The sequence below is a fragment of the Stegostoma tigrinum genome, chromosome 1, assembly GCF_030684315.1.
Source record: "Stegostoma tigrinum isolate sSteTig4 chromosome 1, sSteTig4.hap1, whole genome shotgun sequence".
In the NCBI taxonomy this organism is placed as follows: Eukaryota; Metazoa; Chordata; class Chondrichthyes; order Orectolobiformes; family Stegostomatidae; genus Stegostoma; species Stegostoma tigrinum.
This window is the reverse complement of record NC_081354.1, coordinates 108951519-109169172: the sequence shown is the minus strand read 5'-3', so window position 1 is coordinate 109169172 and position 217654 is coordinate 108951519. Positions and strand designations below refer to the sequence as shown.

The window sequence follows — 217654 nt, the reverse complement described above, 5'->3', positions numbered from 1 at the left end:
AGGGGGAGACGGACCGAAGATGGAGAGAAAAGAAGATAGGTGGAGAGGAGAGTATAGTTGGAGAGGTAGGGAGGGGATAGGTCAGTCCAGGGAAGATGGACAGGTCAAGGAGGTGGGATGAGGTTAGTAGGTAGGAAATGGAGGTGCGGCTTGGGGTGGGAGGAAGGGATGGGTGAGAGGAAGAACAGGTTAGGGAGGCAGAGACAGGCTGGGCTGGTTTTGGGATGCAGTGGGGGGAGGGGAAGAGCTGGGCTGGTTGTGTGGTGCAGTGGGGGGAGGGGACGAACTGGGCTGGTTTAGGGATGCAGTGGGGGAAGGGGAGATTTTGAAACTGGTGAAGTCCACATTGATACCATTAGGCTGCAGGGTTCCCAAGCGGAATATGAGTTGTTGTTCCTGCAACCTTCGGGTGGCATCATTGTGGCACTGCAGGAGGCCCATGATGGACATGTTATCTAAAGAATGGGAGGGGGAGTGGAAATGGTTCGCGACTGGGAGTTGTAGTTGTTTTATTGCGAACTGAGCGGAGGTGTTCTGCAAAGCGGTCTCCAAGCCTCCGCTTGGTTTCCCCAATGTAGAGGAATCCACACCGGGTACAGTGGATGCAGTATACCACATTGGCAGATGTGCAGGTGAACCTCTGCTTAATGTGGAATGTCATCTTGGGGCCTGGAATGGGGGTGAGGGAGGAGGTGTGGGGGCAAGTGTAGCATTTCCTGCGGTTGCAGGGGAAGGTGCTGGGTGTGGCGCGGTTGGAGGGCAGTGTGGAGCGAACAAGGGAGTCACGGAGAGAGTGGTCTCTCCGGAAAGCAGACAAAGGTGGGGATGGAAAAATGTCTTGGGTGGTGGGGTCGGATTGTAGATGGCGGAAGTGTCGGAGGATGATGCGTTGTATCCGGAGGTTGGTGGGGTGGTGTGTGAGAACGAGGGGGATCCTCTTTGGGCGGTTGAGGCAGGGGTGGGGTGTGAGGGATGTGTTGCGGGAAATGCGGGAGACACGGTCAAGGGCGTTCTCGAACACTGTGGGGGGAAAGTTGCGGTCCTTGAAGAACTTGGACCTCTGGGATGTGCGGGAGTGGAATGCCTCATCGTGGGAGCAGATACAGTGGAGGCGGAGGAATTGGGAATAGGGGATGGAATTTTTGCAGGAGGGTGGGTGGGAGGAGGTGTATTCTAGGTCGCTGTGGGAGTCGGTGGGCTTTAAATGGACAGCAGGAGGGTGGGTGGGAGGAGGTGTATTCTAGGTAGCTGTGGGAGTCGGTGGGCTTGACCTACGTCCGTGACACCACCCACACCCTCCACCTCCTCCAGATCGTCCAATTCCCTGGACCCCAACACCTCATTTTCACCGTGGACGTCTAGTCCTTATACACCTGTATTCCGCATGCAGATGGCCTCAAGGCCCTCCACTTCTTCCTGTCCCGCAGGCCCAACCAGTCCCCCTCCACCGACACCCTCATCCGCCTTGCCAAACTCATCCTCACCCTCAACAACTTCTCTTTCGATTCCTCCAACTTCCTACAGACAAAGGGGGTGGCCATGGGCACCCGCATGGGCCCCAGCTATGCCTGCCTCTTTATAGGTTATATGGAACAGTCCCTCTTCCGCACCTACACAGGCCCCAAACCCCACCTCTTCCTCTGTTACATTGATGACTGTATCGGCTCCGCCTCTTGCTCCCCAGAGGAGCTCGAACAGCTCATCCACTTCACCAACACCTTCCACCCCAACCTCAAGTTCACCTGGGCCATCTCCAACACATCCCTCACCTTCCTGGACCTCTCAGTCTCCATCTCAGGCAACCAGCTTGTAACTGATGTCCATTTCAAGCCCACCAACTCCCACAGCTACCCTCCTGCAAAAATTCTATCCCCTATTCCCAATTCCTCTGCCTCCACCGCATCTGCTCCCAGGATGAGGCATTCCACTCCCGCACATCCCAGGTGTCCAGCTTCTCACTTTATTATCTTGGAGTTCCATTTTTGTTGTTTTGAATCACTCAGAATTACAGGTATCTCTGAGACATTCAACATTCTTTGGGTGGCTGTTTTCACTACATCCTGAGATTCACACTCAGTGCTATGTGTTGCCAACTACACACTCTCGACCTCTGTCTCTATCAGCATTGCCTCACACTGTCTCAAAGTTGACCTGCTGTCCTGATGCTTTTTACTCCTTTCCTCATTTTGCACCTTAACAAGAAGCATTTTATCATCCTTTCAAGTGTTAATGCAAGTTGCAATAACCCACAGGTGTCAATGCCCTTCTGCACCCTTTCACTTTCCCTCTGACCTGATAACAAAGTGTAGAGCTGAATGAACACAGCAGGCCAAGCAGCATCATGGGAGCACAAAACCTGATGCTTCGGTCCTAGAAGGGTCTAGGCCTGAAATGTCAGCTTTTGTGCTCCTAAGATGTTGCTTGGCCTGCTGTGTTCATCCAGCTCCACACTTTGTTATTTCGGATTCTCCAGCATCTGCAGTTCCCATTATCCCTCTGACCTGATTCCTGCTTTTCACTCCATCTCTTTGACCTTTGCTGTCTGATGCTAAATGATCTGTGCTCAGAAAAGGCCTCAGTTTTAATACCTTATACCTGTAACTTAATGAATTTTAGGCAATTTTGAAGAAGTCATATTGGCAGAGGGTGATTCCACTATGGAATAAATTGCCAGAGGATGTGGTAGATGCAGGTACAGTTCCAACATTTAAAAGGGATTTGGACCGGTAATATTTAGAGGGATATGGGCTAAACAGAGGCAACTGAGACTAGTTTAGTTTGGGAAAATCGGTTGGCATGGACAAGTTGGACCATGGAGTCTGTTTCTCTGCTATATCATTCCATAAGTCTATGAATCAAAATGTAAACTCTGTCTCTCTGTTGATGCCACCAGATCTGCTGTGTTTCTCCAATATTTTCTGTTTTTATTTCAGATCTCCAGCAGCCATAGTACTTAGCTTTCACTTGAAAATTTTGAAATATACATACACTTTCTCAGATCATAGGGAATATTTAATGTTAAAGATATTTGATGTTCATGTTGATCTTGAAACAAGCACTGTATGCCATGTTATCATGGTGATGGATTGAGGTTCCTTTGCTTCAATATATTTCTGCTGTTTTGGCAGTGTGTGAGACAACGTGAAACAGATAGAATGAGCATCTGCCTGCATAAATGTTTCAGATTTGGAGTTACTTTGCAAAGATGCTGACCAGGCCAGTGATACCCATGTTTCATGAATTAATTCATAAAAAGATGTGAGAGGTACAGTCTGAGGAAATCTAAATTTGTGAAGGTTGAAGCCATAGCTAGCTTTAGTCATTTGCTTAGCTGAATGCCAGAGGGAGAATCTGCAGAAAACCATTTACCTTGTATCATAGTACGGAAGCCAAGGAAAATGAAAGAGACTTCTGGGACACACCCTGGTTTGGTTTCAGGGGAACTGTAAAAAGAGATGTTTGATTGAAATTTTTAAAAAAGGGAGTAACCTGCATGGAATGTTGACTTAAAGTATAAGCACTTATTGAATAGAGTTAGTAGTGCTTGATCAAATTTCTTTATTTTGGAATGCTGCATTCTAGACAGTTGTTGATGCATGTCATTAAGCAAATTGAACAAAGAGCAGTACAGCACAGGAAAAGGCCCTTTGGCCCACCAAACTTGTGCCAGTTCATAATGCCGTTCTAAACTAAAGACCTTCTAACTCTTCGTGATCTGTATCCCACTATTCCCTGCCTATTCATTTTTCTGTCAAGACGCCTCTTAAATGTTGCTAATGTATCTGCATCCTACCATTCCTCTGGCAGCACATTCCAGATACTAATCATGCTCTGTGTAAAAAAACATGCCTGTCTCATCTCCTGTAAATTTTCCCCCTTTTACCTTAAACCTATGTCCCCTTGTAATTGACATTTCTGCCCTGGGAATAAGACTATAACTTCCTATTTCATAGAATAGAATCCCTGTAGTGTGGAAGCAGGCCATTCGGCCCATCGAGTCCAGACTGAAACACCAAGGAGCAGCCCACCCAGATCCACCACCCTCCCCCACACCCTATCCCTGTAACTCTGCATTTCCTGTGGCCTATCCACCTAGCCTGTGCATCACTGGACACTACAGGTAATTAAGCATGGCCAATCCACCTAACCTGCATTGGTTTGGACTGTGGGAGGAAAACAGAGGACCCAGAAGAAACCCCACACAGAGAGTCACCTGAAGATGGAATCAAACCTGGTCTCTGAAACAGCACTAACCACTGACCCATCATGGTGCCCATTGTATCCATGCCTGTCATAACTTTGTATCCCTCTACCAGATGGCCCCCCAGTTTTGATGACTGACCCAAACTTTTTAATTATTACAAATAATAACACATTTATTGGAGGTGAAATTGCTTGTGGGTCTTTTTTAAAGAAGGGATGAGCAATTTTCTGTTGAAAAGCATCAGCAGGTTATAAAACAGTTTTGTTAGATTCTATTTTGTGTAACAATCCCAAACCTGTCTCATCTCCATGGACATAGTTGTCGATTGTTTGATCTGTTTCTGTGAGAGAGATAATGGGAACTGCAGACGCCGGAGAATCCGAGATAACAAAGTGTAGAGCTGGATGAACACAGCAGACCAATGCTGCTTGGCCTGCTGTGTTCTTCCAGCTCTACACTTTGTGATCTGTTTCTGTGATGGTTTAACAGTAATAGGAGAAAACAAAATTGCATTTATATATGTCATTACCTTACATGTCATTATCCAAAAGTGCTGTCCATCTAATAGAGTGTATTCACTGTTGTAATTCAGAAATATTGCAGACAATTTGGGCATAGCAAGCTCCTGCAAATAGCAATGTGATAATGATTGGAAACTTCTATTTTTGTGATGTTGATTGAGAGCAAGTTATTGGTTCAGACACTAAGGTCAACATCTTGCTGCTTTACAAAATAGGACACTTTACATTGACCTCAGAGGATTGACGATCTTTGGTTTAATATTTCATCAAAAAGTTGGCATCCCTGCTATTGCAGTACTTTCCCTGGAATGCCAAGTTTGTTTTTGTGCTAATGTCCTTGAGAAGGACTTGAAGCCACAGCTTACTAACTCCGGAGGTCTGAATGTTTCCAATGAGTGTTTCTGAGCTACAGTTGAAGTGTATTCAAGATATCCAATACAGCATGATTGATGTTTAGTTTCATTTTGCACATTTGTTTGATGTTTAGGAAGGGGATTTCTTTTATCAATCCATATTCAGTTGCAGGTTTAATCTGGATTCAGTAACTGAGAAACAGCATTTAATTTGAAATAACTGAGTCTGAATACAAGTATTCAATAGCATCTGTCATACTTAGCATGTCATTAAAGCCATAATGAAAATACAGCTTGATTCTCAGAAGCAAAATGTGTGTATATCCTTAAAGGATTAATGTTTGTTATCTATTTTTCTACAAATAGACAGCTACTGACATGAGCTGAACTCTTGATGTATGATCCTTATCTACACAAAGACAAACATACACAATTACAAATATACAACACACACATATTTAAAGCAAGCATACAGTCTCCTCTATTCAAATTTGAACTGGCACCAATTAAATAATCAATGTCAAAATTCACAAACAATATCTTCTTTCCCAGGTAGTGGTGATTAAGCTCCTGCAAACATCGGACAAAGGTATATTTGGAGGCTGTGCTGGAAGTTTCCCAGCCGTAAACTTTATCAAAATGCATATCAAAGTGTGGGTTATCCTAAAAATTAAATTCAAAAGACAAATTAGCTGCTTTATTATTCATTATTTAGCTTTACTTTTGAAGGAAACCATGCAAAAGACATTGTTAACTAAAATAAATTAACTAAGATATTTCAAGAAAATTTCCTTCATGTTACTGCTTAATTCCTCTGTTTGTTCCTTCCTTTATATTCACCATAAGGAATAAGATATTTAAGAGTATCTTATGGTGCCGTAGAACCTGAATTATACCAGATGTGTGCCTGAACAGGATTGATTAGAAGCATTTTGCTTTAGGAAAGGCTAACTGCAAAATCATATTCTAATATCAACTTGCTTTGTTGAGTTTATTGAAATTGTTGGAGTGAAATTGTTCAAGATTCTAGTGTCCTGCTGCTGTTACAGATTTTTAAAAAATTCATTCATGGCAAGTAGGCATTGCTGGCTGGCCAGCATTTATTGCTCATCCCTAGTTGCCCATGAGAAGGCGGTGTTGAACTGCCTTCTTCAGCATCAACAGTAAAACACAAGGAAGGTTGGAGATCAAATGTTCTCTGCAATTTCTGGAGAGAAATTTGTGGTTCTTTACAGTCATTTATGTGGCAAATGAAGAGGCCAAGCTGGGGCTGAGGGACTGAGGACTTTTTGCATCAAATCCCACACCGTAGGTTCATAAGGTTTTGATGTATGAGTGAATTCTGGAACACAGTGTGAATAAAGAGTATCACCCTCCTCATGGGTTAGAGTGGATTCCACTGGTGAGGTCCAAGCTGGACAGATTTTTTTAAAAACAAAATACTTTTGCAGATCTGGTCCTTCCTCAGAAAGTCCAATGGAAGAAAGACTGGAACTGGGAAATGGTAGGAAATGAAAACTTGGGAAACCTTATTGCAAATTATGCGCAGGCATTAAGGTGTCCAGCTTTGTTAGTGCTGTAGATGTACCTGTTGCAGTGTTTGTGCTGCTGGTCCAGTGGTGATGAGATGCCTTCCCACTGTTTTGCAAATTCTGGCAGGTCAGCACTGGAGGGTACTGGTAGTTACAATCCAGTCATTTAAGCTAAGATTGCAACCCATGGACAAACAAACATTAAAATACATTCAAAGTATACATCAATAATTGCTTGGTAGTACGGAATTTAAACTTTGCTAAAAGGGGACAAAAGTTGATGCTTTTTGTCTTGCATGCATCAGAACTTGGATGCCAGAAACAGACTTGATAAAAGTGACACCAATTTATACAGCACAAGACGAGGGTGGTGACTGATTGAATCATCACTGACATGGCTATGCAACAGGTACAGTTAATTATCAATGTCAGTTCAGCATGGCATTACTATGATAGCACCTACCTTCATGGTCCCAATCTGCCAAAAGGTACCTGGGTACTGTAAAATTTCAGCTGTGTCATCAAGCCATGCTTAATGGAAGCGTGGGTTGGAGATTCGCTACAAATTATGACTGTCATGGATTGATTCTGGCATCTTGCAAGATTTACCCTTAACCATGTGTCAATATGGAGGGAAGTGGATAATTGAAGGAAGAATTCCATCAGGTCTAATGCATATGTTATACAGCAGCATTGGCAATATATGAAAGCAGGACAGTTCGAGTAGATAACTCTCAATGATAATAATTATGCTTCGATACAGTTATACTTTTAAATTTAGGAATGTGTTTTCATTTTGTTTACACATTTAAGGGTGTAAATATTACCTGTTGCACAGAGAAATAGATAATACAATACAGATCAAGCTCATTTGGTTAGCTACTTACTTGGTCTGCTTCTTTTCCATCCACAAGCTTAAGATCTTCGAGGAACCATGTGTTGATTTTCTCAAATTGTTCATCTTGACTCGAAGCTAAGTTTTTCACAAAAGTGATTTGCACCTCCTTGCAATTTGTTACTAAAGTTAAAAGATAGTGCACATAGAACTTTTAAAAAGTGACGTGGATATGCTCAAAATAATAACATTTGAACTTCTCGAAACATCACATGAAATTAAATATAAAATCAAAAATTGATTTTTCTTGCATAGTTTTGGCCTCAGCTTAATAAAAAACAAAGAAAAGTTTCAACTCAATGTAAATTTTGTTTTTTAATTGATTATGGGCAAGAGAAAAAGATAGCGTTCTTTTGTGTGAACATTTTCCATAAAATGGTGTAAACATCGAATTAGAGAGTTGGCAGAAATAATACTTTGCATTGTATGTAGAACTACATGTGAGCAATTGAGATATTATTCTGTCTATATACTAAAATGTGACTGAACATAAAATTCTGTGCAGATTAACTATCTTGCAATCACAACAAAGAAAATCTTTAAAAGAAGAATTGGAAAAAATAACATCTCAATATTTCAGTGAGGCATTTCTTTTTATTAATTATCATCAAAAGAGTGATTATGGAATCTAAAATCTTATTGCTAGCTGATGACCCTTCATGAAAAGTGGAATATGTATCAACTTTGGAATGGCTTTGCTGACTATTTTAAGAACCAGATACAGTCATTATTTCAGATCAGACACGAAGAAGGTAATTGTGCAAAAAAATGGACATTTTGAAACAATTGTGAAATTAATAGCTAACTCATAAAATCATTAATATACTTGCACCACATACTGTCCAATGTGGTTACATCATATTCAGACTATAAGGCTGGATTTTCCCCGAGAACAGATTCTCTGCACCCAGTACAATTGTCAAAGCTGGCCCACTTCCACCTGGTTAGCTCACGTTGTTTTAAATTTACAGACAGACCTTTAATTATTAACTGCCTGGGAGGAAATTTTGCCTCATAGGGGTGCTAGCCAATCTCAATACTGCTGGGCACATCAAGTCAGTTAGCTGCTCAGGGCAGTCACAGCCAGGACAGTTTCCACATAAGGGGTCGAGAGCTATATGTCAGGCAGCCCATTGCACACCTTGACTCTTTCTGCCCCAGTTTTGGCTGTTTTCCTCCTGGAATGACAGTAAAGCACCAGAGAGGAAAGTGGTTGGCCTGACTTACATTTGCCGCAGTGGAAGGGATATGCAAGTGGTAGGCAGTGCAGAGGACACACAGGATTGGTGGCTACAGGGATTTCGGGGATTGTGAGCAAGTGAGGGGAGATATTACAGACAAGTGAGACAGTGGTAAAATTAGGTCTATTTTCTCTGGATTTTAGAAGGCTAAGGAGTATCCGAAGTCTTCAAGATATTAACAGGAAAAGATAGCAAAGATAAAGAAAGATTATTTCCATTGATTGGGGATTGTGGACCTGGGGGTTATAGTCTAAAACCTAGGGGTAGATTGTTCTGGAGAAATAAAAACCATTGAGTACATTTAAGACTGAGATAGATAGGTTCTTGATTATCAAGGGGATCAAGAGTTACAGGGAGAAAGCAGGAGAATGGGGTTGAAGAACTTATCAGCCATGATTGAATGGTGGAGCAGATGTGATTGTGGGCTGAATGGCCTAATTTTTGCTCCTATGTCTTTTGGTCTTATGAGCCACGTTGGAAGCGGGTACAGTAGCAGAGATAGAATGAGTGTGAAGGACTGGAGAGAGGATGGTGGCAGTTAACTTGGCAGAGCGGAAAAGGTAATTGACTTTCTAATTGACCACCCTTACTGTTCATTCCTGCAGATGGCTGAGACTGTTATTGCCTGGTTGGCAACTTTGGATCAGGCTGGCATTGACTGGTGTTGTGGCCTCCCCTCTGAATCCTCAAAGAACAGAATGTCTTGTGTCTGCACCATCCTATCCGACAGGGCCCTCAGGTTCCTGTCCATAAATCAAGTCGGTCTGCCATGTTTGGGGAAGATGTCAAGAGCTGTGCAGAGCAGCTACGGACTCAGAGCACTTGCCCAGATGCCCAATAATGTTCAGCCCCTGATTTTTAAACATTCTCCCCACCTGATCTAGATTCCTCACAGAAAAAGCATCTGCTTTGTCAACCATCTCAGCATCCTATACAGTGAAAGAAGACTGCCTCTCATCCTTCTAAACTCCAATAAATATAGACCCAATCAACTTGACATTTCCTCATAAGACAAACTTACCTTGGGAATCCGCCTAGTAACACATTTCTGAACTACTTCCAATCTACATTTATGTCTCCTTATGGAAGGAGACCAAAATTCTTTTTTGATTATTCACAAATGTGGATATCACTGGCTGGACCAGCAATTATTGTCGTCTGCAAGGTGGTAGAAAGGATTCTGAGGGATAGGATTTATGACCATCTGGAAGAGCGTGGCTTGATCAAATGCAGTCAACACCGCTTTGTGAGGGGCAGGTCATGCCTCACAAACCTTATCGAGTTCTTTGAGGATGTGACTAGAAACGTTGATGAGGGTCGAGCTGTGGATGTGGTGTATATGGACTTCAGTAAGGCATTTGATAAGATTCCCCATGGTAGGCTCATTCAGAAGGTCAGGAGGAATGGGAGGTCAGCAGTTGTGGAAGCAAGGTCATTGGGGTCATTTAAGAGACTGCTGGACATGTATATGGTCACAGAAATTTGAGGGTGCATACATGAGGATCAATGGTCGGCACAACATCGTGGGCTGAAGGGCCTGTTCTGTGCTGTACTGTTCTATGTTCTATGTTCTATGTTTTTATTGCCTATCCCTAGTTGCACTCAAGAAGGTGGGCTGCCTTTTTAAACCACTGCAGTTCATGTGCTTCAGGTAGATTCACAATGTTGTTAGGAAGACAATTCCAGGATTTTGACCCAGCAATCATGAAGGAACAGCAAATACATTTCCAAGTCAGAATGCTGAGTGACTTGGAGGGAAACTTGGTGTTCCTATGTTTTTGTTGCCCTTGTCCTTCCAGATTGAAGAGCTCACAGGTTTGGAAGGTCTAAAGATCTGTGACAAATTTCTGCAAATTGTAGATAGTACATACTACTGCGACTAAGCATTGGTGGTGAAGGAAGTTGATGTTTGTGGATGCGGTGCCAATCAGTGAGCTGCTTTGTCCTGGGTGGTGTCAAGCGTCTTGAGCGTTATTGCAACTGCACTCGTCCTGGTAAGCGGGGAGTATCCAATAACACTTCTAACTTGTGCCTTGTGGATGATGGCAAGCTTTGAGGAGTCAGGAGGTAGGTTACTCAGTGCAGTATTTTTAGCCTCTGACCTGCCCTTGTAGCCACTGTGTTTATGTGGCAAGTCCAGTTGAGTTTCTGATCAGTGGTAATGCCTATGGTGTTGAAAGTGGTGGTAAGATTATCGAATATCAAAGGATATTAGTGGATTATATCAGAGATAATGGGAACTGCAGATGCTGGAGAATCCGAGATAATAAAGTGTGGAGATGGATGAACACAGCAGGCCAAGCAGCATCTTAGGAGCACAAAAGCTGATGTTTCGGCCCTAGGCCCTTCATCAGAAAAGGGGGAGGGGGAGAGGCTTCTGCAATAAATAGGGAGAGCGGGGGATGTGGATCAAAGGTGGATAGAGGAGAAGATAGGTGGAGAGGAGACAGACAAGTTAAAGAGGCAGGGATGGAGCCTGTAGAGGTGAGTGTAGGTTGGGAGTTAGAGAGGGGATAGGTCAGTCCAGGAGGACAGACAGGCCAAGGGGGCGGGATGAGGTTAGTAGGTAGGAAATGTGGGTACAGCTTGAGGTGGAAGGGTGGGTTAGGTGAGAGGATGAACAGGTTGGGAAGGCAGAGATGAGCTGGGCTAGTTTTGGGATGTAGTAGGAGGAGGGGAGATTTTGAAGCTTGTGAAATCCACATTGATAGCATTGGGCTACAGGGTTCCCAAGCAGAATATGAGTTGCTGTTCCTGCAACCTACAGGTGGCATCATTATGGCACTGCAGGAGGCCCATGATGGACATGTCGTCTGAGGAGTTGGAGGGGGAGTTGAAATGGTTTGCGACTGGGAGGTGCAGTTGTTTATTGTGAACTGAGCGTAGGTGTTCTGCAAAGTGGTTCCCAAGCCTCTGCTTGGTTTCCCTGATGTAGAGGAGGCCACAACGGGTACAGTGGATGCAGTATACCACATTGGTAGATGTGCAGGTGAACATCTGCTTGATGTGGAAAGTCATCTTGGGGCCTGGGATGGGGGTGAGAGAGGAGGTATGGGGGCAAGTGTAGCACTTCCTACAGTTGCAGGGGAAGGTGCTGGGTGTGGTGGGGCTGGAGGGGAGTGTGGAGCAGACAAGGGAGTCACGGAGAGAGTGGTCTCTCCGGAAAGCAGATAAGGGTGGGGACGGAAAAATGTCTTTGGCGGTGGGGTCGGATTGCAGATGGCAGAAGTGTCAGAGGATGATGCATTGGATCTGGAAGTTGGTGGTGTGGTATGTTGTGAGGGCAAGGGCTATTCTTTTTGGAGGGTCTGGGCCCGAAACGTCAGCTTTTGTGCTCCTAAGATGCTGCTTGGTCTGCTGTGTTCATCCAGCTTCACACCTTGTTACCTCTTATTAGTGAATTGTATCTCTTTTTGGAGATGGTCATTGGCTGGCATTTATGCAGCATGAATGCTACTTGCAAATTCCCAGTTTAAGGCTGGATATTGTACAGATCTTACTGCATTTGGAGACAGACTGCTTAATATACCTGAGGAGTCATGAATGGTGCAGAACAGAGTGCAAACATCAGCAAATATTACCAATTCTAACCTCATAATGGAGCGAAGGTCATTAATGACGCAGCTGAAGATGGCTGGCCCTCTGACATTACGCTGAGAAATGCCTGCAGAGACGTCGCAGGACAGAGCTGGTTGACTTCCAAACCATCTGCCTTGTGCCAGGTATGACTCCTAACTATCAGAGACCTTTTACCTGATTTCACTTGAATCCTGTTTTTCTGTGCCTCCTTGATGCCACACTTGGTCAAATGCAGCATTGATGTCAATGGCTGTTGCTCTCACTTCGCCAGTACTTCACGTGCTGTTTCCCCAATGTCCTATATAGCAAGAGTTTCCTCTACTCCATTCTCCTTCCAATGAAAGCAAAAACATTACATTTGCCTTCCTGATCACTTGTTGTACCTGCATGTTAATCATTTGTGATACCAGGTATTGTGACCAGGTGAAGAGATAGCATTGTCATGATAATGCCACTGGACTAGTAATCTTAATGATCAGATTAATGGTCTGGGGATCTGGCTTCAAGACTCACTATGGGTACTAGGGGAGTATAACTGAAATGAATAATATCTGGTATTGAAAGCAAGTTTGAGTAGTGATGACCAGACTTGATTGTCAGAAAAAACAAGTCAATTCACTAATGTCCAGGACAGAGCAAACCGCATGATTGGCGCCACATCCGTAAACATCCACGTCCTTCACCACCGACGCTTAGTAGCTGTAATACATACTGTCTACAATTTGCAGAAATTTGCCGAAGATCCTGAGATTATTTTAGTACGTCTTTACTTACCCTGGCCTACATGTAACTCCAGATCCACAGCAGTGTATTTGATTCTTAATTGCCCCCTAAATTGCTCTGAAAAATCACTCAGTTCATGGGGAATTTGAGGATTTGGCAATGAAACAAGTTTTAACAAGGAAGTGTGAGCCAACCCCCTTACTTGGCCAAATCAAAGAGTTTTAAATTCTTTTTACAAAAATAGCTATAACATACATCAATTAAAATGAAGTACTAGACAAAGTTATTGATGTGATTTTAAGGTTTTCTTGACTGGCAGCAAAAGGAATTTTATTACTGACTAATCTTGAGAAAATTGATAAAACACTCCTTCCAATACACATAAATTGAGGTACAAAATTTAAAAAGGGGAAGGTTTAGAACAATAGAATGGTCAAGAACATGTTTAAAAACTCTGTCTGTCTGCTGCTCCACCACATAGCTACTGAATATTTCTGAGTCTGCCTTCATTTTGCTTCTAATGTGGATACTTGCAACTGATCATTCATGTTTAGTGTGTGCAATTTATCAGATATGTTGAAACAGTAAGTTGAAACAAGAAAATGTAAATTTCTCAATATCTGATTTAATTAAACAAAACAAAGTGTGGGGCTGGATGAACACAGCAGGCCAAGCAGCATCTTAGGAGCACAAAAGCTGACTTTTCGGGCCTGGACACTTCATCAGAAAAGGGGGATGGGGTGAGGATTCTGAAATAAATAGGGAGAGATGGGGAGGCGGACTGAAGATGGATATAGAAGAAGATAGGTGGAGAGGACAGTATAGGTGGGGAGGTAGGGAGGGGATAGGTCAGTCCAGGGAGGATGGATAGGTCAAGGGGGCGCGATGAGGTTGATATGTAGGAAATGGAGTTGCGGCTTGAGGTGGGAGGACTGGATAGGTGAGAGGAAGAACATGTTAGGGAGGCTGAAACGAGCTGGGCTGGCTTTGGGATGCAGTGGGGGGAGTGGAGATTTTGAAGCTGGTGAAATCCACATTGATACCATTAGGCTGCAGGGTTCCCAAGTGGAATATGAGTTGCTGTTCCTGCAACCTACGGGTGGCATCATTATCGCACTGCAGGAGGCCCAGGATGGACATGTTGTCTAAGGAATGGGAGGGGGAGTTGAAATGGTTCGTGACTGGGAGGCGCAGTTGTTTGTTGCGAACCGAGCGGAGGTGTTCTGCAAAGTGGTCCCCAAGCCTCCGCTTGGTTTCCCCAATGTAGAGGAGGCCACAATGGGTACAGCGGATGCAGTGTACCACATTGGCAGATGTGCAGGTGAACATCTGCTTGATAGAACATAGAACATAGAACATAGAACAGTACAGCACAGAACAGGCCCTTCAGCCCACAATGTTGTGCCGACCATTGATCCTCATGTATGCACCCTCAAATTTCTGTGACCATATACATGTCCAGCAGTCTCTTAAATGACCCCAATGACCTTGCTTCCACAACTGCTGCTGGCAACGCATTCCATGCTCTCACAACTCTCTGCGTAAAGAACCTGCCTCTGACATCCCCTCTATACTTTCCACCAACCAGCTTGAAACTATGACCCCTCGTGCTAGCCATTTCTGCCCTGGGAAATAGTCTCTGGCTATCAACTCTATCTATGCCTCTCATTATCTTGTATACCTCAATTAGGTCCCCTCTCCTCCTCCTTTTCTCCAATGAAAAGAGACCGAGCTCAGTCAACCTTTCTTCATAAGATAAGCCCTCCAGTCCAGGCAGCATCCTGGTAAACCTCCTCTGAACCCTCTCCAAAGCATCCACATCTTTCCTATAATAGGGCGCCCAGAACTGGACGCAGTATTCCAAGTGCGGTCTAACCAAAGTTTTATAGAGCTGCAACAAGATCTCACGACTCTTAAACTCAATCCCCCTGTTAATGAAAGCCAAAACACCATATGCTTTCTTAACAACCCTGTCCACTTGGGTGGCCATTTTAAGGGATCTATGTATCTGCACACCAAGATCCCTCTGTTCCTCCACGCTGCCAAGAATCCTATCCTTAATCCTGTACTCAGCTTTCAAATTCGACCTTCCAAAATGCATCACCTCGCATTTATCCAGGTTGAACTCCATCTGCCACCTCTCAGCCCATCTCTGCATCCTGTCAATGTCCCGCTGCAGCCTACAACAGCCCTCTACACTGTCAACGACACCTCCGACCTTTGTGTCGTCTGCAAACTTGCTGACCCATCCTTCAATCCCCTCGTCCAAGTCATTAATAAAAATTACAAACAGTAGAGGCCCAAGGACAGAGCCCTGTGGAACTCCACTCACCACTGACTTCCAGGCAGAATATTTTCCTTCTACTACCACTCGCTGTCTTCTGTTGGCCAGCCAATTCTGTATCCAAGCAGCTAAGTTCCCCTGTATCCCATTCCTTCTGACCTTCTGAATGAGCCTACCATGGGGAATCTTATCAAATGCCTTACTGAAGTCCATATACACCACATCCACAGCTCGACCCTCATCAACTTTTCTAGTCACATCCTCAAAAAACTCGATAAGGTTTGTAAGGCATGACCTACCCCTCGCAAAGCCGTGTTGACTGTATTTGATCAAGCCATGCTCTTCCAGATGGTCATAAACCTTATCCCTCAGAATCCTTTCTAACACCTTGCAGACAACAGACGTGAGACTTACCGGTCTATAATTGCCGGGGATTTCCCTATTTCCTTTCTTGAAGAGAGGAATTACATTTGCCTCTCTCCAGTCCTCAGGTACGACTCCAGTGGAGAGCGAGGATGCAAAGATCTTCGCAAGTGGCGAAGCAATTGCATTTCTCGCTTCCCAAAGCAGCCGAGGACAAATCTGATCCGGGCCTGGCGACTTGTCAATCTTAATGTTGGACAAAATTTTCAGCACATCAGTTTCGTCTATCTCTATCCATTCCAGCATGCACACCTGCTCTTCAAAGGTTTCATTCACTACAAAGTTCGTTTCTTTCGTAAAGACAGAAGCAAAAAACTCATTTAGGGCTTCCCCTACCTCCTCAGGCTCCACACACAAGTTCCCTATGCTATCCCTGATCGGCCCTACTCTTTCTTTGATCATTCTCTTATTCCTCACGTAAGTGTAAAATGCCTTTGTGTTTTCCCGGATTCCTTCTGCCAAGCCTTTCTCGTGCCCCCTCCTGGCTCTCCTCAGACCATTTTTGAGCTCCTTCCTTGCCTGCATGTAATCCTCTCTAGCTGAACTTGACCCTAGCTTCCTCCACCTTATGTAAGCTACCTTCTTCCTTTTCACTAGAAGCTCCACCGCTCTCGTCATCCAAGGTTCCTTAATCTTACCCCTTCTTGCCTGTCTCAGAGGGACATATTTACTCATCACTCCCAACAACTGTTCCTTAAACCGTCTCCACATGTCTATAGTTCCCTTACCATGGAACAACTGCTCCCAGTCCATGCTTCCTAACTCATGTCTAATCGCATCATAGTTTCCTCTTCCCCAATTAAATATCCTCCCATTTTGCCTAATCCTCTCCTTCTCCATAGCTATGTAGAATGTGAGGCAGTTATGGTCACTATCACCAAAATGCTCTCCCACCACAAGATCTGATACCTGCCCCGGCTCGTTTCCGAGCACCAATTCTAGAATGGCCTCTCCCCTCGTCGGCCTGTCAACGATGTGGAAAGTCATCTTGGAGCCTGGGATAGGGGTGAGGGAGGAGGTGTGGGGGCAGGTGTAGCACTTCCTGCGGTTGTAGGGGAAAGTGCCGGGTGTGCTGGTGTTGGAGGGCAGTGTGGAGCAGACAAGGGAGTCGCGGAGAGAGTGGTCTCTCCGGAAGGCAGACAAGGGTGGGGTGGGAAAAATGTCTTGGGTGGTGGGGTCGGATTGTAGATGGTGGAAGTGTCGGAGGATGATGCGTTCTATCCGGAGATTGATCTGATTCAATTGTCTGGTTTCAACATATTTTGAGAAATTGAAGGTTTCAATTCAGATGATTTTATTTTTAATACATTGACTTTCTGAACTTGCTGCAATCTGTGGTAAGGTTATCAATGCCACTATCTCAGGTCCATGTTTGTTCCTTTTCAAAAATCATTTTAGATGTTTTTAAATTTTCTGGACATACTTCCAGTCACAGCTCATAATATCAGATTTTGGATGCAGAAAGATGCGGTCCTGGCAAAATTGAAACAGCTGGTGCCGATAGGGAAAACCAAAGGACCGTCACAATCAGAATTGAAACCTTTCTGGATGTGGAGAGACCAGATCACAGTAGAGGATGGCATATTATTATGCGGAGCAAGAGTGATTGTCCTGAGCAAAGATCACCAACACATACTGGCTGAACTCCACCAGGGTCATCCAGGGGTTTCCAAAAAGGACATACTTGAGGAGGTTATGTTTGGTGCCAAGACTGGGTACAGTCATAGTTGCATTGATAGGACAGTGTCCAGAATGCCAACAAGGACAAAAATTACCACCAGGAGCTCCCCCACATTCATGGGAATCGTTGAGTAAACTCTGGACTCTGTTATACATTGACTATGCAGGTCCTTTCATGGGCTCAATGTTCTTAGTCATTGTGCATGCCCACTCAAAGTGGATGGACATGCATGTTAATTTGTCAAACACAGGGACGGAGATAGAAAAGCTTCACACATCTTTTGCATACATAAACTCCCAGAAGTGTTGTTTACCTGCAGGGAATTTGAGTATTTCCTAATGTTGAATGATGTTCAATATATAAGGACAACTCCATTTCATCCATCATCCAATGCTCTGGCAGAAAGAGCAGTCCAAACTTTGAACGCAGGTTTAAAGGAACAGCCTGTAATTTCACTAGATACCAAACTGCCCCAGTTCCTACATGATTATATCACCAGCCGACATGCAACTACAGGGATAGGCCCAGCAGAGTTGCTAATGGGGAGAAGACTCCACATCAGACTAAATCGGATATTCCCGACCTGGGGGGGGGGGGGGGGGGGGGGGGCGTTGGAGGGGGCGGGAGTGAATTGGCAGTAGGAATGCCAATGTTGCACAGAAGACAATGCTAAGTGAGAGAGGCAGTTTACTTCAGGCACAAAGTTTGGTGTAGGATCCACAGGAATGGCCCTGCATGAGTAAGGGCTATGGTCAGTGCGAGGTCAAGTCCAGTGATGTGTAAAGTTTGGGTAGGTGTGATGGTCCTGAGTGAGCACATGGGCCATATGAAAGCTGCAAACCCACAAACGGAGTAGAAGCAAAACACACCCAGCTCTTCAACTGCCTTTCTGACTGTTCCTGACCCTCTCCATCCAGCATTGAAGATAAATTGGAATCTGCAGTTGCCACAGTTGATGTCACCATATTGACAACTTTACCACCTGAAGAGGAGAATTAATTTCTTCCTAGATGTCCTGCGTGCAAGAGGTGAGCTACTGTGTGTCACATGCTGCCCGTCTCAGAGGCAGAGTTGGAGGAGTTTGACCCAGTGGTAAAATGCCCCAGGAGGAGCAAAAAAATAAAAAGAACAGCCTATGTCTTCGGACTCAGAGGGGAGAGATGTAAGGATTGCAATGAGGTCAGCCAGGTGGACTTCAGAATATGAGTTCATGTTTGGGCCTGTTAATCTGGTCCATTCAGGGATTCCTGGTTGACAGATAAAATCAGGGGTGTCAGGGGGCCTGTTCACTCTGAGAGCTAGCTGGATCAGTGACAAGGACTCTCAACATGTAAATAAAGGGTGACTTGGTGATGGGATATTGGCCGTAACGGAGTTATTTCAGAGGAGCAGCTGGACAGTTGGAAGTACAGATTAACTTGCCAAATTTTCTGTGTTTTTGATTTACTAGTATTTGATTTTGGCGAGGCAGACATGCTAAACTGTACATCTGAATGCCTTATGCTGGCTTCCACACCAGGAGAACTATTTTACATAGATTATTACAGGTAGATTAGTCCTTTTCTCTTTCTTCCAGAAAAGTTTTACATTTGTCATTTAGATGAGACATTAATGCCAGGACGCAAACCTGCCCAGATCGATGTCAAAGTTTCCATGGCACCATTCAAAAAAGAGCAGAGTTGCTACTGCTGGTATTTTAGCCAATATTTACGCCTGATTCAACATCTTAGAAGAATAGCTTATCTGTTATCATGGGTTGAAGGTTGAGTTTGAAGCATATGATTGTGACATTGAATCATTTTTCTGCTTTAGTGAATGTGTAGAATTGCCACAACTAATGAATGGCATATTATTGTCAACCAGGAGTGACAGCTTGAGCTAATTCTTCCTCATCTCTGTAACCAGAAACGTGGGGCCAGTGGCAATGTTTTGTTGGAATTTTCAAGTCCACCTCAACTTTTCTCTTGCACACTTCAGTGCTGGTTATTTCCATGAACTGTGTATTCACGATGTGTACTAATGACTCTACAAAGACATAACCCAAGGTTGTAACTAAAGCTCCACAGAGAACTGCTTTGTCTTTTCAAATGTTTGTTTTTTATTAGAGTAATTGATAAACATTTTAATGCGATGTGATCAAATGTGAATTGTTAATTGTCTTTACTTTACATTCAGCAAATGAACACACAGATAATAAAGCAAATCCCACTTATTTATTCTATTCCATGTCTATCCTCAAAAAATGGGGAAATACCGGGTTGAATTTTGCAATATCAGTATGGGTGACATTACCACCATAGAACTTTGGAGAAGCTCTATAACACCGAGAGTGCGATGTGCACTGTCAGTGCGTTAATCCCAAAGTTGAAGTGTGTCAATCAAAGCTACTGCTGACAGTTTGCTACTTCAAATGACAAATATGGAATCAACACAAATTAGGGCTATTGTCCACTAATGCCAAATTAATGACACTTTCAAATTTTACACTTGTAATTTTTAGACATAATGAGCCACCACTCAAGTCACAAATTCTTAAGTATGAAACTGGTACCATCTTAAAAGCCAAAATGGATTCACTTTTTAAACATTTCTTAACATTAAACTTTTAAAAAATATGACGGACCTTGTTACAAAATAAAATCTATTACTTTGTACCATGCATTATCAGACTTTTAAAGATCATGTATCAAAGTGATTGAGCCACAGAGTCAGAGAGTCATGGCAGAGAAGGAGGCAATGCAGCTTTCAATAACAATCCTTTCAGTTTCATGCCTGGTTCTATATGACCCATATTCAGGTTTCTTCGCTTCACCCACATTCCTTTTCAATCACTGATCATCTGTGCTTCCATCACCTTCATCTTTTTAAGCCATCGCCGTTCAGTGTATTAAAAAACTATTTCGCAAATCCCACGCCTGCATCTCTGACACTAAACCTTAAATCTATGTCCGTTAGTCCTGGTTGCATCAACTGAAGAGAAGACTATTTCCTTGTCCACCTTATCAATATATTTGCACAAAATTATTTCACTTTTGAAGTTTCTTTTACTCTTTTAATTTTGTAAAATGATTTCTACCGAATATGTAATATTTTAATGTCTTTTTACAGTAGCAGCCTTTTTCCTAGGTTTTGTGGTGCAGAGTGTAAATTTCACAGACAACTGTCACCCAAACTTAGCCCGCCCTGCAGGATCCCACTGCAACACACAACAGGACCCATGAAATGCACTCCCGCCATTCCCCCACTTCCAGAGGAGCTAAAATTCTCCCCATTGGGATTGCAGCAGATTCGTGGGTAAATTTAATGTCACTGGTGAGCGTTGCCCTTGCAATGCTTATCACAAAATCTGGGCTATTAATAAACCAAATGGCCTATTCGTTATATGAGCTACCTGAGTGGTTTGGGTATCACTTTTAACTGCATGTCACTGGCCTAGACCTTGTAAACAGCAATTTTAAATGTTTAGGGCTGATCTTTCTCTTTATCATATGTTTTGCATAAAAAGAAAAGCCTTGCAGCTGCATAACATCTCTTATGAACTTCAGATGACCCGAGGCTAATTCAGTAATTTTTGAAGTCTCGTCACTGTGATAATATTGGAGTCATTGATGCCGATTGGGTACACGATAAAATCCCACAAACTTCAATGAACTAATAGCTAGATGATCTTTTTATTAATGCTGATTAAAGTAAAGCCTTCTATTTTATTTCTCAAAACAGTTTAACAGTCTTTTATATCCACTTCAGAGGCAGACTTGGTTTCAGTTTAATGTCTCATCCAAAAGATCACATTTCAAACCGTAATGCCTTCCTCAGTGCTGCACTAAAAGTATGCCAAGTCCAGAGGTTTGGTATTGTACCCACATCCTACTGATTCAGAGGTCGGCTTTCTACCGTGATAGCCACAGTAAGTAGAAGAAGAAGAAAGGTGCATTTAACTTTATAATTGCATTTTTAGTTCAGTTACGCTGAAGTTCTTCTGTGCAATGTAGCAGTAACTGCAGAATGTAACCTGCTTCTACCTCTACCATTGCTGCAGTTAGCTAACTGAACATTTGGACCAGTTCGAGCACTTTTAATTATGAAAGGCACTTCTTGAGGTGTATTTTTGTGTCTATTCTATGATAAATGAAGTAAAACAAAACAGCTAAAAATTTGCCAGATACCATCTTGAGTAGTGGTAGCTGAGAGATTTTTCCGGGGCTATTAACAGTTCCTAACCAATAATGAAGTGCTGCAACTGCAGGCTACAGAAAAGTGACTGAACTAACAGAATAAATAAACCACTGCCCAGTGAAATAATAACATTGACCCATCAATTCAAGAAATGTCTGAATAAACATAATAGGAAACGGACAGTAATCATGTTAAATCCAAATAGTTTATGGGTAGCTGTGGCCAGAATAATTGCATAGCAAATGACCATTTAGGAATTGAATAACCTATTTAAATAAAAAAAAGATTTTTAGTTGAAATTCCAATCAAACATTTAATTGTTGTCTTGTGTTTTTATGAATTGTTAAGTCTACAATGGTTTACTTCTTAAGATAAATGATTTTGTGATGGAATTAAATTAGCATTTATTCACTTGTACTTTGCTTAAAGTGTACTTAAAATTTACAGAGTTAATGAGGACAATATGGTACCGTATAAAAGTACAGAAGTTACCTGAACTGCAAAGGAAATACCTTTCGTCTTCCTGGGTAGATGTCATTACTTCAATCACAGCAAATAAACGATCTCCATTTGGATGAAATATTTCCTTCTTTAGTGCTTTTCTGAGTAAGGCTGCCATTTCCTTAAGCAGAGTTTCAGATAGGCAACATTTGGCAAACTTATTTCACTCACTGTACCTGAACACAAATCAAAAGCTATAATGTATACAATCTGCATTATGGGAACTAAGTGATGTTTCTATGGATTTAAACACTATGACACACAAAACATGATTGGATTGCAGTTTCAATCAATATTCCAGCAGGATTGCTCCCTAGAGAAATGCCTACTAAGTCATTTGCAATCCATATAGATTCCATTATAGTCATTAGTTGAGATATTGATTTAATGGTATTTTCCATTAGGAAACTTACTGTACAAGATGGAAATATAATATATTTTGAAGTTAAAATTGTGTCACAGTTCATAAAAATTGTCTTTTCCGTAAATTTGCTGTGACTATCATCTGAAATATTAAATCTTCTTGCCTGATAATTTCTCTAAAAAAGCAGCTCCAATGCTTTAACTCCATTAACTCCAAGTTGAACTCCATTGTACTAGCCATATGGAATTTTGCTTTCAATATTAGCCTCTTACTGCCATTTACATAAATTTATGCTTTTATTTATATAACAAACTAGTACCAGCCTGTGTGTGTGGTCAAATACCATCTATCCTGTCACTTATTTTTGAAAACACGTGTTTTTTTTGTTCCGTGTTGCTGATTTGCATTATGTGCAACTCCTAATATACAAACCTGGGAGATTTATGATGAATAGATTAAGAATTTTGTAGATGTATAAGAGAACTAGTCTTTCTCCAGACTTCTTCTTTTGGATACTAAATTACTGATGTGCAGGGGTTATATTTCCAAACCAGATGGGCGTGATAAAATATATTGGCCACCTCCCCAACAATAAATGTCAGCAGGCTAGTTAATTGTGAGCTTAGGTGGACATATCTTAGTGATGTCTATCTTATCTTCAGTTACAATAATCGGTTCATTCATGTGCACCCACACACAGACAAGCACACACAATAGACGTTTCTTGGTCTCTGCCATGTTTCCATCAAATGTGGTAAGAATGCAGATGAATGGAACTGTATAAAGTCAATTTCCAAAGTAATACTCGATTTTAGTACAGATAAAATGACAAAGATGTAATTGCTGAGCCATGCACAAAGTTTATTCTTATATTGTGACATTTACATCAGTGCACACACAACAAGGAACCATATTACTGAATGTGTATAACCGGTTCCTCATTTGAGGTTGGTTGGCTCTCCAAGCTGTTTTGTGGCTCTGCAGACATTTAGTTACCGTGCTGGGTAACATCCTCAGTGCAGCCTCTGATGAAGTGTCGGTGTGTTTTCCCACCTGGTTTTTAAACTCTGGGGTCTGTTGCGCTGGATTGCCTCACTTCCGGGTTTCCTCCATAGTGGAATGTATATGGGGTCGATTTCAATGTGTTCTGGTGTGTTCCTGATGGAGTGTAGTGTGATGAGTATGTTGGGGTGTGTAGTATCTTTCTGATGCCATTCCTGTAAGCATCTCCTGACCCAGTTCTTTGGATATCCATTATTCTTGAACACTTGGAAGAGGTATTCCTCCACCTGTTGGCATAGTTCCATGTTGCTGCAGTGTGTTGTTGCTCTTTTAAATAGCGTTCGCACGCAGCTTTGTTTGTGTGTGCTGGGATGGTTACTATTGAAGATCAATACTTGGTCTGTGTGTGTGGCTTTTTGGTGTACTTTGATTTGCAATTTCCCATTTGTCTTGTGCTCTACCATGATGTCTAGGAATGGGAGTTGTTTGTTCTTCTCCTCCTCTCTGATTAATTTTGTTCCGGTGAGGGTGTTTTTTGTGAGTTTGCGTGTTCTTCTAATTTGGTCCGTTTAATGATGACAAAGGTGTCATCTATGTAGCATATCCATAGCTTAGACTGGATTTGCAGAAGGGCAGTCCTTTCCAGTCTTTGCATCACTGCTTCTGTTATGAGTCCAGAGATAGGCGATCCCATGGGTGTCCCGTTGATTTGCTTGTATATTTGGCCGTTGAAGGTGAAGTGGGTGGTCAGGCATAGGTGGAATGGATACGTGGTCAAGTTCAATGTGCACATTGAACTTGACCACGTATCCATTCCACCATGGAGGAAACCCGGAAGTGAGGCAATCCATCGCAACGGACCCCAGGGTTTAAAATCCAGGTGGGAAAACACATCGACACTTCATTAGAGGCTGCACTGAGGATGCTACCCAGCACGGTAATGAAATGTGTGCGGAACAACAAACCAGCTCACCGAGCCAACCAACCTCAATACCTTCAATCCGAGCTACAGATCTACTCCAAAACGTTTTTCACTTGAAAGTATTTTCTGAGCTGAGCATGGGTTAGTTGGGAGAACAGAGAAGGTTAATGAAATCAGTAACACTGAAACTCACTTTGGCAGACTGAAACCTAACGTTTTAATTACTAAGGTATTCCAACCAACGTTATCTCAATTGTCTCAGTCAGTGTAGCTCATGATGTGTGGTATCATAAGTCTACCTGCAGTAAACATTGGATCTTTCAGCAAATATGGAAAATTTCCAATGTTTGCAACACGTAAAAATGTAAAGATTCTTCATGCACATGTACATTTTAACTATCGATCTGCAAAAATCTTTGAGTTCTGTCTGAAATATTGCAAAACAGTAAAATCTACATCTGTAATGCTTATACATACATCAGATTTACCTTCCCAGTGCCAGGGTAGCATCAGTGAACTATATCCATGTGCCTATGCGATGGTGCCACTGACCAACTGATGTTTGCTTTCGGTCCATGAGAAGGGAGTGAATAATGTGTTTCCATGGCCAACAAAAGATTGCAGCTAAACAGTGTGTGACATTTTGAGCAGCAGGAATGATAAGTGGAACAATATGCAGCTGCCGCGGGGAATGAGGAGGAGTACTGCTATTGTAAATGACAATGGTGTCCATCTGAGCCACCATGTTGTAAAGTTGCATGCAGCACTGCCATTTGGTTGTAAATCTTGGTTTCTGATGGTACTATTTGGGATATCTTTGGATAGATTTGTTGCTGCCAATCCTGCTAGATTCAGCCAAGCTATTGATGACATGTGAGCAAGCATGGCAACATGATGCCTCCAGCAGGAGTTAAGCTTTGTTTTCTTTAAACTGTAAAGGTTCATTACATATGATTCAGTAGCTAGTTAAGTTACATCTAATATACATGATTGACTCTTACGCGACATCAGGCTTGATGAAGAGTGAATATACATTACTACTTTAGTTGTATGATGTTAACATGAAGAATAATCATTGAAGAACAATATGCATACTTCTGAACACATGCAGAACTGGTAGGATGGATACATAAGTCTGTTTAGCACCTCCCAAGAGTAGTCTTTTACACCCCATTGGGAAAAACTTATCTTACGATGTCAGTTAATCCTTGCACCTCCTCAATTAAACTCATACAACATTTGGGACACCAAGACACAATACCAGACTAAACTAGTGTCCTAGACTAACCACATGAACATGCATCGACTGTGGCAAGGCTTACACGATATTACGGGCTACAATGCAAAGGTCGAGGAAAATTGCTGACAGCAATGCATTCCTCCCCACTCATCTCAATGCATTCTATGCACATTTTGAAATGTCAGTGAAATTATGTTACCTGTCCCAACGGTCTCAGCTGCACCTGTACATACAATCACTGTGCAGACCCCAGATTGGCCTTCAAGAGTGAACCCATGGAAAGCGACTGGCCTGAATGGAGGCCTGCTGCACACTCAGACCCTGCATGGACCAATAGCATGAGTATTTGCAGACATTTTTTACCTTTCCTTGCTCTGATGTAAGATTCTCACCTGCTTCAAGAAGCCCACGCTCATCCCAGTGCCAAACGAAAATTCAGGCAATGTGACTTAATGACTGTTGCCCAGTGGCTGTGACATCCATCATTATGAAATGCTTCGAGAAGTTAGTAATGGCACAAATCAGATCCAGCCTCCCAGATTGCCTCAATGTGCTACAAACTGTCCACCATTGCAACAGGCCTACGGCAGACATCGTCTCCCCGGAACATTTGGAAAACAAGGATACCTGCATCAGACTCCTATTTATTGACTTTAGCTCTGCCTTCAACATCATAATTCCAACCAAATTCATCCCCGAGCTCCGAGATCAAGGACTCTGCTCACCCCCCTCTGCAACTGGATCCTTGTCTCCTGACCCCAGGCCGCAATTGGTAAGGATAGGCAACAACAAGTCTTTTCAACACCAGTGCTCCACAAGGCTGCGTACTGAGCCCTTCCCTCTACTCTGTATACACTCATAATTGTGGCTAAATTCTGCTCTAACTCCTTTTACAAATTTGCTGATAACGTCATCGTGGTGGGTTGAATTTCAAACAGCGACGAGACAGAGTACAGGAAGGAAATAGACAGCTTAGTGTCACGGTGTAATGATGCAAATCTCTCCATCAATGTCAGCAAAATGAAGGAGCTAGTCATCGACTTCAGGAAGCAGAGTGGAGGACACTCCCATGTCTGTATCAATGGTGCTGAGGTGGAGGTGGTTGAGAGCTTCAAGTTCCTAGAAGGAAATATCACTAACAATCTGTCCTGATCCTTCCACATTGACACTACAATCAATCAAGTACACACTACCTCTACTTCCTCAGAAGGCTAAGAAAATTAGGCATGTCCACAATGGCTCTTACCAATTTTTATAGATGCACTATAGAAAGCATCCAATCCAGATATATCACAGTTTGGTGAGGCAATTGCTTTGCCCAAGACCATAAGAAATTATAGAGAGCTGTGAACACAGCCCAGTCCATAATGAAAACCAGCCTTCCTTCCATTGATTCCACCTAAGTGTCCAGCCAACATAATCAAATGATGAAGGGTCTAGGACCGAAACATCAGCTTTTGTACTCCTAAGATGCTGCTTGGCCTGATGTGTTTATCCAGCTCCACACTTTGTTATCTCAGATTCTCCAGCATCTGCAGTTCCCATTATCTATAATCAAAAACCACTCCCACCCTTGTTAAGCTTGGTTCCACCCTCTTTCAGCAGGCAGAACATACAAAAGTTTGAAAACACAGATCAACAGATTCAAGAAGAGCTTCTTCCCCTGCTGTTATCAGACTTATGAATGGGCTTCTCATATACGAGAGTTGATCTTCTCTGCACCTTCCCTGGTATGTAGCTGTAACGCTATATTCTGCATTCTGTTCTATTACCCTGATGCACTTGTGTAAGGTCTGATTTGTTTGTATGCATGCAAAACAGTACTTTTCACTGTATCTCATTACATGGAACAATAACAAATCAAAACAAATCAGCAGAGATGACTTCCAGAATCACTAAAGCGTCATGTGGAAATTTTACCAATGGAATTAAAGGCTGAAGGCAAAAACTCCTAAATTGATGCTAGGAATCCCTTTAAGATGGTTCAGGTTATGTGGAAGAAGGTTACAATGGTAGTCATACAACCTCTACCATTCAAACTACTGTCACAAGCACAGAAACTGTCAAAGAGGTGGCCAAAGTGAGGAATGATGGAGATTTGACCATAACTGTTCATTGTACTTTAAGAACAATGAAAATAAGTTTCAATAAAATAAATACGACAATTTTAAATGGGTTTGTGGAACAGAAAGACCTGGGTATTCACATTTCTTTAATTCTTTAAACATGACAGAACAAGTTCATAAGGCCATTAAACAGGACAGAGGATGCTTCTAAAGGCAAATAGAACAAAAGTAAATAAGTTACAGTAAATGTTTATATATAATTAACTAGAGTACTGTGTCTAATTTTGGGAATAACATAGTAAGAAGGATTTAGAGTGTTAGAAGGTTTAGCAAAGATTTACCAAATTGGCTTGGGGGATGAGAAGCATTATTTATGTGGCTAAGCCAGACATACCAGGAAATCTTTCCTTAGAGCTGAGAAATTTAGGATAGATTTAATGGATCTTTCAAAATAATGAGAGATTTTAATGGAATGAATAGAGAAAACATGTTTCCAAGAGCATGAAACTTTTGTAACTAGAGCAGACAGATTTAAGATAATTGGTAAAAGTACAAACCATCAAGGAAAGGAAGCAAATTTTTTCATGCAACAACTTGATGCAATGTTTAATACATAATAGTAGATGGTTTCTCTTTGAAAAGTCCATGCCCTTATCAAAAACTACTTTAGGTTGAATAAAAATGTCTGTGAAAATGCTGATAGAATTTTCTTGGGAACAAATATCTACTGATTTGTGTGGTTAAGATTTAGGATGGAAACTGTAGTCAAAGACATAGAACAATGGCTAATAATATTTAAACTAGAGATCAATAAAATTCAAGGTAAATATAACTCAATAAATAATAAAAACATATTAACCAGAAGTGAAATGACATGCATGAATAAAGAGGCAAGAATAAAACTGAACTTTTAAAAAGGCAAACAGAAATTACATAAACAATAATTTGAAAGATGAGAAAATGGCACAGGATGAACTTAGAAAATGAATCATAAAACAAGTATGAAGGCAAAAAGAAACCATGAAGAGGAAGTATCAAAGCACATAAAATAAACAGTAATGTATTCTAAAAGCACATAAGTACCAAAAGAAAAATTATGATAAGGTTGGGCTCATTAAAGGATGAGCAAGCTAATCTCAGGAATCAGTGCTCAAATTGCACAGATATTGAATAGCTATAAAAACCAGAAAGTGCTAGAAATACTCAAGCTAGTCTGGCTGCATCTGTCAACAGAGAAACAGCATTAATGTTTTGAGCTGAACATGACTCTCCTTTGGAACACAGTGCTGAATATATCTAGCTCTTTCAACTTCTATTTCAGATCTTCAGCATCTGCAGTGTTTTATTTTAATTTTATAGAACTGATACTTTGCATCAGATTTGACTGAAGGGTCTAATAAAAAGCTAATGCAAATAATAGAAAGAAAGTGAAATATTTGACGAGCCTGGAAAACTTCAGAAGGATAAAATACTGCAATTCCATTCTCTTATGGATACAATGCAAAGCTAGGTAGGAAATCACAGAGACACTGGTATTTATATAGTACTACAAAAATTATCAGAAAAATAATAGGGCCAGGGGCGTTCACATTTCCATTTCTCAAAAAGGGAATTCAGCAAATCTATGAATGATAAAGTAGTCTGTGTAACATCAGTGGGAGAAACGATACAATGATACTTAAAAGATCAAATGACACAGATTCAGAGAGCCCAATATCATGGATTTATCAAAAAGCAGTGTCTTACCCACCTTATTCAGTTATTTGAAGAAATAAAAGGTAAATTTGTCATAGTCCTATGACTCTATGTCATCACTCCACCTTGTTCAGCATTTTGTGGGTTTTCTGACTCATGACCTTTCTTTGTCTAGCTCTCAGGCTGGCTTGATGATGGTCTTCAGCACACGGAAAGGCTATGCTTATTGTGCACACATAGAGACAACCAGTGGTGTTTTAACCTGAGAGTCACCGCAACTCAGGCAAGGGGAAAGGTCGAGAAGGAGTCCTTCACGTTTACTTCAGTCAGTGCAGGGATTGAACTCATGCTATGGGTATTACTCTGCTGTGCAACCAAACAACTGAGCTAATTGGCTCCTTTGAAGTAGTAACACAAGAGTATGTTATTATCGTGGTAAAAATGTACTATCAACTTTCAACTTCCGCCATCTGATTTTTAATACCTGCGGCTTTTCATGCACCAAAATAGTTTTAAGAAAGGAAAGTCACTGACTTAAGTGGCCACAGTGATCACCTGACTACAGGTTGAACTAGTTCATGAAATCACCAATAAACAAAACTCATTCTAAATTAAAATTAATATTTTTGAAAATTTGTTCAATAGATGTGGGTACATCTGGTTTGGCCATTTATTGTCCATTCCTAATTGCTCTAGAGAAGGTGGCGGAGAACTCTTCTTCAACCACTGTGGATTTTGGGGTGTAGAGACACCCATATTGCTGTTAGGGAAGGAGTTCCAGGATATCAGAAATACCTCTCCTGAAGAGGAGAGAAGTGGGAATTTACAGTCTTTATGCTCTCCAACTTCAACCGAAAATGTTGGAATGTGTTTGAGGGAAGATAAAAAAAAACAGGTTAAAGATTGGGTAGTTTACATGCATTCCTTATAAGAACTTGCAGCTCCATTTAACCCTTAAACAGCACGGACTGTTTTCCTTCTGTCTGATATTGGATTCACAGTCTGAGTGAGAGAGCAGTTAAGGATTTGGTTTGGATTGAGCAAAATGGGGAATGTTTCAGTCCCTTCTGAATCTTGTGTATTTCGGGTTATAAATCGCCTGGTCAGGTTGATATTGTTTTAATGTGGGAGCCTTTGAGAAACTCGACTTGTTAGATTGAATTACCCCTGAGGAGGTTTAATATTTTTAAATAGATGCTGTGCCAAAGGTCCATTGTATTTTCACGTGCATGAAAAATGCGGAAGAGATGGACACCGTATATTTATTCAACACCTTACTGACAGTTGGAGTAGGCTGTTCACACGGATTTCTGAAAGATGTCCCTGGACATGAGTCAGGTTAGAGCTGAATATCGATAGAGTTCCGGCTTTTTCACACAGTTAAACCCGTAAAAGTCACACACATTATGATTCATTCCGTGCTGTTTTGTTGCTCATAGCGAGGAAGCCAAAAGTTTCAGAGAATTGCCAAGATTGTGAAGACTATCTGCGGGATCAACCTGGCTTTGAAAAGGTGAGTGCGAAACATTACATAAATATACAACACCGACTAACACAAACTCCATCTCCTGGGCTGGCTCAGATCTGAATACCAGCCGGAAAAAAAATCCTCTCCTCTCGGTATTGGAAATACGGTTGCCGATTGCACTGATCATTAGTGATAACGAGTAGATAGTGATCGTTCCGGGAAGCATCCCTGACAGCGTAGACGGCTGGGAGGGAACGGGAAATGGAAAGCAGATAAACTGCATCAAAGACTGTGTAGCGTGTGGCAAGCGCAGACTTTGACCAACGATTACAGTGAACGAACGAAAAATAATATTTCGGAGCTGTTAAACAGTATTGGCTCTCAGTTAGGCTTTGTTGGTAAATGTGAAATGTCTGCTGGAATGTGGTCTCTGAAGTCTGATATCTGAGTCTTGGTGGGTAAGAATATTACAACAGGCATAGGCCATATAGCCCGTAAACCAATTTCGCCACTTATTACGATCGTGGCTCACTGTACACTTCAATTCCTTTTGCCCACAATATCCCCGTAAGCCTTCACTTCACTGATAATCAAAAAAAAATGATCGACCTCTACATTAAGCCTACTCTAAGACTGAATTTCCACAGCTCTGTGGAGTGGACCGTTCCGAAGACTCAGTCTCTGACTAAAAGAATTTCTCGACATCATGCTCGTAAATGACACTCCTTTTAGTTTTAAATGGTGTCCACTGGTTCTGAACTGCCCAACCATGGGAAGTATCTTCCCTGCACCTACTCTGTCCGTCCCGTTAAGTGTTTTGTAAATTCCAATGAGATCATCTCTCATTCAGGGAAACTCCAGAGAACAGAAGTCCAGTTTACCTTTCTAGGACAATACAGCATTCTATTGGTGCTTTGTATCTAAAAATCGTTTTGCAATGCAGAGACTAGGTCCACATCCATCACGCTAATTGTGGTCTGCCTAAAGTTTGAGGTGAATTTAATGCCAGGATCTTACTTCTGCATTATATTTTCTTTAAAAATCAACCTGTTTAGAGATGTTATGACACTCCTCTAGAGCAGGTGGGACTTGAATCTAGATCTCTCAGTCCAGGGGGAGGGAAACTACCTCTGTGCCATAAGAGGACCCAATATTTCTACATTCCATTTCCCTTAAAATTAACTCCAATCATTAATTACAACAGAAACTTTTGGAAATATCTGAACATGTCTGGAAGAAGTTGTGGAGAAGAAAACAAAATGAATGTTTTGAGTTGAATATGACTCCTTTTCAGAAACAGAGGGTTTAAGAATGGAATTGAACATTGTGTAGTCATCAGTGAAAATCTACACTTCTTATTAGATGTTGAAGGGAAGGTCATTGGTGAAATAGCTTAAAATGCTTGGATCTAGAACCCTGAGAAATTCCTGAAATAAAATCCCTCAAAATTGCCACCCACATTAATAGAGTTGTTCAGAGGGCGTATCGTTTGTTGGCTTTCATTGGCAAGGGAATTGAGTTTAAGAGCCGTGAGGTTATGCTGCAGCTCTATAAAACCTTGATTAGACCACACTTGGAATAGTTGTTAATGGTGACTGTTAGTGACTAACAATAGGCAGTGTGTAATGGCAGGCGATGTGATAACAAGGCGTGTGTGGGGTGGGGGACTGGGACATGGAAGAGTTTAGGCCCTAAAATTATTGAGCTGAATAGTGCTTCCGGATGGTTGTAGGGTCCCCAAGTGGAAAATGAGGTGTTGCTCCTCCAGCTTGCGTTGGGCTTCACTGGAACACTGTACCAAGTCAGAGACAGAGATGTTGGCCAGGAAGCAGGGTGGTTCATTTGAGTGGCAGGCAACAGGTAGTTCTGGGTCTTTTTTGCGAGCAGAACTACCTGTTGCCTGCCACTTCAATGCACCAACCTGCTCCCTGGCCAACATCTCTGTCTCTGACTTGCTGCAGCGTTCCAGTGAAGCTCAACGCAAGCTGGAGGAACAACAGAGATAACAAAATGTGGAGCTAGATGAACACAGAAGGCCAAGCAGCATCTTAGGAGCAGAAAAACTGATGTTCCAGGCCTAGACCCTTCATCAGAAATGCCAAATGTCAGCTTTTCTGCTCCTAAGATGCTGCTTGGCCTGCTGTGTTCATCCAGCTCCACACCTTGTTATCTCGGATTTTCCAGCATCTGCAGTTCCTATTATCTCTGGAGGAACAACACCTCATTTTCCGCTTGGGAGCCCTACAGCCCTCTGGAATCAATATTGAGTTCAATAATTTTAGGGCCTAAACTCTCTCATGTCCCATCCCACCACCCCACACACCAGGCCTTGTTACACCAGGCCCTATTCACCCTCCCATCCTGAACGTTAACAACTCCTTTGTTTGTCCAACTGTCTTTCTCTCTCTTAGGGCTCTATCCTATGGTTTACTCCCTACCCCACCCACCTCCCTATTTTCTGCATATAAACTGACATTTTCCCAGCCACCATCAGTTCCGAGGAAGGGTCACTGGACCCGAAACATTAACTCTGTTTCCTCCTTCACAGAAGCTGCCAGGCCTGCTGAGCTTTTCCAGCAACTTTGTTTTTGTTCAGTTTAGAGAATCAAGTTTTCAGTTCAGGAGAATAATTTTCATCCCAGTGAAGAATTTTAGTTTGTGGAATCTGACCTGCGAGTGTTTGTATGAAAGCTTTCAATGTTTTAGAGTTCGAAAGATGATCAGGCCATCAGAATTGCAAAGGGGTTTGGACTAACAGAACTGGAAAGAGTCACTTAAGTAAAAATTAACGAGTTTAGAGAGAATTTCTCTGCGATTGAGTACCTGATAATGACATTACTAGGAAGTATGTTGAAAGTTTGTTCTGCCGTTTATGTTAAGACGTTTCCTGCAATGTTTTTTCATATTTGCTTTTTTGTGTGATACCAGTGATTTTGTGTTATTGAACATGGGCAGCCTTGTATAAATGTGTTTCGTGACTAGTCAACTGCAAAAATTAAACTTGAGATCAAATAAGCCAGATTTCATATCAGCTGGGATTCCAACTCCACAATAATGCTTATTTCAACACCACTAATAATCGCTGGCACCTTCTCATGGTTGTCATCTTTTAATGGAAAAGTTTGATATCTGTGTCCTCATTCCTGTATTTACTTCAACTAATCCCACACTTATACTAATTTATTCATTCTTTCCTTTATCTGATTTACCGGGTGTTCTTCTCTGTTCAGCTTTGCTTCTGCACACCTTGGAAAAATGGTATTTGTTCTCAAAACTTGTGCGAAACTTTTCCTTGGCAGATCAACAAGATCTTTTCCATTATATAGGAGCAAATTGCTGCCGATGTTGGAATGTGTACTGAAAATAACAAATGCTGGAGATCACAGTGGACCAGTCAGCATCCACAGAGAGAGAGCAAGCTAACATTTCAAATCTAGATGAATCTTCAAGTTGCTACATCTGAAACACTTTGTCTTTGTCTCTGAGCTCTGCTGTTTAAATTTACATGTACCTGGATTCCATTGGGCATCGCGGTTAAAACTCAACTTTGTTGTGTCAGTGGCAGGGATGGGACCAAACTCCTTGCTATGAAATTGCCCATCTGCCATTTTCAATGCAGTTGCTACATTCAAAGTATCATATAACATTAATTCTACTTTTCCTTCCAGTGGCTTATGCCTCAATGAATCTGACCAGCAATGTTGAACCACCTGATTCATTATTCGAATATTCAGATCAATCACAATATAATTGTAACCATCCGATGTCTGCCTCAAACTAGTTACAAATTGAGTCATTGTTTCTTCTCTCCCTGTCTTATCTGATGGAAAGCAAGACTTTGGAATGTGGAATTCGGCATTACCACATAAAGATCTTTCAAATTTTCTACGACATGTTCATAATTTGCTTTTCTCTCATATGCTGAAAACTTTCCGCATCAAGACATCCACAATGAACAGCAACAAGGGCTTCTGTGCCACTGTCAGCCTATCCAAAACACAAACCACAATTGTCAGTAATGTACTTCAAAATCCTCCAAATCCTATTTGTGTTTCATGCTGATGGTATTGGCATCACCAATCAGATCAGACAGCTTCATTCCCTGGAGTGCTGACATATTAACTTCAGAAAATGTCATGACACGATCTGAAATAGCTTTGTATTTACCTTTGTAATTTTTTTTGCCCATTCCCATTGCCAATGTCACAATAAGATACTTGAAGTCTCAGACTTAAAATTTTAAGCGGAGATTAACAGACCTTTAATGGAGACTGTGTTTCTTAACTGCAGTTATATGCGCTGTTCAACTTTGTGTGGAGTATTCAGCACACTTTCAGACTCTTATTCAACTACTGCGCATAGTTTTTAATAGTCAAAGAATCACCATGACAACAATTTACTGTAGTTCCTTGGCATTTCTTAAATTTGACTCCCTCTAATGCTATGCCAAACGTATTGTTTCTGCATGCACACTTCTAAAATTAAAAGTAAGCAATAAAAGGGGTGGAGGACTTGAAAATGCCCAAGCATGCCTTTACATGCCCTTTTGTTGCTGATCTCAATGTAATCTGGAGCAAGTGCAGTCAGCAGTATCACTTAGGTGTGCCAGCTGCATTGCTTTCAGCTCCTGACATGAAAACTGACATTTTTAACACAACTACAGCCTAAGGAACACGTTTAGTAGGTTTGTGATCTAATCTTTGAAAGTTAGATGATACAAGATACTGGGTGAATTGAAAAGACATATGAAACCTATGATATATGAGCCTGTAACTGAAACATAAAATGCAAATCAAGAACGCCCTTGACCGCGTTTCCCGTATTTCCCGCAACACATCCCTCACACCCCGCCCCCGCCACAACTGCCCTAAGAGGATCCCCCTCGTTCTCACACACCACCCTACCAACCTCCGGATACAACGCATCATCCTCCGACACTTCCGCCATCTACAATCCGACCCCACCACCCAAGACATTTTTCCATCCCCACCCCTGTCTGCTTTCCGGAGAGACCACTCTCTCCGTGACTCCCTTGTTCGCTCCACACTGCCCTCCAACCCCACCACACCCGGCACCTTCCCCTGCAACCACAGGAAATGCTACACTTGCCCCCACACCTCCTCCCTCACCCCTATCCCAGGCCCCAAGATGACATTCCACATTAAGCAGAGGTTCACCTGCACATCTGCCAATGTGGTATACTGCATCCACTGTACCCAGTGTGGCTTCCTCTACATTGGGGAAACCAAGCGGAGGCTTGGGGACCGCTTTGCAGAACACCTCCACTCAGTTCGCAACAAACAACTGCACCTCCCAGTCGCAAACCATTTCCACTCCCCCTCCCATTCTCTAGATGACATGTCCATCATGGGCCTCTTGCACTGCCACAATGATGCCACCCGAAGTTTGCAGGAACAGCAACTCATATTCCGCCTGGGAACCCTGCAGCCATATGGTATCAATGTGGACTTCACCAGTTTCAAAATCTCCCCTTCCCCTACTGCATCCCTAAACCAGCCCAGTTCGTCCCCTCCCCCCACTGCACCACACAACCAGCCCAGCTCTTCCCCCCCCACCCACTGCATCCCAAAACCAGTCCAACCTGTCTCTGCCTCCCTAACCGGTTCTTCCTCTCACCCATCCCTTCCTCCCACCCCAAGCCGCACCCCCATCTACCTACTAACCTCATCCCACCTCCTTGACCTGTCCGTCTTCCCTGGACTGACCTATCCCCTCCCTACCTCCCCACCTATACTCTCTCCACCTATCTTCTTTACTCTCCATCTTCGGTCCGCCTCCCCCTCTCTCCCTATTTATTCCAGTTCCCTCTCCCCATCCCCCTCTCTGATGAAGGGTCTAGGCCCGAAACGTCAGCTTTTGTGCTCCTGAGATGCTGCTTGGCCTGCTGTGTTCATCCAGCCTCACATTTTATTATCTTGGAATTCTCCAGCATCTGCAGTTCCCATTATCTCTGATAAAATGCAAATGGAAGGCTTTTGAATGCTAACATGCGATAAAGCACTGGCTAGGCTCAAGTTAGAATATTGTGACTAATTCTGAATACCATACTTTATGCAGGATTTTGAAAGCATAAATAGGAATCTTACTAAAATGGTACTAGGAGTTGTAGGCTTTTCTTCCCACTTTCTCTGTTAGTCAGGACATTAATAACGCAAAGCAGTCCTAACAATGGGATATACCCAATATTCTTTACTAAAGCAAAGTACACTACAAAAAGTACTGCAAAAACCTTACCCATGCAATGCTTACATTTGCAAGCAAACCCTTTTCAGTGCATTTACTTGAAGATCAAACCAGAACCAAGCGATCTGCCTACTTCTTCTCAGCTTCTCGTTGTTGAACAGTCAGCCTCCCCAAGCTAGTTAAGTTTTTGTTGTGATGCAAGCTGTTTTATACTCTTTCCACACAAAGAAGCTTTCATTCGAAGTCTTGACACTATCCCATTTCCAGCAAATGAACGGTTTGACCACTGGCAAGCATTATAAATGAGTCATGTTTTCCATGTTTGATCAATTAACTCAGGAAGACTTGATTGTCTGCTTGGAAAGACATTATCTCTTGCTCTTCATGAACTGTCACATAAAACATCAGCTTGCCCTTGCTGTTCACCACTTTTATATCATTCAATCAACTGTTTGTTACTTACACAGCAAAATTATACAATAATCACAAATTCAGCTGATGAATAATCTGTATCATCATATTTGATTCACTGCGTCTGTTTTAAACAGAACTTCAACTTTTCAAGATTTACCATGACAATTCAATCCATTACTGCTGAGTTACAAGGCTTGATGTAAACAAATACACACATCCCTTCAGTATAACATAAACATTTTTAAAAATCTGTGACATTTCTACTCACTAGGTCACTGCCAAGTTTCACATGTTTTCTCATTCATTTAACTTCATTTTGGCTAACGCAACTAATTGTAGGTTAATATCAAATGATGAAGCACATCAGTTATGTGGAGAAGCTTTAGAAATTAGTGTTGTTCACCTTAGGGTAGAGAAATTTAAGTTTAAAATGGATAAAAATAAGTGATTCTTCTGTTTTTTAATCTTTCATTCAAGGGATATGAGATTAGTTAGCTGAGTCAGAATTTATTGCCCATGTTTAATTGCCTTGAGAAGTCAGTGGTGAGCTGTAGTATTTTTAATCTCTGACCTGCTTTTGCAGCTACTGTATTTATATAGTACTGTCTAATTCAGTTTCTGGTCAATGGTAACCCTTAAGATATTTATAGGTGGGCAATTCATCAAATAGTATTAACATTGAATGTCAAGCGATTCTCTCTTGTTGGATTTGGTAATTGCCTGGACTTTGTGTGGGCATGGATGTTACTTGCCATTTGTCAGCCAAGCCTGGGTATTGTTCAGGTCTTGCTGCATTTGGAGATGGACTGCTTCAGTATCCTGGCAATATTCTGGTGATCCATAACTTCTGATTTTATGATGGAGAGAGGGTCATTAATGAAGCAGCTGAAGGTGGTTGGGCTGAGGACACTGTCCTGAGCAAGTCTTCCAAAGATGTTCTGGAGCTGGTGTAACTGATCTTCAATAACCACAGCCATCTTTTTTTGCACAAGTTAATGAAAAATATAGAGAATTTCTACCAAAATTCCCATTGACTCTAGTTTAGCTGGGCTCCTTGATGCCACAATTGGCCAAATACAGCCTTGATGTCAACGACATTTACTGCCACATCACCTCTGGGGTTCAGCTTTTTTGTCCATGATTAAGGCAAGGCTGTAATGATGTCAGCAGCTGAGATTTCTTTTATTATCCATTCATGGGATATGAGCTTTGTAGACTGGGCCAGAATTTATTGTTCGTGCCAAGTTGCATTTGAGAAGTTGGTGAGCTGCCTCTTTGAACTGGTGCAGTCTATTTGGTGCAGGTGGACCCATAATGGTATTGGCGAGGGAGTTCCAGGATTTTGGTTCCAGTGACATTGAAGGAATAGCAACAGGATGCTGAATAGCTTGGTGGCGTACTCTCAAATGGTAGCGTTCCCATGCACATGTTGCTGTTGTCTTTCTAGATGGCAGAAGTCATGAATTTGGAAGATGCTGGATAAGCAAGCTTGGTGAATTTCTGCAGTGCATCTTCCGTATGGTGCACACATTTGCCACAGTGCATCGGTGGTGGAGGGAATAGACATTTGTGCATATATTGCCAGCCAAGCAGACTGCATTGTCCTGATGATGTCAGGCTTTGGTTCAATCCCCAGCTTCTCCACAGATTTTTTAAAAACTGGAGACAGTGGCTCAGTGGCTAGTGCTACTATCTAATGGCACCATGGGCCCAGGTTCAATTCCACCTTTGGGTGACTGTCTGTGTGGAGTTTGCACATTTTCCCCAAGTCTGCGCAGACTTCTTCTGGTTTCCTCCCACAGTCCAAAATAAAATGTGCAGGCTAGGTGGATTGGCCATGCTAAAGTGTCCAAAGTGTTCAGGGATGTGTAGATTTCCTCTACTTCATCAGATAATCATAGCACCTCATGGATTTCTCGTTCTGAGCTGCTGGATCAGTTCTTAATCCATTCCATTTTCAGTTGGCACAGTGGCTCAATGGTTAACACTGCTGCCTCACAGCACCAGAGACCCGGGTTCAATTCCATCCTCAGACAACTGTCTGTGTGGAGTTTGCACGATTTTGCCATGTCTGTGTGGGCTTCTTCCAGGTGCTCCAGTTTCCTCCCACAGTCCAAAGATATGCATGCAAGGTGGATTTGCCATGCTAAATTGCCTACAGTGGTCAGGGATGTGTAGATTAGGTGGCTTATAACAGGGTGCATCTGGGTGGAATGCTTTGAGGTTTAGTGTGGACTTGTTGGGCCACAGGGCCTGTTTCCACACTGTAGTGATTCTATGATTCCATGAACTCCACTAGTTACCAGCTGCCATCCTGAGAAGGACCATTTTATCTCCACTGTCTGCTTTCTGCCAGTCAGCCAATCTTCCATCCAAGCTAGCACCTTGTCTCTAACACCATGGGCCATTATTTTACTCAACAGCCTCCTGTGCGGCACCTTGTCAGAGGCCAAAGGAAGACCAGGTAGATAACATCCATTGGCTCTTCATTGTCTAAACCGTTTGTTTAAAGAATTCTCAAAGATGATTATCCATTTGTGAGCAGTTTACCTCTAGCGTTGATAGGTGTCCTTGATGCCACAGTTAATAAAATATAGCCTTGATATCAAGGTCATTCACCCGTAGAATTCAGCACTTTTGTCCATATGTAAGCCAAGGCTGGAATGAGATCAGGAACAAAGTGGTTCTTTCAGAATCAAAACCAGGCTTTGGTCAGCAGGTTATTGCTAAACAAATGCTGCATGACTGTGCTGTTGGTGATAACTTGCATAAGTTTATTAAAGATCTGATGGGGCAGTAATTGGCTGGGTTGGATGTGCATAGCTTTTTGTTTTCAGGACATACCTGGGCAATTTTCTACATTGCCGGGTATGTGCCAGTGTTATAGCTGTACTGGAACAGCTTAGTTACAGTGTGGCAAGTTCTGGAATACAAATTTCCAGTACTATTGCCAGACCAAAAACAAGGTTTTGAGTCTTTCCAATGTCCAGTGCTTTCAGATGTTTCTTTGTGTCATATGGAGTGAATCAAATTGACAGAAGACGGAATTTACAATGCTGGCAAACTTTGCGAAAGGCCGAGGTGAATCAATCACTCAACACTTCTGGCTGAAAATTATAACAAATGCTTTTGCTTTATCTTTTGCATTGATATGCTGGGCTCTTGTATCATTAAGGATGGGTATTTCTGTGGATCGTGCTTGCCCAGTGAGTTGTTTAATTGTCCATCTATAAATGGATATGTGATGCATGGTAATCTGCAGGGGTTTTGTTGCCAGCGTTTGACCTGATACCATGAAACATCATGAAGTCAATGTTGAGGACTCCTGGGGTAACTTTTCAAGGCAGCAAAGTTGAAAGTTTTGTTGAAAAGTTGAAAAGCAGGGCAGCATGTGATCTCTTGCCTGGGGCTCATCTGGTCCTGCGTGCTTTCTTTCTGTTTTACTTGTGCTCTTCTTTCTTTTCTCTTTGGAGGTTTTTGTGGTGGGTTAGTCAGCGTCATCAGAATGGCAGCTAGAATAGGCTTCGTGCAGAATGGCAGCTTTTCCTGGCAGTCAGAGGCAGCGGCAGTCGTGACCCCTCACGGTAATTGAAAGCCGCAGTGGCAGCAGCAGGGACATCCTCCTGGCAATCAGGTTGGTGGCAACAGTGGTGACAGCAGCAGCAAAGCATCTCTAACAATTGGAGGGGATGGCAGCTGCGGACTTTTCAAGATGGCATTGCCAGCAAGGCGACATCTTGGAAAAGGGTGGCTGGAGCAGGACTCTTGGCAAGTTGACGGTGGCCTGGCAGCAGAGCCAAGGACTCCTGGTTGCAGTAGGTCCAGAGCAGGGAGTCCTAGAGTTGGAGAGGCAGTGGCTGCGTGGTATGCTTGGAGCCAGACCTCCGAGCATCATTGAGGTGCTAGCAGAGCGGAGCATTCCTGGCTGCGGGGCAAGCATGGGTCCAGCATGGGACCTGGCACTGGCATTAGTGTCAGCGAGATTGTGCCCAGCAGTGAAGAGATGGCACCCAAAGAGTGGAGACTGCTATGTTTGTGGGTTTGGTGCAGGCGGAAATGAGGTGATGGAGGAGGGATGGCAGTGCAGATGTCGCTGCTGAGCCAGGGCTCAGAACTCTCTTTCAGTCACACGTTTTATCATTTTAATGCTTAAACTATTCAAGATGGTGCCAGATAGTGGCAACTGTTGAAGTTTTTCACTGTATTATACTGTATTATTCACTGTAAGATGCAAGTGACAATAAATCATTCATTCATTCATTCTCTCCTGACTGTATAACAGTTTATACATCTGTTCGGTCTGCCCTGCCAGTGCGACAGGTCATACCAAGAGACAGTGATGGTCATATCTGTGACACTGTCTCTCACGTACAATTCCGTGAGTATGAGTATTTCAGGCTGTTGTTGACTAGTCTGTGAGAGAGCTGTCCTAGATTTGGTACTAACTTGGATATTCGAAACCTTTTGATAGTGAGGAAAACCTGCTTCCTGTGGGAGAAGGATTTGTAATGGGAGGGTACAGATTGAATGTCATTGGCAGGGAAACCACCGGTGGCATGCGGAAGGGAAAACCAGCAAGTTGTTCTGATCAGAGTGCACTGGTTGAGTGATGGAAGCCTCCAATGAAATTTTCCAGTCAAAATGGTTTCGCTTGTGTTGCAGGTTTATAGTTTCTAAAGTCTACATGAGGCTTAACCATAGACATTGTGTAAACAGCGGTGACCTATCTGTTTTCTGAATTGGAGATTACACTGAACAAACCAAATATGTTAATCCTGAATTATTTAGGGAGATTACCAAGTAAGTGTTGTTACAAAAATCTTATAATACACCAATTACCTCCAACTTGTACACAAAGCAAATCTTCAGACTATGGTTTATTTAAGATTTTATTTTTCTCTGTGACTTCTTGATGGTTCCCATAAATATGCCTTAAAGTCCAAAGGCTGATCTTCCCTTGTAGATTTCCTTGATGTGTGTGTGACACTAAGGAGTAAACCCAACTTTATATACAACAAACTGTATACTGGTTTAAATGTATGAATGTTCCCTGAATGTTACCAACCTCTGATTAATCTGCTTATCTAACATCCAAGATTCTGGCTGCAGCTGTGGTGCTGTCCAAACCATATTTACTTTGTCATGGACTTTATGCTGATTAAATTTGTGGATTACTTGAAGAACAGCATCAAGCCACTGGTAAGACTATTGCTTGGTGTTGTGACTATGCACAGGCTAAATAAATAACCTCTAGAACTAGTTTCCGCAGCTATCTGCAATTTCTGCCCTACTCCAAAACTGGTCGTGCATGTATTCATAGTTTTTACCACTCCAGCATTAAAACTTTGCTTTTGTCTGCATAGAACAGTGCTTCCCAACCTTTTTCACACTGTGACAACATATAGTTGGTCTACCTGCTCTGCCAGTAATTTTCAAATCCACAGTTGAGCTATTTAAGGAGTGGAGCTTCTAAAGTTGTCCCATTATTAAAAAAAGATAAGAAGGGTTAGAAATTACAGACCATTCACTCTATCCTCACTGGTGGAAAGCTTATGAGGAATAATTCTGCGGAGCAAAATGTGTCTACACTTGAAGAGACACAGATTAATGAGGGATAGTCTGCAGGGATTTGTTAAGGGAAGGTTGCCTTTGGCAAATTTGGTCAAATGTCTCGAGGAGGTAGCTAGTAGTGTTGATGAGGGTAATGTATTTGATGTGGTCTGCAGGGACTTTAGCAAGGCTTCTGATAAGGTCCCTCATAACAGACTGATCAAGAAAGTGTTCTATGGGATCCAAGGCAAAGTGGCATATTGGATCCAAAACTGACTAGGAAGAGGGAAACAGAAGATGATGTTCGGGGGATGCTTTTGTCACTGGAAAACTGTGTGTCTCACGGAGTTCGCACAGACCTGTCTCACAGGCCTTAGTGCTGAGACCTTGCTGTTTGTAGTGTACATTAATGATTCGTACTTAAATGTAGGAGATATGATCAGAAGATTTTTGATGACATGAAAATTGGTAGGGCAGTGTCAGATCTCACTGGGGGGCATCTGCTGGAAGTCAAGCTCCTTATTCCAAAATCATCACAAAAGATGAAGCTTTTATGAAAGTATGCAAAATTCCCTGAATTTATTTATCTTTTTACATCCAGATTGACAAAACATGTGGGCCAGGTTTCTGTATTTTATGAGAATTACAAATTATTACAAACAGATCCCAGCTACAGGCAAACAATTATGAAATATTAGGATATAACTCCATTAGTTTAAACTGTAACCCACTTATAAAACTCTGCCTACACGCACATACAGACAAACATAGATTTGATTTTATTTATTTATTGCCATGTGTATTTTGCGACAAAATACAGTGAAAAGGTTATATATAGTCGCCGTTCTCTGGTGCCATCTTAAAACACAGAAAAGCAAAACCAAAACATAGAATACATAGGCAGAAGTATAAAAAAAAAACTTTTTTTTGTACTGTGCTGTGTCATGCGCCATGGGCCCGAGGGGCAGACACAGGGCCCCTTCACTGTGCACAGGCACAAAAATCATTGGTGTTATATGTGGAGTGAAAAGTTGTGAAGGTAGCCAAATAGTCCCTGTCACCTGGGTTAGCTGAGATGATCCTTTTGGCTCATCACGACTTTCCGCTCCTTGATCTCTCTTTGTCAGGTACTTTCACTTGCTTGCAGGAGTCACAACTTACAGTAACTGGTGAGGGAAAATAAACTGGCTTTCTTCAGGCTTTAGGCTTTTCTACATTCACCTTTCAGTTGTCTGAAGGTTTCTGCTATGCCATTCATACCCACAGCTGTCCAGCTACATGGGATCAATCACAGAGCTATTGGCAGGTGGAAGGTCTCTGTCATCAACAACTGGTCAAGACTCCAGAGACCGATTAGCTGAGTGGTGTTGACTGAATCTCCCACACCCACTAGTACCAGTTCATGTGCAATTAATCTTCCCCAACTGGTTGAACAAACAAAAGTGTCAACAGCACTTACAATCTCTTCCCCAATCCACAATCTGCAATTTAGAAAAAATAAGAAGGTACTGTTTTTACAGCAGTATACAGTGAGCAGGAAAGCTATAACTGTAGGAGGATAACAATGGACTGGTCAGCTGGCTAAAGCAGTGGCAAATGGAATTCAACCCAGAGAAATGTGAGGTAATGCATTTGGGGAGAGCTAACAAGGCAAGGTATGAATAGCAGGACCTTGGAAAGTGTTGATGATCAGAGGGGCCTTGGCATAAAACCCACAGATCCCTGAAGGTAACAAGGCAATTAGATAAGGTGGTTAAGACGGACATTGGATACTTGCCTTTGAGCTGAGGAGCAGAGGGCTGTGCTGGAAGTCTATGAAAATTGTGGATTTAGGACACAACTGAAGATGTATTATTTAGTTCTGATCATTACATTTTAGGAAGGATGTGATTACGCTAGAAACCGTGCAGAAGAATTCAAACAGGTTGCTGCCTGGGCTGGAAGGTTTGATACAAGAGGAAAGATTAGGTAGGCAGGGCTGCGTTAGTTTTTCTTGGAGCAATAAACATTGAGAGGGAGCCAGATAAAGTATATAAGATTATAGGGACTGAGACAGGGTGGATGGGAAGACACATTCTCCACTCTTAAAGGGATCAACAAACAAGTTGTATGGATTTATGCTAAGAGGTAGAAGGCTATGAGAGGAGTTGAGATAATGTTCACCCAAAGGATGGTGTGAGTCTGGAACCAACTGCCTCAAAGGGTGGTTGAGCCAAAAACATTTGTAACATTTAAACAGCATTCATATATTGACTTAAGATATCATAGCCTCTGGCCTATGTGCCAAGAGGTGGAAACTGGGATTACTGGAACCAGCTCTTTGTTGTCTGGAATAGATAAGAGAGAGGCCAAGTAGCTTCTTCCTGTGTTGTGAACCTGTATCTCTGAGACTTTGGCAGCGCTTGGTGGCTGAAACTTCCTTGTGGTGGATTTGAATACTGACAGAAAGCCCATTGACAACTAAACAACTATCTGATTTTAAGAAGATGTGGTGGGCTTTCTCATCGTGACAGGTCACAGGATTCCACTGCTCTCCCGCTTACTGTAATATACCATTCTAGATGTTATTGTTCATCACTATTCTAAAATTAGGGATTAATTTGAGATTCGCTTCTAATTAATAATAAACAGAACATTGAATTACAGGTAATTACAGGTAATAATTACAGGTAAGGTTCTTATGAAACAGCAGCTATGGCAGACTGGCATTTCTTCAGTTAAGGAAGAAAACTATTGATAATTATTAAGTTCTAGAACGTTAGTTGGTGAAAGGTATGGGGGAAACTAATCTCACACCCTTGCTAATGCATTTATTTACACAGTCATAGATTACAAGCAAGCAGCAACTACACTAACAAACACAATTTCAGTCAGTATCTATTTGTGGGGACACAAGTGAATCCACAATTCATGCCCACTGCCTGCATGCAATTAAACACTTGATATAAAATTAATAAGCTGGAGACACAAATGTGATACAAACAAAACAAGACGCATAGATCAACATTAAATTTGACAGTTCTTCACTATTTAAACTAAAACCACAGTACTTTGTGTACCTTCAAGCTGTGCAATTGCTTTTGCACACTTCTACGGTACAAAAGTGTTGTAGTACCTTTCCAGGGACTTGAGCACGTCAGTCAGATTGAAATGGAGGTTCAGTACTGAGGAAGTTGCTGCACTAACAAAGGTGCTATCATTGATATATATTCCTACAGTGTAGAAGTTAATTTGTTCCCTGCCTGTGCCAGCTCTTTGAAAGATTTGTCCCAATTTAGTTGGAGACTGGAACTAATTGCATAGCTCTCTTTAAAGTCAACTCAAATACGAGGCTCCATGTTAAATCTGTTTCTCTCTCAATAGATGTTGCCAGACCTGCTGAATGTTTCCAGAGTTCTGTGAAAGTGGCCCTTCCAAATTTCCAGCACCCATTGTATTTTGTCATTATTTGGGATTCTCCCGCATTTTCTGTGTTTGCTACAGATATAGAGTGGGCCTCTTCTATGAGATATCATTCTAGGATACACATATATTGTTGCCAACACATAACCATCTGTGAAAGCTTCCCTCATGATGAATTTTTAAAAATTGAAAAATACTCTTTCTAGCTTAGATTTGTTACATGATTGGTGGAAACCCTCCAGCAACAGTGTAAACAACCAAAGTAAAACAAAGCACTGCAGATGCTGGAAATCTGAAACGAAAGCAGAAATGGCTGGAGAAGTTCAGCTGGCAGCATCTGTAGAAAGAAAACAGAGTTAAACTTCAAGTCCAGTGACCCTTCTTCAGAGTTGTTTCAGAACTTCTGAAGTACGGTCACTGGACTTGAAATGATAACTCTGTTTCTCTCTCATAAGATGCAACCAGACCTATTGAGTTCTCCCAACAACATCTATTTTTGTTAAACAACCAATGTAATCATTTCAGTGGGTTTGCAATTATCTTCCACAAAGTTATAGTCAGATAATCTGCAGAAATTTCAGTCATAATTATAAAATAATTCACTAAAATGTGGGTTTTTTTGTTTGTGAAATTGGATACTATGCCTCACCATAAACAATTTGACATAATCGCACTGAAGATAATTTCTGATCATACTGATGAAATTAAACTTTATGTTTACCACATGTTACGTTTCTGATGTGATCAATAATCAGTTACACTGTAGTCATTAATTTCTCGGAAGTACTACCTGATAGTGGGGCCATTAATATTACAAGCGTCACAGATAAATCTTGGCCAGACTGATAAAAAACTCCACGTGTACTGCTGACCAGATAACTTTTAAATGCCCAACAAGACAAAATTGACTGATACTTATATATACTTCAAATACTATTTTAACTCTTCAGTATTGGGAAGTACATGAAATTCCTACTTTAATTTGTGGGCCTCTTGGAGAGGATTTTGAGATAAGAGCTGAAATTTTGGGGCTTTTAATGGGTTGAGAACCCTTGGAATCCACAGTAAGCTTTGTTGGCTCGAACACATTTGATGGCATCCTGTTTCTGAATTGTTTTGCCTATTCAGAGAGAGTGAGCAGGAAGACAGGTTAAATCTGTCAAAAAAAAAGATAACTAATCATTTTGACTTTGAGACTGTGTGCATCAAGAGGATGTGGGAGCGCAGAAAGTTAGGAAAGGTGAGAGGTATTACACTTTCAGGTACCACGTTCCATACTCTGACTTTCTTGCATTTTCCTGCACAACTCTCCTGCAGAATTATTCATCTCTCCCACATCTAGACAGTCAAAACTTTCTCCCACTGTATTGTTCTCTCTCACACATCCTTCACAGATACGCTGCACAAATGTTTCAGTGAGCAGGGGTGAATCCAGTAACAAACACTTGACAACTTTAGAAAATGTGTGCCTGCCTTCCACAGGGAGGAGGGCTCAGTTCCAGGAGTTTCCAGATATCAGCAACAAATTGCTGTGAGAGCCTGAACTTTGTGAGGCACTGTTGCTGATACAAGTCAGGAAAGCTGATCCTCTGCCTGCAGACCCTGAGCTGGGTGCCTCACCCTTTTGCAACTGGATATCAATGACCATCTTCTGTCACCTGTTGGGCAGTCTGTGACTGAAGGGAAAGCAGCTGGTGTTCTGCTTCGCTTGGTGCCCCTGATGTTACTGTCCCTCATGTTCCTACTAACGAACTGACTCACAAGAATTTGGAAACTCTGTGTTAAGCAAATGGACGTACATGGAATAGTGTAGGTTAGATGGGCTTCAGATCGGTATGACAGGTCGGCACAACATCGAGAGCCAAAGGGCCTGTACTGTGCTGTAATGTTCTATGTTCTATGTTAAGTAATGAAGCCGTGCTCTCAGAAGAGACATGAACAACAGCCTATTTACTCAACATGGCTGGAACTTTTCAATTTCACTGATTAAGCTTCCCAAGCCTTCAAGATTCACAAGAAGCTCATCAAGACATCTAATTGCTTGGTTGATCCTGGTGAGCCACGGATAGCTCAGGAATAGCTTTGCTGCATGTTGAAGCCAGAATCGTTCATTAAAGCAACAATCAATTACTCAGCTGCATGTTACAATCACTTATTTAGCATTTCTACAGGGCTTGGGCCCCAACTCACCTGCAAACCCACTCCAATGGAAACTGGATGTGCATGTGATAATCTTGATGCCATGTCACTTCTGGGGGATTGAACTCAATGATTAGATCGAAGCCCACTTTGCCTTGATGGTTAAGGTTCTGTCCATTATGATTGGTTTGTGCTCAGCTCCACTTACGTTATAAAAGCCCCACTATAACAGTAGCATTTTGATAGCTATAAAGACTGGAAAAAATTCAGAATCCCACAAAGGAGGACTGAAAGAAAGTAAAGGGAGAGAGAACAGAGGCTACAAGAGCAAAATAATGAGGAATATCATAACTGACAAATGTGTAAAAATGAAGAGAAATGTTGAAGTGAACATAGTCTCCTTAGAAATGAATCTAGGTGGACGATTATGGGAACAAGAAAATAGCAGAGGAGTCAAACAGATGTTGTGTATCAGTTTTTAAGATAGAAGATATTTTGGACATCCCATTAATAGTAAAGAATAAGTGGTGGAATTAAGCACCACCGCCATAATTAGAAAAGCTGTATTAGACAAATTAATGGTGGTAAAGGCAGATAAGTCCATTGGCCCTGATGTCTTGCATCCTAGGATCATAAAGGTGGTAGCTATAGAGATAGAGGATATATTGGTTTCCAAAAAAGTCTTGGATTCTGGAGAAGTACCAGAGTATTGAAAAACGACTAACGTCACACTGCTATTCAAAAAGCGAGAACCTTCAGCAGCACATACACTAAAACTGGAACGATACAGAGAAGGTTAGTAAGGCCCCTGCACTAGGATTATTCACAAATTCGTGAAATGTTCAAAATGTGGGTAACTGAAAACAGATTAGCCTAAAACATTAGAAATGGAGTATAATATGGGAAAATGTGAATTTGTTAATTTTGGGAGGGAGAACAGAAGAAGAGTCATACTTAAATGGATAAAACTGCAAAAAGCTGCAACACAAAAGAACTTGGGGGTAACTTGTGCATTGAACACAGAAAGTTAGTACCTGGTGTAGCAGATAATCAGGAAGGCTAAGGGAATGTTGGTCCTTATTTCAAGGGGTTCAAAATACCAGAGTGGGGAAGTCTTACTGCAACCGTACAAGGTGCCTTGAGTACCGTGAGCAGTTCTGGTACCCTTATTTAAGAAAATGCATAATTGTTTTGGACACAGTTCAGAAAATGTTCACTAGAATGATCCTTTATGTCAAGGGATTGTCTTATGAGCAAAGATTAAGCAGATTAGGTCTTTACTCATTGGAGTTTGGAAGAATGAGAAGTGACCTCATTGAAATATATAGGGTTCAAAAGGGGCTTGACAGGGTAAATGCTGAAAGGATGATTCCCTTCATAGAAAAGTCCAGGACCAGACAGCATTGACTCAGAATTAAGGAGTGCCAATTTAAGACTGCAATGAGAAGGAATTTCCTTCTCAGTGAGTATGTGTCTTTGGAACTCCTTGCCACAGAGAGCTGTAGAGGCAGAGTCCTGGTGTATATGGTGTGAGAGATAGGTTCTTGATTCGTCGGGCAATCAAGGTTAGAAAAGCAGGAAAGTGGAAGTGTGGAGTGTTGGATCAGCCAGATCCTATTGAATAGTGGAGTTGAACTGAGGGGCCAAATGACCTACTGCAATACTATTTCTTTTGGTCTAATATGTAATGATTTATCATTATTCAAAATATAAAGTTATTCAAATATCAACAATAAACATGCTACTGTAGTTGTACCTGTAAATTGCTGAAATGAACAATGAATGAAGTTTTTGTTTTGTTTTCAGGTACATTCAAAAATCCAAAGTTATACAATGGGTGATGAATCACCTGACAAGACAGTCAAACTTTGACAAGGAACTGCTCTTCAACATTCACAATTTTACGAAGAACAAAATTGTTAGTGGTACCATTTATGTAACTTTCTGCTCAATACTTTGTTTAAGTATAGATTACATAAAGTACAGGTTGAAACTTTCTAGAATTTTTGCTGAGTGTAAAACAGGCTGAACAAAGGTTACAATCAAAGTAAAATATCTCACTTCTTTGACAGCTATAAGGCAATTTTAAGGTTGCAGTTTCTCAGAAGTTTGACTCAGTCAAGTCTCTCAGTTTTTTGTCCGCTATTATCATTTAGGATGTCAATATAATTTTATAGACAACCTCACTTGCCCACATGTTACAGTAAACCTTGTGGATACCAAGATGATGCCCTGTAAGTTGAAACTTATTTTTATGGTGCCCTCCAAGTCTCTCAAGGACTAATTGGCCCACTGTCAGCCTGGGCTCTCTCCTCAGCCCAGACTGCTTGAGGACTGACATTTGCATTACTGAGAACCTCTAGAGGAGGCTGGGATTGATCATCCAGTTGGCACTTCTGGATGAAGATGGTTGTCATTTTTTTAGCAATGTCCTTTTGCACTAATGCACTTGACTTGCCAATCATTAAGAATTGAGGTATTTGTGGAGCTTTGCCTTCCAGTTAATTGAGTTTAATTTTTTCATTCCCATTGATGGCTGGATGTGACAGGACAGCAGAATTTAGAACCGGTCTGTGGGTTGTAGGATCACTTAGCCCTATCTATTATATGTTACTTCAGCTGTTTGGACACGAGTAGTCCTATGTTCTAGCTTCACCAGATTGATATCTCATTTTGTATTATGCTACTGTTTGCCTTCTTGCATTCTTCATTGAACTGCACTCAATTCCCCTTGTTTGATGACAGTGGTGTAATAGGGGAAATACCGGGTTATCAATTGTGCTTGAGCGCAATTCTCTTGCTACTGATTGCCTTGTCGATGTCCAGACGTTAGTTGCTAGACCTGTTCAAAATCTAACCCATATCAACACAACATGTTGGAAGATATCCTCAATGTGAAGGCAATGTTTGTAGGGTCAACAGTGCCGACTTTGTCTTTGCTGTTTGCAATGCCTGGGTCAATGTTAGGTGCTGCAACCAGTTTCATTCCTTTTCTTAGACTGCACAGTGACTTTATGCAATTAACGGGCTCGTTTGACCATTTCAGAGGGCACTTAAGAATGAATCACATTGCTGTGGACCCGGAGGCACGTGTAGGCCAGACTGGGTGAGGAAAGCATATTTCCTTCCCTAAATAATATTTGTAAACAGATAGGTTTTGTACAACAAAGGACAATGGCTTCATAATCCCCAATAGGCTGAGTTTTAATTCCAGATTTATTAATTGGATTCAAATTTCATCATCAGCTGTGCTGGGATTTGAACTTACGTGCCCAGGCCATTAGCTTGGGCCTCTGGGCATTAATCCATTACTAGTAACATCACCACTTGATGCTAAAATAAACTAATGCACCATAAAATCTGCAGCTGTTCAGTTCATGCTGAGTGAGAGGGTTTCGAGCAACAGCAACTTGATGGAGACAGCAAACTGTGAACCCAGCAATCCTATGTCTTCAGTGCATCTTCTGTGGTGAAAACTGAACAACATAGGCTAGTGAGGAGATTGTGTCGAACAGCTTTCACTTTTGCTGAGTTGGACTTATCCTCAACATCTCATTGGAGATAAATTCCACACAGCATGAACTCAAATCACATTATAGCTTTCTGCAAATTTAAATTCAGATAACTTTTATTCACTCATGGGATGTGGACATCGCTGACTGGGCAAGTTGTAAAACATCTGGAAAGCTGTTTGCTTTTTTAAATTCATTGATGGTACATGAGTGTCGCTGGCTTGCCAGCATTTATTATCCATCCCCAGTTGCCCTTGAGAAGGTGATGGTGAGCTGCCTTCTTGAACCTTTGCATAGCCCATGTGCTGTGGGTTGACTGTTATTAGGGAGGGAATTCTAGGATTTTAACCCAGCGACAGTGAAGGAATGACAATATATTTCCAAATCAGGATGGTGAGTGTCTCGGAACGGAACTTGAACTGGTGGTGTTCCCATGTAACTGCTGTCCTTGTCCTTCTAGGTTGAAATGGTCATGGGTTTGGAGGGTACTCTCTAAAGATCTTTGGCAAATTTCTGCAGTGTGTCTTGTTCATAGTATACACTGCTGCTACTGAGTGTTGGTGGTGGAGAGAGCGAATGTTTGTGGATGTGGTGCCAATCAAGAGACCTACTTTGTCCTGGATGGTATCAAGCTTTTTGATGTTGTTGGAGCTGTACCCTTCCAGGGAAGTTGTCGTAAATCCTAACCGGGACACTATTATGCTTAAGGAAAACTTGCATTATTACTCAGTTTGAACAATGCTCCAATCTCACGCCAAAGTGATTGACTTTTCCTTGACCCAGAAACTCATTCTGTTGTATTAAAACTGCTGCAGTGATATAAGGAGCACTAGCATCACCTTCTGAGGGCAACAAAGAAAGGGCAATAATTGCTACCCTTGCCAGCAAAATCCATATGCCAGAAAAGAATATTACAAAATTGAATCCTGGCAAATTAAAATTAAATTTTGAAACTTCAGTGGCATGTCCACGGTTCATTTTCTAAAACAATTTGAAACTTTATCTCTCAAGTATCAAGTCTAATCACTTGAGTACAAAATGTATAAACTTAATCAGGCTACCCCATTACTTGAAGACTAGGGGAGCAATTTTACTCTCCCTGGAGGTGGCAAGGGATTTGGCAATCGGAGAAATAATTGGATTTGTTGGACCTGGCGAGACTCTCGACCCCTTCTTGCCATATCATTGATTGAATTCTGGGCAATCACCTTGACTTGCCACCAACTAAGGTTCTTAATGGTCAATTGGTAGCCACAAAGGACCTCAGCTCATCACCTACCTAATTACGTATTTCTCTGATGAACAAGAAAGGATTGCTAACTGGCCACCAGGAAACCAGGGCAACCTTGCTGATGAGCTGAGAGGAATTGAAGGCGCAGATAGGGTCAGGGGCATAACATTTAAAAGCCAAAAGTTGCTCTTGCCTCCAAAGCCCCTCTTCCTGCAATACTCAGCTGGTGAGAGGAGTGTGAAACTTCTTGCTGCTAGATCCTTTGAGGTTTTGACCATGACCCCCAGGTATTCTTTGGATCCAGAGGTTACTGGCCACAACTCTTGATTGGCCAGCAGCTTGTGGTGACCTTGGGTGCCAGTTTCGAGGTCTGACATAGGTCAAGCAGATAGGTACTTTTGATCAATCTGTTAAAACAGACACATCTGGGACAAGTGGGACTTGAACCTGATTCTCTGGCCCAGATGTATGGACATTACTACTGTGCCACACGAGCCTTTAGGTTGAGAGGCTTGCTTATAGTCTACCTGTCATCTCTCAATGAGCTGATTGGTGTGGGCAGTGGGGATGATATGTTAATCTCACCAAATACATTTTAAGCATAAAAGGTAACATCGTGACTTATAAATTTTAACCAGGTCCCATTTGTTCCATGAAGATACTGCTTTAATATGCTAACACTGATGCTTGCACATTTTAAGATGAATCTTGTTTCTAGATGCTTTAAGAACACACTGGGTCATCTCTTATCCCTGTAGATATTAGATGTTTACAGATGAACTCTTTTGAGGCTGCTTAGCTTTTTTTTACTTTTTTTACTCTGCATCATCCTGAGTTCATCCTTATCCTCCCTCTCATCAGGACTGCATTGGTGAGATGACTTCTGGATTACTGTAGAGACATGGGACAATGCAGCAAATTGGGATTACTGTACTTATTGTGGTATTTATGTCAGCGCAGACTCAATGGGCCAAAAGATCTTTTCTGTGGTCTGTGAATCTGTGAATCTACACAATTTTGTCACCCTGACTTGAGGAGAGATGTAATTGTGTTGAAGACAGTTCAGGGAAGGTTCATTAGACTAACTCAAGTGTTGAAAGGTCTGTCTTAATGAGGAGAGATTGAGCAATTTAGGTCTATACGCATGAACAGAAAGATGAAAAGATATCTGATTGAGGTCTATACGATGGGAAAAGGAACTGGAAAGGTAAATGTTGAGCAGACGTTTTTCTTTGCAGTTTTAGGCTTAGCATGGTAGATTTAAAAATTAGGTTAGCTGGAATTACTTCTTTCAAAGGATTATGTGTTTGTGGAATTCCCTATCCTGGATTGGGGTGGACACTGGGACTGTGAATAAATTTAATCTTCTGTGTATTCATTTTCCAGCTACATCTGTCCCCAGGTTTCTGTCTTTGTCTTACATATTTCTAGCAAAATGTTTTTAATTATTTATATTGTCATTGTTAACATTGCTATTGTAATCTCACCTTCTCAAACTTCAAAATTCGAATCTGTCAAGTTGAGATGATTTGGAACTTTGAATGTTTGTCCAGATTTAGTTTAATCGATTTCCACACGAGGACAATGATTTTCTACCATTCATGGAACTGCTGTACCCCGTCAATAGTATTCAATAGTACAGGTATATATCCCTGATCCTGTCAAAGTCCTAAGATTTTATGTTCGGCTTGAGATTGCTGTCTCTGTTTTTAGTCTTTTTCCCTTGAATAAATCTGCCAGTAACTATCTATTGGACCAATTGTGTTGGACTGCAGGTTAGAAATGCAAAATCCTCATTTGCAGGTTAGAAATGCAAAATCCTCATTTGTATTCTTGAAAATTAGTAATTTTACAGTTTGACGGCCGTCTCTACTTCTCCATTCGTCAGAGGGTGATGGTGTCAGTTTCTGTTATTTTGGTGTTATGCTTAGTGTGCAGAAGAGTGATGACACCATCTTGAGGCTCGATGTTTCAATTTGATTTTGACAAGCTCTGGGGCCTGAGTAGCATTGGAACTGCTTGCACCAATGTGAGCTCCCCTTTGAGTGAAGAAAATTGGGCGGCACGGTGGCTCAGTGGTTAGCACTGCAGACTCACAGTGCCAGGGACCTGGGTTCGATTCCCGCCTCGGGCGACTGTCTGTGTGGAGTTTGCACATTCTCCCCGTGTCTGTGTGGGTTTCCTCTGGGTGCTCCAGCTTCCTCCCACAGTCCAAAGATGTGCAGTTTAGGTGGATTGGCCATGCTAAATTGCCCATAGTGTTCAGGGGTGTGTGGGTTATAGGGGAATGGGTCTGGGTGGGATGCCTCAAGGGGCGGTGTGGACTTGTAGGGTCGAAGGGCCTGTTTCCACACTGTAGGGAATCTAATCAAAATTGGACGATTTTTCACCTCTAATGCCTGCTGTAATGATTGTAATGAGATCACCCAGCGGGACAACATAGAATATGAGTTCCCTAATTTGGGCTGTTAATCTGGTCCAATCCGTGAGCTCTAGCTGACAGGTATAAACAGGAGTGTCAGACATCCTGTCACTCTGGGAATTCATTCGGATGAGGCTGTACCAGAGTCGAGCACTTTCCATGTGTATATAAAGGGTGGCTTGATGACAAGATACTGGCCTCTGTGGGTTTATTTCACCTAAAGTGGCGCAATCGCTTAATAAATAATCTTTTAATCATCTGCATTTGCAGCACCTATTAACCTGTAGAAATCTGTTGAAAACACTGTAATTGATACTCATAGAAGCTGGGACCATTAATTAAATATCACTGTAACACCAGATTTTCCTTTGTACAAAAATATGAATTGAATCCCTAAATTAGAGCTTCAAAGCAAATAGTTTTTCTACACTTTCCCTCTTGAGGACATTATTGGCTATAGGCTCAAATGCGAGTAGAATGTACTGTTTATTCTCCAGAGTTTTCCTGCTGTGTTACTTTGTTGTTCGAGTCTTCTGAGGTTCAGTTTTGATGTTCGGAGTCTTCCCTCTTGTGCCTCATGGACTGTAACCTGACTTCAAATCAAGGATTTGAAATCTTGCCCACTGCCACCATGCTTTACTATCTTAATACTGCTGCTGTTGGCATGCTTTAAGATTCTTGTTTTGTGCTTTCCTGTTTCTCTGTGCACTGAGATTTACACAATAAACTCTGTTATGCTGCTGTCTTTCCACTAGTTACTACATTTTGTGGACTCCAGCATCCCTAGTTTGTGCTTATCTGAGTGTTCAGCTCTCTGACTGTCTTCACTACTGTAATTGTTTGGACAAATTCATTTTGCTCAATGTATTAATGTGCAACCTGTCCTCAGCTCTCATGCCTTTTGTGCAATCTGTGTCGATGGATGAGGGGTACACACTGTTGGTCCTAAGCAACATGGAGTGAGAGTAAGTGGTGAGCTTTTAGGTACCTGCTCTGATCTCACTGTTGAGTTTTCTTGATGTCTAGCACACCTGGTAGGATAGAAAGTTGAATATTAATGAAACAAGTTGGGCCATTAATAAAATGCTTAATAAGCAATGATGCTTCTTAATTGTCAACTTGCTGCTGCCCAGTGAACAACTCACCACAAAACTTGTTGAAAATATGAAACATGGTGCAAGATACTCCTGAAGTCAAGATAGACCTCACTAGACTTGATCTGAAAGAATTTGGCCAGTGGCACGCTAGTTCTGGAGCACAAAACTTTAGTGCTTTAGGCAGTACATTTTCAGAGTCCTTAGACTTTGCCATATCCTGTGTTTTCAGCAATTCCATGATGTCATGTAGAGTTAAATGACTTGGTGAAAGACTGGCATCTGTGATGTTGGGAATCTCATGAGGAGGTCAAGATGAATACACCAATTGGCATGTCTGACAGAAGATGGTTGGAAATACATCACTCTTTTCTTTTGTATTGGTGTGCTGGGGTCCCTTGTCATTGAGGATGGGGATATATGTGAAACCTTCACCTCTCGTTGTTTCATTGTCCACCATCATTCATGACTAAATCATGCAAGATTTAAGAACTCAGATCAAATTCATTCATAGTGGGAGTACTTAGTTCATAGAATCATAGGATTCAGACAGTGTAGTTAGAGGCCATTTTGTCGATCGAGTCTGCACCGATCCTGCGAAGAACATCTATCCTACCCCATAACCCCATTCACCACAGCTAATCCACCTAGCCCACAACTCCATGGAAACCATGGGGTAATTTTTTTTATCAAGCATGGCCAATGTGCCTAAGCTGCATATCTTTGGACTGAGAGAGGAAACCAGAGCATCTGGAGGAAACCCATGCAGATTTGGGAGACCATGCCAACTCCACACAGACAGTTGCCCAAGGCAGGAATTGAAGCTGGGTTACTGACATTGAGAGGCAACAGCTCTAACCACTGTAACACCATGCCACCAGTTCCATGTAATGCATGCTGCTTCACCAAAAAAAAATTCAAGTTGTGATTTCACCAGGCTGAGATCTCATTTTTAGGCAAGATTGGTGCTGCTTCTAATGTGTCCCCTGCCCTTTTCATTGAAACTAAGTTTGATCTCCTGTTAATTTCAGAGTGGAGGATATGCCAGGCTATATTATTAATTGTTGTCAAATACAGTTTGCTGCTGAAGTTCCACAGTGCCTCATGGATACATCTGTTTAACATCTATCTTCTTTAGCATTGTGATAGTTCCTACGACTGAAAGCTCTAAGATGCAGGCATTTGCCACTGTTGCCAGTCCATGGTCTTGGACAAAGATGGGCTGAAGAGAAGACTTTCTTCCTGTAACAAATGTTTCATAAACAAAAAAAAAACAAAATAATTGTTAATTGGAAGAAAATCAAATTACGTGGGAAAATAGTTGCCATAATATGTTCAATTGCAGAGTAATTTGCATGTGTACAGTAACAAAAATAAAGATTTGTCTCATCAATTAATGTAGACTCTGTTGGTTAGAAACATAGATTTTGATTCACTTCTAATGCTGATTCTAATTAGCTATCATTTATTATGTGGAGATAGCAAGAACTGCAGATGCTGGAGCTGAAATGTCAACTTTCCTGTTCCTCGAATGCTGCCTGGCCTGCTGTGTCCCTCCAGCTCCACACTTTGTTATCTCATTTATTATGTGCTCTTGTTTACCATGTTTAGTGTAGCTTTGTTTTCTGGTTCAGTGTTACAAATGTACCTTTTCAAGCCTTTTAATTCGAGCTGATGTACATGTCCACCTTTCACTTTATTGTAGGAACGAGATTCTGCAAAGTTAAAGTCCCTGCTTTCTGTTCTTCCTCATCAACGAAGCACAGAGGATACTGCAATGGTAATACGACGACATAACAGTGACAGAGTTCTTATTAAAACTATGTGAATATTTATGCTCTGTGAGCTTTTTCAACTTCATATTTCAAAAATGAAATTGAGATGAGTGTGAATGATTTGCAATATTTAACAAACTACAGAGTCATAGAGTCACAAAATATGGAAATAGACCTTCAATCCAACTTGCCCATGTCACAGCAGTTTCTAAAACTAAGCCAGTCCCATTTAATTCCATATGGCCCACATCCCTCTAAACTGTTCCTGTTCATTTACCTATCCAAATATCTTTTAAATATTGTAACTGTACATGCATTTACCACTTCTTCTGCCAGTTAATTCCACATATGAATCGCCCTCTGTGTGAAAAGTTGCCCCTCAGGTCCCTTTAAAATCTTTCTCCTCTCACCTTAAAAATATGCATCCTAGTTTTGAACTTCCCGAACTCTAGAGCGAAGACCTTTTCTGTTCTCCTTGTCAGTGCCCCTCATGACTTTATAAACCTCCTTAAGGTCACTGCACAACCTCCCACCCTCCAATGAACAAAGTCCTAGCCTATCAACTCTCTCTTAATATTTCAAATCCTTCAGTCCAGGCAACATGCTGGTAAATCTTTTCTGAACCCTATCTAATTGAATAATAACTCTCCTAAAGCAGAGCGACCAGAACTGTACACAATAAACTTCTGTGCAAACTGTAGTAATTGCAATGAGGTTAGCCAGGTGGACCTCAGAGAAGATGAGTTCCCTGAATGGGGCTGTTAATCTGGTCCAATCAGGGAGTCCTGACTGACGGATAAACACAGGAATGTCAAATATCCTGTCACTCTGAGAACTGGCTCAAAGGAGCCAGATCAGTGTAAAGGATTTTCCATGTCTTAAATAAAGGGTGACTAGGTGACAGGATACTGACCCTGTGTGGAGTTATTTCAGTGACAATGAGAGTAAAGCATGCTCCTGAAGAAACTCACTTGGTTGTAACATGTTGTCTTTCAGTTGCAGGTGAGCATTTCTGACATCATGCCTTTATTTAGGAAGCTTGATTTGTTTGATTCTGCCCTTGTAGACTGGGCCCAGCATGTAGAAAGGATGTGTTGTGTTTTTCTGGGCAAATGACATTGAGGTAGATGCAAAACAATGAGTAATTCTTCTGATGGCTTGTAGACCCACAGTTTTTTCTGTTATTAGGAGCCTAACTTTCTCTGAGGCATCAGATACTGAAACCTTTCAAGAGTTGATGGATTTATTTAAGGAAAATTACAACGTTCCAATTCTGAAACACTATTGCTTTAACTCAGCAATTCAAGAACCAGGGGAATCTGCATCAGGAGTTTTGACTAGGTTAAGATGACTGGTGGAGTCATGTAACTTTAGTTTAACCATTAATGAGAAGCTGAGAGACTGTTTGGTGTAAGTGATTATTGAAGTAACTATGCAAAAGTGCCCAATAGCTAAAGCCCAACTGGATATCAAACAGGCACCACAACTGGCTTTATCGTTGGAAAATGCAGCAAGTGGAGCATATGAGTTGCAGGGTATCCAATGGAAATGGACACCCTCACCAGTCTGACTAAGTTTGGGGAACACCACTTGAGTGAAGGCAATTGCATAGCCTCACTCAGGTCATATCCGTAACAAAGGGGCTCCAGTTCAGCCCACAGCAAAACCTCAAAACAAAACCAAGCCTTGGCCAAATGGTTAAAATTTTCTTAGGATCTGGGCCGGCAAACCATTGTATTTGCTGCCAGTACACGGCCCCACAACAGCAAATGAGTCCCACTAGAAATAAATTGAGTAAGAGATCTCATAGGCCAACATCCAGGAGAGTGCACACTCTGGAAAGTCTACCTACATCTGGCCCAGAACAGTTAAATTGCTTAGCAACAAAAAGATCAGAACCAATCAAAATAAACGTCAGGTTAAATGGTCACCAAGTTTCAATGGAAGTTGATACCAGTGCTGACATTTCAGTGACTGCAGAACCAGTTTTTAACAAAATCTGGAGTCCAATCCTTAAGTATACACAAGACTAGACTGCGAGCCGTAACTAGAGAACCTTTACAGATTAAAGGTACAATTTCGGTTCCGGTCTCTTAGGAGAAGCAGCTGGTTTAGTTACCACTGATTGTAGTAAAAGGCTCAGGTTTGAGCTTGATGGGGCAAAATTGGTTGAGAAAGATTCATCCACATTGGCTTAACATTTTTCGATGTGAAAATGGCCGCCTGGGTGAAGTCCTAAATAAATACTTGGAAGTTTTTCAGGAAGGTCTAGCAATTAACAAAGGAGCCAAGGTCACCTTTTATGTTGACCAGGAAGCAATTCTATGATTCTGCAGGGCCCACCTGGTTCCATTTGAGTTATGGGCAAAAGTAGAGGCAGAAGTCAGAAAGACCAAAAGTGAAGGAATCATCAAACCTGTCCTGTTTATGGAATGGGCTACACTGATTGTACAGATTATGAAGCCCAATGGATCAGTTCGCCTTTGTGGATATTTTAAATAAATAGTAAACCACTTTTTGCAGCAGGATAAATATCCAATCCCTTGCGTAGAGGATTTATACGCATAGGAGGAGGGGTGTCCTTCACGAAGCTAGACATGAGACATCTGTACTTGCAATTACAATTAGGTGAGAATTCCCAGAAGTATGCTACGTTGAATACCCACAAGGATTGTATCAATATACGATACTGCCATCTGGGATGTTGTCAGCTTGTGCAATTTTTCAGCGCACAATGGAAAACATTTTACATGGTCTATTACAGGCCATTTATTCAGATGATGTGCTAATAACAAGGAAGATCTATAAGAAGCACACAGAGAACTTAGACACAGTCCTTAGACACAGTAAAACTATGTGTTCAAGGTACCCAAGTGACCTACTTGGGAAACAGAGTCGACAGAACCGGGTTACACCCGTGGGAAGATAAAGTGAGGATGGTCGAAGGTGCTCTGGCTCCCATGCCTGCACTGGAGCTTAGGTCCTTCTTTGGGTTGGTGAATTATTTCAGAAAGTTCATATGTAACCTAGCCTCCATCCTGGCACCTTTGCATCAAATCTTTTAAAAAAAAATCAGCCTTGGAAATAGTTGCGTAGTGAAGCCATAGATTTCAGGGAAGCGAAGAAACAGCTATCTTCCTCTAAGTCTTGGCACTTTGATCCCAAGCAAGATCTGGTATTGACATGCAATGTCTCCTTGTATGGCATCGGGGTAATTTTAGCTCATAGGTGGCCCATTAGAAAGGAATGCCCAGTAGGGTATGCATTCAGGGCTTTGGCTAATGCAGAGCGTAAATGCGCCCAGATAGAGAAGGAATGTCTGTTGGTCATATTTGGAGTCAGGATGTTCCACTAATATCTTTAAAGATCTAAATTTGTAATAATATTGAACAACAAATCCGTGCTAAGTCTATTTAAGAAGACAAGGCGGCGCCGCCCACAACTTTAGGCTGAATTCAGTGGTGGACTCTAACACTAAATAGTATAATCACAAGTTGGAATACCACCTGAGAGGTCAAGTGATGAATACAGATGCACTGGACTGTCTGCTGCTGGCAGATACACCACCAGTGGTACTGCCACTGGAAGAGTCTGTAATGGTTTCAAATTTTCTGGACATACTTCCAGTCACAGCTCATAATATCAGATTTTGGTTGCAGAAAGATGCGGTCCTGGCAAAATTGAAACAGCTGGTGCTGATAGGGAAAAACCAAAGGACTGTCACAATCAGAAGTGAAACCTTTCTGGATGTGGAGAGACCAGATCACAGTTGAGGATGGCATATTATTATGGGGAGCAAGAGTAATTGTCCTGAGAAAAGATCACTGCCACATACTGATTGAACTCCACCAGGGTCATCCAGGGGTTTCCAAAATGAAGATGTTGGAAAGAAGTTATGTCTGGTGTCCAGGACTGGATACAGACATAACCACGATGGTGGGGCAGTGCCCAGAGTGCCAACAAGGAAAGAATTACCACCAGCAGCTGCCCCACATTCAAGGAAATGGCCAAGTAAACCCTGGATTCAGCCAGGTAGACGTCATAGAATATGAGGGGCTGTTAATCTTCTCCAATCAGGGAGTCCTGGCTGACAGATAAGAAGAGGACTGTCAAACATTCTGTTCATTTAAGACCTGACTCTGAGGGAGCTGAATCAGGGTCAAGGACTTTACATGTGTAAATAAAGAGTGACTTGGTGGTGGGTTATTGGCCTCTGCGGTGTTATTTTTTCAGAAGGCACAAAAGTTAAATAACATGGGGATGTTAGGACCCTGTCAGGAGGGTTTTCGCTCCTGGAGTGAGAGGAAGTGTCAAGTTCTTGGTGTGTAAGGGTTCTGGGGTAGATTTTTTTTTGTTTTGTGTGGGGTATCTTGAGGGGTCAGTTGAACAGCTACTGAAGAGTTAAACTGGCTATTTATCCATCTCTTAATGTTGATCTATCTCCACACCTTCTCAGCAACTTAACATTGTATCCTGCACTCTGTTCTATTTCCCTGATGCACTTGTACAGTATGATCTTCCTGTAAAGCACATAAGACAACACATTTCACTGACAATAATAAATCAAATCAAAGAGTAACTACTTACTTCAGTGAAACCCTCTGCATTATCTGATTTGATGGATATTTTGGATGATTCTAAATATGGGGAATTATCAATTGGAAGCTTCAACTTCCTGGAAAATCCCTTCTGAGTCTGCTATTCTCCGCAGGGTTCCTATGTGTAATTCCCATCTATGCTAGAATAATGACAATCTGGCCATTCATTCGTGAAGGTTCTTCAACTGCATTTAAAGTGGAACACTGTAAAAATGAAAATTTAATAAAATAATTTGGCCCAGCGTTTCTTCAAACTGACACACAAGTTGCTGGTATTTTAGTGATCAATCATTTTAGTCCATTAATTCAGATGGTTCAGATCATGACTGCTGTAGAGGAGATGGGAATTCCCATGAGGTCATAGTGTATACAGTCATAAATCAGTGCTCTGTACTGGCGACCAATAATGTTCAGGAGAAGATAAAGCCTAACACAAAGCTTCCAAGTGCTGAATGACAGAAACCAGATTTGAAAACGGGATGCAGAAGTTTTAATGTTAGGAGTAATGACAACTGGAGGTAAGTATTATTAGAAGTGAAGTACCTGAAACGTGGAGAACATGAATTCCACCTGTTTCTTTTAGAAATTATTACTTAGTTCATTAGTTGTAGACACAGGAAATGGAAGACTTTCATTGATAAAGCACACTGCAGATGTTAATAATTCCAGGACATGCCTGCTAAATTGAGATCACTTTTAGTCTCATCTTACAGGTAAACTATTTATTTTTATTTCTTAAGATATTCAAACTAAATTGCGTGTGCCGGATTAGCATTTTGGATGCTAGATTAAAATTGTTAATGTTCCTAGTTGCATTATTCTGTCGAACATGTGTTTAAGTATTAATTGTCATGTCAATACCATCATCTTTAGGGGAAATCATTGCATGTGACCTGAGTGTTTAAAGGTCTCAGACTCCGCCTTAAGTGGGGCCACTTATAGCATAACATGCTGGTGAAATTATGCTGTGCTTTGTAACTGAATCACTTCATACTAGTCCAGAAACAAAAGTGCCAATAACTATAATATTTGAATCTTTCAATACCATGTTACTCTTTTCTAGTTCTTATGCTAGCGGGGGTTAAAATCAAGTACAAATAATGTGCTGGAGGCAAAGGCAACAACTTGGTGACAGTAGGGTTTATGGGCTGATGGGATACACTCCTTAACAGAGACCAAACCCAATGAACATAGTTGCTCAACTGGCTCAGTGACATAGTGTGTGAGAGCCAATAAGAGGGAAAACATACCAGACAAGATGGATTACATCCCTGAGTTCTGAAGAAAGATAGCTGAGGAGATTGTGGAGGCATTTGTGGTGATCTTTCAAGAATCACTGGAGCCAGGGAGGGTCCCAGAGAACTGGAAAATGGCTAAAGTAACATTCCTTTTTAAGAAGAAAGGGTGGCAGGATACAGGAAAGTATAGATTGGTTAGTCTGACCTACAGTGTTGCAAAGATTTTAGAGTACATCATTAAAGATGAGATTGTGGAATAAATGGAAGTGGACTGCATGGCTTAATTTGGCTCCCATTTCTTATGGTCTTCTTGACTTAACTTCATCCTCACCAAACTGCCTGCTGCAGATGCATCTGTCCTTGACCATTTCATTGAGTGACCACTTCATAGTTCTCGTGGGGACAGAGGCCTCCCTTCACATCGTTGATGCCTTAGTTGTGTTATGTGGCACAATTCCAATGCTAAGTAGGATAGGATTTACATAGATCTAACATTTCAAGTGTGAGATCCATGAGGTGCTGTTGGCTTCAACAGCAGAATTATAGTCCAACATAATCCATCAACTGATGGCCCGATTGTATCTTCCATGTGGTCAAGGAAACCTCCTGCAGATGTTCTGGCACTGCACATCTAGGCATGAGTGGTGATGGACAATGAAACAACTCATCGGTGGAGGATATCATACAAATATCCTGAAATAAAATGATGGGGAAGCCCCGCTTAACAGTCTGAAATATAAAGCTAAAGGATTTGTAGCAATCTTTAACCAGAAGGACTGAATTGATGATCCAACTCGGCCTCCTCCAGAGGTCCCTAGCATCCAAGATACCAGCCTTCGGCCAATTCAATCAACTCCATGTGATAAAATGTTTACTCCCAAACATGCCACACCCCCTGCCAAACTATACTGCAGCACAACTACAACACCTGCATCGAACTGATAGTATGGAAAATTGCCCTGATGTGTCCTGTACACTAAAATCAGGAAAGTCTAACTGGCTAACTACTGCCGCATTAGTCTACTCTTGGTCGTCATTTTTAATATGATGACAGGAACCTTCAAGCAGCATTTGTTTGACAATGACCTGCTCAGTGGCGGCCATTTTGGGCTCCACTGTGGCCACTCAGCTCCTGACCTCATTTTTGTCTTGGCTCAAATATGGACAAAAGAGCTGAATTCCAGGAGTGAAGTGAGAGCAACTGCTCTTGACGTCAAGGCTGCACTCGACCAAGTGTGGAATCAAAGAGGCCTAGTGATAGAAATTGGGCAAAAGCTGCTGGTTTCAGCTCATTGGTGTCATACAAAGGAGGAGAGTTGTGGCTGCTAGAAGTCAGTCATCCTAGTTCATCTCTGCAGGAGTTCCTCAGGGTAGTGTCCTTGGCCCAACCATCTTCAACTGCATCAGCAATGACCTTCCTTCCATTAAAAGGTCAGTCTAAGTGGGAATGTTCATGCAGCTTTGAAGGCTAGGCATGATGATTGCAAAATGTTCAGTGCTATTCATGACTGCCCTGATGCAGTGTGTTTTCAAATACAGTGAGATCTAGACAATATCTGAGCCTAGGATAACAATTAGCAACTAACATTAACACCACAGAAGTGCAGGCAATGGCCATCACCAACAAGAGAGAATCTAAATATCATCCCTTGACTGCCAATATCATTATCATCACTGAATTCCCTAGTATTGACAACCAGAAACTGAACTAGGCTAGCCATGTAAATATTTTGGATGCAACAGCAGGCCAAAGACGAGGAATCCTGCAGTGAATAACTCAACTCCTGACTCTCTAAAGACTGTTCAAGCCAAAAGTCAGGAGTGTGATAGATTACTTCCCAGTTGCCTGGATGGGTGCATTTCCAACAACACTCAAGAATCTTGACACCATTCAGGACAAAGAAGCCCACTTAACAGGCACCTCATCAACGAAAGAATAACATTCAGTACATGCCACTGCTACTGTGGTTGACAAACTACAAACTTCAGAGCAGATATTCACCAATGTTTTTCAGACAGCATCTTCCAAACCCCTGATCATACTGTAGGATTGAAGACCAGGTCTTTCTGATCAGCCATTAATTGCATCAGTTAGTCTTTCATGGTTATTGAAAGACATTTTCACCGGAAGGAGCAGCACCTTTCCAATTAGATTATCCGTTAATGCATGATATGTGCCTTCAGATGTGTGACTGTGTATTAGTGATATGCAGCAGATAGGATAGCCTACCTGCAGGAGTTAGGGAAAATAGTCATTGCTTTTTCTTAAGGAGCACATTTTCAATGACTGGCTATAAGGCAAAACTCTATGGAACAGAGCTGTCTAAAGGGACCTGGAGAGAAGTTGCTTGGTGGCTGGGTGTGTGGGAGCATGTCTGTGTCTGGGATGAAGGGAGTCTGCACGTGGCATAAAGAGAGGGAAGGAGGAAGACTGTCAGAGACAGGGTAAGGAACCAAGTGTACAGGGAAGGTGATGAAGCGAGTCTCAAATATGACTTGGACATTGGCTTTCACCTTGTCCTGAAAATGCTGTAGCTCCATTAATATAATTCCTTGAGGAAGGAGGAGGACCTTGGATGGAATTATCAGTGAGTACAATTAACCAACTAAAGGTGCACTCTGCAATAAGCTAAGCTAATAAGAAACCATAGTCAGTTGCTTTCTTATCTCTATAATCACCTTCCCAGCACGGTAACTGCCTGACCTCTGGGTCTCACTCAGTCAATATCTCAGCAAGCTTCAGGAGAAGGAGGCAATGATATGCTGAAGAGCACTTCTTCCTGACTGAGAGAGGGAAGAAGAGAAGGAGTCGGTGGGTCTATGATATCTCATGGGAATGGAGTGGCGATTCTAGACCATGCAGGGAATTTCAGAGTTAGAAGACCATTGGTGCAGAATGACTGTGAGGATAGTCAGGTTCAAATTAGTAATGTTATTTCCAGAAGTTCTGATATGACAGTGTAGCCATTGGAAGCTCTAGTGTGATAAAGATAATGCAAAGGATAACTGAGGACAGCTTGTGATTTATTAGGAGAGAGTGTGGGCGCAGGGTCATGTATTACTATGCTAGGGAGAAGCTTGGGTTTCCTGATACATGGTCATGACTCATGAAGGAGTGGATGGATACCAGCACCTGACAGCAAGCCAAGGAGGTTGGAATGAGGCTTGAGGGTGACGGTGGGAAGCTCAGTAGTGAGTGAGTGGGCTTGCACAGTTATGGCTTCAGTTTCCATGGTCACTACTCCAATGTCCATACGTATGGCTACATCAGTAATAAGTATTGATCCTCCAGGATGTTATTAATCACCTGGGGATGGGTGGACGGCAGATTATGCCTGATTCTAAGTGTAGAGCTTTCCATAGGGCAGACATGCACAGGACAGGAGGGAGATTCTCAATGAAAATGCTGTGGAGGAACTGCAAGACAAAACTCCCTGGTCAGATGAATCACTGACCAGAAACGTTAATGGGGAAAGTTTCAAGCAGCTCAGACTGCATTGGGTTTAATTCTTCAAAACTCCATAGATTCAACGAAGGCTGTATTAAATTTGATTTAATGCCTTAATTAAAAAGGGAGACAAAAAGCAGAAAATTACTGATCAGTTAGCTGAGCTTCTAACATAATAAAAATGTTAGAGTTTATTATTGAAAATTTTGTAGCATGGCACTTAGAGAAAAGTTGAGGAAATCAGGCACATCAGGTAATCATGGTTTTGTAAAAGGGAAATCACTTTTAACTGGTTTACTGGAGTTCTTTGCAGAATTAACAGGTGCTGTAGATAAAGGAAAACTTTTAGATTTCCAAAAGGCATTTGGTAAAGTGATGTCTCAAAGTTTACTGTGGGAACAAAAAGCTCATTGTCTGCTGGAGAACATACTGACAAAGTCAGAAGACTGAATAGCTAACAGGAAACATAAATAGCTATTTTCTGGTGCATTGTGTGCTACTAGAATCAGTGCAGAACCCTCAGTTTTCTACAGTTTATTTAAATAAGTTGGGTGAAGGGATTCAAGATTTGTTTGCTCAATTTGCTGGTGATATAACAATAGATAGGAAACTAAGTTATGAAAAGGCTACATGGGGATAGGTTAAACGGGTGGGCAAAAATCTATGAAATTGTCCATTTTGGCAAGAAAAGTTAAACAAAAAGTATTATCTAAATGCTGAGAGATAACAGAGCTCTGAGGAAGGGAGACCAGGCCCAAAACATTAACTCTGATTTTTACTTCACAGATGCCGAGCTTTTCCAGCAACCTCTGTTTTTGTTCCTGATTTACAGCATTCACAGTTCTTTTGGTTTTTTATCTAGAAGGAGGATCTTTATTTATAAATAAGCAGTCACCTATTTCGGACAAAGATGAGAAATTTTCTTCTCACACATTATTGCGCATCTTTGGAACTCTCTTCCTAAAAAAGGCAGTGAAAACAGAGCCTGTGAATAATTGAAGGCAGAAGTAGATAGTTTCTTGATAAGTAAAGAGGTGAAAAATTATTGGGGGAAATATGATTTGAGGTTATGGTGAGATTAGCCATGATCCTATTGAATGGTGGAGCAGACTCAAGGGGCAAAATTATATACTTCTAATTTGTATGCTGTATTTACTTACTTTTCAAATTTTTTTAAATTTAAGATGCAATCACTTTTACGTAAGATTCAAGCATTTCAAGTTATGCCCAACATTATGCAGCTGGAGATTTGCCAAGCAGCAGTTTATCAACAGTAAGTGACAGGTTTGCTGAACCACAAAGATATTACATAATAATGTATTTGTCAATGTTATTGCCTATCTAATCCATGATCATCACTTTTCGAGAGACTAAAGTTCAACAATGGGTAAAAGAGCCAAGAATGACGTGCAACTAGTTTGGGTTCCACAAAGAGTCTTCCAACAACCTTAAACAGCAATGAATTTCCTGTTAAATACCTGTTAATTACTTGTAAAAAAACCTGAACCTTTGATGGCTGAGGGATCTTATCTGCTGAGTTCAGGAGAGTAGGGGGTAGAAGTAAGTATAGTGGCCATCATTAATGAGAAGGTGCGGGGAAACTGAAAGGTCTGAATATGGATATATCACCTGGACCAAATGGACTACATGCTAGGGTTCTGAGGGAGATAACTGAATAGATTGTAGAGGATTTTGTGGTGATCTTTCAGGAGTCAAGGAGGATCCCAGAAAAGTGGAAAATAGCTGATGTAACACACCTGTTTAAAAAGGGAGGGCCACATAATAGAGGAAACTGTAGGCCGGTTGGCCCAACTGCAGTTGTTGGTAAGATTTTAGAGTCCGTCGTTAAGGATTGGATTGCAAAGTACTTGGAAGTGTATGGTAAAATAAGGTGGAATTAGAACAGATTCAATAAGAGGAGGTCATGCCTGACAAATTTGTTGGAATTCTTTGAAAAAGTAATGAACAAGTTAGACAAAAGAGAGCTAATGGATGTGATATATTTGGATTTCCAGAAGGCCTTTGATAAGGTGCTATACAAGCGGTTGCTAAATAAGATAAGAGCCCATGGTTTTATGGAGAAGGTACTGCTATGGATAAGGGGTTGGCTGACTGGTAGAAGATGGACAGTAGGGGCAAAGGGGCGTTTTTCATGATGGCAGCTGGTGACTTGTGGAATTCCATAGCGGTCAGTGTTGTGAACACAACTATTTGCGTTAAGCATTAATGATTTGGATAAAGGAACAGAGGGTTGCTAAGTTTGCAGACAATACAAGTATAGTTGGAAGGGCAGGTTATGTTGAGGAAGCAGGGAGGCTGCAGAGAGACTTGGACAGGCTAGGTGAGTGTGCAAAGAAGTGGCAGATGTGGGAAATTGTGAGGGTGGTAGGAAGAATAGGGGCATAGATTATTTTTTAATGGGGAAAGCCTTTAGAAATCTGAAGCACAAAAGGACTTGGGAATCCTAGTTCAGGATTCTCTTAAGCTTAACAAGCAGGTTCAGTTAGTAGTTAGGAAGACAAATGCAATATCAACATTTATTTCAAGAAGGCTAGGATACAAGAGCAGAGATGTACCGTTGAGGCTGTGTAAGGCTCTGGTCAGACTGCATTTTGAATGCTGTGAGCAGTTTTGGGTCAAATATCTGAGGAAGGATGTGCTGGCATTGGAGGGGATCCAGAGAAGGTTTACAAAATGATCCTGGGGATGAAGGGCTTGTCATATGAGCAGCTATTGAGGACCCTGTGTCTATACTTGATAGAGTGTAAAAGGGTAATCAGGGATATCATTGAAATTTACAGAATACTGAAAGGCCTGAATAGAGTGGTCATGGATGGAATGTTTCCACTAGCAGAAGAGACTAGGATCCAAGTGCACAGCTTCAGAGTGAGGGAAGACCCTTTAGGACAAAGATGAGGAGGAATATCTTCAGCCAGAGAGCTGGTGAATCTGTGGGACTTATTGTCACAGAGGGCTGTGGAAGCCAAACTTCAGACGTATTTAGAAGAAAGACAGTTTCTTGATTAGTAAGAGGATCGAGGGTTGCAGGCAGAAGACAGGAGAATGGAGTTACGAAATGTAACAGCCATGATCGAATGGCAAAGCAGATTAAATGGGCCAAATGCCAAATTCTGCTCCTATATCATATGGTCACTGGGGGTAGCTGAACTGTAAGGATAAGTTTCCCAGTTTGGAATCTATTCTTCAGGCTAAAATTGTTGACATTATTCAGGGATCTGATAAACCTGGCTTAGGAAAGCAAAACGTGGCCCGGGTTCCCCTATCTGATTATGAATTAATAAGATCAGTTCGAAATTTAGTGAGGACAGGATCGGTCTTAGTTGTTTCTCTCCATTCCCTCCAAAGTTGAATGGAATGCCAGTGATCACTCCCATGGTTCTGATGAATATTGACCATTTGAACAAACCTAGAGGATGACTGACATTGTGAAATGATTTAATATCTGTAATCCAACCATATATTCCAGATCATAGTTGTAAGCTGCACTTAACATTCCATTATATGTAACTACAATATCGGTACCATATATTATGTATGAGAATACATTATTGTCATGAAACATTGAGTAAGCTTGCTATCACAAACATGATGGTTTTTGCTGGGATGTTATAAGACCATACAACTTGATGACTTAACGTGGAGCCTCTAGTCCACCTATTTTATGTAAGGGTGGCTTTCTTTCAAATGAATATTTTTATTTATTATAAGGGATAGTAAAATGATTATAACCGGAAAAGTCAAAGCTTTTGCTCAAACATCAATGTCAGAACTGTAGTGATATTAATGAAGCCAGCCAACTGGACCCCATAGGATCTGAGTTCCCTGATTTGGGCTGTTGATCTGGTCCAATCAGGGATCCCTGGCTGACGGGTAGAATGAGGAATGTTAGAGATTCTGGCATTCTGAGAGCTGGCTCTGAAGAGGCAGTACTAGAGTCAAGGACTGATCATGTGTAAATAAAGGGTGCCTTGATGATAGGATACCAGCCTCTGTGGAATTATTTCAAGAACCATGGTTCAGTAATATATGAAGGCCTGCACATACTTTGAGCTACCACCAGCCTCCTGCGACTTTCATGGTTTCTTGCATATGATGCGGTTTTAGAATAAATTATGTTCTGCTGAGGTTTTGGCGGATAGGACTGTTAGATGTTGACTAGTTCATGAGATTGTTCAAATACTAGGTTTCCTTTAATGTCTATAGTGAAATATGCCGACTATTTTTTCCTTACTATTTCGGACATATCACAGAAGAGGCTGAGAATAAAACCTGCAATTGAAGTATTCAATATCTGCCTTTTATTTAGATACGATGCAAAAACAATCGTACTACGAAAAGGCCACAAATCTGAAGCATGTTATTTTGTACTCACTGGTGAACTAGTAGCTACGTTGAGTGATAGCTTTTCAGAAAATCAAAATCACCTCACTGGAGTTCTGAAAGAAATTCAGGAAGGCGATTTGTTTGGGGTAAGATTCTTTGCATTGAAAATTATTCAATTTCTTCTGAAAATTCTTAAATCAATTCATGTCTTCTTTCTGCACTGCTTCCTATCAGTTGCCATTTATTTTTCATCATACTTGTATTCATCAATTCTTTCCCACTACAAATTCTTGAGTTCAAATTAAAATGGGTTTTGCCTGTTTGGAAACTTATTACTTCAATTGCAAAATGTGGCTATTCGTTTGAATGCATTCTGAAAATATTTTCATACAACTGTTCAACAATAATTTGAATTGAGATATGCAAAATAAGGGTAAAACAAATTTAAAAAGCTGTTTCCCTATCAATTGACAACACATTATTTTGTTACAGAGATGGTAGGAACTGCCGATGCTGGAGAATCTGAGATAAGTGGTGTGAAGCTGGATGAATACAGCAGGCCAAGTAGCATCAGAAGGGTCTCGACCCGAAACGTCAAACTTCCCTGCTCCTTTGATGCTGCTTGGCCTGCTGTGTTCATCCAGCTTCACACCGTGTTATCTCACATTATTTTGTACTCACTGGTGAACTAGTAGCTACATCAAGTGATAGCTCTTTGGAAAATTGAAATCACCTCACTGGAATTCTGAATCAAATTCAGGAAGGTAATTTGTTTAGGGTAAGGTTCTTCACATTGAAAATTGTGTTTTAATGTTTAATTAAAGTTTTTTGTTTTGAGCCTTCCTTTCACCTCAAAAACCCAGTCTTAGTCTTGGGAATTTTTGCTGTGAACTCAGATAGTGCTAAGTAAGCAAGTGCATTATAATGGATTTGCCAGTATGCAGTAAAACATATTTAGTTGTTGTACAGCTAGAATGTAACACTTGGCTTTGCTTCAAATAAAATTGTAAAACAATAAGCTTTATTGAGGTAACATACACAATAAGGCTGGGGCAGTTTGACATCGGCAGTTTCCATTGTAAGTAGGGGGTAAGAAATAATAAAGAAAACATACAACTTAAATAATAAGACATTCACATTTATAATGGCTTTTTGAATTATTTTCTGGTCCAAATATCCTTTGACATCTAATCCCATTTCTGACAAAGTGTGCACTTTAAGTGGAAATTGCTGCTTGGGCTGGTAGGCTGAAATACTAGCTGCAAAATCGATGGTAACTCAGCCACTATAATCCACATCTCCCTGACACAATTTAGTGCTGCTAAAACATTTATCTTTTTGGACCTGGTTAGGGTTTTCATTGTCCTCAGGAGGATTTATCACCATGAGAGCTATCGAGAGCAGATTGCTCTCCAATATTGTCAGTGCCACTGAGCGAGGTGGTCATTATTCAGTTTATGGTGAACCCAGGCAAAGGATTGGCACGAGAGAACGAGGGATAAAGTAGGTGGAGCAGGTTCACTAGAGATGGAGAAGGACACTGTGGTGACATGGAGGAGAGTGGTAAATATTAAGATAATCACTCATTGGTGACGTCTGCTTTTGACAGGTTCCTGCATTTTGCAAGGAATACCAAATTGAAGCAGCATCCCACATCAGACAACAGGATATTGGCCAACATTCAACAGGTTACATTTGGTCCTCAGTGCCTGAATTGCTTTTCAAATGGAAAAACTTTCATTCAGCCTTCTGGCCTGGACTTAGTCAAGGTTTGCACCCACATTCTCCTGTCACAACTGGTAAATCCATCTCTGGGAGAGTGGGAGGAAATAAACATCTACCATTTATCTACAATGCCTAGGAAAAATAAACTACTGTTGATAAGAACAGTCAATTAATGCTGATGGTTTAAACCTGTTCTAATTTTTATAAATATTTATTTTACAGGATGCTGCACTTTTAACTAACACAAAACGACCTGCTACAATTTTATGTAAGACTAACACAGAACTCTTGCTGTTAAACAAGGAGGTGTGTTCCAGAGCTGGTGAGCTATAGTAACCAAGGATTGGCAATGAATCAAAACCATGATATCATTGTCAATAACCTTTTGTTAAAAATCTTATTGTAAGATCAAAGTTTTCTGAACTGAAAATATGCATCATATCTGAAGCGACCATAAAGATATCTGATGTCTTTGTAACTAATTAGACAGAAGATAAGATCTAGTTTCCAGGAGACTCTAACAATAAACATAAACAACTACTGAGTCAAACTAACACTTATATTGGCCATAGAGTCAGAGTCATAGAGCATGGAAAAAGACCCTTTGGTCCAACCAATCCAGGTTGACCATGCTCCCAAACTAAACTAGTTACACCTGCCTGCACTTGACCCATATCCCTCCAAACCTTTCCTATTCATGAACTTATCTAAATGACTTCTAAATGTTGCCACTGTGCCTACATCCATCACTTCCTCTGGCAGTTCATTCCCACACAAACTACTCTTGGTGTAAGAAAGTTGCCCCTCACGTCCTTCTTAAATCTTTCTCTTCCCAGCTTAAAAATATGCCCCCCCCAGCTTTGAACTCCTTTCCCTAGGGAAAAGATCCTTGTCATTCACCTTGTCTACACCCCACATGATTTTTATAAGCCTCAACCTCCTTCGCTCCAGTGAAGAAAGTCCCAGCCTATGCTGCCTATTTTTATATCTCAAACCCTCCTGGCAACGTTCTGGTAAATCTTTTCTGAACCCTCTCCAGTTTAATAATATCCTTCCTGTAACAGGATGACCAGAACTGCACATGGTATTCCAGAAAAAGCCTCTCCAACATCCTGTACAATCTCAACATGACTCCCAACTCTTCAAAGAAATGTGTGTGTCTCCACAGCATCAATTATTATGAGGCATGAAGCAGGTAAATTTTATGCCAACTACAAATTATTTCTCAATTAAAAAATGGAAGAACAGTCTCACATATTAATCCTTCAGTTTGAATGACATGAAGATCAATAAACACCCAACATCATAGATGCAAGAATACAAGAAAATATTTTCTTATTTTAAGAGAATAAGTAGGTCCATAATGTACCCATTTTCTCTGAGCTCTTCTCGTTCATTGGCTGTAACATTACTGCAAATTCAATGGAAATTCTACACATTTAAATTGGATTTAAGACAAAATTTTGAAAAAGTTCAATGACAGCACAAATCACATGGAAATTCTTTCCTCATATCTAATTTCAACTCCAAATTGGCAAAATCAGTAGAGAATGGATAAACATGGTGTACATAGGTAGCTATCATGTAACCAATGAGATCAGTGTCATATAATCATGCCACAAATTCCTACGTTTACACAGAGCATTTTCTTATACTTGCATACACTGAATTCAAAATTGTAGAGAAGATCTGGCAGATATTGATGAAAAATATTGTTTGGATTTCCTTAAATGATCATTGGCATCACCAGCTTGCTTTATTTGTACAATTCCTATGTTAAATTTGTAAAATTTTTTTAGATGCAGTGTATTTGAATATTCTACAAAACCAGGTTAACACGCCATGATGCAGACTTGGAGATAAGAGTCATAGAAAAGAAAAGGGGCACAATAAGAACTCTAAAGCAGCACAACTGGTTCATCAGGCTATTTGTGAGGTTAATGGTATAAGTTTAACCATAGCATATAATTGCTCAAAGCCCTGTTTTCTTCATTCTTTATTTTCAATTCTCAGGATTTTGAATCTATACTGGCCGGATTTCTCCAGCAGCGCTACAGTGCAGTCACTGAATTACTAAGGTACACTTTAATTTTAATTCAATAAAGTGTAATGCAATTGAACCATAGATTGGGCTGCAGGTGGTCAGTTAACTCAGTTGACTGAATGGTTGGTTAGCAATTCTGAGTAATGCCAACAACATGGGTTCAATTCCTGCACTAACTGAGGTTACCAAGGAAGGACTCATCTTCTCAAGCTCTCAAATCACCTTGGTCAGCAGGTTTGGCGGCAACTAGGAAGATAAATCAGTCAGTAATTGAAGTTGATGAGATGTGAAATAGGAAAAAAAAAGGTTGTGATTGCCTGAGATCAACCAGCCATGGTACAAACATTTTCAGCTGCTTTATCAATGAGCTTCCTTCTATTATAATTTCAGAAGGGTGAATGTTTACTGCTGTTTGCACCCGGGAGGCAATGGCCTCATAGTTGTATCACTGGACTATTAACCCAGAGACCCCATAATGTTCTAGAGACTTGGGTTCAAATCCTGTCATGGCAGATGATGGAATTTGAATTCACTAAAAGAGTCTTGACTTACGAGTCTAATGATAACCATCAATCCATTGCCAATTGTTGAAAAGCCCCATCTAGTTCTCTTATGTCTTTTAGGGAAGGAAACTATCATCCTTACTCATCTCGCCTACATATGACTCCAGAACCAACGCAATGTAGTTGACTCTTAACTGCCCTCTGAGTGATTAGGAATAGGCAATAAATGCTGGCCTAGCCAGTGACGCTTTCAAACCATTTCTCACACCTTAGGCACTAATCAGTTCATTGCTAAATGCAGTATGAGCTGTAGCATTTGTGCTACACAATGAACATCTCCAACAAGAGAAAACTCACCCATGTTTCTTGACATTTAATAGAATTACCATTGCTGTCAGCATATTGAGATTATCATTGACCAGAAACTGAACTGGACTAGCCACATAGATATTGGGGCTACAAGAGCAAGTCAGAGGTTAGGAACTCAGTAGCAGGCAACTCACCACCACCCCCCCCCCCCCAACCCCACCAGATTCTGCCTACCATCTACAAGACATGAGGGAGTGTGATAGAATACCCCCCACTTCCCTGGACAAGTGCACCTCCAACAATGCTCAAAAACCTTAACAACATCTCAGACAAAACAGCCAGCTTGATTGAAACCCCACCCAAACCTTTGCATTCACTCCCTTCATCACTGATGCTCAATGTCTGCAGTGTGTACCATCTACAAGAAGCACTGCAATAATTTACCAAATCTCCTTTGACAGCACCTTCCAAACTTGTGATGCCTACACCTAAAAGGACAAAGGAAGCAGATGTCTAGGAACACCACTCCATGCAAGTTCTCTTCTAAGCTGCACACCATCCTGACATGGAACTATGTCACAGTCACTTTATTGTCAGTGAATGAAAATTCTGAAACTCCTGAAGAGAGCTGTATGGGACCTTACCACCTCACTCCATGTCTCCCTCAATAGTTTAAAAATATACTCACCACCATTTTCTCCAGGGCAATTAAGAATTGGCAAAAAATGTCAGCCTGGCCAGTGATGTCCACATGCTGTGAACAAATTAAATAAAATATTCTTACTAAATAGTGGAGCAGATTTGAGGGTCTGATTAGCCTACCTCTTATCCTAATTAATATGCTTCAATGTGTATATGCTCATATGCATCATAATTGTGTTATAAATCATTGCAATATCAATAAGATAATTTACAGCGGTGGTAACATTGGGACTTTATAGACAATGTTTCCAATAGCTTATCTGCTCAACCAAAATAAGGAGTGGCTTAAGGAACGAACAGTGAATGATGCAGAAATAGAATGAACGTAAAATATAGAACAGTACAGGCCTTTTGACCCACTCTCTTTACGCAGAGAGTTGTGAGAGCATGGAATGCGTTGCCAGCAGCAGTTGTGGAAGCAAGGTCATTGGGGTCATTTAAGAGACTGCTGGACATGCATATGGTCACAGAAATTTGAGGGTGCATACATGAGGATCAATGGTCGGCACAACATTGTGGGCTGAAGGGCCTGTTCTGTGCTGTACTGTTCTATGTTCTATGTTCTATGTTCTAATATTGTGCCAACCTATTATTCTACTCTAAGATCAAACTACCCTGCATACCCTACATTTTACTATCATCCATGTCCCTATCCAAGAGTTGCTTATATGTCCCTAATGTATCTGACTCCACTACCACCGCTGGTAGAGCATTCCGTGCACCCACCACTCTCTGTGTAAAGAACCTACCTCTGACATCTCCCCTATACCTTCCTCCAATCACCTTAAAATTATGCCCCCTCATAATAGTCATTTCCGTCCTGGGAAAAAATTTCTGGTAATCCATTCTATCTATGTCTCTCATCATCTTGTACACTTCTATCAAGTCACCTCTCATCCTTCTTCACTCCAATGAGAAAAGCCCTAGCTCCCTCAACCTTTCCTCATAAGATCTGCCCTCCAGTCCAGGCAACATCCTGGTAAATCTCTTCTGCACCCTTTCTAAAGCTTCCACATTCTTCCTATAATGAAGCGATCAGAACTGAACACAATATTCCAAGTGTGGTCTAACCAGGGTTTTGTAGAGCTGCAGCATAACTTTGTGGCTCTTAAATTCAATTCCCTTGCCAATGAAAGCCAATACATCATATGTTTTCTTAACAACCCTATCAACCTGATTGGCAACTTTGAGGGATCTATGGACGTGGACTCCAAGATCCGTCTGTTCCTCCACACTGCCAAGAATCCTGGCATTTGCCCTGTATTCTGCATTCAAATTCAACGTTCCAAAATGAATTACTTCACACTTTACTGAGTTGAATTCTATCTGCCACTTCTTTGCCCAGTTCTGCATCTGTCAATGTCCCGTTGCAACCTACAACAGCCGGCCACGCTATCCACATCTCCACCAACCTTTGTGTCATCAGCAAACTTATTGACCCACCCTTCCAAATCCTCATCCAAGTAATTTATAAAGATCACAAAAAGCAGAGGCCCTCAAACAGATCCTTGAGGAACACCACTGGTCACCGAGCTCTAGGCTGAATGCTTTCCATCTACTATCACACTCTGTTTTCTATTGGACAGCCAATTCTATATCCAGACAACCAAATTTCCCTGAATCCCATGCCTCCTTACTTTCTGAATGAGCCTACCATGGGGAACTTTATCAAATGCTTTGCTAAAACTCAAATACACCACATCCATTGACCTATCTTCATCAATGTGGCTTGTTACATCATCAAAGTGGTGTCAAATTCTAGTCTAAAATAGAAATAAAGGGAAGAAGAAAAGTTCATGAGATAAAAAAGAAGCGTCAGAAAGGAAAAACATAAGAAAAGAAACACAATTCTGTTGTGTTTGAGAATTGTTGTATTGGTCCTTGAGATGTTAATGAGCGAATGGATCCACAATGTAGGTACATTCCTAACTCATTAAGTATCAACTAATGCTCTGGTCCATTACTATCAGGATCAATGGAACACTCAGCCATTCTACTGTAAGTTTGCAATAAAAGGGACATTGTAATTGTTAAATCTGAAAAGGTGAGAGAAAGTTAATCTAATTCACCTGACACCATCCTAGCAGTTCTGTAATACAATGAATAATTGACTAATTAAACTTACCTCTATCAGTTGATCTGCAAAAGACTCAGTAGTGAAATCTGGTAAATCCCAGTTGTGGAAAGCCTGGGTAGCCAAAGGAAACTCATCTTTGCCCTCCCAAACACTGGCCATATCATGTCTGAAATTACCCATAGTAGTGAAATCTGGTAAATCCCAGTTGTGGAAAGCCTGGGTAGCCAAAGGAAACTCATCTTTGCCCTCCCAAACACTGGCCATATCATGTCTGAAATTACCCATACAATGTATTTCAAAACAATTAACTTCAGGATTAAAAGACGCCAAATAATCTCATAAAGACAGAAGCTGCAAGTGTCTATTGAGTTTGTTAGAAGATGACACAGAAAAGGATGTTGAGTGAGAAATTTCTGAAGAAGAAATTTCAGAGGTTTGTTGAATTAATCATTGCACTGCACCAATTAAAACCTTCAGTAAGGAACTTTTGGGCAAGAAAAAGGGATATAATACTTGAGGATGTATGTTTGAAACTAGGGTGGCTAGCCTATTCTTTCTACAGTCAGCAAAGAGGACCAAACCATCAAAATCAGTAATAGATGAAATTTTCACAGCTAACCAAAAGTTTTCCAGTTTTTCCTGATATCTGTAAAGTATGTGGTGCCAAGAGTGAGCATGCATGCATTGGTAGCCAACAAGATAGCACAACACTGCCACACTAATGCAAAGGGAAGTGTTAAGAATGCACTCAAGTGCAATCCCATCAAATAAGGTTCAGAGTGAAGCAATCAAAAGGCAGATTTTTGCACATGATGAGGATTCCTGAAATTGTCTACCCTATAGATACCAAAGTTCAGCAATGGCAGGATTAGCAGTATGCACAGAACTTGATGTTGTCACATTTCATGAGATTCAAGCCACATCCTGTGAAGTAGAATAGATTAAGTAGAATCGGACAATGATCTCAAATATGATTTGACACAATCATCAATATTTCACCTTAAAGATGTTACAATCTTACAATGTCATTTATTGACAATTTAAGTAAGTGCAGTGTGCACTTCAAGAGAGGAATAGAATGAGATGAGGAACATGGTACTATTTAGAGGGTCAACCACTGCGCAGAATGGCATAATCCTAACTCATGTCTTAAAGAAAGATGGCACCATGAGTGTATGCCTGATGCAATGCACCTTAAACTTTCACTGGAAAGGTGTCCATTACGAAATATAGCTGCCAGGAGAGTTAACACCTAAGTTTACCACAACAAGATTCTTTCTAAAGCTGATAAGCATGTCCATTTAGCAGTAGAATTCCCAGAGCTCAGAAAATCTATGATGGCACTTGGGCAGTGCAGTTTCTAATGGTTGCTATTTCTCTAAGTTCTCCAAGCCATATTCTAGGAGACTTGGATAGATATTGAAGATACACCTGGGTTTAGCTATATTGCTAATGCATTACAGTCATGGGTAAGACAAAGGAGACCATGACCTCAAAAATTAACTTTCTGATGATAGCAAGCGTAAGGTCTCATTAGATCCAAGGAAATTTGGGAAATTGGATCCACACTTGGCTGACTGGCAGGAAGCAGAGGGTGATGGTTGAGTAATGGTTTTCCGACTGGAAGTCAATGTCCAGTGGGATCTCACCGGGGTTAGTGTTGAGGCCCTTGCTAATTGTGGCTCATATAAATGATTCAGACTGTAATATAGGAATTTTGATTATTAAGCATATGATATGAAATTTTGTGGGATGTTAAATAATGAGAAGGATAGCTCTATACTACAAGATAGGCTGGTCAGATGAGCTGATCAGTGGCAAACGGAAGGCAAGGGAATACATAATGAATCTTAAGACTCGGGGAAACACGGAGGCTCAGAGAGACTTTGATGTGCATGCACATTAGTCTATTAAGGTATTAGGACAGGTGGATAAAGTAATTAAGAAGGCATATGATATACGTACTTTTATTAATTGAGACATGTAGTTTAAGAGCAGGAATGTTCTGTTTGAACTGTATGAAATGTTAATTAGGCCACTATGTGCAGTGCTGGAATCCACATTTAGGGAAAAATGTGATAGCACTGGGGCGGGAGCAGGGAAGATTTACCAGGATGTTCCCTGGGCTGAAGAGTTTCAGTTATGAAGAGAAATTTGATAGACTGGTGTTGTTTTCCTTATAGTAGATGAGACTAGGAGGGGACATGATTGACATGTATAGAATAATAAGGGGCATACACAGGGCTGAAAGGAAGGAACTTTTCCTCTTAGTGGAAGGATCTATTACAGGGTGTTGGGGACATCGATTTAAGATAAGGTGCAGAAAGTTTAGGGCAGATGTGAGGAAAAACATTTTCACTCAGAGGTTGGCAGACATCTGAAACCTACTGCCTATTATAAACCCTCACTGGTGCTAGAAAATAGGGTTAAAATAATTAGGTGGTTGCCTTTGACCAGCATGGAAGCTATGCTGTGGACTCTGATGACTTTAAGGTGCAAGGATATAATTTTGAAGTGAGACATAAGCTGGATACAAGGATGATTCCCATGCTATGCAAAATCTGCAACCCACATAAAGACCTCTAGGTCTACTCATTGAGGTCTGGACTATGAAGTTGACGATGTCCTCAATGTTAATCTGTTACACGTTGGTGAGAGTGACTGCAAATTGTTGCAGTTGACAACTGCTGAAGATAAGCAACTACAAGAGTTGCAAAAGAACATCATTCAGAGATGGTGCAGTTAAAGAATAAATGAAAAGATTTGTTCATTTTAGCCATATAGAGATGAATTTGGTATATTGTAATAAATTATCTTCAATGGCAAACAAGTCTTAATTTCAAAAGCATTATGCCAAACTATCATGTCTATGTTACAATAGGATTACATGGATGTTGAATCTCTCAGCTGCCTTGCACAGTGAATCTGTGCACTGGCCTGGGATAAATTGTGAATGCACATGAGGCATGCCAAACAAGTCAACTCTAGCATTGGAGGGAACCTCTATATCGACCTGATGTTCTCTCCACTTCTGGACATAAATAACAATGGTAGTGCACAAGGAAGATTACATTTTGTGATATTTTATTTCTCCAAGTTTGCCATTGTTCAATGTCTTAGGAATACAATGATCATGACCTGTTTCCCCAAAGTTAACACTACTTTCAGTTTATTTTGTATCCATGAATAGATAGTGCCCAACAATGGACTGCAATTGACTGATAAAAAAAAATTCTAGAGGTGTATTAAGTGAGAAATGATCCCTATCTAATTATCACTGCACTAACCACACTTAGACTAACAGAATATACGGTAAAAATGATGAAATCAAAGGCTATTAAGTGTGAAGCAAAAAAAACCCAACATTTTTTCATTACTTTGTTGAATTTTCATGCAACATCAGTGGAGAATTGGCTATCATTGGAAGGACAACTTATGCTCAGAAGACAAGTGTGAAAGATCATGCCCAGGAACTAAATATCTAATTACCCTGAAGCACATGACATTCTTCTTCAAAGACAGAGGAGAATGAAAGACATACAAGATAGGCAAGGAGGTAGAGAACTATAAAATCAGTGCACTGGGCAGAGAGTGCGAGTTTGATATACAATTAAAAATTCTTGTATACCAGCAAAGTTTTGTGAAATTTGCAATTGGTCCAGATCATACAAAGTCATTGCAGATCACAGTGCTGCATTCTGAAGGAACAGAGGCCAGCTTCATCCAAAAAGCAACACACTAATTATATATGAACAAAATGAAGGACACTCCTATGATGATTGAGTGACAACAAACAGCATAAATCAACCAAGTTGCCAATAAAGAATATCAAAGAATGATTTTCAACTGATTTGATTTATTTGATTTGATTTATTTATTGTCATAGGTACTTAGGTACAAAATACAGTGAAAAGTGTTGTATAGTATCTCGTCTCTACAGAACAATCTTAAACCATAGAATAGTAAAGCAGACGAATAAAGAAATAATATTCAACTTTACAGCCCTTCTTGTTAAGTGCTCAGCCATGGGCTTGATGACCAGACATGAGTCCCTTTGCCATGCCACTGGAACAAAAGTTGCCACTCCTCTGCACTATCTCACCTCTACTGACACCCTCACCACAATGGGACCTTGCAAATGCAGATGCCGCCAATGCTACCTGGTACACACTGGCCCAAACTTGACTCCACCGCTGCCTTGAGACTGCTTTGAGCCCACCTCTGTGATACAGTCACTGCCAATACTGTTGGGTCTTGCGCAGGGCCCAAACTCGCCTCCGTTGCTGCTTCCATGAATCTGTGTTGGATGCAGATGTGCCGGAACCCAAAATCACCTCTGCTGCAGCAATGAGTTGGCATTAAGACTGTCTCATCGGTGCAGAAGTTGTCGGGAACCCAAACTCTCTCTGGCTGCACCTCCACAAATCTGCACTGGGGCCACTTGCCACCTGCCAATGCCATCGCTGAGACTGAGCTCTTCAACAAGAGTTAAGAAAGGAAAAAAAGACAAGAGCTGAAAAGTGGACCGAGTGGATTAACCCTGGGCTTAGAAACCCTACTCTACCATCATCTTACCAGAAGATCTGCAACTCTCCAGATAGCAATTGGTTCACCAGGTTGGGATGATTCGTAAATCCCCCAAAACATTATGCAGAAGTTTGAAATACTAACCTAATTTCTTTTTTACCCCTTTGTATACTTGTTGAATTGACACTATGTGCCCATGTATAACTGTACGACAAAAACAGAAGTCACAGGAAAAGCTCAGTGGTTCTGGCAGCTTCCATGAGGAAAAACCAGGATTAATGTTTTGGGTCCATTTCAGAACTCCAGTTCTGAGGAAGGGTCACTGAACCCGAAAAGTTAAGTCTGATTCTTCTTCACAGACCTGACTTCTGTCTTTATTCCTGATTTACAGCATACACAGTTCTTTCGGTTTTTGTAACTGTCTATACCAGTTTCAGATTTTCTTTTGTTTTCAATAGAAAGGGGGATGTTGTACTGTATTCCAAAGTCAATATGACAGAATATGCTAAAAAGACACCTCACTATTATTGTAGCAGTCCTATAACAGTCACATAAACCACATTACTAAGGATCACTTGAGGCATTACACGCTACAAGAAGAAATGCTGTTCTGTTTAACTTAATAGTTTGATGTTAGCTCAGGTACTGATATACCTGAAGAAAGTAATCTTTGTATATAACATCTAACTGTAATAAGCATCTATTGTATTCTTCAAACCATGTCGCCAATTTCTTGCATTCTTGCATCTAGTTTCTTGCATTTCAAAGGATATCAGAAACTTTGCTACATCAGGTAAAGTGCCCTGCTGAGTGGAAAATCATACAATCTTCAGGCCAACTTAATCTTCAGGCCACATTTACATGTCAGAGTTTTTTGAGGATGTTGCCTACAAAGTTGATTAAAAAGGAATAAATGGATGTGGTATATGTGGCTTTTTAGAAGGCCTTTGAAAAGGTCTCCACAGGAATTTTGTTAGCAGAATTAAAGCATATGGCTTGGGAATACTGTAGCGGCATAGATTAAGGATTGGCTAACATTCAGAAAACAGAACACAGGCATACATGGATGACTCTCATGTTCTCTGTCTGTGAGCTACTGCAAAGGTCAGCACTTGGGATCCAGCTGTTCACAATATCAATGTGTTTGATATAGGGATCAATGTGATATTTCCAAATTTGCAAATGATACAAAGCCAAGTAGGAATACATATGGGTAGATGAAAAAAGTGTACAGGAAGATTTGCTCCGGCTTAGTGTTTGCACAAGATGTGGCACATGGAATATAGTATGGAAAATTATGAACTTATTCACTTTGATAAGAAGATCAAATGTGCAAAACATTTCTTAAGTAATGACAGGTTGACAAATATAGATGTGTAAAGAGATTTTGGTATCCTTGTCAGTATGCCATGAAGACTAATATGCAGGTACAGCGAGCTATGAGAAAAGTTAATGGAATGTTAGCCTTTTATCTCAAAAGGAGTACAGGAGGAGTGAATTCTTGCTATTATTCTTGAGGGGCTTGGTTAGACCACAACTCGTCTCCTTATTTCTGGAAGGATATTATTACCACAGAAGGAGTGCACGGAATGTTCACCAGACTTGTTTCCAGGATGGCAGAACAATCCTATGAAGAAGGGGTCAGAAGTCACACGGCAGCAGGCTATAGTCCAACAGGTTTGTTCAACATCGTAAGCTTCATCAGGTAGAGCGAAGAGAAACACACAGGTACAGAATATATAGGCAGAGAGATCAAAAGATCATTCAAATGGTGTGAATGGAGTGCCGACAGGCTGAATAATATGTCTCTGCTGGTGATTAAAAATGAATGAAGTGTCAACAGCTGAATAACTAGCAAAGGGATGACGTATAATCCAATTAATTGAGACAGAGACATAATTACCAAAAATTAAAAATAAGGTGATGCTGGAGACAAACCAAACAGCTGGAATAACATGATAGGTATAAGAGTTGCATGCCAAGGTTCTAACCAAAGTAACAAGCAATCTAAAACTGTACAAACTAATTTGGGTAGAGAGATCAAAACAAGTTATCAAGGTGATGGACAGTAAAGAAGATTTTACAAATATAGAGCAGTATGGTATGGTTATATGTAGTGTGGCATGAACCTATGATCACGGGTGAGGCTGTCTTCATGAGTATGGAACTTGGCTATCAGTTTCTGCTCAGCGATTCTATGTTGTTGTGTATCTCAAAGACCATCTTGGAGGACGCTTACCCAAAGATTGGAGACTGAATGCCCTTGACCACTGAAGTGTTCCCCAACTGGGAGATAATATTCCTGTTTGGTGATTATTGCACGGTGTCCAATCATCTGCTGTCATAGTGTCACACTATGAAGAGAGATCGGGCTAGCTAAACCTGTCTTCTGTGACGTTTTGAAGAAATTGAGGTGATTTCATTTGAACCTACAGACTATTTGAAGGGATAGATAGAGTCAATGTATATAAGATGTTTTCCCTGAGTTTAGAACCAAAGAGCACGATTTAAAAATAAGGGGGAATAGTAATTAGGACCAAGATGAGTACTTGTTTTTGACACAGCGGTTGGTAAATGTTTGGGATTCTCTTCTCCAGAGGGCTGTGGAGGCTTAGTCTCTCAGTATATTTGAAGTAAGAGTTAATAAATTTTTGATTATCAATTGCATAAAGCGTCATGGGGATCGTCTGGTTAAAAGGCATTTGATCAACCGCAATCATGTTAAATGTCAGAGCAGATTTGATGAGGTGAATGCTCCATTGCTGTAGCTATTTCTCAATGTTCCTATCTGCAGTTGTCTATTTACCGACCAGAACTGATGGAAAGCTCTTTAGTATTGCTCAGCTGATGACCGTGGAAAAGATAAAAGACTTGCTGTTGATTGATGATGCTGTTCTAACATTCCATGCCGAGGAACACCTGCAGCGGCAACCAGACAGCTTCTCTTCTGTAAAGCTTAAATTCAGCCAACAGCATTAGGAAGACAAGATGTAGAGGTGGATGAACACAGCAGTCCAAGCAGCATCATAGGAGCAGGAAAGCTAGATCCTTTGTGTCTCGGCCCCAAACGTCAGCCTTCCTGCTCCTATGATGCTGCTTGGCCTGCTGTGTTCATCCACCTCTACACCTTGTTAACTCAGATTCTGCAGCATCTGCAGTTCCTATTATCTCTGATGCAGCATTAGGAAGACAACTGTCATGGTCTAGACTGTCAAGCTGATATGGATCAGCACTGACAATATGATACTGGAGCTCTTTGATAGCTTCACATATCTAGGTTCCACAGTCACAGCTCCCTGTCTCTTGATGCTAAAATTAACACACACATTGTGAAGCTGTAGCTATGTTCAACCTTATTAACTGAGTAAGTATGTTAGTAAGTAATTTAGTAATGTGACCGCTGACCCCAAACTGCGAGTGCCAGCATGCATCCTCAGCACACTCCTCTACAGTGGGAAAATTATCTTAACTTCTCCCTTTATCCTTCTGCTGTCTGCTTATTTATTTTCTGAATTATTGAGTATGAATACAGTTTTTTCTCTGAATTACTTAAACATGACCACAATTGTCAATTGGGTGAAATGGTATTGCACATGTAGGGCACAACGAAGTAGAATTTGAACTATATCATTAGAAAAGACGGCACTGTTTCTATCTTCACTATCTCAGATGGATCCTCACCATGTATTGGCAGGACATGTTCACTGTCTCAAGGTCCTAGAGCATGCTAATTCCATTAATATATAGTTACTGCTAAGTAAATGATGTCTGCCTTGGTTTGGCCACATTCATCACACGGAAGATGGCTATATATAATTGATCTTCTGTATAATGATTTGGGACAACACCTCTTGGGTATCCATAACTCTTCTATGAAGATATCAACATGTGATAGATGAAAGTAGTGGACATTGAAATTGACACCTTGAAGGCTGACATTCATAGATTCCAGAAGCTGGTTGTTAGAGGCGGTTTGAAAGAGGTAAGCAGAAATAAGAAACTCATTTGGCTGAATAGAAGATATAGACAAAACAGGCCAGTGAATTGTGAATTTTTCAGACAATGTGGAGGAGAGTGACATATCACAGCAGGAACTCTGACCCAAACCTGGAGATGGGTAACACAAAGCTGACTACCACAAAGCAAACAATTGTCTTACAAGATAAAGGCTGCCTCCGCTCTCATTGTATATCCTGGGATTTCATGATTCCTTTTAACGTCAAAGCAAAGGATTACAGTGAAAAGGTAATTTTATGGATTGTATCAAGGTCAACCACAGAGCACCACAAATTGTCAGAAGTTGTGGTAAATTGGAAAACATGAAGTATCAGTCTAACGTCACAATTTTCTGGGTAATTTAATGAATTAGTAGTACAACCACGGTCTAGGAATACAGCAACAACTGACTCCCCAAGGCATCTACAAGGCATAAGTCAGGAGCAAGATGGAATACTCCCCACAGCTCCAACAACTCTCAAGAAGCTTGAAACCATCCAGGACAAAGCAGCCTGCTTGATTGGTACTACATCCACAAGCATTCACTCCCTCCTCCACAGACACAGGATGTATTATCGACAAGATTAGATTAGATTCCCTACAGTGTGGAAACAGGCCCTTTGGCTCAACAAGTCCACACCGCCCCTTGAAGCATCCCACCCAGACCCATCCCCTATAACCCACACACCCCTGAACACTACGGGCAATTTAGCATGGCCAATCCACCTAGCCTGCACATCTTTGGATTGTGGAGGAAACCGGACCACCTGGAGGAAACCCACGCAGACATGGGGAGAATGTGCAAACTCCACACAGACAGTTGCCCGGGGTGGAAATTGAACCTGGGTCCCTGGTACTGTGAGGCTGCAGTGCTAACCACTGAGCCACCGTTCCGCCCCTAGACTACAGAACTTCACCAAAGATCTTTATAGGCACGTTCCAAACCCACGACCATTTCTATCTGGAAAGACAAGGACAGAAACTATATGGGAACACCACCATTTGCAAGTTGTCGTCCAAGCCACTCACTGTTGTGACTTGGAAATATATCGTCATTCCTTTGCTGTCGCTGGGTACTCCCTCCCTATAACAGCATTACGGCCTTACCTACAAATTGTGGCTAATGGATGCTTCTTATTCTAGGAATAGCACAAGACAACAAGTCAAGAATCATGGAATGTATACAGCAAAGAAGGAGACCATTCAGCCCACCATCTATGCTGACTCTCTTCATGAACACCTCACCCTTTTCCCAATACCCTGAAACTTCGTTCTCTTCATAAGATGCTTATCCCACTAATTTTTGAAAGCCCTGTGTGTGCCTGCCTCTATCACACTCTCCAGTAGTACATTCTGGATTACAGCAGCTTGCAGCAATGATTTTCCTTTTCCTGCCTGTTTCCAATTGCCTATATTGGTGTCTCCTTCCAGCAATGAGAACAATTTCTTTTTAAATGCTGTAGCTACATTCCTGACAATTCTCTAGTCTATGTAGAGAAATCTGACTCTAACTCTGGCTGAACTTGAAGAGTGAGTGGGAAGCCTTTTAATTTAATGTTATGGCAGGTGCTTGCAAGATTAGAATTGTGTCTCATAAATACTGAAAGCTAAGCACTTGTAAAGGTATAGTGTGCATGGATAGGAGAGCTTGTGATTGGATGCTGGAGACTAAAGATATTGGCCTTCATTGCAGTTTAAAGCAGCTTGAAAAGATATTCCTGTACCAATATTTGGGTTTACCAAATCTTAACCCAGTGCATATCCTTGTTTTACCCTGCTGGCTTCTGATGTTTCCTGACATTCTGTGAGGCTAAGGTTGCTGGGACTGCCAGGAGTCAGAATTCCTGTTCCCTCCAATACTGTGACTACCTCAGTGACCCTAGATAACAAGGTTTTGAGCTGGATGAACACAGCAGGCCAAGCAGCATCATAGGATCAGGAAGGCTGACGTTTCGGGCCTAGACCCTTAATGCTTGTCATTGATGATCTGACAGCAGGACAATTTTACTGCGTCCCAAGTCACCCTGCCCCTTAGGCTGTAGATCCCCATCTCCCCACTAACTCATCACACTCCAGCCCCACAATTGAGGAGGATAACATCCCACTGAGCCCAGCGATAGTCTGTACTGGTTGACCAAGTGTGGATGAGGATGAAAAATCCAGCATCTACAGCACCTATTATCTCTCTACCCCGTGACCCAGTTCAGCATGGATCAATGCTAGGCCTCTGCTCTATGCAAGGGCAGTTGGCGATTCAGAATGTAGGCGGCACCCTGCATAACCAACTGGGGCATAAGTTAAAACTTTACCCCCTCAGTATTGCTGGGGTTTCTATGAAAATGTGCTGGAACATGAAATTTTAGCCTCAGTGCTCACAAACTCCAAGAAACAGCAATTTATTTATCACCACTAGATGGCATTTAAATACATTGCAATGCCAAGATTCAATGCTTTTGTTAATTTGTTTTATACTTGCGTAATGGTCTTGTGTCAAACAATATTTTGATAATTTGAAGGAGATTTAAAAATCAATTCAATGATCTTGGCTGTAAAAGCTCCAAGAATATATCATTCTCATTGGACTTTGTACTGTCACTGATCTTAACCAACGTGTTTTTCTCATGAGTAGAGGGAGTGCTGTGACTGGGGCAGGTAGGATATTTGAGGAGCAATAGCCCTTAAAGTGACATTCTCACTTTTTGGTTGCAAGGAATCTCTAAGATCAGATATAAGATGTAAACATGGTAAAACAGTTGTCTCCAGTTTGATTGAGCTGTGAATTCTGAAGTAGAGTTGATTTTGATTGTCAATCTTTGAATGTGAAGTTCTACGTTCAGATCAATTAAGACTGAGAGCCAAGTATTGTTTGCTGACAATTAGCCAACTTTGCAATGTTGTTGTGCGTTACTTTATCTTTTTACTTCTTCAAAAGTACTCCACTCTTCACAGCAATAGTATTAAATGTTTGTATTTGTATTGCAAAATGTCCCATCCTTTATCTAAATAAATGCTTAATTTCTCTTTGTTCAGTTTTTTGTTAACATGACAGAGATAATTACAGTTAGAATTAGGTTTATTGTCACATGTACTCAAGCACAAGGATGTGGGACTATGACGAAAAGAGTATAAAGTCACCATTTTCTTCTTAGTTACAAAGATAGCTCGGTTCAAAACTCCAAATACAAATTAAAAAAAACAGAGAAATAAAGTTAAAAGATCAGCATTACAGAACTTATAAAGCTAGGTACAAAATTTTAAGTACACATTAGGAAATGAAGGGAATAATGGGAAAAGTTCAGCATTACTGTGTTTCTAAAGCTGGGGTCTCACACACATACTGCCCACAAAAGTTCTAACTCCAATACATCTCTGTCAGAGGGTTTAAGATCAGAAACACACATCACAACTGAGATAGTATGAATGGAGATGGCTGCAGATGAAAGTTGCTTGCAAAAGGATATCACGTACTAAATTGTTGATCAAGGATTGTGGTTTACCAAAACTTTGCCTCCAAGTTGCAATAGTTGTTGTCTGATGGATGATTATAATAGAAAGGTTCTCCAGGTAGAAAGTAACAAAGACAAAATAGTGTTGGTAGAAAAAGTGTCACTGTTGGTCAGTAGCAAGCGAACATTTTTTTTACAGCTAAGCAGTGACACTTCCAGGTATAAGTTAAGCCACGGTAGAGATCCTCCCTTAGGAATTGGATATTATTTACAGCTGGTGGCCACCCTATAGTTCTTGCTTGTGGGTGTACTTTGTACTGTGCCCTCCATTAATAATATCATTATAACAAAAGATATAGAAAACCCTTTATCAATCCATGCAACCGCACAGAGCTTTGTATTGGCCACAACTGGAGTGCTGCGTGTAGTTCTGGTCACTGCACAATAGGAAAGATGTGATTGCACTGGAGGGTGTGCAGGAGAGATTCATCAGGATATTGTCTGGAATGAAGCATTTCAGCTGTAAGGAGAGGCTGAATAAGCTTGGTTTTCTCAGAGAGGTTTGAAGGGGAACCTGATAGACGTATGTTATATTATAAGAGACAATGGACAGGGTGAATAGAATGCATTTGTTCCCCTCAGTCAGAGGGTCTAAAACAAGGGGGCACATTTGTAAAGGGTCTAGGTCCGAAACGTCAGCTTTTGTGCTCCTGAGATGCTGCTGGGCCTGCTGTGTTCATCCAGCCTCACATTTCATTACATTTGTAAAGGCAGCAGGTTTAGAGGGTATTTGTGGAAAAATATTTTCACCGAGTGATGATGGGGTTTGGAATGCACTGGGAGGGGAGTTGAGGTGGAACACTTCACAATCTTTAAAAGTACTTGGATGAACATCTGAAGTATCAAAACATTCAAGGCTATGGGCCTAGTGCAAGAAAGTGGGGCTAATGTAGGTAGTAATGCATTTTTTTAGCAATACAGACTTCATGGGCCAAAAGGCCTTTTTTGTACTATATGATTCTATGAACTGATTTTGACCAGATATGTAAAATTAACAATCTATAAAAATATATATAATCCTGGAAATTGTCGTTGAGTCATCTAAGGATCGAGAAAGAAAAGTCAGCAGGTCGTGGGTGGTCCTTATTTGAACTGAATCAGGACAAAGACATCATTTTATAAAGGCTAGACTTTTTAAGGCAGTTATGCTTTAAACTATTCTATTTAACTTAAGACAAAACACAAGATCCTATAATGGGGAATAATGAAAGTGTGCTAAACCCTTCTGGAGATGGGTCTAAGTGATTTTGTTTCATGTGAAGAAATCCTCAGGCCAAATGTATAGAAACTCAATTTCCAGATTCCACAGCTTGACAAGAAAGAGGACTTTTTGGACACAGACTCTCAGACCGAGAGAGGCTCAGAGAGGGAAAGCAACATTTGCTGATTTTCCAAGCATGAGAACAGGATATTTTATTTTCACCACCAACCAGAATGTTGATAGGAATGATCCCTGTTTGAAGAGATAAGATTTGTAGAGATTTATCGTCCAAGCAGTTGCCAGAGTATTCAAGACTGCTGGATGTCAATTTTGACGATACTTAGATGATTGTTGGGGCTTTCAAAAGATATTGAAACACATATTTTGGTGTGGCAAGGAAAAGAGATCCTATATAGTCTCTAGGAGGAAATTGTGGCTTTAATCTACAAGGCTACATACCTACTGAAACATGGCATAATGTATAAACATGGACAATTTGGTTTTGTTAATTGGCTAATGGACAAGTACCTTTACTGTAGTTTAGTTTTGTATTATTATTATTTATTAAGTAATGCTTAGTACATATGAATTTTAGTTTGTTTCCTTTGGTTACTGGGAAATTCATTTTTCTTTTGGAAGTTTTCAGTCATCAGGGTAATGAAATTTCAGAATCATAACAAATTGGACACTCTTGTGGGATCCAAAATCACAGATGCACTGAAATTTCCAGAGTTTAAACAAATGATATATTACATTTACTTTTGCTGTATTCAGTGAAAAATCAACAGGGCTCAAATCAATTCTCAGGCAATTCTCGCTGCTAGTGTCTCAAAATTAACAAAGATTTACAAGTTGTAGCAGAAGAATTTGAAATGTTAATACTAATGATTAAAATGAAAGAGAGATGTGAAGATTGATCTAGAATCCTGATGAGAAAAAAAAATCAGTAAGAGAAAAAATAGAAAGAAAATTTGATCCTAACACAGGGAGATATTGATTTTATGAACAGTGCTTGGCAGAAAAATTTGAGAGTTACTGAGATTTAATTCCCAGCTTCAATTTGAAGATAGTTTAAAAAAAAGAAATTGTTCACGATCTACTAGTCAGAACTCAGGAATGTAAGGGAATACTTCCCACTTGCTTGGGTGAGCAATAGTATCCACTCCCTTCATCATCGACACTCACTAGCAGCAGTGTGTGCTATCTACAATGCGTGCTGCAGAAATTCACCAAAGGTCCTTAGACAGCACCTTTCAAATCCACAATCACTTCCAACTAGGAAGACGAGGGCAACAGATATACGGGAATAACACTAACTGCTATGTTCCTGCCAAGCCACTTACAACATGATTTGGAAATGTATTGCTGTTCCTTTAGTGTCACTAGATTAAAATATTTGAATTCCCTTCTGAACAGCACTGTGGGTTACCCACACTTAATGAACTGCAGCAGTTCAAAAAGGCAGCTCACTACCAACTTCTCAACACAACTAGAAACAGGCAATAAATACTGGCCAACCAGCAATAGTGAATTAGTGATTTAGTTGTCATGGATGAAGAGTTCCAATTTTTACACTGTGGCACAAAAGGGGTGTCTTTTTGTTAAAAAAGCCCTTCAGACTCAGAGAACTGGAATGAAACAGAGGGAGAGGTAGAGACTGTCACCTCCTGGTTCAAGTCCCACCTGATCCAGAAATGTGTCCTAATATCTCTGAACAAGTTGATCAGGAAACATCTATATTTCACGTGGAAGCAGGTAAGTGATAGTGTTCAGACACCCCAACACCTGCCCTAATTCAATCATGTTTGAGCCTCCAAGATCACTGGTGAAAGCAGAATATTCTGAAAAATAGAAAATAGGAAAAGGCCATTTGGTCTTTTGATCCTGCTCTGCCATTCAATGTGATCAAGGCTGATCACCCAACTCAGTGCCATGTTCCTGTTTTACCCCATATCCTTTGGTCCGTTTAGTCCTAGGAACTGTGTCTAACTCCTTCTTGAAAACATTCAATGTTTCCACCTTCACTGTTTTCTGTGGCAGATAATTCCACAGGCTCACCACTCTCTGGGTGAAGAAATTTCTCCTTAATTTAGTCCGAAATGGTTAACCCCATATCCTTAAATTATGGTTCTGTACTGTCTGGCGATTAAGGTTCTTGAGTAGATTTGTAGCTCGGGTTGTAGATGCTGTGGCTGGTTCATTCGCCGAGCTGGTTTGTTAGTTCGCAGATGTTTCATTACCCTGCTCGGTAACATCATCAGTGCAGCCTCCGATGAAGTGCTGTTGTGCTTTCCCACCTGGTATTTAAACTCTGGGGTCCATTGGATTTGATTATCTCATTTCTGGTTTTCCTTCACAGCGGTGTATATATTGAGTATAGTTCTATGTGTCTTCTTGGTGGAAGACTGGGCCTATAGGAATTCCTGTGCTTTCTACATAAGTTCTACGGCCTCCCAAAAGTACACTAACTGGAAGTATCCCTCAGACCCATAGTCTCCATCCCAGGAACACCAACACATATGTTAGCCAAGGAGTTACAATGAAGACTAAAGCACCATGTCAGAAAGTCACCCCACTCAATCCACTCAGCCCAGGAATTCCTAAATTCCCTGAAGGACATAAGAATAGATGATGACGAGACCATGGTATCATTTGACATTTCCTCCCTATTCACATCAATTGACATACCACTGGTAAGAGAAACACTAGCAACACTACTAAAAGAATGAGACCTGAGTGACACCATCTCCACAGACAACATGCTGAACATACTGGACCTATGCCTCACCCACTTCACCTTTAATGTTCAAATCTATGAACAGATCAACGGGATACTCTGGGGTCACCTATCTTCGGCCTTATGGCAGAAGCTGTGATGCAGAGACTCAAAAGCATAGCCCTCCTGCAAACCCAACCCAAAGTATGGATCCAATACGTGGAGGACACATTCGCCATCATCAAATGGACCAAACTAGAGGAGACACACCAACTTATAAACACCACTCTCATTAGTATCAAATTCACCAGGGAAGAGGAAAAGAATGAAGAGCTCCCACTCTTGGATGTCATGGTAGAATGCAAGACCAACAGTGAATTCCTGCTAAAGGTACACAGAAAAGCCACACACACTGACCAAGTGGTGAATTTCAACAATAACCACCCCAACACTCACAGAGTTGTGTGAAACCACTATTTAAATGAGTGACAACACACTGCAGCAACCTGGAACTACACCAAAAAAAGGAAGAGTACCTCCATCAAGTATTTAAGGACATTGGATACCCAAACAACTAGATCTGACGATGCCTATCATACAAACAGCAACAGGAAGATACTACATGCCCTAACACACTCATCACACTACCATACATCAAGAACATATCTGAACTGATCACAAGACCATTGGGCACCAGAGTAGCGCACAAACCCAAGTCAACCTTCACACAACTGCAAACTTAAACCATAGACCTTTACCCAATATGGACAGAACCAATGTAATACAAAATTCCATGCAAGGACTGTGACGAACATTACATCGGACAGACAGGAAGAAATTTAGCCACAAGAGTACATGAACACCAACTAGCAACAAAAAGACACGGCCAACACTCACTCATATCCATTCACATGGATAAGAAGAACCACCAGTTTGATTGGGACAACACCAGGATCCTAGGACAGGCCAAATACAGACAAGCATGGGCATTCTTACAGGCTTGGTTCTTCACCAAGAAATCCATCAACAAACACAAAGAGCTAGACCCTATCTATACATCACTGCCAAGGAAAACTGGAAATGAGGTAATCAAATCCAATGGACCCCAAAGAGTTTAAATACCAGGTGGGAAAACACAACAATACTTCATCGGAGGCTGCACTGATGATGTTACCCAGCAGGGTAATGAAACGTCTGTGAACTAACAAACCAGCTCGGTGAGCGAACCAACCACAGTGTCTGGTCATTGAATGCATCTTTCCTGTCTAGTCCTCTTAGAATTTCATAGGTTCCAATGAGACTCATTTTTCCAAACTCCAGTGAATATAGTCCTCACTGATCCAATCAGTCTGGTCACCCAGGAATTAGCCTGGTAAACCCTCATTGCACTCCCTCTGTAGCCAGAATGTCCTTCCTCAGGTAGCAGAAACTATACACAGTACTGCAGGTATGGTATTACTGCAGCCTTGTACAACTGCAGCAAGACATCCCTTTTCATATATTTGAATACATTCACTATAAAGGCCTACATACTGTTTACCTTCTTCACTACCTGCATGCTTACTTTCAGCAACTGGTGTACAAGGACACTCAGGTTTCATTGCACCTAGCCCATTTCAAATCAATTGCCAATCAGATAATAATCTACCTTTCTGTTTTTGCAACCAAAATAGAGAACCTCACATTTGTTCAGGTTATACTTCATTGGTAATGCATTTTTATTCTCTGTATGCTTCTCACAGTTTACCTCCCAACCAGCTTTGCATTTTCTGCTAACATGGAGTTATTCAATTTTGATCCCTCATTTAAATCATTAATATATTTTGTGAATAGCTGGGATCCATGCACTCATTCCTGCGGTACACCATAGTTACTGGCTGCCTTGTAGAATGTGGCCCATTTGCTCTTCTTTGTTTCCTGCCCGCTAAGCAGTTATAAATAATCCACTTGATGGTGCTGAGGAGATTCATGGCTGGAGAGCCAATGACACTTTACTCCAAAAGGTACATATGCAAATCTTTAACTGTGTCTACCCCCAATCTCATGCGCTTTAATTTCACACAGTAATTTCTTACGTGGGACCTGATTGAAATATCCAGAAAAAAGTGTGAGGTTAGTGCTAAAATGGTGTGAAATTCTCCTGAGCCATCTAACATATTGATTCACTGACATTAATCCTTCTTATTAATATTAGCCTCAATGACTTATTCCAACTGGGGAAGGATGTCCGTATGAGTTTGGCAGAAGATTAACTCAATCTTGTTGAACTGTGAAGATTCATTTTATTGCGCTTAATAGCTAGCCACATTACGTCAAGGTACATGATTATGTCTGCTGAGACATCAGGCTCAACACAAGAGTAAATATGCATGAAGTATACATTATGCCTGGAGAACTCATACTTGAATCATTAATGATAATGGGAACTGCAGATGCTGGAGAATCCAAGATAATAAAATGTGAGGCTGGATGAACACAGCAGGCCAAGCAGCATCTCAGGAGCACAAAAGCTGACGTTTCGGGCCTAGACCCTTGAATCATTAAATCTGTTTCTCCACAGAATCTGCCCGACATGTTTCTCCAGTGTTCCCACTGTTGTGCTCAGGTTTTTACCTTTATTCAAGTATACATTACTGTTACATTGATTTAGCATGAGAAAAGCTGGTAATGGAACATTAGAACACTTTGTTAGCTCCACTTGGGACCAATCTTTTATAACCTGATGCGCAGAACCTGTCTCGTGATATCAGTTAAACATCCTTTCAGAAACTAACTGATTTATACAACATCAGCCCATGAAGTTAAAGAGATTGAAATACCGGATTTTTGAAGAATTGAATGCTCAATGGTAAAAGATTTATTAGCATAATCCTTCAGTTTGAACTGGGAATTTATTAAAAATTATTTTCTGCCCGAACAACAAGGGTGATATAATTTAAATAATCCACTAGATGGTGCTGAGGAGATTCATGGCTGGAAAGCCAATGACAGTTTACTCCAAAAGGTACGTATGCAAATCATTAAAGTGGAAATCAAACCAATGAAAATTAAAATTAATTACAAATTACTATTAGAGATTCCCCTACTGTTAAATCTATAGAATATGTGGGGAGTAAAGAATTTCTGTTGACTAAGGGTGACCCTGTCGACCTTTCTAAAGTCAGTCGCATTTAAAGTATCTGAGCAGACTGATAGCTTTTGGAATGCAGTGATTTGCCCATTACCCATTTCGTGTTGGGAAATGACCTTATGGTTTAAATACTTGCACCTCACTGCTACCACCAGAGCTGATTCTTCATTATCACCCCCTTCAGGTCTGTCTGCAATACCCACACAGCATGTCCCGAAACTCCCAGACCCAACACCCACCCATCCCGACTCGATTTCCCCAGCTCACCCTGACGTATCCTAAACTCATGCCTGTTGCCTACTTCACAAGCACCTATCCCCTCACCCCATTGACTTGCTACTTACCTTGCAAATTAATCCCCCCACCCATCTGACATCATACCCTCCCAGCATCACACTAACCTTATAGTATTTCCTAATCAGCGTATACAGAGATATTCCTATGCAGCTCTGGAGTAGGTAGAATAGGAATCCAGGTCTTTCGGCTTAGAGGTGGCTGAATTAGCACTTTCAACAAATGCCCCAAGTATGGCTTAAAAACACTTAAGTTATGTACTAGAGATAGGAGGAACTGCAAATGCTGGAGAATCTGAGATTACAAGGTGTAGAGATGGATGAACACAGCAGGCCAAGCAGCATCAGAGGAGCAGGAAAGCTGACGTTTCGGGTCTAGACCCTTCTTCAGAAATGGGAAAATAACCCTATTTCTGAAGAAGGGTCTAGGCCTGAAACATCAGCCTTCCTGCTCCTCTGATGCTACTTGCCTGCTGTGTTCATCCAGCTCCACACCTTGTTATCTAGATTATGTACTAATCCTATTGTGCTGCTTGAACCTACTAATCTCTCTTCTTTCATTAAAATGAAGGATTAGAATGGCATTCTGCATTAAATTGCCATTAATTGGAAAATATCTGTGTCTCTTTTAAAGAAACGTGTTTGTCAAGGTGCGCAATATAACAGAGGGGTTGTGTGGTGAAACTTATTACTTGGGTTGGATTTTCAAAATGGCTTTGAATGTTGCCAAGAGTTTTCGTGGAGTAGGAAATGTAACACTGAAGTATTTGAAATCTTTGAATATAGTAAACTCAGACAGTTAGTAGATAACGGAGAGGTGATCTCATTTGAAACATATAGAATTCTTAAGGGGCTTGACAGGGTAAAAGCTGAGATGATGCTTCCCCTCATGGAAACTCTAGGATCAGAGAACATAGTCTCGGAATAAAAAAACACCAATTTAAGACTGAGCTAAGGAAGAATTCCTTCTCTCAGGGAGTTGTAAGTCTTTTGAACTCCTTGTCATAGAGTTCTCATGCATATGATTAGATTAGATTCCCCACAGTGTGGAAACAGGCCCTTCGGCCCAACAAGTCCACACTGCCCCTTGATATATCCCACCCAGACCCATCCCCCTTAAACCCACACATCCCTGAATACTACAGGCAATTTAGCATGGCCAATCCACTGAGCCTGCACATTTTTGGACTGTGAGAGGAAACTGGAAGAAACCCTCGCAGACATGGGGAGAGCGTGCAAACTCTGCACAGACAGTCACCCAAGGCTGGAATTGACCCCAGGTCCCTGGTGCTTTGAGGCTGCAGTGCTAACAACTGAGCCACTGTGCTGCCCTTATTTAAGGCCGAGATAGTTAGACTCTTGATCAGTAGGGGAATCAAGGGTTGCAGGGAAAGGGCATGAAAGTGGACGTGAAGATTATCAGTCAGATCAACCGTGATCCTATTGAATGTTGGAGCAGGTTCAAGGGGCTGAATGGCCTACTCCTGTTCCTATTTCTTGGGGTCTCATTAACAAATTATATGCATTATAATTAGACAGTTCTCCTTTCAATTTATTCAATATTTGTTGTACTAGGAATATAAAGGCTCCAAAATTTGAGTGTAGGTTTGGATGTACCATTTAAAAAGTGGTTTCTATGAGACTCTCCTGAATAAAAATCTATTAAGTGATGTTCTGTTACCGCTTATGTTTCTGGCAGGACACTTCCAATATTCACACCCTGGACTACAGAAAAGCTAACACTGCTTTCCTACAGCTCCCTGCTGAGATACGACAGGTTTGAAATTCAATTTGTCACTTTCTTGTAATATAAGGCAAGAGTGTTTCCTAAAGTCAGTACGAATGTTACTTTTCAATTTATTGGAAGATCTTATGAACTGTTGCATAGGAATATCATTAGAAAAATGAACAATTAAATGGAATTCCAAGTTATTCCAATTCTTTATCTTCCTTATTCTGGACATGATTCTTTCTTTCTTGGTTCTCCTGCATGTTGTTAACTTGTCAATAGCTCACCCATATAGTTATTCCTAGTGTGACATTGGACAGTGGGTAATACCATGCTGTTCTGCCAACTGCCTCCATCTTGACATTTAGACATTTCCCAAGAAGGATCACTATGGGGTTAATTTTGAATGTGCTTCAATGGAAGTTCAAATTGGGAAGGCTGTATCAGGAAAGTTGAATTGGTACTGATGTTTACCAGAAGTTCCAAATGAGCTTCAATGATGGAATAATAAATTTCTGATTATTTTGGCATTCTAACGAATCAAAGTGAATTCTACTTCAAAAAGAAAGGACCTGTATGTTCTCATTGGCCAATAATCATGATTATAACGTGAAGTTAATTACACCCCTCTTCTTTTGAACATTGTTGTTGTTTTTCTTATTGACATTGTGATGCTAGGGTGGGACCATAGACATCACCAACTTTCTGGTTACTTCACCCAAATGACTGTTCTTCTAGTGGGAATCTAAACACTGATTGTCTTGGACAATATGTTCCTTCAACCAACATCACCAAACAGATGAACTGATTATTATCACTTTGCTGTTTCTGGGACCTTGCTGTGTGCAAATTGATTGCTGTGTTTGCTTCATTACAATTGTGATTATCCATCAAAAATACTCTATTGGCTGTAAACTGTTTTGGACCATGTTGAAACACATTATGTGATTGCAAGTCTAAGTATGAGAACTGAATGGAGGGTCATCACTAAGTCAATGCAATCAATCAGTCAGCTCCTTTTTGATTGCAAATAGGGACGGCGTTGTTGAATGTCAGGAATAAGGGCAGGGGAAGAATGCTTTCATACCTTGCATACATTTCTTGTAGGGATGACAGATTGTGGTATAAAATTAGTCTGAAAACACACAAAGTCACAGCGAGGTTCCATTATACATTATAGACAACATTGCCCCATTTGCATCAAAGATAATGGGAACTGCAGATGCTGGAGAATTCCAAGATAATAAAATGTGAGGCTGGATGAACACAGCAGGCCAAGCAGCATCTCAGGAGCACAAAAGCTGACGTTTCGGGCCTAGACCCTTCATCAGAGACCATTTGCATCAATCCTGATCCTGATGGTGTCAATGTGAGATCAACAGACTTCAATCTTTCAACTGTAAAAATCCTTGGCCCAATATGAACATTTACAATACAGGATAATATAACAGGGCAAAACAACTTTTTTACAGCAATTTTCTTTTTATATTAAAATTATTTGTTATAACAGCTAACACACAACCTAAGGGGAGTAAATAATACCTTCATATGAGCGAGTACCTCTTTGAGGTAAAGAAGTATGAAACAGTGAGTGATTTGAGAGTGTGATGTGTCCATGTAGTACCGTTACAATTGCTTTACATTGGGGCTGTTTGCTTCCATCAAGCTGCAGTTAGAGAGGCAACAGCCAACAGCAACAATTTTGCTTGTAGACCATTTGAAAATTAATCTTAAATAATTATTTTGTGCACAGTTGATGAAACAATATTTCTGGTTCTTTCACAGGTCAGGAGCAGCAGTCATTCCAGAGAGTTCCAGCTCTTCTTTTATAGTGGTTGTCAGATCAGTATGTACATTATTTTTCATAATCTTACAAAACCATTTATTACAATTGACAATGTCACATCAAACAAAGTGACTAGGTTTGATGCTCAAAATGTTTTGATAGGTATCATTTTATCTTTAAAACAAAGTATTTTTTTTTAAAAGAAATCTTTCATTTCATTACATATTCTCATTAGAACTTGAGTTCATGTGGGTCCAATCAATTAAAGTTTTGCATTAAAAGTTTGAAGTGATGCACTTGTAAGCTGAATCGGTGCACAATGTGCACTGGCAAAGATGGATGCCAAAACATAACAATGACAATTCTATGATGCTACATCATCACAAAAAATACCTTTAACTTCATCACATTTTTAAGAGATAGATTGTAAATTGAGAGAAATGTGTGAGTCCTGATTTTGGAGAGTCTTAACTTTTTTCAGGCAGAAAGTGTTGTGTTATTCTGTAGCGCAGATTGTCTTGTGTTGGTGGCTCATGTGACAAACATGACTGAATTTTGACCTTCTAATCTGAGTAGCTCTCTTGTACAAGAAAGCATTTCCCAGAGAGCTTGCTGTGTAGGATAACTGGCTGAGGAACGCAGATCCAGTGATGCAGACACTCTTGAAGGCAAGTTGCTCATCTTTATAAGGGTTATTCTGGTAGTAGCAAAGAAGTTCGCAAACATTGTTCCCTTTACTGCTGATGGCTAACTAGGCCCTGAAAACGTTGTCCAAAGAAGGCAGGATATAGACCTCTAGAGAAAACTGGTGTGAGAGCTAAGTGGAGAGACATCACTAAGTCAATACAATCAGTCAGTCAGCTCACATCTAGCTGCAAGTGGGGAATACATTGTTTGGGAAATCAGGGCAGGACTTATACACTTAATTATAAGGTCCTGGTGAGTATTTCTGAACAAAAAGACTTTGGAGTGCAGGTTCATAATTCCTTGAAAATGGAGTCACAGGTAAATAGGGTAGTGAAGAAGTCATTTGGTATACTTGCCTTTATTGGTCAGTGCTTTGAGTATAGAAGTTGGGATGTCATGTTGCGACTGTACAGGACGTTGATTCAGCCACTTTTGGATTATTGCGAGAAATTCTGGTCTCCTTCCTATAGGAAAGATATTCTGAAACTACAAAGGTTCAGAAAAGATTTACAGCAGTGTTGCCAAGGTTGGAGGGTTTGAGCAATGGGGAGAGGCGCAATAGGCTGGAGCTATTTTCCCTGGAGTGTCAGAGGCTGAGGGGTGACATTATAGTAAGGGGAGGTCATGCTTGACAAACCAGTTAGAATTCTTTGAAGAGGTAACAAGTATGTTAGACCAGGGAAACCCAGTAGATGTTATCTATCTAGACTTCCAAAAGGCCTTTGATACAGTGCCTCACGGGAGGCTGCTGAGCAAGGTGAAGGCCCATGGTGTTCGAGGTAAGCTACTGGCTTGGATTGAGGATTGGCTGTCTGACAGAAGGCAGAGAGTTGGGAGAATAGGCTCTTTTTCGGAATGGCAACTGGTGATGAGTGGTGTCCCGCAGGGTTCAGTGTTGGGGCCACAGCTGTTCACCTTATATATTAATGATCTGGCTGAAGGGACTGGGGGCATTCTGGCGAAGTTTGCCGATGATACAAAGATAGGTGAACAGGCAGGTAGTACTGAGGAGGTGGGGAAGCTGCAGAAAGATTTAGACAGTTTAGGAGAGTGGTCCAGGAAATGGCTGATGAAGTTCAATGTGAGTAAATGTGAGGTTTTGCACTTCGGAAAAAAGAATATAGGCATGGACTATTTTCTAAATGGTGAGAAAATTCATAAAGCAGAAGTACAAAGGGATCTGGGAGTGTTGGCCCAGGATTCTGTAAAGGTTAACTTGCAGGTAGAGTCCGTAATTAAGAAAGCGAATGTAATGTTGTCGTTTATCTCAAGAGAGTTGGAATATAAAAGCAGCGATGTGCTTCTGAGGCTTTATAAAGCTCTAGTTAGGCCCCATTTAGAATTCTGTGTCCAATTTTGGGCCCCACACCTCAGGAGGGACATACTAGCCCTGGAGCATGTCCAGCGGCGATTCACACGGATCATCCCTGGAATGGTAGGTTTAACATATGATGAATGGCTAAGGATCCTGGGATTGTACTCATTAGAGTTTAGAAGGTTGAGGGGAGATCGAATAGAAACTTACAAGATAATGTATGGTTTAGAAGGGTTGGACACTAGGAAGTTGTTTCCGTTAGGCGGGGAGACTAGGACCCGTGGGCACAGCCTTAAAATTAGAGGGGGTAAATTTAAAACTGAAATGAGACGACATTTCTTCAGCCAGAGAGTGGTGGGTTTCTGGAATTGATTGCCACGGAGTGCAGTGGAGGTTGGGATGTTGGATGCCTTCAAGGCAGAGATTGACAAATTCTTGATCTCAAAAGGAATCAAGGGCTACGGGGAGAGTGCAGGGCAGTGGTGTTGAAATGCCCATCAGCCATGATTTAAATGGCGGAGTGGACTTGATGGGCCGAATGGCCTTACTTCCACTCCTATGTCTTTTGGTCTTATGGTCTTATAGAGGTTTGTATAATCATTAAGTGCGTGGGCAGAATGAATAGGCCAGGTCTTTTCCCCAGGTTGGGGGAGTTCAAAACTAGAGGGCATAGGTTTAAGATGAGAGGGAACAGATATAAAAGGGACTTAAGGGGAAATCTTTTCATGCAAAGGGTTGTGTGTACATGGAATGAGCTACTAGAGGAAGTGGTGGAGACAGTTATAATTACAATATTTAAAAGGCATCTGATGGGTATATGAATAGGAAAGGTTTAGAGGGATATGAGCCAAATGCTGGTGAACGGGGCTAGATTAATTTAGGATATCTGGTCGGCATGGACGAGTTGGACCGAAAGGTCTGTTTCCTTTGCTGTACCGCTCAATGACTCTTTGACTCTATGCTTCAGGCATAAAGGCAGGGAAAGTATCCTTTCCTACCCTGCATACAGTCATGGAGCCATAGAGTCATATTCTTGTAGGAATGATGGATTGTAGCAAAAAACTAGTCCGAAAACACACAAAGTCGCTGAGAAATACCATTATACACATTATATACTGTACATTTAATTTGATTTAATTTATTTTTGTTACATGCATTGAGATACAGTGAGAGAAGTAGGCAATACAAAGGGCATGCAGGGTTACTCTTGTGCATGGTTGGGATGGATGGGAAGATATGAAGGAAGATATGACGTGCAATAGTGATATTGGTAGACCATGAGCCCTTGGTGGGAGGTGGGTGCGGTAACAAGGATAGATTGAATGTGAGTAGTGGAGTGATGATAGTGATACCTATTCTGGTCAACTTCTTTCTGCACTGTTGAGCATGAGTGTTCCTCCTGAAATAACTCCATAGAGGCCAGTATTCCATCACCAAATCACTCCTTATTTATATATAGAAAGTTTTTGACTCTGATCCAGCTCCCCCAGAGCCAGCTTTCAGAGTAAACAGGATGTCTGACACTTTTGTTCGTATCTGTTAGCTAGGCCTCCCTGATTAGACCAGATTAATAGCCCCAATCAGGGAACTCATATTCTATGAGGTCCACTTGGCTGACCTTACTATAATCAGTATAATATTGCGTATGACAGCAGAATGCCAGCATTTGCTGGGGTGCACAAAGGTATTTAATGATGGTGGCACCAGGGATGCCAATCTATTTGGGTATATCCAGGCAAGGACCTCTGGCTATGGTGAGTGGGAGATTTGGGCTAGCATCAGACAAGGTGGGTGCTGCAGAGGTAAGGCATATAGTTAATGACGTGATTTTAGGACAACTGCATGAGAAAACCAACTCGTACTTGTTGAGAAAAACCATGGCATGAAACTTGCTGAAAATGACAACCAAAATAGGGCAACATTTGTCACATTGATTTTGGAAATGGGTACAAATGAGTCAAAGAATGGATGTAATAGTATTATGCCAATATTGAAATGAGACCTGTACTCATTCCGATTGCATTAGACCTATGACAAAGACCTTGTTGGGGGCAACAATGCACCTGTAAATGAGGACTGAACCTTTCCACTGCTAACTTTTTCATGTCTGTGCTTACTTACATGGTCACAAAGATTTTAAATTGTTTCCTAATATACCAGCAGCAGGAGTTGGAACAGTGTAATCTGTTTGTGCAATACAACAGCAATAGCAACATACAGGTCACCCCCAAATTTAAATTTTGATGTTGATTTTGTTTTCTGTGCACCTTCTCTGCAGCTGTAACATTGCATTCTTCACTCTGTTCTGTTACCCTAATGCATTTTTGTGGTCTGATCTGCCTGTACTGCAAGTAGAACAAAACTTTTCACTGTGCCTAGGTACATGTGACAATAATAAATCAAATCAAATAAAAATTACATGATCAGAGTCAAAGACACAGTGGAGCATTGTCTATGAACAGAACAGGATTGTCATGGAGACATCAAAATCAAAAGCAAAATCAAAGGAAAATCAAAGCAAAAGATTGAAGCGAAGTTCATAATTACACACTGTAATCTCAAGAGTTTTTTTGAAGGGCATTATTTGTTAAATCTTTGAATTTGCAAATTATAAATTATTTATAGACACAACAATGACATTGAGAATCAAATCTAGAAGAAAAGTAAAAATGGGTTGTTTTGAATGTGACATGTGGTGTACAAAACATTCAAAACATGTAAAATAGGATCAGAAATAAACTAGTGGACCCTTTGAGACTGCTTCACTATTCAATAAGATCATGATGGCTTGTTGTCTTTTGAACTCCCATCTCTCTCTGATAGCCTTTGATTTCTTTGCCTAACAATGATCTATCTACTTCGACCTTAAAAATATTTAATCACTCCGTCTCTACTGTTGCCTGGGGCTGAGAGTTCCAAAGTCATACAGAGAGAAAAAGACCTCAGAAATCTCTGTGTATGGAATGCTCTGACTAAGCACCTCATGTCCAGTGGTGAATGGCAACTATACAACCAAATGCGTGAATCAGAAAGCTCAACATTGCCAGATATTGACTTTTTTTTCCAGCCTTTCTGATAGCCAGTTAGGTTAGAAAAATGGTTTTTAAGCCCATATGCTACTTAGAGGATGAACGTAGGGCCAAAGGGACAAGCAGGTTTAATTCCCCAGTATTTTTTAGAACACTGATAAATGAGTATATGTTAAAAATGTGAATTCAATGTAAAATGAAAGTGCACGAAAATAATTAGACATGCAAAATGTTAACAAAATGTGAGTATTTTTACAAGGAGAAAGATTTAATTAATGCATCAGTTCTTCCAGTACTGATGGGTCATGAAAAATTTGTCACCAATTGCTTCCATCATGATGTTCATACAACATTTTGTATTGCCTTCGGTTATTTTGCTGCTTTTGTTTTTATCAGGGCCGATGCGACGTAGTGACAAGTCTGAAAATGGGTCAACATGGAACTGACCTGTCTCAGTGCCCACAGCAAAAGAAACACTTTGTAGGACAGAAGGGCTTCCCCATGTTAGGCTTGTTGAAACAGAAAACAAAACTCTCCGAAAGATTATCACAGAGTAAGAGGCTTTGTGCTTGAATGGTTGGTAAGATTATAGAACATAGAACATAGAACATAGAACATAGAACGTTACAGCACAGTACAGGCCCTTTGGCCCTCGATGTTGTGCCGACCTGTCATACCGATCTCAAGCCCATCTAACCTACACTATTCCATGTACGTCCATATGCTTGTCCAATGACGACTTAAATGTACCTAAAGTTGGCGAATCTACTACCGTTGCAGTCAAATCGTTCCATTCCCTTACTACTCTCTGAGTAAATAAACTACCTCTGACATCTGTCCTATATCTTTCACCCCTCAATTTAAAGCTATGCCCCCTCGTGCTTGCCGTCACCATCCTAGGAAAAAGGGTCTCCCTATCCACCCTATCTAACCCTCTGATTATTTTATATGTTTCAATTAAGTCGCCTCTCAACCTTTTTCTCTCTAATGAAAACAGCCTCAAGTTAATTATTTATTAACATGCTTCTGAATGATCCCAAGGTACAGTATACTACTTATAGGCAGAGGTATCAGACATGATGGAACTTTGCATCCTCCAGTATCTTTTAATTCAAGTATATTAAAAAAAGAGAAAAATCAAAGGGAATACAGGCCCCTTAGAAAATGAGTCAGGGGAGATGGTTTGGGAGATCAAGGAAATGGCAAGGCAATTAAACAGATATTTTACATCAGTCTTTACTGTAGAAGATACTTTGAACATTCTGTTAATAGTAAACACTACAGGGGAGCAATTAAGTACTATCCATCTCTAGAGAAGAGGTATCAGATAAACTAATCGGGCTAAAGGCAGATAAGTCCCCTTGCACTAATACCTTGCATCCTCGAATCCTAAAAGAGGTAGCAACAGAGATAACACAGGCATCATTGGATTATGGAGAAGTACCAGAGGATTAGAAAACTACTAACCGACATGCCTATTCGGAAAGAGTGACAAAAAGTGTGAAACAATAGGGTGATTAGCCTGACATCTATTGTTGGGAAAGCAATGGAATGAATTGTGAAGAAAACAGAAGCAGAATATTTGTAAAACGTAAATCTAATCAAACAGAGTCAGCGTGGCTTCATGGAAGGGAAATCATCTATGACAAATTTATTAGAGTTCTTGAGGAAGCCTCAACCAAAATTGACACAGAGGAACCAGCAGACTTCCAGAGGCATTCAACAAAGTTCCTTGCAAAATGTTAAGTCATAAGAGCCAAAAATGTTATGGGTAGTATATTAGCATGGTTAGAGAATTGGCAAAAGGGTAGGAAGCAATGATTGGGAAAAGGAGTTCTTTTTCACGTTGGCGACCTGTGACCAGTGGGGTTCCACAGGGATCAGTGCTGGGGGTACAACTGTTTACAATATATCTTGATGACTTGGAGGAAGTAAGTGAATGTACTGTAGTCAAATTTGCAGACAACACTAAAATAGGTGGAAAAGTCGGTTGTGAGAGGGATACAAACAGTTTACATGGAGATATTGATAGGCTAAGTAAGGGGGCAATATGTTGGTAATATGTTGGAGTATAATGTAGGAAAATACAAAGTTGCTCATTTTGGCAGGGAGAACGAAAGAACTGAATATTATTTAAACAGAGAAAAACTGCAGAAAGCTGCAACGCAAAGGGACTTGGGAATACTTGTACATGTAGCACATAAAGTTAGCACCCAGGTGCTGCAGGTAATCAGGAAGGTGAGTGGGATGTTGTGACTTACATCAGGCGGGTTAGAGTGTAAGAGTAGGGAAGTCTTACTGCAACTGTGCAAGACATTGTGGAGACCATATCTGGAGAAATAGAAGCAGTTTTAGTCCCCTTATTTAAAGAAAGATGTCATTTCAATGGAGGCAGTTCAGTGAAAGCTCATTGGGATGATCCCCAGTATGGAGTGATTGTCTTATGAGCAAGGCCTAAATAGGTTGGGGGTCTACTCATTGGAGTTTAGACAAATAAGGCATGAACTCATTAAAACATATAGGATTCTTAAGGGTTAGTAAGAACTGCAGATGCTGGAGTCAGAGAGAACACAGTGTGCAGCTGGAGGAACACAGCAGGCCAGGCACCATCAGAGGATCAGGAAAGCTCGCTCCCCACCCCTATCTGCCTTCTGTAGGGACCACTCTCTCCGTGACTCCCTTGTCCGCTTCACACTCCCCTCCAGCCCCACCACCCCCGGCACTTTTCCCTGCAACCGCAGGAAGTGCTACATCTGCCCCTACACCTACCCACTCGCCTCCATCCCAGGTCCCAAAGAAACCTTCCACATCAGACAGATGTTCACCTGCACATCCACTAATGTGGTCTACTGCATCCACAGTTCCCAATGTGATCTCCTCCACATTGGTGAGACAAAACAAAGGCTCAGAGACTACTTTGTAGAGCACCTATGCTATGTTTGTGACAAACGACAACACCTCAAAAACCATTTCAACTCCCCCTTCCACTCCCTGGATGACATGTCCATCCTGGGTGTCCTCTAGTGTCACAAGATGCCACCTGGAAACTGGAGGAGCAATACCTCATATTCCACCTTGGGAGCCTACAACCCAATGGTCTCAATGTGGACTTTACCAGTTTCAAAATCTCCCCACCCTGGCCTCATCCCATGACCAACCCTCCCTCTCATCCCTACCTCCTTGACCTGACACAGCCTATCCATCTTCTCTCCCACCTATCCGTTCCTTCCACCTCACTGACCAATCCCCACCGTTCCCTACCTACACTTAACTATCACCGTCCCAACTTCCTTCCCAGCCCCACCCCTCCGCTCTCTATTTCAGAGTTCCCTCCCCTCAACCTTTTCTGAAGAAGGTTCCCAACCCGAAATATCAACTTTCCTGTTCCACTGATGCTGCTTGGCCTGCTGTGTTTGTCCAGCTCCACACTGTGTTGTCTGGGATTCTTACGGGGCTTGATAGGTAAATGCTGAGAGGATGTTTCCTGTCTTGGACAAGTCTACAGGACAAAGTCTGAGAATTAAGAGGAGCCAATTTAAAACTGAGACGAAGATGTTGTTAGTCTCTGGAACTCCTTGCCACAGACAGTTGTGGGGGAAGAGTCCTCGTGTATACTTAGGCTGACATAGATCGATTCTTAATCAGTTGGGGAATTAAGAGGAAAGGGCAGGACAGAAGACATGAGGAATGTCGTATCAGCCATGATTCAATTGAATGGGAGAGCAGGCTCAAAGAGCTGAAAAGCTTCTTCCTGTTCTGACTTCTCACGAGTGGGGATTGGTGACTCTTTATCAAAGCAAAGCAAAATCAGAAGGCCCTTAGGGAAGAACAAAATAAGGTTTTATTTGTTTAACCTTTGTGATTAATGAACATTGAATGGCCCCGTAGAATTAGGTTTTATTAAGTGAGAGATCTGAGGGATTTGTCAGATGACACTTACTCGAACAGATCAAACTTTTAATCATCTGGGAACAAAACTGAATTGTGGTCAATTGGAATCTAGATGAAAGTGTAAATATTACATCTCAAATGTGCAATTTAAAACTGGAATGAGAGACAAGGGAAGATGATGCAGTCATTAACGTGTTTAAAGAGATGGTGTATGGAGCTGATGGTGAATTTTAATGGATTTATGAGCAGCTCATTGCAGTTCAGATAGCCCATCAATTACATGCATTTTAATATTACATTACGTTATATTAAATAATTTTCAAATCCTTTCATAGCCTCAACCCCCTCCCTGTGTGTCTAAAATTCCTCCAGCCTCATAACTCTCTGATTTTTCTCTGCTCCACTATCTCTGGCCTCATGAGCACCACTGACTTTGATGGCTCCACAATTATCTGATTCCCTCACTTTCAGAGCCTTTTAACGGGCGGCATAGTAGACTCAAGTGGTACTGCTGTCTCACAGCGCCAACAACCTAGGTTCAATTTCAGCCTTGGGTGGTTGTCAGCGTGGAGTTTGCATATTCTCCCCATGTCTGTGTAGGTTTTGTATGGGTGCTCTGGTTTCCTTCCACAGTCCAAAGATGTGTCGGTTAGGTGGATTGACAATGGGAAATGCAAGGTGGGTGGGATGCTCTTCAGAGGGTTGGTGTGGACTCAATGGATCAAACGGCCTGCTTTAACACTGCAGAGATGCTATGATACACTCTGGAATTCCCTCTTTTAGCTTTCTTTTTTAGCACTCATCTTTTTTGCCATCCTGTGCAATGCTCCCTGAAACCTATTACCTTGATCAAACTTTTAATCATCTGTTCTAATATATTTTGCTGCATACAGTGTTTGCAATATTGAAACAGGCCATTTTCCCAACATTTAACATGAGATTCCTATAGAACATAAAACATAGAACATAGAACCTTACAGCACAGTACAGGCCCTTCTGCCCTCGGTGTTGCGCCAACCTGTGAAACCAATCTGAAGCCATTCTAACATACACTATTCCATTATCATCCACATGTTTATCCAATGACCATTTAAATGCCCTTAAACTTGGCAAGTCTACTATTGTTGCAGGCAGGGCATTCCACGCCCTTACTACTCTCTGAATAAAGACCTACCTCTGACATCTGTCCTATATCTATCACCCCTCACTTTAAAGCTATGTGCTTGTGCTAGCCATCACCATCCAAGGAAAAAGGCTCTCACTGCCCACCCTATCTAATCTTCTGATCATCTTGTATGTCTCTATTAAGTCGCCTCTTAACTTTCTTCTCTCTAAAGAAAACAGCCTCAAGTCCCTCAGCCTTTCCTCATAAGACCTTCCCTCCATCCCAGGCAACATCCTGGTAAATCTCCTCTGCACCCTTTCCAATGCTTCCACATCCTTCCTATAATGCGGCGACCAGAACTGTACGCAATACTCAAGTGCAGCTGCACCAGAGTTTTGTACAGCTGCAGCATAACCTCATGGTTCCGGAACTCAATCCCTCTACCAGTAAAACCTAACACCTCGTATGCCTTCTTAACAAGCCTATCAACCTGGGTGGCAACTTTCAGGGAACTATGCACATGGACACTGAGATTTCTCTGCTCATCCACACTACCAAGAATGTTACCATTAGCCCAGTACTCTCTATTTCTGTTACTCCTTCCAAAGTGAATCACCTCACACTTGTCTGCATTACACTCCATTTGCCACCTCTCAGCCCAGCTCTGCAGCTTATCTCTGCCCCTCTGTAACTTATAACATCCTTCCACACAATCTATAACTCCACCAACTTGAGTGTCATCTGCAAATTTACTAATGGACCCTTCTACGCCCTCATCCAGGTCATTTATAAAAATGACAAACAGCAGTGGCCCCAAAACAGATCCTTATAATACACGACTAGTAACTGAACTCCAGGATGAACATTTTCCATTAACCACCACCCTCTGTCTTACAGCGAGCCAATTTCTGATCCAAACAGCTAAATCACCCTCAATCCCATGCCTCTGTATATTCTGCAATAGCCTACCTTGGGGAAACTTATCAAAGGCTTTACTAAAATCCATATACACCACATCAACCGGTTTACCCTCATCCACCTGTTTGTTCACCTTCTCAAAGAACTCAATAAGGTTTGTGAGGCACAACCTACCCTTCACAAAACTGTGTTGACTATCCCTAATCAAATTATTCATTTCTAGATGATTATAAATCCTATCTCTTATACTCCTTTCCAACACTTTACCCACAACTGAAGTAAGGCTCACTGGTCTATAATTACCAGGGTTGTCTCTACTGCCCTTCTTGAACAAGGGGAAAACATTTGCTATCCTCCAGTCTTCTGGGACTATTTGCGTAGACAATGACAGCCTAAAGATCAAAGCCAAAGGCTCTGCAATCCCCTCCCTAGCTTCCCAGAGAATCCTAGGATAAATCTCATCCGGCCCAGAAGATTTATCTATTTTCACACTTTCCAGAATTGCTAGCACCTCCTCCTTATGAACCTCAATCCTGTCTAGTCTAATAGCCTGTATCTCAGTATTCTCCTTGACAACACTGTCTACTTCCTACGCGACTACTGATGAAAAATATTCATTTCACGCCTCTCCTATCTCTTCGAACTCCACACACAACTTGCCCCAACTGCCCTTGACTGGCCCTAATCTTACTCTCATCATTCCTTTATTCCTGACATACCTATAGAAAGCTTTAGGGTTTTCCTTGATCCTACCTGCCAAAGACTTCTCATGTCTCCTTCTGGCTCTTCTGAGCTCTCTCTTTAGATCCTTCCTGGCTAACTTATGACTCTCAAGCGCCTTAACTGAGCCTTCATGCCTCAACTTTACATAAGCCTCCTTCTTCCTCTTGACGAGCGATTCCAACTTCTTCAGTAAACCATGGTTCCCTCGCTCGACCACTTCCTCCCTGCCTGACAGGTACATACTTATCAAGGACACAGAGTAGCTGTTCCCTGAACAAGCTCCACATTTTCAATTGTGCCCAGCCCTGCAGTTTCCTTTCCCATCCTGTGCATCCTAAATCTTGCCTAATTGCCTTATAATTGCCTTTTCCCCAGCTATAACTCTTGCCCTGCAGTATACACCTATCCCTTTCCATCACTAAAGTAAATGTAATTGAATTGTGGTCACTATCACCTCCAAATCTAACACCTGGCCTGGTTCATTACCCAGTACCAAATCCAATGTGACTTCGCCTCTTGTTGGCCTCTCTACATACTTTGTCAGGAAACCCTCCTGCACACATTGGACAAAGACTGACCCATCTAAAGTACTCGAACTAAAGCATTTCCAGTCAATATTTGGAAAGTTAAATTCCCCCATAACATCTACCCTGTTACTTTTGCTCCTATCCAGAATCATCTTTGCAATCCTTTCCTCTACATCTCTGGAACGTTTCAGAGGTTTATAGAATACTCCCGAAAGGGTGACCTCTCCTTTCCTGTTTCTAACCTCAGCCCATACTACCTCAGTAGATGAGGCCTCATCAAAAGTCTAGTCTGCCACCATAATACTGTCCTTGACTAACAGTGCCACACCCCCCCCTTTTTAACCACCTTCCCTGATCTTACTGAAACATCTAAACCCCGGAACCTGCAATAACCATGCCCGTCCCTGCTCTATCCATGCCTCCGAAATGGCCGCAACATCGAAGTCCCAGGTACTAACCCATGCTGCAAGTTCACCCATCTTATTCCAGATGCTCCTGGCGTTGAAGTAGACGCACTTCAAACCACCTTCCTGCCTCCCGGTACACTCCTGCGACCTTGAATCCTTATTCATGATATCACTACTCTCAACCTCCTGAGCACGGGAGCTAAAATTCAGGTACCCATTCCCCTGCTGCATTAGTTTAAACCCTCCTGAAGAGCATTAGCAAATTTCCCTGCCAGGATATTGGTACCCCTCAGGTTCAGGTGTAGATCATCTCATTTGTAGAGGTCCCACCTACCCCAGAATGAGCCCCAATTATCCAGGTATCTGAATCCCTCCCTACTGCACCATTCCTGTAGCCACGTGTTCAACTGCCACAGTTGCTTAATTTCAATGCACTGTCACTTCGCTCCATTAGTGTATCTACACATTCTGTACTTTCTCAAATTCTGTTGGGCTGGACAACAAGGAACTGGCCCTATTAACACATGCCTTTTCCAAATCCTTTGTAAGTTTATGGCATAGAATGGACTCTATTAATTTGCTGACAACTGAGATAAGACAATTTGACATTTCTTGGTCTATCCCTGCTATCTTTTTCAAAACCAGAATCTACAGTCCACAAGCAAAATTTTCCTTTGCATGGAATTTAGGAGAATTCATATTTAAGTTTCCAAGACTTTGTCACTTCAGATTCATTTCAGTTGCTTCATTATGTTGATATGTTGCAGAAAATTATAATGAAGACCTTAATTGTACGAATGTTAAAAAATTAAAATGCTTTTGTAATTTCAGTTAGCTCTTCATCAGGTAAAATAAAAATCTAATTAACACAAGTTGATGGTCAGAAAGCATATTGTATCTGGTGCTTTCTTTATTCTAGAATACAATGTATTTTATATGATATAGGGGTACAATTCTATAGAGAGTGCAACAGCAGAGTGCTTTGATACACAGCATATTTTCCACATTGAGATTGAGTGAAAATCCTGGAATCCATCCCTAAATTCATTGTAGATTGACCTATACCACATAGACTATAAGATGTAAGAGCAGAATTAGGCCATGGAGCCTGCTCCACCATTAGATCATGGCTAATTTGTTTCTTCGTCCCATGTTTCCTGCCTTCTTCCCATAACCTTTTATCACTTATTCACCAAGAACCTGTCTATCTCTGTCTTAAATGCATCCTCTGACTTGGCCTCCTCAGGCAATAAATCACAAAAGCATTTTAATTGTTTAACATTCATACAATTAATGCCTTCATCTTAATTTTCTGCAACATAGCAATATTATGAAACAATTGAAATAAATCTGAAGTGTCAACAAGTTAGAAACTTAAAAATGAGTGTAAGTACTTAAATATATATTGACAAGTTGTACAGAATTTATCTTCAACAGGTTCCCTCTGTCCTCTCCTGTCTCTGAAGGTCAGTGAGTAGGTCATGCTTCCCAGGCAGTATTTATCTTCCTCAGCACTCTGTGTATCTCTTGCAGTTCAAACATCCAAACATCTCTCCCTCGTCAAGTGCTGCATCATTGTCTCTCTAACATCATATCTGGAATTGAGCTCTTTATTTTGCATTTGGACCAATAGAGTAATGAGGTCTGAACCAAATGGTCCTTCAGGCAGCTTAATTTGGTGTTAATAAATAGTTTGTTGCTGAGGAAGTGTAGCTTGATTGAGCTGTCAATAATGCCTTGCTTCAGTTTGCTGATGGTTGGCAGTATATTGATGGAGCAGCAATTGGTTGGTTTGGATTTGTTCTGAGTTTTGTACATACTTTCAAAGGAAGGTCCCAGACAGTTAGGTCCCATAATTCAAAAGCGTTAACAGGCAAGCATGAGGGTAATTCTCTCCCTTTCTGGCATGTGTTCATCTCTAAGTGGAAATTGTCCTCACGTTTTACCCCAGATCATATAATTTTAGCATCTAATATTGAATGACCACACTCCTTCCTCGCTATAACCAAGCCCTTAAGTTTCATGATGAAAGTGTGGTTATCTATAAGCATGTAAATAGTGAAGGATAGTAAAAGGAGGAGTAAGGCTGACTGGGGAACAATAAGAGAATTTACACTTGCAGGCAGAGAAGACAGCCGTGGTGTTAAATGAATAGTTTGCATCTATCCTTACCAAGGAAGAAGAAGCTACAAATGCTGCGGTGAAAGAAAGATACCTGAGACATTACAATTGCTTAAAATTGATAAGGTGGGGATCTTGAATAGGCTGTCTGTAATTAAAGTTGATAAGGCACCATGACTGGAGGACTGTACAGGTGAGCAATTATTGGCCAGTCAGTTTAACTTCAGTGATGAGGAAGCTTTCATAACTGAAAAAATGCTCTACATACCTGACACCTTCCTGACTTGACTTTGGGAACCAAGATTCAGTACAACCCCCATGCTGGAACAGTGGTAGTATGGCGCACTGACCTCTACATCGCCGAGGCCAGACGCCAACTCTCCGACACCACCTCCTACCGCTCCCTCGATCATGACCCCACACCCGAGCACCAAACCATCATCTCCAACACCATTCATGACCTCATCACCTCAGGGGACCTCCCACCCACAGCCTCCAACCTCATTGTTCCCCAAGCCCGCACGGCCCGCTTCTATCTCCTTCCCAAAATCCACAAACCTGCCTGCCCTGGTCGACCCATCGTCTCAGCCTGCTCCTGCCCCACTGAACTCATCTCCACCTATCTGGACTCCATTTTCTCCCCTTTGGTCCAGGAACTCCCTACCTACGTCCGTGACACCACCCACGCCATCCACCTCCTCCAGGACTTCCTATTCCCTGGCCGCCAACACCTCATTTTCACCATGGACGTCCAGTCCCTATACACCTGCATTCCGCATGCAGATGGCCTCAAGGCCCTCCGCTTCTTCCTGTCCCGCAGGCACGACCGGTCCACCTCCACCGACACCCTCATCCACCTAGCCGAACTCGTCCTCACCCTCAACAACTTCTCTTTCGATTCCTCCCACTTCCTGCAGACTAAGGGAGTGGCCATGGGCACCCGCATGGGCCCCAGCTATGCCTGCCTCTTTGTAGGTTACGTGGAACAGTCCCTCTTCTGCACCTACACAGGCCCCAAACCCCACCTCTTCCTCCGTTACATTGATGACTGTATCGGCGCCGCCTCTTGCTCCCCAGAGGAGCTCGAACAGTTCATCCACTTCACCAACACTTTTCACCCCAACCTTCAGTTCACCTGGGCCATCTCCAGCACATTCCTCACCTTCCTGGATCTCTCAGTCTCCATCTCAGGCAACCAGCTTGTAACTGATGTCCATTTCAAGCCCACCGACTCCCACAGCTACCTAGAATACACCTCCTCCCACCCACCCTCCTGCAAAAATTCCATCCCCTATTCCCAATTCCTCCGCCTCCGCCGCATCTGCTCCCACGATGAGGCATTCCACTCCCGCACATCCCAGATGACCAAGTTCTTCAAGGACCGCAACTTTCCCCCCACAGTGGTCGAGAACGCCCTTGACCGCGTCTCCCGCATTTCCCGCAACACATCCCTCACACCCCGCCCCCGCCACAACCGCCCAAAGAGGATCCCCCTCGTTATCACATACTACCCCACCAACCTCCAGATACAACGCATCATCCTCCGACACTTCCGCCATCTACAATCCGACCCCACCACCCAAGACATTTTTCCAACCCCACCCCTGTCTGCTTTCCGGAGAGACCACTCTCTCCGTGACTCCCTTGTTCACTCCACACTGCCCTCCAACCCCACCACACCCGGCACCTTCCCCTGCAACCACAGGAAATGCTACACTTGCCCCCACACCTCCTCCCTCACCCCTATCCCAGGCCCCAAGATGACATTCCACATTAAGCAGAGGTTCACCTGCACATCTGCCAATGTGGTATACTGCATCCACTGTACCCGGTGTGGCTTCCTCTACATTGGGGAAACCAAGCGGAGGCTTGGGGACCGCTTTGCAGAACACCTCCGCTCAGTTCGCAATATACAACTGCACCTCCCAGTCGCAAACCATTTCCACTCCCCCTCCCATTCTTTAGATGACATGTCCATCATGGGCCTCCTGCAGTGCCACAATGATGCCACCCGAAGGTTGCAGGAACAGCAACTCATATTCCGTTTGGGGACCCTGCAGCCCAATGGTATCAATGTGGACTTCACCAGCTTCAAAATCTCCCCTTCCCCTACCGCATCCCAAAACCAGCCCAGTTCGCCCCCTCCCCCCACAGCACCACACAACCAGCCCAGCTCTTCCCCCCCACCCACTGCATCCCAAAACCAGTCCAACCTGTCTCTGCCTCCCTAACCTGTTCTTCCTCTCACCCATCCCTTCCTCCCACCCCAAGCCGCACCTCCATCTCCTACCTACTAACCTCATCCCACCTCCTTGACCTGTCCGTCTTCCCTGGACTGACCTATCCCCTCCCTACCTCCCCACCTATACTCTCCTCTCCACCTATCTTCTTTTCTCTCCATCTTCGGTCCGCCTCCCCCTCTCTCCCTATTTATTCCAGAACCCTCACCCCATCCCCCTCTCTGATGAAGAATCTAGGCCCGAAACATCAGCTTTTGTGCTCCTGAGATGCTGCTTGGCCTGCTGTGTTCATCCAGCCTCACATTTCGTTATGCTGGAACCTTCATCCAGTTTTACTTTCTCTAACCTCGAAACATTGACAATTGAGTTATAACATTTATAAGTGTTGTGATGAAATGTTTGTGAAATATGTATAATTTATACATAAATGTCAGTTTTAAAGTTTGGATTTTAAAAATGTGGCATGCAGTTATTTGTTACTTTTGTGAAGGAATTAATTTAAAAAAAGAACAAGGTCATCCCAGAACAGTGACTTAATCCAGTGTGTGTCAAAGGGCAGGATATCCCTGGAGTGTCCATGGAAGATTGTTTCAATGGGATGGTTTATGACAGGTGGAGTAAACATCAAAGATTGTTAGCTTGGTTTTGTTTTAGGATAATCAAGAATTAATCCTATCTTAGAAACCCAGTGGTTAAAAGTTTTGGGGATAATTTAGAGGAGAACGTTTGTAGCCAAAAGCAAGTATATTCTCTCTTTTGAGACTTCACATTTCATAGGACAGAAACTACAGAGATTTAGTTAAGTTAAACTCAAAGGCTTAGAACAATACAGCGCAGAACAGGTCTTTCGGCTCTCGATGGAATTTGTTTTTTACGGTTTTAAATTATTCTAAAATACTGGTGTTGGGAAATAGCTTGGACTTTGTGTTAAAATCTTTCTGACTATGTAACTTATCTACCTATCTTGTGTTTATTTTTGTTTTTGTGTGTGTGTAACAAATTTCTGTGGCCTCATCTGACTATGTTTCAGTTACTAACCACCATGTTAACTAAATAAAAATAAAATATAATGTTTGGGTATCTGACTTGTCCATTGGTACCGTCAGCTTGGATCATAACAGTGTGTGTATATGTATTAAAAAAGCACCCGAGTAAAGACTTGACAAGAAGGCCAGTTAGAAAACAGCCACAGAGATAGGTGAGTGTCAAGGTGGGCTGGTTGGAGGGTCTGCCTTTTTTCAGTAAGACTTCAGTTCAGTTGTATGAAGTGCTATTCGATCCTCTAGTACTCACGCCTTAGGCCACCTCCCTGACTTCTCATAACACCAAAGACCCCTCATGCCCCATGCCCCATGCCACCTCATGCCCACATTCCATCTTCAGTTTCCAACATATCTTCCAAATCACCTCCATTCACCCTGATATTCACTTAGAGCAAAGTACAGGAGCTGTGTGGAGTTGAAAAAAGCTTCTGACAATTGAAATTATCTCTCACTCATATTTACTTGATGCTGAAAAGAGATTTCTTTCATGAAATCTATTCAACACTTTTCAACCCATTCAAGTATCTAAACTGCTGTAAAAATAAACTTTTATTCACTAATCATACTAAAGACATCAAATCTCTTAACAGACTCTAAAAATTGTCAATCAAGTTGTGGATACTGTTGTGATGTGGTTTTGGAATATGTGAAACTCAGGTATTCATAATGGGCTCAACTGTAATAAAAATCCTTGTGAGTATTGACAAACAATTCATGGGAAGGGGCTACTGTAGCTAACTCCAAGTTAAGGGAAATCCTAGTTCCATCGTCATGCAATATATGTCCTTGAGTTAAAGCATCGGTCTTGCCCTTATCAGCATTTGTTGATAATTTAGCATTCTGTGCACCAAAAATATAAAATATTTTGATTTCTTCTAGGAACTTCAACTTCACTGAGTTTGGCATTACAGCATGCACAGGAAATCACGAAGACTCAGCAAATAAGAAAATCCAGATGTACGGTAGGAAACATGTGTTTTGAATAGTTTATCCAAGAAACATGAGCTAGAATCAGTTTATGAAGGCAAAAACAGCACGGGTAATTTTTTATCTTCAACATCTTGATAATAACCCTGGAAAGCCGATTTCCTATATTTGCCTGTATCAGATATACATGGCATTGAAGTCATTGGATGATATTTGGTGAGCTTCTAAAATGTATGAGAACAATATACATTTACACAGTGCCTTTAACACAGTAAAATAGCTCAAGGTACTTTTTTAGAACATTATAAAACAAAATTAGATTTCAAGCCATATAAGGAGGAATTAGGAGATAGAAGAAGAGCTCTTTCCAAGTTGGATTTAAGAAACATCGTTAAGGAAGACAGCTAGGGAGGCAAGGTAGTTTAATAAGAATACACCAGAATTTGGTAACTGAGAACTGAAGGCATGGCCACTGGCAATAGAATGATTAAAAGTAGAAATGCTAAAGAATTCTAAATTAGGGGTGAGTCTTAGAGTCGAAGGGTTAATATCTACAGAGATAGGGTGTAGTGAGGCCATGCAGAGATTTGAAAACAAGGGTAAAATATTAAAATTAGGGTGTTGCTTGACTGGGACCCACTTTTTACAGTGAAATGAAAATGAATCTTTGCTATAAGTAAGGCAGCAGAATGTTAGATAACACCAAATTAATGGAGGTTAAAATGTGGAAGACCAGAACAGGTCATTGAAAGAATCAAGTTGAAGGGTAAGAAAGTCATACATGAGAATTTTGGCAAAAGATGTCTTGAGGCAAGGCTAATTAGGTGCTGTCACAGACTATGAAATAAATAGTCTTAGAATGACATTGGGAGTTATTCTCAGGGCCAAATACAGTAGCAAAGTTGTGAACCATCTGATCCAATCTGAGCCAGTTGCCAGCAGAGAGTTAGAATTTGATAGCTAGGGAAAGTAGCATTGACTGGGGACAGAGGACAATGGTGCTGACATATGAGAAGGTAAGTAGTATGGTGATTTGGCAAGATTGGAAGAATTGAGAGAGGTGGTGATGTGGTGGAGTTGGATGCCAGCCCTATACCTAAAATTAAAATTGCGCTTTCAGATGATTTTGCAAGTAGCTGAGAAATTGGAAAAGGTCAGCTTGGTTCTTGGGGGCACCAAAAAAACTGTAGGAGAAGGAAAAGAAGTCCTTGGATAAATAAACTAGGCAAAGAATCCTACACAGCTGGATAACAGTCGGTAGACACTGGAGAAAGATGGCCTGGTCAACCATGTCAAAGGCTACAGATAGTTTGAGAGGAACACAAAAAGAAAGTTTGCTTTTGTCAGAGTCAAATAGGATATTATTTGTGACTTTGATAAGAACCAGTTCAGAACTGTGTCATAGAGGTCTTCTGGCACAATGGTAGTATCCTTACCTTTCGGTTGGAAGCTCTGAGTTCAAATCCCTGCCAGGACTTGCTGGCCAGAGATATTCCAGTTCAACAGACTGATCAGCTTGTAATGCTTCCACTACTTTCCCACTATTCCAAAAAGGAAAATGTTTATGTTATTTGAAGCACAGAAAAGAATTGGCTTGGAGGTGAAAATCTGATTGGATGAGTTTCAAATGTCGAGTTTTGGGAAAGAGATTTGGGAGTCAACAATACACTCATGGTCTTATAGGTTAGTTATTATTAGCTAATGTGGAGATCAGATAGGGAAGCTGGGCAGTCAATAGTTACTGGGAATAAACCTGAGCAATCCGGAGGTGAGTCAAATTGCCCAGATGTGATCAGGGTGGGGGAATGAAGGAAAAGATAGCAACATAGAAGATAGGGGCAGCAATAGGCCATTTGCCCCCTTGAGCCAGCTCTGCTATTCTTACGATCAATATAGCTGATTGTCAAGCTCAATATTCTAATCCTGCCACCACCACCACCCCCATATTACTCAAAGTCTTTCAGGACAAGTGCTATATTTACTCCTTCTTAAAGGCAGATAATGTCTTGGTCTCAACCACTTTCAGTGGCTGTGATTTCCATAGGGTCACCACTCTCTGGGTGAAGAAATTTCTCCTCATCTCAGTCCTAAAAGATTTACCTCTTACCCTTAAACTATGTCTCTGGTTCTGCCTCCTCCACCATCAAGAGCATCATTCTTGCATTAACCTGTCTGGTACTTTTAAAATTTTATAGGGTTCTGTGAGAACCAACCCCCCCGCCCCAACATTCTTCTAAACTCCAATGAATGCAATCCTGGCTGATTCAATCTCACATCGGACATCAGTCCTGCCATCCCAAGAATCAATGTGTAAACCTTTGCTGCATTCTCTCTTTAAGCAAGAACATCTTTCCCCTGATAAGGAAACCAAAACTGCAAAATTCCAGGTGTAGCCTCATCAACACCCTGCGTAATTGCAGCAAGACAACCTTATTCCTGTACATGAATCCTGTCACTTTGAATGTCAATGTAAAGTGCCTGCTGCACCTGCATATTTCTTTCAGCGACCGGTGCACTAGGATGCCGGGTCTTGTTGAATATTCCCCTCTCACGATTGACAGCTGTTCAAATCTGCCTTCCTATTTTTGCTACGAAAGTGGATAATCACACATTTATCCACATTATACTGCATCTGCCATGCATTTTCCCACTCACTCAGCCTCACCAAATCACACTGCAACATATCTGCATTTTCCCCAGAGCTCACCTTCCCACCCAGCCCTGTGTCATCTTGAAATTTGGACATACTACACTTGGTTCGTTCATCTAAATCATTAATGTATACTATGTGTGGCTGGGGTCCCAGTATCGATCCCTCTGGTCACTTGATGTCACTGTCTTCCATTCAGAAAAAAAGACCCACTTATTTCTACTCTTTGTTTCCTATCTGCTAACCGACTTTTTATCCACGACGAAATGCTACCCCCAGTCTCATTGGCTTAACTTTTACACATTAATCTCTTATGATAATTGGAAGTGATGTTTTCATCTCCAACATGCAAACATTCTCATCAAGGTGTGAAACATGGGACATGGGCGTCTTTTCACCTCTCCTGAATGGAGTAGACTGTTTCCTTGCGTTTTTCCAAAATATGAATTTTAGCTTGGCTCTCTGTTGTCTTAACTACATTAAAAAATAACCACATCATCCAATGATACCTGTGACTATCTTAAACACGTGCTTTGAGTTCCTTTTATTAAACTAATTAAGTCCATGAAAGTACCAGATGTTAAACTGGGCATTGGAATTCAAAAAGCAGTAGTTTGTACTTTATGTATTCATGGATAATATTTTGATTCATGTATTTTGTTTCTATAATCCATTAATTAATCTATAGAGAATGACAACTTCATCTCACTCTGTGCTTAAAGAAGACAGTTTTGAGGAACTGGGACATAAAGGTAATGAGGAATATAAGTGCCTACATTGTTGCTAAAGGGTATTTTTGATGGTAAATTTTGAGGGTATTCTAGTGCTATAATTATTTTACTTTCTGACCATTGCTTTCTAAAAACCAACGAAGAAATGTTGTAAGTGAGGCTGATTACCACCTGTCAATACTTCTAACAACTTTTTCTGCACTGATATGATGCCTATGTAGGTGAGAAAATCGCATTCATGGAAAACTGAATATAAGTAAAAAGTAACCTTTAACTTTTTTTGTTGATGCAGGACTCCCCTTAGTGGTTCATAGGCCAGTGATTACTGTCACATAATTGTCTGACAGCTCTGCTGTAGTTTCATTAGAGGTGCTATTAATTTATTGAATGCTTGCTGCTGTTGTTCCTGCTTTCATGCTACATACCGATTATTACGTGCTAGCTTACTGCAACAGCGTATACCATCATTTGTTACAGACACATTTTCCTGTGTCTCACAAAGACAGCTCCTGCTGTCTTGTTTATTTTCAACCTTGGCAGATAATTAGATGGATTTCTGTTTTGTCACACATCCGCTGTGGTGTCACCATTGAAAGTTGGAGTGTTTTTATTTGTGTGAATTCTGCAGCTATCATTAATCAATATCGGGTGTCGACACTTCCATTTTTGGCAGATGTGCGCTGCTGATCATAGTGGTTTACCTATTGTCTGTTTTACCAACTGTAGATTTTCTATGGGTCTCTGGAGCTGTGAAATCTCTTGTTCAGTGAGCATGGTGATCACCTAATTCATTCAGAACTAATCTGTAATACTTTATTGGCTTGGCTCATCAGAATAATAAACTTGACTTTTTTTGAGACCTGTGCCTTGACTTTGAGAGATCGCCAAATTCAGCAAGTGAGCAAAGTTTGCATATAAATGTAAGTAGTCAGAAAAATCAATTGACCACGTCTGGAGTCAAGAATAATTTGGATCTTCTTAAATGTTTAAATGGACTTAAAGCAGGGACCAGTCTTTGTAAAGTCTATAAGGATGGTGGTGATAAAGGGGAATTAAATATGAAGTGAAGGGAAATTAATTTGCAGGAATGTGAAATATAGTTTGCAGGAACATAAAAGCATCGGTTTGCAACACCAACCTAGTGGTTGACTGCTGGAACTGAGTGCCTGGGGTTTCCCCCATACCCCGAAACAGTAACTGCAGAAGAGGGCCATATATTAGACCTAGCAAGTAGTAACTGTTATGTTCAATGTAAAGCGAATTGTGCCTTTTTTCTGAGTACAGCTACTGAGCATGCGCAAAGGATGGCATCTCAAAACATTGTCAGATCACACGAAACCAGAGCCTTGATCTGTAAGTCTCCAAGTAAAATGCCCTGTCTTACCATCCTCTGCATATGGTTCTGTACAGTAAAGCCTGTTGCTGCTCACTCATAACAATGTAGATCTCATATTAATACATGGTGACAAAGGTGACCACAGCCATAAAACCAGAGACCGAGATAAAGAGCCCGTAGTGAAGTCCAGTGATGGTAGACCAAGAAGCCAGCTGAGAAATCTAAAACCAGCTTTGGGGTAAATACCTGAAGTGAATCTTCATGGTGATAGGGGCCAGCTCGGTAAAGACTTTCAAGATGTACCTAAGCACTGAACCTTGGAACAGAAAATGCACACAGAGACTGAAGAAAGTGTACAGTAGCCCACAGCAGAATGCATAGTTAGCAACAAGGAGAAGTCAATTGGCTGCAATGGACAATCAGTTTCCATCAAACAGGAGCCCATAGAAACAAGACTCCGCTAGGAAAACAGTGGAAATAAAGAAATAATTCAGTCTCCAGAGTCCACTCTGAAAATACCTTGAGGATAGAAAAATCCTCACCTTTATGAGGTCTGTGCATGATTCCTAATTGTTACAATTCTTTATTAACTGGTCTTCTTGTGTAGCTTTATACTTCTGTTCAAACATTACAAAAAGATGTTACAGACTCTCCATTTCTCTCCAAACAGAATCTGGAAATGGTGAGAAAAGAAATGCCAAAGACAGGGTGGCCAGCTATAAAAGGTCATTCCAGTGGTTTATGCTTCTGGAATATAGTTACAGAGAAAGATACCAGCAGATTTGTTGTTCATTTACATGAATTTGAAACTTCAAACCTTTCTATATTTTTGAATTCAAGAACAGTGTGCTTGAAAGCTCAGTTGACTCTTCTGAGTGGTAATAAGTCTTTTGTTGAAGAATATAAAGAAGACATAAAGTTGCCTACTTGTTGCATGAGAGATATCCAGGAGATGTAGCAACTGTTATTACAGAGGAAGACGTTAGTCCTTGAGTACACAGCTGGATGACTGCTGGGACGCAGGAAAGTAACTTTGTGCTCCTGAGATGCTGCTTGGCCTGCTGTGTTCATCCAGCTTCACACTTTATTATCTTGTGCTTATTCAATCAGTTATGAAAGCAAATCAAGCTTCTAGAATTTCCACAGCCAGTGAAGCAACCACAGAATTGGAGATGTCAAGTATTATGGAGTGGGAAAGAAATCTTCAGTCATGCAAGGGAGAGGTCTCAGAAGCTCAGAACAAATTCAAAACAATTTAAATGTCAATCGGGGTAGATTGGGCCCATACAGCACTGGAATATGTCAACTGTATTCAACAAATCTTAGTAATCATGCACATTCACCTTCAACAGCTTGACAAGTTTAGACAAAAACTTCAACCCTTAGCAAAGACCAGCTGGAAGAAGTGCACCAATTTCCAGGAGCTAGTAGGAGGAAATCCAGAGAGGAAAAGTCCTCAAATCCAAATTGGATTATGATAACATCAAATATGTTGAAATGTTTGATGTACATAGATCATAGCTGCAGGCTGCAAGAAACAAGTCTTGAAAGAAGCAAGTCTTAGTCATACTGACCAATAAAGCACCTGCTTGTCTGGTAATATGTAGCCTATACTTGCTTTGTCAGATTCAAGAAAAAGACTTCGATATATGAGAAAATTTACAAGCATAAATACTTGGTGAATTGTTTGGAGGGGGCTAAAATGTTGAGAATTAACTATTTTTTGAACAAGAGTGGAAAACATGCCAGAGTATCTAATCTTGAATAAATTGAACTTTAACTTATCAATTACTTTGAAAGAGGATCAAAGAAGAAATCTAACAGAATAAACTATGGTCCACATTACAAGAAAAGAGCCATTAAACAAGAAGAAACCTCAATTTTGCTGAGAATACAACTAGCAAACATTTAAATTCACAACACTGTTAAAATCAATACAAACTGGTAATTAAATAAAGATTTTTCTTTTATTTGGTAATTGCATCAGAGAGTCAATGAGTAGGAATTGTTCACAGTAGTTTTCTCATTTGAATGTGAAATCAGTTTGTAAAATCAGATGATGTCAATGTAAGGTTCATATTTTCTTGCTATATTTGACTGCATACAATACATTTTAATTGTTGCATCAAAACAAGGAGGTTTTATTGCAATTATTCTTAGGAGCCAGTTTGCATCTCAGAAATTGAAGGCCCAAACTTCCTTGTTTCCACAGATAGGTCATCTTCATCCAGATCTGTTGAAACTGTTTGTGAGAGAATGATTGCTTCTGTGGAGGACAGTAATGAGATCCAAGAGGACTATAATTCTTCTGGTAAGGGTGAAGCAATAAACATTGAGACATACAATCCAGAAACCAATTTAAACGAATTGAAAAGACCCTACAATTGACGCTAAATGTTCTGGCATGCATTCCACTGCTTACCAGAAATTACCATTAGATGGTTAAACAAGACATATTAAAACATAGACTTGGGGAAAATATGAACCACATGAGGCCAAACTTGTTCCTATGATAGTCTAAACCCTAATTCAAAATAGAATCAAGTCTGAGGCTAGGCTTATCAGATGGAGGGTTGGAGCATTCTTCTGGTTGGTTATGTATTAATGAAAGTCTGTCCCAATACTTTTTTAAATTCATGGATCCAGCTCCCTGTGATTGAATTAAAGGCTACATTCTGATCTTCAGATGTCATTAAAACAGTTCTTGGATAAGCATACGGATGATGATGGGACAGTGTAGGGGGAGGGGCTTAGATTAGTTCACAGGTCAGCGCAACATAGAGGGCCGAAGGGCCTGTTCTGCACTGTATTGTTCTATGTTCTATGACAGTGTTGTACTGTTTGAGAGTGAGTCATTAGAAAAGCTGAACTCGGTCGTTTTAACATAGAACATAGAACATTACAGCACCGTACAGGCCCTTCGGCCCTCGATGTTGTGCCGACCTGTCATACTAATCTGAAGCCCATCTAACCTACACTATTCCATGTATGTCCATATGCTTGTCCAATGACGGCTTAAATGTACTTAAAGTTGGCGAATCTACTACCGTTGCAGGCAAAGCATTCCATACCATTACTACTCTCTGAGTAAAGAAATTACCTCTGACATCTGTCCTATATCTTTCACCCCTCAATTTAAAGCTATGCCCCCTCATGCTCGCCATCACCATCCCAGGAAAAAGGCTCTCCCTATCCACCCTATCTAACCCTCTGATTATCTTATATGTCTCAGTTAAGTCACCTCTCAACCTTCTTCTCTCTAACGAAAACAGCCTCAAGTCCCTCAACCTTTCCTCGTAAGATCTTCCCTCCATACCAGGCAACATCCTGGTAAATCTCCTCTGCACCCTTTCCAAAGCTTCCACATCCTTCTTGTAATGCGGTGACCAGAACTGTACGCAATACTCCAAGTGCGGCCGCACCAGAGTTTTGTACAGCTGCAGCATAACCTCATGGTTCCAGAACTCGATCCCTCTATTAATAAAAGCTAAAACACTGTATGACTTCTTAACAACCCTGTCAAGCTGGGTGGCAACTTTCAAGGATCTGTGTACATGGACACCGAGATCTCTCTGCTCATCTACACTACAAAGAATCTTACCATTAGCCCTGTACTTTGCATTCTGGTTACTCCTACCAAAGTGCATCACCTCACACTTGTCTGCATTAAACTCCATTTGCCACCACTCAGTCCAGCTCTGTAGCTTATCTATGTCTCTCTGCAACCTACAACATCCTTCATCACTATCTACAACTCCACCGACCCTAGTGTCGTCTGCAAATTTACTAATCCATCCTTCTACGCCCTCATCCAGGTTGTTTATAAAAATGACGAACAGCAGTGGACCCAACACCGACCCTTGCGGTACACCACTAGTAATTGGACTCCAGGATGAACATTTCCCATCAACTACCACACTCTGTCTTCTTTCAGCAAGCCAATTTCTGATCCAAACTGCTATATTTCCCACAATCCCATTCTTCCGCATTTTCTACATAGCCTACTGTGGGGAACCTTATCGAACGCCTTGCTGAAATCTATATACACCACATCAACTGGTTTACTCTCATCTACCTGTTTCGTCACCTTCTCAAAGAACTCAATAAGTTTTGTGAGGCATGACCTACCCTTCACAAAACCGTGCTGACTATCCCTAATCAAATTATTCTTTTCTAGATGATTATAAATCCTATCTCTTATAACCTTTTCCAGCACTTTACCAACAATTGATGTAAGGCTCACTGGTCAATAATTACCAGGGTTGTCTCTACTCCCCTTCTTGAACAGGGGAACCACATTTGCTATCCTCCAGTCTTCTGGCACTATTCCTGTAGACAATGACGAATTAAAGATCAATGCCAAAGGGTCAACAATCTCCTCCCTGGCTTCCCAGAGGATCCGAGGATAAATCCCATCCGGCCCAGGGGACTTACCTATCTTCACCCTCTGTAGGATTTCTAATACATCTTCCTTGTGAACCTCAATCCCACCTAGTCTAGTAGCCTGTATCTCAGTATTCTCCTCGACAACATTGTCATTTTCTAGAGTGAATCCTGTCGAAAAGTATTCATTTAGCGCTTCCCAATCTCCTCTGACTCCACACACAACTTACCACTACTATCCTTGATTGGCCCTAATCTTACTCTCATCACTCTTTTATTCCTGACATATCTACAGAAAGCCTTAGGGTTTACCCTGATCCTCTTCACCAACAACTTCTCATGTCTCCTCCTGGATCTTCTGAGCTCTCTCTTTAGGTCTTTCCTGGCTACCTTGTAACCCTCAAACACCCTAACTGAGCCTTCACATCTCATCCTAACATAAGCCTTCTTCTTCCTCTTGACCAGAGATTCCACTTCCTTCGTAAACCACGGCTCCCGCCCTCTACGGCTTCCTCCCTGCCTGACAGGTACATACTTATCTAGGACACATAGGAGCTTTTCCTTGAATAAGCTCCACATTTCTAATGTGCTCATCCCCTGCAGTTTCCTTCCCCATCCGATGCCCCCTAAATCTTGCCTAATCTCATCGTAATTGCCTTTCCCCCAGGTATAACTCTTGCCCAGTGGTATACACCTGTCCCTTTCCATCACTAAAGTAAACATAACAGAATTGTGATCGCTATCACCAAAGTGCTCACCTACTTCCAAATCTAACACCTGGCCGGGCTCATTACCCAGTACCAAATCTAATGTGGCTTTGCCCCTAGTTTGGCCTATCTACATACTGTGTCAGGAAGCCCTCCTGCACACACTGGATAAAAACTGACCCATCTGTAGTACTCGAACTATAGTGTTCCCAGTCAATATTTGGAAAGTTGAAGTCCCCCATGACAACTACCCTGTCTCTCTCACTCCTATCGAGAATCATCTTTGCTATCCTTTCCTCTACATCTCTGGAACTATTCGGAGGCCTATAGAAAACTTCCAACAGGGTGACCTCTCCTTTCCTGTTTCTAACCTCAGCCCATATACCTCAGTTGATGAGTCCCCAAACATCCTTTCTGCAACTGTAATACTGTCCTTGACCAACAATGCCACACCTCCCCCTCTTTTACCATGTTCTCTGTTCTTACTGAAACACCTAAATCCCGGAACCTGCAACAACCATTCCTGTCCCTGCTCGATCCGTGTTTATGGCCATTGTTTTGCCTCTTAGCCACCTGTAGTTTACATAGCAGAGGAGCATATCTGTGTGGAACAATGCTTGGAGAGAGTGTGTGGTGGGCATCTGGAAATGTGTACATATTATTTCCTGGTTTTTGATTCCCCACAAATGTTGCCCTCTAGTTGAAGGCAGATAATGAATATGTGCAAGTAAAGCCTAACAAAAGCACCATTTTTTCCCCAAATGCAATCAGCTTCTCGTCTGCATCTAATAAGACACTTAATTTATCCTGCCACATGAGGGAGAATGATGACACATTTTATTGTAGCATTATTCCTGCAAGGGTATTTTTTTAAAATCACCGTCATAATGTGATTTAAAATGTATTTTTTGTGCCAATCTGCAGATAGTTGTGAAGAAGTTGAGCAGCACACAGAAATAAATAAGGTATGGCTATAATAAATGGAGCACATTTAGTACTGGTATCAGATGCAAGGAATTCGTTATTTTTTCTGTCGCTAATTTGGCAACTAGAATCAAGTAAAACCCAGAGATTTCTTATCAAAATACAAAGAGTAAGAGGATAACTAAACTATGGAATTCTATGGCTTACAAGGGTAACCTCTGGAGGTAGAGGCATTGGGCTGATTATATTTTTACAGGAGAAAAAAGAATTATACAGACAATGTAATCAGACAGAATGCATGTAAAATACTGGATTAAAGTAACTGAGTGCCAAAAGAAGTATCTAAAGGGATTAACATCTTTGAAAGTAGTTACATCTCCAGGTCCAGATAAATGCATCTGCAGTTGTTAATGGAAGTAGAAGTAATGGGGGCAATGGCCATCATTTTCCAATCTCCCCTGGCTACAGGTGTGATGCTAGCGGACTGGAGAACTGATAATGCTGTAACTTGTCTTAAGAAGGGAGAAAGGGGCAGATTGAATAATTGGAGCCTGCCAACCTCACTTCCATGATAAACTTTTTCCAATAATGATTTCAAGAGCCAGTATCAACTGGTGGTGGTAGGGGGAGTAAATATTTTTAGTGGTGGGTTCAGGCCCAATCACCAGGAGTGACTTGTTGCAGATGGTGGCAAACTTCTTAAGTGTCAACAGAGTTAACGTTTCGGGTCCAGTGGCCCTTCCTCAGACCTGATAGTGGCTGGGAAAATGTCAGTTGAAATGCAGAAAATAAGGAGGTGGGTGGTGTAGGGAGTAAACAATAGGATAGAGCCCAAAGAGAGAGAAAGACAGTTGGACAGACAAAGGAGTTGCTAATAATCAGGCTGGGAGGGTGAATAGTTATTAATGGGGACTGTTAGTGACTAACAACAGGGGGTGTGTAATGGCAGGCTATGTGGTAACAAGGCCTGGTGTGTGGGGTAGGAGGCTGGGATATGGGAGAGGTTAGGCCCTAAAATTATTGAACTCAATATTGAGTCCGGAGGGCTGTAGGGTGCCCAAGCGGAAAATGAGGTGTTGTTCCTCCAGCTTACACTGGGCTTCACTGGAACGCTGTAGCAAGCCGGAGACAGAGATGTTGGCCAGGGAGCAGGGTGGTGCATTGACGTGGCAGGCAACAGGTAGTTCAGGGTCTTTTTTAGTGAGCAGAACATAGATGTTTTGCGAAGCGGTCACCAAGTCTACGCTTCATTTTCCCAGTGTATAGGAGACCTCATTGTGAGCAGCGAATATAGTAGACTAGATTCTTGGAAGCGCAGATGAAGTGTTGCTTCACCTGGAAGGTATTTTTGGGCCCTTGGATACTGGGGAGGGAGGAGGTAAATGGGCAGGCGTTGCACCTTCGCCAGTTACAGGGGAAGGTGCCGTACGGCTGTGGGGAGGTGTTGTCCAATGCACTACCTTGCTCCCTGGCCAACATCTCTGTCTCCGGCTTGCTACAGTGTTCCAGTGAAGCCCAGCGCAAGCTGGAGGAACAACACCTTATCTTCCACTTGGGGACTCAATACTGAGCTCAATAATTTTAGGGTCTAAACTCTCCCATGTCCCAGCCCTCCACCCCACACACCAGACCTTGTTACCACATAGCCTGCCACTACATACCTGCTGTTGTTATTCACTAACAGTCCCCATTAACAACTATTCACTCTCCCAGCCTGATCATTAGCAACTCCTTTGTCTGTCCAACTGTCTTTCTCTCTCTTTGGGCTCTATCCTATGGTTTACTCCCTACCCCACGCACCTCCCTATTTTCTGCATATAAACTGACGTTTTCCCAGCCACCATCAGTTCTGAGGAAGGGTCACCAGACCCGAAACGTTAACTCTGTTTTGTTCTCCACAGATGCTGCCAGACCCGCTGAGATTTTCCAGCAACTTTGTTTTTGTTCCTGATTTACAGCATCTGCAGTTCTATTGTTTTTTTTTCTAAAAGTGTCAACGCAGCCGCACTCATCCAGGCATAAAAGAGAATATTCAATCAAACCTTTGTGTTGGTAAATGTTGGATGGGATTCAGGGAGGTAAATTATTTGCTGTAGAATCCATTCAGACACTCAAATAAATATGTGGTGTTACCGAGAAATAATAAAATTATCGAAACTGTACAAAACTTTGTGATTCTTGGTACAGTTCAGTTGTAACATGGGGTTGTCTGTTAGCTATGCTTAATTTTATATAGTATTTTTGATCACCCACTGAGATAGCAATAAAATATTCAGATTTACATTTCTCCTCTCACATTAACATTGAACAAAGGCACTTTTATTTAAGCAGATGAATATTGAATGTTTCTGAATGAACCTGATAAATCTGTTGGAGGTGTGATTAGGACAAGCTGCTCATTATTAGTCGATACAGTGTGGAGTTGGAGCTCATTTTTAACAAATTCTTCTCATTCCTCTGGATGTTTGACAACTCTTTAACAAGATTGTCGCAAAAGATTCCAGATTATTGGTGTATTTTTTCATTTTTTCAATTAAGAATTGACAGCATGGTTAAATATCAATAGCCACTAAGTCTTTTTAGAGAGCAAGATTGCCTGAGGGGCCATCAAGAATCAGCTTTTTCTCTTTAAGGCAGGATGGAAATAGAATTCATAGCCAACCTCCATCAGGTAGAACTGTTGTGCTATAACTAAATTATTCTGACATCATTGCTCTCCCACATAGCGTCAGACAATGAATTTGTATTGTTGTAAACTATTAATAAAAGCATATACCTAAAAGCAACATATGTACTCAATTAGCTGGGGAAACCTCTGTAAGTTGTTCTCAGAAATGCTACAAAGTCCGGCAAACTTAAACTGTAGAAATCTCTGTTGAAACTATGAGCACATGAATATTTAATGTGTAGATATTTTATTCTACTCAAGTAAATGAACCAATAACCTCCGTGTTGAACAATTATTGCCTCTATTGAAATAAGAGAGAACAAATTACACATGGGCTCTGTTAAGTGCCTGAGCACTAATACATTCAACAATAAGTCTTGGCCAAAATCGTTAAATATTTAATTCCCAAATAGAGATATGAAGAAGAATAAGAGCTTGATTTATAGTTTCATCTTTAATCAGTGGAATAAAACCTCCAGGCCCTTACTCCTTTTAAGGAAATTACAATAAAGGACTTAGGAGCAGAAGTAGGACATTTGGCCCATCAAACAAGCTCCATTATTTAATAAAATGATCTGGTTGTAGTCTCAGTTCAACTTTCCTGTCTGCACCCATCATTCTTGAGCAACGCTTCACATCTTTCACTTGGGAGATCCAGTCTGTCCCACCTTGCTATGGCGGCAATGCAGTGGCTTCTGTGCTGGCTTCAGCAGTGGCAGTGTGGTGGGTTTGGTCTGGAAATCCTTGCTTTGACGGCCTCAGATGTGGCTTCCACAGCAGTGTCCCGTGGCCACTCCATAAACCCAGGAGCCATGGAGGGAACAAAAGATGAACTTTGTCCTAACTTTGTTTCATTTATTTCTTTTTATAATTTCTGTAGTTAAAATGGTGCTGAATTGTGGTGATTTATACACATCTCACTGAATTTTCATAAATACAAATGACAATAAATTGCTATTCTATTTTATCGTACTCGCTTGTTTATCAGAAAATCTTAGATATAGACATTCTTTAAAGTAATTTAGAATAACATATTGTTGTCAACAACAACAAAAGTAGGAATTGCTCGAAAAGCTGAGCAGGCCTGGCAACCTCTGTGGAGAGAAAGCAAAGTTAACATCTCAGGTTGAGTGACCCTACCTCAGAACCTGTTCCTGAGGCAGGGTCATTCAACCAGAAACATTAAGATTGACTTCTCTCCACAGATGCTGACAGAGCTGCTCAGCAATTCAAGCAATTTCTGTATTTGTCTCTGATTTAAAGCATCCAAAGTTCTTTCAGTTTTTATTAGATATACAATTGTACCATGTTGCTTATGATAACATTGCCTGAAATGTTTGTGGTGAGAAAAACCTATTTTGCCAACTACAGTTCAAGATTTTCTCTCAGAATGGCTGAAATAAATTTGTGTTTTTTACTGCATTTAGGATTTTCAACATGCAATGCTAAGCGCATCCTCTCCTGTATGGAATAAAAGTAGAAAATGCTAGAAATAAAAGACGAGGCAGGAAATGTGGAGAGGAGAAAAACAAAGAGTTTGTACTTTAAGTTGAAGACCTTGCATCAGAAATGGGAAAATTAGAAATATAACAGGTATTGAGCAAGTGAATCATCGGAGGGTGAGAAAGGACAAAAAGGGGAATGCCTGTGACATAATGAAATATGGGAAATATTAAGGTGTTGCTTGGCTAAAGGGAGTGCTAATGCGATTAACATAGATACCAAAATGAGTCAAGAGGCTGTGTGAAAGGTAGAATGATGAATAGCTGCCCGTTCCAAAGCAAAAACAGTAGGCTAAAACCAAAAGCAGCAAAGAAAAGGGGGAAAAAAGGGGCAGGAAATGCTCTCTTAAATTATTGAGCTCAAAAGGCTGTCAAGTTCGCAGCTAAAAACTGAAATGTCTGTTCACCAGGTTTGGCTTGAGATTCTGTGGAACTGGCAAAAGGCCAAGGACAGATAGGTCAGAGTTACAGAAGCAGCAAATTAAAGTGATGAATGACTGGAAGGTTGGAGTCATGTTTACGGACGGAACAAAAATATTTTCTGGGAGGTTTGCAGCATTGAGGATTGCAAAAGCACTGAATGGCCCAGGGAGATGACTCACACTTACTCCTCACCATGATATTATCTTGCTGTTATAAATTGACTATACAGCTTCCTTTACTCGTGGCCATCATTCATAAGCACTCCATTGGCTATGAAACTCTTGATTAGAAATAATAATTTCTTGTACTTGAGTATTGATTTAAAAAAACACATTTTGCCAAAGATTCATAAGATTGTTAATTTAAAAGCAAATCAATCATTTCCTCTGTATGAGAGGACCATGTTAAGTGGACTCTGATTGGTCACAGCAATGCCTCCTGACAATTAACCTCCATGTTTGTTTAAATTGTAAACCAGGCAAGTTGACACTGGTTAGTGACAGCATTGCCCTGAGAAATGAACCTTGAATTAGTACTAACCTTGCTGTTGAGCTGAGCAAGGCCAGTGTGTGTACATGTACTGTCTGTCGCCAAAAAGTAGGGACCTGGGTATTAAATATAAGGAGCTTCCAGCCCATGGAAAGCATGCCACACTGTGAGCCTGACTGTTAATCATGAATTGGTTATTAGCGTAATACTTCGTACACCTATGATTATCCAGTGAATGATGTCAAATTGCAGATACAAATATTCAACTTCATACAGTCAAGAGAGTCAGGGGGCAGAGCTGAGTATGGTGGCCATCACCAAGGAGAAGGTGCTAGTAAAACTGATTGGCCTGAAGGTGGATAAGTCACCTGGACCAGATGGACTACATCCCAGAGTTCTAAATGAGATAGCTGAAGATATAGTGGAGGCATTAGTGGTGATCTTTCAGGAATCACTAGAGTCTGGCAGGGTCCCAGAGGACTGGAAAATCACGAATGTGACACCCCTGTTTAAAAAGGGAGTCAGGCAAAAGATGGAAAATTACAGGCAGATTAGCCTAACCTCGGTCGTGGGTAAAACTTTGGAGTCCATTGTAAAGGATGAGATTTCTGAACGTTTGGAAGTATATGGTAAAATAGGACAAAGTCAGCATGGCTTCGTCAAGGGGGGGGGGGGGTCATGCCTGACAAATCTGCTAGAATTCTTTTAGGAAGTAACGAGCAGGGTAGAACGAGGAGAGCCAATGGGATGTTATCTACCTGGACTTCAAGAAGACCTCTGACAAGGTGCTGCCCAGGAGGCTGCTGAGTAAGATAAGGGCCCATGGTGTTAGAGGCAAGGTGCTAGCATGAGTAGAAGATTGGCTGACTGGCAGAAAGCAGCGAGTGGGGATTAAAGGGTCTTTCTCAGGATGGCAGCTGGTGACGGGTGGTGTTCTGCAAAGGTCAATGATGGGACCACAACTTTCCGTTTTACACATTAATGATCTAGATGAAAGAACTGTGGACATTCTGGCTAAGTTTGCAGATGATATAAAGATAGGTGGAGGGACAGGTACCATTGAGGAGGTGGGGAGGCTGTAGGAGCATTTGGACAGTTTAGGAGAATGGGCAAAGAAGTAGTAGATGGAATACAACATGAGAAAGTGTGAGGTCATGCACTTTGGTAAAAAGAATAAAAGCATGAACTATTTTCTTAATGGGAAGAAAATTTAGAAGTCTAAATTTTAGTCCAGGATTCCCTCAAGGTAAACTTGCAGGTTGAGTCAGTCATTAGGAATATAAATGGCATTTATTTTGAAAGGACTTGAATATAAAAGTAGGGATGTATTGATGAAACTTTATAAGGCTCTGGTCAGGCCACATATGGAATATTATGTGCGGTTTTGGGTCCTATATCTCAGGAACGATGTACTGGTCCTGGAATGGGTTCAAGGAGGTTCACGAGAATGGTCGCAGGAGTGAAAAGCTTAACATATAAGGAACGTTTGAGTGCCCTGGGACTATAGTCATTGGAGTTTAGGAGGACGGGGTTGGGCGGGGGGGGGGGGGGGGAATCTAATTGAAACTTACAGAATAACTGAATGGCCTGGACCCAGTGGATGTAGGGAAGATGTTTCCATTGGTAGGAGAGACTAGGACCCGAGGGCACAGCCTTAGAGTAAAGGGAAGATCTTTTAGAATGGAGATAAGGAGAAACTTCTTCAGCCAGAGAGTGTTGAATCTATGGAATTCACTGCCACAGAAGACTGTGGAGGCTAGATCATTGAATACATTTAAGACTGAGATTGATAGGTTCATGATTATCAAGAGTTCATGATCAAGAGATACAGGGAGAAAGAGGGAGAATGGGGTTGAGGAACTTATCAGCCATGATTGAATGGCGGAGCAGACTTGATGGGCTGAATAGCCTAATTTCTGCTCCTATGTCTTACGGTCTTATGATTTTGTAAACATCTATAAGGTCACCTGTCAGCCTCTGAAGCTCCAGGGAAAATAGCCCCAGACTACTCAACCTCTCCCTATAGCATAAACGCCGAAACCCTGGCAACTTCCTTGTAAACCGTTTCTGAACCATTTCAAGTTCACAACATCTCTTCCTATAGCAGGGAGATCAAAAGTGAATGGAGTATTTCAAAAGTGGCCTAACCAATGTCCTGCACAGCAGCAGCATGTCCTCCCAACTCCTATACTTAATGCAATGCCCAATAAAGGCAAGCATGCCAAATGCCTTCTTCACTATCCTGTCTACCCATGACTCCACTTTCAAGGAAAAATGAACCTACACTCCAAGGTCTCTTTGTTCAGAAGCACTCCATTAAGTATGTAAGTCCTGCCCTGATTTGCCTTTCCAAAATGCAGCACCTCACACTTATCTAAATTAAACTCCATCTGCCACTCCTCGGCTCATTGGCCCATCTGATCAAGATCCTGTTGTACTCTAAGTACTCTAAGAGGTAGTTTCTAGTTTCTTTACTCAGAGAGTAGTAAGGGAATGGAATGTTTTGCCTGCAATGGTAGTAGATTCACCATCTTTAGGTACATTTAAGTCGTCATTGGACAAGCATATGGACGTACATGGAATAGTGTAGGTTAGATGGGCTTCATATCGGTATGACAGGTCGGCACAACATCGAGGGCCGAAGGGCCTGTACTGTGCTGTAATGTTCTATGTTCTATGTTCTATATAACCTTCTTCAATGTGCACTACACCTCCAATTTTGGTGTCATTTGCAAACTTACAATCCATACGCCTATGATTACATCCAAATCATTTATACAAATGACAAAAAGCAGAGGACCGAGCTCTGATCCTTGAGGAAAGCTACTGGTCACAGGCCTCCAGTCTGAAAAGCATCCCTCTGTCACCACTCCTTCGAGCCAATTCTTAATCCAATTGCTAGTTCTCCCTGTATTCCATTTAATCTAACCTTTCTAAACAGTCTCTCATGAGGAACCTTGTCAAATGTCTTACTGTAGCCCATATAGATCTTGGCCACCACTCTGCCCTCATCAATATTCTTTGTTACTTCTTCAAAATACTCAACTAAGTTAGTGGGACATGATTTTGCACACACAAAGCCATGTTGACTATCCTTAACCTTTCCAAATAAATATAAATCCTGTCCCTCAGGATTCCCTTCAACAACTTTCTCACTACATATGTCAGGCTTGTGGATCTATAGTTCCTAGGCTTTACCTTACCATCATTCTTAAATTGTGACACAATGTTAGCCAACCTCCAGTCTTCTGGCACCTCACCTCTGGCTATCGACGATACAAATATCTCAGCAAGAGGCCCAGTAATCCCTTCCCCAGCCTCCCACAGAATTCTAGGATACACCTGATCAGGTTGTGGGGATTTATCCGCGTTCATGTGTTTTAGGCTGTCCAGCATCTCCTTTTGTAATATGGACATTTTTCAAGATGTTGCTACTTATTTCCCTGTGTTCTCTATCGCACATGTACTTCTCCACAGTAAAATTCATACGAAATATTTGTTTAGTGTCTCCCCCATCTCCTGCAGTTCCACAAATAGGTAGCCTTGCTGATCTTTAAGGGGACCTATTCTCTCCCTAGATACCTTTTTGCCCTTAATGTATGTATAAAATCCCTTTGGATTCTCCTTAGCCCTATTTGCCAAAGCTATCTCATGCCCCCATTTTGTCTTTCTGATTTCCCTCTAACATAAATTCCTACTGCCTTTCTACTCTTTGAAGGATTCATTCAATCTCTGCTGTCTATAATTGACATATGCTTCCTTCTTATTCTTGACAAAAATCGCAATTTCTCTAGTCATCTTGCATTCCTTACACCTACCAGCCTTGCCCTTCACACTAACAGGGACGTACTGTCTCTGGATAAAAACTGAAAGAACTGCGGAAGCTGTAAATCAGGAACATAAGCAAAGTTGCTGGGAGAGCTCAGCAGGACTGGCAGCATCTGTGAAGGGAAAAACAGAGTTAAAGTATCGGGTCCGGTGGCCCTCTCTCAGTTCTGAGGAAGGGTCACTGGACCCGAAACGTTAACTCTGTTCTTTCCTTCACAGATGCTGCTAGACCTGCTGAGCTTTTCCAGCAACTTTGTTTTTGTTCCTGATTCTGGACTCTCGTTATCTCATTTTTGAAGTATTCCCATTTTCCAGCCACCCCTTTACCTGCAGACATCTGTCCTCAACCAACTTTTGAAAGTTCTTCCCTAATACTGTCAAAATTGGGCTTTTCCAATTTAGAACTTACTTTTAGACCCAGTCTGTCCTTTTCCTTCACTATTTTAAAACTAATAGAATTATGGTCACTGGCTCCAAAGCGCTCCCCTCTGACACCTCCATCACCTGCCCCGCCTTATTTCCCAAGAGTAGGTCAGGGTTTACATCTTCTCTAGCGGGTACATCCACATTCTGAATCAGAAGATTTGTACACACTTTACAAATTCCTTTCCAATCAGGACTTAACACTACAGCAGTCCTAGTCTATGTTTGGGAAGTTAATATGCCTTACTATAACTACCCTATTATTCCTAGAGTAACTGAGATCACCTTACAGAACTGTTTCTGAATTTCTTTCTGACTATTGGGCTGTCTATAGTACCACCCCAGTAAGGTAATCATTATAGTACAGAAGAGACTATTTGGCTGATTGAGACTATACCAACAGAAACTGCTCTAAGTCTACACTGGTCCTACTTTCCAGCACATGGCCCATAGCCCTGAAGTTTAGGACACTTCAAATGTTCATTCAAATGCTTTCAAAGGTTGTGACCTCAACAATCCTTCAAGGCAGTTCTTCTGGATTCCCACCATGCTCTGGGTAGAAACTGTTTTCCTCAAATCCCCTCCAAACATCTTGGCTTCTACCTTTAGAATTATGCCCTTGTTTTACTGATCTTTTGTCTAAGGGGAGCAGCTGCTTTCTATTCACCCTGTCCATGCTCCTCATAATCTTATTCTCCTCTATCAGGTCCTCTCTCAGACTTTCCTGCTCCAAAGAAAACAATTTGCCCTTATCTATCCTCTCTTCATTGTTAAACTGCAAAATTCTTTTTATTTATTCCCACATGAGAGGTGAGCATTGCTGACTAGGCCAGCATGTATTGCTCAGAGGACAGTTAAGAGTCAATCACATTGCTGTGAGTCTGGCACCACACATAGGCCAGACCAGGTGCAGATGGCAGATTTCATTTCCTTCAGGGCATTAACAAATCAGATGGGTCTTTACAATATTTGACAGTGTTGCTATTAGGACAGCTTCTTAATCTAGAGATCGATTGAATTCAAACTTCTTCATGTTGGGAATAATTATCATGTAATCATACAATCAAAGAATCCCTGCAGTGTGGAAACAGGCCATTCCGTCCACACTGCCCTTCCGAAGAACATCCCACCCAGACCCATTCCCCTAACCCTGCATTTCCCATGTCTAATACATCTCACCTGAACATCCCTGAACACTATGGGCAATTTATAATAGAACATAGAACATAGAATATTACAGCTCAGTACAGGCCCTTCGGCCCTCGATGTTGTGCCAACCTGTCATACCGATCTCAAGCCCATCTAACCTACACTATTCCATGTACGTCCACATGCTTGTCCAATGACGACTTAAATGTACCTAAAGTTGGCGAATCTACTACTTAGCATGGTCAATCTACCTACGCTGCACATCTTTGGACAGTGGGAGGAAGCCGGAGCACCCGGAGGAAACCCATGCAGACACAGGGAGCATGTGCAAACTCCACACAGACAGCCCAGTGACATTATCACTGCACCATTACCACACCACACTAGAAAATGAAATACGTCAGACAGGTCATCACCTTAAAAGATTGATCTAGCATCTCTTTCCAAGAATGCTGATGGACCTGCCAAGTATTTGCTTTAATTTCTGTTTTATTTCAGATTTTCTGAATTCACAGTAGCTTCCTTTTGTATCAAATCATGTTTGTTCTTCTTCCAAAGGATCTGTCTTTGCAAGTCATGCAACCATCTGAAAATGCATCACCTATATTTGTGAAAATAGGAAGAATGGAACGAGGAGGCATTTTTGTAAGTTTGACTTATAGTGGCATTACAGCTGATTTTCAACATCCATGCACTGACTATCAATGTCCGTCTAAAAGTGATTGTGCAATGAGAAAATAATTCTCAGATGGAGTATTCAAAATATAATTCAATAGTTGGATGCTCATTTGGACAGCTTGTGCAGACATGATGGGCCAAATAGGATTCTTCTGCGATGTATGACAATTCTATGCATCTTTAGTTTTCCCTCCCTGTCCACAAGCTCACCTCTGTTGCAGCCTGAGGTACCAGCTTCTTTTGTGTTATTGTGTCATTCTTTAGTGACACCTTCAGCTGAAATATACACTGAGGGTGGACTCCCTGAACTGGAGTGTAAATGTTAGAGACAATACCACCTCCATTTAGTCTGTTTGCCTCACTTTCATACATCAGAAGATTGAGTATTAATTGATATTATTGATAACTTGTGCTCTGCCCCTCTCCAAGTGGAAATCCCTCCTCTTACAGAGCTGCTGCCCAGTCAGAGGTAGGCAATTCTGTAGTACCAACAGCTCAAATATCACTATAGTCCTACAAGATCACAGGGCTGTTCTCTTATTAGAGTGAGAGAGACAATGGTGGTGGTTTAACTTGAGGGTCACCATGCCTCAGACAAGGGGACATGTTGAGAAGGTGGGACCTTCATGGTAATCTCAGCTAGAGCAGAAATTGAACCTGTTTTGTAGGTATCAGTCTGCATCATAAGGCAGCCAACCAGTCAACAATACAAGATTTAACTCTGCTGCAGCTCCATCAAAATCTACCTAAAAAAGAGTAGAAGTTGTACTTCTTGCTTACGTCAGAATTTCCTAGTTGATCTTAAATTTACTTTTTATCATGTAAAACTTGAAATATGCATTCAGAATGTAGCCAAACAGGATGTGTATCAATCTACATCCTCCTAACATGTACGAATGGCAACAATAAGAGCAGAAGTTATCTCTGTTCATTCATGTGATGGAAGTGTATCTGAAGCATCTGCTATCACTATCCACAGCTCCAGGCTATGGCAATCAAGTAAAAGTGCATGTTGACTTCCTGATTGAACTGTAATGCACTACCACCAAATGAATTTTCATTTTTGACACATGATTTCACATATATAGTTTGAAAATGCATATGTTTTGCATTTCCGATATCTGTACTCCTTTTGATATCGTTTGGAAACCCAGAGATTTTGCTCACGATATATTGTACAGGTTTATATATTAGTTTTCTTAGTTCAAAGTGCTATTTCAAATTATTGGACAATACAGTTATCTTGACTTTACTGTATACTGACTGTAGTTTTTCAGATCAGGTACAAAACCAAGTGTATACAATGACAGTGAATTATTAGAAACAGAAGAGATACAAAAATGATAGGCCCTAGAATGGACCTCATGATGCCCTTATTGCCAGCTTGTAACTCCATATAGTAACTCCATATAATAAAACTTAGTACTCTATTTAAATTGATGGCCAAAAACTTTGCTATTTTGTCTTTACTCTTTCATGGGATGTGGGTATCACTGGTGGAGTTAGCATTTGCTGTTTATCCCAATTGTTCTTGAGCCAAGTGGTTTACTATGCTCTTTCAGAAGGCAGTTCAGAGTCAATCACATTGCTACGCCTTCCTTAGTTGTACATAGGCAGACCAAGTAAGGAAGGCAGATTACTCTCCGTTTTATACTTTCCATAACACACATTATTTCATGCTTACAATTAATGGGATTAGGTTTATATTAAAAGGAATATTAATTAAATTTAAATTCCATGAAAAATATTTCTCTAGTCCTGGGTCTGGATTACCATTGCTATCATCTCTTTCAATGAGTACAGTTTGTTTTGAATTGCAACCAAAACTGATATTTGATTTAAGTTAATACCTTACTAAGTGGGTTGTGAGATCATTTAGAATGTTATTCAGTGATGAATTACAGAGTTATTGCATAATTACATCACCTATTATGCTTTTTATTTTCAATGGAGCAAAGGAACTCAAATAGGCCTTTTTGCCCCTCAAATTTGTTCTACTATTCGGTTAGATCATAACTAACTCATCCCAACTCAATTTCTCTATTTTGGTTCTATAACCCTCAACCCCTTTGCCTAACCAATATCTATAAAGTATGCTTGATGTTTTGAAGTGATTGAACACGAGTCAGCTTTTAGAGAGAGAGAGAGAGACATTCAGATTTCCACGATATTTTCTGCAAAGAACTGTTGGCTGACAGTATTGGAAAGGAACTTAGCTGGATAAATGTTATTAAGTTGGTGACAAATCGACAATTCATGTGTTCTTTTTCAGAATTGTTACACCATTGGTTTTTATTGTTATGCACATTGTTCATGGATTTTGTTTTTGCTTTATACAACCCATTTGTATAAAAGTTTCAGGCGTCAGCACAGAGTATGCTATGTAACCTTCTATTTCTTCAGTGGGCATCAAAATGAATTTATATTCAAATCCAGTATCCTCTTGAGTTACAAATATGCTGATATATATGGTAATATGCACTAGATAATTCATGACTTTTATTCAAACAAAATGATTCCCTTTTGAAAGCAGTGCATCATGGAAGTATGACAACTTTATGAACTGTGGGCTAGCAGGAACTGGTTTGCACTGGATGAAAATTTGTGATAAAGGACTATCCTGCACCAGTTGGCTCCAATGCAAGCAGAGTCCAAACCTTGTATTTATATGATTCCAGTGTGCAGCCAGCACTGAACACATGATTGAGTGACTGCACACTTGAGCAGAAAGTGCTAAATTTTTAGCATCTATCACGTTTAAATTAAATGTAACTTGCACTACAGAGCGCACGCATTATGGCTGGAGGAGATGCTGAATATCATTCCACAGCTCATTCTGTACTGTGAAAGATACGCGAATGGCGTAGTATGACAAAGCTCTCCTCTTATTGCCTGTGTTAACAGAATGATTTTTTTTTCTGTTCACAGGGACTTACAGAAATCCCAGGCAGTACTTGTAACCTACAGTTAAGTCTGGTAAGAGCAGTAGTTAATACTTCTATGAAAAACTTAATTTGGAATTTTGTCTAGCTGTCATATAGCACAACATGTTCAGTGAGGGCTCCAACATAACATACGGCCTCAAACATACCATTAATACGCAGTGTAAAGATGGCTGCTTTACTATCTCACCCAATTCTTTTTGCTCATGTAATTTATAAAGTCTGCCTTGGCCTTTATCTTTCCACATCTTTCCCTTCAATCCTTCAGTTTTTGTTCAATGTTGCTTCCTGATCTTTCTGACTTAATTCTTCCCTACCACTGATAAAGATTTCAAAAGGGCTATTCCAACTTGGTATCTCCAGTCAAATATTGTACCATCGTGTGGCCGCCTAATCATTTGGGATGTGAACTGTATAGAGAATGCACATTGACGTTTCCCTGCCTCAAGTACTTGCTGTGTCCTTGCTACGTTTAGTACTTCCTTTAAGTTTTGTTCAACATGGAACAGCACTGATTCATCAGCCAAGGTGGGGAATGGCAGATCGCAAAAGGTTTCCAAGGCCATGTTTGAGCTGAACTTCGAGGCTCCATGGAGCTGGAGTAAATGTTAAAGATTCTGAGGCTATCCCGCATCTACTGTATTTCATGGGATGATGATGGTGGAGTCTCCAGTGGTGGCTATCTCATGCTGTTCCTTGTTAATCTGTGGGACAACTCTCTCAGTATTGTCAATAGTGGTCAGACCTAAGAGGCAGCACATATTGGCATTAGTGCCAAACTTAACCGTCTCTGCCAAAGGTTGAGGCCAAGGAAGTCTGTTTTATTACCATTTGCAGAAAGCCAGACAATAATATTTACATCTGGCATGCTTACCTTTGCAACGTTGATGGGGAGCTCAGTATATGTGATTTACCTTGGTGAGGGAAGTGGCGGGGTTGCTGGCGAGCGCTGGGTGAATGCAGTGGGGTGGGAAGGTTACTTGGCTGCAGCACCACACTTATTAAAAGCAAATCTAACCCAATACTCAATAATATGGACCAGGAGTCCTTCTCCAAACATATTATAATATTCTATGTTTCTACAAGCCTGGTTTCCAATAATGATTTTGTAATGGATAGGCAGAAGCTCCACAGTAGTTTTGAGATGTATATCAGCATGGATAGGAAAATAAGTAGAGCACATCATGTTTTCTTATGTTATTGGTAAGTAACATACAGTCATAGAGGCGTACAGCATGGAAATAGACCCTTTGGCCTCACTCATCCATTCCGACCAGATACCGTAAATTAATCTAGTCTCATTTAAGAACTTAAGAACATGAGAACTAGGAGCAGGAATATGCCATCTGCCCCCTTGACCTTGCCCTGCCATTCAATAAGATCATGGCTGATCTATTGAGACTCAGTTCCACTTATCTGCCCGCTTACCATAACCCTTAATTCCTTTACTGTTCAAAAATTTATCTAGCCTTGCCTTAAAAACATTCAATGAGGTAGCTTCAACCCCTTTGCAAGGCAGGGAATTCCACAGATTCACAACCCTTTGGCTGAAGAAGTTCCTTCTGACCTCAGTCCTATATCTGCTTCCCTTTATTTTGAGGCTATGCCCCCCGGTTCTAGTTTCATGTGCTGGTGGAAACAACCTCCCTGCCTCCACCTTATCTATTCCCTTCATAACCTTATATGTTTCTATAAGATCTCCCCTCAGCCTTCTGAGTTCCAATGAGTATAATCCCATCCTACTCAGACACTCCTCATAATCCAACCCTCTCAATTCTGGAATCAACTGAGTGAATCTCCTCTGCAACCCCTCCAGTGCTAGTATATCTCTTCTCAAGTAAGGAGACCAAAACTGCACACAGTACTCCAGCTGTGGCCTCACCAGGACCCTATACAGCTGCAGCATGGCCTCCCTGTTTTTAAACTCCATCCCTCGAGCAATGACAGACAAAATTCCATTTGCCTTTTTAATTAACTGCTGCACCTGAAACCCCACCTTCAGCGATTCATGCACAAGGACACCCAAGTCCCTCTGCACAGTAGCGTGCTACAATTTTTTTACCATTTAAAACATAGTCCATTTTGCTGTTATTCCTATCAAAATGGATGACCTCACACTTATCAACTTTGAACTCCATCTGCTTGTCGTTTTCCCACTCACCTAGAATATTTATATCCCTCTGCAGACTTTCAGTGTCTTCTGCACACTTTGCTGTACCACTCACTTTAGTGTCATCTGCAAATTTTGACACACCAGACTTAGTCCCTAACTCCAAATCATTTATGTAAATTGTAAACAATTGCAGTCCAAACCCTGATCCCTGAGGCACACCACTAGCCACTGATCACCAACCAGAAAAACATCCATTTACCCCTACTCTTTGCTTTCTGCTGGTCAACCAATGCTCTATCAATGCCAATACATTACCTATAATACTGCGCAACTTTATTTTATGTAGCGGCCTTTGGTGTGGCACCTTGTCAAATACCTTCTGGAAATCCAGATACACCACATCCATAGGTTCCCCCTTGTCCATGTTAAACATGACCTACCCTTCATGAACCAGTGCTGGGTGTTCCCAAAGGGACAATTTATATCCATGTCTTGCTATTTCTTCCTTAATGATAGATTCAAGCATTTTCCCCACTACTGAAGTTAAGCTAACTGGCCTATAGTTAGCTGCTTTTCGTCTACTTCCTTTTTTAAACGGTGGCGTCACATTGGCTGTTTTCCCATCTGTGGGAACCACCCCAGAGTCCAGTGAATTTTGGTAAATAATTGCTACTGCATTTGCTATTTCTTCCATCACCTCTTTTAATACCCTGGGATACATTTCATCAGGGCCAAGAGACTTGTCTACCTTTAGCCCCATTACCTTGCCCAGCACTGCCTCCTTAGTAATAATGATAGTTTCTAGGTCCTCACCTGCTAAAACCTTTTCACCATTAGTTTTCGGCATGTTATTTGTATCTTCCACTGTGAAGACTGACACAAAATAACTGGTTAATTCCTTGGCTATTTCCCCATTCCCAGTTATTAAATTGCCCTTCTCATCCTCGAAAGGGCCAATGTTTACCTTCACCACATTTTTACGATTCACATATTTCTAGAAACTTTTGCTGCCTGTTTTTATATTTTAAGCTAGTTTACTCTCATAATCTAACTTACTTTTCTTCACAACTGTTTTTTTTGGCTTTCTGTTGGCCTTTAAAGATCTCCCAGTCTAATAGCTTCCCACTAATCTTTGCTTTTTTGTATTTTTTTTTAATCTGATACTTTCCTTTATTTCCTTAGACATCTATGGCTGACTATTTCTTTCCCTACAGTTCTTCCTTGTCACTGGAATATACTTCTACTGAGCACTGTGAGAAATTGTTTTGAAAGTCCTCCACTGTTCCTGAGTTGACCCACCATAAAGTTTTTGCTCCCATTTTACCGAAGCTAACTCCTCCCTCCTCCCATCATAGTCTCCTTTGTTTAAGCACAGGACATAGGTACTGGATTTAACCTTCTCACGTTCCATCTGTATTTTAAATTCAACCATACTGTGACCGCTCTTTCCGAGAGGATCCCTAACTGTGAGACCATTAATTACTCCTGTCTCATTACACAGGACTAGATCTAGGATAACTTGCTCCCTTGTAGGTTCCATTACATATTGTTCAAGGAAATTATTGCGGATACATTCTATGAAGTCCTCCTGCCATGACCGACCTGGTTTGACCAATCGATATGTAGATTAAAATCCCCCATGATAATTGCTGTACAGTTTCTACATGCATTAGCTATTTCTATGTTTATTGCCCGCCCCACCACGATGTCATTATTTGGTGGCCTATAGGCCACACCAATCAGTGACTTGTCTTCCTGCTATTCCTATTTTCCACCCAAATGGATTCAGCCTTTTGTTCAGTGGAACCCATATCATCTCTCACTACCACCCCGATATCATCCTTAAAAATCAGAGTGACACCCCCTCTCTTACCTTCCTGTCTGTCCTTCTGAACAGTGTGATACCCTTGGATATTTAACTCCCAGTTATGACCATCCTGCAATCATGACTCTGTAATGTCCACCGTCAACTCATCCACCTTGTTATGAATGCTCCGAGCATTCAGATAAAATGCCCTTATGCCAGTTTTTGCGCCTTCTGTTTGGGTCCTATTACCTCCATTACTAACAATGCTTGAGTTCTCGTTCCCTTTAACTTTTTTCCTAATTTTCAATGGAGTTGAAGCTTCCTAGTCACCTGCTAACCTACTGTTTTGCCATCCATTAATTTTTATACTCCCAGTACGCTCTCTCCTCCCTTCTCCCCTACGTACTAGTTTAAAGTCCTATTGACCACCCTCTTTACCCTTTTTGCCAGAACACTGGACCCCGCCATTCAGATGGAGCCCATTCCAGCAGTACAGATCCCTCCTGTCCCAGAACCTATGCCGGTGCCTCATGAAAAGGAAACCCTCTTTCCTGATGAAGGGTCTAGGCCCGAAATGTCAGCTTTTGTGCTCCTAAGATGCTGCTTGGCCTGCTGTGTTCATCCAGCTCCACACTTTGTAATCTCGGATTCTCCAGCATCTGCAGCTCCCATTATCCCTGGTCACAATTGTAACCTCTTTCCCACACCACTCTTTTAGCCACGTGTTTACTTCCCTGATCCTCACCTCCCTATGCCAATTTGCACGTGGCTCGGGCAGCAATCCAGAGATTATGACCCTTAAAGATCTGTTTTTCAGTTTTGTTCCTAGCTTTTCATAATCCCAAAACAGGTCCTTTTCCTCGGCCTGCCTATGTTGTTGGTACCTAAGTGGACCACAACAACTGGATCCTCCCCCTCCCTCTCTCGTATCTTCTCAAGCCAGTCAGAGATATCTCGCAATCTGGCACCAGGCAGGCAACACACCATGCGGGATTCTCTACCCTGCTTGCAAAGGATACTGTCTATCACCCTAATGGTGGAACACCCTACAACTACAGTCTGTCTTTTTGCTCCCCCCTCTTGAATGGCCTCCTGAGTCAAGGTGCCATGGTCAGGTGACTTATCCTTCCTGCAGCCCTGTTCCTCATCCACGCAGGGAGCAAGTGCCTCATACCTGTGGGACAATATCAAGGGCTGCGGCTCCTGTGCCCCTGTCTGCAGGGTGCCTCTACCTGCCTCACTCACAGTCACACACTGCTGTCCCTGCCCACCGATCAAACTAACATTAGTTAATCGACCAGGTGTGACTGCCTCCTGGAATACGGCATCCAGCTATTTCTCCCCCTCCCGGATGTGCCGCAGTGTTTGGAGTTTGGATTCCAGCTCATCAATTTTGAGCCGGAGCTCCCCAAGCAGCCAACATTTGCAGATGTGGTTGCTGCCGTTCTCAATGGGATCAGCTAGCTCCCACATCATACAGCTACAACACATCACCTGGCCTACCATCTCTACTTAGTCAATTACTTAAAATTAATTAATTTCTTTTAGTTTCACAGTGTTCTCTCGTTAAGTGTTCTCTGCACCAGTAAATGACAGTGTGTCCTTCTAGAGATTCAGATTTCACACTTGGGTGTTCTAAGCTCACAGATGTGTTTGATTCCTGTGTATTCTTAATCAGTTCATAGTTGTTGTGAATGGTTTCTACAGTTTATCCAAGTTTATTGTTGCATTTAATTGAAGAGAAAAGGTGTTTGACAGCAAAGGAGCTATTTGTTTAGCAATCTCCTAAATAGTCAGTGTTGAAGGGAAGATATCCTGGGTCGCATTGGATGAAATAGCCAGGATAAGGAGGCTGTTAAGGTGTCAAAGAGGAAGTCACTCTACATGGTTATTGGACATAAGTTTAAGGAATACATTTTTAAAAATTAATTGAGTTGAGTTAACAACTTGTTTAAGGGTCTCAGGAAGAGACATTAGTCTAAAAAAAATGTATCTCATGAATGCATGGAACGTTACCAGAAAGGAACTGTTTATGGTCATATCAGCTAATCAAGGAGCTTTCTGCAATGCAGGTGGGAGTTGTATATGACGACACTGTAGAATCCCTGATTTAGCAGGTTCTGAGGAAATTGAAGATTCTGCAGGGTTACACCTAGAATCTCTACTCCTGGAAGCCTCTGAAAGTATCATTTAAATTGGAGAATTGAAAGATTTTGCTGCAGTTAAGCTAATAGATACACAGATAAAGTTGGACTATCTAGTCTAACTCTTGAGTACCTATTATTCCAGACCCCCTGATCTGACACTATCCCTCCACCCAGGGATCTGTCACCCCGTCCGCTCCCCCATCACCACAAATGCAGGACGCACAGCTGCCTCTATGACTGGACCCTGCGTGCCCTGCCACTGGATCTGACCCAGCTGCAGTATATGTCCCCTCTTGCATCAACAGACCTGCTACGCCTTCCTACTGTCCGGCCTCCACTCCTCTTGCCACCATTCCATTTCTTTCCTTCTCCCACCACCAGACCTTGCAAACCTCTTTGCCAACCCCCAGTGCTGGATGGACCCCTCCCCGGCCTCCACCAGTCTCGACAATGCCAAATCCTTGTAACATGTAAACAGTTGCAGAGACCCAATAAACTCAATCCTGTTCAGTACAAGTGACTCTTCTAGTTAGACCAGAAAGTGGATATTCTTCTCCACACTAAACCAACCCTGGAGAAACATTTATGTAGCAAGTATAAGTGGGAGTATGTAAACATCTCTCCACTGTCCACTCTCCCCACCTGTATCTGCTGTAGTTTTTTGAGGAGGCCTGTCACCTGACTTCATGCTTGTGGTACCTTTCAAGCTGTATAACCAATATTTGTCTCCAACAAATGGAAGTGCAGACAGTGTCTCATAGAAAGTAACTACGCAGTCTCCCTCAGCTTTGGTTTACTCCGTTATGGGATGGGGCTGTTGGTGGCTGTGCCAGCATTTTTAGCTCATCCCAAATTACCTTCAAAATGAATATCTTACTAGGTTACATCAGAGGGCACTAAACAGGCAACCATGTTGTTATGGATCTAGAGTCGCATGTAGACCAGACCAAGTAAGGAAAGTGGATTACCTTGAACTTGATGACAATAAACATTAGATGAGCTGATGAAGTCCTGATGGAGGGTGTAAATTTGAAACATTGACTTTCCTGATCTTCCACTGCTGCCTGACCTGCTGTGTTACTCTAGCTCCACACTGTATTGACTCTGATTCCAACATCTGCAGTTCTTGCTACCTTCAATCATTAGATTAGCTGTTTATTTCTAACTGTTATTGTATTCAAATTTGTATTCAAAAATTAAAAGAAAAGTTAGATTTGAACACAGGTCCCCAGAACCTTATTCTAGAATTCTGAATGATTAATTCAATGATATTTCCACTCTCACCGCCTTCTCAATAATTCCACAAATCAGCCTCTTAAGATGCACTTTCAGAATTCTTTGTGGTCTTCACTCACGTTGAATACAGTGGGTCAAAAAAACTCCCTGAGGAACACAACTTTCCCAGCTGTCAATTTAAAAAAGTAATTTCAAGATCATTATGTGGTTTTCTACTTAGACATCAGTAGTAACTAACACTCCAGGAAGACCAATGTTTAACAATAAAATAAAATCTCCTCACAGACTGTGAGTCAGCTGTTGCACAGTGTAAAACATCATAGGATCTTTTTGTTAATGATACTTGAAATAGTTTTGATGTTGAAAAATAGAAAAAAGAGCACTTTTGTTAAAATTTGATCAGGAATGATGTTACCTGGCTAAAATGTTCTGTGATTTTCATTACCAGAACTAAACAATGGACAAGAGGAAGAGAAAAATAATTGAGTTGGTTCTTGCCAGAGAAAAGTGTCACATGGGATATATGGGTAGATGTTTTCCTGCATCCTTCAAGTCAACATGATTTAGGGCTTTAATTTTCTGGCAATAGAAATAGATAATGGTATGGCAAAGACAATATAGGAAGAAGGATCTTAGTAAACAGTGGGATTATTAGTGCTAACTCATTAATCAATGAGATCTAAGAATTGAGAAAGAAAGATGGAGAAGGAAGCTAAATTAGTGTGCATGAATCAATGATGTCAAATAACATGGAGGAGGAAGGAAATTAGTGTGGGTGAATTAGTCATATCGAATACAGCAAAATCTGAACCATTGCCGTGATGAAGTATTCCTGTGTTGGAGTAAAAGGATTGTGCTAATGAAATTCCAAGTTTAAGTTAAAAAAAGGGGATAATTTCCATTATTTTCAAAGCCTGTGGACAATCTTGCTTGATAATGGTATAGCAGAATTTGCTTATTGCTATCTTCAAGCCACTTTCAGTAGGAATGTATGTATTGTGTACACAATATCAGGATTGTTAGCCAAGTTTGCAAGATTGGCAAGATCTATGTTGCCCATGTAGGAAATCATCAAAACATTAGGTTGGAACTCAACATTTCCAGGTCTTAACGTCCAACCTTACATTGAAACGCTGGTAAAAGTGTCCCAGCAGCTCCATAGAATTTCAGGCCCAGTATTTGTGGGCAATAAAACATTCAATCCCCTGTTAGATGGCTGACAGAATGAATGCATCACTGCATGAGGTGATGCAAGTTCAGTTGTCTCATCTGGCAATTACAAATAATCTTGCTACAGAAAAGTAGAATACTTCTGTGCATTGTTCTCTAATTCAACTCCTAAAGAATTGTCACCCTTATGCAATTGTATCAGAGATAATAGGAACTGCTGATGCTGGAAAATCTGAGATAACTAGGTGTTGAGCTGGATGAACACGGCAGGCCAAGCAGAATCTTAGGAGCAAGAAAGCTGATGTTTTGGGCCTAGACCTTTCATCAGAAAAACAAATTCATTAGCACAATCCTTTTACTCCAACATATGAATACTTCCTCACTGCAAGGGTTCAGATCTTGCTGTATTTGATGCTACTAATTCACCCACACTAATTTCCTTCCTCCTCCATGTTCCTTGACATCATTGATTCATGCACACTAATTTAGCTTCCTTTGTTTTCTGAGGATGGGTCTAGGCCCGAAATGTCAGCTTTCCTGCTCCTGAGATGCTGCTTGGCCTGCTGTGTTCATCCAGCTCCACACTTTGTTACGCTCAAGCAATTACTTGATTTCATTTGAATTACAAAATCAACTGGAATGTAGTGAAAAAAAGATGTGAAATAGATGAATCTGGCATATGCTCCAGCAACCAAATGAAAACTACAACAATATCAATGTGTGCTGCATGTAAACAAGCGTTATTTGCATGAGAATTCTACCGTACTAATTTGTTAGAGAATCTTAAGTGCTAAGTCACTGTTGCCAACAGACGTAACATTGGGAAAATAATGGCTATGATCAATGGAGAGCAGACAATCATTAGTATCAGAGAAATGTTCTGCTTCAAAAACTACATACTTCTAGCTCATGGTTTTCGATTTATTAATTTGTCTTCAGATTTCAATGATAATTGAGGCTAAATACTGTGTTTCGTCTTAAAATTGTAGCTATTCTGTACCTATATGACACGAGTGGAACTGCAGCTGAATTTCACAATTAACGTCTTTGTTTGTCTCATAAATCAAATTGTAGTTACAGGTCTAAGATAATCATACAGCTGTTTTGATTCCTGCAACTATTTACATCACTAGAGAAAGGGATTAAAGCCACAACATAACTATACTTCACAATGAAAAACAAGATTGCACTCACCTCACTGTTGGACCCTTTGTTTTTATTCCATGATCTACATCGCTAACATTTAATCTAGCATCAATTCCACATGGAGATCTCGTCTAGTGAAGAGCATTTTATTATCAATTCTGCAGTGCATTTTTCTACTTTGAAGCATTGTCTTCTCATCACAGTTTAGTTTGAAGTAACATTCCAGATTTACCGTTTGTTATTGCCTTTCTAAGCTGAAGCACTTTATTTTTCTTTACCACCTAGACTAGGGATCAATTGTGGCTATTACTAGGTGTTAAAAAAATACTATCATGCCTTTGACAATTGGAATTCTTTTGTATAGATTATAACAACGTTATACCTTGTTGAATGTTTCAGGTTCAAAGTGCTTAAATCCAGCCAAATGACACTCAACACACTAAGTCATTTAAACTTGCTCTCAGCATCTTAAATGGAGAAACAGATATAAATGTTTGTTTTAAAGAGGATATAATATTCAAATAATCACCATTACCATATGTAATCAAAATTAAGAAAAAGGGTAATAGTTATCATTAAATTTGAAAGCCAGTTCAGTGTGGTTTATGAAATAGAAAAATATTTTAATATCTAATTATTTTCTCACACTAGATTTGAGTTAAGGTATTTGCACCAAAGAGAGGGAAATTGAGAATTCAGATGGGGTTGGACATTGCTGCTGAAGGTACCCACTGTCCTTTTTGCTCTGACCCGTCTCACACCCTTTTCTTTTAACCACCACTTGCATTCCCCAATTAGCCCTCCAGGTTTCTTGCTTTTTGGTTTGTAATGTGTCCCTCTTGTGAGAAAATAGACACAAAATATTGGTTTAATGTCTTTGTCATGTCCTCATTCCTCATCATAACTTCTCCTTTCTCTGCTTCAAAGAAACTCTCATACGATTTAGATATTGTCTGCCTTTTACATTTTGGTAAAATGTGTTTTCATTTTCCTAGTTTGCTAACTCTCATTTATTTATTCTCCTTATATCAGCTTAGTCATGACCATGCTAGGTATCCTTAGATTGACCCATGTACGATGGTTAGAGATAGCAAGAACTGCAGATGCTGAAGTCAGCGTCAATATAGTGTGGAGCTAGAGAAACACAGCAGGTCAGGCAGTATCAGAGGAGCAGGAAAATCGGTTTTACACCCTTCATCAGGACTGGGGGGGGGAAGGGAGCTTGGAAATAAATAGAGGGAAGGGGTGGGCTGGGAAACTTGTTTAGCCCCTTTTTAGTTTTTGAGTATTACAAAATAAGAGCAACCAGCAGCACAATATTATGCTTTAAACAAGATAAAACTTCTTTTTGTACAATTGTTACTGAAAGACATTCAAGTAAAGCCCGAAACATCAGCTTTCTTGCTCCTAAGATGCTACTTGGCCTGCTGTGTTCATCCAGCTCCACACTTTGTTATCTCGGATTCTCCAACATCTGCAGTTCCCATTATCTCTCTCTCAAGTAAAATAGATATAAAGTTATTAGCTAAAAGGCAGAAACAGAGATAAAGATGAACGTGAAGTAATCTCCACTATCATTTCAGGCCTGTTACTTCTTGTGGTTTCACTTTCCAAACTGAAGAGGTTAAAATTTGAAGTTAGCTTCAGCAGCTGTAATGGCTTCTGTCGACAGCCACTGTTTACTACTCCAGCTGGACTCAGCAGTTCAGCAGGTTTCCGCAGATGGATTTAGGATTTTTGTGTCTCGCACTAGTTTGGTAATTAGGACACTGGCACATTGCCAGGACTTTTCTGACAGAACAGCAATTGTGTGTGTCTGCCTTTCTCCTTGTGCTCCTTCTGGATGAGAATCCTGTGTCTGATAGTACCTCTCAGCATCCTTCCTGTGGGTTTTTGCACAAAATAGTTGCTTACCACCTCTCTTATAAATATCAAAACTGGAAATGACTACCAGCCCAAAACTGGCAAATCTGTCTTACATATTACATACTAGGTTGGTCAGTGTCTGGACCACAGAGTCATTTATTATCTTATGGTAATGGATTTTAAGTGTTTCATCCATTAACTTGGATTGCTCTCACTGTCAGGTTTGGGGGAGATAGTGTGGTAATGGCAATGTCACTGGACGAGTATTCCAATTTAATAAAAAATCTGGAATAAAAAGCTATCTTAATGGCAATCAATGTCAGTTGTCATAAAAACCCATCTCATTGACTGTGAATGCTATATTTATGGTACTTCAACCTTTACCAGCTCATAAGACCATAAGATATTGGAACAGACTTAGGCCATTTGGCCCATTGAATCTGCTTTGCCATTCAATAATGGCTAAAATATTTCTCAACCCCATTCTTCTATATTCTCCACTTAACTCTTGATCTATTTAACAATAAAGAACCTATCTATTTTTGCGTTAAATACACGCAGTGGCTTCACCCCCACAGCCCTCTGTGGCAACGAGTTCCATAGATTCACCATCCACTGGTTGAAGAAATGTTATAACTGTTGATGACATTAATGCAGTCTATGCATATACTACAGAAAAATAAACATAGTTAAAATTTTTGTATCACATTCCTCAGTTAGAAGGTTGTATCAATAGAAAGTAATGAGACGCTGGCAACCCTAAGATTGATCTGTTGAAGGGTTACTGGTAAGTTTCATTAACATCACAGGCAGAGATGTTTGCTTTTGTCACAACCAAAGTGTTATAGCAATGTTGTTTCATAACATGTGGGGTAAAAAAGGTCCAAATTACATTCCAAAGATTTATGAATCAAGTTGTAACCGAAGTACCTAAATATAATTTATTTAGACAATATCTACATATAAAGTAACAGATGTTAAGAACATGTAAGTCAATTTGAGGTCCTGTTTAAGCAATTGCAATCAGCTGTCTGAATAATAAGCTTGACCAAAAATTAATTCATACAAGTAAGGGAGTTTGTCTAGGATATGTCAGAGAGCAAAGGAACATGTTGTCAAGAACATGTTGTTTAGAAGGAAAATATTCTGCCTGGAAGTCAGTGGTGAGTGGGGTTCCACAGGGCTCTGTCCTTGGGCCTCTACTGTTTGTAATTTTTATTAATGACTTGGACGAGGGAATTGAAGGATGGGTCAGCAAGTTTGCAGACGACACAAAGGTCGGAGGTGTCGTTGACAGTGTAGAGGGCTGTTGTAGGCTGCAGCGGGACATTGACAGGATGCAGAGATGGGCTGAGAGGTGGCAGATGGAGTTCAACCTGGATAAATGCGAGGTGATGCATTTTGGAAGGTCGAATTTGAAAGCTGAGTACAGGATTAAGGATAGGATTCTTGGCAGCGTGGAGGAACAGAGGGATCTTGGTGTGCAGATACATAGATCCCTTAAAATGGCCACCCAAGTGGACAGGGTTGTTAAGAAAGCATATGGTGTTTTGGCTTTCATTAACAGGGGGATTGAGTTTAAGAGTCGTGAGATCTTGTTGCAGCTCTATAAAACTTTGGTTAGACCGCACTTGGAATACTGCGTCCAGTTCTGGGCGCCCTATTATAGGAAAGATGTGGATGCTTTGGAGAGGGTTCAGAGGAGGTTTACCAGGATGCTGCCTGGACTGGAGGGCTTATCTTATGAAGAGAGGTTGACTGAGCTCGGTCTCTTTTCATTGGAGAAAAGGAGGAGGAGAGGTGACCTAATTGAGGTATACAAGATAATGAGAGGCATGGATAGAGTTGATAGCCAGAGACTATTTCCCAGGGCAGAAATGGCTAGCACGAGGGGTCATAGTTTTAAGCTGGTTGGTGGAAAGTATAGAGGGGATGTCAGAGGCAGGTTCTTTACGCAGAGAGTTGTGAGAGCATGGAATGCGTTGCCAGCAGCAGTTGTGGAAGCAAGGTCATTGGGGTCATTTAAGAGACTGCTGGACATGCATTTGGTCACAGAAATTTGAGGGTGCATACATGAGGATCAATGGTCGGCACAACATTATGGGCTGAAGGGCCTGTTCTGTGCTGTACTGTTCTATGTTCTATGTTCTAACAGTTATAGTGAAGGCTTTAATAGAATTCCTTGTTTCTCAAACTAAATTTTAAAAAATGGGATTTTCATGGCTGTGTGGGTTTTACTGGAATGTGGATACCTTTGTGCATACTTTCAGCACTAAAAATATACCTTTAATTAATTTATTATGAAAACTAGTGAAATTGGTATCATCAGAGTGCCAAGCAGCCTTTGAAAGGCTGAAGGTGTCCCTAATAAAACAAAAATGTTGTTGGCCACTGCTGACTTTACCAAAAATTTGAAAATGATGATTGATACTAGTGACTTTGGAGTAGGTGCAGTCTCATTACAAGATGATGGCTCAGGGATGGAGAAACCAGTGGGGTACTTTTCTCAAAATCTAAACCAATATCCAAGAAAGTACTCTAGCACTGAGAAGAATAATTTGGGATTATTACTAGCTCTTCAACGCTTGGAAGTTTTTTTGTCTGACACAAGAACAAACGAGTATTAGTCTATACTCATCATAAGCTACCGGTGTTCATTGAAAAGTCTAAAACTTGAAATGCAAGACTGTTTAGATGGAGTCTATTGTTTCAGCTATCAATATCAAGATTATTCTCATTACTGGTTCAGATAATATGATTATAGATGCATTGTCCAGAGTATAAAATGATGGAACAAGTTAAAGGTTTAAGAAATGGTGGAAGATTGTATAAGGAGGATGTAGGATGAATAGATTTAAGCCTCAAAGTTTTGTCCTTTGAGTCATATCCTTTATGAGGAAATATGTTTTTGAAATGATATTTCATTTTATTTAAATAAGGCGACATGTAAAGACGACATCTTTTCACTTTTATTTATTTTTTGATTTTCTATCAAAATGGATGAGAACACTGCTTTAAATAAAGGAAACTGGAAGGATATGTTGTAGTTTTAAAACAAGTTACTGGAGTACATTGGGAATTGTATTTACACTGTTCACTTGTTCGAATAGTGTGGGAGGATTGCTGGATTCATCATCACCATGAGAGTGTGTTTGGAGACAGACTGATGATTGGTTTTTCAAACTAGAGCAATTGCGTGGGCCGGGAGTGATCAGCATGTCAGCAAGACTCAGATTGGCTCCTGGGCAGGTTGACAGCCTCTGTGTGAGTAATACTGTGGCAGAAAGCCTCCAGACTTGAACAATACAACGTTATCTCTCTGCTTGTAACAAAGAATTGGAAGATAGCTGGCTATTCTCATTTGCTTATAAGTTGTTTCCTCTAGCCTGTGGTGAGAGTGTAAACAATTAGTGTGACAACCACCTTGTGTCTTGAGGGAACTTGGAATGAGAAAGATCAGAGATCAGAAGGACATGGAAAAAAAGGACACCTAATTGAATCCTGTGGACAAACACTATTGAACTGTTAACAGTTTCTCCTCCACTCAGAACACCAATTCTTTTATTTCCATTTCTCTATGTATAAAGTCAAAAATCTCATGGCATCAGGTTATAGTCCAACAGGTTTATTTGAAAGCTCGACCTTTCAGAGCATTGTTCTTTCGTTCGGTGTAGTGAGAGAGGCATCAAGGCACAGAATTTATGAGTAAAAGATCAAAAGATCATATATCTTACACAAATGTATTGAAAAACCTAAAATGGCTGGCTGATTCCATTGTGTTATATCTTTAATTAGTTCGAAAGGCGATGCAGATTTCAGTTGATTAAAATACAAATCACAGAATTCCTTACTGCCCTGAGATAACTAAACGTTTTATCAGAGCATACAAGGGATGATATTTCAGGTCAGACAAGCATTTTAAGTGTGAGGCATTGTTTAAAATCTGTCTGTATTTAATTGAAAGAGTGTATGCGTGTGTGTGCGTGTGTGTGTGTGTGTGTGTGTGTGTGTGTGTGTGTGTGTGTGTGTGTGTGTGTGTGTGTGTGTGTGTGTGTGTGTGTATACACGTGCACTTGAGTGTCAGTGTGTGTGTGGGTGTATGTCAGTGTGTGTCTCGTATGTGTGTGTGTGCTTGAGAGAGAGAGCGAGTGTGTGTGTGTGCGTGCGCGCATGTGAGTGTGTGTGTATCTGCGTTTGTGATTGAGAGAGTGTGTGTGTGTGTGTGAGAGAGAGAGAGAGAGAGAGAGAGAGTATACTGTGGTGGGATCACCTGTGGAGCAACATGAACCCAAGATCTCGGTTGAGGCTGTCCTCTTGGGTACCGAACTTTGCTATCAGCCTCTGCTCGGTGACTCTGTGTTGTTATGTGTCCTGAAGTCTGCCTTGGAGGATGTTTACCCAAAGATCCAAGGCCGAATGCCCTTAACTGCTGACACAGGCATGAACAGATTCAGAAACAGCATCTTTGTGGCCTTTATCAGACTATTGAATAGACTCTAGCCTCAAAGAATGTAACCTGTGTGTCTCTAAGTTGTTTTGATCTGTACATGCTTTGCTTGTGTGTACCACTTGTAAACAAAGCTTTTCACTGTATTTTGGTACATTTGACAATAAAATCAATCAATCAGTTAATCAATCACTATGAGGGAACACCCCTGTCTGGCAATTATTGTGCGGTGTCCATTCGTCCATTGTCATTGCGTCTGCATGGTCTTGCCAATGTCCCATGCCACAGGCCGTAGAATCGTAGAATCATAGAATCCCTACACTGTGGAAACAGGCCCGTTGGCCCAACAAGTTGACACTGACCCTCATTCTTGCCTGCAGCATATGAGATAACCCATGTTGGCCGGGTCACATGAGTATCTGCCATGCATGTTGTGGGTGTTTCCATGTGTGATGGTAGTTTCCATGTCGATGATCTGACATGTTTTGCAGAAGTTGCCATGGCAGGGTTGTGTGGTGTTGTGGTCGATGTTGTCCTGAAGGCTGGGTAGTGTGCTGTGAACAATGGTCTATTTAAGGCTTGGCGGTTGTTTGAAGGTGAGAAGTGGAGGAATAGGGAGATCTTATCTCATCATTATCAATAATGTGTTGAATGCTGTGAAGAACATGGTGTAATTTCTCCATTCCGGGGAAGTACTCAACGACAAAGCTGCCCTGTTGGTCGTATCCTGTGTTTGTCTTCAGAGGCGGCCATTATGGTTTCTCGCTGTGGCCCATTGGAACCGGTGATCGATGAGTTGAGCATCGTATCTCGTTCTTATGAGGGTGTCCTTCAACACCTTCAGGTGTCTGTCACATTCCTCTTCTCTCTCCCTCCCTCACACACACACACACACGTGCACACTCATATACACACACGCATGCACGCACACACACATAGAAACCTCTGGGGTGAATTTGCATTTGCACGTTTGTATCTGCAGATACATTCTATTTTGTTCAAAAAGTACACAATTTATAGATACAGTCAATCAAAAGGTTACTTTCCAAACTCCTGCTTTGTAAAAAAAAAGTCCGACTCCAAGTTAAAACACAGGCTGATTCTAAACAAGGTCTCACATCTCAAATGCATTGTCTGACCTGAGATGTCACCTCGTGTATACACTGATAAAACCTTTAGTTATCTTGGGGCAATGACTTGAAAGAAATTCTGGGATTTGCATTTTCACCAATCGAAAACTGCATCTCTTTTCTGACTGAGTAAAGATTTAACAGAACAGAGTCAGCCAGCCATTTTAGGTTTATCCAGTACATTCACAAAAGTTGTATGATCTTTTGATCTTTTACGTAGAGATTCTATTTCTTGGTGTCTCTCTCACTACACCTGATGAAGGAACAATGCTCTGAAAGCTAGTGGTTTCAAAGAAACCTGCTGGACACCTGGTATCGTATGATTTTTTTGACCTTGTCCAAATCAATCCAACACCAGCATCTCCACATCATCTTTCTGTGTGTGTGTGTGTGTGTGTGTGTGTGTGTGTGTAGTGATTTAAGAAGCACTAAAGTTTAAGTTAGAGAGATATGTTGATAATTCATTTTTTTTAATTTTCCCTGTGATTAGACCTGATTTATTTGTAATAAATACTAGTTTCATGTTAAGTGCAGAAACCTGGTCGGTGTTGTCTGTTAATCTGTGTTCAATAATTTGATTAAATCTTTAACATTTCTAATGACTCCAGGCGTAGTATGGCTTGAGTTTTAGCATGCTTTCCCAAATGGATTGTAACATTTAAGAACAAGATTAACAAGTGAAAGCTCTTACATTTTACCCTCTTTGTTAGTCCCTTACCTTAATTGGGGTACAGTATGAGAAAATAGTTAAAAATTAAAATATTTATTTCAACTCCTCCCTTGTACTTCTGCCACTTAGAACTTTCTGCACTTCCCAAACCACACTGAACTGGCTTTCAAATTTAATGACAATATTTTTCCCTTTTCTTAAGTTTGATCACATACGGTAACAGTGATTAGTTGAACCTTATATAATCTTTGAGCCAAATATTTGTTTCTGAAGGCATTCTTAAATGACCTAATGTGATGAGTGTTATTCAGCTGCAATTAGGCTTTTTGAAGCTTAAACATTCAAGGTATAAACTTGTTAGTAAACAAAAAATTATTCCAGTTGCCAAAGGCATGATTGTAATTTTTTAATATCTAGTAATTATTATTTTGCCACTATTCTTATTACATACAAATTAGACAATTTCTTCTTAGAACATGCCAGTGGCAAGGATACATCTACAATTATTAGCTGTAAAGTTGATTTATAACATTACTGGAAACCTTTCTGAAGGATAATATTAGCAAGCACCAGCTTGTTATTGATGCAAAATTTTAGAGGTGTTGCTGCTTTAAATAGAGTTTTAAAATTTGCTGTGTTGGAAAAAAAGAGTGCATTGTATTATCTTAAGTTGATCAAAATTATTATAAATATAAAACAATATTACATAATGCAACAAATAAAAATTGACCTTTTAACCAACAGCTCGTACATGACAAGATGATTATAGCAATACTGGTAATGGGCCAAATTTACAAATCTGTTTTAAATTGACTCATGGGATGAGGGTACCACTGGCTGGCCAGCATTTCTTGCCCGTGCCCTGTTGCCATTGAGAAAGCCGTGGTGAGTTGCCTTCTTGAAACACTGTAGTCAATTTAATGTTGGTAGACTCACATTATCGCTAGGAAGGCAGATCTGTGATTTTGACCCAGCAACACTCAAAGAATGGTGATATATTTCCATGTCAGGATGGTGTGTGGTTGGGAGGAAGACTTGCAGGTGGTGGTATTCTTATGTATCTGCTGCCTGATCTTCTAGATGGAAGTGGTTGTGAGTCTGGGGCATTTTGTCTAAGGATCTTTGGCGAATTTCTACTGTGCATTTTGTGGATAGTACACACTGCTACTACTGAGTTTCGGTGGTGGAGGGAATGAAGATTCTGAACATGCCAGTCAAGCAGACTGCTTTGTCCTGGATGGTGTCAAGTTCCTGAAGTGTTGATGTAGCTGCTGCATTCTTAGCCTCTGACCTGCTCTTGTAGTCACTGTGTTTATGTGGTGAGTCCAGTTGAGTTTCTGGTTAATGGCAACCCCCAGGATGTTGATAGTGGGGGATTTAGTAATGGGAACACCATTGAATGCCAAGGGGCGGTGGTTAGATTGTCTCTTATTGGAGGTGGCCATTACCTGGCATTTATGCAGTGCAAATGTTACTTGCCACTTGTCAGCCCAAGCCTGGATGTTATTGCATTTGATCATGGACTGATTCAGTGCCTGAGGAATCATGAATGGTGCTGAACATTGTGCAATCATCAGCGAATATCCCCACTTCTGACCTTATGATGGAGGGAAGTTCATTGATGATGATGATTGAGTCTAGGATCCTGAGGGATTCCTGTGGAGATGTTCTGGAGCTGAGATGACTGACCTCCAACAACCATGACTATCTTCTTAAATGCAGGTATGACTCAAACCAGTGGCAAATTTACCCCAGATTCACATTGTTTTCAGTTTTACTTGGGCTCCTTGATGCCATACTCAGTCAAATGTGGCCTTGATGCCAAGGCTGTTACTTTTACATCACCTTAAATATCTGCTATAATTTGTTTTCTTCCAGCTAATGCCTGCGCAATTGTGAAGATTACAGGTTATTTGTGTACTTTCACTTTTGGTAGTGGATCATACCAATTCTGATGTCAATCAGAGTGGCTGTATAACATCAACCAAACCTCTGGTTTCTTTCTTCACCAGTATCTGAAGTGAAAATATACTTCTTTGGTACGTAATGTGTAATTCTACTGAAATGTCATTGGCTGAAAAGTATATTACATTAGAAGCTATTTCTCCAGGACATCATGTAACAGAAAATGATTTTAGTCATGAGTAGACTAAAATAGCCATCCAATTGCCCTAAAAGATGTGACAACCATTCACTGTGTATATTCCATAACTCACTTCCAAAAAACCCTAAGCCTCTTGATATAAACAGCTTTTAAATTGTATCTCCAGTGAGAAAAGTGCATCTTTACTGAAGGTTTTCAGGAACCATTTCTTCTATTCCCACCTCACTTGAGTACCCAGAATGAAAAGCAGTAAACAAAAAACCTGTAATACTTGGGCATGAACATACCTGGCACTGGAGCACTGTTCCAAGGTATGCAAAACAAGTCAGATTATTAGAGGCAGTAAGAACTGCAGATACTGGAGTCGGAGATAACACAGTGTGGAGCTGGAGGAACACAGCAGGCCAGGCAACATCAGAGGAGCAAAAAAGTTGACATTTCGGTTGGGACTCTCCCATTTCTGAAGAAGGGTCCAGACCTGAAACGTCAACTTTCCTGCTCCTCTGATGCTGCCTAATCTACTGTGTTCCTCCAGCTCCACACTGTGTTATATCTAATTTTGATTTTAAAGCAGCATTCATGAGTTTGACTGTGGCTTTTCCTCTGGCTATTGCCTAAGGCATTTGAGCTTCACTTTTAAAAGTCTTCATGGAGCTTTGTCACTTCCTTTCAACAGAATCTGCAGACTCACACCCAGGCAAGGGCAATGCCATTAATTACCATCAAGATTGATATCATTCTAAAACTCTTTGAGCACTTTTCCAAATGGGAGCAGGTAAAATTTTGAGCATATCCCAGTTCAACAAGCACTGTTGCATCTGGGAGCTATGGAAGTCCTGTATAGTGAGGAGTGACATGTTCATCTTTTTCTCTTGAAGCAGGGAGAAGGATGAGTGGACATGAGGTGGTGGCATGGTAGTGCTATCCCTGATGCGTGTTTGCCTCAAGTTAGATATTTTACATGATGCAACAATGCTTATATCATCGCTTGTAACATGTGAAACTGGAGCAGGAGGCCTTTGACTGCACTCATGTGGTTCTGCATATGCCATACATCAACACAGAAAGATGGATCTGCAAATGGTTCCATTACATTAATGTGCAGTCGGTGCCCTCCCATCTCCGTCATGGGACTCAGTGCTCTCTCTCTGTTGCTTCTACTCCAAGCTGTGACTGTGTGAAATGTTCTCCCTTGAGAGAAGACTGTCAGTGACTGATTTGCAATATGTTTGGGTGTTGTTCCTGCCACTGCTGAAATCTGTAGGTATGTAAAGAGTGAGAGAAAATAAGTGTGAGGTTTGTATCATTGGAAGGTGTGTGTGGCTAAGGTTGAGTATCTGAATGTTAGACCTGAATTCTGAATGCGATAGTTTGCTGCTGCATGAGTGATGAGGATGGGGTGTACTGAGTAGCATGAGAGGTTGATCACTTGGCAATATCCTTTCAAGATACGCCCATTGGCTTTCTTCACCCACAGCTTTTGCTCCCAAAGAACTGAGGAGGAAATGAACTTTTGGCCTGTAGTTTCTTATACCCACTCATGACCTTGAATGTCAAAGCACCATTGCAGCTAGATAATGCCGCATGGTGTATCTGAAGATAGAACATTTTTCCCTTATGTTAGCTGCAATGGCCCTGAGAGACCTGTCATCAAATCTGTTTTTGATCCCAGTCCCAGCACTGGTGAGGGCAGAGTCTACAAGCAGGGCCCATATCTGGGTCCCGGAGTCCAGGTGGGGACAAATGTAGTGAGGGGGAGTTCAGTGGAGGCATGGTGAGAGTGGGGTTAGGGTTGAAAGTTTTAATTGAGATGCCAGGAAGAGATGGGGCAGTATGAGACTAGCCAATTGGACAGACCTTGAGAGAGGCACCAGGGAGGGGGCAAAAGTCTCTTCTAGTTAAAGCCATACCCAGTACAGAAGAAGATTTTTGTGGCTATTTGAAGTCAAACATCTCAGCTCCAGGGCAATCAGCAGGAATTCCTTAGGGCAGTATCCTCAGCATAACCATTTTCAGTGCTTCATCAGTGACATTACCTCCATCATAAGGTCAGAAGTGGAGTTGTTCACCAGCGATTTTGTAATGTTTAGTACCATCTGTGACTCTGATATTGAATCAGTCTGTGCCCTAGACCTGGACAACATTCAAGATTGTTTACAGTTCTGGTCACCACATTTCCAGAATGATGTAGAGGATTTGGAGGGGTTACAGAAATGTTTTACCAGGATGTTGCTTTGTTTGGAGGAAATTAGTTATGAGGAGAGATTGGACAAACTTGATTTATTTTCACTTGAACAATGGAGAATGGGGGTGACTTGATGGAAATTTACAAAATTATGAGAGGCATGAATAGAGTGGATAGTTGGAGTCTTTTTTTCCCAGAGTATAAATGTCAATCATGAGGCAAGTTTTTTTATACAGAGGGTGGTCAATATTCTACCAGAGGAGGTGGTGGAAGCAAAAGCAATAGCAACATTCAAGTGGAACTTTGACAGCTATATGAATAAGCAGCGAATAGAGAGATTTGAACCATGTAATGGCAAAAGGTTTTAAATGTAGAAAGACATCATATGTTGGTGTAAATTTGGTGTGCCAAATGACCAATTCCTATGCAGCTGTTTATTGTTCTTATGTATTACGGACAAATGGCAAATAGCTTTCCCACCACACAGTGCCAGGCAAAGACCATCTGCAGCAAGAGAGAATCCACCAGCGCCCCTTTGCAAACGAATGGTGTTGCCATTGTTGACGCCACTGCCATTGCCATCCTTAGAATCACCATTGACGAGAAATTGAACTGGACTATCCATAAAAATACTGTGGCCACAACAGCAGGTCAGAGACTGGGAATTCTGTGGAGAGTAATTCACCTCCTCACACTCCAAAGCCTATCCACCATCAGCAAATGGTATGGGGAGAAAACAGGAGCAGGGTTGAATGATCAGCCACAATGACATTGAATGGTGGAGACAGCTCAAAAGGCTGAATGGCCTATTGCTGCTTCTCTTTTCTATTTTCTGGTCGACAAGGACAAATCAGGGATGTGATGGAATACTCTTTAAATGTCTGGATGAATGCAACTCTAATAAAATGCAGGAAACTTGACACTGTCCAGGACAAAGGAGTCCACTTGGCTCCCCTCCTGCATTGACTCCCTCCTCCAATGATGCATGTTGGCTGTAGTGTGTGCCATTGATAGGATCTACTGGAAGAACTCACCAAGATCCTCAGAAATACCTTCCAAACCCATAACTTCTACCACCTGGTCTTACAGAATGTCAGAGCAGGCTTGTATAGCCAAATGGCTGACTTCTGTTCTTACTTTGTATCTTAGCATCTGTATTCATAGGAACAAGGGCAGCAGATATATCGGAATGCCACTGCCTGCAAATTCCCCTCCAAACCATTCACCATCCTGCCTTCGAAATATGTCACCATTCCTCCAGTGTTGCTGGGTCAATATCTCAGAAATTTCTCTGCAACTGAATTATGCTAACACAAAATGGACTACAGTGGTTCAAGAGGCAGCTCATTGTCACCTTCTCAATGGCAAAAAAGGATGGACAGTAACTGCCAGAGCAGCAGTGGCGCTCATCCCCTGTGAATGTTCTCTTTTAAAGCATGGAAAGGGAGAGTCCCTGAGAGATTTGAGGGAAGTGTTCCCCTCTTACCTGCCTGGCAACTGTTCAGGGTGACCTGCTAAGCTTCCCCTCTGACTCAATATTGTTGCTAATATTTAACCACTTAAGGGCCTCAGATATGGCAAGGGCAGGTGGGTTGCTGTGGGTCTGGCCCATCCCACATAACATTACAGATTGGCCAGGGATGGGTGGAAAATCATGTGTCCCATTCCCTGTCCTTTGAGAAACCCATCAGATTAAATATACCCAAATGTTATATTGATCATATTTTTAACTATGCAACTCTTATTTTCTGACTGCAGGTTAGTGATGGGGCTGAGTGTGTTTTCATCCCAAAAAGACTATTCCTGGATGAGGCACCGTATATCTCTAGGCATGCTGCAATGGAATTAGTGAACACTTACCCAACTGAGCAAATCGTTAGACAGAACTTTGCCAGGCAACAGGAATGGATCTTGTATAAAACTAGACTTGTCAAACAACTTGTAAGTGACAGTGTAAAGTGGAGGTCTGGCTCAGTAAAGCCATGGAAGAAAACTTTCTAATTTTGTTTTCGATGTAACTTCAACTGCAACATGCTAACTACGTTATTACTAAAATAACAGGTAATTCAAGTTCTAATGAATGCATCGTCTATTTAACGAGATAGACCCAAAATGTGGGAAGTATGGTGCCTGTTTATCAAACGGTGAACAGCAGCATGTGTGCTTATTGAAAAAAGAACAAATAAGAGGTGACCTGTTAATTACACCGATATGGACATTAGGTCCTTTGAATTTCTGGAACAAAGTGTTGTATTGATCATGAAATAATTTATTTTCCATCATGTTTGCATCATCTTACATTGCTTTATAATTGTGAACAGAACAGAAAATAAAAATTATTTTGAAAATTATTTTGCTGTTTTTGATTTAAACGTTTCTTACAGATTTGATGTTTTACTCCCATTTTCCACCAGTTTCAAATGTAATGGACCACTGGGATCACTGACTCATGTTGAAAACATTAACTGTGCACTGCCAACATGAGTGCAGCCTAATTTCATATAAGGTTAAATGAAACAATCTGTACATAAGAGAAAAAAGAAATTGATCCACATTAAAAGTTGGCCAGTAATATGTTGTAGAAGGTGTGGGTGTTTACATCTCCTTGCAGAAGGAATGACTTAGGCACAATCTCATATCCCTAGAAGACTAAACAAGAATTCAAATTTGTTACAATTTCCACTTCCAAATAAAAGCAAAATACTGTAAAATTTGAAAATAAAACAGGGAATGCTGGAGAAGCTCCGCAGGTCTGTGGAGAGTGGAACAGAGTTAATGTTTTAGGTCCGACTTGAATCTTCTTTTGTAAAGTGCGTTCCCACTTCATTCATGATTCTTCTGTCAATTCCAAAATTTTTAGTTTCCTGGTCCTAGCCACCACTTCTTCACCAGGGATGTGCAATCCCTTGACTCATACATTCCCCATCAAGGTGAGCTGAAGGGTCACAGCTTCTTCCTTGGAAAAGAGGCCTGAATATTCCCTCCCATCACCACCCTCCTTCACCTTGCTGAGCTCGTTCTTGGTTTGAACTACTACTTTTATTTGTCTCACTTTCGTCAAGTCCAGTGTATGGCCAGGGATACTCACAATTGTCCCAGTTATGCCTACCTCTTTGTGGGGTTTGTGGATCATTCCTTGTTCCAGCCCTCCCTGAGCCTCCACCCACAATTCTTTCTCAGGTATAATGGTTATATCATCAGTGCTGATCTTGTCCAGAATTGGAAAAATTAACAAGTTTTGCTTCCAATTTCCATACTTCTCTCACCTTCATCTGGTCCATCTCTGACTCTTCCCTTCCCTTATTTGACCTCACTGTTTCCATTTCTGGGGATAGGTTGTCCACCAATACCCATTACAAACCCACCAACAGTTACCTTGACCACGCTCCCTTTCTTCAAGGAATCTATTCTATTCTCCCAGTTTCTCCATCTCCATGACATCTATTCTGATGATACTACCTCCCAGCAGACTGCCTCCAATATGACCTCCTTTTTCCTCATTCAAAGCTCCTCCACCCCACATCATGATTGACAGGCCCCTCAGCTGTGTACAACCCACTTTCTGCACTGCTGCCTTCACCCCTTCTCTTCCAGAACTTCTGGACTCCCCTGTCCTTACCAAACCAGTACCCCAATTCAAAAGGATCATCCTATGCTATTCTGCCATTGTCAGCACGAGACCAGCACCAAATACATCTTCTCCTCCCTCCACTGTCAGTATTCTACAAGGACCATTCCTTTTGTGACATCCCGATTCACTCCTCCAGTACTCCTAACTCTTCCTCACCTCCAACAAACCTCCGCCCCATGACATCTTCTGTAGAAACACTTAGTCATTCGCCTTCTCCCTCCACACTGCCCAAAGCCTCAAATGCAACTCACACATGAAGCAGCATTTTACTTATGCTTCTTCAAGTCTATTGTATTCACTGTGCACAATGTGGTCTCCTTCACATTCCAGTTGTTTTCCATTACAATAAACCACCTTGCTCATTTTTGTCCTTTACCCGCTATAGAGTTCTGATGAAATTCAATGCAAAATGGAGGAACAACACCTCATTCTCCACATATGCACTTTACAACCTTCAGGGCCCAACACTGAGTTCAATGATTTCAGAGCGTGAACAATGTCCTCCATTTTGATTACAACAACTCCACTCCATTCCCATTCTCCCCTGCTGTTACTTGTTGCCTTTGGCCTCAGCAAATTGGACCTATTTTCTCCTTTCCACGTCAACCTGTTACGCTGATTTTATATTTCTAGAGCCCCTTTACCATGTGAAGCATTCCGTTTGTTTTTTTTTTGCTCTGTGTACCCTCATTATCTATTCCATTCAGTCCTCCTCCTGCTCTGCCAGCACTATAAAAACATACCATTTTTCAGTCCCCATCAGTTCTGCAGAAAGTGTTTTCTTGGAATCAGAACTTTAACTCTGTTTCTCCCTCTCCACAGATGGTGCCATAACTGCAGCATTTTTTGTTTTTATTTCCACTTTCAACTTATATGGGTCAGGCCAAGTCAGTACTTAACCAGAAAAGGGTAAGAGAGTATGGTGGATTACTAAGGCTTTTGTGTTGGCTAGGGACAATTTGTACAGAGTGCAGAAGAATAGTACATACTCTTCTCATTGGTGCATGTAGAGACATTTCACTGGAGGAATGAGGAACTCAAAAGAATTACCTGGATCTTAAAAGGTAGTTGTAATTGTGAGAATAATATCATGTCTGAAAAGATAATTGTACAGTAGATAATATACCGTATTTTATAAAGAAAATGATGGAATAATTATGTTGTACCATCACAAAATGGATTCAAGAAAGGCATATGGCCTCTGTTGATGATTTCTAGGTAAATAGAGACAATAGCTGAATCTCACATTTTTATGGTCAAGTCCAAGTTGGCTTTTCACTGCGAGGCCTAATGGGTTTCCTTACTGAATCTTACCAAACTCATCTCATTAACTACCCACCATGTTTCCCACATCCCCACCCACTGGGAGAGCCACCATATTAAACTTCACTGAAAACTCTCCTTACCGTTCCCAAAACCCAGCTTCATGTCATTATTGTGCATACTCTGTTCTCTATGCTCCCCCTCTGGAAGCTAGAATAGAGGTCACTACTACTAAACTCTCCATTCTGTAACTTACCATGCCCCAAAGCTGTTCCACATACACTTCATACACCTTGCATTTGCCTTCACCATTGTCCTTGTACCCATCTCTGCAAATGTCTTTGCTCTGTCTGTACAGCTTTGACTCCCCCACCCTCACTGCTCCTCCCCTGAAACTTCCTGAGTGATCTTCAGATGGACCCCTAAAATTGAAACTGCCGAAGACTTCAGGCTGCCTTTGATCACCAGCCCCTGGGCATGACTGATTGGACCAGTGTTTGCAATTCCCAATTGAAGATATATGATTCCCCTGCCTGCTGCTGCTGGCCCTACAGGTCTGACCGTTACTGACTGTAATTAACCCGGAATGCAGCTGTGAACGCCCCAACTGGACAACAGACTGTGGCCAGTCCCATGGGCTGTGTATGCAGACTGTGGCCATGACTGATGATTGGCAGTGCCCATCTCCCGACCTTGACTGGATTGAAGACTAGCACCAATCACTGGTTTCAATGGTGATGCAATGTGATTTTGCTGCAGGTATTAGATTAGCATATCTGTGTGTTGGACAGTAAAATGCGGATCCTGTATCCCAGATCGAGAAACGGTGAGCTGAATCCACCATGTACCCACTCTGGTTTCCATGCAGATTTTTCTTCATCTCTAGCTTGTCTGGGGAGTTTGGAAAGACAGAAAACTGAATATTAATGAGATCAGTTGTGCTGTCAACAAGGCCTTCGACAAACATTAAATTCTGTTAATTGGCAATGCGACACTGTCCAGCAAGAAACTTGCCACACCGCAAGTGAAAAGTATAACTGATGCTCATGTTGTCATGATCAAGCTCGCTGGACTTCTCATCTGATTCTGCCACATAGCTGGCCCTAGCCCATGTAGCTCAGAACCCTGATAGATTCTGTTGCGTGTATCTGCTGCTTTTGTTGGAAAAGGAGTAAACAGTCTTAGATTGGTTATACAACAGTCTGACTTCTCCTCAGGGCTTGAACTATAAAAATAAACACAGCTGAATCTCAGCATAATCATCCATCAGGAATGTAACTTTTCTCAAAAAGACAAATGTGTCATCAACTCAATTTTTTATAGTTTAATGAGCAGCCCTCCAATTATGTCAGATTTTTCTTTCTTTTAGAAAAGATTGACATAATTCCATGTTAATAAGGTCACTGCTGTCTCTGAGAAGCTGTAAGAGTTTAATTGACTGAAGTTGACTTTTTAAAATGAGGTTAATATACCTCTCCTCAGCTACAATAAGTAGCTAAAAGGAAAGAAACAAAACAAAACACTGGGAAATATTTTCATTGTCAAACATTTTGCAATGGATTCCATTGTCAGCAACAGGAAATTAGGGACATCAAAGAGATGTTGGTGTATGACAGTCAGCTGGGGCAAATCAGATGGGCAACGATGTAGAAATTATATGAAGATCTCATTCACTGTTTTTACTACAGAATTCAAATGAGCCTTATCTTACACAACACGGACATACAAAATAGCATTTTGTCTGTGATTTGTCTGTGTTTCGAGTCCCACTATCCAATCTAACCTTTGACGCCTCTGCTTAAAAAAGAATCTATCTACCCCTGTCTTAAAAAAAAATCCATGGCCCTAGCTTCCACAAGAAATCCAAAATTGCATAACTCTCTGAAAGAAAACATTTCTCTTCATCTCTGCCTAAAAGGGCTAATTTTTAAACAGTGCTCTCTAGTTCTGGACTCACCTACATGAGGAAACATCCCTTCCACATACACCTTAACAAGACTATTTAGAATCTTATATCCCACAATCAAGTCACCCCACACTTTTCTAAATGCCAGTGGGAAAAAGCATAACCAGTCCAACCTAGCCTCACAAAACAACTCAATCATTTCAGGAATAGTAGGAACTGCCAATTCTAGGAGAATCTGAGATAACAAGGTGTAGAGCTGGATGAACACAGCAGGCCAAGCAGCAGCAGAGAAGCAGGAAAGCTGACGTTTCAGGTCTGGACCCTTCTGAAACATCAGCTTTCCTGCTCCTCTGATGCTGCTTGGCCTGCTGTGCTCATCCAGCTCTACACTTTGTTATCTCAATCATTCCAGGTATCAGTGTAGTAAGCCTCCTCTGAATCACTTCCAAAGCATTTACCTCTTCCACAATAATGCCTATGGCATTCAAGCTGGCATCTCAGCAATGTCCACTACAATTGAAGCACGACATGTTTATTTATATGCACCTGGGGATGGGCAAGAAATACTGGCCAGCCAGCAATGGCCACATCCCACAAGTGAATAGAATGTTCAATCTCTCTCATAATTATGCCTTCTCTACCTGGAAACTAAATTTTATGGCTCATAGATTCATAGTGCCATTATAGAACAGAAGGGCGAGACATTTGGCCTATCAAGTATATAAAGACTCTACATGGAACAATTGCATTAGTCCTATTCCCTACTCCATGCATGCACTCCCCAAGATTATTTCCGCTATATGTCTATCCTTTTGAAATGATTGATTTTCTCTGCTTCTGCCAGCCCTTATGTTATGAATTCCAAGTTCTAACCACTATGTGTAAAAAGTATTTTCCTCACTATCTATCTGCATCATGTGGTCAAACTTTTAAAACTCTGTCCCTCGTACTTTGACCACCATCAAATGGGAACCACTTTTCTTTGTCCATCTTGTATAATCCTGTCAATATTTTGTACTGCTCTATCAAATTTTCCCCCTTGTCTTATTTATTTCAAGGTGCACAATCTCATCCTCTCCAAGCTAACATTAATATTAAGATTCACATTTCTCTGAATCATTCTGGTAAATCACAATTGATCCCATTAAAGGATACTCACATCCTTAAGTGCAGTGACTAGATTTGGACACAATATTCTAGTTGTGGCCTAACTAAAGCTTTATAGCGGTTCCACAAAACTATTGTGTTGTACAAAACCCAAGATCATATTTGCTTTGCTAACTATTGCCTCAACTGTCACCTTCAAGCATCATTAAATTTATATTGCTTCCCTGTCTTGTTGTAGATTCTATATTGTTGATTTGTCTCAAAGCAGAGATGACCCTATTTTCTAAACGTGAAATAACCTTATTTACAGAATTTTATACAATGCTTAAAATTTCTACCCCTGCTTCTTGTTGAAGCATATGAAGTCATTGATGTAGGCTAATGATGAACGTGATATATTTTGGACAATTTACCCACACCAATCCCTGAAATACACATTTAACGCTAATCTTATTTGCTCTATACTAATTTGCTTGTGTGTCAGGTAATAATTCAGAAATTACCTTAGAGGTTATGCTTTTTAATTTAGGCTTAACAGCTCTTACTGCCTAAGCAGAACTCCTATCCTGGTCCAACCACTGGTACTTATGTGAACCATGATAACTGGGTCCTCTCTCTCCAACTACAAGCTATCATGCTAACATCTTGACATTTCACTTGCTTATACTTTGACTGAAATTTGAAATTTCCTCTCAGTTAGCTTAAACAAAAGCCTTGTTGTCCTGTAATGTCATTCCTTGGTTGTTTTTGGAGTACAGCATAGCAGGTCTGCACTCTCCACACAATTCTTGCTCCCTCTCTTTCTCTGTTCATCATCCATGCTGATAGACAGATTAATTGACAAACATGTACTGATGACAATTTCACAGTTTTCCAATTAATAGTGCTGCACAAACTCTATTTTCTATCCTATTTATTGCTTATTCTGCATAGTCCATTTCCAAGAACATATCTACATAGGGCCAATATTTGTACCAGGCAATGTGGGAGGCAGTTTCAATCACAATAGAAGCTGAGCCGATGCTACATGCTCCCAAACATATAAATCGATGCTAAGTGTTACTGTAAGGAAAGGGCTGAGATTATTGATGCTCATACTTCATTGTATATCCTTTAGTACAGTTTTTATCACGTACTCTACCTTTCCAACAAGTAATGTACCAAACTAATGAGTCATGAACATGGTTAATTACTCTTGACGGTTCAAGAAATGCTCATTAACTGGTTAAGTACTTTAGCAGTTTAAGAAATATCAATTAACCATTTGGTACCACAGAATTACTTTTAGCAGTGTACCTTAAGAAAACATATCAAGCAGCTTTCAAAATAATCCATTTTTTCTGTATGGAATAAATGGAATCCACATACAGCCTTCTCGATAATAAAAGAAAATCATGTTGGAATTGAAGCATTAGCCCTGTTTTTATTCCACAGATGCTGCCAGGCCTGTTAGAGTTTCTTCTGCATTTTCTATTTACATTTCTGATCTCTAGTATTCAAGTTCTTCCTTTTGTTTTAATGCAATAAGAGCCAAATAAATTTATGTATGGATATCTCTAGTTTACTAGTATAATGATAAAAAAGTTCCTTAATACCAATGTTTTAGTCTCCATGAAACTACGATCTTTGCAAAGTGATTTTTAGTTTTTCTAAACAAAGTTTGATGAGTTATGCTTGCAGAGCTCCATGGATGCAATATGCCTTTGAATGAGGTAATCAAAAAATCCAATCTGCTCAAAAATAGTTTGATTTGGTAGCTGATGTTCAATTTAGAATCCAGCTTTTCATTTCCAGTAGAGATGGTGATACATCTTAGCTCTCTTTAATATGTTGCAACAACAGCACGAATACAATTTCACCAATATAAAAACCCTATGTTATCCAGTGTTTGTTAGTGCAAAAAGATGACCTAGGAGACACCAATCACAATAGCTGACTTGGAAACAGAAATATTTTACATCTATCCAAGATTCAAATTCTTCCTAAGTATGCTATGATGTTGTGGCCATAACAGAGACATGGGTTTCTCATGGGCAGGAATGGTTGTTGGATGTTCCAGGGTTTTAGAGCATTTAAAAAGAATAGGGAGCGGGAAAAAAGAGGAGGGGGTGTAGCACTACTAATCAGAGAGGGTATCACAGCTACAGAAGCTTCCTTTGTCGAGGAAGATCTGCCTACCGAGTCAGTATGGGTGGAAATTAGGAACAGCAAGGGAGTAGTCACCTCGCTAGGGGTTTACTACAGGCCCTCCAATAGCAGCAGGGAGATTGAAGAAAGCATATGTCGACGGATTTTGGAAAAGTGCAGACGTAGTAGGGTTGTTGTAATGGGTGACTTTAACTTTCCCAATATTGATTGGAATCTCCTTTGAGCAGAAGATTTGAATGGAGCTGTTTTTGTAAGGTGTGTTCAGGAGGGTTTCCTAACTCAGTACGTTGACAGGCCAACGAAGGGAGAGGCCATTCTAGATTTGGTGCTCGGAAACGAGCCGGGGCAGGTATCAGATCTTGTGGTGGGAGAGCATTTTGGTGATAGTGACCATAACTGCCTCACAATCTACATAGCTATGGAGAAGGAGAGGATTAGGCAAAATGAGAGGATATTTAACTGGGGAAGAGGAAACTATGATGCGATTAGACATGAGTTAGGAAGCATGGACTGGGAGTAATTGTTCCATGGTAAGGGAACTATAGACATGTGGAGACTGTTTAAGGAACAGTTGTTGCGAGTGATGAACAAATATGTCCCTCTGAGACAGGCAAGAAGGGGTAAGATAAAGGAACCTTGGATGACGAGAGCGGTGGAGCTTCTCGTCAAAAGGAAGAAGGTAGCTTACATAAGGTGGAGGAAGCTAGGGTCAAGCTCAGCTGTAGAGGATTATAGGCAGGTGAGGAAAGACCTCAAAAATGGTCTGAAGAGAGCCAGGAGGGGGCACGAGAAAGGCTTGGCAGAACGGATTAGGGAGAACACAAAGGCATTTTACACTTATGTGAGGAATAAGAGAATGGTCAAAGAAAGAGTAGGGCCGATCAGGGATAGCATAGGGAACTTGTGTGTGGAGTCTGAGGAGGTAGGGGAAGCCCTAAATGAGTTTTTTGATTCTGTCTTTACGAAAGAAACGAACTTTGTAGTGAATGAAACCCTTGAAGAGCAGGTGTGCATGCTGGAATGGATAGAGATAGAGGAAGCTGATGTGCTGAAAATTTTGTCAAACATTAAGATTGACAAGTTGCCAGGCCCGGACCAGATTTGTCCTCGGCTGCTTTGGGAAACGAGAAATGGAATTGCTTCGCCACTCGCGAAGATCTTTGCATCCTTGCTCTCCACTGGAGTCATACCTGAGGACTGGAGAGATTCTCTCTTCAAGAAAGGAAATAGGGAAATCCCCAGCAATTACAGACCAGTAAGTCTCATGTCTGTCGTCTTCAAGGTGTTAGAAAGGATTCTGAGGGATAGGATTTATGACCATCTGGAAGAGCATGGCTTGATTAAATGCAGTCAACACGGCTTTGTGAGGGGCAGGTCATGCCTCACAAACCTTATTGAGTTCTTTGAGGATGTGACTAGAAAAGTTGATGAGGGTCGAGGTGTGGATGTGGTGTATATGGACTTCAGCAAGGCATTTGATAAGGTTCCCCATGGTAGGCTCATTCAGAAGGTCAGGAGGAATGGGATACAGGGGAACTTAGCTGTCTGGATACAGAATTGGCTGGCCAACAGAAGACAGCGAGTGGTAGTAGAAGGAAAATATTCTGCCTGGAAGTCAGTGGTGAGTGGTGTTCCACAGGGCTCTGTCCTTGGGCCTCTACTGTTTGTAATTTTTATTAATGACTTGGATGAGGGGATTGAGGGATGGGTCAGCAAGTTTGCAGACGACACGAAGGTTGGAGGTGTCGTTGACAGTATAGAGGGCTGTTGTAGGCTGCAGCGGGATATTGACAGGATACAGAGATGGGCTGAGAGGTGGCAGATGGAGTTCAACCTGGATAAACGCAAGGTGATGCATTTTGGAAGGTCGAATTTGAAAGCTGAGTACAGGATTAGGATTAAGCATAGGATTCTTGGCAGTGTGGAGGAACAGAGGAATCTTGGTGTGCAGATACATAGATCCCTTAAAATGGCCACCGAAGTGGACAGGGTTGTTAAGAAAGCATATGGTGTTTTGGCTTTCATTAGCAGGGGGATTGAGTTTAAGAGTCGTGAGATCTTGCTGCAGCTCTATTAAACTTTGGTTAGACTGCACTTGGAATACTGCGTCCAATTCTGGGCGCCCTATTATAGGAAAGATGTGGATGCTTTGGAGACGGTTCAGAGGAGGTTTACCAGGATGCTGCCTGGACTGGAGGGCTTATCTTATGAAGAGAGGTTGACTGAGCCCGGACTTTTTTCATTGGAGAAAAGGAGGAGGAGAGGGGACCTAATTGAGGTATACAAGATAATGAGAGGCATAGATAGAGTTGATAACCCCTCGTATTTCCCAGGGCAGAAATGGCTAACACGAGGGGTTATAGTTTTAAGCTGGTTGGAAGAAAGTATAGAGGGGATGTCGGAGGCGGGTTCTTTACACAGAGAGTTGTGAGAGCATGGAATGCGTTGCCAGCAGCAGTTGTGGAAGCAAGGTCATTGGGGACATTTAAGAGACTGCTGGACATGCATATAGTCACAGAAATTTGAGGGTGCATACATGAGGATCAATGGTCAGCACAACATCGTAGGCTGAAGGGCCTGTTCTGTGCTGTACTGTTCCATGTTCTATGTTCTATGTTAATAGAAATATATGCCAATGTCATTGAACATTTTGCAATGCTGAATATAAACTCTTTTGTATGGGAAATATCGTTCGCAAGGTGTACTTTCTATGGGTGAACTACATTCTTCTCCTTCAATCCACTACTGCGTACCTTTAAAAGTCCTTTGTGAAAATTGGAAAGTCTGGGAATGGGGTCTTGAATCATGGAATTCTGATCAAAAAGCTATTTTTCAAGGATCCAAAGCTATCCCTACTCAGTGAAAATTCAGACCTAAAAGTGCTATAAAAATTGGTGTTGCCTTTTCTCTTGGACCTGGAAATGGTTAATAAATGGGGCTGAAGTTAAGTAGGCAGTATTGTCTCAAAATAAATAAAAATTAAAAAAAAACTTTTAAAATATTAAACGTCCCAAGTTGGCAGCATTTGTGTAGAGAGAAACAAAGTTAAGGCTTCAGGTCAATGACATTTCATCAGAGCAGGAAACAGGCAGAGGTGTTTCAAGTACAAAATGTGTACAAAGGAAAACAAAGGGTTAAGTAGAGGAACAGGAATGAAAGGAAAAGTCTGAGAGAGGCTGGTAGTCAGATAAAATTTAAACAATGAAAGGAATCATGGTGCAAAGCCAACGGAGCCAAAGTTCAAGAAATAGATCAAAAGGACGAGTGAAAGTCAATAATGGAAACAGAGATTACGGCCTGCATTCTCCCAACCCCTGAATGATGAGCGCAGACTCATACAGTCATAGAGCAGTACAAAATGGGAACAGAACCTTCAGTCCAACTCATCAAATGTCCTAATTTAACCTAATCCCATTTGCCAGTATTTGGCCCATATCTCTCTAAACCCTTTCTCTTTGTAAACCCATTCAGAAGACTTTAAAATGTTGTCAGAATACCAACTTCCACCGCTTCCTCTGGCAACTCCTTCCACACACGCAGCACTTTCTGTGTGAAAATGTTGCCCCAGGGTCCCTTTTAAATCTTTCCCCTCTCACTCTAAACCTATGCCCTCTCGTTTTGACTCTGCTCCCTGGTGAAAAGATTTGCCTATTTACTCTATCCATGCCCCTCATGATTTTTAAAAATTCTCTACGTTCACTCCTCAGCCTCTGACACTGCAGGGAAAATAGCCCCAGCTTATTCAGCCTCTCCCTATAGCACAAGCCCTCCAATCTTGGCAACATCCTTGTTAAGCTTTTCTGAATCCTTTCAAGTTTCACAACATTCTTCCTATAGCAGGGAGGCCAGAACTGTAAGCAATCCTCCAGAAGTGGCTTAATAAATGTGTTGTACAGTCCAATATAGCTTTCCAACTTCTCTTCTCAATGCATTGGCCAAAAAAAAGGCAGGCATACCAAACATAGATAATAGGAATGCACATGCTGGAGAATCCGAGATCACAAGGTGTGGAGCTGGATGAACACAACAGGCCAAGCAGCATCTTAGGAGCAGGGATGCTGATGTTTCAGGCCTAGATTGAAGCCTGAAACATCAGCTTTCCTGATCCTAAGATGCTGCTTGGCCTGCTGTGTTCATCCAGCTCCATAACTTGATATCAAGTATACCAAAATGCCTTCTTCAGTATCCTGTCTAGCTGCGACTCTACTTTTTAGGAACTATGAACCTGCACTCCAAAGTCTCTGTGCTCAGCAACACTCCCCAGGACCTGATCATTAAGTGTATATGTCCGACCCTGACTTGTCTTTTTGAAATGCATCACCTCACATTTATCGAAATTGAATGCCATCTGCCACTTCTCGGCCCACCAACCCAACTGATGAAAATCTGAGCAATGGTGAGTCAATTGAGAAAAAACAGATCAGAAAAACAAAATTTCTCAGCGTTGAGAAAAACATTCTGATTGTTCACCAACTTGTGAATAGTAAGATGAGAACCTTGCTAGCCAATCATGAGAGGCCTATTTGCATGTATTTACATCTCATTAGTACCTAATCTTGCGACATTTATTGTGATTTCCTATGATCCCACAAGGCAGAGAGAAACTAGTCAATCACAAGTCCTCATGAGAAAGCTAGAGCAGGTTCCTAACAGTTGCAACCAGCAACTTGCTCCTCCAGGCTTGTATCTTGGACAGCAGTCACCAGTATCTCAGAATTCTCCATGAAGACTGACCACCTGCACTTCCCTGCCTATTCATGTTGGCATCGGACATGCACTAACTTTGCCACATTGTCATGGCACATCTGTAACTCACTTATAATATCCACTTCAATGCTGCCCTTTGGAGTACACTGTCAGCTTGCTTTGTAATGTTGCTGCCAGGCCATATTGCAGCAGGCACAGTTTTCCACCACACGCATTGGAGCAGGATGCACTTCAGGGCTCTCTTACATTGTGCCGAATTGTATACGTGCAGCACCTTTGCTTTGCCTTTCCTTGACTTTTTAGCACATTGCCATCTCACTCAGAATTTAAAAACTCACACCTACAATTTCTGTCTGTCTTGTTGACACAAAACTAAACAGCTAGTCATGGTTGTCACCAGTGATCATTCAAGCAAATGGATATATAGCTGTATGGTACAGTGTTACTTTAATCTTAAACACATTGCATGTACAAGAAGCTTACATTGTAGATGCTTCAGGCAACTGACCATGTTTCAAAGTCTGAGGGTCTAGCTCTCAGTCAATTCAAGAGGGACTGCTGTCACAAACAAAACCAGAAGTTGGTGGAGAAACTCAGCAGGTCTGATGGCATCTCTTCACAGACTTTGCCAAGGCCTGTTGAAGTTTTCCAGCAATTTTGGTTGTTGTTTGTTTCAGATCTCCAGCATCCACAGTTCTCTTTGTTTTAGTTTAGGCAGTGACGTCAGTTAGGGTGATCTGCCATTGTTCGCAAGGGCAGTATCCAATTTCAAACCAAGGACTTAGACATAGCCGGTGAGGTCATATCTTTGTGAGGAAGAAAGATTCTGACGGGGGATAATCCAATCATGGTTTACCAGTGAAGTTAAGAACAAAGAACAAAGAACAAAGAAACCTACAGCACAGTAACAGGCCCTTTGGCCCTCCAAGCCTGCGCCGATCAAGATCCTCTGACTAACCTGCCATCTATTTTCTAAGGGTCTGTGTCCATTTGCTCCCTGCCCATTCATGTACCTGTCCAAATATATCTTAAAAGTCGCTAACGTGTCTGCATCTACCACCTCCGCTGGCAACGCATTCCAGGCACCCACCACCCTCTGTGTAAAGAACTTTCCACGCATATCTCCCTTAAACTTTCCTCCTCTCACTTTGAACTCATGGCCCCTAGTAATTGAGTCCCTCATTCTGGGAGAGCTTTTTGCTAGGAGGGTTGCTATCCACCCTGTCTATACCCCTCATGATTTTGTAGACCTCAATCAGGTCCCCCTCAATCTCTGTCTTTCTAATGAAAATAATCCTAATCTACTCAAGCTCTCTTCGTAGCTAGCACCCTCCATACCAGGCAACATCCTGGTGAACCTCCGCTGCACCCTCTCCAAAGCATCCACATCCTTTTGGTAATGTGGCGACCAGAACTGCACACAGTACTCTAAATGTGGCCGAACCAAAGTCCTATACGACTGCAACATGACCTGCCAACTCTTGTACTCAATACCCCGCCCAATGAAGGAAAGCATGCCATATGCCTTCTTGACCACCCTATTGACCTGCGTTGTCACCTTCAGGGAACAATGGACCTGAACACCCAGATCTCTCTGTTCATCAATTTTCCCCGGGACTTTTCCATTTACTGTATAGTTTGCCTTTGAATTTGAGCTTCCAAAATGCATCACCTCGTATTTGCCCGGATTGAACTCCATCTGCCATTTATCTGCCCAACTCTCCAGTCTATCTATATTCTGCTGTAATTTCTGACAGTCCCCTTCACTATCAGCTACTCCACCAATCTTAGTGTCATCAGCAAACTTGCTGATCAGACCACCTACACCTTCCTCCAGATCATTTACATATATCACAAACAACAGTGGTCCCAGCACCGATGTCTGTGGAACACCACTGGTCACAGGTCTCCAATTTGACAAACTCCCTTCTACTACTACCCTCTGTCTCCTGTTGCCCAGCCAGTTTTTTATCCATCTAGCTAGCACACCCTGGACCCCATGTGACTTCACTTTCTCCATCAGCCTGCCATGGGGAACCTTATCAAACGCCTTACTGAAGTCCATGTATATGACATCTACAGCCTTTCCCTCATCAATCAACTTTGTCACGTCCTCAAAGAATTCTATTAAGTTGGTAAGACATGACCTTCCCTGCTCAAAACCATGTTGCCTATCACTGATAAGCCCATTTTTTCCCAAATGGGAATAGATCCTATCCCTCAGTATCTTCTCCAGTAGCTTCCCTACCACTGACGTCAGGCTCACCGGTCGATAATTACCTGGATTATCCTTGCTGCCCTTCTTAAACAAGGGGACAACATTAGCAAGTCTCCAGTCATCTGGGACCTCACCCGTGTCTAAGGATGCTGCAAAGATATCTGTTAAGGCCCCGGCTATTTCCTCTCTCGCTTCCCTCAAAAACCTGGGATAGACCCCATCCGGACCTGGGGACTTATCCACCTTAACGTCTTTTGGGATACCTAACACTTCCTCCTTCCTTATGTCAACTTGACCTAGAGTAAGCAAACATCTATCCCTAACCTCAACATCCGTCATGTCCCTCTCCTTGGGTGAATACCGATGCAAAGTACTCGTTAAGAATGTCACCCATTTTCTCTGAATCAGCGCATAACTTTCATTCTTTGTCCTTAAGTGGGCCAATCCTTTCTCTAGTTACGCCCTTGCTCTTTATATATGAATAAAAGGCTTTGGGATTTTCCTTAACCATGTTGCCAACAATATCTAATGTCCTCTCTTAGCCCTCTTCATCCCTCATTTCAGATTCGCTCTACATTCCCGATACTCTTGCAAAGCTTCATCTGTCTTCAGTCTCCTAGACCTCATGTATGCTTCCTTTTTTCTCTTGGTTAGTCTCACAATTTCACCTGTCATCCATGGCTCCCTAATCTTGCCTTTTCTATTCCTCATTTTCACAGGAACATGTCTCTCCTGCACACTAATCAACCTCTCCTGAAAAGCCTCCCACATATCAAATGTGGTTTTACCTTCAAACAGTTTCTCCCAATCTGCATTCCTCAGATCCTACCGAATCTTGGTATAGTCGGCCTTCCCCCAGTTTAGTATTCTTCTTTTAGGACCACTCCTATCCTTGTCCATTAGTATTGTAAAACTTATGGAATTGTGGTCGCTATTTCCAAAGTAGTCCCCTACTGTAATATCAATCACCTGGCCGGGTTCATTCCCCAGCACCAGGTCCAGTATAGTCCCTTCCTGGGTTGGACTACATACATACTGCTCTAGAAAACCCTCTGGACACACCTTACAAATTCTGCTCCATCTTGACCCCTAACACCGAGTGAATCCCAGTCAATGTTGGGAAAATTAAAATCTCCCATCACCACCATCCTGTTTCTCCTACACCTTTCCGTTATCTGTTTACATATTTGTACCTCTATCTCACGCTCGCTGTTGGGAGGCCTGTAGTACAGCCCCAACATTGTTACTGCATCCTTCCTATTTCTGAGTTCTACCCATATTGCCTCACTGTTTGAGTCCTCCATGGGGCCCTCCTTCAGTGCGGCTGTGGTATCGTCTTTGACCATTACTGCAACTCCTCCACCCCTTTTATCTCCCTCTCTATCCTGCCCGAAGCATCGATATCCTGGGACAACTAGTTGTCAATCATGCCCTTCCCTCAACCAAGTCTCAGTAATAGCAATAACGTCATACTTCCAGGTACCGATCCAAGCCCTAAGCTCATCTGCCTTGTCTACTACACTTCTTGCATTAAAACAAATGCACCTCAGACCACCTGTCCCTTTGTGTTCATCATCTGCTCCCTGACTACTATTCCCTTTAGTCACACTGACTCCATTATCTAGTTCCCTACAGGGTCTCGTTTCTACCTCTTTTCTGTCCAATATTTGGTTCCCATCCCCCGCCACATTAGTTTAAACCCTCCCCCACAGCATTAGCAAAAGCACCCCCAAGGACATTGGTTCCAGTCTGGTTCAGGTGTAGACCGTCCAATTTGTAATAGTCCCACCTCCCTCAGAACTGGTTCCAATGTCCCAAAAATCTGAACTGCTCCCTCCTACACCATGCCTCAAGCCACGCATTCATCCTGGCTATTCTTTCATTTCTGCACTGACTAGCACGTGGCACTAGTAGCAATCCTGAGATTACTACCTTTGAGGTCCTACTTTTTGACTTGGCTCCTAACTCCCTAAATTCTGCTTGTCGGACCTCATCCCGTTTTCTGCCTATATCGTTGTTGCCTATATGCACCACGACAACTGGCTGCTCGCCCTCCCCCTTCAGAATGTTCTGCAGCTGATCGGAGACATCCCTGACCCGTGCACCTGGGAGGCAACCTACCATTTGGGAGTCCCGTTTTCGACCGCAGAACCGCCTATCTACTCCCCTTACAATTGAATCCCCAATGACTATTGCCCTTCCTCTCTTTTTCCCGCCCTTCTGTACAGCAGAGCCAGCCAGGGTGCCATGAACCTGGCTACTGCTGCCTTCCTCTGGTGAGCCATCTCCCCCAACAGTATCCAAAATGGAATACCTGTTTTGGAGGGAGATGACCGCGGAGGACACCTGCACTGCCTTCCTGGTCTTCCTCTGCCTTTTGGTCACCCATTCGCTATCTCCCTCAGCAATCCTAATCTGTGGTGTGACCAAATTGCTAAACGTGCTATCCACGACCCCCTCAGCATCGCGTATGCTTCAATGTGAGTCCATCTGCAGCTCCAGAGCCGTCACGCTGTCTAACAAGAGCTGCAGCTGGACACACTTCCTGCATGTGAAGGAGTCAGGGACATCAGCCCTGTCCCTGAGCTAGCACATTGAGCAAGAGGAGCACAACACGGGTGTGAGATCTCCTGACATTATTAAACTTAACTTAGACAAATGAAAAAGGAACCAAAAACTTTTTGGCAATCACACGATATATATAAAGAAACATGAAATAGAAAAAGCCTTACCTTATCTACACACCACCGAGTCTTTTTTTTTGTTTAGAGGAGGAGGGCGGGTGGGAGACACTACACGTGTAGTGTCTCGGGTTCAGCCGTTGCCCAAATAAATAAAGACTGCTCCCGCTCGAGGAAAGCTTTTTAAAGTGGCAAAAAAAAATTACCTTCCCAGCAGCCTCCTGGTGCACTGTCTGTCTGGCTCGCTATCTTAAGGACAGTGTCAAATAGAAAGAAAGAAATATAAAGTGCAGCAAAGGTTAATCGTAATCTAGAGGACTGGGAAAGTTTCAAAACCCAATAAAAGATAATCAAATAAGGGACATAGTAAAAGTTGAAGTCAGATTAGTATGTAATGTAAAAATGTAAGAGCTTCATTAAATATACAGAAAAGAGAGAGGCAAAAGTGAACATAAATCCCTCTTATAGAATGAGGCCAAGAAAATAATAATGGGGAACCAGAAATGACAGAGGAGCCGACTAAATGCTTTTTGTCAGTCTTTACAATAGAAGACGCCAAAAGCATTCCAAAAAAAAAGAAATAATCAGGGGGCAAAAGTGGGGGAAGAAATAAATACAAAAATTTGGCATGGCAAAGTGGTAATAAGGAAACCATTGGGACTAAAAACTAATAGGTCACCTGGGCTGAATAACTTTCAGAGGACATTGATCGAATTAGCTGCAGAGGTAATGGATGCACTGGTTGCATTTTCCCAAGGATCCTTGAATTCTTGAGAAGTCCCAGAGAATTGAAGGCTGCCAATGTAAGGCAGTTATTCAAAAAGCCAGAGAAATAAAAAAAAGAATCAGGTAACTATAAGCCAGTAAGCATAATTTTTATTTTGTGGGAAAATATTAGAATCTAAAGGATGTAATAGTAGAACATTTAGAAATATATAATAGAATCAAACAGAGTCAGCATGGTTCCATGATGGGGAAATCATGCCTGACAAATTTATCATAATTCTTTGAATAGGTAACAATTGGGATAGATAAAGGGGAATCCATAGATTTATGGATTTGGATATATTTGGATATATTTGGATTTCCAAAAGGTATTAGTTAAGTTTATATGTATAAGACTACTTGATAAGATAAAGACTCATGGTGTTGTAGTGGCATATTAGCATGGAGAGAAGATAGATGGTACCTGCGCACAGGGTGCACCAGGGCCACATTTATTTACAATGTATATTCATGATTTGAGTGAGAAAGTGAACATACTATCACTAAGTTTGTGGATAACAGAAAAATAGTTATGAAAGCAAGTGATGAGAACGACACAAAGACACTGCAGAGTGATATGGATAGGTTAAACAAGTGGGCAAAATCTTGATGGATGTAATTGCAATGTGGGAAAATGTTATACACTGTCGAGTTTTGAGAAGATTTGGAGCTCAGGGTGAGGTTCTGGATGTGAGTTTGCTCGCTGAGCTGGAAGGTTCGTTTTTAGACGTTTCGTCACTTTTTTTTATTTGAATAAATATACTTTATTCATAGAATGTACAAAAAAAAACCCATCTACACACCTACCCAGTCATGCAAGCCACTCCGGGTTGCCCAGGGGGTACGTACACCAACTAAAGGAGAAAACAAAACAGAGAGAAAAAAAACAAAGCAAAGAAACCACCCCGGCAGTCGTCACCCCGCACAGTCCCAGTTGGCCCCCTGACAGGTTGGGGAAGGCGCCAGCTGGGCCCAGTTACCAGATAGGGTTCTTTTTCGTATTCTGGACGAGGGGGTTCATACGGTGGCTTTTCTCCACAGTGCCTTGGCGGCGGCTGCCCCAAGCTTTAGCGCGTCCCTCAGCACGTAGTTCTAGACCTTGGAGTGCGCCAGTCTACAACACTCGGTCGGAGTCAGTTCTTTCAGCTGGCAGACCAGCAAGTTGCGGGCAGACCAAAGAGCTTCTTTCACGGCATTGATGGTCCTCCAGGCGCAGTTGATATTGGTCGAGTGCGCGTTCCCGGAAACAGCCCGTAGAGCACGGAGTCCCGTGTCACGGAGCTGCTCGGGACGACCCACGACAAATACCACTGCATCCCCCTCCAGACCTCCTGCGCATAGGCACACTCCAGAAGGAGGTGATCGACAGTCTCGTCCCCCCCGCAGCCACATCGAGGGCAGTGTGCGGTGGCGCAGAGATTCCGGGCATGCAGAAAGGATCTCACTGGCAGAGCCCCTCTCACCGCCAGCCAAGCAATGTCCTTGTGCTTGTTTGAAAGTTCAGGCGATGAGGCATTCTGCCAAACGACTTTGGCAGTCTGCGTGGGGAACCACACGACGGGATCCACCCTCTCCTTTTCCCCGAAGGGTCCCGAGGATACTACGTGCTGACCACTGCCTGACGGCCTTGTGGTCAAAGGTGTTTCCTTTCAAAAATTTCTCCACGAAGGAAAGGTGGTACGGAATGGTCCAACTACTTGGAGCGTTCCGCGGCAACGAGGCCAGGCCCATCCTTCGCAACACCGGGGACAGGTAGAACCTCAGTGAGTAGTGACACTTGGTGTTTGCGTACTGAGGATCTACGCACAGCTTGATGCAGCCGCACACAAAGGTAGCCGTCAGGGCGAGGGTGGCGTTCGGTACGGCCTTTCCCACATTTCCCAGGTCTTTGTACATGGTGTCCCTGCAGACCCGGTCCATCCTCGACCCCCAAATGAAGTGGAAGATGGCCCGGGTGACCGCAGCGGCGCAGGTCCAGGGAATAGGCCAGGCCTGCGCCACATACAACAGTACCGAAAGCCCCTCGCACCTGACAACCAGGTTCTTACCCGCGATGGAGAGGGACCGGAGCGTCCACCTGCCCAGCTTCTGCTTCAATTTGGTGATACGCTCCTCCCAAGTCTTAGTGCACGCCCCAGCTCCACCAAACCAAACACCCAGCACCTTCAGGTAGTCTGTCCTGACGGTGAAGGGGGTGAAGGAGCGGTCATCCCAGTTCCCGAAGAACATGACCTCGCTCTTAACCCTTTTGACTTTGGTACCCGAGGCCAGTTCAAACTGGCCGCAGATGTCCAATAGTCTACTCACCGACCGACGATCGGTGCAGAAGACGGCGACATCGTCCATGTACAGGGAGGTCTTGACCTGAAGGCCTCCGCTGCCTGGGATAGTCACGCACTTCAGGCTCACGATCTTCCTGATGGAGGCGGCGAAGGGCTCCACACAGCACACGAACAAGGCAGGAGAGAGTGGGCAGCCCTGCCTGACTCCAGATCTAACAGGAAAACTGTCTGATTCCCACCCATTGATCGAGACTGCGCTAACGATGTTGGCGTAGAGCAGCCGGATCCAATTGCGGATACCCTCCCCGAACCCCAATTTGGAGAGGACGTCCCTCATGTAAGCATGAGAGACCCTGTCGAAGGCCTTCTCCTGGTCCAGGCTGACGAGGCAGGTGTCCACCCGCCTGTCCTGTACGTAGGCAATCGTATCCCTGATGAGCGCGAGGCTCTCAGCGATCTTCCTGCCCGGCACAGCACAGGTTTGGTCAGGGTGAATCACCGACTCCAGGACAGACCTGACCCGGTTGGCAATGACCTTGGCCAGGATTTTGTAGTCCACGTTCAAAAGTGAAATGGGACGCCAATTCTTAATTTCTTCCCTCTCCCCCTTCCTCTTGTAAATGAGGGTGATGATGCCCTTCCTCATAGACTTGCACATTTCCCCTGCCCAAAGTGCACTATCGTACACCTCCAGCAGGTCCTGGCCGACCAGACCCCACAGAGCGGAATACAGCTCGACCGGTAAGCCGTCGATTCCGGGAGTCCTATTCCTCTCCAAGGACTGGAGGGATCTGGTCAGCTCGTCCAGGGATATCGGCCGGTCCAGCCACTCCCTTGTGCCGTCGTCTAAGACCTCCATGATAGATGACAGGAACGACTCGGAGGCCGTGCTGTCCATGGGCTTTGTGTCGTACAGTCCGGCTTAGAAGGATCTGCTGATCCTCAAAATGTCGGGCCGAGACGACGTCACCGAGCCGTCGTCCTCCTTCAGCCGGCTAAGCACAAAGCTCTCTTTGTGCACCTTCTGAAAGAGGAAACGTGAGCACGTCTCGTCCTGCTCCACGGAGCGGACCCTGGACCGGAAGATTATCCTGGAAGCCTCCACGGCGAAGAGCGAGGCTTGCTGGCACCTCACCTCGCAGAGGTCCTCCGTGACATCGACCCCCATCAACTGCAGAAGGAGCAGGTTCTGCACCCTTTTCTGGAGTCACGACAGCTTTCCCCGCCTCTCTCTTGCCTTCTGAACACCCTTGAGGACAAAGAACCTCTTGATGTTCTCCTTCACCGTCTCCCACCAGTCGCCTGGAGACTCGAAGAGGGGTTTCACGGTTCTCCAACCGGCGTACTCCCTCTTAAGCTCCTCGACGTTCTCTGGGGTCAACAGAGTCGTGTTGAGCTTCCACGTCCCCTTGCCGGCCGGCTGGTTGTCCTGTAAGTGACAGTCGGCCAGCAGGAGGCAGTGGTCAAAGAAGAACACCGGCTCGACACCGGCGGACCTGACCGAGAATGTCCGTGACACAAACAGGAAGTCTATCCTTGAGCGGATAGACCCGTCTGGCCGCGACCAGGTGTACCTCTGCTGCGCTCCATCTACAGGGGTGCTGAAGGCGTCTAGCAACTTGGTGTCCTTCACCGTGCCCATCAGAAATCTGGACGTGACGTCCAGTTGACTCCCCCCACCCGCTGTCCCCACGCCGGATCCTCCATCTGCATCGATGATGCAGTTGAAGTCTCCGCCTAGGATGTCCGGCCGGGACGTAGACAGCTGGGGTGGAAGCCGCTGCAGGACGGCCAACCGCTCACTCCGTACCGCTGGGGCGTACACGTTGATCAGCCTCAGGGGAGCATTCCTGTAGGTGACATCAGCCACTAGGAGGCGCCCCCCCACCACCTCCTGAACTTGAGAGATGGTGAAGTTGCGCCCCCGCAGCAGAATAGCCAGGCCCGAGGAACGACAGTCGTTACCCCCCGACCAGATCGAAGGCCCACAGGTCCAGGCGCCGGACCATTTCCCGTACCTGCCGAGGTGCGGTATCCCGCACTCCTGCAGAAACAGGAGGTCCGCCTTGACGGTGGTCAGGTAGGCCAACGTGGACACACATCTTGCGGTTGACTTAACGCTGCGCACATTAATGCGCGCAACTCGTACCCCCATTGTGGGCAGTGACCGCAGTACCCTCCCCAAGTCCAAGGTCCCCGCCCCTCAATCTGTCCCTTCATGCCCATTGCCCGGGCTAACTGCTGGATGCTCTCCGGGCGCAGGAAACCGTCCGTGCTGCCTTCCGGGTGGCATCCCCCTGTCAGGGGTGCGGAGGTAGGAGGGTCCGGCTCCGGGTCAGGCTGGGGACGCGCTGTTTCCTCCTTCCCGCCTGGAAGTTCCGGGGGGCCCTCCAGTGCTCCAGCGGCACTTGACTGGGTGTCGGAGGGAGCCTCAGGACGCCTCCCGTCACCTGGAAGCGGGGAGCTGCTTTCCTTCCCCCTCGAGATCTTTAACTTCTGCTTCGGGTGGGCTCTCTCCGAATCCCCCTCGTCAGAGGAGCTCTTATAGCCCCCCTGTAGCTGCCTCTTCCCGCCTGATGGTTGCGGTTCCTGGGCCCGTCGACACACCTTCCTCGTTGCTTTCCGGACTGTTATCCACTCCCCTGGGTCGCCCGTCGCCGCCTCCATCGACTCCGGGTTGTCGGGGGGGATCGGAGCCAGCAGGGGTGCTTTGCTGGCCTCGGGCCCATCCTGCGGGGCTGGGCCCTCCTGCACGGCCTGGCCCTCCTGCACATTAGTGGGGTCCTTGCTATCCCTGGTGCCTTCCTCTCCTCCGGGAGGCTGGCCCCACATTGGTCCTGCTGGCGACCTGGGCGTAGGTGGTCCCCGCCGCGGGCATGCCCTATAGAGGTGGTGCGCTTCCCCACAAAGGTTGCAGCTTTTCTCTCGTGGGCAATCCTTTGCAAGGTGTCCCTCCTCCCTGTAGTTCCTGCAGATGGTGGCTTTGCAGTCGGCCGCCATGTGACCTGACCTACCACAGGCATGGCAGACTTTAGGTTGCCCTGCATAGGTCAGGTAGCCCCTGTTCCCGCCGATCGCGAAGCTGGACGGTGGGTGTACGACATTCCCGTCCGCGCCCATCCTTAGCGTCACCTTGACCTGCCTCTTACTCGTCCAGATGCCAAAGCGGTCCACGATGTCAGTTAGGTCCCCTTCCACCTTCACGTACCTTCCAAGGAAGGTCAGGACATCAACTGCTGGCACATGCGGGTTGTACATATGCACAGTCACCATACGGCTCCTCTGCGCTGGCATCACAAACAGCGGGACAGCGGTCAATACAGAGAGGGGGCCCTCACCTCCTGTCTCCTTGCAAACCTCCAGGAAGCGCTCGCAAAGCTTGGCACTCCTGAAGGTCACGTCGTAAAAACCTCCTCTGGGGAAATCCGGCAGGCAGTAAATGTCCACAGCAGCGAACCCGCAACAGTCCAACAGGACCCTCTTCACGAAGAAGGTGCGGTCCACAGGTGCACCTTCATCCACCTTCTTTACAGAAACACGGATGGTGTTCCGGACCCCCTGACCTGGGGCACGAGCACTTGCCGCAGTCATCGTTGCAGGTTGGCTGCTCCCCTGAACCAGCGTTAGGCCGAAGCCAGCATTAAGATCCACTGGTCGCAAGGGTGCACAGCCAACCCGATGTCCTCCTTTCACCTCCAAGACAGCACTCTCCTCCTCTCGGTCCTCAAGAGAGTGGGTCTTTATTGTGTTCCAGATGTAAGCTAGTTCACTGAGCTTGCCGGTTTGTTCCCAGATGTTTCATCACCATTCTAAGTAACATCAACAGTGAGCCTCCGACGAAGCGCTGGTGTTAATCCCCCTTTCTATTTATCTGGTTAGGTTTCCTTGTGTTGGTGATGTCATTTCCTGCTTTGGTGATGTCATTTCCTTTTCTTTTTCTCAGGGGATGGCAGATTGGCTCCAAGTCAATGTGCTTGTTGATGGAATTCCGGTTGGAATGCCATGCTTCTAGGAATTCTCGTGCGTGTCTCTGTTTGGCTTGTCCTGGGATGGATGTGTTGTCCCAATCAAAGTGGTGTCCTTCCTCATCTGTGTGTAAGGATACGAGTGATAGTGGGTCATGTCGTTTTGTGGCTGGTTGATGTTCATGTATTCTGGTGGCTAGCTTTCTGCCTGTTTGTCCAATGTAGTGTTTGTCACAGTTCTTGCAAGATATTTTGTAGATGACATTTGTTTTGTTTGTTGTCTGACCCTACAAGACCCTATACAGACAACAAACAAAACAAACGTCATCTACAAAATACCTTGCAAGAACTGTGACAAACACTACATTGGACAAACTGGCAGGAAGCTTGCCACCAGGATACATGAACATCAACTAGCCACAAAACGACATGACCCACTATCACTCGTATCCTTACATACAGATGAGGAAGGACACCACTTTGATTGGGACAACACATCCATCCTAGGACAAGCCAAACAGAGACACGCACGAGAATTCCTAGAAGCATGGCATTCCAACAGGAACTCCATCAAATAACTCCTGAGATGCTGCTTGGCCTGCTGTGTTCATCCAGCCTCACATTTTATTATCTTGGACTCTCCATCAAATAACACATTGATTTGGAGCCAATCTACCATCCCCTGAGAAAAAGAACAGGAAATGGCATCACCAATGCAGGAAATGACATCACCAACCCAAGGAAACCTAACCAGATAAATAGAAAGCGGGACATAACACCAGCGCTTTGTCGGAGGCTCACTGATGTTACCTAGAATGGTGACGAAACGTCTGGGAACAAACCGGCAAGCTCAGTGAACCAGCTTACATCTCGAACACAATAAAGACCCACTCTCTTGTGGACTGAGAGGAGGAGAGTGCTATCTTGGAGGTGAAAGGAGGACGTCGGGTTGGCTGTGCACCCTTGCGACCAGTGGATCTTAATGCTGGCTTCGGCCTAACGCTGGTTCAGGGGAGCAGCCAACCTGCAACGATGGCTGCGGCAAGTGCTCGTGCCCCAGGTCAGGGGGTCCGGAACACCATCCGTGTTTCTGTAAAGAAGGTGGATGAAGGTGCACCTGTGGACCGCACCTTCTTCGTGAAGAGGGTCCTGTTGGACTGTTGCGGGTTCGCTGCTGCGGACATTTACTGCCTGCAGGATTTCCCCGGAGGAGGTTTTTACGACGTGACCTTCAGGAGTGCCAAGCTTTGCGAGCGCTTCCTGGAGGTTTTCAAGGAGAAAGGAGGTGAGGGCCCCCTCTCTGTATTGACCGCTGTCCCGCCGTTTGTGATGCCAGCACAGAGGAGCCGTATGGTGACTGTACACATGTACAACCCGCATGTGCCAGCAGTTGATGTCCTGACCTTCCTCGGAAGGTGTGTGAAGGTGGAAGGGGAACTAACTGACATCGTGGACCCCTTTGGCATCTGGACGAGTAAGAGGCAGGTCAAGGTGACGCTGAGGATGGGCGCAGACGGGAATGTCGTACACCCACCGTCCAGCTTCGCGATCGGTGGGAGCAGGGGCTACCTGACCTATGCAGGGCAACCTAAAGTCTGCCATGCCTGTGGTAGGTCAGGTCACGTGGCGGCCGACTGCAAAGCCACCATCTGCAGGAACTGCAGGGAGGAGGGACACCTTGTAAAGGATTGCCCACGAGAGAGATGCTGCAACCTTTGCGGGGAAGCGGGCCACTTCTATAGGGCATGCCCGCGGCGGGGTACCACCTACGCCCAGGTCGCCGGCAGGGGAAAAGTGGGGCCAGCCCCCCCGGAGGAGAGGAAGGCACCAGGGCCCAGCAAGGACCCCACTAATGTGCAGGAGTGCCAGGCCCTGCAGGAGGGCCCAGCCCTGCAGGATGGGCCCGAGGCCAGCAAAGCACCCCTGCAGGCTCCGATCCCCCCCGACAACCCGGAGCCAATAGAGGCGGCGACAGGCGACCCAGGGGAGTGGACAACAGTCCGGAAAGCGAGGAGAAAGGTGCGTCGACGGGCCCAGGAACTACAACCATCAGGCGGGAAGAGGCAGCTACAGGGGGGCTATAAGAGATCCTCTGACGAGGAGGATTCGGAGAGGGCCCACCCAAAGCAGAAGTTAAAGATCTCGAGGGGGAAGGAAAGCAGCTCCCCGCTTCCAGGTGACGGGAGGCGTCCTGAGGCTCCCTCCGACACCAAGTCCAGTGCCGCTGGAGCACTGGAGGGCCCCCCGGAACTTCCAGGCGGGAAGGAGGAAACAGCGCGTCCCCAGCCTGACCCGGAGCCGGACCCTCCTGCCTCCGCACCCCTGACGGGGGGATGCCACCCGGAAGGCAGCACGGACGGTTTCCTCAGCCCGGAGAGCGTCCAGCAGTTAGCCCGGGCAATGGGCATGAAGGGACAGATGGAGGGGCTGGACCTTGGACTTGGGGAGGGTACTGCGGTCACTGCCCACAATGGGGGTACGGGTTGCGAGCATTAATGTGCGCAGTGTCAAGTCAACCGCGAGATATGTGTCCACGTTGGCCTACCTGACCACCATCAAGGCGGACCTGCTGTTTCCGCAGGAGTGCGGGATACCGCACCTCGGCAGGTACGGGAAATGGTCCGGCGCCTGGACCTGTGGGCCTTCGATCTGGTCGGGGGGTAATGACTGTCGTTCCTCGGGCCTGGCTATTCTGCTGCGGGGGCGCGAATTCACCATCTCTCAAGTTCAGGAGGTAGTGGGGGGGGCGCCTCCTAGTGGCTGACATCACCTACAGGAATGCTCCCCTGAGGCTGATCAACGTGTATGTCCCAGCGGTACGGAGTGAGCGGTTGGCCGTCCTGCAGTGGCTTCCACCCCTGCTGGCTACGTCCAGGCCAGTCATCCTCGGTGGAGACTTCAACTGCATCATTGATGCAGATGGAAGATCCGGCGTGGGGACAGCGGGTGGGGGGATTCAACTGGACGTCACGTCCAGATTCCTGATGGGCACGGTGAAGGACGCCAAGCGGCTCGACGTCTTCAGCACCCCTGCAGACGGAGCACACCAGAGTTACACCTGGTTGCGGCCAGACGGCTCTATCCACTCAAGGATAGACTTCCTGTTTGTGTCACGGACGTTCTCGGTCAGGTCCGCCGGCGTCGAGCCAGTGTTCTTCTTTGACCACTGCCTCCTGCTGGCCGACTGTCACTTACAGGACAACCAGCCGGCCGGCAAGGGGACGTGGAAGCTCCACACGACTCTGTTGATCCCAGAGAACGTCGAGGAGCTTAAGAGGGAGTACGCCGGTTGGAGAACCGTGAAACCCCTCTTCGAGTCTCCAGGCGACTGGTGGGAGACGGTGAAGGAGAACATCAAGAGGTTCTTTGTCCTCAAGGGTGTTCAGAAGGCAAGAGAGAGGCGGGGAAAGCTGTCGCGACTCCAGAAAAGGGTGCAGAACCTGCTCCTTCTGCAGTTGATGGGGGTCGATGTCACGGAGGACCTCTGCGAGGTTAGGGGCCAGCAAGCCTCGCTGTTCGCCGCGGAGGCCTCCAGGATAATCTTCCGGTCCAGGGTCCGCTCCGTGGTGCAGGACGAGACGTGTTCGCGTTTCTTCTTTCAGAAGGTGCACAAAGAGAGCTGTGTGCTTAGCCGGCTGAAGGAGGACGACGGCTCGGTGACGTCGTCTCGGCCCGACATTTTGAGGATCAGCAGATCCTTCTAAGCCGGACTGTACGACACAAAGCCCATGGACAGCACGGCCTCCGAGTCGTTCCTGTCGTCTATCACGGAGGTCTTAGACAACGGCACGAGGGAGTGGCTGGACCGGCCGATATCCCTGGACGAGCTGGACAGAGCCCGCAAGTCCTTGCAGAGGAATAGGGCTCCCGGAAGCGACGGCTTACTCGTCGAGCTGTATTCCGCTCTGTGGGGCCTTGTTGGCCAGGACCTGCTGGAGGTGTACGATAGTGCGCTTCGGGCAGGGGAAATGTGCAAGTCTATGAGGAAGGGCATCATCACCCTCATTTACAAGAGGAAGGGGGAGAGGGAAGAAATTAAGAATTGGCGTCCCATTTCACTTTTGAACGTGGACTACAAAATCCTGGCCAAGGTCATTGCCAACCGGGTCAGGTCTGTCCTGGAGTCAGTGATTCACCCTGACCAAACCTGTGCTGTGCCGGGCAGGAAGATCGCTGAGAGCCTCGCGCTCATCAGGGATACGATTGCCTACGTACAGGACAGGCGGGTGGACACCTGCCTCGTCAGCCTGGACCAGGAGAAGGCCTTCGACAGGGTCTCTCATGCTTACATGAGGGACGTCCTCTCCAAATTGGGGTTCGGGGAGGGTATCCGCAATTGGATCCGGCTGCTCTACGCCAACATCGTTAGCGCAGTCTCGATCAATGGGTGGGAATCAGACAGTTTTCCTGTTAGATCTGGAGTCAGGCAGGGCTGCCCACTCTCTCCTGCCTTGTTCGTGTGCTGTGTGGAGCCCTTCGCCGCCTCCATCAGGAAGATCGTGAGCCTGAAGTGCGTGACTATCCCAGGCAGCGGAGGCCTTCAGGTCAAGACCTCCCTGTACATGGACGATGTCGCCGTCTTCTGCACCGATCGTCGGTCGGTGAGTAGACTATTGGACATCTGCGGCCAGTTTGAACTGGCCTCGGGTACCAAAGTCAAAAGGGTTAAGAGCGAGGTCATGTTCTTCGGGAACTGGGATGACCGCTCCTTCACCCCCTTCACCGTCAGGACAGACTACCTGAAGGTGCTGGGTGTTTGGTTTGGTGGAGCTGGGGCGTGCACTAAGACTTGGGAGGAGCGTATCACCAAATTGAAGCAGAAGCTGGGCAGGTGGACGCTCCGGTCCCTCTCCATCGCGGGTAATAACCTGGTTGTCAGGTGCGAGGGGCTTTCGGTACTGTTGTATGTGGCGCAGGCCTGGCCTATTCCCTGGACCTGCGCCGCTGCGGTCACCCGGGCCATCTTCCACTTCATTTGGGGGTCGAGGATGGACCGGGTCTGCAGGGACACCATGTACAAAGACCTGGGAAATGGGGGAAAGGCCGTACCGAATGCCACCCTCGCCCTGACGGCTACCTTTGTGTGCGGCTGCATCAAGCTGTGCGTAGATCCTCAGTACGCAAACACCAAGTGTCACTACTCACTGAAGTTCTACCTGTCCCCGGTGTTGCGAAGGATGGGCCTGGCCTCGTTGCCGCGGAATGCTCCGAGTAGTTGGGCCGTTCTGTACCACCTGTCCTTCGTGTTGAAATTTTTGAAAGGAAACACCTTTGTCCGCAAGGCCGTCAGGCAATGGTCAGCATGTAGTATCCTCGGCACCCTTCGGGAAAAGGAGAGTGTGGATCCCGTCGTGTGGTTCCCCACGCAGACTGCCAAAGTCATTTGGCAGAATGCCTCATCGCCAGAACTTTCAAACAAGCACAAGGACATTGCTTTGCTGGCGGTGGGAGGGGCTCTGCCAGTGAGATCCTTTATGCATGCCCGGAATCTCTGCACCACCGCACACTGCCCTCGAGGTGGCTGCGGGGGGGACGAGACTGTCGATCACCTCCTTCTGGAGTGTGCCTATGCGCAGGAGGTCTGGAGGGGGATGCAGTGGTGTTTGTCGAGGTTTGTCCCGAGCAGCTCCGTGACGCGGGACTCCGTGCTCTACGGGCTGTTTCCAGGGACGCACACCGAGACCAACATCAACTGCGCCTGGAGGACCATCAATGCGGTGAAAGACGTTCTTTGGTCTGCCCACTGAAAGAACTGACCCCAACCGAGTGTTGCAGACTGGCGCACTCCAAGGTCCAGGACTACGTGCTGAGGGACGCGCTAAAGCTTGGGGCAGCCACCGCCAAGGTGCGGTGGGGAAAGACCACGGTATGAAACCCCTCGTCCAGAATAGAAAAAAGGGCCCTATCTGGTAACTGGGCCCAGCTGGCGCCTTCCCCAACTGGTCAGGGGGCTAACTGAGACTGTGCGGGGTGACGACTGCCGGGGCGGTTTCTTTGCTTTGTTTTTTTTTCTCTCTTTTGTTTTTTCCTTTAGTTGGTGTACGTACCCCCGGGTAACCCGGAGTGGCTTGCATGACTGGGTAGGTGTATAAATGTTTTATTTTTTGTACATTCTATGAATAAAGTATATTTTTTTCAAATAAAAAAAAGGTGACGAAACGTCTGAAAACGAACATTCCACCTCAGCGAGCAAACTCACATCCAGTTATACACTATGGCTGGAGGAATATGGGAACTGAATATTATTTAAATGGAGAAAGACTGTAGAAAGCTGCAGCACAGAGAGATTTATGGGATCTTGTGCACAAATGACAAAATAACATACAAGTTCAAGTAATAGAAAAGGTAACCAGAAAGTGAAAACAGGGAAGTCTTATTAAACTGTACAAAGCACTGCTTAGACCACAGTTAGAATACTGTGAACAGTGTTGGCCCTTTATCTAGGGAAATGTGTACTGCCATTGGAGGTACTCAATAGAATTCTCTAGAATGATTCTTGGCATGGATGAGTTTTCTTATCAGGAGAGATTGAGTCCTTCCAGTATGTACTTATTGGAGCTTAGAAAAATGAGAGACAACTTTATTGAAGCATACACGATTCATAGGGGGCTTGGCAAGTTAGGTTTCCCCTTGTGATACAGTCTAGGACAAGAGGGCACGAACTCAGAAATAAGAGATAACAAAGTGTGGTGCTGGATGAACAGAACAGGCCAAGCAACATCTTAGGAGCATAAAAGCTGACATTTTGGGCCTGGACCTTTCATCAGAAAAGGGGGATAGGGAGAGGATTCTCGAATAAATAGGGAGAGAGAGGGAGGCAAACCGAAGATGGATAGTGGAGAAGATAGGTGAAAGCGTGGAGGCGAAGGCGGTGGAAAAACTGCTCGATGTCCAGACGTGACTGGTATTCATTGATGTGTGGGTGGAGGGGGACAAAGGTGAGCCCCTTGCTGAGGACTGACCGTTTGTCCTCCGTCAGTGTGACTTCTGGGGAGATGGTAAACATTTGGCAGGGCTCAGTGTGGCTGCCTTCTTTGGGGTTGCTGGATGTGGAGGAAGGGTCTCAATGTTCTGGATGTGGATATGGCCACAGTTGGAGACAAATTGGGAAGGCTTGAACGTGGACTGTAGTCCATTGGGGATGATCTGGTTCCATAGGCAGGTGCTGAGGAAGGTGATGTGGCTGTGGTACCTGGTTTGCTTCAGGACGTGGTTGCGCAGTTTCAAGGCTGAAGAGATTACAAGAGAGTTGCAGTGGGAGAGAGATCCCCTGAGGCTGGTCCAGAGGGAGGAGGGTAACTTCTTCAGGTTATACATCCTGGAAGAGGCTTCGCAGTGAAGTTAAAATTGTGATCAGAGATAATGGCAACTGCAGATGATGGAGAATCTAAGATTTTACCATCGGAGGATGAACGGTCAGTCCTTAGCAAGGGGAATACCTTTGTCCCCCTCCACCCACTCATCAATGAATATCAGTCACATCTGGACATCGAGCAGTTTTTCCGCCACCTCCGCCTCCATGCTTCCACCTATCTTCTCCTCTATCCGTCTTCGGTCCGCCTCCCCATCTCTCCCTATTTATTTCAGAATCCTTTCCCCAACCCCCTTTTCTGATGAAGGGCCTCGGTCTGAAATGTCAGAGTTTGTGCTCCTAAGATGCTGCTGGGCCTGCTGTGTTCATCCAGCTCCACAATTTGTTATCTCGGATTCTCCAGCATCTGCAGTTCCCATTATCCCTTACCCGTGAACTCAGAATAAGGGTTTTCCATTTAATACAAAGAATAGGAGCAACTTCTTCTCTGCCAGGGTAGTAAATCTATAGAAGGCCATGGAGGTTGGGTCTTTCGGCATATTTAATGCTTGGATAGGTAATTTTTTAATCAGAAAGAGAATCAAAGTTTATAGGAAATGGCAGAAAAGTGGAGTTGCGGATTATCAGATCAGACTCAATAGGCCAAATATCTCACTTCTGCTCCGACATATTTGTTCTTTGCTTTTGCTGTTGTTCAATAAAGGTTGTTTTCAACTCTTTGAAAGCTTTCCAGCACGTGATGGTCCAACATTGGACAATGACAAGGTGTTATACTCTGAGACAGGGCATTAGCCAGGTATAGTGCTAAGGACAGGTAGCCTGCGTACCTTGATTCTATGGCTAAAGTTACAATTAGACTCGATCAGACAGGCGATGATGTAAGGAGGACATACATTTACAAATATGAACTTGTATTTCTAATAAAGTGCCACCCATGAGCCCTTGGAAGCTTTACATTTTTGTTTCCCTCCCCCTATGTGTAACATGAAGGGGTATTGCTGGTTAGCGACATTTGATCTGGTGCAGAGCAAAACTTTAAACATGGCACAAGCACCAGCAATCCTGAAAGGTCCCAGTAGTAGTGAGTACTCCCTCAGCTGGTGAATGCACAAGTGCTATTGAGATGTGGCACATACATAATGAAGTGAGCAGCATGACATTGTGTAAAAACATGTCGGGAAATACTCTGTGAAACTTCCCATAATTGACACTCAGCTGAATTCTGGTAAAATTCACTCCTATGGATGAAATTGTTGAAAGTCTGCAAAATAGCTGAAGGAGGGTCTAGGCCCGAAACGTCAGCTTTTGTGCTCCTAAGATTCTGCTTGGCCTGCTCTGTTCATCCAGCTCCACACTTTGTTATCTTGGATTTGCCAGCATCTGCAGTTCCCATTATCTCTAATCAAAAGATGGATGCTTTTCCATGAACTTCTGTTCAACTGTTGAAAACAAAGAAAGGGAGCTCAGAGTGGGATTGGGGTGGATAATTAGAAATAAAAAGCAGCAGATGCTCAAGATTATGCTAATGGATTATGTGGAGATGGTTCCAAAGGGATCACATTATCTGCAAGTGGTTGACCCAGGTAGGGGAGGCAGGAGAGACAAAATTGCTGGAGAAGCTCAGCAGGCCTGGCAGCATCTGTGAAGGAAAAAACAAAGTTAACATTTCAGGTCCGATGACCTTTCATCAGAACTGCTGGTGGCTGGGAAAACGTCAGTTTATATGCAGAAAATAGGGAAGTGGGTGGGGTAGGGAGTAAAGGAGAGGATAGAGCCCAAAGAGAGAGAAAGACAGTTGGACAGACAAAGGAGTTGCTAACGAACAGGCTGGGAGGGTGTATAGTTGTAAACAGGGACTGTTAGTGACTAACAACAGGGGGTGTGTAATGGCAGGCTATGTGGTAATAAGGCCTGGTGTGTGGGGTGGGGGGCTGGGACATGGTCCAGTTTAAGCCCTAAAATTATTGAATTCAATATTGAGTGCAGAGGGTCAAACACCAGGAGTGACAGTGAAATTAAAGTCGGTGAGCAAGAAGAAAAATTGGAGCAGGAATCCTGTTGGAGAGAGGAGCAGAACTTCAAGGCGGCCATGCCTGGAAGAGATGTGGCAGTGAGTTAGATATTATGTAAAAACCAAAAGAACTGCGGGTGCTGTAAATCAGGAACAAAAACAAAGTTGCTGGAAAAGCTCAGCAGGTCTGGCAGTATCCGTGAAGGAGAAAACAGAGTTAATGTTTCAGATCCAGTGGCCCTTCCTCGGAGCTGGTAGTGGCTGGGGAAAAGTCAGTTTTTATGCAGAAAATAGGGAGGTAGGTGGGGTGGGGAGTAAAGGAGAGGATAGAGCCCAAAGAGAGAGAAAGACATGCTCCATCGTAGAGGGCTGTGCTATCCATCTAAACCCTAAATTGTAAAATTTATATACTAATCATTTCAGTCTCTCCCTCTTCTCTCTACCTCGACCTCTCTCTTTCATCCTCTACAATGCTCTTTAAAACTTACTCCTTTTACCAAGTCTCTAGACACTTGTCCCAAAACCTTCCATTTGTTTGCTTCGTAAAAGTGTTGGGAACCATATGAAACTGTTTTGATATGTTAATAGTGCTGTATAAGTGCAAGTTATTTTATTGTTTTTAAGTTATATTGGGTTCAGAGCATCAACTAGCTTTTACTTTGCAACGTTACATTAAAATGTTGCCAATCAAATTCATTTTTATGTGGAAGAGTTCAGTCTAGTTGGAAGGTGTGAGTTTTATTTTCACCGATATTAAAAACTTTGAAGGCTTTAAGGAAACATTAATAATTCTCATCAATATAATATCTATCACCAATGTGAATATCATAGACCTAATTATTTTGCTGTTCACTCATTAAGTCAGCCCTGCAAAGGAATAAACTCATGCAGTTCTTGACTAAATTTAGTTTTCTCCCAAGGGAACCGTCAGTGTAATACACTCTAACCCGGGATGTCTCATTTGTACATAATTGTTAATCATTTACAACAAATCAGAATTTCATTCTAATGTTACTGTGAAATAATTTTAAAATGGATCAGCATACACTGAGTGCACAAACACTTCAAAGAATTCTAAAATCCGGACTTGCATTCCCGTATCGTGATTATCACTGAATCTGAAGTCAAATTATGATACACTGATGGAAATTAAATATTCATACCACTAGCCTTGCTTAAAGGTAACTTCTTTCAAGAAATTGATTGGATTTGGTAGGTAAAGAAAAGGTCCAGTTTCTGGAAAAGAGGCCTGAACCTCCCCATCTAACACCTCTCTCCTCTGTCCAGCTGAGTTCATGCCCATTTTGAACAACATCTCCTTTAACTCCTCCCTTTTTCAGACCAAAGGATTGGCCATGGGTATCTGCATGCATTCCCATTATGCCAATCTCTTTGTGGGGTATGTGGAACATTCGTTGTTCCAGTCCTATTCTGGCTCCCACCCACAACTCTTTTTCTAGTACATTGATAACATCAGTGCTGCTTCCTTTTCTCATTTGGAATTGGAAAAGTTTATCAATTTTGGTCTGAATTTCTACCCTGCTCTCATCTTCACTTGATCCATCTTTGATGACTCCCTTCTTTGACATCTCTGTTCACTGGCCACTGATATCCATAACAAACCTACTGGCACCTCCTGTTATCTTGACTATACACTATCACACTGTACGTCCTGGAAAGACTCTATTATATTGTCCTAGTTCCTCCATCTCTGTCACTTCTGCTCCAATAATGCCAAATGCAACATGGCAGCCTACAAAATGTCCATCTTCTTCCACAACTGAGGGTTTTCTGTCACCATGGCTGACAGGGTCCTCCAATGTATCTAACCCAACTCCTTCAATTTGGCCATCACCCCTGCTCTCCCCTCCCACAACACTGATACAGTTTCCCATGGTCTACACTTATGATCACATCAGCATCCACATCCAAAGGATTATTAGCCACCATTTCTGCCATCTCCACTGGGATGACACTACCGGACTCATATTCCCACTCCTTGTCAGCCTTCTGCACACACCATTCCCTCCAAGACACCCTGGTGCACTCCTCCGTTACTCCCAACACCTTCCCACACCCTGATGGCGCCTTCCCATGCAACCACAGAAGGTATAACATCTTCCTGTTCACTTCCTCCCTCCTCACTGTCCAAAGGCCCAAACATACCTTCCAGATGAAACAGAGCTTCACGTGCACTTCGCTCAACCTAGTCTACTCTATTTGCCACTTACAATGTGGTCTCCTCTGCATTGGAAAGCCAAAGTGCAGACTGGGTGACCACTTTGCAGAACTCCTATGATTTGCCTGCAAAAATGACCCTGAAAATCCAGTTGCCTGCCACTTCAACAGGCCACCCTGTTCCCTGGCCAACATCTCTTCCTCAGGCTTGCTACAGTACACCAGTGAAGCTCAATGCAAGCTTGAATAATAGCACCTCATTTTCCACTTGGGAATCCTGCACCTTCTGGGCTCAATATCGCATTCTAAAGTTATAGAGTTTGGTCACCTTCTCCCATTCCCTTAACCCAACCTTTACACAGCAGGCCTTGTCATCAGAGACAGTAGGGACGGCAGATGCTGGACAATCGAAATAACAAGGTGTAGAACTGGATGAACACAGCAGGCCAAGCAGCATCATAAGAGCAGGAAAGCTGACGTTTCAAGCCTAGACCCTTCTTCAGAAATGGGGGAGGGGGAGGACGTTCTGAAATAAGTCTCCGGCAACCACCTAGAAATTGACATCTATTTCAAGCCCACCGCCTCCCACATCTACCTAGAATACACCTCCTCCCAATCACCTTTTACCCTGCAACCGCAGGAAGTGCTACGCTTGCCCCCAGACCTCCTCCCTCACCCCCATCCCAGGCCCCAAGAAGACTTTGCACATCAAACAGAGGTTCACTTGCACATCTGCTAATGTGGTATATTGTATCCTCTGTTCCCGTTGTGGCCTCTTCTACATCGGGGAAACCAAGCGGAGGCTTGGGGACCGCTTTGCGGAACACCTATGCTCGTTTCGCACTAAACAACTGCGCCTCCCAGTCGTGAACCATTTCAATGCCCCCTCCTATTCTGCAGAAGACTTGTCCATTTTGGGCCTCCTGCAGTGCACAATGATGCTACCCAAAGGTTGCAGGAACAGCAACTCGTATTCCGCTTGGGAACCCTGCAGCCTAATGGTATCAATGTGGATTTCACAACCTTCAAAATCTCCCCTTCCCCCACCCAATCCTAAAACCAGCCCAGCTCATCCCAGCCTCCCTAGCCTGTCCTTCCACCTAACCCCTCCACCCATCTCAAGCCCCACCCCCATCTCCTACCTAATAACCTCATCCCACCTCCTTGACCTGCCTGCCCTCCCTGGACTGACCTATCTCCTCCCCACCTTCCCACCTACACTCACCTTTACTGGGCCTCCATCCCCGCCTCTTTGACCCCTCTGTCTCCTCTCCACCTATCTTCTCCTCTATCCATCTTCTATTCGCCTCCTCCTCTCTCCATATTTATTTCAGAACGTCCTCCCTGTCCCGCGTTTCTGAAGAAGGGTCTAGGACCGAAACATCAGCTTTCCTTCTCCTATGACGTTGTTTGGCCTGCCGCGTTCGTCCAGCTCCACACCTTGTCATCGCATGGGCTGCTACCATAAACAACACATTGGTAGCTACTAATGACCCCCATTAGCAGCTATTCATTCCCCCAGGCTGACATCTTTGTTTTCCAACTGTTTTTGTCACTCTGGGTTTCAGTTCCATTTATTGTTTACTTTTCCTTCCTGTTCAAGCTTGTTGTAACCACCATCAGTTCTGAGGAATGGTCACTGGACATGAAATATTAACTCTGCTTTCTCTCCACTGATGTTGCTGGACCTGTTCAGCCTTTCCAGCAATTTCTGTTTGCTTCTTACTTCAAGCATCTGCATTTCTTTGCTTTTTTGTTTGTTTAGAAGTGAATAGTCAAGTGCTCATAATGTGTGAAATAATCAGCATTAATTCATTTCTTTTTCATTCTCAGTTGGTTTATTTATATATTCCAGTTTTCCTCAGGATCCAAAAGCAACTTCACCAACCCTGGTTTATGAGGCTCAACCAGATTGTGCACGTAGCACATAACATAGAGCACTACAACGCAGTACAAGCCCTTCAGCCCGCGATGTTGAGTTGACCTGTGAAACCAAACTGACGCCCATCTAACCTACACTATTCTATTGTTATCCATATGTTTATCCAATGACCATTTAAAATGGCCTTAAACTTGGCGAGTCTACTGCTGTTGCAGGCAGGGCATTCCACGCCCTAATACTCTCTGAGTAAAGAACTTACCTCTGACATCTGTCCTATATCTATCACCCTTCAATTTAAAGCTATGTCCCCTCGTGCTAGCCATCACCATCCTAGGAAAAAGGCTCTCAATGTCCACCCTATCTAATCCACCGATCATCTTGTATGTCTCTATTGGGTCACATCTTAGCCATCTTCTAGCTAACAAAAACAGCCTCAAATCCCTCAGCCTTTCCTCATAAGACCCTCCCTCCATACCAGGCAACATTCTGGTAAATCTCCTCTGCTCCCTTTCCAATGCTTCCACATCCTTCCTATAATGCGGTGACCAGAACTGTACGCAATACTCCAAGTGCGGCCGCACCAGAGTTTTGTACAGCTGCAACATAACCCCACGGTTCCGAAACTCAATCCCTCTACCAATGAAAGTTAACACACCGTACGCCTTCTCAACAACCCTATCAACCTGGGTGGCAACATTCAACATTGCAATGGCAAAACGATTGGTGGGTGCTGTCACCATGTTTTCAGGCTGCTAAACATTTCACTCTGAGGGTGGAAAAATGCAAAGTATTCAGTGCATTCCTTCATCAGTAACTCCAACTCACTGCCTCATGCCCACCCCTATTGTTGTAAGATATAAATAGCCCATTCAGCATGTCAGACCAGCTAGCTACAGTTGTGCTGCAAGATAACAAAGTGTGAAGCTGGATAAATGCAGTTGTGTTGCAGCCATGATAGAAGAAAGAACTCCAGCAATATCCTCAGGCAACTTCAATTAATCTTTTTACTTTAAGACCCTCAAAGAAATTTGCAGCACAAACAGACTCTCTACAGGACATTTAGTTAGTTGTCAGTTCTCTGTTGAAAGGTTCTGGTTTGGTCATTATCTGAAATGTTGACTGTAACTCTCTCTCTATGGATGCTGCCAAAATTGTTGAAAATTTCCCCAATTTCCTGCTTTTATTAGCCGGCCTTTTGCTTTGCTGCTGTACATCCCGCCTAGGATCCACTTAATAAAACAAAAGAACATAGACAGTACATGTGTTTCTGTGCCTTGTTCAGAGATGCACTACTGTCCATCTGTGGTTCACCTAAGATAAAAATCCAAAAAGTATTATACAATACATGATTGCACAATGACTACAAGCTCATATAACAAATAACTGGAGAAAAAATTAGGTTACAGTTTATACCCACATGAATTTTAAATTCACACATATCACAGAGGGGTCAAAGATTACATCAGGAGCTACAAAGTCCCACCACTGGGATCAAAAGCAGGGCAGGACCTCATTCCTGGCCAGTGGGAAGCATATTATTAGCAGCAGCTAATTAACATACAGCTGCTTGGATCACTGCCCAAGTGATGGTTTCCCTATGCAGAGCCCGATCAGATAGTTACTAACTCAGCGGCCTGGCACTGCCATAATAACAGGTGAGGCTGCAAGGTGAAGGAGAGGATGCCTCTAAATTCAGGTCCCTTGAGGGCATTTTAAGTTTATTTTAAGAAGCTGGGGTCAGGAAGGCAGGTCCCAGCAATCATGGCAGAAGGGGACAGGGGTAGGTGGGTGGGTTGGGTAGTCGTGGGGTTTGGATGGTCATTTTAAGCACAGCATCATAGCACATGGGGATGGCCTTTGCTGTTAAGGGCCATGCTGTTAACTCTCATGGCCATACTGCATTCCCCATTCCCTCCAGGAACCCCATTGAAAGGTTGACAGTGATTATTTGGCAGTCTACCCAAATGATGACCCTCCAGCAAAATGCTGGTGGGAGCCCTTAGTAGGGTATGTCATTGCCTTGTTTAGTGATCCAGTGGACAGCCTTGTCATGGAGCTTTTGATCAATGGTAATTGCCATGCTGTTGGGAAGGCCTTGGGCTGCCCTCCTGACCCCTTTATGATCCACATTACCAGCAATAGTATCAAAAACAGAAATAGATCAGCCATAGAAATACTGTGGCTACAAGAGCAGGTCACAGCCTCTGAATTCTGCATTTAAGAATTCTTTCTTATCTCCCTAATTTCTGTTTGCTGTCCACAAGGCACAATTTAGAAATATGACAGAATGTTCTCCACTTGCTTGGATGACTGCAGCTCCAACAACCATCAAGAAGCTCACCATAATCCGAAACAAAGCAGACTACTTGATTGGCACTACACCCACCACTAATACACAGCGAAAGTGGTGGGCACCATCTACAAGCTGCGTGACAACGAGTCACCAAAGTTTCTTCCACAGCATTTTCCTAACCTGTGACCTTACTATCCGGAAGGTTGAAAGCAGCAAAAGCATGGGAACACCATGACCTGCAATTTCTCCTCCAAACTGCACGCTATCCTGACTTGGAGATATATTACAATTTCTCCACTGTCTCAGCACCAAAATCCTGGAACTGCCTTCCTAGCAGCAGTGTGGCAGTACCTATAGACCAATAATTGCATTAAATCCAAAAGCAGCTCACCACCATCTTTTTAAGGGATTTAACAATGAACAATAAATGTTGGCTAAGGCATTAATGCCCACATTCCATCCTTTGAATGAATTAAAGAAATACTACCTCTCACAGAAATGGGCTGTTAAAATTAATCCCTCAGGTTTTATCCTTATTGTACGAATGGGATTTTGAAAGTGCATGCATAACAACCAAACCTTGGGTTTATCAAAGTAATTTAAAGTAATGTCACATCTTTTCTGAAACACCAGTAATTTAAAAGCTGAATCAATATTAGAATTATGCATAGATTAAATTGAGAAGACATGTAATATTGTAAGGAAAAACAGAAAATGTTGTTGGAACACAGCCTGTCTGGCAGCATCTGTGAAGAGGGAAACCGGGTTAATTTTTCAAGTCTGATATGACTCTTCTACAGAACTGAGTTCCTGTTTCTATAGCACATTCTGTTTTTATCTGGGTTTCCAGTAACTGTAATGTTTTGCTTTTATTATAATCATATTACTGTTCTTTTCACAGATGATGTATTCTTGGCAGACAATCCTTGGCATTTGGTGTGATACTTTCACTATCAAGATCAATGGGATGAAAAAATGGGATGTGGTGGTGGATGTGACAAAGTGCAGTATCATCATTCTGACACGTTCATAAGGGGATCCTAAGAGTATTACATGCAAAGCAGAAAGCACATTCATCCTGTTATTCATTTACAGAAGTGCCTTGGTTTTAACTTAGGCAAATAGCTATACAAAAGAATCGAGCAAACTCTTTTCAATGACAGTGAGGTCCCAATATTTGAGATTTATGGAAAACATAAATAAATGGTTCTCCGCTATTAATATGGACATGGTAAACAAAAGCAGAGTGAGCAGAGCAGCCCATTGAGGCTGCTGTACCATTCAACATAGTCATGGCTGATCTAATATCTCAATGACACACTCCTGCGCTCTCCTCATGTCCCTTGACACTTAGAACATCTAGAAATCTACTAATTTCTTTAAATATATTCTGTGATTTTGTCTCCACAGCCTTCTGTTAGACAGAATTTTAAAAGTTCACCACCCTTTGAATGAAAAGTGTTTCTTCACCTCAGTATGAAGTAGTCTATCCTGTAGCCTGCTGCGTTCATCCAGCTCCACATCTATGACACTTGAAATTACCTTTTTATTCTTACTCTATTTTCTGACTGCTAAACAATTCTTCAGAAATGCCAGTATGTTACATCTAATCCCATTTGCTTTGATTGTGCACAATAATTTCCTCAAAATATTATCAAAAGCTTTCTAAAAATCCAAATAAACCACATTCACCAGTCCTCCTTTATCTATTCCAGTAACATCTTTAAAAATTACCAGCAAGTTTTGGCTTTGTGTAATATTGTTACTATATTTTAATTTCCTTGTTATCTGTACCTTAAGACCATAAGATAGAAGGGGTGAATCAGGGCATTTGGCCTGTTGATCTACTGTTTTATCACAGCTGATATGTTTCACCGCTCCATTCTCTTGCCTTCTCCCTGTAACCCTTGATCCCCTTACCAATTAAGAACCTATCTTAAATACACTCAATGACTTGACTTCTGCAGCCCCCTGTGACAATATGTTTCAGAGTTTCACCAAACTCGAGCTGAAGAAAATCCTCCTCATCTCTGTTCTGAACGCTTATTCTTTCACTGAGACTGTGCCCTTGGGACCTAATCTCTCCCAATCCACTCTTTCTAGGCATCTCAGTATTCTGTAGGATTCAATCAGCACTCACCCTCATCCTTCTAAACTCCATCAAGTACAGATCCAGAGTCCTTAACTGCTCCTCATATGACAAGCCCTTCATCCTAGGCTCATTCTTGTAAACCATGTCTGGACCCACTCCAAAGCCAGCACATCCTTCTTTAAATATGGGGACCAAACTGTTCATAATATTTCACATGCGGTCTGACCAGATGCCTATACATTGATCAGCAATACATCTCTGCTCATGTACTCTATCCCTTTGGAAATGCATTGCATTTGTCCTCTTAACCATCAACTGAGCCTTCATGTTAAACTTAAGAGAAATCCGAACTGGGACAGCCAAGCCCCTGTGTGCTTCAGATTTCTGCAGCCTCTGCCTCTATCCTGCCTACCATAGTGCATAACTTCACGTTTTCCCACATTGAATTCCATCTGCTGCTTCTTTGCTCACTCACTTAGTATGTCCAAATCCTTCTGCAATGTTGTCTATTATAGCCCCTCCACTTATCCTTGTGTCATCTGCAAACATACCAACAATGTCCTCAGTCCCTTCTTCCAGATCATTCAGATATAATGTGTATATTTGTGGTCCTAACACGAACCCCTGCAGAACTCCACTCGTCACCAGCTCCCATTCTGGTGAAGACCCTTTTATCCCCATCTCTGCCTTCTGCCAGCCAACAATCCCGCTATCCAGGGCCGTGCCTTGTCCCTAAAGTCATGGGTCTTTTTCTTATTCAGCAGCTTCTTGTGTGGCACCTTCTCAAAGGCTTTCTGGAAATCCAATTAGATCAGCCCATTGGCTCTCCTTTGTCTAACTTGGTCATTAGCTTCTCAATGGATTCTAACAGATTTGTCTGAAATGATGTTCCCTAGACAAAGCTGTGCTGACTCTGTTCTATTTTATCACGCACTTCCTAGTATTCCGCAATCTCATCCTTTATAATGTACTCTAAAATCTTATCAATGATTGTAGTCAGACTAACTAGCCTATGGTTTCCCGTCTTTTGTTTCACTCCCTTCTTAAACAAAGGTGTTACAGAAGTCATTTCCTGTCCACTGGGACCCTCCCTTGCTCTGGTGATTCCTGAGAGACCTCCACCAATGTCTCCACAATCTCTGCAGCTACCTCCTTCAAAACCTGGGCATAGCCCAATTGGCCTGGATGATTTACCCACCTTTAGACCATTCAGCTTCCTTAGCATCTTCTGTTTAGTGATGGCCACTACATTCACCTCTGTTTCCTGACCGTCTGGAAGTTGGGTTCTGCTGCTGGTGTCATTCACTGTGAAAACTGATGCAAAGTACATATTCAGTTCCACTGCCATTTCTTTGTTCCCAATTACTAATCTTGCAGCCTCATTTTCTAGCAGTCGAATGTGCACTCTTGACTCTCTCTTACCTTTTGAAAATCTGAAAACCTCTTTGCAATCTTCTTATACTAGCTTACTCTCACATTTAATCTTCTTATTGTGTTTTTAGCTATTCTCTGCTGGATTTTAAAAGCCTTCCCAATCCTCTAATCTTCACCACATTGTATGCTGTTTCTTTTGCTTCTCCACTGTCCCTGACTTCCCTTGTCAGCCATTGTTCTTCCCTAAGGATGTTTCTTTTTCCTTGGAATGAATTTCTGATGTTCCTCCTAAATTAATCCCAAAAACTCCTGCTATCGCTGCTGCATTATCTTCACTGCTAGGCTCCTGTTCCAATGAACTCTGACCAGCTCCTCCCTCATGTCTTTGTAGTTAGCCTTATTCAACTGTAGTACCATTGTACCTGATTCAGTCTTTTCTTTCTTAGACTTCAGGGTGAATTCCCTCTCAAACTGCATATTATGCTTTCTGAATTTCTGAAGAAGGGTCTAGGCCCAAAATGTCAGCCTTCCTGCTCCTCTGATGCTGCTTGGCCTGCTGTGTTCATCCAACTCTTCACCTTGTTATCTCAGATTCTCCAGCTTCTGCAGTTCCTTCTATCTCTGCATATTATGCTCACTGCGCACTCCCCTCCAACCCCCGCTGAGGGGATTCCTTGACCTCAAGCTCCCTAATTGTCTGCTTGATAGCACATCACCAAATGCAGAACTTCCTGTTCCCTATTGGGCTGTACCATAAGCTACTCTAAAAATAATCTCATTGACAATCCACAAATTCCTTTTTTTGAGAACTGCTCCAAACTAATTTTCCCAGTCCACCCATAAAATGGAGTTCTCTATGATGATTGTAATAGTGCATTTCTTACATGCCTTTTCTATACCCGGATTTATTTTCTCCCCAAGTCCTGACCACTGCAAGGAAGCACGTACACAACTCCCATCAGAGCCTTTTTCCTTAGGTTTCTATACTCCACCCTCGCAGATTTTACACCTCCTGAATTAATATATTACTTCTTGCTATCAATTTAATTTCATTTCTAACTAAAAAGGCATCATTGGATATTCGGTTCCCGTCCATAATACTCTTGCAGCCACCTTTGTATCAGTGATACCCACAACTAAATGTCTACTAATTTCAATCTATGCTACATTCTGCTCCCTTTCTCATAGTTGTCCCCTTATCTGCTGTGCCTGACGTTAGATTCATTTCTGTATTGTGTCCTATTATTTGCTGTGAAATTTTTAACCTCTTCTGAGCCTTCCCCCTCTTTTTCCATAATTTTCCACACAACTGAGCCACCTCAACACTAACTCCCCTCCCGACCGCAGCCCGCCCCAACCATTTTTGGTTCTGCTTTCTAGTTTAGCCCATAGCTGTTCATTTTCCCTCAGCAGAACCTCTTTCCTTTTGCTACCTCTATTGCTAGTGCCTACATAGACCACAACAACTGGGTCTTTCCCCTCCCACTCCAAGTTCTCCTGCAGCCCAGATGAGATGTCCTGACCCCAGGCACCAGGTAGGCATCACAGCCTTAGGGACTGTCAATCCTGGCCACAGAGATCAGTGTCTATTCCCCTGACAACACTATCTCTGGTTGCAACTGATTGAATTTCTCTTTTCTCCTCCCTTGTGAATGGCTACCTGTACCATGGTGTTATGGTTAGTTTGCTCATACTCCCTACAGCCCACACTGTCATCCACAAAGGAGCAAGAATCTCAACCCTGTTAGACTCAAGGACTGAGTCTACCTTCTGGATCCCTCTACCTGCCTCCCTATTAATCACACCCCACTGTGCCTGGCCACTGACCAAACCTGCAGCAGTTAATATAAGAGGCTTGACTGCCTCCTGAAACACAGTGTCTGGATAACTCTCCTCCTCACTGTTGTGTCACAGTGTTTGAAGCTCAGACTCCAGTTACTTAACTCTGAGCTGGAGTTCCTCAAGCCACCAACACTCGTTCCAGATGTGGTCACTATGAACCACAATGGGGCCCATCAGTTCCCACATTATATAGTCACAACCATTGCTTGGCCCAACATTTTTATTTTCATTAGTTAGTTCTTAATTTGATTCTTAAAAAAATTGTACTGTTCTTTCAGCTTGTAGCCTGTAAAAATTCCTCCTGTTGACCTTCAATCTGAAAGTAACCTGCAACAGGTAGTTAAGTTAGTAGCTATCACCAATCAATGATGGCACTTTCTTGTGCTGGGTCCCTGATCCTGGGCTTCAATTTATTCTGTTAAAAACAACTTACAAACTGTGAGCCAAACAGCAAGCACAAGGTACCTGGTTGCCCTCTGCTACAACTCCCCACACTGCCTCCAAAATTCCCCAAACAATATATTCACTTGGGCTGAGCTACTCTCTGGATGTGACTCTCCTTCCTGACTGTGCAAAGCTTCCTGATCCATTTTTAAATCGACTCTTCAATTTTACGTATTAGCTTTACCTATTAACCAGTGTGTAATTCCAACTTTTCTCGCTCCCTCTTTTTTTAAACAGCAGGATTACATTTGCCATTCTCTAATCTGTGTGTAACAGTTCCAGAAGTGGTATCATGGCTCAGTTAGCACTGCTGCCTCACAGCACCAGGAAACCAGGTTCAATTCCACCCTCAGGCAACTGTCTCTATGGAGTTTGCACATTCTCCTCGTGTCTGTGTTGGTTTCCTGTGGGTACTCTGGTTTCTTCCCACAGTCCAAAGATATGCAGGCTAGGTGGATTGGCCATGCTAAATTGCCCATAGGGGTTGGATCAGGGTGGGGTGCTCTAAGGGTTGGTGTGGACTTGTTGGGCCAAAGGACCTGTTTCCGCACTGTAGAGACTCAATGAACTTTAGAAGATAACGACTAGCACATCAGTTATTTCCTGGGTCACCTCTGAATACTTGGAATGTAGATGATCAGGCTTTGGGAATTTATTAGCTTCCACTCCCATAATTTCTCCAGCACTATTCTTATTACTAATTTCCCTTTATTACTAATTGCTTTCCACAAGTCCCTTGCTTCCTGGGCAATTCTGTGAAGTGTTTTTGTATTCTTCAGGGAAGACAAACCTTAGATTTAAGGTAAGGGACAGAAAGTTTGGAGAAGACGTGAGGAAAAAACAATTTCATCCAGAGGGTCATGGGAATCTGGAATTCACTGCCTGAAAGGTAGAGGTGGAACCCCTCATAATGTTTCAGAAGCATTTAACTGTGCATTACCAATGCCAAGACATACAAGGCTATGGGCTAAGTGCTGGAAAATGGGATTAGAATTATTAGGTTCTGAAGAAGGGTCTTGGCCCGAAGCGTTAACTTTCCTCCTCCTTTGATACTGCTTGGCCTGCTGTGTTCATCCAGCTCTACACTGTGTTATCTTAGAATTATTAGGTGATTGTGTCTGTTCCATCAAAAACAATGAGCCAAAGGGCCCTTTTTCATTTGTTTGCCCAGTCTATATTTAGATTACTATCACCCCATGATTACTTAGCAACCTTGTTGCATGTATTCTTGATTTCCTGTTCAATGTCATCCTGTACCTCAGAGTACTTTGTTGCCAAGTG

The 217654-nt window shown here is 42.4% G+C and overlaps 2 protein-coding genes and 1 non-coding gene across 7 annotated transcripts; 2 read left to right on the top strand and 1 right to left on the bottom strand.

Moving 5' to 3' along the window:
• Positions 1-5472: 5472 nt before the first annotated feature.
• On the bottom strand, positions 5473-29707 carry exoc1l (exocyst complex component 1 like). Its single transcript, XM_048539366.1, has 4 exons — positions 29458-29707; positions 22105-22289; positions 7498-7628; positions 5473-5741 (listed from the first exon to the last, which is right to left on the bottom strand). The coding sequence occupies exons 2-4, from the start codon at positions 22229-22231 to the stop codon at positions 5484-5486; spliced, it is 516 nt and encodes a 171-aa protein (XP_048395323.1). The 5' UTR covers positions 22232-22289; positions 29458-29707; the 3' UTR covers positions 5473-5483.
• Positions 29708-30654: 947 nt separating this feature from the next.
• LOC125456295 (cyclic nucleotide-binding domain-containing protein 2-like) lies at positions 30655-170550 on the top strand. 5 transcript variants are annotated; one of them, XM_048539303.2, is made up of 18 exons: positions 30655-30740; positions 30842-30915; positions 50386-50497; positions 58544-58618; positions 69082-69170; positions 72225-72387; positions 74189-74272; positions 75980-76044; positions 100670-100747; positions 102485-102545; positions 107913-108069; positions 121371-121453; positions 124757-124820; positions 128348-128446; positions 132150-132190; positions 143190-143276; positions 146238-146285; positions 170031-170550. In XM_048539303.2, exons 1-18 carry the CDS (start codon positions 30720-30722, stop codon positions 170271-170273), a joined length of 1644 nt encoding a protein of 547 aa, XP_048395260.2. In that variant the 5' UTR covers positions 30655-30719; the 3' UTR covers positions 170274-170550. The 5 variants fall into 5 exon arrangements, with proteins under 5 accessions (XP_048395260.2, XP_048395278.2, XP_048395287.1 ...); XM_048539321.2 differs by lacking the exon at positions 58544-58618; XM_048539330.2 differs by lacking the exons at positions 69082-69170; positions 72225-72387.
• On the top strand, positions 49329-49432 carry LOC125460106 (U6 spliceosomal RNA). Its single transcript, XR_007249181.1, has one exon. It is a non-coding gene; the product is annotated as a U6 spliceosomal RNA (small nuclear RNA).
• Positions 170551-217654: the final 47104 nt, after the last annotated feature.

What these genes read in the sequence shown, in the direction of transcription:
- exoc1l (XM_048539366.1), bottom strand. Translation starts at nt 22,231, where the DNA reads ATGGCAGCCTTACTCAGAAAAGCACTAAAGAAGGAAATATTTCATCCA. An exon ending in GTATTTCCTTTGCAGTTCAG is followed by an intron (nt 7,629 to 22,104) that starts GTAACTTCTGTA and finishes TTTTAACTTTAG; the next exon opens with TAACAAATTGCAAGGAGGTG. An exon ending in ATGGAAAAGAAGCAGACCAA is followed by an intron (nt 5,742 to 7,497) that starts GTAAGTAGCTAA and finishes TTTAATTTTTAG; the next exon opens with GATAACCCACACTTTGATAT.
- LOC125456295 (XM_048539303.2), top strand. Translation starts at nt 30,720, where the DNA reads ATGTCCCTGGACATGAGTCAG. An exon ending in GCACAGAGGATACTGCAATG is followed by an intron (nt 58,619 to 69,081) that starts GTAATACGACGA and finishes TTTAAATTTAAG; the next exon opens with ATGCAATCACTTTTACGTAA. An exon ending in TAAGAAAATCCAGATGTACG is followed by an intron (nt 121,454 to 124,756) that starts GTAGGAAACATG and finishes ATTAATCTATAG; the next exon opens with AGAATGACAACTTCATCTCA.